Below are 240,327 nucleotides of genomic sequence, written 5' to 3'. Positions count from 1 at the left end.
CCACCTCTCATCCCTGTTAAATGTTAATCTTCTTCTCCTGTTCTTCGTCCCTACTCTGTTCTTAGTTACTTTCCTTATATCAAAGAAGACATTTGGCATTTGTTTTTTAGGGATTGGCTAGCTTCACTTAGCATAATCTGCTCTAATGCCATCCATTTCCCTGTAAATTCTATGATTTTGTCATTTTTTAATGCAGAGTAATACTCCATTGTGTATAAATGCCACATTTTTTTTTATCCATTCGTCTATTGAAGGGCATCTAGGTTGGTTCCACAGTCTTGCTATTGTGAACTGTGCTGCTATGAACATCGATGTAGCAGTGTCCCTGTAGCATGCTCTTTTTAGGTCTTTAGGGAATAGACCGAGAAGGGGAATAGCTGGGTCAAATGGTGGCTCCATTCCCAGCTTTCCAAGAAATCTCCATACTGCTTTCCAAATTGGCTGCACCAATCTGCAGTCCCACCAGCAATGTACAAGTGTACCCTTTTCCCCACATCCTCGCCAGCACTTGTTGTTGTTTGACTTCCTAATGGCTGCCAATCTTACTGGAGTGAGATGGTATCTTAGGGTGGTTTTGATTTGCATTTCTCTGACAGCTAGAGATGTTGAGCATTTTTTCATGTACTTGTTGATTGACTGTGTGTCCTCCTCTGAGAAGTGTCTGCTCAGGTCCTTGGCCCATTTGTTGATTGGGTTGTTTGTTCTCTTATTGTCTAATTTTTTGAGTTCTTTGTATACTCTGGATATTAGGGCTCTATCTGAAGTGTGAGGAGTAAAGATTTGTTCCCAGGATGTAGGCTCCCTATTTACCTCTCTTATTGTTTCTTTTGCTGAGAAAAAACTTTTTAGTTTGAGTAAGTCCCATTTGTTGATTCTAGTTATTAACTTTTGTGCTATGGGTGTCCTATTGAGGAATTTGGAGCCCGACCCCACCGAATGTAGATCGTAGCCAACTTTTTCTTCTATCAGACGGCGCGTCTCTGATTTGATATCAAGCTCCTTGATCCATTTTGAATTCACTTTTGTGCATGGCGAGAGAAAGGGATTCAGTTTCATTTTGTTGCATATGGATTTCCAGTTTTCCCAGCACCATTTGTTGAAGATGCTATCCTTCCTCCATTGCATGCTTTTAGCCCCTTTATCAAATATAAGGTAGTTGTAGTTTTGTGGATTGGTTTCTGTGTCCTCTATTCTGTACCATTGGTCCACCCGCCTGTTTTGGTACCAGTACCATGCTGTTTTTGTTACTATTGCTCTGTAGTATAGTTTGAAGTCTGGTATCGCTATACCGCCTGATTCACACTTCTTGCTTAGCATTGTTTTTGCTATTCTGGGTCTTTTATTTTTCCATATGAATTTCATGATTGCTTTCTCTATTTCTACAAGAAATGCCATTGGGATTTTGATTGGCATTGCATTAAACCTATAGAGAACTTTTGGTAATATCGCCATTTTGATGATGTTAGTTCTGCCTATCCATGAACAGGGTATATTTTTCCATCTTCTAAGATCTTCTTCTATTTCTCTCTTTAGGGTTCTGTAGTTTTCATTGTATAAGTCTTTCACCTCTTTTGTTAGGTTGATTCCCAAGTATTTTATTTTTTTTGAAGATATTTTGAATGGAGTGGTTGTCCTCATTTCCATTTCAGAGGATTTGTCGCTGATATACAGGAATGCCTTTGATTTATGCGTGTTGATTTTAAATCCTGCCACTTTGCTGAATTCATTTATTAGCTCTAATAGTTTCTTTGTAGAGCCTTTTGGGTCTGCTAGATATAGAATCATATCATCTGCAAATAGTGATAATTTAATTTCTTCTTTTCCTATTTTTATGCCTTTAATTTCTTTCGTCTGTCTAATTGCTCTGGCCAGTGTTTCGAGAACTATGTTGAACAGAAGTGGAGAGAGAGGGCATCCCTGTCTTGTTCCAGATTTTAGAGGGAATGCCTTCAGTTTTTCTCCATTCAGAATGATGCTAGCCTGAGGCTTAGCATAGATTGCTTTTACAATATTGAGGTATGTTCCTGTTATCCCTAGTTTTTCTAGAGTTTTGAACATAAAGGGATGCTGTACTTGTCGAATGCTTTTTCCGCATCTATCGAGATGATCATATGGTTCTTATTTTTAAGTCTATTGATGTGGTGAATAACATTTATTGATTTCCGTATATTGAACCAGCCTTGCATCCCAGGGATGAATCCTACTTGATCATGGTGTACAATTTTTTTGATATGTTTTTGTATCCGATTCGCCAGAATTTTATTGAGGATTTTTGCATCTAGGTTCATTAGAGATATTGGTCTGTAGTTTTCTTTCTTTGAAGTGTCTTTGTCTGGTTTAGGTATCAGGGTGATGTTGGCCTCATAGAATGAATTTGGAAGTTCTCCCTCCTTTTCTATTTCCTGAAGTAGCTTGAAAAGTATTGGTATTAGTTCTTCTTTAAAGGTTTTGTAAAATTCTGCTGTATACCCATCTGGACCTGGGCTTTTCTTAGTTGGTAGTCTTTTTATGGTTTCTTCTATTTCCTCAATTGATATTGGTCTGTTTAGGTTTTCTATATCCTCCTGACTCAATCTGGGCAGATCATATGACTTAAGAAATTTATCTATGCCTTCACTATCTTCTAATTTATTGGAGTATAAGGATTCAAAATAGTTTTTGATTATCTTCTGTATTTCTGAAGTGTCTGTTGTGATATTGCCTTTTTCATCCCGTATGCTAGTAATTTGAGTTCTCTCTCTTCTTCTCTTCACTAGCATCGCTAAGGGTCTGTCGATTTTGTTTATTTTTTCAAAGAACCAACTTTTAGTTTTGTCAATTTTTTCAATTGTTTCTTTTGTTTCGATTTCATTAATTTCAGCTCTGATTTTCATTATTTCTTGCCTTCTACTTCTTTTGCTGTTGTTTTGCTCTTCTTTTTCAAGGATTTTGAGATGAAGTATGAGATCATTTATTTGTTGGTTTTTTCTTTTTTTAAGGAATGAACTCCAAGCAATGAATTTTCCTCTTAGAACTGCTTTCAATGTGTCCCATAGATTCCGATATGTTGTGTCTGTGTTTTCATTTATCTCTAAGAATTTTTTAATTTCCTCCTTGATGTCTTCTATAACCCATTGATCATTCAGTAACCTATTGTTCATTCTCCAATTGATGTATGCTTTTTCCTTCCTTCTTTTATCGTTGATTTTCAGTTTCATTCCATTATGATCAGATAAGATGCATGGTATTATCTCTACTCCTTTATATTGTCTAAGAGTTGCCCTGTGACATAATATATGATCTATTTTTGAGAAGGATCCATGTGCTGCTGAGAAAAAAGTGTAACTGCTTGATGTTGGGTGGTATACTCTATATATGTCAATTAGGTCTAGGTTATTAATAGTGTTATTGAGTTCTATAGTTTCCTTATTCAACTTTCGTTTGGAAGATCTGTCCAGTGGCGAGAGAGGTGTGTTGAAGTCTCCCACGATTATGGTGTGGTGGTCTATTAGACTCTTGAACTTGAGAAGAGTTTGTTTGACGAACATAGCTGCACCATTGTTTGGGGCATAAATATTTATGATTGTTATGTCTTGTTGGTGTATGGTTCCCTTAAGCAGTATGTAGTGTCCCTCTTTATCTCTTTTGATTAACTTTGGCTTGAAATCTATTTTATTTGATATGAGTATGGACACGCCTGCTTGTTTCCGAAGTCCATATGAGTGATATGATTTTTCCCAACCTTTCACCTTCAGCCTATGTATGTCTTTTCCTATCAAATGTGTCTCCTGTAGGCAGCATATTGTTGGGTCTTGTTTTGTGATCCATTCTACTAGCCTGTGTCTCTTAATTGGTGAGTTTAAGCCATTAACATTTAGGGTTATTATTGAGATATGGGTTGTTCTTCCGGCCATATTTGTTTATTTCTGTTACTAAACATTGTTTGTTTTCCTCTTTGATTATTCCCCCCCCCCTTTACTGTCCTACCTCCCACTGTTGGTTTTCATTGTTATTTTCCAGTTCCTCTTCCTGTAATGCTTTGGCGAGGATGTTTTGAAGAGATGGTTTTCTAGCTGCGAATTCTTTAAACTTTTGTTTATCGTGGAAGGTTTTAATTTCATTCTCCATCCTGAAGCTTAATTTCGCTGGATACACAATTCTTGGTTGGAACCCATTTTCTTTCAGTGTTTGAAATATGTTATTCCAGGATCTTCTAGCTTTCAGAGTCTGTGTTGAAAGATCAGCTGTTATCCTGATTGGCTTACCCCTAAATGTAATCTGCTTCCTTTCTCTTGTAGCTTTTAAAATTCTCTCCTTATTCTGTATGTTGGGCATCTTCATTATAATGTGTCTAGGTGTGGATCTCTTATGATTTTGCACATTCGGCGTCCTGTAGGCTTCTAGGATTTGGGATTCTGTCTCATTCTTCAAGTCTGGGAAGTTTTCTTGTATTATTTCATTGAATAGACTGCTCATTCCTTTGGTTTGGAGCTCTGTACCTTCCTGTATCCCAATGACTCTTAAGTTTGGTCTCTTAATGTTATCCCATATTTCTTGGATGTTCTGCTCATGGTTTCTTAACAATCTTGCTGAGCTGTCTGTGTTCTTTTCCAGTTGAAATACCTTGTCTTCATTGTCTGATATTCTATCTTCTAAGTGTTCTACTCTGTTGGTAGTATTCTCCATTGAGTTTTTAAGTTGGTTTATTGCTTCCTGCATTTCTAGGATTTCTGATTGCTTGTTTTTTATAACCTCTATCTCCCTGTATAGTTGATCCTTTGCTTCCTGGATTTGTTTGCGTAATTCGTTGTCGAAGTGATCTTTCATTGTCTGATTTTGCTGTTTAATGTCTTCCTTGATACTCCAGATCGTCTGAAGCATGTATATCCTGAATTCTTTATCTAACATTCCATCTGCTGCAGCTGTTACCTCTTCTAAAGTTGCGTTGACCTGCATTGCTTGTGGTCCTTTCTTTCCTTGTCTTTTCATACTGCTTGCGTATCTTTCCTGCAGGTGCGGGCGGCGGCTCTGCTCTCTCCTTATTCCAATTGGGGTGTCGTGGCTACCACGCCGGCAGGTCACTGGGCCTGTTCTGGGAGCTGGTGGCGGCTCTGTTCTGCCCCTACTCCAATTGGGGTGACGAGTGTACCACGCCGGCAGGCCACCGGGCCTGATCCGCCGGTCGGTTGCAGGTTTGCCTACCCTGCAGGCGCGGGCGGCAGCTCTACTCTGCCCCTACTCCAAATGGGGTGATGTGTCTGTCGTACCAGCAGGCCACTGGGCCTGTCCCGCTGGTCGGTCGCAGATCTGCCCACCTTTCGGGCACGGTTGGAGGCTCTGCTCTGCCCCTACTCCAATTGGGGTGTCGTGACTACCCCGCCTGCAGGACGCTGGGTCTGTTCCTGGCAAGGGAGGCGACTCTGCTCTGTCACTACTCCAATTAGGGTGGTGTTTGTACCACGCCGGCAGGCTCCTGGGTCTGATCCGCCGGTCTGTTGTAGGTCTGCCTACCTTGAAGGCGCGGGCGGCGGATCTGCCCTGCCCCTCCTACCACGCCTGCGGACCCCTGGGCCTGATCTGCAGGTTGATCACTGGTCTGCTCAACCTGCGGGCACGGGTGGCGGTTCCGCTCCGCCCCCACTCCAATTGGGGTCACGTGACCACCACACCAGCAGGGCCTGATCCGGGCGTGGGAGAAGGATCTGCTCTGCCCCTACTCGAGTTGGGGTGACGTGTGTACCACACTGGCAGGCCACTGGGCCTGACCCGCCAGGCTGTCACAGGTCTGTTTACCTTGCAAGCGCGAAGGGCGGCTCTGCCCTGCCCCTCCTACCACGCCCATGTACTACTGGGTCGTGTGTCTGCCCACCTGGAGGGTGTGGGTGGCGGCTCCGCTCCGCCCCCTCTCCAATTGGGGTCACGCGGTCACCACGCTGGCGAGCCGCTGGGCCTGCTCCGGGGGCTGGCGGCGGCCCGGCTCCTTCCCTCTGGCTCGAGGACAAATTGAGGAGACTCGGGTGACTGAGCCTCACCCCCCTTACCAGGAGACCAACTGCTTATGTCACCGCTGGTATTGATGAAGATCTCTCCTCCACCGCTTTCTGCTGACATCAGATCTCTGCCATGTTGGTATCCTATGCGAATGGCAGCATTTCGTTCCCCTTGCCGGGCAACCCAAGCAACGGGTGAGTCCTGACCGGCCCTCAGCAGGACCCGGACCGAGACGCAGTTTCCGCGGGCTCCTAGCCCCGGTCCAGGGAAGTTCCGGGAGCCGGAACTCGGCCGCTCCGTGCTTGGTGTAAGCTCCTCTAAGTGTAAGCTCCAAGAAGCAGCCCCCGCGGGCTCAGTTCCGGGAGCCGGAATTCGGCTTCTTAGTGCTTGGTGTATGCTCTGATAGTAGCAGGGTCCAAGAAGCAGCCTCCGCGGGCTCCGCAGCCCAGAGCCAGGGCGGTTCCGGGACGGTTCCGGGAGCCGGAACTCAGCCGCTCCGTGCTTGGTGTAAGCTCCTCTAAGTGTAAGCTCCAAGAAGCAGTCCCCGCGGGCTCAGTTCCGGGAGCTGGAATTCGGCTTCTTAGTGCTTGGTGTTTGCTCTGATAGTAGCAGGGTCCAAGAAGCAGCCTCTGCAGACTCCGCAGCCCTGAGCCAAGGCGGTTCCGGGACGGTTCCGGGAGCCGGAACTCAGCCGCTCCATGCTTGGTGTGTGTGTAGTGATATTGAGGTTTCAGAATCTTCAAGAAATGGGGCCCAGTGGAAGGTAATGAGATCATGATGACTCCACCCTTGGAAGGGATTAATCCTAGTCTCAAGGAGTGGATTAGTTCCTGAGAGTAGACTGCTGTCAGAGAGCCTGGCATCTCCACTAAATTTCTCTGCCACATGTGCCACTTGCCTCCTTCCACATGTCCTCCCACTGTTGTGATACTGTCTGCCACGAGGCCCTCAGCAGAGCCAAGCAGATGCTGGCAGCATGTTCTCATACCTTAGCACTCATACCTTAGCTAAATAATACTTCCTTCTCCTCCTCCTCCTTCTCCTCTTCCTCTCCCCCCCTCTTTCCCCCTTCTCCCCCCTCCTCCTTTCCCTCCTTCATACTAGGGATTGAACTCAGGAATGATTTACCTCTGAGCTACATCTCTAGCCTTTTAATTTTGTTTCAAGGCAGGATCCCACTTTGTTGCCTAGGCTGGGCTTGAACTTGAGGTCCTTCCTCCTGCCTCAGCTTCCCAAGTGTCTGAGATTATAGTCATGGGCCACTGTTCCCAGCAACCTCTTTTCTTTATAAAGTATCCTGCCTCAGGCATTTTGATATAGTGATAAAAACAAACTAATAATCCATCTACTATTTTATTTTATTACTCTTTTATTTATGTTAACTCTATTCTTTTTTAAATGTTTTTATTGACAGTAAACATATGTGCATAAACATGGTATAATCACCACCTGCCAAGAAAGGACCCTATTAGGAATGCATCTCAGTTATTACCCCTCCCTTCTTTCCAAAGGCAATGGCTTTCTTAACATCTGTGATAAAGTTATGCTCATTTGTGAACTTTATAGAAATGTAATCTCATTGTTAATATTCTTTGGCATCTGATCTCTTTAGTTTAACACTCAGTATGTGAGGTTCAGTTCAGTTGCATTGTGTAATTGTAGCTCATTAGTCTTTATTCCTATATATTATCCCATTTTCTCTGTTTATGAATTGCATTTCTGATATTCGGGTTGTTTCCCATTTGGGATACAAATAATGCTGCCACAAATGGCCTTGATTGTGTATAGTGTACATGTACCTCAATATATGTTGGGTGTATACCTGGCTAAAACTTCTGGGTCATGAGGAATTAATTTGTTCTCTTCACTTTTAGTAGATAATCTCATACTTTCTCCAAGTTTTTTTTTTTTTTTTAAAACCAATTTACATTCCCAACAACTGTGTAGGATTGTTCCTGTTGCTGTACATCCTTGGCAACAATCAGTATTGTTAATCTTTCAAAAAATTGTTCAGTATCATTCTGGCATGTGTGTAGTAAATCTTTTGTGATATTTGTGAGTTACACAGGTCATGTAATCATATATGCATACAGGGTAATAATGTCTGATTCATTCTACTATCTTTCCTACCCCCGTGCCACCCCCCTCTTCATTGTCCTATGTCTATCCAAAGTACCTCCATATTCCCCCACTTGCTTATTGTGAATTAGCATTTGCATATCAGAGAAAACATTTAGCCTTTGGTTCCTTGGGATTGGCTTATTTGGCTTAGCATAATATTCTCTAGTTTATCTATTTACCAGCAAATGCCACAATTTCATTCTTCTTTAAGGCTGAGTAATATTCCATTGTGTATATATACCACATTTTCTTTATTCATTCATCTGTTGAAGGACACCTAGGTTGGTTCCGTGATTTAGGTATTGTGAATTGTGCTGCTATAAACATTGTTGTTGCTGCATCACTATAGAATGCTGATTTTAAGTCCTTTGGGTATACACCAAAGAGTGGGCAGCTGGGGGCAGCTGGGTCAAATGGTGGTTCCATTCCAAGTTTTCTGATGAATCACCATACTGCCTTCCATAGTGGTTGCACCAATTTGTTGTCCCACCAGCAATGTATGAGTGTACCTTTTCCCCCACATCCTCACCAATATTTTTTGTTGCTTGTATTCTTGATGATTACGATTCTGACTGGAGTGAGATCATATAGAATCTTACTATGAAGAATTTGCTGAAGTTTCTTATCGTTTTTTTTCAAGTTATGCTTTTATGCTTGTATAAATTTATTTTAAAAGGAAACTTTATATTATTACTAGTTATGGGAAATCAGTATCACATGTGAAAAAAAATAGAGGGTGACTATGAAAACAAAAAAAAATTCCAGTATAATTCATTGTTAGTAGTAAGACAGGTTTCGCCTTGAAACATTACACCAGTTTTCCCATTTTTCATGAACTCAGCCAGTCTATAAAAGCAGCAGAAGGAAAGGAGGGGACCAGAAGATGGGCTGAGAACTACTGGTAACATGTTATTCCCTTCCCTCCACCACCCGCTGACTCTCCATGTCCCCCAGTGGAAAGACAAGTTGTAGTGGGAGGGGGAAGCTTCTAGGGCTGCTCAGAGGGGAGAGATACTTCTTCCTCACTTCCCAAGTGGAGTATGAATCTGGGTATCTGCAGAATTGTTCTAGTGTTGCCCCAAGTTTGAGGATGTATGTGAATGTAGAGACCAGCGACTGTGTCTCACTTGAGGGTCTCTGGAGCGAGCTGGGCCAACAGATGTGGTGTGCCTGAGGAGAGGATGGGGTTGCCTCTCAGCTTGTGGGGCCTGGAGAAGGTCATTGTTAGTCCCAGAAGAAGGAGCTCAGAGGTTAGAGGGGGTGGCAGGAGCTAGGAGTTGCCTGTTAGGTCAGTAGGCAAGTAAATTCAGCCCTCTGGGACAGAGTTTGGAGATATAGGGAGCTAGTAGGGCCAAAGGGAGCTGGGCTGCTCTTCTCCAAGAGAGTCTGAGTAACATGGAGGATCAGATGGTGCTAAAAATGGTTCCAGGACAACCATGCAACATGCCAAAGTTGGAAGAGAGAGCTCTCTCAGGCTGAAGGCCAGGTAAATAAGGAGGCTTGTGCCTCTCCCACACCCAGCTTAAGTCCTCAAGAGAAACTGAGCCTTGAAAAGAGCGGGTGGTGCAGGGGCATCTCAAAACCAGACTGAGCCATTGCCTGCTGTTGAATCATGGCAAGATAAAAGAGCAGCCTGGAGCTCCTACTTGAAGCCCTTGGGTAGGAGGCATGGCCTGTACTGGGGCAGCATGAAGGGAAAAAAGAGAAGAAATGAGGCTTAAATAGGACTGGAATCCCAGATTTGGACTACAGGAACTGAGCTTCAAGTTATAAAAGTAACTGGAAGATTATGGGATCTGCCCAAAATGTTGATAAGGGATAAACCAGAGTGACTTGACAGTGCATTGAACACACTAATAGGAAACAGGTAAACACTGTTTCATGTTTAAACCTACTGAGTTAAGATGAATCAATACACGGGCTCTGGTAACTGCCATTTATTGTGCACTGGCAAATTGCTACCTGACATGCATAAACCTTTCATAGGTCATCTCTTTCCATCCTATTAACAACCTATTTTGCTAATGAGAAAACAAATAGTAGGGATTAAAAATACACACTTCTATCCATATACAGTTTTATAAAATAATTAGCATGTACCATGTTCCTGGCGCTGTGCCAAGTGATCAAGATCATCGTCCTGATTCATGTCTCCTCCTCGCTGTTCAAAGGCATTATTGTCCTTAGATACCTACAAGAGAGGCAATAACTTGCCGAGATCCTATGCGTAGACAACCAGGGAGCTGGAGACTTACCTAGGTCACTGGTTTTAGAGATAAATTCAACTTGAAGCCTTCCTACCCTTGGGATACCGACAATTGGGGAAGACAAGCTGATTATACTGCAGGAGAAAGAGCGGTGAGTGTGATAGAGAACACAAGAAGCCTGGGAAGAATGCATGGAAGGTGAAAAAATAAGCCCTAGGCTTCTCTGTAACTCACAAAACTGCTTTGTACATTTAGCACACAGGGGATGTAAATTGGTGTCAAAAACATGATAGCAGATCCTCAAAAATTAAAAAAATAGATAATTATCATGGGATCCAACAATTATAATTTTGGGTATATACTCAAAAGAACTGAAAACATGGTATAGAAGAGATATTTGTACATCTATGTTCATAGCAGCATTATCTACAATAGCTCGAATGAGGAAGAAACTCATGCCTCCATAGATGGATGAATGAGCAAACTAAATGTGATATGCACATGCAGCAGAATATTATTAGGCCCTAAAAAGGAAGGCAACTCTGACACAATCTACCATGCGGATGAATGTTGAGGGCGTTCTGCCACAAGAAATAAGCCAGTTACAAAACTACAAATACTCTATGACCACACTCTCATCGGAGGTGCTTGGTGTCCAAAGAGACAGAAAGGCAGATGGTAGTTGCCAGGGTGGAGGGTAATGGAGGGTTGTTTAGTGATCCAGAGTGTTCTTTTTACAAGACAAAAAGAGTTCTGGAAATTGATTCACAATGATGAGAAGGTACTTAACACTACTGAATTGGACACTTAAAAATGGCTAAGGTGATAAATTTTATGGTAGGTGGGGCTTTCCACTATTAAAAAATAAAGAAAATGTTCTGAACATTACAGGTATTTATAATCTAACTGGATATTTAGTCTCTATTTTTACTCTTTCTATTACCTAGAAGATCATTTGCCCGCTGCGGGGACTAACAGAAAGAAAAATAATTGCCTCTGAAGTCATATTTCAGTTTGTTTTCCCTGATGCTGACTCACTTCATTTACGCTAAGAGCTGCATTTTGTAAATGAATTTCAGGGTGGAACAGGGTAAGGAGGAGGAATAATTTCTCTCTAAAATCCCCTTCCCCCTCTGAATCACTCTAATCCAATTTCTGGCTGCAAGACACGTATATGCTTCCAGGAATGACCAAAGAGTTTTGTTATGGTTTTGAAGCAGATGGAAGCATTAAGACAATACCAGGATCATAGGATTCAAACTGTTATTCTAGAATAAATTAATGATTGCAGGGCCTTGGGACTATAATATTTTTTCTGCATTTTTCAGATATTCCTTACATCACAGTGAGTGGATTTTAGTTGTTATGTGTCCTTTTTTCTGTCTTTTTTTTTTTTTTTTGGCAGTAGGGATTGAACCCAGGAGTGCTCTACCTCTGAGCTACATCCCTAGCCCTTTTTACTTTTGTTTCGAGACAGGGTCTCACTACATTGCTCAGATGGGCTTCAAACTTGCATTCGTCCTGCCTCAGTCTCCCGAGTCTGGGATTATAGGTGTATGCCAACACACCCAGCCTTATTTGTGTGTCCTTAAATGAAAAATGTGTTCAATTACCCATTCTTTTTCTATGTAGAAGAGTTTCCAGAAGGACATGGTTGGTGGAGGGTTTGGAAAAAAGAGGAGAACAGAAAGGGGAAATTAGATGTATGTTTCCTAGTCTGATTGACTTTGTTCCATTTAATCCAATAATCAATTTATTCATATATTGAACAAAATATTTCTTAATTTCCCACTATATACCATGAACAAAAGGATACAACAACCAACAACGTAGCCATGGTGGCTGCCTAATGGAGTTCATGGTCAGTTGGGAAAAAAGACATTAAGCAAAGTTTCCTGCTGGGTATGGGGGTGAATGCCTGTAATCTCAGCTACTTGGGAGGCTGAGGCAGGAGGATTATAAATTCAAGGTCAGCCTTGGAAATCTAGTGAGACCCTGTTTCTAAATGAAAAAAATAAAAAGGGCTGGGGACATAGCTCAATGGTAGAGCAACCTTGGGTTCAACACCTAATACATGCAAAAATAAATAAAATAGTTTCATAGGTAATTGTTGGATTATAATTTTATTAAGTGTTATGGAGCAGGATGGAGTCTACACTGTTTGAGGGACTGGAATAGTCCATGAAACTTTCCTGAAGTAGCAATATTTAAATTGAAACCTAATAATGAGACCAAAAAACAGCTTGCTTCAGAGGTTCCTGGAATCTTTGAATTTTAATGTTGAATGAATATTTTGCCAAAACATTGTCCTTGTATAAGATTTTAGAAAAGTATCAAGAGCAATGTGTGTTTCCACATCATGGATCAGCCAATTCATAAACTGATGGAGCGCTCCACCACGCGGCCTGCGCAATGGTTTCATTAATGAGGTTCTCGGCATAAAGTTAGTTAGAAGAGATCGAAATAAAACACACAGACTCAGTTACCTTATTTCTATTGCCAGGTCCGAGACGGCTCCCCTCTCTGGCTCCGACCTCTAACCGCCCAGCAGGGCAGCAAGGATTACTCAGGGCTAGCAGGAGAGAGAGAGAGTGAACACGCCAGGGAGTAGCCTTTTATTGGGGAACAAGAAATTCAGGGGATAATTCCATCCAATGAAGGTTGAGGGGGGACTGCACTCCAAGGTCAGGGTCAGTGATTGGGGTCAGTGGTCAGTCACACCCCCACACGGACGGGTTCTCTCATCAGGAAAGGGCCGGGAAAATTCCGACACAGCCAGAAGCCTCAGACCCTTAACAGGAGCCGCCCAGTCACGTGTCAGGATGGCTTCCCACAGAGCGCCTCCAGAGTGTGAGGACACTAGGCTCCGTTCTGCCTGGGTAATATAATAAATGATAAAATACCTTCCAGGCAGAAGTTGTTGAGTGTCTCCAGACCACATTCTTATACATTATCTCATTTTCCCCTCCCAATGAATCTGTAGGGGAGGTAAGACAATAATTCTCTCAAACTTTGTGGGGGCTGGTTAAGTGCTTTGCCAGGTGTCCCATGACTTCCAGAACTGTGGTTAGAATTACAAGTCCAAGGTCCTCTCCACCATAAGCCCTTGCCTCTCCCTTCTTCTAAAGGAACAAAGTAGATAGCTATTGTTTTTGCCTTCCCAGTATGATTTTTCTAACTTCAGGCCACAACATCCCAACTGTTCTTTCCCCACCCTCAGACCTTGGGGTTTAGGTGGGGATAATTTCATCTCATCTTTGTTCTAGGGCGAGCACATAGACAAAACACTATAGCATCAGTGTGAAGTAGAAAAAAAGGCTCCTTTTCCCAGGCAGACTCAGTCCTGCACCAGGACAGAGGCTTGGTAAGTATGGCCCACACTAGATTTTAGCCCATCTGTCATCTTTGCAATGGACAACTTGCACAATTATTTGTGGTGGCCTGCTCAATGTTTGAGAACTGGCCATCAGGTTCATAAATGTTTCTGACCTAAGCCAGGTCAAAGAGATAGCCTGGCACTTTTCTAGAAAGATTCTCTTCCCACATTCTCTTCCCATGGGTGTCCACATTGCCTTCAAGAATTAGGCTTATACAAATGAAAGGAAATCTGAGAGATGGAAAAATGATTTCTAATGACATTGTTTGAACACAATGGTGGGATCCAGTGCTACCCTTGAACTCCCATATGTTCTTGGAGGGCAGGGACTTTGCTTAATGTTTTTCAAAGCTGTATTCCCCAGGTCTAGAACAGTTCTAGGCATGTGAGAAGCAATCAATATTTTTGAATGAGACAATGAATTCCTCAGTTGTATATGTAGCTGTTTTTTTGGAAGTCTCAATTCATTGGGGAAAAAATAAGAAATCAATAAAAAATAAGTTTATTTTCCTTTCATGTTCTCCTTTCCTGCAATTTAGCCATTCCCTTAAAGAATATTGGCCAGATTGCTTTTTTCAGCATTTCCTTCAAAGAGATATTTGTCTTTAAACCATCAGTGCCTTTTTAGGGACTCTTTGAACTTAAAAGTAGGATACTTCATATCTTATTTTCTCAACTTTGGGTCTTTGCCATGCTTCAGAATAGTAGAAAAATCACAATATCCAGTTAATCAGGTTTGAGTGGGATCAAAAGCAATTTATACAGATAAGATGAACTTAAAAAGAGAATACAATAACATTTCAGGTAAATTCAGGAGTGTGATATATATAAGTGGATTAAGGGACATATGAAGACTCAAAAAGAAATGTAAAGTAGGAAGTAGGAAGAAAACATAAGAGACAAAACCAGACTTGCAGATATTAAGTATTAGCTAAGGACTTCAGCCTTGATGTAGCTAATGGTGTTTTAGGAATATTACTCTGGCTGGCTGAGACATGAAAATTAAATGAGAGTGAAGGAAACCTGTAGGTGTCTAGACCAACTGAGAATCTATTTTGATATTTCAAATATGCATACTGATTAAAAGGAAGACATTTATTTTTTTAAAAGCCAAAGAGTTTATTGTTCATAAAATGTATTAAGGTCTTAAACCTCAGCTTTAATGTTTGTTAGAAAAGGCATGGCACTAAGATATCTTTGTGAAGTAATATAAAGATTATTATTGATAGAGAGGCAGAGTCGTGATTAATGAAAAATGAATTCCACAACATAGCTAGGAGTTATTTACAGAGCTGCATACTGAGTGTGCTGTAATAATTTGACCATGAATGAACCATAACGAGGTAGCTGGTTTGACATAGGCAGTTATATTTCCAATTTAATTTTTTCCTGTGACTGTGCTGGTTTGTTGAATAAATAAATTTGAAATCTTCAGGCCCATCTAAAAATGGAATCAGGAAATGTGAACTGACCTTCTACTTGGCTTATATTGTTAGTCATTTCCATGCAATGAATATTAAAGACAGAAGAAAATCCAATTTGTAATTTGCTTGGGAAGAACTACTTCTTAGATCTGAGTTCAAGAAGATCTTTTATTTTAGCAATGGGGGAAAAACATGTATGGTAAAGGCAACCCTTCCTTGATTTTTTTTTCTTAAAATTGTTTTTTAATTTGTTCTAGTTATATATGACAGTAGAATGCATTTTGTTACATCATAACTAATTGGAGTATAACTTCTCATTCTTCTGGTTGTGCATGGTGTAGAATTATATTGGTTGTGTAATCATATGTGCTCATAGATAATAATGTCCTATTCATTCTACTTTCATTCCTATCTCCATACCCCCTTTCTCTTCCTTGATTTTCTTTCTGGCTAGTTGGGGGGTGGATAAAGTGGACACATAGAATTTCCCTTTAAATATTTCTGGCACGGGCTTCCTCTGATTCAGAGTAGTCACTGAAGAAACATTAAATTGGGAAGAGAATTCAAAAGATTTCAGAGGCTGAACTGCATCACGTCACTGACACTGCATGAATTTACACCATGTAAGGAAATCTTTTTTCTCCATGATATTTTGCTTTTGAATATCACTACTTGAGAACACATTCCTAGGCAAAGTATCAGCAACTCCTACCCACTTGGAATTGACTCATTGAAGATACAATCTGAATGTAATTCTCCTTTTAAAGTTACTTTATTTGTAAAGTACAATTCTGTAATTATAGCATTTCAGGATAAGTAATTGCAATGTAAATCAGAACTTAAGTTCTTTATATAAGAAATTTACATAAACATAACCAGAATATCTTTATAATTATACTTAGGCTTTGTTTTACATATATTTGATGGTGTACATCATCTTTTCTATTTCCACACTGAATTTTGATCGGCTTTCCTTTGGTCTTCTCCACTGACCAAGACTGAAAATTTGGAATTATTGTTGGGCTGTTCTCTATTCTTCATAATAATGGCCAACATTCTGAGTGTTGATTAGGTACCAAATTCTATAATCAGCCCTTTACATACATACACTATTTAATACCCTCATATAGTTATTTTAAGTATAAACAGTTACTAGCCTTATTTTACAACTGAGGAAGGAGTTTTAAAGACAAGTGACTTATCTAAGATCACATAGTAGTGTAGCCAGGGTATAATGTAAACGCTCAAGTTATTAACCAGTTTTTCTATACTGCCTCCCAATATCATCATGTTGATCAATGGATTCATTTGCTTATTAATTACACAAACCCTTCATAAGCAACCAGTTTAAATCAGAGATCATAGCAGGTGCTAAGAATTAAGACAAATTCCTTCCTTAACAATTTAAGGAGCCAAACATATTAACCAAAAATTAAAGCATGATATAAGCATCTTAATAATGTTGGTTTTCATTCATTTTTCTGTAAATTTGGATGCTTTGGGGTTTATTTTTACTTTTATTTTTTGGTATTGGGGATTGAACACAGTGTGCTGAGTGACAGCCTCTCTCTCTTTTGATACAGAGTCTTGCAAAGTTGCTCAGGTGGGCCTGGAACTTGTGCTCCTCCTGCCTCAGGCTCCTGAGTCATGGGATTATAGGCATGTGCCATCATGCCCAGCTTAAATTTGGATGCTTTTAGCTGTGAATAAATGGGAACTTCACTAACAAAAGTTTAAACAATTAAGCAATATGAAAATTTACTGACATCATATAAGTAAGTTTGGTACTTAGTGACTCAGTGACTCATTAAGGGTTGGAAAACTTGTAATTCTGCTTCACTATCCACAGCATAGCTGAGAGACAGCTGGCCACCTTCACAAAATGGCTATTGTGGTACTAGACATCATGTCCTTATGCTATAGCATCTAAAGCAGAAAGAAAGAAGATGAACCAAAAAGAACTTTCCTTTTCTATCTGCCCACCCCGCTTGGTATTGGGAATTGAACCCAGAGGTACTTTACTACTGAGCTACACCCCCAGCCCTTTTTATTTTTTTATTTTGAGACAGGGTCTTGCTAAGTTGCTTAGGATTTTGCTAAATTGCTAAGAGTGATCTTGAACTTGTGATCCCCCTGCTTCAGCCTATCTGGTCATAGGTGTGATTAAAGGTATGAGCCACAGTGCCTGGCTGCTCTCTTTCATTAGGGATTTTCTTTTTTTCACCAGAAGGATTCATCAGAATGTTCTTAAATCAGTAGAGAGAACTTGGGTCTCGTGCGTGCCTCTACACCAATTTTTGACAAAAGGGATCAGAAGTTGGCACAGTGCCTTCTAAACAAAAGCAGGTTCTGTTAGCAAGGATAAAGCAGGGCTTAGATAGGGAGCAGGCCATTACTAACAATAGTGTTTGCCATATGTTTCTTCCAGTGAGTGCCAAAATAGAGGCATATAGAAAGTGCTGTGAATGCACAGATAAAGAAATATTTTACTTTATCTAGGAGAACAAGAGATGTTCTTTTAGAGAATGAGATGTTTAAGCTGGTGTCTTGAAGGTATGTAGGAGTTTATCAGACAAAGAAGACATCTCAGAGCATAAACAGTGAGTGTTCCTTCAAGAGTACTTGGTTTAGGGGGCTGGGGTTGTGGCTCAGTGGTAGAGTACTTGCCTAGCATGTGCCTCACACATGCTAGGTTCGATTCTCAGCACCACATAAAATAAATTAATAAAATAAAGGTCCATCAATATCTAAAAAATTTATATTAAAAAATAGTATTAGTATAAACTCCATATAAACAGTATAAACATTATAGTGTTTTCCAAATATCCCTCATTTCTTCCTATGACCCATGCTTCCAGTCAATTTAGAGCCATTTCATGCCTAGCTTTCTTGCTTTGGCCATCAGTGATTATATGTGGTAGAAGGTCCAAAGTAATAGAAATGCAAGAATTGTATTTTTACCATTTGGTCAAATGCCCTTAATAAAAACATAGCAAAGGACACATTAGCTCCTTTGTAAGGTGCCTTTATATATTTGTTCCTTTTCCAGATATCGTTCCTTCTCTTTTCATCTTTCCCCTTTATTAAGCATCTTACTTTCTTATTTTAGGGAATGCCAAAACTAAAAAGCTAGAACTTTTTTTATACCAACAAGGTAGAAACAGAGATCAAAGAATTTCACTTGCTCTTTATTTGGTATGAACACTATTAGTTTTCCTTTCCTGTGTAACAAATTACCCCCAAACTTAGTGGCTTAAAACAACAATAAACTTTCATTGTCTCACAAATTTTCAGGAATTCAGGAGTATCTTAACTGGATGGTTTTGGCCCAGGATCTCTCAAGAAATTGTAATTAAGATGTCATCTAGTACTTCAGTGACCTCAAAGCTTAATGGGGGCTAGATGATCTGCTTCCAATATGATTTATAGCTGTTGCTAGGTCATCTACGCATGTGACCTCTTCATAGGGTTACATAATATATCCTAGAGACAAGTTAAAGTAACAAAGAAAATATGGTTGTTAGACGGTATTAGAATAACAACATTGTGTAAAATGAGCTTGGGTCCCTATTTTATGTCATATATTAAGGAAAACACCACATGGATTAATGACCAAAATATAAAAGGTAAGACTACAGAACTAACAGAATGTTTTTGAGAAATTGGGGTGGGAAAAGATTTCTTAAACAAGATCCTAAACACACAAAGGTGAAAAAAATGATGGATTTGACCACATTAAGAATTTCTATTCAACAGAGGATATCAGAGACAAATTAACAGATGGTCACAACCTTAGGCCTCATTTTAACATTAATTACTTACTTCACAGACCTATCTCCAAATACAGGACAAGAGGTTAGGGCTCATGTTGTTGTAACAAAGGGAATGTATTTGTTTTTAGGGATACTATAACAAAATGCCTGTTATAGTTTAGATATGAGATGTCCCCTTTTTAGGGGACATGTGTGAGTCAATGCAAGAATTTTCAGAAGTGAAATTAGATTATGTGATTTTTAACCTAATCAGTGAATTAACCCACTGATATGGATTAACTGGGTGGTAACTGTAGGCAGGTAGGGTGTAAATGGAGGAAGTAGGCCACTGGAGGCGTGACTTTGGGACTATATTTTGTTCCTGGTGAGTGGAGTTGGCTCTCACTGCTTCCTGGTGGCCACATCCCAATCTGCTTTTCTCTGCTGTGCCCTTCTGTCGTGAAGTTCTGCTTCATCTTGGGCCCAGAGCAGTAAAGTCGCTGTCTATGGACTGAGACCTCTGAAATCATCGACCAACATAAACCTTCCTCCTTTAAAATTTTCTGGTTGGCAAAAGTTCTCTATAGGTTTAATGCAATGCCAATCAAAATCCCAACGGCATTTCTTGTAGAAATAGAGAAAGCAATCATGAAATTCATATGGAAAAATAAAAGACCCAGAAGAGCAAAAACAATGCTAAGCAGGAAGTGTGAATCAGGCGGTATAGCGATACCAGACTTCAAACTATACTACAGAGCAATAGTAACAAAAACAGCATGGTACTGGTACCAAAACAGGCGGGTGGACCAATGGTACAGAATAGAGGACACAGAAACCAATCCACAAAACTACAACTACCTTATATTTGATAAAGGGGCTAAAAGCATGCAATGGAGGAAGGATAGCATCTTCAACAAATGGTGCTGGGAAAACTGGAAATCCATATGCAACAAAATGAAACTGAATCCCTTTCTCTCGCCATGCACAAAAGTGAATTCAAAATGGATCAAGGAGCTTGATATCAAATCAGAGACACGCCGTCTGATAGAAGAAAAAGTTGGCTACGATCTACATACTGTGGGGTCGGGCTCCAAATTCCTCAATAGGACACCCATAGCACAAAAGTTAATAACCAGAATCAACAAATGGGACTTACTCAAACTAAAAAGTTTTTTCTCAGCAAAAGATACAATAAGAGAGGTAAATAGAGAGCCTACATCCTGGGAACAAATCTTTACTCCTCACACTTCAGATAGAGCCCTAATATCCAGAGTATACAAAGAACTCAAAAAATTAGACAATAAGAGAACAAACAACCCAATCAACATATGGGCCAAGGACCTGAACAGACACTTCTCAGAGGAGGACATACAATCAATCAACAAGTACATGAAAAAATGCTCACCATCTCTAGCAGTCAGAGAAATGCAAATCAAAACCACCCTAAGATACCATCTCACTCCAGTTAGATTGGCAGCCATTATGAAGTCAAACAACAACAAGTGCTGGTGAGGATGTGGGGAAAAGGGTACACTTGTACATTGCTGGTGGGACTGCAAATTGGTGCAGCCAATTTGGAAAGCAGTATGGAGATTTCTTGGAAAGCTGGGAATGGAGCCACCATTTGACCCAGCTATTCCCCTTCTCGGTCTATTCCCTAAAGACCTAAAAAGAGCATGCTACAGGGACACTGCTACATCGATGTTCATAGCAGCACAATTCACAATAGCTAGACTGTGGAACCAACCTAGATGCCCTTCAATGGATGAATGGATAAAAAAAATGTGGCATTTATACACAATGGAGTATTACTCTGCATTAAAAAATGACAAAATCATAGAATTTGCAGGGAAATGGATGGCATTAGAGCAGATTATGCTAAGTGAAGCTAGCCAATCCCTAAAAAACAAATACCAAATGTCTTCTTTGATATAAGGAAAGTAACTAAGAACAGAGTAGGGTCGAAGAGCATGAGAAGAAGATTAACATTAAACAGGGATGAGAGGTGGGAGGGAAAGGGAGACAGAAGGGAAAGTGCATGGAAATGGAAGGAGACCCTCAGAGTTATACAAAAGTACATACAATAGGAAGTGAGGGGAAGGGGAAAAATAATATAAGGGGGACAAACGAATGTCAGTAGAGGGGGCAGAGAGAGAAGAGGGGAGGGGAGGGGAGGGGAGGGGAGGGGGGATAGTAGAGGATAGGAAAGGCAGCAGAATACAACAGACACTAGTATGGCAATATGTAAATCAATGGATGTGTAACTGATGTGATTCTGCAATCTGTATATGGGGTAAAAATGGGAGCTCATAACCCACTTGAATCAAATAGTGAAATATGATATATCAAGAACTATGTAATGTTTTGAACAACCAACAATAAAAAATTAAAAAAAAAATTTTCTGGTTGGGTCTTTTGGTCACAGTGAAGAAAACCATGACTAAAACACTACCACAAACTGGGTGGCCGAAAACAACAGAAATTTACCCTCTCACAATTCTGGAGACCAGTATTTTGAAATCAAGGTATAGCAGATGGGTTTCTTCTGGAAGCTCTGACAGGAAAAAAAATCTATTAAATGTCTCTTTCCTAACTTCTGGTGGCTCCTAGCAATCCTTGAAATTCTACAGCTTATAAATGCAGAACGCTTAGCTCTGCCTCCATGTTGGCCTTGTCTTCTCCTATCTGTGTTCTGTTTTGATAAGGACTCCCAGTCAATGGATTTAGTCCAATATGATCTCACCTGAATTCTTAACTAATTACATCTCCAAAGGCCTATTTCCAAATAAGGTCCTACTGAGTTTCTAAGCATGGATTTTTAACTTATTACAAGAAATCCTGATGGAAATAATCATTGAAGGTATAGTTCCATCATTAAATAAATACCATCTCCTGTGAGACCTTGTAACATCAAGTAACCAACTCCTGAAATTCATATTTATGTTGACAATTATTATTGATAACTTTCCTTGAGAAATAATAAAAGTGAGGAAAAAAATCTATTGACTCATGAAATCAAAAGATGACTTTCTATGTATTGAAACTTATTTTGTGTGGGGCTCAGAGTTTGAACGTAGAAAATAAAAACTTTTAAGGAAATTATTATAAATATGTTTGAAGAATTAAATAAGCTAATAATAAAATAATAAGCATTAAACATAGAAATATTAAAGGTTAAAAGAATTTTAGAGTTGAAAAGTATAATTGAAATAAAAATTTCACTGGATAAGCTCAATGGCAGAACTGAGGTAGAAAGATCAGCAAGATTTAGATCAATAAAAAGTATCCAATTCAAAGAACAGAGGTAAAAAGAATTGAAGAAAAATGACAGAGCATCAGAAACTTACAAGAAATTTTCAACACATGTAAATGAGAGTCCAAGCAGGAGAGGAGAAAGAGAATGGGTGAAAAGTATTTGAAGAAATAATGGCTGAAAACATTCCAAATTAAAAGGAAGGAAGGAGAAAGGGAGGGAGGGAAAGAGGGAGGGAAAAGAAAAATAAAACAACTTATGTATTCAAAAATTTCAAAAACTCCAAGTAGATGAACATAAAGAGAGCCATTAGACATATCAGAATCAAATTGATGAAAGCCGAAAACAAAGAAAGTTCTGAATGCTTTAAGAGAAAAAAATAACTGATCCAAAAATATGATTACAAGCTGACTTCTCAGAAACAAAGAGTGTGGTGAATGACACATTCAAGATGCCAAAAGAAAAAAGAAAACATGTTCAACCATGAATTCTATATCCAGTAAACTAGCTATTTATTTATTTGTTTGTTTGTTTATTTAATAGCTTAGTATTTCAAAACTATTTGAAGGCATAATCATAAGGCTATGTGAATATTTTGGTCTAGATATATACAATCATAGTCTATATCATGACATCCTCAAAATACAGCCCTCAAGCAGGTTAACAAGGTACTTTGATTGTTACTCTAGTCCCAAATTTATTCCATCATAAAGTCTTTTTCTTTTTTTTTAACTGAAGAAATTATTTATTGTATTTGTTTTTAGGTGTGCATGACTGTAGAGTGTATTTTGACATATTATACATACATGGAATACAACCCATTCCAATTAGGATCCCAGTCTTGTGGTTGTACAAAATGTGGAGTACACTGGACACGTATTCATATATGAATATAGGAAAGTTATGTCCAATTCATTCTACTATCTTTTCTATTCCCATCCCCTCTCTCTTCTCTTCATCTCCCTTTTTTATTCTTAGTTATACATGGCAGCAGAATGTGTTTTGACATATCATACACACATAGAGTATAACTTCACATTTTTGTGGTTGTATGTGATGTGGAGTTACACTGGTCATGTATTCATACGTGAACGGAGGAAGGTTTATGTCCGATTCATTCTACTATCCATTCCCATCCCCCATCCCTTCCTTTATTCTTTACCCACCCCCCTTATTGTGAATTAGCATCTGCATATCAGATAAAATATTTGGCCTTTGGTTTGGGGGGATTGGCTTATTTTACTTAGCATGATATTCTAAAGCTCCATCCATTTACTGGCAAATGCCATGATTTCATTCTTCTTTATGGCTGAGTAATATTCCATTTGGTATACGTATCACATTTTCTTTATCCATTCATCTGTTGAAGGGCACCTAGGTTGGTTTCATAGCTTAGCTATTTTGAGTTGAGCTACTATAAACATTGGTGTGGCTGCATCACTATATTATGCTGATTTGAACTCCTTTGGGTATAAACTGAGGAGTGGAATAACTGGTTTAAATAGTGGCTCCATTCCAAATTTTCAAAAGAATTGCCATACTGCTTTTCATAGTGGTTGTACCAATTTGCAGTCTTACCAGGAATAGATGAGTAAATCTTTTCTCCCACATCCTCACATTTATTATTACTTGTATTCTTGATAATTGCCATTCTGAGTGAGATAGAATATCTCAGTTTAGTTTTAATTTGTATTTCTCTGATTGCTAGAGATGTTGAATATTTTTTCGGACATTTCTAGATCATTTGCTTTTCTCTGTAAAGTGCCTGTTCAGAGTTCCTTTGCCCACTTATTGGTTGGGTTATTTGTTTTTATGGTATTAAGTTTTTTGAGTTCTTTTTATATCCTGGGGATTAATGCTGTATCTGAGGTGCAGGTGGCAAAGATTTTCTCCCATTCTGTGGGCTCTCTCTTCATGTTATTGTTTCCTGTGCTGTGAAGAAACTTTTTAGTTTGATACTATCCCATTTATTGATTCTTACCTATTATTGATTCTTGATTTTACTCCTTGTGCTTTAGGAGTCTTGTTAAGGAAGTTGGTTCTTGAGCAAACATGATGGAGAGTTGGGCCTACTTTTTCTTCTAGTAGGCATGGGGTCTCTGGTCTAATGCCTAGGTCCTTGATCCACATTGAGTTGAGTTTTTTGTAGGGTGAGAGGTAAGTGTTCAATCTGAATCTACTACAAATGGATTTCCAATTTTCCCAGCACCATTTGTTGAAGAGGCTTCTTTTCTCCAATGCAGGTTTATGGCACTTTGACTAGTATGAGATAACTCTATTTATGTGGTTATGTCTCTATATCTTCTATTCTGTTCCATGGGTCTTATCTTTTTGTGCCAATACTATGTTGCTTTTGTTACTGTAGCTCTGTAGTATAATTTAAGGTCTGATATTTGATGCCTCCTACTTCCCTTTTCTCACTAAGAATTGTTTTGACTATTCTAAGCTTCCAAATGAATTTCACAACTGCTTTTTCTATGAAGAATATCATTGGAATTTTAATAGGAATTGCATTAAATCTAAATAGTGCTTTTGGTAGTATGGCTATTTTGACAATATTATTTCTGCTTATTCAAGAACATGGGAGATCTTTCCACTTTCTCAAGGTGAGTCTGAACATCAGAGCTCAAGGTGAGGCTGGAACATCAGAACAGGAGAGTGTGGTAGAGGGAAGCAGCTTATATCATAATCAGGAAGCAGAGAGAGACTCCACTCTCCAGATAGAAAATATCTTCTTCCATTTCTTTCTTTAGTGTTCTATAGTTTTCATTGTAGATATCTTTCACCTCTTTTGTTAGATTGGTTCCCAAGTATTTATTTATTTATTTTTTTGAGGCTATTGTTAATGGGATAGTTTTCCTGAATTCTCTTTCAGCTAATGCATCATTGGTGTACAGGAATGAAATTGATTTATGGATGTTAATTTTACCTCCTGCTACTTTGCTGAATTTGTTTATGAGTTCTAGATGCTTTCTGGAACAGTTTTTGGGTCTTCTAAATAGAGTCATGTCATCAGCAAATTGGGATAGTTTGAGCTCTTTTTTTCCTATGTGTATCCCTTTCTTTCTTTTGTCTAATTGCTCTGGATAGGGTTATAAGGACTATGTTGAATAGGAGTGGTGAAAGAGGGCATTCTTGTCTTATTGCAGTTTTTAGAAAGAATATTTTCAATTTTTCTCCATTTAAAATAATGTTGGCCTTGGGTTTAGCATATATAGCTTTTAGAATGTTGAGATATGTTCCTACTATTCCTAGTTTTCTTTTGTTTCAATCATGAAGGGATGATGAATTTTGTCAAATGCTCTTTCTGCATCTAATGAGATAATTGTGTGGTTCTTGTCTTTACATGTATAGATGTGATGAATTACATTTATTGATTTCCATATGTTGAACCAACATTGCACCCATGAAATGAACCTCACTTGATTATGGTGCACTATATAATACTTTTTGTATACAATTTACCAATTTTTCACTAAGAATTGTTGCATTTATATTCATCAGGGATATTAGTCTGAAGTTTTCTCTTCTTGGTGTGTCTTTGTCTGGTTTTGATATCAGGGTGATATCATAGAATGAGTTTGGAAGGGTTTCCTCCTTTTCTATTTCATGGAATAATTTGAGGAATGTTGGTGTAAGTTCTTGTTTGAAGGTTTGGTAGAACTTGGCTGATAATCTATCTGGTCCTGGGGTTTTCTTTGTTGGTAAGCTTTTGATGGTGTCTTTAATTTCATTGCTTGAAATCCATCTGTTTAAATTTTCTATGTCCTCCTGATTCAGTTTGGGTGGGTCATATGTCTCTAGAAGTTTGTTAGGTATTTATGATTTTCTGTTTTACTGGAGTATAGATTTTCAAAGTAGTTTCTGATTATCATCTTCATTTCTGTAGTGTCCATGGTGATATTTCCTTTTCCATCATGAATTTTAGTGATTTGAGTTTTCTCTTTTTCTTTGTTAGCTTGGCTAAGGGTTCATTGATTTTATTGAAGTTTTCAAAGAACAAACTTTTTGAATTTTTTTTTTTTGGTATCATTTTTTTTTTTATTTTGGCTTAGATTTTAACTATTTCCTGTCTTCTTCTTTTGGTGTTGATTTGTTCTTTTTATAGGGCTTTGATATGTAGTTTATTTATTTGGTGACTTTCTATTCTTTTAAAGAATGCGCTCAATGCAATAAACTTTCCTCTTAGAACTACTTTCATAGTATCCCATTGATTTTGAGAAGTTGTGTTGCTACTCTCATTTACCTCTAAATATTTTTATTTCATTCCTGATTTCTTTTATTATCCATTGCTCATTCAATAGCATAGTCTTTAATCTCCAGATGTTAGAGTACCTTCTATTATTTATTTTATCATTGATTTCTAATTTCATTTCATTATGATTTGATAGAAAGGAAGGTATTATCTCTATTTTTTATTTATTTGCTAAGAGTTGCTTTGGTTGCTTTGTTGCCTAAGATAATAGTCTATTTTAGAGAAGGATCCATGTGCTGCTGGAAAAAAGTGTATTCAGTCATTGATGGATGAATTATTCTATATATGTCTGTTTTTTTAGTCAGCTTTTTCACTGCTGTGACTAAAAGACTTGACCAGAACAACTGTAAAGTCGGAAAGGTTTATTTAAGGGCTCACAGTTTCAGAGATCTTAGTCTACAGAAGGCTGGTTCCATTCCTTGAGGCTCAAGGTGAGTCTGAACATCAGAGCAGGAGAGTATGGCAGAGAAAAGCAGCTCATATCATAATCAAGAGGCAGAGGAGACTACACTCTCCAGATAGAAAATATATATACCCTATAGCCATGCCTCCAATTCCCACCTCCAGCCACACCCTACCACTTCAGTTACCACTCAGTTAATCCCTACCAGGGGATTAATTCACTGATTGGGTCAAGACTGTCACAACCCAATCATTTCTTCTTTGAACCTTCTTGCATTGTCTCACACATGAGCTTTAGGAGGACACCTCTCATCCAAACCACAACATCTGTTAAGTGTAAATTATTGTATTAATTCTATAGCTTCTTCAGTGATGAGAGACATGTTAAAGTCACCCAGTATTATTGTATTGTGGTCTATTTAATTCTTGAAATTGAGAAGGGTTTATTTGATATACATAGGTGTTCAACTGTTTGGGGCATAAATATTTATGATTGTTATGCCTTGTTAATGTATAAACACTATGAAATGACCTTCTTGGTCCCTTGTGATTAACTTTGGTTTGAAGTCCACTTTATCTGATGTGAGGATAAATACTCCTGCTAATTTACAAGATCCATGTGAATGATATGTTTTTCCCCTCCTTTTATCTTCAATCTGTGGATGTCTTTGCTTACGAGGTCAGTCTCTTGGAGACAGCATATTGGTGGGTCTCATTTTTTAATCCAATCTGCCAATCTATGTCTTTTGATTGATGAGTTTAGGCCATTCACATTCAATATTATCATTTTGATTTATTTCTGGTTTTTAATTTGAATTTGTTTCTCCTTTGATGATTATTCTAGTGTAGTTCCTCTCTTTGCTGGTTTTCTCTTTAATTTTTCATTTCTTCTTCATGAAATAATTTATTCAATGTTTTGTAATGCCGGCTTTCTAGTTGTGAATTTGTTTCACATTTATTATGGAAGGTTTTTATTTCATCATCAATTCTGAAGCTTTATATGGCTAGGTATAGTATTTTTGTCTGGCATCCATTTTCTTTTGGAGCTTGGTATACATTATTTCAAGTCCTCCTAACCTTTGAAGGTCTGTGTTGAGAAATCAGCCATGATCTGGATTGGTTTCCCTCTGTGACCTGTCACTTTTTTCTGGCAGTCTTTAAAATTCTATCCTTATTTTGGATGTTAGGCATGTTCATAATAATGTGCCTTGGTGTGGGTTTGTGCCGCAGTCTGGCTGGGCACAATTCAGGAGCCACTTGTCAAAAGAAACGAACTTTATTTTTAGAACCACACACCAAACAAAACAGCTCCTCAGGAAAACCTTCAGAGCCCAACTGCCACCACCAGCTTCCCACAAGCCTCTCAACCTCCCCCACTCCTCCTGCTCTTGAGGCTGATTGGCTGGGTGCCTGGGCAGAGCCAAAAAAAGTCCCCCAATGAACAACTCTGTGGTCTGAAAGGGCAGGGAAACAGCCCAATGAGCATCACCGCAGAGGAGCCAATCAGTTGGCAGCTAGAAGTTGCTGGGGCCGCTGTGAGCCAATCATCAGCTGGCAGCTGGAAGTTTGCTGGGGCCCCTTTTGGCTGTGGCTCTCAACAGGTTTGTTGTAATTTTGCATGTCTGGGGTATTGTAAGCCTTCTGTATTTTTCTTTTCATTTTATTCTTAAGGTTTGGAAAACTTTCTGATATTATTTCATTGAAAAGATTGTGCATTCCTCTGATTTGTATCTCTGAGCCTTAATCCAACCCAATAAATTTTATGGTTGGTCTTTTCATGTTATCACATCTTTTTTTGGAAGTTTGGCTCATGGTATCTTAACATCTTTTCTCCATGGCCAATTTATGTTCAAGATCATATATTTTGTCTTCATTGCCTGAAAGCGTCTTTCAAGTGGTCTAGTCTGCTGGTTATACTTTCCAGTGAATTTTTAATTTGATTTATTGATTTTTTGAGAATTTCCAAGTGATTCTTCTTCAGGATCCTTATCTTCTTATTGTAATGATATTTCACATCTTCTATTTGATTTCTCTTCTTATGTCATCTTTTACCTCACAGATCAGTTTAACCATGAACTTTCTGAATTCCATCTGACATTTCCTCCACTGTGGTGTCAAGGGAGTATATTACTGCAGTATTTTGTGTTGTGTGGAATGGCTTTGTTCCCTTGCTTTTTCATTGTGTTTGTGTTTCTATCCATCTATCTGGATGGACCTGATGCGGTAGTTTCTACCTTTGAGTTTATAGTGTCCCTCAATATTACTAGTACCTCACAGATTAGGAGGGGGAGTCCAATGATAGCGACAACTTAACACAAAAAATATATAGCAGTAGACTAGGTCCTTAGTTCCTATTTTGCTATCTAGTGTTTATTGTATTATGGGCCAGGCTATATGGGCAATGACCAAACAGACTCCATTTTGCTTTGAGACTCTCTGACTGTAGAAAAAGCTTCTCCCATGGTAACACCTCACCTCTGTACTTATCAGTAGTTGCTTAGCAAGGCATGCTTGGCAACACAAAATAGCAAGTTTCATATAATGTAAAATTGTTTTCTCTTTGGTTCCCATTTTTCTTGGTCAATATACCCTAGCTACATAGAATATTAGTGTTTGTTTAAATATTAGTTACTATTCTTTAAAGTGTACTCAACCAGGGTCATTTTGACCCACTTCCCCTTCTGCTTATGACTTGTAGATCTCATGACGTTTGTTTATGGAATTAAATCATAGTAACAATAACTTTTGATTAATGATTTGATATGTTTTACTTGTGATCTAAAAAAGATTTGTTCTGACTCTTGGAGGGGGTCAAAGAGTACAGACTTACAGTCCTTCCTTCTTTATTGTGTTATTCACCAAGTTGAAGGTTGGGGTTTAAGACTTCCCAACTTTGCTTCTTTAGAGATTAGTGCAGGTGGGCCAGGCTGCCTGCTAGGTGTCAAAGCAGCTGGCTGGGTTGGATGGGCCTGGCAGCAAAGTAGCATGCTGAGCAAGATTGGTTGTAGAAGGGTGGTTAAGTGGCTGGCCATGTCTGGGGGGCCCAGGTGGCCTGTGTTCCCCTGGGTGAAATGCTCCCAGTTTTTGAATTTCTGTGGATTTGCTAAGCCCAGCCCAGTCCTTGCTAGGCTCCTTCAGACCTACCATCTGGCTGCAAACTCAGTTTCTTCTGGCTCCCCTGCAGTCCCAAGATGGTTCCTGGATGGAACTAATAAACACAGGGCTGTGGGTTTTTTTTTTTTTAATTTTTATTTTTTTAAGATCACTTTAATGAATCTAACAGTCTGTGATTTGACTACAGCAGTCTCAGGATTTTTCACTCTAAGCCTCAGAGAGAAGCAGTATTCCCATTGCTTGAGTTCTAGGTAGCCAAGCTAGGAGAAATGTTGCCTTGCTCTAACCTGCCATCTTGCCTCCCCCTCCCCCCCAAAAAACTAGCCCTTTAAAGATGGCCAGGTGTAGTAGCATATGTCTGTAAACACAGCTACTCAGGAGGATCACAGGTTCAAGATCAGCATGGGCCACTTAGCAAGACCCTGCCCTCAAAAAATAAAAAGGGCTAGGGATTTAAGTCAGTGGTATAACACCCCTCAGTTCCACTTAAAAAAAAATAGAAAAAGAAAAAGAGAAAGAGAGAGATAAAGAAGTTTGAAGGTGAAATAAAGGTATTTGCAGATAAACAAAAACAGATTTTGTTGCTAGCAGACCTGTATTCCAAGAAAAACCACATATTGATGCTGGATAATAAGTTGGATATTCATGAAAGAAAGAATAGCATGGGGGAATAGTTAATAGTTAATATATGGCTAATGTAAAGCACTATATATTTTTCTCTCAATTTCTCTAAAAAAAATCACAATTTTTTTTGAAAGTAATATTTTACTATGTTATCTGGTTTGTAAATTTATAAGATATATGTGTGTGCATGCACACACACACGTAAAATAGCATAAAGGGGGAAGATGAAAATGGAGTTCTGGTGAAATGTATTTATATGTGACAAGAATTAAGTGACTGTTAACCTGTATTAACTGTGATACATTAAAGCTGCACATATAACTAATACGAAAAAATTGCTTTTTAAAAGCAACAGAAGAATTTAAATGCTATACTAAAAATTTGTATAACCAAAAGAGAATAAAAAGCAGTATAGACGAAACAAAGGAACAAAAAAGCATGGCAGACATAAATCTATCAATAATTACATTAAATTTTACTTGACTAAAAATCTCCAACCAATAGGCAAAAATAGTCACTTTATAAAAACAATATTATGTATGCAAAGGAAACAGTTAATATTTAAAATACAATAGATTAAAAGCAATAGGATGGGAAATTATGTATGAAGCAAACAGTAGCCATGAAAATTTTAGAAAACCTATGTTAAAATGCATTTTAATATATGTTACTAGAGACTAACAGGACTATTTCATAATGATTAAACAACTAATTCATCAAAAAGTTAAAGTAATTATAAATGTACTTCTGAAGCAAAAACTAACAGAATGAAAAGTCTATTCAGGAATTAGGCTATTTTAGTATTTCTTACTAAAATTTTTATTGATTTTATTTTTTAAATACATGACAGTGGAATGCATTACAATTCTTATTACATATATAGAGCAAAATTTTTTATATCTTTATATATAAAGCGTGTTCACACCAATTTATGTCTTCATACATGTATGTTGGATAATGATGTCCATCACATTCCACCATCATTGCTAACCCCCTGCCCCCTTCCCTACCCCTCTACCCCTCTGCCCTATCTAGAGTTCATCTATTCCTCCCATGCTCCCCCTCCTACCCCACTATGAGTCAGTCACCTTATATCAGAGAAAACATTCGGCAATTTTTTTTGGGGGGGGGGGATTGGCTAACTTCACTTAGCATTATCTTCTCCAACTCCATCCATTTACCTGCAAATGCCATGATTTTATTCTCTTTTATTGCTGAGTAATATTCCATTATGTATATAGGTCACATTTTTAAAATTCATTCATCTACTGAAGGGCATCTAGCTTGATTCCACAGTTAAGCTATTGTGAATTCTGCTGTTATAAACATTGATGTGCTGTGTCCCTGTAGTATGCTGTTTTTTTATAGTCTTTTGGGTATAGACCGAGGGGAGGGATAGCTGGGTCAAATGGTGGTTCCATTCCCAATTCCAAGGAATCTCCATAGTGCTTTCCATATTGGTGCACCAATTTGCAGTCCCACCAGCAGTGTATGAGTGTGCCTTTTTCCCCACATCCTCACCAACACTTATTGTTGTTTGTATTCTTAATAGCTTCCATTCTGACTGGAGTGAGATGGTATCTTAGATTTGCATTTCTCTAATTGCTAGCAATGATAAACACTGTTTCATATATTTGTTAATTAATTGTATATCCTCTTCTGAGAAGTGTCTTTTCAGGTCCTTGGCCCATTTATTGATTGGAAAGATCTACCTTGCTCTTGGATAGGCAGGATTAATGTTATCAAAATGACTATACTACCAAAAGCACTATACAGATTTAATGCAAATCCAATCAAAATCCCAATGGCATTCCTCATAGAAATAGAAAAAGCAATCATAAAATTCATCTGGAAAAATAAGAGACCCAGAATAGCTAAAGCAGACCTTAGCAGGAAGAGTGAATCAGGTAGCATCACTATACCAGAGCAATAGTAACAAAAACAGCATGGTATTGGCACCAAAACAGACGGGGTAGACCAATGGTACAAAATAGAGGACACAGAGACTAACTCACAAAATTATAATTATCTTAGACAAAAGTGCCAAAAACATGCACTGGAGAAAAGATAGCCTCTTCAACAAATGGTGCTGGGAAAACTGGAAATCCATATGCAACAAAATGAAATTAAACCCCTATCTCTCTGCATGCACAAAACTCAACTCAAAGTGGATCAAGGACCTAGGAATTAAACCAAAGACTCTGCGTCTATTAGAAGAAGAAGTAGGCCCTAATCTTTATCATGTGGGATTAGGCCCCAACTTCTTTAATAAGACTCCTATAGTGCAAGAATTAAAACCAAAAATCAATAAATGGGATGGACTCAAACTAAAAAGTTTTTTCTCAGCAAAAGAAACAATCTGTGAGGTGAATAGAGAGCCTACATTTTGGGAGCAAATTTTTACCCCTCACATATAAGATAGAGCACTAATCTCAAGGGTATATAAAGAACTCAAAAAGCTAAGCACCAAAAAAAAAAAAAAAAACCAAAACCCAAATAACCCAATCAATAAATGGGCCAAGGATGTTTCTCACTTTCACTAATTGATAACATGACTGGAAAGTAAGTCAGAAAGGGTATAGAATACTTGAGCAACACTATCAATCAAGTAGAATAATTCATCCAACACCAGTAGAATATATTCTTTTAAAGTACAAGTGAAACATTCTTCATAGTGGACAATAGGCAAGGTCATAAATCAAGTCACATTTCATTCATAAGGATGGAAATAATATAATGTTCTCTGATCACAATGAAATTAAATTAGAAATCAACAGCAGAAGAAAATCTAGAAAATCCTCACATAGTCAGAAACTAAACCACATGTTTCTAAATAACTGATGGGTCAAAGAAAAAAATCACCAGGGAAATTATAAAATATCTTCCACTAAATAAGCATAAAATCACAACATATAAAAATTAACAGAATGTAGGCAAAGCAGTATGTAGAGGGAAATCTACAGTTTTAAAAGATTACAAAGAAAGATTTAAAAATCATTAATTAAAAACATAATAACTAAGCTTCTACTTTAAACTAAAAAAAAAAAAAGAGCCAAAGTAAGCAGAATGAAGGGAATAATGAAAGTCACAGCTGAAAACAGTAAAAAGAAAACAGCAAAACAATACATAAAACCAATGAAACTTTTTAGTTGATTGATTTTTTAAAATATCTGAAATAAGTAAAAATTTTAGTAGAATAAAATAAAGTAAGAGATGACAAATTTTCAACAGGAAAATTTGTAGGAATAAAAACAGTAACATTCTGAACCCTACAGAAAGGAATATTATATCAGCAATTTGACAATTTACATGAAACAGGCAAATTTATAGATAGAAATGATAAAAGTGGATTCATGAAGAAATATAAAATCAGAATAGTTCTATATCAAGTAAAGGTACTAATATTTAGTTAAGTTATTTAAAAGCTCTTTCTACAAAGGAAAATCCAGGTCTAGATGACTTGCCTGGTAAATTCTATTAATATTTAATGAATTAACAAGATCAATCCAAAAAAAGTCTTTTTGAAAGTAGAAGGAGACATGTTCTTGTTCATTTTATACTGCTGCCAACACCTTAGACAAAAAATATCCAAAGAAACTATAGACAGTATCTTTCATAAATATAAATGCCAAAATTCTTTTAGTGAATAGAGAAAGCAGATAGGGAAGGTAAGAGGGGAGAAAAAGCAAAAGTACTGAAGGATGAGATTGAATTATGTTATATGCATGTATGAATATGGCATATTCAGTAATATATAAAATGAATTACACTTATAACAACTTATAACCAAGTGGATTATTTCCCCTCTCCCAGGAAGAATTCATATTGGCTTATCATCTGAATAGTAATATAATACATTTACTTACTAATAGAATGACTTATAGACTAAATTAGGCATGCCTTCTGCATAGTTTTATTAGAATACTGCCATGCCTATTCATTTATAGATTGTCTATGATTGCTTTCATCCTTCAAATGCAGAGTTGATTGGTTACAACAGAGATCAGATAACTTAATTCAGAGTAAAAAATATTTACTATACAGCTTTTTAGAAAAAAATTTGCTGACCCCTAGAACAAAGGAGAAAGATATATGATCATTATCAGTAGATGTGAAAGAATTTGATAAAGTCAAACTTCATGATAAAGCTCTCAATGAAGCAGGACTAGAAGGAAACTTCCTTAACCTGATGAAAGGTAGCTACATACACCTACAACTAACAACAAGCTTAAAGGTGAATGATTGAATGTTTTCTCCCTAAAACTGGGTACAAGGCAAGGATGTCTACTCTCATCAATTTTGTTCAATTAGACTGGAGGTTCCAGCTAGTGCTATAAGGCAAGAAAATAAAAATAAAAAATCAATATATCCCAGCAATTCAGGAGGCTGAGGCAGGAAGATCACAAAGTTTGAGGCCAGCCTCAGCAATTCAGTGAGACCATCAGCAACTTAATGAGACCCTGTCTCAAAATTAAAAATAAAAAGGGCTGGGTGTAACTCAGTAGGTAAAGTGTACCTGAGGTCAATCCCCAATACCCGCCCCCCAATCAATATAAAATAAGAAATGAAAATAAGAAAATAATTACATTTGTAAGAGCATCCAAAATAATTAAGAATAAAATAATATATTTAATGAAAGCAAGTGTGGAAATGTACACTGAAAATTACCAAACATTGTCAATAAAATAAAGAACTTGGGCTGGAGATGTGACTCAAGCGGTAGCACCACATAAAAATAAAATAAAAAAGATGTTGTGTCCACCAAAAATTAAAAAATAAATATTAAAAAAATTCTCTTTCTCTCTCTCTCTCTTTAAAAAAAATAAAGAACTAAATAAATGAAGACAGGTTCCACTTCTGCAAATCAGAAAATTCAATATTTTTCAGATGACAGCTTCCCTAAAATTGATCCACAGATTCAATACAATTCCTATTTAAATACCAGACTTTTCTAAATTGATAAAATAATCCTAATGTTTACATTTTAAATGTTAAGGACTGAGAAAAGCCAATCCATTTTTTTAAAGCTTATCTTTTTTTTATACCTTTATTTCACTTATTTATTTATTTTATGTGGTGCTGAGGATTGAACCCAGGGACTCCGACATGTGAGGCGAGTGCTCTACTGCTGAGCCACAACCCCAGCCCAAGCCAATGTAATTTTGAAAACAAAGTTCAAGAACTTAAATAACCTAATTTCAAAATTTACCATAAAGCTACAGTAATAAAGACTGTGGTACTGGAATAAAGATAGGCATATAGAAGGAAGGAACAGAATAGAGTTCAGAAATCAATCCATGCATACATTGTCAACCTATTTTCAGCAACTCAGATTGGAATATAAACTACAACATTGCAGAAAATCCAAAGTAACTTGATTTATTTGCCTCTCTTGTCAAACTCTGCTTATGCCCACACCCATTCTTTCATTTAAACTTTAGTCGGGTAGTTCTCAAAGTGCCATAGGGACTGATCCTTTCAGAGAGTTTGCTAGGTTGACTATTCGCATAATAGTTCTGATAATATTTGTTATTTTTCTTCATTATCTCATGAGTGTACAATAAAGTTTCCCAAAGCCTAAATGATCTATGATGGGAATCATAACAAAACGAATGCAGAAGATGTGGGAATCCAACTATTTTTAAAAGCCATACATTAGATCCACAATGCTCTTCTGTGAAAAAATTGGGCTTTTCCCCTCATGAAAATGTGTTATGTTAACACGTAAAGGATTGATATTTTAAATGAGCTGCTAACTTTAATTTTTTTCCTTTCATAATATGGTAATATTGACAGATAAAATCCACACCAAAAAAAAAAAAATGAGGATCTTCAACAGTTTATATGGGTGTAAAGGGTTCCTGAGATTAAAATGCTCAAAAAAAAAAAAACCATTGCCCTTGTCTGCCTGTAGGTGTTAAAAAATTCTGTTCACCATATTTAACAATAGAGGACTCTAGAGAATTAGAGTTGGTCTTCTTTGAGAAATACCATGGTTGCAAAAATCATCTACTGCAAAATAAATCTGTAGCTTTTAGTTGAGAAATGTAGCAAATGTTAATGCCAGATTTCTCTTTTTCTTGATGTGTAATGTAAATATAAATGCAATCCTAAAAAAGAAAAAAGGAAAGACATAGAAATGACCTGAAATAGTGCCCATCGAAAAAGGAAGACCTTAATAAAGGAAGTTCTCATTTGTTCACTGTATTCCCGGCTTAGTGGAAATCACTGAGGATTGAATGCTGCACAAAAGATGAGCAGTTCTGCCCTAAGGAAGTTTTATAGCCAAGTGGGGGAGGCAGTACAGTCACATAAAAAAATATATAATTACCAATTGTGATAAGCCCTTTAAAGGAAGTGATGGAGGTATGAGTACATAAAGTAGATTCGACCGATTTTCAGTCTCAGAGCTACCAAGATACCAAGGGAGGAACAGCATCCTGGGTATGTAAAAAGGACCTGTGGTATGTAAGAATGATAAGGGGGCAGGGGAGATATGGCTGAAGCACACAGAGCTGGAGGTAAAGCCCAAGCCATTTGGACACTTAAAAGGTTTTGCCAAGGAATTTGGACCTTTACATCACGTGGACAGTGGGAAGCTACAGATAGGAAAACGATGTGACTGACTAGATTTGTATTTTTAAAAGATTTTGGCAGCTGTAGTGGTACAAGAGTGAAAAGCAAGACTATTTATAGGACTATGGAAGGATCTAGGTGAAAGATGGTGGAAGCTTAAAAGAGGGTAACAGCGATGAAGCCCCAAAGAAACGGATGACTTTGGTGTGTATTCGGGAAATAGGGCCCAAAAGACCTGGCAATTGAAAGTTTCATAACACAATAACCACAGTAAATTGAATGTCATCCCCAAGCTTTCAACAAATAGGGTTACTGAGAGGTTGGAAATTCCCCCCACACCTCCTCGATGACGATCCCGACGTCCCGTCGATGTTCATGGTCGTCCTCACAAAGCGCTGGCACAAGGCCTCGTTCCCAGCCCACGTAGGAGGCTCATGGCTTTATCCCTGGAGGTCAGTAGCTTGGAACAGCTCCGTCTCCAGGGCAATGCCATTGTCGGTGCTCCGGGCGGGGGAGGGGTAACTAAGGACAACGGCCGGAAGAAAACTCCGGAAGAGAGGGAGAGTCAGAGGGGGAAAATGGGGAACACGTGCTGCTGCTCCGGCTATCTCGGGTGATTCGAGGCTTCTGCACGAGGCAAGAGCGAAAGGCGGGAGGAGCCGAGGAACGTGCCTGCGATTGGTGTGCCGGGGGCGGCGGGACGCTTCCGATTGGACGAGGCTGAGACGGAGGCTGCATTTTGAACCGCGTAGGGTTCTGGGTAGCAAAGACCTTGGAAGGGTCTTAACCGAAAGGGGGAGGGGGAAGGTCGCCAACAAACGGCTGAGCTCACAATCCCGGCAGGGCCAGGCCGAGGCGCCCCCCTCCCCCCTATGGAGCGAGCCAGGCCGGAGCCGCCGCCTCAGCCGCGCCAACTGCCACGGGCGACCCCACCTCGCCGGTTGCGCCCCGCTCCGCCCCCGCTGCCGGTCGAGGGCACTGCCTTTAGGGCGGCGGCCGCCATTGCGACGGTGGCCTAGTCGTGCGGAGAGGCCCCGGCGTCGGGCGTCCAGTCCACCGCACGGCGGCTGCTTCAGGTGAAGCCGGAACAGGTGTTATTGCTACCGCCCGGGCCACTACTGCCTCAGGCCCAGGACGAAGGTGCAGCCGTCTCGCCCGCGCAGGCGCAGCTGCTGCCGCTGAGGTCCGAGCTGCTGCTGTTGCCGCCTCCTCCGGCGTCCGAGGGCGCCCCCTGCAGGCCCGAGCTGCGTCCGGTGCAGCCGCGGGCGCTGCAGGTCAAGGCGGAGAAGCAGGAGCTGGGACCCGCCTTGGACCCGTCGACTGGCCCTCGGAGGGCGGTCGAGGCGGGCCCTAGAGCTTGCAGAGCGGCCAAAGTGGAAGGCCCCGGGCCGGCCCTCGACAGCCGCCGAGGAGACGAGAAGAAGGGCAAGCTGGAGGCCGAGGAGGTCATGAGGGATGCAGCAAAAGGCAGGGAAGGCAAAAGCCTGACGGCTGTCGGAGAAGGAGTCATCAAAACTGAGGAGCCCGAGAGACTCTCGGAGGACTGCAGGCTAGGCGCGGAGCCGGCCTCCAGTGGCTTGGGCCATGGCAGCAAGGAGGTCATCCTAGCCCAGCCGTCTAGTGCTTTTGGGCCGCACCAGCAAGACCTCAGGATCCCTTTGACTCTCCACACTGTCCCCCCGGGGGCCCGGATCCAATTTCAGGGACCTCCACCTTCTGAGCTGATAAGGTTGACCAAAGTTCCCCTGACACCAGTGCCTATTAAAATGCAATCCTTATTGGAGCCTTCTGTAAAAATTGAAACCAAAGATGTCCCGCTCACCGTGCTTCCCTCAGATGCAGGTATTAGACGGCAGGGGAATCTGGTTTTCAAACTTCGCCTATGTTGCCCCATAGCAGACATGTCAGCAGTTCAGAAGCCTAAAGTAGAAAAATAAAATCATGGAACTGATTCTTAGTCTGCACAGGTATCACTTCTGATTGACTTGTACGTATACCAGTAAAATACACTTAACACGTTCAAGAGTCCCACATAGTTTTAAAGAATGTTTTAAAGACCAGTAAACAATAAGATTTAGCTAATTTTTGTACACAAAAAATAGAAATATTCTTGCTAGACAGTGGCAAAGCCTTCAGTTTATATGCTACAAAAAATCAACATTAAATATATCCTATTATAGTAGGTCAATACTAAGTATTAAGAAATAGAAGAAACAGTGGTGTTTATACCCATTATGGAGGTTATCTTCTTCAAAAATGAACAATAAACGTTTTTCTAGGAGAAAACAATAAATGATTAAATGTAACTAGTCTAAAAACTTTTAGGACACTTTCTATTTTTATTATATTTTCTAAACACTTTTATGTTTATTGTTTGTTTTTACTTTATTGATTTCACCTGCCCACCTTATTTGCTTGTTTTTATCTTCCCTAGTTTTGACTTTGCTTTCATTGTCTAAAAGAAATAATAGAATAGTTATCTTTACACTACATTTCTATCCTTTACTTTAATAATTTTATAAATCAAGTAATCCTACAGTAAAGAGAAAAATATAGGAAGTTTACAGACAGTATTTTTATGAACTGCATAGAAATGTGAAGCTAGCCAATTTTCTTTATTTGAACAGGCTGTGACTCTTGAAATTCACTTTTATTTATTTTTTCCTGTTTATCTTGTAGAACATAGTTTAGTTGGACAGGAGCTTCATCATCACAGTGAAATACAATTAATATAGTATTATAAGTATTTTTGCTTCAAAGGACATTATAGCACCATGTAAATTAGTTCCTTTACACATATAGATAACATCTACTTAATGGTAGACTTATAGTCCTGAATAAGTCATAGTTTTTCTCCTCTAATGATGGAGTGTTTTTTAGTGGTAAATAAATGTTAATTATTGTTAGAGGTTTTAATAAAGCTCAAAGGAATAACAAACCAGCAATTTACTATGTCTTCAACATTATTATTTCATCAAAAGAGTCCTTCTAAGCTATAGTTTTGAATGCTGAGTTCAGGGATTATAAGGAATTCTGGAATATTAGTGATTCTTTGGCTGTACTGAAGTGTATAATTTCTTTGGATACTTAAAAAATAAGTATAGATGAAGGTACACTTCACTTTATGGTTGTATGTGTGTCACATTAATTTAGTCTCTTAATTTTTGTCATGTAGGAATACCAGATACTCCCTTCAGTAAGGACAGAAATGGTCACGTGAAGCGACCCATGAATGCATTTATGGTTTGGGCAAGGATCCACCGTTCAGCACTAGCCAAAGCTAACCCAGCGGCCAACAATGCAGAAATCAGTGTCCAGCTCGGGTTAGAGTGGAACAAACTTAGTGAAGAACAAAAGAAACCTTATTATGATGAAGCACAAAAGATTAAAGAAAAGCACAGAGAGGAATTTCCTGGTAATCAAATGAAATAAACAAAGTCTCTTTCTAACTTATTTTAAATTTATTTAGATACAAATTAAATTAGGTTGAGATGGAAGGACAAAAATGTGTAATTTTTTCCTAATCTGATAATGTGCAAGAAAGGGAATAGGGACCATTGTTATAGTAATGATTGATATACAAAGCATAAGTTTTCTTAAATGGAAATAAGTGGGGGGATATCTGAGTGGTCTCATATTTACCAACTAATGCAAACCAGGGGACATACAGTTTTACTGTAGTTTTGATTAAACCTAGACAGAAACATATATAGATAATGGCATAAATTTAATGGCAATAAATATCTACATTTCTGGGGTATACTGGATATATTAAAATCATGGCAACAGAAATGTACAGTATGTACTTAAAAGATAATGAAAAAGCAAGGACTAATACCATATTATATGGTTATTAGAACATCATCCTGTCTTTTGATTGATACACTTATTCCCTTCATGTTATAATTAAATGAATCTGATTCTTTCCCAGCAGCAATGATGTTGAGATTAAGCTTAGGTAATTACACAGTATATGGCTAACATAACTACACAGGATTCAAAAGAATTAGTTTTTTTCCCTCGAAATATGAGCAAGGCGTCTTAGGAGGGAAGATCAGAGGTAGTAACTACAGAGAATCAGTGATTCTTCTGGTTATGCATTAGCTACAATTGCCCTAATGTTACTCTTCTGACTTTGAAAGGAAATTGAGTTATTTATGGTTTTGGAAATTGCTAGGTATAGAAGAGTGACTCTTTTTAAGCATAAAAATAGTGACTAGTTATTAATGTCTATTGTAGACAATTTTATCTTATGGAAAGGGAGGAAACAGGAGGAAATGAATAAAGTCTTATGGGGAGACATTGCTTTAGGAAAAATAAAAATAGGAGAGGAATGGCTTTTGGATTTAAACTCAATGGCTTTGAGGTAGATTCTGCTACAATTCAGTGTGTCACTGTATATAAGACATTTGACTTTCAGCTATGGGTTACAAAAGTGACAACTAGTTAGAAGCTATATGCCTATATATGTTAACTTGCACAATGGAGGAGTCATTCACAGAAATTTTATTATAGAAATGGAAAATATGCTTTTAAAAACTTTGAATTATATTACATTTCTAATTTAACAAAAAAAGAATTATTTAAAGGCTAATTAGTCTGTACTTTTATATTAAAAAGTCTATCTTCTTCTATAGGTTGGGTTTATCAGCCTCGTCCAGGGAAGCGAAAACGCTTCCCTCTAAGTGTTTCCAATGTATTTTCTGGTACCACACAGAATATTATCTCTACAAATCCTACAACAATTTATCCTTATCGCTCACCTACCTACTCTGTGGTAATTCCCAGCCTACAGAACACCATCACTCATCCAGTTGGTGAGTTGGTTTTATTGTAGATTACTATTTTTTAAATAGCTGCATGAAAATTTTAGCTCAAGTTGAAATGTTGTTTCTGAGAGGTGTAGATATTAGGCTTAGAATTTAGAAAAACAATATTAATGGAGGAGAATCAAAAAAAGAACATTAAATAGGAGAAGGAAAAATTTCAGTAGACCACGAAATACTTGGTTTGCCAGAGTAGCAAATGTGTAAAACCTCACCTTTTAAGCAAGTCAGGATGAGCCTTTAGATTAGTCAGATAATGCAGGAAACGACTGGCGTAATTTAGTAGGAAGTAGGAGTGTCTTCTCACTCTTAGCATAAAAGAAAGTCTCACTAATGGGGTATGAAGCATCCTGTTCTGGAACTTAGTAATAACACTGATCTGTTAAAGACCATTCTCTTGATGCCCTAGAAATGCAGTGGAAGTTATTCATTTTCTATAAAATATTTGTTTGGGTTATTGTATTCTTTCTCTCTAAATTTATTCTCTATTATCAGTTACTTTATTTATTTGTGGTATTGGGTATTGAACACAGGGGTACTCAACAACTGAGCTACATCACCAGTCCTTTTTATTTATTTTGAGACAGGGTCTCACTAAGTTGCTGAGGCTGATCTTGAACTTTTGATCCTCCTGCCTCAGACTCTTGAGTAGTTGAGATTACAGGTGTGTACCATGGTGCCTGGCTCTATTATCAGTTCTTTATAACATGTCTATCTACTGATTGTAGGAGCTCAAAATTGAGAACCTTGTATCTTAATAACTTGTTGTTAGGCTATCCATCATTGGTTTGTTCTTCCTGAACTTATTTTAACCATGTAAAATAACCATATAAAAAAGCTCTTAGGAAGAGCTTTATCCATTGACTGTTTGCTATCACTTGTTAAAGTCTTCCTGATGACAAATCTACCCCTGTGAGAGGTATAGGTATCTTGGAAATTAACTTATTAGCATTTTAAGCATTTTCAATGTTTCTTTTACTGTATCATTTTAGCAATCAGTAGCAATAAAGCCATATCCAAGATGCCTAGATTCAAGAAAAAGATTCAGAAAGTTAATCTTGTAACCTTTTCCCCCTCCCAGCATAGTCAGGCACTCTTACCCTTTACCGTTTGGTAGTATTGCCTTTAATCTTGTATTTTAAAATAGGCTTATTTATGTCTGTCTTTATTTTCTTTGTTTTCATGTTTTTTTTTTCTTTTTGTGATATTGGGGATTGAACTTGGGCAATCTACAACTGTCCCAGATATTTATCTATTTATTTTATTGGTGCATTATAATTATATGTAATAGTGGGATTTTTTGTTAAGCTACATGCACTTAAAATGATTTGGTCAGTTTCATTCCCAGAAGTAACTCTGTTTACCCTTTTCTCCTCCCTCTTTTTGGTCCCCTTTGTCTACTAGTCTCCTTTATATTTTCATGGCATCTTCCCTCTTATTTTCCCTTTTTTCTCTCCAGTTTCCACATGTGAGAACATATGATCATTGACTTTTTGAGTCTGGCTTATTTCACTTGCAGCCCTTTATTTTTTATTTTTGAGGACTTGCAATCTTCCTGCCTCAGCTTCTTATATAGCTGGGACTGTAGGAACTTGCCACTATGCCCAGCATGCTATGTTATTTGTGATTTCTATTTTCATAATACATGTTTCTCCATTTTGTTCCTAAGACTTCATTTAGATCTGCTGCATCCACTGTTAAATACTATCTTTTTGCTTTCTTTCTTTCTTTTTTTTTTTTTGTTGAGGTGGTGGGTATCAGGGATTGAACTCAGTGTCACTCAACTCCTGAGCCACATCCCTAGCCCTAATTTGTATTTTATTTAGAGACAGAGTCTCACTGAGTTGCTTAGTCATCTCGCCATTGCTGAGGCTTGCTTTGAACTAAAGATCCTCCTGCCTCAGCCTCCTTAAATACTGTATGCTTTCTAAAAAACATTTTTATCAATGTTCTTATTTGAAGCAGTAGAAATTAATAATATACTATATTAATTTTATTCCATACAAAGTTATGAGAAAACTGGAAGGTTTTCTTCTAATGTTGCCCAGGTTCTTTCATCTGTGATGTTATATATAAGTATTGTAGACAGAATTATAGGAAGAAATTTATAATCATACACAATAATAACCAAAGACAAGGTAATGATTTATTTTTAACAATAGCCTTTTTTTATGGTGGGAACTAATATCAGTAAATATTCCATTCTTGGATCTCAAATAACAATTAGATAATTTTATTTTATAAACATAGTTTGAGAATTATTTTCCCAGATACCTATCTTAATAATAAATATTTATATGCTACTATGCTGTCTAATCATACAGATTTTAAATATGTTATCTGAAGGCTGTTCTCATCAGCATGTTATATTACTTAGAGGAGTTAGTATAACTTGCAAATTTCACTGTAATATTTCATATTCTAAATAATTTATAAAACTGTTAATAACAAATTATAGCACAGATCTTTTGAGGAATCAGTTTTACTTTCTCATCATCTACAGATGATAATTTTTATACCTTCCTCTTTTGTTGTTTCTTTCAACTACTTTTATATTCTAAATATAAAGTCATGGAAATTTCATTTTTTAAGCACAATTGTTTTATTTCCATGGAAGAGAGATGTCAGAGTAGTGTGACTTTTCTCTTAAAAAAAATTTATATTCTATTTTTTTTTTCTAGCAAGTTTTGTATTCTAACTTGATAGTGTATTGATTTGATCAGGTTTCGGGTATAGAAAATAGACTTACCAAGCTAGAGTACTCAAGGTCAGCATTTTCAATAGCCAGAAGTTTTGTTGACTTTCCAAAAATGCTCTTGGAAGAGGCCATTTGTATTCACTTTATCTAATATTTTATCAGTTTTGCGTTTGAATTTCACTATAATTCTTAGATGAATACTACCTGAGATTATTTTTATTCATTCTGTTCTCTTGGATTAAAACATTTTGTGAACTTGCCATCTTACTGTAGTTAACCTAATATTCTTAACCTAGCTGCTGTCAAAGTTAATTAGGATTTAGAAATCTTTGTAAGGTCTTAAGTAGGAAGGAGTTTATTGAGTCTCTCTCGTCTTTTGTATTATAATGACTAAATGATTCCATTGATTTTCTTCTTTCTGTTAAAATATTTAGAAAGTCAATTCATATTGACTTTGAGATCTCTCAGACCTGGTTACTTAAGCTTTCCTTAGTGCTAATTTTTATTTGCATATAACTTACAATATTTGAATTTATTTGTTTTGCACATTAGGACAAGCTTTTAATGGGATCAATTTGATTTTGGACAGTTAGTCATAGCAGCTGTTGATCTGGGAGTACATATTTTTTCCTTCTGTGTTGTTAGCATTTATCATATAAAATAACCCTCAACTTTCTTTAACCTTTCGTTTTAGTTATCCTTATCAGTCTTCTCACCTTATTGAACATTTGGGTTCCAAAAGGAAATAATCCCAGGGTGGATTTTTTTTTCTTATTACTGAGGAATTTGAATTTAGAAATGCTATGATTACTACTGCACAATATTTAACATACTGAATTCATTGGCTTTTTAGTATCTTTCTCTATTATTGACACCTAATCAAGCTTATTACATTTTATTGTGTATTCTACTAACCCTGTTCTAATAAGCAATAATTTGTGCAGGTCTTCCTAGCATATTTTTATCCCTTTTGGCTCTTCAATCTATTTGAAGATTGGAAGTGTAATTTGATATTCTCCCTATTTTGGTGAATTTTGCTATCTCAGATTTTTCTGAATAAATTCTAAAACCATATTTGTTTGCCTGCCTATCTGTCCTTTCTGCTGCCTTATATTTATTAAATAACTATTGTATATCTGTGTTGTGAACAAAATATAAAGATTATTTTATAGTTTCTGTGGAATCAAAGTGTTCATAAGGTAGTTGTGGAAAAGATAGATACAAATTAAACTAATTTTACTATGTCTTTGATACAATTTATAGTAACTTTCTTGTCTGGTATTATTTTTAAATCCAACACATTATTTTCTCTGCCTCTCACATTTAATGCTATATTCCAAGATCTTTTCCTGTTTTTAATAACTGAAAGTGCTTATAGCATGATAGTCCAGAATTCTCTGTGGGTGTATTTTATCAAATGTCTTTGCTAGTTATGCCAGCATCTTTATTTTATATTAGTATTAGTATTCAAATGTAGTTAAAGGATTTAGAACTTCTGTAGAAATGGTATTTTATTTTCTTTTTAAATGTCACTTTGCATGTGTATGAATTTTCTTATTATATCATTGTGTCTTCTGCATTTCATTTGTCAAGCCTGAAATTGGTTTTCTGTACTAAATCTTTTTTTTTAAGAGGGAGAGAGAGAGAGAGAGAGAGAGAGAGAGAGTGTTTTTAATATTATTTTTTAGTTTTCGGCAGACACAACATCTTTGTTTGTATGTGGTGCTGAGGATCGAACCCAGGCCACACACATGCCAGGGGAGCGTGCTACTGCTTGAGCCACATCCCCAGCCCCTGTACTAAATCTTAGTTGACATTTTCCTCTTCAGAAAATGTTTTCTCTAAATTTTTCATATGTTTTCTCTGAGTTTTTAATTTAGAAGTTTACTACTTCTAATATTTAATATTTTCATAGTAAATGCATGGAATTTTTAGTTTACCTATTTCTTGCTTAAACAAAACAGAACAAAAGAAAACAAATTTTCATAATTCTGATGCTGTTAGGATTATATTATCATATAATTATATTCTGATATAATTGTTATAATTCAGATATCATTTTTTTTAAAAGATGGTCTACTTGTCCTTGTCAAGGCCTTAAGATCCATTCCAGAAAAGTTTTATGTCCATAAGAAACTCAAATGTATCGAAAAAATTCCTTGAAAAGTGATGTAATTCTTGTAAGTTCTCTTGAAAAGTGGGAAGGAGGAATCACTTGGTTCAATGCAAAGTCTTCTATTTTTTTTTTTTTTGGTTTCAGGGATTGAGCCCAGGGAGATTTAACCACTAAGCCACAGCTCTAGCCCTTTTATATATTTTATTTAGAGACAGGGTCTCCCTGAGTTGTTTAGGGCCTTGTTAAATTACTGAGGCTGGCTTTGAATTTGTAATCCTCCTGTCTCAGCCTCCTGAGTCACTGGGATTACAGGTGTGTGCCATCTGCAAAGTCTTCTTTTGCTCCTTATTACCTTTGTCTTTTCCTAAGCTCTACTTTTCTTAGCATTGTCTAACTATTCTCATTTCTCCATTCCCCATCTGTCTGTCCCCAGCTACATGCTATACATGTTCTCTTCTTATTATTACCTCTTATAGAAAAAAATTGGTTTGTGTCAGTTTCTGCCATGACTCTGTTGCTTCACTGTTCATCCCAATCATACAGCAAAAAATTGATTGTACCTTTCTTTCATTGAACATGTGCAGTAGTTTTTTTGCTCTTAAGACAGTTTAAACACAAAACTTATTTTTTTTACGCATGTAAAGTCCAAAAGGGGTATTTTTGGTTGGTAAGTGGCTCTCTTCCAAAAGGTAATTTATAGACAAGCTGATCCTGATTTGTGGTTCTGCCATCTTTTAATATATGGCATCTAAGGCCTCTGTACTGTTGTGCCTGGACCTGCAGAAGGGAAAAGAACATGGATGGTCATGTGTGAGAGTCTTTCATGGGCCAGTCCTAGAAGAGATGGACATAGCTTCTGTTTACATTCTACCAGGTAGCCCTTATCTACATGGCACTCTTAACTGCAAGGGAGGCTGGCAAATATAACCTAGAAGAAGAGTAAACAAGGCACTGACTAGTTTCTGACTGGCTAGTTTCTACCATATATAGTTGTTTGATAGGTTAGAGGTCTGTCTTTTTCACAAACCTTCCTTGTTCATTGACAGTTTTAACAGTGGTGACTGTATGTTGCAGACTTTAACCTCCTATTTAACATCCTTGATTTTGGTGGGTGGAATATCAATGATTGAACCCAGGGGTAATTAACCACTGAGTCACATCCCAGCTCTTTTTATTTTTTTATTTTGAGACAGGGTCAGGCTAAGTTGCTTAGGGCCTCACTAAGTTCCTGAGGCTGACCTTGAATTTGCAGTCCTTCTGTCTCAGCCTCCCACGTCTCTTGGATTAAAGGCATGCATGAACTCATGTGGCTTGAATTTTGACATGATGCTATGCTTTCATATAACTCCTTATCTACCTAATTTATGACCATAGAGCAAAAAGTGCCTGGAACATTTTAGTTGCTTAATGAATACTTGAATCGAATGAATGCATAATTATAGTGCCATGCCTCATTTTCACCTCTTCTTTTATAGAAATACATTTGGTAGAAAAGAACATTTGGTAAAAGACACAACCCTCCCTTCCTCAGTGACTGAAACTTTATTAATCGTTCTGTACAGCTCTTATAATTTACTTTTTGTTTGCTTAGAAAGACCATACTTCTTTACTGAAAACTAAGAGCTTTTTGTACTGGTTATAGGAAAAAGAAATCTGCACCAGAGGTAGATTTTTGGTAAATGTTTTGAGCACAAAAATAATGCAATTTATAAAATCTTGAGAGATTTTGAAAGTTAGAGCCTGACTTTAGAGGAGGTTTTTATCTTTAGGCTGATTTGTTAGTTTCTTCTTTTATCCACTCCAATCTTTCTTTATTTTTTATTAACCAGATTCTGGGGATACACTCTCAAGTGCCCAGCTTGGTGATTGTGGTAGGGGTGGTGGACATAAAAATATTTACACTATTTTGTGATAGTTATAGATTTGCAAGGTTTTGAGGAATGGTATTTATAGCAGGGCACAATGGGGATTAGGAAAGAAATTGTGCTTGATAAACCAGGAAAGGCCTGACGAAAGCCTGTGCCTCACAGGTGAGAGGACTAATCCATGCTACCTCATCAACTGAGCATCAGGATAGCTTCATTCATACTTTATTGTTACTTCACTGGGTCAGATACCATCTTGAAACAGATGCATGTGTCCCTTCATTCCCTATTTCCAGGATGAGGAGAGGAATTATCTGCATTAACTGAAATAAAGAAGGGGTGGTGTTATCTGGATATCGTTGAAAGACTGATCTATAATTTTTTGGCCTTGACAGAGACATTCCTAACTTCAGTCTGTTCTTGAACTGCACTTTTTTTTTATTTCCAGTGCAGACAGCTAGCTGCATTGGAATATACTGTGTATTACTCTATTGCTATGACTTCTGTCAGTATTTAATTAGGAATATTTAGTTACATTAAGGATAGGTATGTCATTTGGATAAAAGGGCAACTCAGTCAGCATCCTGTCTTCAGGAACAGAAAGATAAAACACAAAATTGGTTTACCTGACTTTAAAAATTCTGCCATAATCCCCATTGTGCCCTGCTCTAAATAGCATTTCCTTTAGTATATGTCACAAATGGTTGATCTTTGCTAAGTTTACGTTCGTTGGGAAATTTCCTTATGGATTCATGTTGAATGCAATGGAGTGAAACAATGTTGTTTATCACTTAACTTTTTTCCAACAAAATTGTCATTTATAATTTAGTTTAATATACAGAAGTATATAAAAGAAAAATTACCCATACTACTACTCTGAAACTCTATTAATATTAAAAATAAAATTAATATATTTCAATTTATAAAATTCACATAATACCAAATCAAAGTCTAGCTTTTCCTACTGTTCAACTGTCCTGTTCCCTTTCCTAGATGACCTTTCAGGTAGTTATTGTCAGTAGTTATATTATTTGTTAGAAAAAATTATATATGCCTACCAGCATTTGTATATATTCCTGCTTTCAACTTATGAATAAGTAGTTTTATCAATTTATTTATTCATCCGAAACAATTTGTTGGGGGCTTAATCTGTGCCTTGCAGAACTCTGCCTCAGAGTGCAGTAATGAACAAAACAGAAAAAGTCTCTCTTTTTTTGGGACTTTGAGTTTGTTTGGGAAATAGATTTTTTTTTGGAAATATGAATAAACAAATCATGGTGTCTTTCAGTTTGTTCAAAATGCTATAAATGAAATACAGCGGTTTGGTATGATAATGCTGTTAGGTAAGGTAATTATGAAGGCCTCTTAACAGTTCATTAAATTTTACTGGAAAAGGAAAAACATGCCATGATCCAATTAATGCTTGACCTATGCTCTTTTTATTTCTAAAGGTGAAGCCCCACCTGCCATCCAACTGCCCACACCTGCAGTCCAGCGCCCAAGCCCCATCACACTTTTCCAGCCCAGCGTCTCCAGTACTGCCCAGGTAGCCGTCCAGGCTCCAAGTCTGCCACTTCGCCCAGCACTCCCTCCTCAACGCTTTGCTGGGCCTTCCCAAACTGACACTAATCAGCTACCTTCTGGAGCCAATCACTCTGTGAAGAGACCTACTCCTGTCTCTCTGGAGAGCACCAGCAGGATTCCAACTAGTGCAAGTACAGCCCATGCCAGATTTGCAACCTCAACCATCCAACCTCCCAAGGAGTATTCCAGCATTTCCACTTGTCCCAGAAGTGCTCCAATCCCCCATGCTCCTCCCCTTCCACACTCACATGTCTACCAGCCTCCTCCCCTTGGCCATCCAGCCACACTGTTTGGGACACCTCTACGATTCTCTTTCCATCACCCTTACTTCCTACCTGGACCTCACTACTTCCCATCAAGGTAAATGAACAGTTTTTTTTTTTTCCTTTCACTTAAAAATGTAGCTAATGAATTTTACTTCTGAAGGCATATCTTTTTTTATTAAAAAGGGGACTTCCTCAGTTTAGAGACTGAATAGGAACCAAGCAATTTTCACAAATGGATGGGGATTGCAGGTGAGGCTTGGGGGAGCTAGAAAGAGTGCATGGCTTGCCTAACAAAATAGCTCTTACTCAGCCCTGTCCAGGTTTTTCCACATGAAAATATAGGCTTCAATATTGTCAGATGATTTTTTTCATAGGAAACAACTGTAAGGACCTTAAGATCTCCTTACTGTATGCTTTTTAAATTTTAATGTGTGCGTAAATTATGGGCATCTTCTTAAAATGCTGATCCTGATTTATTAGATCTGAGATGTAGAGTAGTATCCTGCTGGAGTATAGTATGCTTGATAGTCTGTATTTATTTATTTATTTAATTATTATTGTGGCATTGGGGATTGAACCCAGGAACTCTATCATTGAGCTATATCTCCAGCCCTTTTTATTTTTAAAAGTGAGTTTGAAACAGGGTCTCATTAAGTTACTGAAGCTGACCTTGAACCTATAAACCTCAGTCTCCAAAGTAGCTAGAACTATGAGCATGTGCCACTGCACTCAGTGATATTCTGCATTTCTAATAAGTTCCCAAATGATGCCAGTTCGTGAACCACATTTTGAATAGCAAGGTAAAGAGGAAAGCTTTCCATCTAAGAAATTTTAAATGAGTAGGTCAAAGTTACTTTTCTTCTCAGTGCCTTTTTATCAAACCAGAAAATTTCCCATGTAATTTAACAATGAAGGAATTGATTTTCATAGGGAAATGTCTAGAGGAAACAAATTTATAACTTTTCATTTTTGGAGTGATAGAATTTAATGCCCTTAAAAGAATCCTGATAGACTGGTAACAACCTCTGTTTTTTAATTGCTGTTATATGGATAGAGATTTTCTTTTTTTAATCAGGTATTGAACCCAGGGGGTGCTTAACCACTACGCCACATCCTTAGTCCTTTTTATTTTTATTTTGAGAAAGGGTCTCACTAAGTTGCTTAGGATCTTGTGAAGTTACTGAGGCTGGCTTAGAACTTGTGATCTGCCTGCCTCAGCTTCCCCAGCTGCTGGGATTATAGGTATGTGCCACCATGGCTGGTCAGAGATAGATTTTGTTGACATTGGAGTGTTAGATATTTAACATTAATCATATATTGTTATTAGAAAGCAAAGCTACTCACCACTTGGGTATACTCACTTCTCAAAAGAAACAGCTTTTGAGGATATATTGTATTGCTTCAATTCATAATAGGATTTCTTGCTTTCAAATACTTAGGTCAGAACTGGAAGAAAGTGGAACTAAAGGGGATTAGAATAGGAGAAAGGAGATTTTGCTATCTGAAGTTTGCTTTTTTCCCCCCCTCGTATATACTCTTTTTATCTTTTAGAAACTTACAGGAGTATTTTAGTTCAAGGGATCAAATATCAAGAGATTACTAAAGTCAGGGATTGATAATCTTTTCTCCTTGCTGTCTGCCAGGATCTGGGATTTTTATAGGACTTTTGGAGAATTTTATGAAATGTTTCCTACAGGAGGGTTTCGGGTGGGTTGTATCTCTGAGGTTTGATCTCCATAACTACAAAACAAAATAGCACCACCACCAACAACAACAAATTAAATGGGAGAAGAAGAGAAACTGTTTTAAATGTTTCCTAGAAAAAAGAAAAGTATTAGGAACATAATGGAATTTAATAAATGAGTAGATTTGGGGATACTTGGCCTCAATTAGAACCTTGAGGGGCCATAACTAAAGTTTCAGAAATTTTATTTGTTACATAATTCATTTTCTAATACAGGAAAGTCTTGGACAGTTTATTCACAGGAAAGTAGAAAATGAATCAGAAAGTCCTACAGTCTTACTCTAGCTGCTATTGTTTTTTGTTCACTGTATTTTTCTTCCTTTTTCTATGTTTTGAGAGACAGACATCTTTATGTGTGATTCTCACAACATTCATGTGACTTGGGTTTAATACTCCATTTATCCAATAAATAAATTGATCAGATGTCAAATAGCTTTCCAAAACAGAAGGCAAGTCTTATAAATTATTACTTAAAATACTTTTAAAGTACTTTTCTGACTTTCATCTGTGTCTGACGATAATTTTCACCAGGAAATGGATAATCTAATTATTTATGCTTGCCTCGCCTAGTATATTTCGGTAAAATGTAGTATGAGTAAATGACAAAATTGATTCTCTCTGTTTTCTTTTTTTCTGAATTGACAATGAAGTCTTCTACAAAGAAAAATTCTTCCTTAATCTATTTATGTGTGGAATTATTCAACTATTTGAATACCATAATTATAATGGATATTTGAGAAGTAGATATAAACATTTTGGGGTGTATATGTATATTTTATATATTATTTTAATATTTTTGCTGAACTGGCTATTTCCCCCCTGTGTATCTAGAATAAAAATCAAGTAGGTTAGGTGGTATAATCAAGGAGTTATTTTGTAAAACAGATGAACACTCAGACGTGCTGATCCCTCTCTGAGGGCTAATATCATTATGCCTTTAAATCTTAACCATCTTCATTCTGTGCCTTTTGAACCCTCTTTTTCTGTATACTAATTTGATTCTGTAGAATAGTTCTTCTTTTCTCTCTACCCCTCCTTTTTCCTCCTCTTGTAGCACATTTTAAAAAATATTTTTAGTTGTAAATGGACAAAATACCTTTTTATTTACTTTCATGAGGTGCTGAGGATCAAACCCAGGGCCCCACACGTGTGAGGCAAGCGCTGTACCACTGAGCCACAGTCCCAGCCCTTGCAGTGCATTTTTATTTTCATATTCAAAAGAGACATGTAGAATTCTGATTCTATTGATTATTGAGTTAAAAAAAGTGTTACAAACCTATTGAAATTAGAGATATTGAAAGATACAAAAGACAAATGGGGAGCTGTTAACTTGAAACATAGAAAATATACTCAGATATGTATATGTGATAGAGAAGATGGGTCAAAGAACTCCTGAATTTGTAGGAATAGATAGCACCCTAATTGTAAAATTTTAGGCAAAAGGAACACAAGGTGAAAAACAATTATCTTTAACCTTTGTTTAGGTCATAGACTCATCTAAGAATTTGATTGCAATCTTAGACTCTCCCTGTAATAATGGACATACACATACATATATAAATTTTTACCTGAATTTTTGTGGGAGAAGGAAATTTATGGTCCCCAAATATGATAAATTTTCCATGAAATTCCTTCTGTTTTACTTAACATTGAATTTAAATATGAGCAATTTAATGCCTAGGTGAACCCATCGAAAGGAAAAGAAGTCTCCATGAGCCAAAGTGACCAATAAGCTAAAAACTCTTTATAGTAGTCCTGGAGATGTTTTCAAATTCATAATTTACCTAAGTTTTTCTAAACTTGGATTTTACTACTTGAGTAAGAAGAGGTGCATTATTGAATCTGTTCAAGGCAGGGTTAAGTACTAAACGTCTTCATAAGCCAGAACCCTAGAAGGGCTTTTCAACCCTGATTAAAAAAAAAAAATAGAATATTTTTATTGTTGACTCAGATAAAGTACAAAGAGAAACTTTTTTTTTTTTTTAAAGAAAGGTTTAAGTCTTGAAAGGGGGAATAGCAAAGGAGGGCATTGTTTTTATTTTTTATATTTCTTTTCTTTTTTTTTTTTTTTTAATGTGGTGCTGAGGATCGAACCCAGGGCCTCACATGTACAAGGCAGGCACTCAAGTCACTGAGCCACAATCCCAGCCCCTAGAAACTTGTTTTTACCCAGGGTTCTATGTGATTTCCACTAGAAGTCAAAACCCCAAGGTGTCTTTCACACATATAGAATCTAAAATCACCCTATCCACTTGATATAGAAATGTCTAAGTTGAGAAATTAGATCTGGGCTGGCAATTAACTGGACACTGCTTTAGCAGAACATTTGCATCATTCAGGTCATTTGGAGCTTTCAAAGGGGGAAAATTGTCAGAATATTGTAAAAGGATTAATTATTTGTAGATCTTAGTAGCCCAAGAATTTGAGATAACTGAAAACCAGAAAGAAACAAAATCAATATGTCAAATCATTAAATAAGACCTCTGTTCCAGTTGAAATGCAGAAATATGAATTGGATACACCTCTCTCTGAAACAATACAAAAACTACACAAAATATATGAAGATATGGTTTTCAAGATATTGAACATCAGGAAATGAAGGGCAGTGGCTCCATTAGAGATAGGAAACTAATGAATCAAGCCCTCCAGAGAAGGGAGTGGGACTCATTATTCAGAGTTGTCACAATATATTACCCAAAATTTGTAGTTTTTTTTTCTTTTTTTGAACTTGGGATTGAATCCAATGGTGCTATACCTCTGAGCTACATCACCCCCCCCCCACATACTTTTCTTTTTTTCCTGTTTTTGAGATAGTGTCTAAGTTACCCAGGATGATCTCAAACTTGTTATCTCCTGTTTCAGCTTCCTGAACCACCCCACTTGGCAAAAAAGATACAGTTTTCAATAAAAAAAATATAAGACATACAAAGAAACTAGAAAATGTGACCCATTTAAAGTGTGTGTGGAGGGCAACAGGAACTGCTTTTGAGTGGTTTCAGTATTGGATTTGATAAAGATTTCAAGGCCATTATAAACATGTTCAAATAGCTAAAGGAAATCATGCTAAAAGACAAAGGAAATGATGATGATGATGATGTTTCAGCAAATAGAGAATATTTACAAGGATACAGAAATTGTAAAGAAGAAGCAAATAGAAATTCTGTAGTTGATCTGAAAAGTAGCCAAAGTGAAAAATCCAATAGAGAGATTAAGGGTAGAATTCAACTGGTAGAATTAAATTTGAAAGTAGACTGATAGATTTTATGCAATCTGAAGAACAGAGAGAAAAAAGACTGAAGAAAAATTAGCAGAGCCTCAGAACCACCACTTCAGAATGGAGCCACTATTAAACACAATAAATTATACATAATAGGAATACCTGAGAGAAAGAAGCATAAAAACTATTTGAAGAAAAAAAGGCTGAAAACTTTCCAAACAGCCTACATATTCAAGAAGCTTACTGAACTCTAAGTAGTTAAATGAAAAGAGATTATACCTAAACATATCATAGTGAAATGCTAGAAGACAAAGACAAAGGAAATCTTAAAAGCAGCAAGAGAAAAATAAATCATTTCTAGCTGGGTCCAGAGGTACAGACCTGGAATCATAGTTTCTGAAGAGACTGAGGCAGGAGAATTGAAATTTTGAAGTCAGCCTCAAAAACATAGCAAGACCTTTTCTAAAAAAAGTAATATTAAAAAGTGCTTGGGATGTAGCATGGCAATAGTACACCCCTGGGTTCAATCTCTAGTGACACACACACACACACACACACACAAAATCATCATACACAAAGTAACCCCAATAAAATTAACAACTCACTACAGTGGAGGTCACAATTCATATTTCAAAGTGTGGGAAAGACCTTTCTACCAAAAAACTTATATTCACTGAAGCTACCTTTCAAAAATGAAGGAAAAATAAAGACATTCTTAGTTCATCAAAAATGGAGATAATCTATTGCTATTAAATTTGCATTGCAAAAGAAATATTAAAGGAAGTTCTTTAGGCTGAAGCTAAGTGATGGCTAATAGTAACTGGAATCCAAACAAGAAAACAAAGAATACCAGTAAAAGTAATCATGTAATTAGAGAAACAAATTGTATATCTATATTTTCTCTGAATTTAATTGATTTTAAAAGTAATTACATAAAACAACATGTAATTATTGTTTGGGGGAAGGGATTCTGTAACATATGGAAATGTTATTTAGTCGAGAATAACAGTGCAAAATAATGAGTAGAATCAAAGTTGTTTTGGAGTAAGAACATGCCAGAGGATAATTTGAAACCACAGAAATAAATGAAGAGAACTAGAAATGGTAAATAAGAATATTAATGAGCATACTCTATAAACATATACTTCTTATCTTTTCTCAGTTTATTTCAATATATTATTGGATTTGTAACATATATTGATATGGTTTTGTATCAATAAGAGCACATAAAGTGGAGAAGGAAACATAGAGCTATATAGAAGCAACATTTCTATATTTTACTGGAATTATTAATATAGGTTCAAAATAGATTCTGCTAAGTTCAGATAGATATGACAAATCATAGAGCAACTACTAAGAAAATAACTAAAAATAATTGTGAAAAAATTGTTAAAGGAACTAAAATGCTATACTAGTAAGTATTCATTTAAAGCAAAATAAAGCATTAAGTAACCAATAGAAGACTAAACAGAAACCATGAGATAAATAGAAAACAAAAAATTTAAAATGGCAGATATGGACCTAACTATAAGGGCTGGGAGGGAATATGGCTCTGTGGTTGAGCATAGGCATGTACAAGGTCCCAGCACCACACACACATATACACACACACACACCCACACACACACACACAAAATTAAATCTAACTATATCAATAATATCATTAAATATGAATGGGTTAAAGGTAGATATTGTTGTCTTGGATTAAAAAAAAATCAAGACCCAATTATATGCTCTCTATAGGAGATGTTCTTTAAATTCAAACTCTTTAAACAATAAGAAAACAAATAACCCAATGAACAAATGGGCCAAGGACCTGAACAGACACTTCTCAGAGGAGGACATACAATCAATCAATAAGTACATAAAAAAATGCTCACCATCTCTAGCAGTCAGAGAAATGCAAATCAAAACCACCCTAAGATACCATCTCACTCCAGTAAGATTGGCAGCCATTATGAAGTCAAACAACAACAAGTGCTGGCGAGGATGTGGGGAAAAGGGTACACTTGTATGTTGCTGGTGGGACTGCAAATTGGTGCAGCCAATTTGGAAAGCAGTATGGAGATTTCTTGGAAAGCTGGGAATGGAACCACCATTTGACCCAGCTATTCCCCTTCTTGGTCTATTCCCTAAAGACCTAAAAAGAGCATGCTACAGGGACACTGCTACATAGATGTTCATAGCAGCACAATTCACAATAGCAAGACTGTGGAACCAACCTAGATGCCCTTCAATAGACGAATGGATAAAAAAAAAATGTGGCATTTATACACAATGGAGTATTACTCTGCATTAAAAAATGACAAAATCATAGAATTTGCAGGGAAATGGATGGCATTAGAGCAGATTATGCTAAGTGAAGCTAGCCAATCCCTAAAAAACAAATGCCAAATGTCTTCTTTGATATAAGGAGAGTAACTAAGAACAGAGTTGGGAGGAAGAGCATGAGAAGAAGATTAACAGTAAACAGGGGTGAGAGGTGGGAGGGAAAAGGAAAGAGAAGGGAAAGTGCATGGAAATGGAAGGAGACCCTCATGGTTATACAAAATTACATACAAGAGGAAGTGAGGGGAAAGGGGAAAAAAAAACAAGGGAGGGAGAAATGAATTACAGTAGATGGGATAGAGAGAGAAGATGGGAGGGGAGGGGATAATAGAGGATAGGAAAGGCAGCAGAATACAACAGACACTAGTATAGCAATATGTAAATCAGTGGATGTGTAACTGATGTGATGCTGCAATCTGTATATGGGGTAAAAATGGGAGTTCATAACCCACTTGAATCAAAGTGTGAAATATGATTTGTCAAGAACTATGTAATGTTTTGAACAACCAACAATAAAAATTAAAGAAAAAAGAAAAAAAAAACCAAACTCTTCCAAAAAATAGAAGACCAGTAATGTCCTGATAACAAAAAAGACACAAGAAAAAGAAATTATTGGCCAATATTTCTTATGAGTATGAACACAAACATCCTCAAAAAATAGCAAACTGAATCCAACAGCATATTTAAAGAATGATATATCATAACCAAGTCAGACTTATCTCAGTAATACAGGGTTGGCTTTACATTTGTAAATCAATTATTGTATTATATCACGTCAATAAAATAAGAACAAAAATCACACGGTCATCTCAATAGACACAAAATAAGCATTTGACAAAATTCAGTTTTGTTGAACATGAAGTGTTCTAACAGACTAAGAATAAAGGAAAATTAGACAAAGAACATTTACAAAAAAGCCATAGCTAACATATTTAGTAGTGAAAGACTAAATACTTTCTAAAATCAGGGACAAGACAAAGTTGTCTGTTTCTGTCACTTCTATCCAACATGTTATTAAAGGTTTATTCCAGGACAATTTAGACTTGAAAAATATATAAAAGGCATTTAGATTGTAAAAGAAGAAATTTTATAAATCTGTATTTATAAATGATGTGATCTGAGAAAGAATCTAAAGGAATTTACATAAAAACTATTTTTTTAGTAAAAAAAGGTAAGTTTATAGAATATAATACCAATATGCAAAAATCAATTGCATTTCTACATAAAAGCAATGAAAAAACAGAAAATGAAATTGAGAAACCAACTTCTTTTATAATAGCATCAAAATAATGGAAAAATCTTAGAAGTGAATTTAACAGAAGAAGTGTGAAACTTAATACTCTGAAAACTACAAAACTTTGCTGAGGAAGGATGTCATTGAGAATTGTAGAATAAGGGAACTCCAGCGATCTTTCTAACAAAGTAACAAGCTGGTAAGAACAGAATCAACTTTTTTTGAACTCTGGAGTTTAATCAAAAACAGAACAACTGTAGGAAATGCTTAATGAAGGATAAAGCTTTTAAATTTTGGCAAGAGGGGGTTCTGGCATTTTGTTTATCCACTTACAATTCTCTACTTTCCTTCTCAGCATTGCCCAGTTTCCTCTTGAAGCTTGTTGCTGTTAGCGAAGGCTATGCAGACCTCATTCTCAAAAGAACTTTGATTGTGCATTTTGCTCTATCAGTCTGCTCTTTGATGAATGGCTTAGAGAGACTTGTCTTTGTTTTACCCGTACCCCCTCAGAACTCTGTCAGGGCTGGAGTTGTTTCCCAGGGTGATGGTAGAAAATATTTAAAGGTATTGATTATTTGCTGTTGCCTGGAGAAAAGAACAACAGACAAAGCAAGCGGCAGACAGATAAGAAGCTTAGAAGAGACTGCAAAAGGAGATACATGGGAGAATTTGTGAAGCACCCACATATAGCAGGGAATCCAAAATGCTCCCCTCATGCCCAGAGCTATATACATGCTCAGAAATTATCTGAAAAGACCCTGAAATTCCACTTCTGGTCGATCATTAGGCTCTGTTTAAGCAGGAAGTGAAGGCTAAGTCAGAGTTGAAAATGGCCTAAGGATTTTTTTTTAAGTTGTCAATAGTTCTTTATTTTATTTATTTATATTCAGTGCTGAGAATTAAACCCAGTGCCTCACACATGCTAGGCAAACGCTCTACCACTGAGCCACAATCCCAACCCCTGGCTAAGAATTGAAGCAATGCCTGAACCCAGATACATTCTCCAAAGATCAAGGGGAATATTTTTGTTTTGCTTTTGTGTCTAGGTAATTAAGGAAATCTTTGTCACATCAGCAGCTGAACACTAAGCTAAGAGAACAAACACTTCAATGATCATGATTGCCAAAAAATACGTTTTAAAAAGTTACCAACCACCAGGTGGCGCATGCCTGTAATCCCAGGAGCTTGGGAGGCTGAGGCAGGAGGATCACAAGTTCAAAGCCAGCTTCAGTGACTTAGCAAGGCCCTAAGCAACTCAGTGAGACCCTGTCTTTAAATAAAATACAAAATAGAGCTGGGGATGTGGCTCAGTGGTTGAGTGTCCCTGAGTTCAGTCCCTAGTACTGCCCGCAAAAAAGTCACCAACCATCTACTACCCCAAAACAAACAGCAACAGCAAATTGTGGGTGGAGGAAAATTTTGTTTCAAAGAGCATACATTCAGTATTCATAATATGCATATTAACAAATGAACATACTATTAAAAATGTGCAGTTTTTTAAAAATCAGAAGATATCAAAGGAAAGTATGGCATTTACAGGAAAAATAAACAGCAACTCTTTGATTTTCCTAAGAAAACAAAACATTGGACTTATATAAATCAATAGTCTTAAATATGCTCCATGGACAAAAGGGGGAAGGAGGAAGAGAGGGAAAGGGGAAATACTTGGGAATGATATTGGCCAAATCATATTGTTATATTGTGTGTATGTGTGTATATGTAACAACAAATCTCACCATTATGTAAAACTATAATGCATCAATAATAAAATGATAAAAAAGAAAGAACTAAAGAAAACAAGAAGGATGTTTTATTAAACAGAGAATATGAATGAAGAGGTGGAAATAAAATGGAGTAAAATATAAAATTAAGATAACAGAAATGAAAAATTCCTTAGGGCTGGGTGCAGCTCAGTAGTAGGAACTTGTCTAGCATGTGTGAGGTCTTGGGTTCTGTCCCCAGCACTACCAGAAAGAAAAAAGGTATTCATTAGAAGGGTTCTGAAGCATATTTGAGAAGGCAGAGGAAAGAACCAGTGAAACTGAATATAGGTCAATTGAAAATATCCATTCTGGGAAATAGGAAAAAAATGAAAAAAGTGAATATAACCTAAGGTACCTTTAGTATATTATTAAGTGTACCAAAAGTAGAGGAAGGTACTGAAAGAATGTTTAAAGAAATAATGGCCCAAAAACTTCGAAAAATTTTAAGAAAGATGTGAATCTACATGCTATGGTTTGGATGTGAAAATGTCCCCCAAAAGCTTCTGTTTTAATGCAGAAATGTTCCGAGCTGAAATTATGGGATCATGAAAGCTATAACCTAATCAACCCATCCTAGCTGAATAGATCAACTGGGTGATCATTGTAAGTAGGTGGGGTGTTGCTGGGGAAGGTGGGTCACTGGGGGTGTGGCATGCCCTGGAAGAATTCTACTCTTTACCTTCTTCTCCTTCTCTCTCTGTTCTGAATGTCTGTGAGCAGCTTGCCTCCTCCACGCCCTTTTGCCGTGATGTTCTGCCTCATCTAAGGCCCAGAGCAGTGAAGCTGGACCACCATAGACCAAATTTCTGAATTGAGCCAAAATATACTTTCCCTTCTTTAAGTTGTCTTCATCAGGTATTTTGGTCACAGCTACAAAAAGCTAACTTAACACACCATAGATACAAGAAGTTCAAATGAACAAAAAACAAGTTAGATAATCTAAAGAAATCTACACCAAGATACATATAATCAAGATACCAAAAGACAGAAGAGATAAAAAGAGAATTTGAAAAGCCACAAGACAGAAGTGCCTCGTGATGTACAGGGAATTTTCAAAAAGGTCAACAGTAAAGTTCTCCTCAGAAACCATGCAAGCCAGAAAGGAGAAAGAATCAAACAACGCCTTATCTAGTTTGTACTGTTATAACAGAATACCCAAGATTGGTAATTTATGAAGGACAGAAAATTACCTCAGTTCTGGTGACTGGGAAGACCCATGATCATGGTGCCAGTACCTGGTGAGGGTCTTCTTGCTGTGTCCTTACATTTTGTAAGGAAAAATGGCAAGAAGAACCAACTCAAGTCCCTTTATAAGGGCTCCTAATCCCATTCAGGAGGGAGAAGCCCATATATGGTTAATCATTTCCTGAAGGCCTCACCTCTTAATACTACCCTATTGATAACACCTAAATTTGAAAGGAAGACATTTAAAAAGTAGCAACTAAGAATTTTATAGCAAAACTATCCTTCAAAAATGAGAAAGAAACTTATATTCCTGGATAAAAGTTGGGAAAGTTTGCCACTAGTAGAACTGCCCTATAATATTTTGAGATAGAGTCTTGTTATGTTGCCTTGAACCTCACAATTGCCTTATATCAGCCTCCTGAGTAGCTGGGATTATAGCCATGCAGTACCTTGCCTAGCTCCTATAATAAATCCTAGAGAGAGTACTTTTGGTTGGCATGAAATGACTTGAGAAAGTGTATAAAAACCATATAAAGAAATGGAGAACACTGGTAAAGATCATATAGAGGTAGATGTAAATGACATTATATTTTTGGTAATAACTCTTTGTTCCCCAAATTATTTAAAAGGACAATGTATAAAATAATTATTAGAATTTGTGTTAATGGGCACAAAATGTTTAAAGATGTAATTAATGAGAATAATAACATAAAGAGGATAAAACCACATATGAGCAGAGATTTTTGTGTGCTACTAAAGTTTGTGTCAATTAAAACTAGATCATTATAAATTGAAAATGTTTAATTGAAATCTCCATGGTAACCATTAAGAAAATTGTTTAAAATATATGAAAAGGAAATGAGGGAATCAAAATTATATAAGAGAAAAATCATTTAAACAAAAAATAAGGCAAAAATAGAGGAATTAAGGAATAAAAAAGATGTAAGATATATAGAAAACAAATAACAAAACAGAGTAAGACTTTCCTTATCAGTAATCACTCTAAGTGTAAATGAATTTAAATCTCTAATTAAAAGAAAGAGATCAGCAGAATGAGAAAGAGATCACAAAAATGTTAAGCTGTAGCTTATCTGCAAGAGGCTAGTTTTGAAGTAGGCTATAAATAGGTGTAAAGTGAAATTGGAAAAGGTATTGTGTGTAAATAGTAACTGCTACTGTTTGGATCTTGAAGGTCCTGAAAAGTCTGTGTGTTGAAGACTTGGAACCCAGCCTGGGGTGCTCTTAGGAGGTGGTCCAATTTTTAGGAGTTGAGACCTAGAGCAAGAAAGTTGTGGTTGGGATCATGCCCCTTGAAGGGGATATTGGGATTCTGGCTTCTACCCATCTTTCTTTGATTTTTGGCTGCTATGAGGTGAACAGGCCTTCTCTATCTGCCACACACCACAAGCTCCAACCATGATGTACTGTGTCATTACAAACCAAAAGCAACAGTGCCCATCAACCATGGACTGAAACTTCTGAAATGGCAGGCTGAAATAAACCTTTCCTCTTTATAAGTTGATTTATTTCAGGTGTTTGTACAGCAATGGAAAGCTGACTCACACAATAACTAAAAGAGAGATAGGGTGGCTATAATATCAGACAAAGTAGATTGTAAGTAAAAAATTATTACAAGAAACAGGGACTATTATGGTTATGATATAAGGTGCCCCCAAAAGCTCTTGAGTTAATACAGGAATATTCAGAGGTGAAATGATTAAATCATGAGTACTATAATCAGTACATTCTAGTTCGAATGGACTAACTGAGTGATAACAGTAAGCAGGTGGGGTGTGGGCTGGAGGAGGTAGGTCTCTGGGGGCATGCTTGGGAAGGATTCATCTTCTCTGCAGGCCCTTCCCGTTCCACACTCTCTCCTTCCTGTCTGCCATGATGTGAACAGTTTCCTTACCCCATGCCCTTCCATCATGCTGTTCTGCCTCACTTTAGGCTCAGAGGCAGTGGAGTTGGCCCACCATGGACTGAACCTCTGAAACTGTCAGCCAATATAGACTTTCCCTCTTATAAGTTGTCAAGTGTTTTGGATGGCAATGAGGAGCTTACTAACACAAGGATGTTGCATATTGGCCTAAGCATCAAAACATTAATAAAGCAATTATATATATACATATATATATATATGTAACAACAGGACCCAAAAATATAAGAAGCAAAAATTGAAAGAATTGAGGGAAGAAATAGGCAGAACTACAAGACTTCAATACCCCACTGTAATAGATAGATGATCCAAAATATATCCAATAATGGAGATCAATAAGGAAATAAAGGACTGAAAACACTATAAACCAGCTAGACCTAAGATGCACATAAACACCCATTCTACCTAACAATTATATACAGACTTCTCACATGTACAGGGAACATTCTAAAGTAGATCAGTTTTAGATCACAAAAATGTCTCAATAAATTTTAAAAATATGAAATTATATAAGGTGTCTTTTCTATAATGGAATGATATTTAAAAAATAATAGAAGGAAAACTGAAAAAGTCACAAATATATGGGCATTAACACACTTTTAAACAACCAGTGGGTCAAAGAAGTTATAAAAGAAGAAAAATATTTTGAGTCATGTGTGGTAGCTCACATCTGTGATTCCAGTAACTAGGAAGGTTGAATCAGGATGATTATATGTTTGAGGCCAGCCTTTGTAACTTAGTGAGCCTCTGTCTCAAAAATAAAAAATAAAAAGGACTGGGGAATTTATTTAGCTCATTGGTAAAGCACCCTTGGTTTTAATCCCTTGGACCAAACACACACACACACACACACACACGAAGAAAGAAAAAGAAACAAGAGACAAATACTTTGTGATGAAAGAAAATGAAAATCCAACATACTAAAACATATGTGTTTCTGTATTGAAAGCAGTGGTCAGATTTAAATTTATATCCTTAATGGATGGTCTACATTTAAAAAGAAAAATCTCAAATCAAAAACTCAACTTTACATTTTAAAAGCTGTAAAAAGAACAGCAGACCAAAGCTAAAGTACAAGAGAGAAAGTAGATATCAAAATACATATAGATAAAATAGTAGAAAACCAATCAATAAAAGTGAAAAATGTGTAGCTACACTATGAAAAAAAAGATATAAATCACTAAAATCAGAAATGATATTGGGGATATTACTATCATCCTTACAGAATTAACAGTGATTATTAGAGTATACTGTATACAATTGTACTCTATAAATTAGATAACCTAGATGAAATGGAAAAATTCTTAGAAATACTCAAATTACCAAAACTGACTCAAGAAGAAAGAAAAATCTAAACAAAACTATAGGTTATAATCAATAATTTAAAACCTCCCCCCAAAGAAAAGCTGTGGACCAGATAGCATCACTGGTGAACTCTACCAGACACTGAAAGAGGTATTAACACCAGCCCTTCACAAACTCTTCCACAATAGAGGAGAGAGGGGAACACTTTTAAGGTCATGTTACCCTATTACTAAAGGCAGACATCCAGGGGAAAAAAATTACATATACTTTATGAATGTAGATACAAAATATATTCAACAAAATACTAGCAGCCAGTCATAGTGACATATACCTAATCCTAGCTTCTTGGGAGGCTGAGGCAGGAAGACCACAAGTTGAAGTTCAACCTCAGCAATTTAGTGAGACCCTGTCTCAAAAATAAAAAATAAAATTGACTGGGAATGTAGCTCAATGACTGAGTGCTTGTCTAGCATGTGTTAAGCTTTTGATTCAATCCCCAATGCCACAAACAAGCACAAACTAGAATATTGATGTAGCAGCATATAAACAATAGCATGCAGGATTTATTCCAGGAATGAAAGCATGGTTCAGTCTCTGAAAGTTGATTAGTCGTGAAACTACATATCATCTCAACTGATTCAGAAAAGTATTTTACAAAACCCAATACCCTTTTATTGAGAAAAATTAATTCCTAGTTTCAAAACTTACTCATCAAACTAGGAAGAGAAAGGAATTTCCTCAATATAATAAAGAAATTTATCAAAAACACACAACTAACATCATACTCAATAATGAAGGATGGAAAGCTTTCCCCGTAAGGTCAGGAATAAGAAAAGGATGTCCATTTTCATTACTTCTATTGAACATTGGAAGTTCAATCTAGATCAATTAGCAAGAAGAAAAAATAATGAAAAGATTCCACGATAAAAGGAAGTAAAACTACCTCAATTCTCATTGATGTAATTCTGTATGTAGAAAATCTTAAGAGTTCACAAAAAAGACATTAGAGTTAATAAACAAATGAAGTAATTTCAGGGCATAATAGTGAAAATTAGGAAAGCAATTTCATTTATAATAGCATCAAAAAGAATAAAATAGGAATAAATTTAATCAAGGAGACATAAGAATTGTAAACTGAAAACTGCAAAATGTTGCTAAAGGAAATTAGAGAAGATATAAATAAATTGAAAGACATCTGTGTTTGTGGATTGGAAGATTTAATATTGTAAAGATTCCAAAGCAATTTACAGAGTTATTGCAATCCCTCTAAAAATCCTAATTTTTTTTTCCAGAAGTGGAAAATATCTTAAAATTCATGTGAAATTTTAACTGAACTTAAAATAGCCAAAACTGTCTTGAAAAGAACAAAGCTTTGAAGGACTCATAAGTCCTGATCTCAAAACTTACTGTAAAACAATATCTCTTTTGATGTGGCACAAGAGAATGAGAAGATAAGCCACACACTGGTTTAAAATATTTGCAAAAGACATACCTGATAAACAACTTATCCAAAATGCACCAAAAACTCTGAAGATTCAACAATAAGAAAACAAGAAGCTTATAATTAAAAAATGAGCAAAAGACCTGAATAAACATCTCACTAACGAAGCTATTTTGAAGGAAACAATGAGAAATATCACATCTTTAGGGAGTTGCAAATTAAAACAGCAAGATACCGCTACACACATATTTGAATGTTAAACACAAAGCATTGCTGGATGAGTATGTGGAGCAACAGGAACTCTCATTTATTGTTGATGGAAATGCAAAATGACACAGCTACTTTGGAAAACAGATTGGCAGTTTCTTACAAAACTAAACATGATCCAGTAATTGTGTTGCTTGGTATTTACCCAAAGAAATTGAATTTTGTGTCCACTCAAAAACCTGTATATGGATGTTTACAGAGGCTTTATTCATAATTTCCAAAACTTGGAAGCAATTGAGAATGTCCTTCAGTAGGTGAATGGATAAACTGTGGGACACCCAAACAATGAATATTATTCAGTGCTAGAAAAAAAATGAACTATTAAGCCATGAAAAGACATGGAGGAAACTTAAATGAATCTTGCTAGGTGAAAGAAGCCAATATGAAAAGACTACATAGTGTAAGATTCCAACTATGTTACCTTCTGGAAAAGATAAAACCTCGGACATGATAGAAGAATTGCAAGGTTCCTTGTAAGGAAGGGATGCATCAGCTGAGCACAGAAGATTTTCAGGGTGGTGAAACTTCTGTATGACAATTTAATGGTAGATTTATGCCATTATACATTTGCGAAAATCTATAGAATTTATAACACCAAGAGTAAGTCCTAATGTCAACTGTGAACCTTGGGTGATAATGATGTGCCGATGCAGGTTCTTCAGTTTTAATAAATGTTCCACTTTTATATGGGATATGCTAATAGAGAGAATGTTGTCCATTGTGTGTGTGTGGGGGGGGGTGGATTATATGGGAGATACCTGTACTTCTGCTCCATTTTGTCAAGCACCTAAAATTTTTCTAAGAGATAAAGTATATTTTTTAAAAATGTATACCATATTTTTAAAAAACTATGGTACTAGCGTAAGGATAGAGATATATTTAGATCAATTGAATAGAATTGAGAGGTATAGAAATAAATACATATATCTGTGGTCAATTGATTTTCAACAGGGGTGCCAAGACTATTTAATGGGGAAAGAATAATGTCTTCAACAACTGGATATCCACATGCAAGAGAATGAAGTTGGATTCTTACCTCACACTACATACAAAAATTGAGTGAATTGAAGAAACTTTTTGACCTTGGATTTGAGAATAGTTTTATAGATATCAGAAACAAGCAACAAAAGAAAAATAGATAACCGGACTTTTTCAAAATTAAAAACATTTTTGCATCAAAAGATACACTCAGAAAGTAAATAGATAACCTACAGAATAAAAATATTTGCAAATCATGCATAATAAGGGACTTTTATCCAGAATATACAAAGAACTCACAACTAAATGAAAAAAAATGGGCAGAAAATCTGAATAGACATTTCTTCAGAGAAGTTATCCTTATGTCCAAAAAGTACTTGTAAAGATATTCAGTGGCCCCAGTGGCTCAGAAGGCTGAGGCAAGAGGATTCCAAGTTCAAAACCAGCCTCAACAACTTAACAAGACCCTGTTTCTAAATGAAATATAAAACCAGCTAAGGATGTGACTAAGGGGTTAAGTGTCCTGGGTTCAATTCCCAGTACAAAAAAAGACTTTCAGAATTAGTCATTAGGGAAGAACAAATCAAAAGGACAATGATTTACCATGTCACACCATTAATATGGCTAGAATTTTAAAAAATATTTTAAAATTTTTTTAAAAACATTTTGGATGACTGTGTGGAGAACTGAAAGGCTCATATATTGCCGGTGGGAATAAAAATGGTATAGACATTTTAGAAAAATGGTAGTTTCTCAAAAATACTAAATATAGAATTAGCAATGAGTCTACATCTAGGTATATATACCAAAGAGAATTGTATACTCAAACACTTGTCATTACAGAAACCATTTGAATAGATGGAAGAAATAAAGAGCAGTTGTGGTTATTTTTGGACTTTTGCAGAATGGAAGTTATCATTTTAAGCAATTCAGACTCTAAATTAGATATAGTTAATTTTAGGATTGATATCAAGCTGAAATTTGAATTGAACTAGAGTTAGTTTACTATTGCTGCTACAGCAAATTATTACAAGCATAGTAGCTTAAACAATATAAATTTCTGAAAGTCAGAAGTCTGAAATGTGCTTCTGGGCTGCATTAGATTCCTAGGGCTAACATAACAAATTACCACAAACTTAGTGACTTAAGGAAATAATAATTATTCTTTCATAGTTCTGGAGGATAGAAGTCTAAAATTAATTTGTCAACAGGGCCATCTACCTCCAAAGAGTCTAGGGAAGAATTCTTCCAAGCCTCTTCCCAACTTCTGGTGGCTCCTGACCCTTCTCAGCTCCCCTTTCCTTTTGTTTGCATCATTCTAATCTTTTTCTTTATCATCACCTGGCCTGTTTTCTGTGTGTGTATGTATGTCTCTGTGTGTCATCTTCTCTTTATAAGGACACCAGTCATTGGAATTAGTTCTACCCTAACCACGTATAATCTCAATTTAATTGTATCTGAAAATATCCTATTTCCAAATAAGGTCACATTCTGAGATTCAGGGTAAATGTGAATTTGGGGGGACACTATTCAATCCACTGTGTGGGCTAAAAAAATGTGGGCAGGGCTGTACTTTTCTCGGAGTCTCTAGGGGAGAAAGTTTCCTTCTCTTTTCAGCTTCTACATACCACCTGTGTACCCTTTGCTCCTGGTTCTGTCCTCAAATCACTCTAACCTCTGCTTCTATTGTCACATCTCTTTTCATTCTGATGCTCCTGGTTACATGGAGCCTTAACTGGATAATCTGGGATAATCTTTCCATCTCAAAATCCCTGGTTTATGAGCAGAGTCCTTTTTGTTATTAAGGTTATGTACTCACAGGTTCCAGGGGTGTCTTTGGGGGACTATTATTTAGCCTGTCACAGCATCCTTGTTTCATGTCGGGTACTTTGCAATCCATAGTTATTTGCATTTCTATTTATAGATTATGTTTAAAGAGGGTTTTAGAAGCATAGATCTTTAACATACTATACTTTGTTATTTTCATAGTTGGAGATACATCTAGCACTTACCCATGGTACATATTCAATGGACTATATATAGCAACTCACCAAGTTTCAAAGTTGTTGATTTCGTTCCCTGAATTGCTTGCCAACCCAGTGACTTTATTCCATGGATCATGCATTTTATTTTGGAATGAATTTAAACAACACAGTACACTCAATCTATAGTTGAGCACTTTTGAGGTTAATGTGAGTGGAAGAAGGAATGTACAAATCCATGAATTGTCATTTTGCATGTGTCTTACTCTAGTTCCTGGGCATTCTCAAAGGAGAAAAGCAGAGCACAGAAGATTTTCAGGGTGGTGAATCAGTGTCTGTATGACACTTTAATGGTAGATTTATGCCGTTATACATTTGCTAAAATCTATAGAATTTATAACACTAAAAGTAAGTACTAATGTCTTTAGCCCCTCTACTGGGACTAAAGACTATCCACAATGCCAGCCACAGTAGAGGGTTTTTTCCAGGGCAGTAAGCACGAAGGTTGAATCCTTGATAGAATGTGCTAAAGACTAGAAGACACTCTTGTTTCCTTCAGTAATAGAGGGAAAACTTGCTTTCAATTCCTCATGAATGGTATATTTTATTTATCAGTTTTTGTAGAAAATTTCATTTGTAAAACAGAATAGTAGTTTGAGGAATAATTGAAAACAACATAAAATCTTTAGCCAATGCCTAGAAAATATCATTCGAATCATTTTCAATGATGCTTTCCCCACTACTATCACAATGCTTTTATTGTCATTTATTTTCATTCATGTAATCTGGGATTACCATTGTCTTAATTGAAATTTTCGTTCTCTGAGTATGACACTAACCTTTCATTTCTGCACCAATATGTCGTGATGCTGGCATTACAAACTTTAGCATATCTAGTACATATCGAGATATTAGGTCATTAAAAAAATTCTCTCCTTCAATAGTAGAATCTCCATGAACCCATCACCTAGCTTCAACAATTAACATTTTTGCTTTTCTCATTTATCCTATTTCCTATGACTTTTTTGAAGGAAGAGGTCTTAAATATTTTAAAGCAAATCACAGACGTATAATTTCATCTACAAATACATCAATACAGGTTGAAATCCCTAATTCCAAAATCCATAATGCTCCAAAATCTAAAACTTCATGTGTCTTATCAGTGCTCAAAAAGTCTCAGATTTGGGAGCATTTCAGATTTCAGGTTTGGGATTAGAGATGCTCAATTGGTATTGTCTCTATAACTATGACAAAATCTAAAAAACTCTGAAATCAAAAACATTTCTGGTCCCAAGCATTTTGGATAAAATATCCTCAACCTGCCTGTCTCATTCTCTAGTGACCCCTATTCCATTCTATTCTTCTACAAGATCAACTTTTTAGTTTCCACAAATGAGTTGAGAACATTTGATATTCGTCTTTCCATGTCTGATGTATTTTGCTCAACATCATGACTTCAAATTCCTGCAAATGACAGGCTTTCATTCTTTATATGACTGAATAATATTCTGTTATATAGATAATACCATATTTTCTTTATCCATTCATCCACTGGAGGGCAACTGGTTGACTCTTTATTTTGGCTATTATGAATAGTGCAATAAATATGAGAGTGAAAATATCTTTTTGGTATAATGATTCAATATATATACCCAGTAGTGGAATTGCTGGATCATATGGTATTTATAGTTTTAGTTTTTTGAAGAATCTCCATACTGTTTTCCATAGTGGTGAAACTAATTTATATTACCACTAACAGTGTACAGAATTCTTGCCAGAATTTGTTACTTTTTAACTTTTTGATGATAGTCATTCTAACTTAAGGGAGATGATATCACATTGTGGTTTGGATTTATATTTCCTGATGACTAGTGATGCTGAGCATTTTTTCATATACCATTTATATGTCTATCAAAGATTTTAGCTCTTTGGCACAGTGTGTTCCACATTCATCTCATAGGTTATCTATTTGAGACCTGGAACCAGCCATTTTCCCCAGAAGCCCTGGTTCCTTTTAGTGAAAGTAGTATTTAGAAATTATAATTTGAGCAATAGGGACGCTCACTACTATTGAATTAACAAAGTATGTAGGCCTTGTCAGTGGAAATTATTTGAATATGTGTATTTTTGAATGAGAAAAGTTTATTGCTACTTCCCAAATAAATACAATATTGCAGAGTTTTGATTTCTTTGATTTTTTATGAGGTAGTATCTTTTCAGTCAAATTAAAAATTTTAGTTTCCAATAATGATTACATAATTATTTGCTTTATCATACTAAACATGTTTTTTTCCTGAGCATAATTTTAAAATGATAGCGATAGTTTCAAATCAGCAATATCACTAACAATAAAATTCTTCGGTACAGTTTAAGATTCATTTGTGATTCATTTTATCTTTATGATATATGTTACCAGCAAGGTACAATAAAAATACTCGATTTAAATTATTAGGGATTGAATCTAGGGTGCTTTACAGTGACTAAGGTACTTTCCCAGTTCTTTTTATTCTATTTTGTAATAGGGTCTTAACTAAGTTGGTGAGGGACTTTCTAAATTACTATGCTGGCCTCAAACTTGTGATCCTCCTGCCTCAGTCTCCCAAGTCACTGGGAATACAGGTGTATCACTTTGCCTGGTTAGTGATTGACTTTAAAAAAAATAAGTTCATTTAAAAATTATGTAATATTCATGTGGTTTCAAAGTCCAAACCATAATTCAAGTTGTATGTTTACAAAGATCTAGCTTCTATCCCTGTCTCCTCTCTCCTTTCTTCTTTACCCCATTGATAACCGTCTTTATTTACATTTTTTCCTAGCTTTGTTTTCGTTCTTTTTGAAAGTAAAAGTAAAATGTACATTTATGTGTGTTTATGAGCACATTATTAAATATAACTTCCTGTGAGACTTACCAATCACACACTGAAATAGTATTTCCAGTTTCCAAAGTACTTATACATATCCTCTTGTTTCTCATAACAGACCTTTTAAATTGACAGAACAGGCAATGTTATTGCTATTTTATTAAGGACCCAAGTCTCAGATGATTGAAGAGCTACTTAAGTTTACCAGGTTTGTATGTGGCACAACTAGAACTAGTGCCCAGATAGTGTGGCATGGTATTTAAGTAAACAAGCTCTGGAGTCAGAGTGCCCTGTACTGTTCTGCCACTTACTAATTATGAGATTGTATAATATTAACCTCTTCTAAGGCTCAGTTTCCTCCACTGAAGAGATATTTATAGTATCTATCTCATAGGATTGTTCTGAGGAATAATTGAGACAACATAAAATCCTTAGCCAATGCCTAGAAAATATTATTCTAATCATTTTCACTGATGTTTTCCCCACTACCATCACAATGCTCTTATTGTCATTTATTTTCATCCGTGTAATCTGGGATTACCTTTGTCTTAATTGAATTTTTCATTCTGTGAGTATGACACTAACCTGTCTTTGCTGCACCAATATAGTCGTCGTAATGCTGGCATTACAAACTTTAGCACACCTAGTATATATCAAGATATTAGGTCGTTAAAAAATTTCTCCTTCAGGCCTTGCATAGTGTCTTGCTTACACTGAATCTTGAAAAAGATAGTTACTGGGTGAATTATTTCTACCTGAAGTGAGGACTTTGTGGAGCAGGTAGATTTAATATTCCTTCTGGAGAACCTATAAAATGCAATGGACCAAGAGACCTATAGCTGGGAAGTTGCATGAACAAAATCATAGTAGCTAGAAGGATAGTGTATTCAGTACTAATACATATCCTCTTGTTTCTCATAACAGACCTTTTAAATTGAGGGAACACGTATTACATTTAAAAAGCCGGAACTAAGATGTGGCAGTAGGAATGGAAAGCTGAAAATTTGGGGAAGCTTTGCCTCACATTTGTGATATTTAACATGAACAAGGAACCTAGCATTTGAAGATTTGGAAGTGGGAATTAGTTTCACAGTTTGAGATAGTAATCTAATATGTCAGTCATATTTATATTCTTAAAAGTAAACAAATTGACTGACTGGCTTCTCTTTCTTTCTTTCAAACGCGGGGTCATAAAATGAAATACCCAACTCATCATAGGTTTTGCCTAATGCATATAGTTATTGTGTTTAAATTATTTGTCACTAGATGGAGTCCACGAGCCCACGGTGGTAGACCTTTTCTATACTTCTTCCTATAATTCCTGTTCTTGACTTTTGAAGGAGATAATAATACTTTTTAAAAAACTGGCAAATGATTTTGAATGGCAGAATTATTTGGTTTGCAAAAGTCTTTTTTCCCCCACATTCTTCTTTTCCAAAAAATGTTTGCAAAAGACCTTAAAGATCACAGTTAAATTTCAGTTCTAAATCTTGATGGTATATGGTATGTGATAGTAAGAGTGTTTTTAATTTACTCTGTTATTGAATGTTAATTAAAAAATAAAGTTGTCATCTTCTGTTCCAGGAGTTCAGTGTTTAGGAGCTCTTGATTTCAACCCTTTTAACTTATATATTTTCTACCCCCCATGAGCTTTCTTTCAAACACCAGTAAGAACAATTGTTGAATTATTTACCATGTGATTTGTTAGCTTGACAAAACATGTACCTATATTTCCAAAACCTTTCATAATGTGAAATACCCTAAGAGGCCAGGATAAGCAATTTTTCTTTATCAAGGTCAGCAAAAGGTAAGAAGGCAGGAGCAAGTAATAAATAAATACTGGTGGTTATTCTAGTTGCAGACTTCCTTTGCTATTTATTTTGAGTAGGACTTGGGCAGTGGGGAAAGAGCAAATGAATATATGAAATGGTTTCATAAAGGATCTTGGGAACTTTCCAGGCCCCAAAGAGAATGCAGTTAACTTTCTCAATTAGTTGGTATGCAAGGAAAGATTCGGGCAAGATCTAATCTAATTCCTTTTTTGTATCTTTCTGCCACAGCACATGTCCTTACAGTCGGCCTCCCTTTGGCTATGGGAATTTTCCAAGCTCAATGCCAGAATGCCTTGGTTATTATGAAGACAAGTACCAAAAACACGAGGCTATGTTTTCAGCTTTAAATAGAGACTACCCTTTCAGAGACTACCCAGACGATCGCACACACAATGAAGATTCTCCGGGTTGTGAGAGCATGGATGGGACCTCTTACTATAACAGCCACAGTGGGGAAGAATACTTAAATCCCATACCCCAGCTGGACATTGAGGCTTTGGAGAACGTCTTCACAGCTCCCACCTCAACTCCCTCTAGTATCCAGCAAGTCAACGTGACTGACAGCGATGAGGAGGAAGAAGAAAAAGTGCTCAGGAATTTATAATTTTAAAACAAATATGCACAGAAAATAAACATTTCTTAAAATATACTCTGGGTCAGTTGGTGTGAGAAAAAAAGCCTAGAATCCTTTGCTGAGAGTTTTCAGCCATGATTCGAGGAGTCAAAACCAAATTCTATTCATGTCTTCATAAAATGTTGATTAATGAAACTGGAGTCCTGATGTTTCATCGTAGGAATATTTAAAATATGAAGCAGATTGCTTTTATGGCTGAAATTTGCACCAACATGTTATCATTACTTTATGTTGGCATGTACAAAATACAGAAACCTCACAATTGTGTGTGAGGAGAAAGGTAGTATATATCTGGCATAAGAAGTGTGATTTGCATTTTATCTCAGGATACATAAATATTCTTAAATAATTTTTGTTTGGTGTTTATATAATACTTATATTGTCAGTTTTTATGTAACATTTTGAAAATATTTTGATAACTTTTAGAAGTGAATTGGGACTCAGTTACTAATTTACACCAATAACCAATTATAAGTTGCAAATGTGTTTTAATGGCACCTGGGTAATTCTTTCAGCTATATTTAGTCATTGCTGTCCCTAAACGTTTTTATCATCATTTTAAAATATATTTTTTTCCATTTGGTATGCATTGTTGTATTTTTGTTATAATTAAATAAACATAGATAAAATTGTTCTTGATGGATGTTTTCTGTTTGGATGATAGAAATAAGTATAATGAATATTGTTCATTTAAGATTATTTTTCATACCACATACAGATATTTATTTTTGTTTAATGGCTTTTAGAATTGTACAGAATCCCATTATCTTACATGAGAATTGATATTGTATTAATAAGATGTGCACATACTTATATTATTTCAAAACTGTTTATACATGTGTACATGTAACTTAAACACTCCTATGAAGGGGCAATGGTTCCAGATTTGGTTCAAGCAACTGTCTTGAAAACCATGAGTTTACTCAAAAGCATGTGGAATTTATTTAATCCACAATACACAAAAGCCCCTACTTATTAATCCCTGCTATGGGCAAATGCCCAATTATAGATAGCAAAGACCTTTTGGAATGGGATCAGGACCACCAGAGATGGGATCATGGTAAAAGACAGATCTAGAGGGCACAAAGTGAGTTGATGATGGATAATTGCCATAAATCAGTACACTTTTCCCTCAGTGATCAGTATAATTTGTGTAAATTGAGGTCTTGTTACTAAACTGGTTGGAAATTGTGTATAGAAAACTGTTTTAAGCTTCCAACTTCTTCCTTTACGAAACCTGCATTTGTTTCTTAAACAAAGGTTGTTAATGTGATACATTTCATCAACCCTATTCTGACTGTACATAACATTTTCACTCCCAATAAAATTTTTTATTTTCATGTTTTATATTTTTGTTATCACTCAACCCAATGCCATTTTGATGTGGTTAAAGAGCAAAACATGAATTTCTTGCTTGGTAGAGACTAAACATTATATCATTTCACATCCGAACTAGAGCAACATTGGTTGTATATACATTTAATGTCTATACCTTAGGAGTGATGTATGCAACAATTTGACCCATTTTGCCAGATCTCATTTTAATAACACCTATGTAATTAAACTAGGTCTTCATCATAGACCTTATTCTTACAGAAAAATTGGTTGGGAGAATCACTGTGTAAAGTAGTGGAATGATAATAGAGCATAGTTCAGTATTTCTACCTGTTTTCAGGGTAGTCTTCCCCAGTCTTTTCTCTTAATGGCTGGACATTTCTTTTAATCTTCTCCTTTTTCTTTAGTGCTGGGATCAGAAGTCAGGAATTTAGAATATTTATAGATCCATGGTATAATTTGGGTTAGGAAATATGCTTATCTCTTATTTAGAAAAGTGCCCAATTGTAGATAAGCATGCATAACTACATATATACTCCCTTATAGCTCTTCAAATCACTGACTAAAGAACTACAGACTAAACAAAGCCCTGCCCCGTTGGCAATAATTGATCTGCCTCTCCAAGTCATCAAAGGGAAAATGTTTTGATCTGGAAGCCACAAGTACATTGTAATAGGTCTCATTGCCTTGTTTGTTCTTATTATGAATTGGAGTTCATGATTTGTTATAAGAATAGTTTCCCTTTCAAAGTATGTTGCAACGTCAATATGTTTAGGATGTCACTCAAACTGTTCCATGCTTTTGACATAACTGTTCTAGTCATTTGCAAATAAAAATAACCAGTTTGACAGCAAATAGATTGAAAATATGTTTAGTTCCAACTTTCAAGGAGCTGAGTTATCAGACTTAGAAAGGCAAGAGATATGTTTCTCCATGTGTGTTAGTTAGAACCCAAGCCATTCAGATATTCTGACAAAATCTGGTCAAAGAAGTTTTGGAAACTCATACCATTCCCTGCTACCTTGGAGAATGTTAACATTCATCTCCATTGTAATGTCTCAAAAGTATAGCTGTAAAGACCTCTGCTTGTCTCTGTGTTTCCCCAGTGCATGAGACCCCCACTCTTGTTTGTTTTCTTTTTAACAATGCCTACTAACATCTCATGGAATACACTTTGGAAAATGCTAATACAGTAAGTAATATCTGGTGGCCTTGTTTTAAAAATTGTTGACTTTACATATGGTTTTCTGCATTGGTTACCTCAAATCCTTTACTGAAAGAAAACAGTAGCTGAATAAACTTTTTTGAATTAAATATGTAATGATCTTAAGAGATTAAAGAACTGAAACTAAAAATTGTTGTCAGTTGCTGTTGGCTATTAAACTGGCTTTTTAATGAAAGTTGATATTGCACCGAAGAATTCAAGTAGGCAAAAGTGCTAAATGCGTACACAGTATATTTTTCACTGGTTGACAGTGCCAACCAGCTGTCAATGGGTTTATATCTGAGCCAAAGAAAGCCTGAGCTGCTTTTGAAAATTGTAGTTTGGAACTGATTTTGAAGTGAATTTCTGGGGATTCTGTGAACTGCTTGCAGTATTTTCAAGTAGTCTAATTCTGATGTGGGCAGAGTAACTGAAATGTTTTAATTCTGCATTTTAAACAGATTCTGCTGAAACACATCCTTTTTAGCTTTCTTAATGATCTTAAGTTTTATGGATTTAAGAGAAATTCCAAAGGCATCCCAATACTTATCTAAAAATAATTACAAAAGGAGAAAGCACCTTTTATCTAATTCTACTTAATAGAAAACTTTCACACCCTTTGTTTTGGGTTCTGACTGCATGACCCAACCTTATCCCTCTGCTTTGTGATGAGTTTAACATATCAAGCTTAATAAAAATTTCACTACTGAATGGTTATTGGGAAAGGGGGCTGGCAAATGGGGGAGGGTTCTTGCTCTACACCTTTATATCTCCTCCTCTGAGAGCACTTCAGGGAAATGTCTTCTTTCTAAAAAGAATGTCCTGCATCTAATACATATTCTTTTTCAAAGGAAGGTCATTAGAAAGCTGGTTTTGACTGTGTCCTGGGGCACTGTGGGGCTGACAATCCCTCCTGTAGAATGTTTTTTTTTTTTTTTTTTAAGCTACAAGTAATTACCCAGTCAGTGAGTTTATTTCTAAGCCAAAGAAAGTCTGAGCTGCTTTTGAAAGTACACAGGTTATAGGATATGAAAAGATATAAGACTACCAATCCTCCTGGTCCCACTATGCCAGGGACTAAAGAGCAGAGGGTTCCTGGACAAGGGACTTTTCAGTGCTAAAATTGGGAAACTTCTGTGTCAACTAGGGTGAATTGGTCACCCTAATGAGTAAAATGAATATTGAATCACCTACAGAGCTGGCTTTCGAAATTATTCTACCCCACATAGAGTTTGAAATTGGCAAGTCTCACTTTCGAAGGCAGATCATGGCTGAACTTGTAGGAGAGCCCATTAGAAAGATGTGGGATAAGACACAGGATGTGTGGAGATTCACAACAATTAATACTGGGGATGCTTTTACCAGACAACTTCAAGTTTACTTGGAAGACTAAGAGAAAAATGATCCTAGCTGTGCCTTTTAGTGACATTTCACTTTCCAAACCAGGGAGAAGGGTGTGTTTTCATTAACATGGAGTCTTTGTTTTGAATTTTTTTAGTTTCCCCAATAATTTTAGAGGGATATGAGTCTAGAGCCTTTAGCACAACACAAAGCTGAGTTACTTTGGCACAGATATTGTCCCACCCATTTTCAGGTGTCTGTGAGACATCATGTCAGTGTTTTTCAATAAACTACCTCCAACAAGTTGAGCCCAGATGCTTATGTAAAAAGTAATCATTCTCCAATGTGTACACTTGATCTCTTGAACTGGAGCCTGATAATTGCACTCTTTCTTTAGTGGTAAACTGCATTTTTTTTTTGTACCAGGGATTGAACCCAGGGGTGCTTTACAACATTAGCCACATTCCAACCCTTTTTGTATTTTTTAAAATTTAGAGACAGTGTCTTGCTGAGTTGCTTAGGGCCTTGCTAAGTTTCTGAGGCTGGCTTTGAATTCAAATCCTCCTACCTCAGCCTCCCCAGCTAAGGGATTACAGGTGTGTAAACTGCATTTTTAATAAGCTCATCACATTACAGAGCAATAGTAACAAAAACAGCATGGTACTGGTACCAAAACAGGCGGGTGGACCAATGGTACAGAATAGAGGACACAGAAACCAATCCACAAAACTACAACTATCTTATATTTGATAAAGGGGCTAAAAGCATGCAATGGAGGAAGGATAGCATCTTCAACAAATGGTGCTGGGAAAACTGGAAATCCATATGCAACAAAATGAAACTGAATCCCTTTCTCTCACCATGCACAAAAGTTAATTCAAAATGGATCAAGGAGCTTGATATCAAATCAGAGACACGCCGTCTGATAGAAGAAAAAGTTGGCTACGATCTACATACTGTGGGGTCGGGCTCCAAATTCCTCAATAGGACACCCATAGCACAAAAGTTAATAACTAGAATCAACAAATGGGACTTAAACTAAAAAGTTTTTTCTCAGCAAAAGAAACAATAAGAGAGGTAAATAGGGAGCCTACATCCTGGGAACAAATCTTTACTCCTCACACTTCAGATAGAGCCCTAATATCCAGAGTATACAAAGAACTCAAAAAATTAGACAATAAGATAACAACCCAATCAACAAATGGGCAAAGGACCTGAACAGACACTTCTCAGAGGAGGACATACAATCAATCAACAAGTACATGAAAAAATGCTCACCATCTCTAGCAGTCAGAGAAACGCAAATCAAAACCACCCTAAGATACCATCTCACTCCAGTAAGATTGGCAGCCATTATGAAGTCAAACAGCAACAAGTGCTGGGGAGGATGTGGGGAAAAGGGTACACTTGTACATTGCTGGTGGGACTGCAAATTGGTGCAGCCAATTTGGAAAGCAGTATGGAGATTTCTTGGAAAGCTGGGAATGGAACCACCATTTGACCCAGCTATTCCCCTTCTTGGTCTATTCCCTAAAGACCTAAAAAGAGCATGCTACAGGGACACTGCTACATAGATGTTCATAGCAGCACAATTCACAATAGCAAGACTGTGGAACCAACCTAGATGCCCTTCAATAGACGAATGGATAAAAAAAATGTGGCATTTATACACAATGGAGTATTACTCTGCATTAAAAAATGACAAAATCATAGAATTTGCAGGGAAATGGATGGCATTAGAGCAGATTATGCTAAGTGAAGCTAGCCAATCCCTAAAAAACAAATGCCAAATGTCTTCTTTGATATAAGGAGAGTAACTAAGAACAGAGTAGGGACGAAGAGCATGAGAAGATGATTAACATTAAACAGGGATGAGAGGTGGGAGGGAAAGGGAGAGAGAAGGGAAATTGCATGGAAATGGAAGGAGACCCTCAGGGTTATACAAGATTACATACAAGAGGAAGTGAGGGGAAAGGGAAAAATAATACAAGGGGGTGAAATGAATGACAGTAGAGGGGGTAGAGAGAGAAGAGGGGAGGGGAGGGAAGGGGAGGGGGATAGTAGAGGATAGGAAAGGCAGCAGAATACAACAGACACTAGTATGGCAACATGTAAATCAGTGGATGTATAACTGATATGATTCTGCAATCTGTATATGGGGTAAAAATTGGAGTTCATAACCCACTTGAATCAAAGTGTGAAATATGATATATCAAGAACTATGTAATGTTTTGAACAACCAACAATAAAAAATTTAAAAAAAAATAAGCTCATCACATGATTGTCATGCACCTCTATCAGTGACACCATGTAATGTTTGCAAGACTTATTTTCAAATTTTGTTTTGAAATCAATATAGCTACATTAAAGAGAATTTTCAGAGGAGGAAAAAAAGGCTTTAATCCAAATTCAGTAATTATTTCTATTTTTTGATGTTCTTTCTAATATTTGTCCACACACATACACATTTTCACATGATTATAATCACCACACATGCACAAATTTTCCATTTTATCTATTTCATTATGAGCTGTTTATCCTACTTCATGCCTTCAAATTGATCACCTTTCATGTTTGCATATTATTCTCTAACAGATGTGTCATTTGAAAGAGTTGAGATTATAGGGCCTTCTAAATTGGCGTCAGTAATCGGTCCTAACAAATTTCAACAATGAGCTCCGAATGAGCTCTCACACTGACAGACCAAAAGGAGGGGTTTCTCTAAGCAGTCATCATTCTGGGGGTTATGATGCATTTTGCTGTTTGAGTTGAGCTAAAGGCATTCTGGATCTAGCTAGTAGGGCAAGCAGGCTCATGCCAGGTGGGCTCCGGACCACAATAAGCATGATGAGCAGAGTAAGTGGAAAGACGCGTGCTACATGTGTCCCTCTGACCGTGGGCCACACCAGTTCTTTCTGGAAAGTCTACTTCTGATGTCTTTTGTCTAATTGCCTATCATTTTCCAAATCGCAGAGATTTTCTAGTTGTCGCCCAACAGCATCTTTTATTTCCTTTTTTTCTTAGCAGAACCCTGTATTTTTACTTACATACATGGCTATTTTGAATAAAGACTTGTCTCTTAAAGAAAGGTGTGGCCAAATGCCTAAGTTCTGGACTGTAAGATAACAATGGAAGCTTCATGTTCAACTTTCAAAAAAATTCTTAAATGGCGAGGTTAAGCCCTTCTTTGCTCCTATATCTTTTCTATTGGCAGAAATATGAAAGTGATGGCTGGAATCTAAGCAACTATCTTGGAACACATAGACCTTCCACTGAAGATGGTAGAAAAGAAGAGGGAAGCCCCAAATCAGGACTGGATTGCTTTCCTTAAGACTATATGAGATAAAATATATCTATCTGCAGTAATCCTCAATAATTTTGTATTCTCCATCACATACAGTGGAATCAAATTCTAAATTTAGATTCTTCTCCTCTAGAAAGTGTTCTCTAACCCTCAAAGACTGAGTTAATTGCTCCTGCTTCTTGTTCCCACAGCACCCTTATTTTTTTTTATCTCCTGCCAATTTTAAGATCGTTGGTGACCAGCCAAGATCAATGTCTTATTCTATAAACTAGAAAAAGAAATATGTTGTTCAACAGAATAACAGTTTGTATTACCAGCCTCACTGGCTGCAGCAATTCATAGATTGGTGGGCAAGCTTCCTATGTCTGATTGCCTGAGAATTACCAGGAATTTTTTTTTTTTAAAAAAAGAAAGAAAGATAGGAAGAATAAAGAATAAAAAAATAAAAGAGGGAAGAAAGGAAAGAAAGACAAACTCTGGACTGCTGGAATTTAAATACTTGAAGATGGGACCTGGGAATCTAAATCTTAAAGACTTCCCAAGTGATCTGAAAACCCACCAGGCAAGAATTCATAAAATGGAATTGGGCAAGCTCTGGGATAGCACCAGATTTTCCTCCTGACAACATTCCATTTTCCATTCCTCTATCTTCTCCTTGGCACCTTAAGGAAAAATGGTTCAATGTCTTACTACACTCAAGTTTGAGGTAATTGTTGATCTCTCTTGAGGACAGTTCACATCACAGATAGAAGTGGAGAAAGATTGAAAAGGAGGTTTCAAAATCCCTGGCAGAGGGGTTTTACACTAATAATAAGTATAAACTTAGAAATAATTTTACGTTTTTCAAAGCCCTTATCACCTTCTTTAAATATATGGTTAGTTTCCTTGCTTATTTTCTTCCTACAAACCTCACTGCTAGAAGCTCCAAGAGAACAGGAATGTTGCATTTCTCGCTTGATGCATTATCTCTAATACCTAGTACTGCTTCTGCCAGTGTGTTACATGCTCAATAAAAATATTTGTTGAATTAATCGATAGATGCTCTACTTTGCTGAGCACCTACTATGTTCCACCAGAGAGAGCTGGGTGTGGTGGCACATGCCTGTCATCCCAGTGACTCGGGAGGCAGAGACAGGAAGATTGCAAATTCAAGGCTAGTCTCAGCAACTGGGTACTACCATATCTGCTATTTCATGTGATTATCTCACTTAGTCCTCCCAACAAGCTTCTAAATAAGTATTGTGTTTAACAAAGGAAAAAAAAATTGAAGACTTTAAGGGATGAATCGACTTATCCAAGGCCACCCAACAAGTGATAGAAACACTGAGAAACGAACTCAAGTCAGTCTGCCTCCAAACCTGGCGCTCTTTCTACTCTACCACGTTGCTATGACTGACAAACAATCCTGGAGTAAAATCCACTTAAACTGAATCAGATGAAGTCCTTTCTTCTGTCAGGTATGGACATCCTGACCAGAGCCTGAGCTAGCTTAGGATGGAGGAAAACACAAATCTAGCTCCAAGTTGAAAGGAACATCCCCATGTTCCCAATTCCAGCCATATATGACAGAGCCCGCCTACGTTTTCCGTCTATTTGTGACAACCACCCTCACCCCATGTGTTCCTTTGGGGGATCCTTTGCAGTCGGGTATTTCTGGTGTAGCTGATCACAACAGTGCCCCTGGTCACGCTGATTCAGGGCTGGCTGTGCTGCCAGTCAGAGCCTTCACAAGGATTTTCCTAAGTGGGTAGGCTGGGGCAACTTTGCTTTCCTCATGAAAAATGATTCTCTCATTTTTTCTCATTTTTTTATTGGTGCATTATAGTTGTACACAATTGTGGGATTCGTTGTTACATATTTATACATGCACAAAATATAACAAATGCAGCTTGGCCAATATCATTCCCCAGGATTTCCTTTTTCCTTCACTCTCCTCTCTGCTTCACCTCCTCTCTTCTGGTACCTTTCCTCTACTCTACTAATCTCTCTCCAATATTCATGAAACCACTTCCTTTCTTTTCCTTTTTCCCTTCTAGCTTCCACATATGAGGGAAAACAGATGACCCTTGTCCTTCTGAGTCTGACTTATTTCACTTAACATATTGGTCTCAAGTTCCATCCATTTTCCTGCAAATGACATAATTTCATTTTGGTTTATGGCTGAATAAAACTACTTTATATATATGTGTGTGTGTGTGAACATATCACATTTTATTTATCCGTTCATGTGTTGATGGACACCTAGGCTGGATGGCTGGATTCATAGTCTGGTTATTGTGACTTGTTAAACATGGATACACATGTATCACCATAGTATTCTGACTTTAGTTCTTTAGGAAAAATACTGAGGAGTAGTATAACTGAGTCATATAATGGTTCCATTTCTAGTCTTTTGAGGAACCTCCATACTGATTTCTACAGTAGTTGTACTAATTTACATCCCCACCAAAAGAGTAAAATTATTCCTTTTTCTCCTTATTCTCTCCATAACTCATTATTGTTTGTATTTTTGATGACTGCCCTTTTACAAGTGTGAGATGAAGTCTCAGTGGGTTTTGATTTGTATTTCCCTAATTGTTAATGATGTTGAATATTTTTCATATATTTATTGTATTTATTATTTGTATTTCTTCTTTTCAGATGGCATTTGCCCATTTAATAATCAAGTCATTTTTGTTGTTGTTGTTAAGTGTTTGGGGTTTTTAATATATTTTAGATATTAAGCCTCTGTCAGAAGAGAAGCTAGCAAAGGTTTTCTTCCATTGTGTAGGTTCTCTCTTCACGTTATTAATTGCTTCCTTTGCTGTGCAGAGCTTTTTAATTTGATGCAATCTCATTCATTATTTCTTGGCTTTATTTCCAAGCTTTATGGATCCTATTCAGAAAGTTGTTGCCTGTGCTCATATGCTGGAGTGTTGACTGTTTTCTTCTAGGAGTTGCATAACTTCTGGTCTAATTCCTCAATCTATGATCTATTTTGAGTTGATTTTTTGTTGTTGTTCAGGGTGGGAGAGGAGAGTCCAGTCTTATTGTTCTGTATATGAATAACTGTTTTTTTCATCACTATTTGTTTAAAAGGTGGTCCCTTTCCTCTAATGGATGTTTTTGGTGCCTTTGTTAAGGATCAGATGACTGTTATCTATGTGTCTTTGTCTTCTCTTTTGTACCACTGGTCTATATGTCTGCTTTTATGCCAGTACCATGCAGTTTTTGTTACTATACCTCTGGAGTGTACTTTAAAGTCTCCAGCATTGCTGTTTTTGGATTAGAATTGCTTTGGCTATTCTGGGTCTTTCATTATTCCAAATGAATTTTAGGAATTTTTTTTCTAGCTCTGTGAAGAATGTCATTGGTATTTTGATAGGGATTGCATTGAATCTGTGTATTGCTTTTGGTAGTATGACCATTTCAGCAATATTAATTCTGCCTATCCATGAATATGGAAGATCTTTCCACCTTCTTTTTAAAATTTGTTCTTATTAGTTATACATGATAGTAGAGTGTATTTTGGCATATTATACATATATAGAGTATAACTTCTCATTCTTCTGGTTGTACATGATATAGAATTACATTGGTTGTAATCATATATGCACATAGGTCAGTAATGTCTGATTTATTCTACTATTTTTTCTATTCCCATTCTCCCTCCCCCCTTTTCATTCCCCTTTGTTTAATCTAAAGTACTGCTGTTCTTCCATAACTGCCCCCTAACTGTCAGTCAGCATCTGCATATCAGAGAAAACATTTAGCCTTTGGTTTTTTGGGATTGGCTTATTTCACATAGCATGATATTCTCCAGTTCTACCCATTTATGGGCAAATGTCATCTTTCCATCTTTTTATGTCTTCTTCATGTGTTCCTTAGTCCTCATGGTGGAGATCTTTCACCTCTTTGGTAAGGTTTATTCCTAGCATTTTTTTTCTCTCTTTTTTTGAGCCTATTGTGAACAGAATTGTTGTCCTGATTTCCTTCTCAGCAGTTTCGTTGTTGGTATATAGGAAACCTGTTGATTCTGTAAACTCCTTTGCTGGATTTGATTATTAGCCCTATGTTTTAGTCAGTCTTTTCACTGCTGTGACTAAAGAATCTGACAGAACAACTGTAGAGTAGGAAAGATTTATTTGGGGGCTCATGGTTTCAGAGGTCTCAACCCATAGACAGCAGACTCCATTCCTTGGGGCTCAAGGTATGGCAGGACATGGTGGCAGAAGAGTGTGGCAGAGGGAAGCAGCTCACATGGTGATCAGAAAGCAGAGGGACAGGGATGAGGTGGAAGCTGTCTCCATTGGCCAGACACAAATATATACCCCCAAGCCTCAATTAACCACTTCCTCCAGCCACACCCCACCTGCCTCCAGTTACCATACAGTTAATCCCATCGGGATTGACCACAGATTAGGTTAAGGCTATAACCCAATAATTTCTTCTCCAAGCCTTCTTGCATTGTCTCATATGTGAGCTTTTGGGGAGCACCACATCTAACACATAACACCCTATAAGTCTTCTGGTGAGGATCATATGGGATCATATCATCTGCTAACAGTGATGATTTGATTTCTTCCTTCCTACTTTCATCTATTTTACTTTCTTCTTTTGCCTTATAGCTCTGACTAGGATTTCTAGTACTATACTAAATATCAGTGGTGAGACATCCTTGTCTTGTTCCAGAATTTAATTTTTTTAGTTGCAGTTGGACACGATATCTTTATTTATTTATTTATTTATTTATTTTTGAGGTGCTGAGGATGGAACCCAGTGCCTCGCATGTGCTTAGGTGAGTGCTTTAATACTGAGCCACAACCCCAGTCCCCTTGTTCCAGATTTTAAGGGGAACATTTTCAGTTTTTCCCCAGTCACTCTGATGTTGGCTTTGGATGTTTTGTATATAACCCTTATGAAGTAGGTTTTATCCCTAGTTTTTTCCATGAATGGGTGCTGAATTTTGTCAAAGGCTTTCTCTGCATCTATTGAGATAGCTAAGTGATTTTTGTCCTTAATTCTATTTATGTGATGATGACATTTATTGGTTTGCATATGTTAAACCATCCTTGCGACCCTGAGATAAAACCAACTTGGTAATGATGTACAATCTTCTTAATACATTGTTGAATATGGCTTGGTAATATTTTATTGAGGATTTCTGCATCTAAGTTCACGAGGGGGATTTTGGTCTGTAGTTTTCTTTCCTTGATGTGACCTTATCTGGTTTAGGTATGAGTGTATACTGGCTTCATCGAATAAATTTGGAAGTGTTCCAACCTTTTCTATTCCATGAAATAATTTGAGAAGCATTAGCTTTAATTATCCTTTAAAGATCTGGTAGACTTCAGGTGAGAATCTATCTGGTCCAGGAATTTCCCTTGTTGGAAGACTTCTTATTACTGCTCATATCTCAGTACTACATATTGGTCTGTTTAAATATTCAGTGTCCTCTTGATTCTATTTTGGCAGGTTATTTGTGTCCAGAAACATATCTATTTCTTATAGGTTTTCCAATATTTTGGAGCATAAGTTTTTTTAATATTTATTTTTTAGTTTCTTTTAGGTGGACACAATATCTTTATTTTTTATTTTTATGTGGTGTTGAAGATCGAACCCAGAGCCCCGCGCATGTCAGGTGAGCACACTATCGCTTGAGCCCCATCCTTAGCCCGGAACATAAGTTTTAAAAATAGTTCCTAACAATCCTCTATTTCTGTGTTGTCTGTGGTGATTTCTCCTTTTCATCATTTTTTGTTTCATTAATTTGGGACTTCTCTCTTTTTCTTTTGGTTAGTTTGGCTCCATATTTTCAATCCTGCTTATCTTTTCAAAGAGCAAACTTTTAATTTTATTGATCTTTTGTAATGAAACTGAGAATAAATAAGGCTCTGATCTTAATTATTTTCTTTCTTATACTGGATTTGGAATTGGTTTTTGAAATGCATCATTAGATTGCTTATTTGGGATCTTTCTGATTTTCTTATTATAGGCATTTACAGTTCAAAACTTTCCCCTTAGAACTACCTTCATAGTGTCTCAGTGGCATATCACTATTCTCATTTGATTCTACACATTTTAAAATTTCTCCCCTGATTTCTTCTATAAGACATTCATCATTCAAAAATATAGTTTAATCTCCATGTGTTTATGTAGTTTCTGTAGGGTTTTTTGTTAATTTCCAATTTCATTCCAGTATAATATGATAAGATGAAAGGAATTATATCAAATTTTTATATTGTCTAAGAGCTGCTTTGTGTCCTAAAGATGGTCTATTTTGGAGAAGGTTCCATGATCTGCTAAGAAGAAATTGTATTGATTTACAATATTTTTCAGGTTCAAAGAGTCTTTGCTGAGTTTATGTCTGGATGACCTTGTATTGGTGAAAGTGGCAGAAATCACCCAGTATTATTATACTGGTGTTTCTCTGAGTCTTTAATTTCAGGACTGTTTCTTTTATGTAATTAGGTATACCAATGTTTGGGGCATAAATATTTACTATCATTATATCTTTTTGTTGGATTTTTCTCCTTACCAGTATAAAGTGACCTTCTTTGTCTCTTCCGATTAACTTTGGCTTGAAATCTGCTTTGTTGGATGTGAGAGTAGCTACTCCTGCTTGTTTAGGGATCTAGTCTCATGGTATATCAATTTTCATCCTTTCATGTTCAGCCTGAGGCTATATAAGATGAGCCTTTTACAAACAACATATAGTTGCACCTTGTTTCTTAATTCATTCTGCCAGCCTATGTCTTTTAATTGAAGAGTTGAGATCATTTACATTCAATGTTACTATAGAGAGATGTTTATTAATTTCTTCCATTTTGTTTCATTTCTAATGTTTAATTTGGTCCTATTTCTCATTTGCTTAGCTATTATTCAAATGAGATTTGTTCATTTGTGAGCTCTGGGGTTTGTTTTTGATTTCTTTTCTGTGGAGTATTTCTTCAAGTAAGTTCTGTAGTGTTAGATCAGTAGTCATGAGTTTTTTTTAGCTTCTGCTTGTCTTGTAAGATTTTTATTTCTTTGGTTTTGAAGGATAGTTTCACTGGATATAGCAATCTTGGTTGACAGTTAATTTCTTTCAGGTCTTGGAACACATTATTCAAAACCCTTTTGGCTATACTGAGAAATCAGAATTCTGATTGTGACCTGATGTTTTTCTCTTGGGGCTTTTAAAATTCTATTCTTATTCTGTAAGTTAGGAATTTTATTTAATGTTTCATGGAGAGGTTCTTTTTTGATCTTGTCTATTGGTGGTTCTGAATGTTTTCTGTTATCTGGATGTTCAGCTCCTTCTCAAGGTTTGGAATTTTTGGTATTATTTCCCTGAAGAGGTTGTCAATTCCATTAGCTTTTCATCTCACAACACTCTTCAATTCCAATAATTCTTAAATTTGCTCTCTTACTGTCCCAGAGCTTTTATGTGTTCTGATTATGGTTAGATATTTTATTTTAATAGTGGCTGAATGGTCAAGGCTGTTCTCTTTGTCTTCCAGCTCTGAGATTCTGTCTTTATCATGATCTACTTGGAGATGTTCAATTGAATCTGTTACTTGACTTATTGTATCTTTCATTTCTAAGATTTCTGCTTGGGTCTTTTTCAATATCTCTATTTCCTTATTGAATTTCTCATTCACTCAGTTGTTTTTCTGTGTTTTCTTGGAATTTTTTAATAATCATTTTTAAAATGTTTATTTAGCTGTAGATAAACACAAAGTATCTTTTATTTTTATTTTTATGTGGTGCTGAAGATTTAACCCAGTGCCTCACACATACGAGGCAAGTACTTTAACCACTGAGCTACAGCCTCAGCCCCTAATAATAATTTTTATAATTATACTTTTTAACTCTTTTCTGGTATCTTATTCACTTCAATATCTTTGGAATCAGTTGCTGGTGAATTGTGAATTTTAAGAGGCATCTTGTTAGCTTACATTAAAAAAAAATTTAAATATATTGAGACAGCATCTCACTTGTTGCTAAGTTGCCTTGCTAAGTTGTTCAGGCTGGCCTTGAACTTCTAATACTGCTGCCTCTGCCTCCTGAGTTTTTGAAATTACAGGCATGCACTACTGGGATTAGCCACATTACCTTGTATTTTCATATTCTATGTATTCTATTGTTGGTTTTTTGGCATATGTTAGAATGGATTTCTCTTCCACTCTTATATTTGGGTTTTTTATTAGGGCATGAACTTCTCTTGCCAAAGTAATCTAAATCCTAAAGTGATCTAAATTGAGATGCCCTCATAGGTGTGGTATACAAAGACTTTGTGTTAATCATCTCTGTTTTTGTTATAGAAGTGGATGTCTGTGTGTGGGACCTGATGGTGCACTCCTAGCCATTCCTATTGGGACCTGTTCATTAGTTTGGCTTTTTGTACTTTATATTCTTTGTTTCAAAGTATAGCTGAAGTTTTAGTGTTGTTAGTTTGTGTGTGTAACAGAGTGTGCTATCTTGTGATTGAGATTAGTTCAGCAGCAGAATCTCTACCCTGTGAACTTTAGTGTTCCAGTAGATTCCCAGCACCTCCCAGAAAAGGGGAAAACAACCAATAGTAGCAACTGATGCAAGCAATATACAGCATTAAACTAAATATGCTGTGCCTACTATGATATTTACAATACCAATTACCACAAAGAGAGGAATGGTGGGCTCAGAAATTGCCAACAGCAAAACAAATAAATAACTGCAAACTAGTTCTGGCATTAAACCCAATAGTAGATGTCAACTATGTGATCCCCAGCAATAATAAATGCAACAACATGTATGGTGGGGGTAGGAGTTACATAAATCAAATAGGTGGTAAAAATACAGTTTATTAAGAGAAAAGAAAATGTGATAGGAAGGTAGAAGAGAGTTTAGAATGTTCAAAAAGTTCACAGAGAGACTGCAGAAGAAACGTAGCAAGTGATGGTTATAAAAGAGGAGAAAAATAGGAAGAACAAATTAAAGGGAGAGATAAGAACAGGAGGATTTGGCTGTTAGCAGGAGAAGAAAGTAGAAAACGAGAAACAAGTAAACAATAACAAAACAAAAATAACAAACTCAAAACCTTAACCCTTAAAAGACAAGGCAAGGAAAAATAACTATTTTTAAAAATGCTAAAAATTAGCAAAAAACCAAATATATATATGAGACAATGTGTGTGTGTGTATCTGCAAGTCAATTATCACAGCAAGAACACCCACACACACACACAAACACACAGAAAAAATATTTTTAATGAAAAATCAAAGCATCATCTCCACTGAAGTATTCAAAACAGTCTATGAGAATGGATGGTCACTGCCTATACCCAGTTGTCCTTTCCATTTCTTCCTGGGTTATAGAAAGAGAGGGAGGGAAAAGGCCAGGGTTGGGGGTTGTTAACCCTTTTTCTTTTTGTGTGGTTCACTAAGCTGCCAGTTGGAATGACCTAAAACCAAAGCTGGTTGAAATAGCACTCGGTGTCCCTTCTCACCAGTACAAGACAGGATAGAACTGGACCTTTGCCTGACCAGATCCCTGCACTCCTGGGGTGGGACTGCTGGGGAGTTCTATGAAGGGAGTTCTGCAGCTCCAGCTTAGGTCTAATCAGGCCTCACGGGACTTGTATCTGCTCTGCAGAGATTAGATCAGCCTTTCCTTAGGGCCCCGCAGTTGCAGATCTCTGTCAGGAACTTCCCAAGAATTCTCCCTCAGGCAGGGAAGCTCATCCTGCACACACTGTGCTGCTGAGCACACAACCTTCCCTGGGCTTAGTCCCTGAGTGTATTCACACCTGCCTGTTCAGATTTCTGGCCCACTTTAGCCTGAAAGGAAAAGCACATCGGGCTCCCCTTTGTTCTTGTGACTTGAATTCCCCTGGGTACAATCTTCATGGTTCCTGTTTCACTCACAAAATTGCTAGGTACACCCTCGGGCACTTATTAGGCACTTCTCAGGGTAGTATGGCAATGTTTGCTATAATTTCCAAACTCTACAGCAGCAAATCACACTTTGGCCACCTCAAGCCGGCTTGCACCTCAGATCTCCCAAACACCACTTCCCTGAGCATCCTCTGGATAAACTAAGTTCAGGCTGCTTTTCTGATCGACGGGTTTTTTCATGCCAAATCTGTCTGCTGTGTTTCTCTGTTTAATTATTCCCCTTTGTGCTGAACCAATGTCATGGCCACTGCCAGAGCTGGCTTGCATTCTTTCTTGTTCTTTCTTCAATGAACTTGAATTTCTGAGTCTTTAAGACACTCTGACTGTTCAATTTTGAATTTTGGTAAATTCCTCTTTCACCCATCTCACTGAGACGCAGTACTCCCATTACTTGAATCTCAAGCCATGCAGCAACTGAAAAAGTGGCCTTCCTCTAATCAACCTTTTCTCTTGAAAAAGGGTTCCCTAAGAGTGCATGGCCATGTCCCCACGGGTTCGGGTAAAACTCATGTTTGTTAGGAGCAAATGATACCAACACAGAAACAGAGAAAGGAAATAGAGAATCCTGACAATGTTTGAATCTCTGGTTTTTTCCACTAAAGAGCTCAACTTTATACCCACACTGGTTCTTGGGCCAGTTGGCTAGCTCAAGACTTTCATTGTGCTAGTGGTAGGGTTTCTTCTTTCTTACAAATTAGTCTGCACAAACACAGGGACATATAAAGAGGCCCCTTCATGCAAGAAGCCAGCCACATCTTACAGCCCAGTGAATGCTTTTCACACTGCCCATTTCTCACCATTTGTGTGGTTGTACAGTATAGTGTGTAAGGATGTCAGTTTTGGAATCAGGCATGTACGGTAAAGTCTCCTGGCTCCATGATTTTTGGAACTGTGTGACATTGAGCTAGTAACTTAAGTTCTTTATATCTCAGTGTTCTTTCCTATATAGTAAGAATTATAATTATATGTACTTCATAGGGTTGTTGTGGAGGGTTAGTGATCATCTGCAGTGCTGGGTGCATCATAGATTCAAACAAGTTTGCTAGTGTTGATGGCAGTAGTTGGGCCTTGATGTTGTCCTCTTGGGTTGTCAACAAGAGCTCACAGCATCCTCTCTCTGCTTTATTTTATCTGTCTCTGGGATACTTATTTGGAATCCTCCAAGCTCCCTGAACAAGGCCAACCTTGATAAAATGATTGGGAAGGAAACAAATTTGTCTTACTCAGCTCTTTATCTGCCCTGTGTTTAGCTTCTTTATCTTTAAGATGTGATGGTACAATTGTGAGGAGGGGAATAGCCAATACTACAATATTCAGAACACTCTGCCTTCTCCTTTAAGTTTCATGAAAATCACAAGTAAAAGGTGAAGAAACTTCTCAATGTCAAGCAACCCCTCTTGATGACAGGTCTGCCAAAAAAGTCCATTCTTTGGATAGCCATGAAATGCATTAACTGGTAGTTATGAGGTATTTGGACATTTTTTAAAAATGCCTTAGAATAAAGCCAAGATGTCTTAATTTATTTTTTTTATAATACATGGTAGTCTTTGCAATAAATTAGGAACAGACAGAAAAACTGCAAATATGTTCCCCACAGCTACTATCCTTTCAGGTGTAATTCAATTTATTGCTATTTTCTTCTTAGAAGAGTAATAATGACTATTGTGAAAGAAAAATATCATAGTAGCAAGTACCATTTTTAAAAGTATAAATATCTGAAATGCAGTCATTCAGAATTAACTATTGTTCACCAATCATTTTAGTTGATATATTTTTGTAGACTTTCCGCAGATATCCACAGGTAGCTACAAAAATGGGCTCATAATGGGACTATAGTGGAATCCCCTTGGAGAGTCTCTTTGTATGTTAATATATGTAATAGATGTTTTGTCTTTTTCAATTTCTATCATCCGTATTTTGTAATTTTCTTTGTAGAGGTCTTTCATTTCCTAGCTAAGTTTATTTCTAGGGTTTTCTTTTTTTTTGTAGCTATTGTGAAAGAGATTGCTTTCTTAATTTCTTTCTCAATAAATTCATTATTGGTCTTGAGAAAAGCTACTGATGTTTTGAATGTTGATTCTGTATCCCATTACTTTACTGATTTTTTTTTTATCAGTTCTTGTAAATATCACATGTTGATTGATTGCCCAATGGAGCTCCTGGTTATCAGTTCTAATAGTCTTCTTGGAGAGTCTTGAGGTTTTCCATCTGCAGAATCATATCATCTTCAAACAGGGATAGATTGACTTCCTCCATGTTTGTATGCTTTTATTTCTTTCTCTTGCCAGATTGCGCTGGCTGAAACTTCCTCTACTACCTTTGTATTAGTCAAGGTTCTCTAGAGGAATAGAGCCCAAATATTCTATTGGTTCTGATTACGTGTGGATGTGTGTTTGTGTTTGTGTGTGTATAATATAAATATATATTTATATTATGTATATTTATAGTTATAGTTATGAAAGGGGATTTACTAGATTGGCTTACATGATCAGAGTCTGGAGAGTCCCACAATGGCTTCTGGGAAGCTGGAGAGCTACAGAAATTAGTAGCTACTCAGTTCAAGAAGCTAGAATCCTAAGAATAAGAGGAACCAATAATGAAGCCCCAGCCCAAGACTGAAGGACTAGAAGATCCCTGGAGAATTGCTTGTGTGAGTCCATGTTGAAAAGCTGAAGATACTGGAGTCTGATGTCTATGGGTAAGAGCAGCAGGAGAAGATGCATGGACTTAGAAGATTCAAGCTTGCACACATTGGGCGGCTTCCTTTTTCCTCCACTTGTGTTCTACCTGAGGTCCCAGTCTATTATTTTAGCTAAAGATTTGTAGATTTTTTTTTTCTTTTCAAAAAACCAAGTTTCCAACACACATCTGTAATCCCAGGGACTCAGGAGGTTGATGTAGCAGAATCACAAGTTCAAGACCAGCCTCAGTAACTTAGCAAGACCCTATCTAGGGGGAAGGGTGGGGGAGAAGTCTGGAGATGTGGGTCAGTGCCTCTGGATTCCATTCCAAGTACCAAAACCAAAACAAACAAACAAACAAACAGGAATTACTAAAAGAAACAAAGTTTCCTTTCCATTGATCTTTACATTATTCTTAAAGTATTTTGTTTATTTTTCCTCTGATCTTTGTTACTTTTTTTCATTTTTACTACTTTTGAGGTTAGTTTACTCCTTGATTTTTTAAATTCCTGGCTTGTATTGTTAGTATGTGCATCTGAAATCGGTTTGTTTTTGTTTGTTTTTTTTTTTTAAATGTAAACACTTAATGCTGTAAACTTACCTCTTAATACTGCTTTTGCTGTATTGCAGAAGTTTGGGTATTTTTCCATTTTCATTTGTTTCAAGAAATTACTCAAATTCCCCTTTTGATTTCCTTAGTGACTTGTTGTTCAAAACTATGTTGTTTAGTTTCCATGTATTTGTATACTTTCTAAAATTGTGTTTGTTGTTGACTTTCTAACATTATTAGAATGTGACCAGAAAAGATGCAAGTTAGGATTTCAAGTTTTTGAATTTGCTAAGACTTATTTTGTAAACTAATGTATGATTCATTTCAAAGAAATTCCCATGCTTTTTGGTGAAAAGAATGTATTCAGAAGCTGTTGGATGAAATGGGCTGTAAAGTTTTGTTAACTCCATTTGATCTGTACTATAGTTTAACTCTGATATATCTTTGTTGATTATTTTTGTCTGCATGATATGTTCATTAATGAAAATAGGGTGTTGAAGTCCCTCACTATTATTGTATTGAAGCCAAACTTTCCCTTAGGTCTAATAGTATTTGTTTTATAAAGCTGAGTGTTTTGATATTAGGCAAATATAGATTTATAATCATTGTGTCTTCTTGTTGAATCAATTTCTTGATCATGTTATAGTGACCTTCCTTGTCTTACCTTATAGTTTTTGTCTTAAAGTCTGTTTTGCTGAATGTAAGTATAGCTACTCCTGCTAATTTTAAGCTTCCATTGACTTGCAGTTTCATTTTCCATCTACTTGTTTTTCAGTCTTTTGTGTCTTTTCTGGTGAGATATATTTCTTTTAGGCAGCATATTTTTGTGTTTGGTTTTCTATCCATACATCCAGTCTATATTTTTAATTGGAGAATTTAGTTGATTTACATTCAAGGATTATTATTGATAGGTAAGGACTTAGTTCTGTCATTTTATTGGTTTTCTTCTAGCTTTTTTGAATATTCTTTGTTCTTTTCCTCCTCTCTTGTTCATCTTTAAAGTTTGATGACTTATTATATTGATTTTTTATTTTTTCTATTTCTCTCTTGTGTTTTATCTACTTTTTCTAGTGGGTTTATGTTTTTACATGCTTCCATTTGCTTTTGAATATGACTCACTTAAGAATCTTTTGTAAGATTAAGGCTGATATGTGTCATAAATTCCCTTAGCTTTTGCTTGCTTTAGAAAGCTTTTACTTCTCTTTCATTTTTGAAGGATAGTAAATATTCCTTGTTGGTGGTTAAATTTTGTTTCAGTCTTGGAACACATATTCCATTCTCTCCAGCTTGTCTGGTTTCTGCTAAGAAATCTGCTGTTAGTCTAATAGGGCCACCCTTCAATGTGATGTGCCACTTTTCTCACATAGAATTTTTTTTTCTTGGTCTCATACTTTTAAAAGTTTGAATATAAAATGCTGTGGTGAAGATCTTTTCTAATTATGTGTATTTGGGATCCTATAAGCCTCCTCTATATGGATGTACATATTTTCCCCAAGATTAGGGGAATTTTCTGCCACTGTTTAGTTGAGTAGGTTTTGTTCCCTTAATGTTTTTCTCTTCACCTTCAAGTATTCAAAAAAAGTGGATATTTGTTCATTTAATGGTGTCCAAAAGGTTAATGCTCTCTTCATTCTTTCATGTTTTTCCCCTTTGTCTGAATGGGATATTTCATAAAACTTGAGTTCAAATGCAGATAGTTTTTCTTCTATGTGATCTCTTGTTGAGACTTTCAACTGTATTTTTTTGATTTGTTAAGCTCTCCATTCCAAGATTTCTGTTTGGTTCTTTTTAAAAACCTTTATTTCTTTGCTGAATTTCTTATTCACATTCTGCACTGTCTTCCTAATTTCATTTAATCTTTTTTTTCATCTTATCTATATTTTCTTGGATCTCCTTGAGCTTTTTTTTTTTAAAGAGAGAGAGGAGGAGAGAGAGGGGGAGAGAGAGGGGGAGAGAGAGAGAGAATATTTTTTAATATTTATTTTTCAGTTTTTGGTGGACACAACATCTTTATTTTATTTTATGTGGTGCTGAGGATCAAACCCAGGGCCCCGTGCATGCCAGGCGAGCACGTTACCACTTGAGCCACATCTCCAGCCCTCTCCTTGAGCTTTTTAACTAAACATTCTGTTAAATTCCTTACCAGGCATTTCATCCATATTAGTTTCATTGTGATCTCTTGCTAGAGAGTTATCATGTTCTTTTGGAGACATAACATTACCTTTTTTAAAAAATAGTTCTTGTACTCCTACACTGAGATGTGCCCATCAGGTAAAGAAGATATCTCTAACCCTTTTGTGGTAACTTCTTAGTAAGAATCATTCTCATGAAGATGTATTAAAATATTGGTTTGTTATACAATGTTGGCTTTATTTCCCACTGGGCACTGCAGTGTAGTTTTGCAGTGGCTTCTTTGACTGTGATTATGTTCTATGGTGGAGCCCTCTGATCCCCGGGTTCTCTATGGCAGTGTCCTCCATTACTATCCATGTTGCACCACTCACCACAGTGCAGAGCCCCTTGCAGGCTTAGGTTGCAGTCATTCTATTGAGCCAAGTTTGTTCAAGGCAGCTACTCCTCAAGTTAGTGCAGCAGAACGTTTGTGGAGTCCCAGCAATGGTAATATGCAGGGGTTTCTGACCCCTTAAGCAATCCAAACTCAGATAATAGCTTAGTTCTGAACCTAGCTCATGACTTCAGCACTCTGAGTGTTTGGTGGGAGACAGTGTGAGATACTTTCCCAAAGCACGGCTACTATGAAGATTCCAGGTTATTTATCCAAGTGGATTGCAAGCCTGTGAGGACTGTGAAACTTTCCAGTAGCTATGATTGCCAGCAATTGCTGTGATAGAGTTTCTGGAACTCTCCCTTTACCCCTTTCCCCTGCAAAGGAGAGAATCCCCATGGTCTCCCTATGGAGCTGGTCTACCAGGTCAAAGGAGCTCTGGCATCATTCCCTTGGATCATTTGTTAGGTTTATAAGGTCTGGATTCTGTGTTCATAACTTTTGTGATATCACAGATATGTCACTTAGTTCCTCCCATGATATCTTCTTTGTCTACTTAAGCAGACAGCCTGGCCTGAGTCTCCACTTTTGTCAGAATTAAGACTTATGAACTATTCTAGTATTTCTCAAAGCTTAGCTCTCCAACTTCTCTTAGAAGTTGAAGCATCCCCTTCTCCGCTCTGGTTTGAAAGAGAAGGATAGGTTTGGGCAAAACCCCACTTAGCTTCATCCTGGGAGTGTTGAGCACTCTTTCTTAAAGGTGCTAGCCATAACAAGCTTTGGTATAGCAGGTCAACTTCTGACTCCCGTTGGCCTGAGGATATAGTGTGAAGCACCAGTGAGTTCAGAAGCAAGCCATCCTTGCAAAGCATCTTACTGAGAAGGCAACAGGACCAAGCAAGTGACTCTCAGGAGTGGGTATGATGTTCTTGATGTCCCAGTTTTGGGCAGCACTGTAACTTGCAAGAAATGGGCAGAGGTCAAAATAGACCCTGAAGTAGACAAAGATGTTGGCTATAAACAAAGATGAAAACAGCAGCTACTGACTCAGAACACTGAATTCTGTGCCCTCTCCACCCACATCCAGGAACCCTGGAATCAGCCTTTGTAACAGTCCAGCCTTGTTCAGCTTATCAAACCTGGATAGAGCAAAAGTCCTCATATCCATCACCTCCATCAGAAACAAGTCTGAACAAGTCAGACCCTGCTCATCAGATACCCAGGCATTTGATGACTCTGTTCTGGCTACCAGCCAAATGTAAATTGAGACCCCTAAGTCATCCATCATGCTTTAGCCACGTGTGAGGTTAATGCCCTGTCTTTTTAAAGCACAAAGAACTGTTTGAGTGAATTCTACTGAAACACAGCCCACATTTGGATTGTCTCTCTGAACAGTGTCTTGACTTGGAAGGCACAGCTGTTGCCCAGATCCCTGAATACAGCCTGCTATTCTCCTTGGAAGCTATGATAGATTAGAGTGGTGAACTTGAGATGCTGCAGTAAAGCCCTTCAGGCTACCCCTTCCTCCAAATAGTCGAGCTGCTGAGACCAGATGCTGGGTTTTGCCAAAGAATCCATGCTTGTTTGCCAGTTGGCAAAGTTGGGTGTTGGTTAAACTTATCTTATGATTTTAGAAACATCATCAGCTCTCTGTGAGCTTTGGTCCCACTGAGTCAACACAGAAGTGGGCTGACTTCATGATGGAAAGTCCCCTAGGGGTGTGCACTTAGCACTTCTGCTCTTTGGGAGGGTAATAATTATAAGTCACCTTATCAACCCTCAGAAGTGTGGCTTTTAGAGAATTCCATGAAACATGAGACATGGACCAAGGACAAAGCCAAGATCAGCTTTATAACTCTAACAGCTGTGGCTTTCACATTGTTTCAGGTTGAAGAAGTTGAAACAACAGCTGCAGATTTATTTCTTGTTCTTGGGATGAGAGGTGATGGCTGAAAATATAATTGAGACACATACCATGGCCATTTCCTCTGCTAATAAATCTCAAGTTATGTATTCAAGTTATGTTCTGTAGGGTTTTTTTTCCCTTCTTTTTTTCTCCAGTACTAGGGATTGAACTAGGAGTAATTTACCACTGAGTTACATTTCTAGCCCTTCAAAAGGTTTTTTTTTTTTTTTTTTTTTTTTGTGATAGGATCTCACCAAGTTGACTACGCTGGTCTCAAAATTATGATTCTCTTGCCTTAGCCTCCCGAGTCACTAGGATTGCAGGCTTGTGCCACCAAGCCCAGCATGTCTTGGGTTCTGTAATATAAGATGGAAAATTAGTAATCCATTGTACCTGCACCAAAAATGAATACTTGGGAGTTAGGCATCCCCAACCCCTATGTCTTACCAAATTCAGATTAATGCTTTGACTTAAAGATGCCACACACTCACAGAGCTATATGAGACCTTTCAGTTATCTACTCTACCTACAAGAACTGTGTGGCTTTCTGTGTCATTCTTCATTCTTAGGTCCATGCCAGACATTACTAGTCAATCACAGCTCCAACCTTCTATCAGACATTTCTTTTCATCACAGAGGTTGTCCAGATAGTCCCTGGAATGATATGGAGTTACAATCAAGGTAAAAGTAATTTTCCATCAATGACCTAGATCAATTCATACATTTTACAGATAGGAAACCAAGGGTCTGATATGAGAAGAACTTGGCTAAGGTCATACAGTGAAACAGATTTGTAGGAAGATAAATAAAGAAATTCTCTGAAATATCAAGTAAAAAACCAAGTTACTGCTTGGTCACCCATTGTGCTGTATTTTTTTTCTTTCTGTTTTCTAGATTGATAAAACTGTTTTTTTAAATTTTTTGTTTTCCTTTTATAAAAATCACAGTTCTCTACAGAAATAGAAATAAGTGAAACAAACAAAAAGCCTTCTAAAAAACTCTGCACATAACAGTCAGGTGAAGCCTTGCATGCCTGTAATCCCAGCTTACTAGGGAGACTGAGGCAAGAGGATCACAAGTTCAAGGCCAACCTCAGGAACTTAGCCAGATAATGTCTCAAAATAAAAAGTAAAAAGGACTTAGATGTAGTTAAGTGGCAGAACTCCTGCAGAGCATGCACAAAGCTCTGGGTTCAAAATCCCGTAATGGGGGCTGGGATTGTAGCTCAATGGTAGAGCACTCGCCTCTCATGAGGAAAGCACTGGGTTTGATCCTCAGCACCACATACAAATAAAATAAAGGTATTGTGTCCATCTACAACTAAAAAAAATCTTTAAAAATTCCAATACTGGGGGATAAAACGCAAACCAAACTACGCGTGTGCCCCCCGTCCCCCCGCCACAAAATCAACCAACCAACTCTACCCACACATAAAACCATTATTAAGCCAAGGTGTATAGACCTTTTCTATATGTTTGTATGTAGATATCTATTTTTATATGGGAACATGTTTCTTTCTTGGAGTTTCTGGTTATAATAAATCCTTAATAAAAATAATACTACCCTTGAAGTGAACCCTTAATGGTATGTATTGCTTTTGTGACCTGCTTTGTATAAGTGTTTATCAGTTGTACTGTCTAAATATGTGTTTAACTTCTATTATTAGACATTTAGACTGTTACCAAATGTTTTTCTACTCTTAATATCCAGGCTCTTAATAATATCCAGGTTCTTTGATATCAAGCTTAATTATTTTCTTAAGAACACTTCTGGAGGGAATCTGGGTCAAAAGGCAAACACATTTTTAAAAGGCTTTTGAGGGGCAGAGGGTGTGTAGCTCAGTGGCAGAAACTCCTGCTCAGTACACGCAAGTCGGTGAGTTCAATCGAAGTGCGCAGACGCCCACACACACAAATAAAAAAGGCTTTTGACACAAATTTCTCCTGAGTAAAGTTCACAGCATGGCACTAGCAGTGTATGAAAAATGAAAATGCATGCTTTTAGCAACTTCCCCAACACAGGGTACCATCATTTCTGTTGTTCTCTTTTTCTCCTGTTTGTATGGTTTAAGTAGCCAACAGTATGAGTCTCAAAGGCAAAAGTACTTTTCTGCAGTCACCAAGTTGGGAGGTATGATTGAGCACACAATCATAAATTGGGCAAGGTGGCTCATGCCTGTGATCCCAGCAACTCAGGAGGCCAAGGCAGGAGGATTGTAAGTTCAAAGCCACTCTCAGCAATGTTGAGGTGATAAGCAACTCAGTGAGACCCTGTCTCTAACTAAAATACAAAATAGGGCTGGGGATGTTGGCTCAGTGGATGAGTGTCCCTGAGTCAATCCCTGGTACCCCCCCCAAAAAAAAAATCAGTGCAAATAAATATTTGTACATAGGTTCATGCATTAATGATTTTCCTGTGTTAGAACAGACACAAGCTGCTCAGAAAATGGCAGCCATATGGGGCTAAAATTGCAATCTGAGTTCTCCCAGTCAGTCCTGACTTGAATAGTCCCAAAGAATCTCAGCAATGTTAAGCTGGATTTGAGGGTATGACCTGAAGTAGTATTTTTATTAAGGATTTCTTATGACTGGGAACTCTAAGAAGGAAGCTTGAATTACCCTGTGTAAAAATACAGCCATCTAAGATTATCAGTGGCATTTCCTTTTTATAGTGTTTGGTGCTAATAATAGCCCTGAAGTCCTCAGCCCAACTTTCCAGCTTTTTAAAAGAACAGTACTTATGAGAATGTCTGAATGCCATGACTGGTAGGATTTATTCCATCTCATGTTTCCTGCGGCTTGCCTGAGGGAGGAGGTGCAGGGGCGAGGAGTTGACTGCTCTTTGTGGACTCTGTGTGGTCAGATTGGACTTCTAAGGGACAGAGGTGGGTGTGTGACGCAGGTAGGGAAAGGCCACACGGTTTTTGATGGAGAACTCAGAACCAAGTCAGGATCTGTCCTGGGTTCCTGGGTCCTCTTTTCATGGTGTCCCCTGGCTCTGGCCACACCAGGCCAGCACTGCATTTCCATCAGGGAATTCGAGATGAGATTGCTGAGACTGACTTTATGAATTAATTTGTTCCCAGAAGGTACCCTGTCCTTTCTGATGTCCACGTTTCTTCGGCAGCATGTCTACCCAAGCAAGGCCTCTCTCTGTAATGCTGCCTGTGAAATAATTCACCATGTTTCACGAATCTTTTGAAAAGAATTTTCCAGATATAATTTATATTTCTCATATGCACTCTTTTCTCTCTCCCTCCCTCCCTCCCTCCCTCCTTTTCTTCCTTCTTTCTCCCCTCCTCCTCCTTCTTCTTTGGTACTAGGGACTGAACCCAGGGACATTCTACCACTGAGCTACATCCACAGCTCTTTTGACTTTTTATTTTGAGACAGGGTCTCACTAAATTGTTGAGACTGGCTTAGTACTTGTGATCCTCCTGCCTCAGCCTTCCAAGGTGCTGGGATTACAGGTATGCACTACCACAGGGGGTGGGGAGGGGGAACAACACCTTAATATGCACCCATTTTAAATGTACTTAGAACCTGATAAATTTTGACAAACGTGTAAGACATATAACTACTCCATAATTAAGGTTTAGAATATTTCCATTACCTCAGAAGGTTCTCTCCTGCCTGCCCCCACCAGGCACTCCCATCCCCCAACACAGCCCCGGGCTACTATTGACCTATTTTGTCACCACAACTTAGTTTTGCCTTTTCTGGAAGTTCATGTAAATTGAATTATATGGTATGAAGTGTTTCCTTTCTACTTTCCTTCATTCAGCATGACAGATGGAAGGAGTCATCAACGTGGCCAATATTAATAGCTCTTTCTTACTGCTGAGTACTACACTGTGGTATGGATGTACCACAATCTCTCTAGCCGTTTGAGTTGCTGCCAGTGCTTTTATGACTACGAATATGGAATATGGTTGGTATGCACATTCATGCACCAATCTTTTGGTAGGCATAAGTGTTCATTTCTCTTGGGTAAATACCTATGTGTTGAATTGCTGGGTCACAGGATAAGTGATAATAAACTGCCAAATTATTTTCCAAATTGTTTCTCACTTATTTTAAGTGGTGTAAAGTGGGATCTCCGGGGCTTTCCTTTGCATTTCCTTGTTAGCTAACCATGTTGACCATCTTTTCATGTTCTCAGTAGCCTTTCACATATCATTTTTTTGTGAAGTGTCCAGACCTTCTGTCTATTGATTTTTATAAGTTGCCTTCTTTTCATTGAACTCTAATAAGAGTTCTTTATATATTCTTGGGACAAGTGCTTTATCTGTTGTTTACATTGCAAACCTTTTATTTATGACTATGACTATGTACTTGTCTTTCCAAGTACAGAAATCATTTTTATTTTGATGAAGTCTAACATCAATTTTTCTCTCTTAGAAGTTTATGATTTTGTATCCTGTCCATGAAATCTTTGTCTGCCTCAAGATTGAGAATATTCTCTCCTATGATTTCTTCTACAAGCTTTGAGTCTTTGGCTTTTACTTTGTCTCTATTGTTTATTTCAAGGTGATTTTTTGTGTATGATATGAGATAAAGGTCATTTCCTTTTTAAAACATAAATGTCGAGTCGTTTCAGTATTAGTTATTGGAAGGTCTTTCTCATCTCACTGCCTTGACATTTATGTCAAATATCAGCTCACTGCTGTGTGTGTGAGTTTACTTCTGGTTCTGCTACTCACTATCTTCATAATCTTGAGGACTTACACTCTCTGAGGCTCCATTTCATTATCTATTAAATGGGACAACAGTGCCTAATCTAGGGTGCTTTTTTTTTTCCTTTAAAGAAGAAATTTGTGTCAAAGTCTTGCTACTATATTTGGCACGGTTGGTCCTCCATAACCAGGGACTGCTATTCCCGTTCTGAATACCAACATCAATTATATTTGCAAAGCTCTTTTCCACTCCTGAGGCATGTTCCAACTACATTATTTGGTATGATCTTGACACATCCTTCCATTTCAGGCTATAAGATCATGGAAAGAAGGAATTGCAAGATGGCTATCCTTGCACTTAATCAGTACTCAGTAGATGTAGATGGATCTGTACTTTGCAGAAGGGCAGAGGTTGCATTTTACTCTTTGTGTTCTTTCCTGGTAATCAGATACTGCTGGGTATCACGCTCGGAGTACAAAATGGTAGTATGATTTCAATTAGTGGGCTAAGAATTTGTCTTAATTCTTGTTCACATTTGTCCTATTTTCTGTCTTTTCTCTCTTCTGTTTTACCTCCACAGAGATCTCATTGGCCCTGAACAAGCTTTAGTGATCAGCCCGCACCATCACCCTCGGGCTGGCTGGCTTCCATCCTTCCTGGGTTTCTCACACCCTCAACACAATATGTCAAAACCACATTCACCAGTGGTTTCTGAATCAAAGCTCTTTTGGCTGCAAAAAAGCAAAAACTCACTGAAACAAACTCAAGTAAAAAGCAGTGTTTGTTGAAAGCTTCAGGGGTTATCTCGGAAAGGAAGGGTAGGGATACAGCCAGGTTGGCAGAAGAGCTTGCTTAAGAATATAGTGCTATTCATAGCTTAATAGTTTTTGAAGTGAAATCTAGATGCATTTGGAAAGGTGAATATGGCACGAGAGACCTTTTCTTGCTAAGAAGACAGTAGTGGGCAAATTATCCTCAAATGCTGCTTGACACTGTGGACAACTAGATTCTAAAGATTCAACCTGATCTTATATTTCTTCATATTGCATTGGAACAAAATAATGATCAATATTAGTAGTCCCTGCTACTTGAGAGGCTGAGAAAGGAGGATTGCAAGTTCAAGGTCAGCCTAGGCAGCTTAGTGAGACTCCGTCTCAAAAATAAAAAGGCTCAGTGGTACAGCAGCTTTGGGTTCAATCCCCAGTACCAAAAAAAAAAAAAAGTCAGTCATCACCATTCCCACTACCACTACTGCTAATCATGGACCACTTGTGATGTGCCAAGTTCAGTGCTAAACTCTTTTGTATATTCTTATGTAATCCTCAGAGCACTTATAAAATTTCATAGCTGAGGAATCTGAGGTCCAAGGAGGTGTGTGCCATAATTTGACCAAATGATTTACTCAAAAGGCAAGGGCAGAGACTTAAATTCAATCCAAGTAAGCCTGGTTCCAATGTCTTTTGATCTTGAGCACTAAAACCTCTTTAGAACATGGTCTTCACTCTGTCAGTTGGTAAAAACAGCTCAATGTGACTGGTATTGGATATTTCCCCACAAGACCTACAACTATTAAACTGATAGTACATCCTGAATTAAAGATAATTTTTTTAAAAAATTTATTTATTTATTTTCTAATTTGTCATACACAATGGCAGAATGTAATTCATTTCATATTACACATATAGAGCACAATTTTTCAAGTCACTGATTGTACACAAAGTATTTTCACCCCATTCGTGTCTTCATACATGTACTTGGGGTAATGATGTCTAACACATTCCACCATCATTCCTATCCCCTAGCCCCCTCCCTTCCTCTTTCTCCCCTTTGCCCTATCTAAAGTTCCTCCATTCCTCCCTTGCTCCCCCCAACATCGCCATTATGAGTCAGCATCCTCATATCAAAGAAAACATTCGGCTTTTGTTTTTTTGAGATTGGCTTGCTTCACTTAGCATTATATTCTCCAACTCCATCCATAAAATGCCATGATTTTATTCTCTTTTAATGCTGAGTGTGTTCCGTTGTGTATGTATACCAAAGTTTCCCTATCCATTCATCTACTGAAGGGCATCTGGGTTGGTCACACAATTTAGCTATTCTGAGTTGTACTCCTATAAACATTTATGGCTGTGTCCCTATGGTATGATGTTTTTAAGTCCTTTGGGTATAAACCAAGGAGTAGGATAGGTGGGTCAAATGGTGGTTCCATTCCAAGTTTTCCAAGGAATCTCCATACTGCTTTACAGATTGGCTGCATCAGTCTACAGTCCCACCAGCAATGTTTGAGTGTGCCTTTTTCCCCACATCCTCACCAACACTTATTGTTGTTTATATTCTTGATAGCTGTCATTCTGACTGGAGTGAGATGAAATCTTAGAGTAGTTTTGATTTGCATTTTTCTAAGTGCTAGAGATGTTGAACATTTTTCATATGTTTGTTGATTGATTGTATATCCTCTTCTGAGAAGTGTCTGTTCAGTTCCTTGGCCCATTTATTGATTGGATTATTTGTTTTTTTGGTATTAAGATTTTTGGGTTCTTTATATATCCTAGAGATTAGTGCTCTATCTGATGTGTGGTGGTAATAATTTGCTCCCCAAATGTAGACTCTCTATTCACATCACTAATTTTTTTCTTTTGCTTAGAAGAAGCTTTTTAGTTTGAATCTATTTATTTATTCTTGGTTTTAATTCTTGTGCTATAGGAGTCTTATTAAGGAAGTTGAGGCCTAGTCTGACATGATGGAGATTTGGGCCTACTTTTTTTCCCATTAGATGCAAGGTCTCTGGTTTAATTCCTAGGGCCTTGGTCCACTTTGAATTGAGTTTTGTGCATGGTGAGAGGTAGAGTTTTAATTTCATTTTGTTACTTGTGGATATCCTGTTTCCCAGCACCATTTGTGGAAGAGGCTATCTTTTCACCAATGTACATTTTTGGCACCTTTGTCTAATATAAGATAATGGTAGTTATGTGGGTTAGTCTCTGCTGTTTTTGTTACTATACTCTTACTATACTCTGCAGTATAGTTTAAGGTCTGGAATAGTAATGCCACCAACTTCATTCTTCTTGCTAAGGATTGCTTTGACTATTCTGGGTCTCTCTCTCCCTCTCTCTCTCTCTCTCTCTGTCTTTTTTTAAAAATATTTTTTAGTTGTAGTTGATACAATATCTTTACTTTATTTATTTATTTATTTATTTATCTATTTATTTATACGTGGTACTAAGGATAAAACCCAGGGCCCCACACATGCCAGGTGAGCACTCTACCGCTGAGCTACAACCCCAGCCCCTGGGTCTCTTATTTTTCCAGATGACTTTCATGATTGCTTTTTCTATTTCTATGAGGAATGTCATTGGAATTTTGATTGGGATTGCATTGAATCTATACAGTGCTTTTGGTAGTATGGTCATTTTGACAATATAAATTCTGCCTATCCAAGAGCAAGGTAGATCTTTCCATCTTCTTTAGTTTCTTTTTTTAACGTGCTGTAGTTTACATTGTAGAGGACTTTCATGTCTTTTGTTAAGTTTATTCCCAAGTATTTTTTTTTGAGACTATTGTAAATGGGGTGGTTTTCCTAGTTTCTCTTTCAGAGGATTTGTTACTGTACAGAAATGCCTTTGATTTATGGGTGTTGGTTTTCTATCCCGCTATTTTGCTGAATTCATTTATTAGTTCTAGGGGATTTCTGGTGAAATGTTTTGGGTCTTCTAGGTATAGAATCATATCGCCTGCAAATAGTGATAATTTGGGTTCACCTTTTCCTATTGTATTCCTTTAATTTCTTTCATGTGTCTGATAGTTCTGGCTAGAGTTTCAAGAACTCAGTTGAACAGAAGTGGTAAAAGAGGCATCCCTGTCTTGTTCCAGTTTCTGAACTAAAGATCTTTAATGATGTCTTCATCCAGCAGAAAAGTTTCTGGCTCTTTGAAAAAGAAAATCATCAGGTACAGTGCTCCAGTCCTGTAATCCCAGTGACTCAGGAGGCTAAGACAGGAAGATTGCAAGTTTGAGGCCAGTCTCAGCAACTTGATGAGAACTTGTCTTACAATTAAAAAAAAAATTAAAAAGGGCTGAGAATGTAGCTCAGTTGTAAGAGTACCTCAGGGTTCAATTCCAGTACAAAATAATAGGAAATAAAAGAAAATCATTATTCTGACAGGCTCTCCTTCAGATGGAATTTGAATCCTTAAGCCTTCCATGAACATTGCCATTGGGAGGAAGTCACTGCTCAGTCTTGGTTGGTATTGCTAATCTTTAGGTAAACTGACCCTTCTTAAGTGGTTTCCTTGGCTTGGCTTTTTACTTAGAGAACTTTGGTTACAGAGAACACATAGGAAGGGCTTTGCAATTGACACTGATCAATAAGCTTCAAGAGGTGGGAAGGAAATGAGAGTCTTAAGTGGTCCTTGGAGACCCTCTCAGAGCCAAATGCACTTTCAATATATGTGCAGCTTAGATTTCTTCCGTGTTCTGTGCCTTTTACTGTTCTTGGTTTTAATCTGTTCTGAGAAAAAGACTATCTCATGCAATTGTTTCACTTTCTTTAGGATGAAATTCTTTGGGTTATTAAAGAAAACCCCTGTTTCTAGGCTGTGAATCATGGTTCCCGTATAGCCCTGAAATTAGTCCCAGTCTACGACAGAGGATGTGGGTTTAGGGAACAGAGTCCGGTACCCAGGAAGGCGCATGAATCATCCAAATGCTGTGCCTGGGGCACCACCCACTGTTGGTCTCAGATCCCGAGACTCTACTTCTCCTCTGCCCATGGCATCTCCCCCCACTGCCAGCCCTGGCAATCTCCTCCATGATACAGGAACATAGACATGGGCCAGATTTAGACACGAATAGATACTGTTTGCATCTGTACAACTCTCTGTAGCTTAAAAGAATCTTGAATCATTTATTGATACCTGCAGCTGTTCATTCAGTAAATACACACTTAATATTAATAGTAACATTATGGTCCATTATGAGACAAGCATTGTGCCAGGCATAGAAGCCACAGCGATAACCAAGTTATACAGTCATGGTTACCGCCATGGTGAGGTTGGTAGTCTAGGGAAGTGGTGTGTGTGTGTGTGTGTGTGTGTGTGTGTGTTTGTTTGAAACAGTTTGGTAAAATTCAAATGAATTATAATACAATACATATTTATTACTGAAAATCATGATCAAAAACGTACTGAAAAAAAAAGAATTGCAAATCTCAGACTCTCATCTCCCTTAAGAAGATGTTTGTGTAAAATATTTATCTGTATCTTATGTGATTCAATAAAACAATCTGTCTATCAAAAAAAAATTGAAATACACTAGTTTAGCAGAGGCTTTGGTCAAAGACCTTCAAATCCATCCTCCTCTCAGCCACTGGAGTAATGGAATCTGGAGCAGGAGACAGAAAGATTATGATGATTATTTTATTCCTTGTCATGGTACTGATCAGGCACCATAGTTTGAGAGACAAGGGCAGGGGGCGGGTAATCACACACCCTTTTGTCATTCTTTTGGGGACTCCTCACTGTCCTCAGAATGAAGGCTGACATAAGCCCCTTGGATCCGCTTGCCATCTGTCTCTCTAGCTCCTTCCATACAGCATATGAGCATACCACCCCCTCCCTCCTCTTCAGATCCCCTCTTACCCCCCAGCTGCCTGGAAACATTTCCTCACCTTTAACATTCATGTTAAGGGCCACTTCCTCTGTGCCTTTGAGCTACTACTCCAGGCACAACAGACTATTTCTTGATATCTCTTCTCTTTATCACCAGCCTCATCTCCCTTCTCCTTCCGGTCTCCCTTTGGGAAGAGCTCCCTTGCCTCCCAACCCCTCAGAACACCCTGGCCACAACAGCAGGACTCCCAGGGGGGCTTGGGATTATGCCCTAGAACTTCCCATTCTGTCTGTTATAATTGGTTCAAGGAGGGCCATTATGAGCCAGTACCTGTTTCATGTTAAGATGATTTGGTTGGGTCTTTCAATGGACCTCAACACATAAACTCTAACTTTATAATTCCCTCATTCATACCGTTTGTCTCCTGTCACACTATAAATTCCTTCAAGGCATAGATTATTTCTTGATTTAAAAAAAATATGTGTGTGTGTGTAAATTTGTATGCATGCAAAAGTAGCATGTTCTCTTTGAAGGAAATTTGTTGACAATGTCTTTGTAGAAAAACCTAAAATACAACAAAAATGTTGTTAGACATATACTCCTCCCTCTCCCCAAAGCATTTTTAACTCTTAGACAATGCGGATACACCCAATATTCATATTTTACACTTTTAGAATGTAATTGAACATATGATTTTATATCTCTTTTTTTCACTTAGTAATCTAATATGAAAATTTTCCCACATGATTTTTATTGGCCACCTATTATTCCATCACATGGATGCAATGTAGCAAGATTCATTCATCAAAACCCTAGATTTAGGTGGTTTCTACTTTTCACTATGATAAAAAATGTTGTGACTTTGCAAAGATTGTTCTCCACTAAATGATCTTAAGCCAATGAGATTTCTATATGGCAAACTCATCAGTAATCGATTACTATGTAAAAATATCACTGTATACTCACCACTAGACCTGACACTCCCTATGGTAAAGTTTCCAATAGGCTAGAGTTGGGGGTGGCTCAACCAGCCCTCTGCTTTGGGATATCACAGAGCTGCAAGGTGCTGGCCCAGGCTGTAGTCTCCTCTGAGGCTTAAATGGGGAAGCATCTGTTTTCAAACCCACCTGGTTATTGGCAGGATTCAGTTCTCGCTGGCCACCCACCTGAGGATGTCAGAATTTTGCTGGCTGTTGGAAGGGCCACAGGGCCCATCTCCATGGAGTACTCACGGCAATGCACTGTCACCCAAGGGGACGTATTTATGCTCCAATGTTGTAATCATGTGCTTTTTCAAGCTAATGGTTTATGTGATACCCACAGATGACACTGCATTTCCCTCAAGAAAGGTAAAATGTCCAATGGCATCCTCGTAAATTCACTGTGGCACCCAAAGGGCTGACCTGGTGCATAGTTTGGGAACCATGACCGTATGGAAAAGATTTTCTTAACCAGCACCTCATACTATAAACAAAAATTAATTTAAGGCAGATTGTGAATACAGATGTAAAGCAAAAGCAGTAAAGCTTTTTGAGAAAAATGTAAGAGAACATTTTTCTGATGCTGGGTAAAAAGCACTTTCTTAAATAGGACTCAAAATAAAAGTAATATATTTCTCTCTGTCTCTCTCTCTGTCTCTCTCTGTCTCTCTCTCTCTCTCTCTCATCAAAAGAGAGTAAAACATACTTCACAAAATGGAAGAGAATACCTGCATTTATATCTAACCAAAAGCTTGTAGCTGGGATGTTTGAAGAACTCCTGCTACCATCCTGTACTGGATAGTTTAAGAAAAAACTATCCCATACAAAAACAAGAACAAGATGGAATATACCCTTCAGAAAAGAATGACCACACACAGATGGCAAGGTTTGCAGCCACGTTAATCATACGGAGAGTGAAAACTGAAACTATAATTTGAGACCAACATCCACCCACCAGGTGAACTAAAATTTTAGAAAATGGAAGATACCAAGTGTTATTAAGCATGTGAAGAAACCAGAACTCTCCTATAAATTCAGTGGAGGTGTAAATCGGTAGAATCATTCTGGTAAATTGTTTAGCAATATCTTCTAAAGGTGATCATACTATACTTCAACATTCCATGTCCCAACAATGTCACCCCTAGGCCCACAACCCCCAAATATAAATATATATTCACCAGAAGAATGTTCACAACTGCCCTGTTTATAATATTCTCTATCTGGAAACTACCCAAATGTTTAAAAATAGTGGAACAGAAAAATAAGTTATGGTACATTCTAATGATAGAATACTATACAGAATAAGCAATCTGTAACTACATAAACAATAAAGTGGAATCTCATAAACACCAAATTAGGTAAAAGAAGCCAGGACCTCCCCACCCCCTCCCAAATGCCCGAAGTCATACACTGTGTGATTTCGTATATACAAAGTAAAAGGAGCCAAAATTAATCAACACTGCTACAGGCCAATAGTTACCCTTGATTGGAGGATGGTTTGGGACCAGAAGGAGGAAGGGGGGTGGATGAGAGGGCATCTCATCCAGGTACCAATAATGTGTGTGTTTAGCTTGTGAAAATAGTGGAGCTCTCTAGGATGAAATGTACATGCTCTACTACTTCAATGTGAAGTTGAAAAGAAAATGATGCTGAAATGAACATCCTGTAGTTACCATATTTTCCGGCATAATTGCAGCCACCTCTTAATCACCGCACCCTGTTTTTCATTCCAAAAGTTCGTATATAACCTTTCGTTGCATAAATGTCACATGATATAAGTCTGCTCCTCACGCCATTGATTAGGTCAGCAGAGCAGCAGTGTACTCACCAATTGCACATGGCTGCACATTTGTCTTCTCAGGCACTGTGAGTCTTAAGCTTCTAGTTCTCAGCACACACACGTGGTGTATTTCCAAAAGTTGCCTTGCATGGCTGCAGTACTAGCCATAAACATTGATGAGTAGCACCAAGGATGGCACATCAGAAGGAAGCCAATAATAGGGGCACAGAATCTTTGGACACCAAAGATTCAACTTTTTAAGAACACTGGCAACACTGTAACAAATTTTCTCAAGTTTAAGTGTTCAACTAACCTGTTCATTTTCTTTTTCCAGACGGAAAAACTGTTGGTTAAATGGTCACAAAGAAACGACATGTGTCCATTTGGACTATTCAATTTAAATGTATATTCACAAGTATTCTGTGCACCCTAATCTTGCACCAAAGACAGCTTAGTAATAAATGATTTATAAGTAATGTTGGAACAATTTATTTTATAAAGGCTAAAGAGTGGGGTGTGATATTGACTAAATAATACTGTTATATTGTACCCATGTATGAATACGTAACAAGGAATCTCACCATTACGTACAACTATGGCGCACCAATAAAACTGTGGAAAAAATGAAACAAAATTTTAAAACAAAATTTAAAAAAATTACAAAGCTTCACATGCTGTGTGTGGTGGTGCACTCCTGTAATCCCAGTGATTAGAAAGGATGAAGCAGGAGGATTGCAAATTTGAAGCCAGCTTCAGTAATTTAATGAAGCCCCTTAGTGAGTCCTTGTCGCAAAGTCAAAAAATAAAAAAGGCTGGGGATAAGCTCAGTGGTAAGGTACCCTTGGATTCAATCCCTAGTACCAAAAGAAGGAGAAAAAGAAAGAAGTTTCACATGATGGTCTTACTCTGTTTTTTAGCAAAAAAATTTGGCATGAAATCTGTGATGATTCTGTGGTGAAATATGGTATATCTTTGTGGAATCACTGCCCCACCCTTGACCAAATTAGTATTTACAGCTATATTTTGCCATCTTGTTAGGGACAGCTTTTATTTCTGTCTCCTTGTACCCATGCTGAGTTGCTGTCATAGCAGTTTGTTGAGTGGATGAATAAATGAAGGCCCTATTTCAGTTCCTTGTGTGAATTAAGCCCTTTCGACCCTAGAATCACTTGCCTAAAATTCTCTTCCTCCTGCCCTTCCTACCACTGACCCTCAGCTTGAAAGGAACTCAGCAGAGAGCCTCCCTATTGCGCTGTCCAAGATGATCCTCTTATTCTCAATTAGCAACTCTTGCTTACAACCTGACGCATAATCATTACATTTTGCTTATTTATGTGTTTTCTTGCTTATTGTCATCTTTCCCACAGGTCTCAAAGAACCATGAAGATAAGAATGACACACGGCCTCTTCACACTTGTAACCCCAACTCCATCCTAGCTTGGTGCCTAGGATGAAGAAGGCCATTATATTAGTGATACATTTTCAGCTAGAAGTGCCAGATCCTTAACTCAGACTGGCTTCAGCAAAACAGAAAATTGTTGTGAGCAGGACACAGTGGTGCTCATCTGTAGTCTCAGAGACTCTCGAGGCTGAGGCAGGAGGCTCACAAGTTTCAAGGCCCACCTGGGCAACTGAGTAAGATGCTGTCTTGGAGAAATAAATAAATAAATAAAAAGGGCTGGGGGTCGGCAGTAGAGTGTCCTTGGTTCAATCCCCAGCAATGCCATAAAACAAACAAGCAAACAAAAACCCAGTGCAAAAACAAAAACAATAAACTTTGTTTACATGACTAAGAAGTTTGAGGGTATATTGACTTGAGGCTTGACTGGATGTCCAGATTCCAATATCATTTTTCTATCTCTTGTTTGACTTAATTTCAAACAGGTTCTTTTCTGACATGGTGGCAAGAAGACCATTTCCAGCCCCAAACTCAGATTGCTTACTATATCAAAGGGAAAGGAAATAACTTTTTTTGATAGTGCTGTCAAGAATCTTGGGGAGGATGCTCACTGGTCCAGTCTGGAGTCTCATACTCATCACTGAGCCAAGCACAGTGGGGATATACAACCTTATTTCAGTTCCTTGTGTGAACCAAGCCCTTTCGAGCCTAGGTTCCGTTATGATCTCTGAGAGGGTGGATGGGTGGGAGAGGACAACCCACCCCACCCAAACCACAAGAACATGTGTGAACAGGTGTGAAGTCATTTGGGGCTGACTCATTTGCTTAACTGTTCCCCTAAACTCCCCAGTCCACCAGGAGTGGGGTCTGGGTTCTCTTACTGAGTGCGTGCCTAAAACCAGGCAACTGAGACCTACAAGCAATTGAGCTATCTTTCAGCTAAGGGAGTCCAACTGAAAATCGTGTATCCCCTTGAACCTTGCTTGCCATGTTTAATTGGGAAGGAGTATATTGATGGGTTTCCTTATCTGCCTTTGCCCTTTGCAGTTTCTCTGGGGCTTAAGTGGAAGTCTGTCTTTGCAACACAGAGTGCGGTAGAGTTCATATATAACATTTTCCTTCTTCCCAGTCCTTACCCTAAAGTAGATGTTTGGATGGATTCCTTGATCTGTTTAAAAATCATACCTTCACTTTTCCCATCTTTTTTGCTTCGTTCTAGTTCAACCAGACCAACCAAGGTTGACTGATCTAATAACAGACAGGAAATTTCACATTGGTATGCAGAGGGGGTTCAGACACATAAGCTCACTGGCAGCCTCAGTATTCGGTGCTTTGCAGACTCATCACATTAGACTTTTAATTTGGCTTCCTTTTCAGGGTTTGTCCGTGACCTTGAGGAAGTCAATTTCCTCTTTCTGGACCTTCATAGCCCTAGCTATAAAATGAAATAATTATCTTGTCTGCAGAATAAGATAATTTTTCTAGTGCTCCTTAGATTTCTGATCCTGGAATTACCCTTTTCCCCCCTCCTTAGCAATCTGGATGAGAAGATCACCTTCAAACGTGGATTTGGAACTTTGGTGTGGCTTCAAGATCAGGTTCATGATTTGTGGATCCTAATACAAAATCAAAACCCAGGGCCCATTATGCAAAACTTATCAAGAATTTCAAGATAGCAAGAGAAAGGATTAAACCAAGTGTGGGGCTCTACTGAGCATGGGGCCCTGTTTAACTGTGTAGTTTGCACTTCTGAGGAGCCACACCAGGTGATCAAATGTATCGTATAGGACCCAGGGGCAGGTATTACCCAGCTGTGTTCATGCTCCTCCTCCACATTCTGCATTAAGTCCCTATCATCTTTTGCAGGACTAGCAAAATCAAATGCCTACAAAAGAAATGAATGATGTGTGCTAAGAATCAGGGTGTCTAGCAAAATGTTCCACCTAAAAGGAGCAGCTTATACTGAGCGCTAGCCAATTGTCCCTGTGGAAGAAGTCAGGTTTACTATTGCCAGACCTGAGGGTTCAAAAGAAGCCAGTATCTAGATTTTAGAAGAAGAAGAAGAAAAAAAGTGTGTGTGTGTGTGTGTGTACATACGTGTATGTGTATGTGTATGTGTGTGTACATACATGTATGTGTATGTGTACGTGTGTGTGTGTGTGTGTGTAGTTTTTGAATGTTGACAGTTGTTAAGAAAAATGACACCAAACTTGGAAATATGGCAAAAGGATGACTGTAGTTCTTTCAAGTGACCTCCAGGAGGATGTGGTTATCCAAGTGTGCTCCCCATCAACAGCATCAGCATCACCTGAGAGTAAATCATCAGCATCTGCCCTGGACCTGCTGCATCAGAAGCTCCAGAGTTGAAGATCACCACTGAGTTGTGAAAAGCCCTCCAGGTTTCCACCTGAAGACTGGGTTTGACAACTACTCTGTTTCCTGCTCAGAGCACTGTGGAACTCCAGGGGAATGTGGGATTGCGTCGCTTACGACTGGTATTTTATTATTATTATTAATTAGGATCCTGGAATTTTATACCTCCAAGAAGCTGGATGTTAACTTGCAGAAAACCAGTAAAATGCCAGTGATGTTTTTCTATCTGATAGAGCTACAAATGATTTTTGTCTGGTAGATAAATGTGAAGGATGTGATTTTGCTGCCTGAAAGCCATTAATCAGTTTTGGATTTCACATAATCTTAGAGTTCCCTTTTTCCAGTTTTTCCTATCCTCTTTTGAACTATGTTGGTCATCTTGCTGGCTCTCTTATTAATTAATTAAATATAATTTGGCAAATGCTCACTGGGTATTTTTATGATAATTATAGTATTTTGAAAATTATTTTTGATATGACTATAATTCAAATTATTTTTAAAGTATTGTGTTGGTCCATTTGGCTAATAGATTATTAACTCAAGACTTCTGACCTATAAAATTCCACCTGTCTTATTAAGTGTACAGAAAGTATCCTTGATCTATTCTTCTCGGCTTCACCTCCCTCACCGCATTTCACTACCTTCCTCTGATCTTGTGGGGTATTTATTTGCCTTTTTCCAACACTGAGCCCTACCCATCTCTGTTCCTTTGCTCTTTATAAATTCTCCTCCTTCAAGATTCAACCGAAACCACCTCCTTCATGAGGACTTCTGCAATCCTTGCTCAAACCCAATCTTCCCTTTCAGAGCTTCCTCAATCCTGAGCTTCCACTCATTGCAGGATGGAAGAAAATGTTTCCTCTTGTCATATGTAAAAGTCAAGTCTTATTGACTATCTTCTAACAGTGACTTTCAAATTTTAATTTGCCCACAAATCACCCTGGCTTTTTAGATCTTGTAAGAATGCAGCTTCTGATTCAAGAGGTTGGGACTGGGGGCCTGAGACTCTGCATTTATAATGCGCTCCCAGATGCTGCTGATGCTGCTGCTCTTTAGAGATTCTAGTGAGGATCTAGAGGATAGACTCTTAACTAGGCACCTTTATTTCAGGGCAGATTATAGGACTTTGCATATAGATGAGTGAAAAATTCATAGACTCAGAAGTCCCTTAGGTGTGGCTGTAAATGCAAAATGCTGCTGTTCTGAGATCTGTGCCTCCACTTCAATGCCATGGAGTGGAACACTCACTGGAGCTTTCTACCCTCTTTCCCCTTATTCTTAGGGATTGTGTCCTGACTGAGGGACTTTGGGAAAGATCCTCATCCTCTAGAATGCCAATTTCATATTCTCTGAATGGGATCACGAACACTTAGCTCAGGTCTTTTCAAATGGGATCAAATAAGAAAATGCAAGAAGTGTCACAGGAAACGGTTGGTGTAGCTGGGTGTATTGATGCATGCCTGTGATGACTTGGAAGCCGAGGCAGAAGAATTGCAGATTCAAGGCCAGTCTGAGCAATTTAGCAAGACCTTGTCTGTCTCAAAATGAAAAATAGAAAGGTAGTGGATACAGCTCAGAAGTAGAGCACTCCTGGTTCAATCCCCAGTCCTGGCCAAAAATAAACAAATAATAAAGAAAGAAGAAGAAAAGATTGGTGTAATCTTTGAATCCCCAAAGGCTTTATTTATCAGGACAGGAAAAAAAAAATATAGCTGGGGGAGGGAAACCAGTAGCTACTGAACGGAAACAGCTGCAGGAAGCTGGCTTCTATGATAAGTTTTACATCATTATCTCTATCAAAAATATTTGACTCCCGTCTTCTAGTCTGGCCTGTAAGGAGCTTAGGGGTCACCACTCCATCCCAATGACAAGTAAAAAGCTTAACAAACTAGAAAATCAACAACTCTTCCTAAGGTCCTGAGAGAAGGAGGGTTGCATATCAAACCCCTGTCCCCCAAATTAGAGACAGATCTGATACAGAGAATCCCAACTCACCAGAGCAGCAGCCTCCTGGGAGATGGCGCTGGAGTTTGAAAACCTGAACTCTAACTGGGGGACTGCTCAGGATGGACAGCTCTGAGCGTTAAAAACACTGGGGAACCAGTTTATGGTGACAGAGTTTTACCTCCAGTGGCCCTACTCAAACCTCACAGTGAATGTCAGAGCAAAGCCTCCTTGGAGGAAATCAAAAGGAACTGTTTTGAAATAGGCCAAACCATTCTGCTCCTGTTAAGGCCTGTCCTCAGGAGAAGCTATTTTTACCAGGGCCTAAGCTGCTAGGGTGTTATTAGATCCTAACCTACCTGAGGAAGGGAAATACTAACTCCTCTTCCCTTCAGCCTTCCACATGGCAGAGGGAAAAACACAAGGCCAGCCCCTCCAGCCATCTTGTCCCACCTTGGTGGGTGTGTGGTGGGGGTGGGGAGAGAAGTGTGAGGGGAAATGAGAAGCACTGTTAAAATTCACAGCCCAGGATTGGGGTTGTCCCTCAGTATAGAGCGCTTGCCTAGCACATGTGGGGCACTGGGTTCCATCCTCAGCACCACATAAAAATAAATGAATAAAATAAAGGTATTGTGTTCATCTACAACTAAAAATAAATAGATAAATTCACAGCCCAAGGACACGGGCTCTCCAAAATACCGAGGCCTACCCATAGGACCATATAATGTTTCTCTCCCCAACACCTTACTACTACGTCACTTCACGTTACTTCAGTTTTTTACCTTGAACATAAGATCTTTTCCAAATTTCAACCAAAAATACCAGGCATAAGAAAAGACAAAAAAAAAAAAAAGAGGTTAAAGAGAATAAATAAGCACCAATACTAGATATGGAAGGGATGTTGAATTTTTCATTCCAGGAATTACACAAATATTTGATTGTGTTAGTTTTTTTTTATTGCTGTGACCAAAAGAACGGTTTAGAGAAAAAAATATTTTCAGCTTATGGTTCAGAGGTTCACTCCATGATTGGCTGACCCCATAGCTCTGGGCCTGATGTGAGGTAGAACATTATTCTAGAAGTGTGTCGTGAAGGAAGGCCACTCAGCATGGAAGCTAGGAAGTAGTGAGAGAGAGAGAGAGAGAGAGAGAGAGAGGGCAAGAAGCCAAGGATAAGATATAATCCCAACTTGCCTACAGTTACCATCCATTCGAATTATTAACCCATCAAATGGATTAATTCACCTATGTGGTCTCTCACTATTGCCTAAAAAAGCCCTAACTCTGAACTTTTCTACATCTGGGATGGTGCTTCCAAAACATAAGCTTTTCAGGACACATTTCTAGACCCAAGTCGTGACAACAATTACTAGGCTGGGGAGTTTAATGGAAAAAAGTAGGCAACATGCAAATACAGATAAAAATGTAAGCAGAGAGATGGAAATCCAGAGAAAGAATCAAAAAGAAATGCTAGACGTGAGAAACCTAACAGAAGTGAAAAATATCACCAGGTACAGTAGTGCACACCTGTAACTCAGCAACTTAACGAGGCCCTCAGCAACTTAGCAAGACCCTGTCTTAAAAAAAAAAAAAAAAAAAAGACCTTTAGTAAACTGAACCCAGATGAGGAAGAATCACTGAGCTTGAGAGTATAACTATAGAAACTTCCAAGCCTGAAGAAAAAAAAAAGAGTGGGGGGAACCTCCCCCCCCAAAAAAAACTAAGCAACAGAACAGAATACCCCCAAACTATGGGACAACTATAAAATATATAAATACATGAAATAAGAATACCAGAAGGAGAAGAGAAGAATAGAAGAAATATTTGAAGCAATTGCCGGGTTTCTGTTCTCACAACTAAAAGGCTCAGGGGTCACTCCAGTTAAACTGGGCTAACTGGGCTGCACGAAATTACCCCACAAGAGACACAAATACCTTTTTCTTTGGGATCACTCCTCTGACCTTAAGGGTCCGCAGAAAGAGAGAGAGAGCTCGAGAGCATGCGCTGACCCCTTTTATTGAGGAGAAGCTATTCAAATGAGGCAAGGGGTCAGGTTTCAGGGGGCTGAGTCTATCTTCATGATGTCCACTGTCAGCAGGTTGACTGACACCTGGGTAAGCCACACCCAAGGGCACAGTAAGAGGAGGGGACACACACAAGGCACTTCCATGGAAGATTCTATCCTAAACAGGGAAAGGGGTTATATTACAAAGGAACAGGTGAGCATAGCTTCACCCATGGGGGTGTAGCAAGACACACCCATGCCCGAGACACGGACCCTTGAACCCAAGAAGCGGGGGAAAGCTCTGCCACATTTCTATGACTGAGTGCCTCAGCACCCAGCCAGGGAGTGTGACTCAGTCACGTGTAAGGTTGGTCTCCCACAAGCAATAATGATGGATAGTTGCCCTAAATTCATATCAGACATAAACCACAGGTCCAGGGAGCTTAGACAACACCAAGCAGAATAAATGCAGAAAAAAACCAAAACCCCACAGAACAACAAAACAAAAACTCACACACACAAAAATGCCTAGGCTTATAGTATGCAAATTTGTGAAAATCAAACATAAAGAAAAAATTTTGAAAGAATCCAGAGGGAAAAAAAATATCACCTTACCAAAGGAAAAGCAAAGAATTAGAGCCACTTCTTTCCAGAAGCCATACAGAGTTAAAGATGGGAATATAATATTTAAAGTGTTAAGAGAAAAGTTCACCCATCCAAAATTCTGTGCTCTGTAAAATTTTGCTTCAAGAGAGTTGAAGAAATAAAAGTTTTCTCAGGCAGACAAAAACTGAGTAAACTTGTTGCCAGTAGACCTATCTTGCAGAAAACGTTAAAAAAAAAAAGAAAGAAAAGAAAAAAGATTTTGTACAGAAGAAGAATGATAGAGGTCAGAAATTTTGATCTACATAATGAGGAGCATCAGAGAATGAGTCAGTAAAAGTAAAATAAAACTTATTTTCTTATTCTTAATTGGTCTAGGTAACAGTTTGTTCAAAATAATAATAATGGCCAGGCCAGTGGTTCATGCCTGTAATCCCAGTGGCTTGGGAGGCTGATCATGAGTTCAAAGCAAGGCTCAGCAATTTAGTGAGGCCCTAGGCAACTAAATGAGACCTTTTCTCTAAATTTAAAAAAAAAAAAAAGAGGTGAGGATGTGACTCAGGAAGCGACCCTGGATTCAATCCACTGGTACTAAGTAAATAAATAAAATAGGGGCTGAGGTTGTAGCTCAGTGGTAGAGTGCTCACCTTGCATGTGGAGGGCACAGGGTTTGATCCTCAGCACCACATAAAAAAATAAAATAAAGGCATTGTGTCATCTACAACTAAAAAATAATTTAAAAAAATAAAATAATAATAGCAACAGTGTATCTAAATATGCAAGCTTGTAAGCACACCCATATATCGTGCTATGCACACATTCTCCTCCAGTTCACATGGAACATTCAGCAAGATAGAGCACATTCAGAGCCATAAAACACATCATAACACATCTATGTGGCCCCACAGTATGGCCCCGCCCTCACATGGCTGGCCGAAACTGACAAGTTCCTCACCCATGCAAGGGGCACCACATCCAGAGGTTCCAGCCCTTGTGCCTTGCCCAAGGGAGTGGCATCTCAGTTGGTAGGAAAATTCAAAAACTCCTGTGGTCTAGGCCACCTGGATGCTTGCAGGTATCACCAACATTGATTACCGCTGAAGAGCTACACTGACACACCACACAAAAGACATACAACATATCCAATCTACACCCCAGGACCCATCATCCCAGAACACCTTTTACTACAGAAGCCACACTTGCAAATTGGTAGATGCAACTGACCTACAGATGCACAAACACCTATGTAGGGATACCAGTAGCATGACACAAGGTAACACGGCGCCTCTGAAGTAACACCATAACTCTGTAGCAACAGACCCAAACGAAAGGAAATCGATGAATTGCCTGAATTGAATGAATTTAAGAAAACTTAATAACATACAAAGCATACAGATAGACATTCAATAAAATTAGGAAGAATTGAAGATATGAATCAGAAGTTCATCAAAGGGAGAAAGATCCTTTTTGAAGGCTGGGTGCTGGGTGGTACAGCCCTTTACTAGCACAGAAGGCCCTAGGTTTGATCCCCACCACTAGGGGAGAGAGAATAAGAACAGGAAGAAATCTTGGCGCTAAAGAAGTCAATAAATAAAAATGAAATACATAGTTGAGAGTGTCAACAGCAGAATTATTAGGGAGGAAAAAAAAGAATTTTGAGCTTGAAGATAGGTCTTGAAATAACCTAGTCAGGTTTTTGTTTGTTTGTTTGTTTTTGTTTCTTTTAATGTTTTTAAGACCAAAGAAAGCCATTGAGACTTATGGGACATCCTTAAACAAGCAAATTTTCACATTATGGGTATTCCAGAAAGAGAAGAGAAGGGAAAAGACATTTAAAAAAAACTTAATGAATTAATTGCTAAAATCTTTCTAAATTTTGGAAAGATAGGGATACCCAGGTCCAAGAACCTCAAAGGACCTCCCTATGAGGCATGCTATAGGCAAACTCTCAAGAATTCAAGACAAAGTATTTTAAAAACAGTAAGAGAGAAGTATCAAATCATTTATAAGGGAATTCCCATTTAGTAGCAGAAGACTTCTCAGCAGAAAGCTTACAGGCAAGGAGAGAATGGGGTGATATATTCAAAGTCCAGAAAGAAAAATATTTCCAAGCAAGAGTACTATATCAAGCAAAGCTATCCTTTGGAAAGGAAAGGGAAATAAAGACTTTTCAAGATAAAAACAAGCAAACAGGGGCCAGGGCTGCGGCTCAGCGGTAGGGCATTTGCCTGGCATGTGTGAGGCACTGGGTTTGATTCTTGGCACTGCGTATAAATAAATACAGTAAAAGTCTATCAACAACTAAGAAAATATTTAAGAAACAAACAAACAAAACAACAATAACAACAACAAAAAACCCAAGCAAACAAAAAATAAAACAAACAAAAACCCTTAGGGAATTCCTTCAAGAATGGCCTGCTGAAACTGACAGGTGCCTCACCCATGCAGGGTGTACCACATCCAGAGGTGCCAGATTGGCCTTCCAACACACGTTTAAGAAAGTCCTATGCTAGAAGCAAAAGGATGGTGACTACCACCACAAAAACCCACAAAAGCATAAAACCCAATGGCAGAGCAGATACCCAGAAGAGAAAGACAGGCGAATCAAGCCCTACTGGTACAGAAAACCACAAAACCATGAAGACGAACAACAATACAGGAGGAAATTAACTAAGGTTATACACAACAACTAGAAAAACATTGACAGGATGAGGGTGTCTTGTCAATAATAATTTTGAGTATAAATGGATTAAACTTCTCAATTAAAAAATATAGATTGACTGAATGTTTTAAAAAAAGACAACTGCAACAACAAGAAACCAAAAAACCAACAAAACACTGCTTACAAGAAACAGTTTTCACCCACGAAGACGTACAGATGGAAAGTGAAGGAATGGAAAAAGATATCCCATACCAAAGAAATGAAAATCGACTTTAAACAAAAAATTGTAAAAGAGACAAAGTCACTATAAAATGACAAAGGGATCAATTCAACAAGAGGGAATAACAGTTTATATGACTGGCATATATACATTATATACACTATGTGTACCTATATACCCAGTGCTCCCATTACATAAACATTATTGAATCTAAAGGGAAAGATAGACTCTAATATAACAGTAGTTAAGGACTTAAATTCCCTACTTTCATCAATAAGCAGATCATTCATAGCAAAAATCAACAAGGATACATTGGAATTAAACTGTGCTATGGATCAAATGGACCTAGTGGAACTTATAAAATATTTCATTCTATAGATTCAGAATATACACACTCTTCTAATCAGCATGTGAAGCCTCGTCCAGGATCAACCACATGTTAAGGCACAAAATAAGTCCCCAATTAAAAAAAAATGGAGTCATAGTATGTGTCTTTTTTGTCAAAAATGGAATTAAACTACAAATCAAGAAGACAAACTAGAAATTGTAGAAATACATGAAAAATTAAACAACATGCTTTTGAATGATCAGTGGGTCAGTGAAAAAAGAAATGAAAAGGGCAATTTAAAAATTTCCTGAAATAAATGAAAACACAGCATTTAAAAAGTTATGGGTTACAGCCAAAGTAATAGTAGTTTATAGAGGTAAGTGGTAAGTGCCTATGTGAAAAAGGCAGAAAGATTTTAAGTAAATGACTTAAAAGAACAACTTAAGGAACTAGAAAATCAAGAACAAATCAAACCCAAGATGAGTAAAAGGAAAGAAATAGGAAAGGACAGAGCCAAAATAAACAACACAGAGACAAAAAACAAACAGAAAAGGCTAGTAAAAAAAAAGTAGATTCTTTTTTTTTTAAGAGAAACAAAATTGGCAATCCTTTCCCTAGAGGTTTGCAGTAACATGGATGGAACTGGATGATGTTTTGTTAAGTGAAATAAGTCAGGCACAGAAAGATAGATAATGTATGTTCTCACATGTGAAGCTAAAATGTGTGTCAAAGAAGTAGAAAATAGAATAATGGTTACCAGAGCCTGGGAAGGAGGTGGGGAAGGGCAGATGGAGAGAGGATGGTTGATGGGTACAGAGATATAGTTGGACAGGAAGAATAACTTCTAATGCTCTATAGTGCAGTAGTTATTCTACTATGGCTGACAACCATTAGTTAGATATTTCAAAAGAGCTAGTACAGAGAGTTTTGTATGTTCCCAACACACAAATATAAAAAAAAAAAGGGTGATAGATATGCCAATTGCTCTGGTCTGACCACTGTGCATTGTCACATGTATTCAAATATCACACTGTACTCTATTGTTATAGTTTGGGCCTCAAATATCCTCTAATGGCCCATGTATTAAAGGCATGGTTGTGGAACTTTTAAGAGGTAGGAAGTTAGGTCATTCAGGACACGCCCTTGAAGGGGATTGTGGGAACCTGCTCTTGGCCTCTCTGTTTGCATCCTGGCCATGAGAGGAATGAGTTACAGGCCCTTTAGCAGGAAATATATGGTTTTAAACTTTACTCAAATTGAATTTATAATCCCTGTGACTTCCCTACATATACATTACAAAAGAGTGTAGAAAAATGAGCAAATGCTAAACTATGTTGATAACTTATTCTTCAGAGTTTGAGGCTTTAGAAATCGTCCACACACTTGGTGTATTAATGCAGGTTCATCCACATAGCAAATGCAGCTCTGTATTATAGGATATAGATCAAGGGTGTACGGGTGCAAAGGTGGGGGTGGGGGTTTAGGTACTTTTGCTTGATTTTGATGTGACCCTGAAACTGCTCTGAAAGTAAACTTTATTAGTTTAAAACATTTGGCGGGGGGAGGGTCACATGGGAACAAATAAGTATTATCTATTTGCTTGGCTGTTCTGCCATCGAAGGGGGGCAATGCTGGAGTTTAAGCTCATCTGAGGACAGGCTGAATTCAAATTTCTGGAGTCATAGGAAAACAAAGAAAAAGAAAAAAAGGAGGGAGGCTGAGGCAAGATGATCGCAAGTTCAAAGGCAATCTTAGCAACTTAGTGAGACTCTCAAGTTTAAAAAAAAGAAAAAGAAAAGAAAAGAAAGAAAGAGAGAAAGAAAGAAAAACGTTAATTTGAGCAGGAATTTGAAGCACCTGCAAACCTGGGGCATGATAGAACTCACAGCCACAAACAAACACCTGCACCTCTTCAAGCTCATCTGTGGCTCTGTGGTAATAACAGAGTAGCACTGTGGGTGTTGACAGTGGCTTTGGTGTTATTAACATTTTGGTTTCAATCTAGGCTTGTCTCCAACCTAGTAGCTACATAAACACTCTCTAGTTACTCTTCAGCTGCCACCTCTGGCCTCAGTTGCCTCAACCCTGGAGTAGAAATAGCAATAGTATCTACTACAGAAGGTTTTCCCATGGAGAAAACAGAAGAATAAATGGACTAGCACATCATAAACTCTGTATGATCCATAGTAACCACACTACTAGTTGAACCATATGGCATTGCCAATGTTTGTTTGTAACTATATTAGATCATTTTTTTTCGTGACTAAAATGACATTCCTGTGACTAGAGAACGTTATAAAGAAAAGAGATCCATGTATTTCACAGTTCCAGAGGGTCATGTGCATCATCTTGGCTCTGATGGCCTGGTACGTGGCACACAGTGGTGGGAGTGCATTAGGAACAAAAGATCATATCCCCAGATGGGAAATCAGAGAATGGGACTAGGGCCCCTCAATCCCTTCTGAGGTTATGCCCCCACTTGACCTAAGGATGTACCCCTAGGATTAAGCCTCCAACAAGTGAGCATTTGAGGATAATTCACATCCAAACCATGGTACTGACCTACTAAATCACACATCCGTGATATTTGACCTAATATCTCCTCATAGGATTGTTATTGGCATTAAATTAGATGATAAAGGTGCTCTGCTTAGCACCAGCCAAACTGCTCACTAGTCAATAGTATTGACTGTTATTATGTGGCACTTTGGGAACTGTGCCCCATGTTGAAAAAAATCAAAAGACCCAAGGTACACATCAGGAAACCTGATCATGCGCTGTAATTGGTCATTTAATTTACTTGTCAATTACTTCCTTCTTTTATCCCACCATGATCATTATAGTGGAGTTGTCTTGGACTTCTGTGTAGATTCTAGCAGATGCCAAGTACATAATAGAGGCTTAATAAATACCTCTTGAATGAATGATTTGAAGGAAGAGCTTTATGGCTGTCAAGGGGCTGAGGAGATTTGCTTCTCCTGTGGATTATTGAAAAAACAAACAGAAGACTGAAGTCTTTAACATAAGCAAGAAACTTGAGTAAAAGGCCCTATTTATTTATTTATTTATTTAATTTTAATTTGTTATCTATGACAGCAAGATGCATTACAATTCATATTATACATATAAAGCACAATATTTCATATCTCTGGTTGTACACAAAGTAGTCACACCATTCATGTCTTCATACATGTATGCAGAAGAGGGATGTCCATCTCATTCTACCATCTTTCCTACCCGCATGCCTCCACCCTTCCCCTCCCTCTCTTTGCCCTATCTACAGTTCATCTAATCTTCTTGTGCCTCCCACCTCCAACTCCATTATGAATCAGCCTCCTTATATCATAGAAAACACTCAGCATTTGGGTTTTTGAGACTGGCTAACTTCACTTAGCATTATATTTTCCAATTCCATCCATTTACCTGCAAATGCCATGATTTTATTCTCTTTAATTGCTGAGTATTGTTGCATTGTGTATATATACCACATTTTCCTTATCCATTTATCTACTAGGTTGGTTCCACAGTTTAACTATCGTGAATTGTGCTGCTATAAACATTGATGTGGCTGTGTCCCTGTAGTATGCTGTTTTTAAATCCTTAAAAATGGTGTGGAATGAGATGAACATTACTAACCTAAGTACATGTATGAAGACATGAATGGTGTGACTCTACTTTGTGTACAACCAGAGATATGAAAAATTGTGCTCTATATGTATAATATGAATTGTAATGCATCTTGCTGTCATATATAACAAATTAAAATTTAAAAAATAAAATAAATAGTATAGGCTGAGGAGTGGGATAGCTGGGTCAAATGGTGGCTCCATTCCAAGTTTTCCAAGGATTCTCCATACTGCTTTCCATATTGGCTGCACCAGTTTGCAATCTTACCAGCAATGTACCAGTGTGCCTTTTCCCCCACATCCTGGCCAACAGTTGTTGTTGTTTGTATTCTTGATAGCTGGCATTCTGACTGGAGTGAGATAAAATCCTAGAGTAGTTTCTACTTGTATTTCTCTAATTGCTAGGGATGTTGAATATTTTTTCATATATTTGTTGATTGATTGTATCTCCTCTTCTAAGAAGTGTCTGTTCAGTTCCTTGGCCCACTTATTGATTGGGTTATTTGTTTTTTTGGTATTAAGATTTTTAAGTTCTTTGTATACCCTAGAGATTAGTGCTCTATCTGATGTGCTTGTGGTAAAGATTTGCTCCCGTTTTGTTGGCTCTCTGTTCACCTCATTTATTGTTTATTTTGCTGAGAAGAAGCTTTTTAGTTTGAATCCATCCCATTTATTGATTCTTGGTTTTAATTCTTGTGCTATAGGAATTTTATTAAGGAAGTCGGGTCTAATCCAACATGATGGAGATTTGGGCCAACTTTTTCTTCTAATAGACACAGTATCTCTGGTTTAATTCCTAGGTCCTTAATTCACTTTGAGTTTTGTGCATAGTAAGAGATAGGGGTTCAGTTTCATTTTGTTGCATATGGATTTCCAGTTTTCCCAGCGCCATTTGTTGAAGAGGCAGGCTAAAAGGCCCTATTGTTTTAATTCCTTCCATCAAAATGGATTCTATTGGATCCATACTATTCTAACATGGCTCCCTCACAGAATATTTGTAAAGCAAGAGAGTTCTTGGGTGATTATGCATCTATTCCTATGGCTCAAATCAAGAGAACTGGGAATACCAAGTCCTTCAAGGATGCAGAGTGACAGGAGCTCTCACACATTGCTGATGGGAATGCCAAATTGCACAGCCATTTTGGAAACTAATTTTTTGCAGTTTCTTATAAAGTTCAACATATGCTTAACTATGATATCCAGCAGTTCCACTCCTATTTACCCCAGAGAAATGAAAACTTGTGTTCATTTAATATTTGAATATTTATAGTCACAATATTCCTGATTACAAAACCAGACACACCCAGGTGGCCTTCATCTGGAGAGTGGATGACTAACTATGGAACTTCCATACAATGAAACACCACTGAGCCATCTAAAGGAAGGAAGCATCTGTGCTCTCTATGAAAAAGGAGAGATGAAAATGTCTACATCCTGCATGGTTCCATTTACAGGACATCTTGAAAAGGGCCACACCAAGAGATATGAAACAGAACAGTGATGGCTAGAGCCTAGGCAGAGGGGTGTAATGCAAGAGGGAGGTGGAAAACTATGGGGGTGGTCTTGATTGTGAAAGTGGTTCTTCAAATGTATGTTGTTTATTAAAACTCATAGAACTATAGACTAAAAATTGGAGACTGTTCATGTGCATAAGTTATATCTAAATAAATAGGAATTAAAAAAAATGAGCTTGTTCCTGGAAAAATGAATCACAAAGTCAGTTATCACAGGGCAACGTTATTTCCATAACAGGGGCCAATGAAGACCGTTATCTTGTGGTGGCTTGGAAGTTGGTGCTGAGTCAGAATGAGTTGACTGTTATTAATTATATAATTAATCTTATTAAAATTTTGTTGCACTTTGTAAATGTAGGGTAGGTGGGGGATGAGAGAAGAACAAAGTCCCATTTCTTGTTGTAATGGACTCACATTCTAGTAAAAGGGAGTAAGCAAAAGACAGGGACAGTATGCCATGATCAATATCTGATAATAATTGAAGACTGAGTACATGGTTGGGGAATGTAGCTCAGTGCAAGAGCACATGCTTAGTGTGTTTCATTTCCAGCAAAACACTCTCTCTCTCTCTCACACACACACACACACACACACACACACACACACACACAAAGAAGTATGGCCATAAGTCATCTAATGATGGGGACATGTTCTAAGAAGGGTGGCATTAGGTGATTTTGTCATTGTGTGAACATCATAGAGTGTACTTACATAACCTAGATGGTACAGGTCAGTGGCCTGTGACATGGCCTCTTGATGTAATGGAGAGATGTAAACAGATGTTTGAGGTTGTGGCTGGATTAACAGTGCACACTATTTTGCAGAAAACTTTTTTTTTTATAGAGTGATCTAAAATAATGATAAAAAAATATAGAGTGATAAATACATAACCCAGTGACATAATTGTTTATTATCAAGAACTGTGTCCTGGACATCATCGTGTGTGCTATACTTTTATACAGCTGGCTGCGCAGTAGGTGTGTTTACAACAGTATCACCATGAACTCATGAGCGGCGTGTCCTGCTCTGGCTTTTCTATGGCTATGATGTCACAACTTTCCTAGCTCCCTGCTAACCTCATGGGACCTTCTCCTGTATGCAGGCTGCTGTTGACAGAAATGTCTCCATGCAGTATTCTACTGTACATAATTAGACTTGTCATGCATTACATAACTGAGTGCATGAACCAGGCGCCATGAATAACACCCACCCCTCTGCAGCAACTGGCAGGAGAAGGAGGGGATGATTAACTGACATTTGCTGACTGTTTACTGTGGAAGACCGCTGTTCTAAACACAGAGCCTGAAGGAGCTAGGAACTGTCGTTACCATCATCCTGTATAGATGAGGCAACAGAGTCACAGAAAAGTTGATTCCTTTGCCCATGGTCACAGAGCTAATAAAGAACAGAAAAGGAATGTGACCCCTGGCAGGACGACTGTCTCTTAACCATAATAGAACACTATAGCTAGGAAGAGGCAGTGATTCAGCCACCTCAAATCCTGAATTTTAGCATTACATGGTATAACCCTGGCTCAGTTTCCTCAACATCAGAGTGAGAAATTCAGTATATATAAAGAGGTCAATTATGCAAAATGCTCTGCTTAATTCAGCTAAGACTTCTCTTTTTCTGTTTTTTTTAAAAATATGTTTATCATTTACCTACTCCACTTACTAAAACAATCACTTACTTATGGTAGAAAATTAGAGAGAGATTTAAAAAATCCAAATAAAACAAAACAAAAAATTCCTCCATAGTCTCACCATGCAGAGGTTACCCCCGCTAACATTTTGGCACATTTCTTTCTAGTCTTTTTAAAAAAATGTCCTTTATTTACATAGCTGAGATCATACTTCAATGTAATTTTGGATCCTGCTTTTTTCCCACTTAACATCAGAGCCTAAACTCTCATCATTTTAAGTGGCTGCACAATAATCCATCATATGGATATTATATAATTTATGAACTGTTCCTTCACAGTTGCATATTTAGGTTGCTTCCAAAATTTTCACTATTATAAATAACCCACTATGAACATTCTAGTCCATAAATCTGTGTGTGCGCTGCAGATTATTTTTTTAGGATGGTTTCCCAGAAATGCAATTACTAGGTTAAATGTCAGAAATATTTTAAAGGTTATGTAGAGATGTAGTATTCTTTATAAAAAGTACATACATTCTTTACAAATAAATGGAAAGACTTCCAGGAGTCAAGAGCCATGTACGTACTTGTTCCCGAGTTTTAAGAGTGGAGCAGGGTGGCTGTGAGACAACTAGGGACGCTCTGACTTCTCCATAGTGTGTTGATCATTGGGCTTTTTCTCCAGCTACCTTCAGCTTGAGCTCCTCAAGTGTTAGGGACACATGCTGATTCAAAGATCATCTGACTGTCAGCTAATGGAAATAAATTTCACGTATGAAGTTTGGATGTCTGCGGGAATTGCTCACAGCATCAGTTAAGCATGGCACTTGAGCATGTTTTACTTCACACAGTTGGTCGCTGTCATTATTGTAACAGCTCCTCACAGCTCCTGGGTGAAACAGATAGGAGGGGAATATTCCCATTCCCAGGTCATTCATTAGAAGCCCAGACCCACAAAGGAGAAGTGACTTACTCAAGGTCACAGAGCTGGTTGGAGAGAGCACCAAAACTAGGACTGTGGCCTCGCATACAGATTGAATTCGTCTCCCACTCCAAATTCCTATGCCGAAACTCTAAACCCAATATGATTGCATTTGGAGATAGTCTATAAAAAGTCAATAAAGGTTAAAAAAAGTCATAAGGGTGAGGTCCTGCTCTGATAGAACAGAAGTTCTTTCTTTCTTTCTTTCTTTCTTTCTTTCTTTCTTTCTTTCTTTCTGCACTGGGGATCACACCCAAGGGGGTGTTTTACCATTGAGATGCATCCCTAGTCCCTTTAAAGATATATTTTTAAATTTTGAAACAAGGTCCCAGTAAGTTGCTGAGAGTCTTGCCGAGTTGGGGAGGCTGGCCTTGAGTTAGCAATCCTCCTACCTCAGCTTCCTGAGACACTGGAATTACAAGCCTGTGACACTGCTCTGGTGAACTGCTATTCTTATAAGAAACACCAGAACTTGCTTGCTCTCTTTCCGCATGTGGAGAGAAGATGTTTGAGGACCTGCAACGTGACCATCTATAAGGCAGAGAGACCTCACCAGAAACCAACCCTGATGGCATCTTGATCTTGGACTTTTAGTCTTCAAAATTAAGAGAAGGTAAGTTTCTGTTGTGTAGGCCATTTGGACTGTGGTGTTTTGTTAGCCTTAGCAGACTAATACTAATACTAATGGTGCTTCCATAACAATATGGAATTGGCTTTGGAAATGGGTAATGGGTAGAGGCTGGATAAACTTGGAGGTCCATGCTAGAAAAAGCCTGGATTACCTCGAAGGACTGTTGGTAGAAAAGTGGATGTTAAAGATGATTCTGGCAAAGGTTCAGGAAGAAGAGTTATAGAGAAAGCTTCTATAGTCTTGGGAAACACATCTATCACCATGAACGTAATGTAATAGAAATGTACATGTTAAAGGTGATTCTAGCGACATCTCAGGTGGCAACGAGACATGTTATTAGAATAGAGGAAAGGTGGGCTGGGGCTGGGGCTCAGAGGAAGCCTACTTGCCTGTCATGTGTGAGGCACTGGGTTCGATTCTCATCACTGCATATAAATAAATAAAATAAAGGTCTATCAACAACTAAAATTAAAAAAAAATAGAGGAAAGGTGACCCTTGTTATAAAGTGGCAAAGGACTTGACTGAATTGTGTTCTAGTGTTTTGTGCAAAGTAGAAATTGTGAGTGACAAATTTAGACACGTATTTAGTTGCAGAGATTCCTAAACAAAGTGTTGAAGGTGTAGCCTGGTTTCTCCTGGATGCTTGTGCAAAATGTGGGAGAGGGGATATACAGTGAAGGAATTGTCAAGCCCATAAGAACCAGAACTTGAAAATTTCAGCCCATTCATATTGTAAAAGATGAGAAAGCATATTGTGGAGTGAACACCAAGATTGTGGCTGAAAAATTGCTCTCTAAGATTAACCCCATTTTTAGCAGAAGTCAGGTATTGGGATAGGATTGTACAAGTAAAGACACTACCAGTTTGGATCAAAGGGAACAGAATCAGGATGAAATAAAGGAAAGCTCTCGGATTTCTGGAATTCTACAGGACAGGGCAATAGAGCTTTTAGGCTTAGAACTTGCTTTATCCTTCAAGAATGGCACCTGCCAATAATCCCAGTGACTCAGAAGGCTGAGATAGGAGGATTGCAAGTTCAAGGCCAGCCTCAGCAACTTAGTGATATCCTATACCAAAATAAAAAATAAAAACGGGTTGGAGATATAGCTCAGAGGTGAAGTGCCCTGGGTTCAATCCCCAGTACCCCCACCCCCCAAAAAAAGAAAAGGGAAGAATGACCCTTAAGGCATTTCAGAGATCAACTGTGCTGCCACTTCCTCCATGGGTACAAAGAGCAAGGCTGTTCTATAAGTTGGACCCTCTCTTCTTTGGGTCCAGTACTTCAAGGGCAGGGCTGTGGCAAAGAGCTATGGGAGGTAGTCCACTGCTTAGGACTGTGCGGATGACACTGTTGTGCCAGTGGACTTGAGGGCAGACCATCCAGCCAAAGAGATTGCACAGCTTTAAGAAATAGTGGGCTTTTGCCAGGAGTGGTGGTGTACTACTCAGGAGGCTGAGGCAGGTGTTTTTCAAGTTTGAGACCAGCCGAGGAAACTTTGTAAGACCCTAACCCCTAAATGTGACTATATTTGGAGATAAAATCTATAAGGTTACATAAGTTCAGAAGAGTGAGGTCCTGCTAGGCTAGCACTGGTGTCCTTAAAAGAAGAGGAAGAGACACCAAACAGTGCTTTCTCTGCACATATAGAGAGTCCATGTGAGGACACAGTGAGAAGTCAGCCATCTACAAGGCAGGAAGAGAAGCCTCACCAGAAACCAACTCTGACTACACTTGGAACTTGAGAATTCAAGCCTCCAGAACTGTGAGATAATAATTGCTGCTGTTTAAGCCACTGTCTGTGGTATTTTATTATGGCAGCTGGATGAGACTTATACAGAGACTTACACACCAATGACCAGAACTACATGTTTTATTTTCCTCCTGGGGAACCATAGGCAGGCTTTGACACACCTATCATGGTTTTCAGGAGTTCTTTGGTCTTCCTAACACATAACATTTTGTTCAAGTGTACAAATCCGGGCTTGATCAATGAGGCTCAGTGGAAGGAACAGATTAATAGGATGTCTGGGGCCTCATTTTTAGAACTGAGCTTTGCTAAAGGATCTTAGACAAATCACTTTTCTCTGGTTATCAGTTTCTCCATGGCAAAATAAGGTGGGTTACTTTGGATCCTGAAGTTGTAAAGATCTGGGTTTGAATCCAGACCCTGACTTATTTAGCCTCTCAGGTTTGATTTTCTCATTTCTAAACAAGGATAATACTCTTAATTAATTCATTAATCCTACTCTATAGGATTAGTGAATTAATTAAGAGATAAAGTATGCAGTATCCCTAGTACATATAAAGGCCAATAACAAACTTTTACATGGAACCACCATTTGAACAACTATACCCCTCCTTGGTATTCATCCTAAAGAATTAAAGTCACTATACCACAGTGATGCTTGCACACCCATGTTTGTAGCAGCACAATTCACAATAGCTAAACTATGGAAGCATTAGCAGATGAATGGATAAAGAAAATGTGTTATATACACACAATGGAGTCTTATTCAACCATAAAGAAAAGTCAAATTATGTCATATGCAGGAAAATGGATGGAACTTGAGACCATTATGTTAAGGAAAATAAACCAAACTCAGAAGGTCAAGGGTCACATGTTTTCTCTCATAAGTGGAAGCTAAAGAGGAAAAGGGAAAAGAAGTGGGGGGTAGGGAATCTAATGAAAAATCAAAGGCAGGTCAGTAGAGGCAAGGAGGGAATGGGAGGAGGAGAGGGAGGGGGGAAGTATTGGGGAGTGATGTTGGCCAAACTATATTGTTATATTGTGTGCATGTATGAATATGTAACAATAAATCCCATCATTGTGTACAACTACAATAAACATGTGGAAAGAAAAAATAACAGGCCTTTATTATGTTAAATTAGTACACATAAGGTGCTGAGGGTAGGGTCTGATACTCCTAGCTGTGATTTTCTCATTCTAGAGATAAGTAGTCAGTAAGTGATGGTCGCTATTTTAGGTCTCATCTTCTATTTCATCCCAAATCCTTTACCCTCACCATCGGGAATTCTGCCCCCTGCCCCTCCAAGGTCCTTGGGCTTTCTGGCCTCAGCAGTTCGTCCAGTCTGGTGCTTCCGCCTAGTGTTCCATTTCTCCTCCTCCGGAGCTCAGATGTCTTCCCCTTGGGATTCCTGATCTTTACCCCCCTCCCCCAGCCAGAAGAAATGGCTGGCTCCTTGATTTGTGTCCTGCTAAGAAAACAACTCCATATAGTACTTAGTTCTCCGTGCCTAGTGGTTGGGTTAACTCTTTAGGAGCCTGCCTCCAAGAGTGGAGGCCTCGGGGGGCACAGCGCTGGGTCCGTTGCCTCTGTCACCCACAGCGACTAGCACAGTGCAGGACTGACTCAACCGACCGCGATGCAACGAGGGGTCTAGTTTTACTCTTAACAAACCCAAGCCCCCCGACTCTCCCCAGGCCGCATCCACCGTGAATCCATCTCCTCCGTGGGCTCGGGTGACCCTAGCGGAAGTCCCCTTCACCTGAGTCAGCCTGGCTCCCCAGGGGTTTCGTCGGCTCCTCCCCTGGCCAGTCCCAAAGCCCCCTCCCGGCCGCGCCTCCCCTCCTCCATCCCCTTGGCCGAGCCCCGCGGGGCTGGGGGCGGAGCGTCTCGGCAGAGGGCTGGGAGCCGGGAGCGGAGGCTTTTAGGCGAGCGGTCGGCTGCAGACGCGCCGCCACTGCCGCTGGGCCGGGGGCAGGCATGGCAGAGGGCGTGTGAGCACGGAGAGCGAGGGGCCGCCGTCACCATGCCCGGGGGCGCGGGCGCCGCCCGGCTCTGCTTGCTGGCTCTGGCTCTGCAGCTGCTCCGGCCGCGGGCGGCTCGGGAGCTGGGATGGACGAGAAGTAAGTGGAGGGGCGTTGGGGGTGATGGAGGAGGGTGGGCTGCGTGGCTCAGGGACCTGGGAGTCTCCCCCGTTCCCGGAGCGTCGGGACCGCGATTTCTGCTCCCCCTTGCAACTCCCCGGGGCCTGCGCCTCGGCCGCCCCAAGCCTAGGATTCCAGGCTTTGTTTCCACTTGGTGCCCCACGGGAGGTAGTGGAGATCGGGGAGACCTGGCGCTAGCAGAAAACAGCCGGTCCTCTCGCTGGCTTGCCTTCCCCTCTCTTTCTCCTTCCTCTGTTTTTCTGCTTTTGGCTTCTCTTTCCGCTGCTCTCCCGATCTCTCCTCTTTTCTCATGGTCCCTCATCCTCGCTCCTCCTGTCTCTAGTGTCCAGTGCCCTGGCCGTGCTCCAGCATCCCAACCGTCTGCCCACGCGGCCTGGAGAGCGGCCCCCTGGCACCATGCTCTGTGCCAGGCGCAGGCGGGTGGGAGAAAATAAAATGCCCCCGGGACTTGCTGGTAAGGTGTCTCGCCTGTTGTGATGTGCAGACCCTGGAACTGGCGATAACCATTGAACCACCCAACCACCCTACTGAATAAAGGTCAAGTCCAGCGCACCCCTTACACAGATGAGAAACTGAGGCCCACAGAAGGGAAAGGACTTGCCCATAGATCCGCCACAGATTGAGGTTGTGCAGGCTGGAAACCAGGGCTCTCTTTCCATCCTATCCGACCTCATCCGGCCTCAGTTTCCCCTTCTGTATAAAGTAAAGGGATTGGACTCAATGCGTGAAGCTTTGATGTTCGGTGAACTCTGCTGTTCTCACAACTAGTTTCCCAGACATCACTCTTTCTCTGGGTCGATCTCAGAGGCGCTCCCCGGGGGCGGTGACCGTGTTCTTTTTATGACCCCAGAAACCTTAGCCCTCACTCTGCCGCCGCCGCAGACTGTCTGGGCAGACTCCAGACCGACGCTTGCAGGACCAACTGTCAGCGTTTTTAAATCAAGAGAGAGCGAGCCGGGTGGGGCCTGGACAGGCTGCATTCTCAGCCGAGGTAGAGCGAGGAGGCTGTGCTGGCGGGGACCGTGCGGAGCTTGCAGTGCGAGATCCCAAGGTCCTCCCGCGCGTCCGCGGGCGGATGGAACCGCCTTTTAAAGCTCTTGTGCCAAAAAGGGAAATCATGGCCCTGGGGCTTCACGGTAAGTCCAAGAAATGAGAAATTCCATAATTTCTCCATGGTTAGGGGCTTCTTGAGAAAGAGGGAACTAGGTTCTATTCGTCTCTGATTTTGAAGTCCAGTGGGAGGCATGAGTCTGTGCTTCTTGCAGGAGAAAAGCAAGCAGAAAGGACAGGAAAGCCAGTGCTCTGAGTCTGAGTCCTCACAGACCTTAGCTGTACAATAACCTGGGAAGTAATAAAAAGTGGAAAAGAAATGAAATGACATGCAATCCCCAATTCACAGTTGCTATTAATATTTTTGTTTTCCCCTATCGTCTTCTTGTGTGCCTAAAAATATATATTGATAACATTGGAATCGTACCATAAAGTTTTGTGTCTTGCAGTTTTCACTTCGCATTACAAGCATTTCCCAAATCATCACATTCTCCAAAACTACGACTGTTTTTTTCTTTACTTTTTTGGTACTGGGTATTAAACCCATGCTTTACCACAGAACTACATTCCTACACCTTTTCATTTTTATTTAAATTTTGACACAGGGTCTCACTAAGATGCTGAGGGTCTTGCAAACTTGCTGAGGCTGGCCTCAAACTTGCGGTCTTCCTGCCTCAGCTTCTACATTTGCTGGGATTACAGGCATGCTCCATCATGCTGAAAAACAACAACAACATACTTTTTATGACTACAAATTCCATCAAGAGACTGCAGAAATATAATTTTCAAAAAGTTAGAAACTGGACTCATACAAATGTGGCACAGATGTACTCATTTCATTAATAAGGCAATGAATAGGAGGGTAAAGTTGGTGGAAAGGAGAATTACAGTAACAGGGTCATAAAGGTATTGGAGAAAGAGTGTTGAAATCTTGTGGCTAAGACAGATACAGAAGTGGTGGATGCGCCAAGCATAAAATAACCGTAATTCTTGGTCATCTTTCTACCATGGCAAAATCATTTGTATCTTCCCAAGAGAAAACTGTAGTTCATATGTATCTTTATAGAGTATAGGCTTTTAGTCAATAGTGAATAAAAAGTCAAAGGTACATTCTTTTAGATAAGTCAGTAATCCATGGGAGGGCTCCAATCTGACACTAGAGAGAGTTCTGCTTTCTCCTTGCCTTGTTTCCAAGTTTATACCAACTTTTTGATTGTTAGAAAAAGATGTGATAAATATAATTTAGTGCCTTTAAATATTCCATTAAATATCATATAATTCTTTTTTGTTTAAATAATCTAGATTTAGGATAGGGATTGTGCCTGTCTTTTCCCCCCATGAGTATTAAGCACCTAGCATAGTACCCAGCACATAGTCAAGAACTCAAAAAATATTTGGTAATGTGTTGCTTCTGATTTTTTTTAACTTGTGTTAGAAAGCTAATGCTTGTTGAATAAATTATTTTTTATGATTTTTAAAATTTTTTATTCTAATTTCTTATACATGACAGCAGAATGCATTTCAGTTCATAATACACAAATGAAGCACAATTTTTTCATTTCTCTGATTGTACACAATGTAGAGTCATACCCTTCGTGTCTTCATACATGTACCTAGGGTAATGATATTCATCTCATTCCACCATTATGATATATTTTGATTGCAAGTATATCACCTCAGTAATCTGAAAGGAAAGATAATAATCAATCATAATCCATCCTACAACTCTAATGGAACTACAGCCATCTTTTATATCACTCATTACATTCTATGTAATTGATAGGGTTGGTTTAGAATGAATAGTTTTGGAGCCTTTACCCCCATCCCCAGAAGTCCTTTGGGCTTAGCTTCTTCTTGAGACTAATTTGCTTAGGTCTTAGGAAATTCTCATTTCATTAAGATAATCTGGAACCCGTGTTTAACATCTGCTCTTCCCCTTGAATATATCTACCCCGTAATTTCAATTCCCCTTCATTCAATCTAGAAATACTGCTGCCTACTTCTAAGGGTTGGCGTGAGAATGATTTGTTGAGTAGGAAGTAAAATACATATGCAAACTTGCCATTAGCTCAAGTTACATGTGATTTCTCTCCAGTGGGAAAGGAATTTCACATTGACTTTCCCCCACAAACATTGTGAGATGGGCAGGTGGGTATCATTATCCTCAACGAGAAAACCAAAGCTCAGTGGGAACAATACCCTTGAGTTTAACCTCTAGCTTATACCGAGAATCCCACCACTTCATTCCTCTCCACTGATGTCATTAAAGTCTGAGCCACTGCCATCCCTCACCAGGGCTCCTGCCAGTCTCCAGCCTCCTTCCTGCTTCTACTCCCAGCCCCTCCATGCTTCCCCATCCCCCCACTCCCATTCTCCACTCAGCAGACAGAGTGATCTTTTTAAACCTAATACAGATCAGATTGCACTGTGTTTAAAACATCCATTGCCTTCCAAGTCTATTTATAATAAGATCCAGGCACTTTCCATGGCTTTACATTTATCAGACCCGCAGCTGTCTTGCTGACCACTCTCTCACTGACTTCCTTTCACTCTACCTTCTCATTCCTTAGGCCAAGTCCATTTCTGCCCAGGCATTGCACTAGCTGGGGGGATTGCTCTCCTGGGGACACTTCTCCCTCTGTCTTAAGTACGCACCAGGTATCTCTATTCCATGACCCTATTTTATTTTCTTCAGGGCACTTAGCACCACAGTGTTTGTTCCTTTTCTGTCTCTCACCTCTGTAAGGTAGATTTGGTGAGTACAAAGACCTTGTTTGTCCTGTTCACCACTTTATAACCAACACCTGGAAGAGTCCACAGCCCCGGAGGAGTATCAAGAACCTGCAACCAGCGGGTCTTCTGAAGACCCCCTGCAGAGTTCTCTCCAGGTGGCAGTAGTTGTCACAGAAAGTACATATATGGCTTGGCTAAGGTATGGAGGGTCGGCTTCCCATGGTTCTGCATCTTGTATTGGCAGGAGGAAGTGAGGAAGGCAGCCCCCAGCTACAGCATGAACTCATAATACCTCAGTGGAAGACTTCAGAAAGCCCCATGAAAGAAAAGGTAAGAGTCTAAAGCTCTCATCTTCAGGGGCAGGAGTTGACAACTCTGTGAGGCTTGGGGCCACTTACTAAGCGCTCTTGGAGGCTCAGTCATTACCACTGGTTCTGCTTTTCTCACTTGATCCTCTCTGGGTTGGTTTTGGATATCTTCAATGGGACTTTCCTTCATTGTATGACAAACTTCTAGAAAATTCCAAATGCTATTAGTTGAGAAAAATGAAAATTCACACTAATGCTGACACAAAAAAAGTGCAAATGTAATAGTGTCATGGAAATCACTTTTGATTGGAATATATTAAATATTGTCATTTTATTTTTTGCTTTGCATAATAGGTGCTTCGTTTTGTTAACAGGATTATGGGCTTGGATAGAAAAGGGCTAATCTAAACTCCTAATCTTTCTTTTTTTTTGTGGTACTGGTGATTGAACCAGCGTCTCACACATGCTAGACAAGTGCTCTATCACTGAGCTCTATTTGCAGCCCTTTAAAAAAAATGATTTTGAGAAAGGGCCTTGGTAAGTTGCCCAGGTCAGCCTCAAATTTGTGATCCTCCTGGTTTAGCCTCCTGAGTAGCTGAGATTACAGGTTTTTGCTACTATCCTGGATCTAAACTATTTTTAATAAGAAGCAGGGCTGGACCTAGGCCTGAGAAATGTATGTTAAAATCCTATAGTCTCCTTGGGCCAGAACACCAGCAAAATGTGGAGGCTTTATCAAGGTGATTGGGAACAAAACTGAAAATATTGGGACCTGTGTGTCTAGGACACTGTTTCTGGTTCTGAGGTTCACTGCTGAAAGTGAGACATGAAAAGCAGAAAGGAAGATGTTCTTGTTATATGGCAGTAGGCTGCTATGTGATCTTCTAAAGAACTTGAGCTTCCTCATTTATAAAATGCATCTTAGAGGGAATAAGCAGGAGGAAAACTGGAGACAGGGACTGGCTTCTAGGAGCCCTGGGTTCAAACGGTGTGTGATTTATCAGCACTTAGAAGCAAGATGATAGCAGGAGAGAGATGCATCAGGAAAGACTTCAGACATTGTGGCTTTTGAGTCTGGAAACTGAGTGGAGAAGAGAAATGCCTAGCATTCTCTAAGTTATAGTGAGAGTGGTACACACATGTCCCCAAATGCTCCACTTGGGTTTATTAGGGGGAACTCACAATGAAAAACTTAGGGCAGATAAAAGCAAGGACATTTTGGCCTAAAAGCAGCAAATCATTTTGTCAAAAAGTAGGAAAGGCTGAAAATAATTTCAGGAACAAATCTAGACAAATTAATGAATGGCCATCCTAGAGCAGATTATTTTTAAGAATTCAGATCTTGGATATTTCAACCCACCATTATTGCCTGAGGAATGGATCTGATACTTTTTATAGAGGCTTCTTTGTTCCTTCCAGATGTGAGATGCCAGGCATCCTCAGGAAGGGCTGAGGAACAAAGCAGAGGACCAAATCCTGTCTTTGTTCCCAACCATTGTCTGCCCAGAACGTGGGCTATTGTGTTCTGAGGGAACAGTGAGCACAGTGCCCGGCACCATAAATATTTGTTGAATGAATGTCAGAGAGAAGGAGGGATGGATGGAGGGAGGGAGGGAGAAAGAGAGAGAGGGAGAGAGAGAGAGAGAGAGAGAGAGGAAATCAAAGCTGGATTTCATTCAGATCTCTTATTCTATTACGTATTTCATTCATTTGCTAAACATCAGTTAGACTCTGAGATACTAAATGCTCTGCTGGATTTTAAGGTGCATATAAACGAATAGGTCAGGTTTCCAATAACTTATAGAGCTGAAGATCTATTTAGTCTAGCCCTAAACACGAAGGACTTTTGACCCTTCCCTTGGGCAATTTTGACAGAGGGTCAGCTCCCTAGGGTTCCTGGGAGAGCTGATGCTGCCCCCTCCCCAGCACAGAGCTGGTCAGGAGGGCTGGACAGGGAAGCTTCATAGATCCTCAAAATGTAGTTTCATTTCAAATGTCCCCTGGAAACAAGCAACATCTTATTTTAAGTATCAGTGTCTAAACACCTTCCAGAGCAGAGAGAGTTGTTTTTGGATTCCCCATATAAAAATAAGTTTTAGTACTCATGGGGCAGCTCGTGTCTCTTTGGGGGAGAGGTGATAGTGCTGCGAGTGTGCCAACAGTCTTTTTTTACGTGGGCCTCAGGTGGTTGTCTGCCTCTTGGATAATTGCCATAGCTCTGTCGCTGTGTGCTCTTTCTCAAATGCTCACGTGGGGCTGTGTCCCTGGTGCTCAGTGTTATTGGGCAGGGCACTTGCTCTGGGGTTCCCTGGAGTAAAAGTGGCAAAGGACCTTGCTACCAGAATAGGTGCTGGCAAAGCTGAATCAAGGTGGCAGAAATGGAGAGGTGAATCTTTTAGTGAAAGTGATTGGGCAAATATATCCCCCAGCTTCCTGCCCCAGGGTTTGCAATGTCCCTTCTTAAAATGAGGTAATAGGATTAATTAGGCAATAGGTAGGTTGCCCAAGAGTCCGTGTTGGAACATTCAGAGTTCATCAGGGATGTTGGACCCTAATGGGGGGAGTGGGCTTTGCTACAAGGAAGAAAGAATGTGCTAGAAAAACGCAGGTGCCTAACCAGAGGTGACAGAACAGGTGACCCACTTTCTCAGAGATGCCAGAACTAAATTAGAGTCACCCTTAAAAGGGGTAGAAGCTCCATAAGGACGTTTGTGGATTGAAAGGACTTTAAGAATCTATCAGTTCCTTGGTTCCAAGTAAGAAAACTCTAACATGTGACACCTGGTGACACTCCCAGCAACTCAGGAGGTTGAGGCAGGGGGATCACAAATTGTAGGCCAGCCTCAGCAACTTAGTGAGACCCTGTCTCAAAATGAAAATATAAAAGAGCTGGGGATGGAGCTCAGTGGTAAAGCACCCCTGTATAAATAAATAAATATATCCCAAAGAATATTTACTATTATTAATACATGAATCTTTTTTAAACTTTTTAAAAGATTATTTCTTCAAGGAAAGTTCAATAGCCTTGACTTCAAATGTTTAAACACTTCAAGGTTTATTATGATGTAGGTTTATTATGATTTAACTTTCGAATTTATTTGAAATTTTCTATTCTTAAATGATATAAGCAATTATAAACATATGGAAAGAGGTACAAAAGAAAATAAAGTTAACTCATAATCCCACTGCTTAGAGTAACTATGGTCACCTTTAGGTTTATTTCTCTCTACCTTTTCTCTTTACAAAAGTGTGTGTGTGTGTGTGTGTGTATGTGTGTGTATGTGTATATATATATATAAGTATTTTTTTGCTTATTTTGTTTTTAACTAATTTTTGATTGGGGCATTGTAATTATATATAAAAGTAGGACACATTGTGACATATTTGAACATGCACAAAACTTGGCCAATTTCATTTGCCACTACTTCCCTTTTTCCTCCCTCATCCTTTCCCTTGGTCCCCTTCCTCTTCTCCACTGGCCTTCCTTCTATTTTCATGACCCCTCCTTTTTTATAAAACATATTTATTTATTTTTGGTATTGGCAGTTGAACCCAGAGGTGCTTTGCCACTGAGCCACATTTTGAGACAGGCTCTTGATAAGTTGCTAAGGTTCTCACCAAGGTGCCTGGGGCTGGCCTCTAGCTTGTGATCCTCCTGCCTCAGCCTTCTAAGTTGCTGGGATTACAGGCGTGCACACCTTACATACCCATCTTACAAAAATGTATTTAAATAAAATATACAGTGTTAAATTTGAAGCCTTTTGCCTAATGCTTACTGTGTAAACTTTCTTAGTAATTTAAAAATTACTTAAAATCCCTGTTTTCAATGACTTTCTAGTGTTCTATCCTATGAATGAGTTATTGTTTATTTGAACATTCTATTTTGGGACATTTAGGTTATATTTCATTATTTATTATTCTACATGCTAAGCATCTTTGTGGACAAATCTTCGCCTGTTCCGTTTGTCTTCTTCAGCCAGTCTTATATTATTGAATCAAATGGTTTAACCATTTTTGGTCCATATAGTCAAATTATTTCCCAGAGGGTTGGTGTCAATTTGAATTCCCTGTCCTAGGGTACGAAATGCTTATTTTATTGCATTACGATTTGTGGTTTAAGATAATCTTTGTCACTTTGACTTCATGTCAGGTATGACATATATTTTAGAGCATGCATGGGGGTATGATTCACCCATAATGTTGAGCAGATTTTCATGTGCATGGGCCCTTTGTGAATCTCAAATGGTCTGTTGTAGGGAGGGTTGGTGACACATCCAGGTTTGCACAGGTGCAGGTGTCAGAGCCAGGACTTGACTCCAAGGCTGAATCCCCAGGAAATTTACTGTTGAGGATCTTGCTTTCCTGTGTTTCCTTTGGCCAGGCTGCACGCATGCACCTCCACAGAATCTTGGCTTGTAGATTCTTTCCTTTGCTTCTCAGGAGAAAGCGGATGGGGGAAGGATTTGGGTCATTCTGGGACTGAAGTCAGTTCGTGTTTGGGCTGGAAATGCAATTGACCTTTTCCTGCTCGCTTCCTGTGGATCCATGTGTGAGCACTGTGCTGGCCCTGGGAGCCAGGGTCCCTGCTTTTAGGAACTAACATTTTGTTGTTGTTGTTCCTTTTAGCATCCACTCAAAGCTGAGCTCAGGGTAATGGCCGAGGGGCGAGAACTGATCCTGGACCTGGAGAAGAATGAGTAAGTGGACTCCTTCTTTGTCTGAAATGAAACAATTAATTTCTCTGTCAACAAGGACACAGGTGTCACTGGGAAGGAAGCATTTAGTGGAGTGACACCAAGCTATCAATCCTTGGTCCCTGTAGGGAAGCATCTTGCCAAGATAGGGCTTTTGCATAGTCTCTTGACTTGCTGTGAAAGATGAAATCACTGGACTCCTAACGTCTTGCCTAAACTTTCTTAGGCTATATTTCCGGTGCCTCTTGGAGCTCTTTGCAGGCCCTGGTTGGTGTATATGTGAGGTTAATGGAGGGGATGAGCAGGAGGTGGCTGCCTTATTAGCTCAGGCCTAGCACTTGGCAGGAAGCGAAGGCAATCAGCAGAGAGAGGCCAGGCAGAGCATGCCGCCACTGGGCGCCTCTGGTCCATCTATCCTGGGTCAGTTACATCTGAGATTTGGCCAATAAGGGCACTGTCTGCAGTCTCCTGGCTTCACTAGGCCCCAGCTCCTCCAGGTCCCTAACCTCATCCACCTTGGGTAGTGCCTGGCTCAGAACCGTTTCCACATTGATTTGCCACCAGGCGTAGTTGTGTCTTGATTTTATCATTGAGGGGTGAGTAGACATAACCCAGAACTTCCTTGGCTAGTCACGGTCTGCCTGGCCACTGAGCGGCTCTCCTTACTTGCCTGAGGGATTCTGAAGGCCTCTGTACTCTCCTCACCAACAGTCCCACTTTCACCCACCACGTGGACATTGAAGATAAGGATGCATGCCTTGGAGAGCTGCCCGTCTCCTCTTGGCAGCCTCCAACCCCCACTGGAAGCTGATGAGTAATCAAATACATCACTGCCAAGAAAGGGATGGAGAAGGGCCTTGCATGTCCCAGAGGATGGGAATGGTGCTTGGCTTGGGTGCAAAGGGACAATATAATTTATTCCAAATTTGGCCTCTCCGGACGCTTGCAGAGGAGGATGAGTGGTGTCCCAAGTGTGGTGCGAGTACAGCTTAGCAGTTGGGGTGATAAGGAGGCTTCCTTCACATCTCTCCTCTGCCCTGGGATGTGGCGGCCTTCGGGAAGACAGAGGGCTGGGCATTGCCATTACTTTTGCAACTCTCCTCCAGAGTGTAACTAGGCTTTTACTGGCTTAGTGGAATGTTTCTTTTCTCCCATTTTCCTGGAACCTATCTGGCTGGCTGCATCCCCAGAGGGTGCAGGACCTCCTTGCCCAGGGCTTCTCTTTGGTTGTCTCCCGGGGTCCTATAGGAAAAAGACCCTTACAGGGATTGTTCTGGAGAGCTCTCAGGGGCCTGCTTTAGTCCTTCAGTGCTTTGGTTCTGGTCTAAATGTTTCCTATTGTCACCTGAGTTTAATCTGTCCTGTTCTGCCCCCCGTACAGCCCTTAGGCTTCCTCTGGTGTTGGTGTTATGGGCAAAGACTTAAGAGTTGGATCAACCAAGCAGAGACCTCAGGACTTGAGACCTTGTTCTTCCCTCCCGTTTTGAATTTTTTTTGCAAGATCTAATAGGAAGTTAGAACAGGAAGACACCTTAGAAAGCATTGAATACAGTAGTCTATATGCAGCTATTGAAACTGTGACTCAGACAGGGATAGGCACTTGTGTAAGGTCACACAGCAAGAAAACAAGAGAGATAAGACTTGGGTAGCTTATTTGTATTCTTGGCTTCATTCTAGATTCACAGAATGTGACCTGGGGTAAACCATTACATCCCTCAGATTCCTTTCTTTCTTTTCTCTCTCTCTCTCTCTTTTTTTTTTTTTTTTGAGCCACATCCCCAGCCTTTTTATTTTTCATTTTAAGGTAGGGTCTCTCTAAGTTGCTTAGGACCTAGAGATAAATTGCTGGGGCTGGCTTTGAATTTGCAGTTCTCCTGCCTCAGCCTCCGGAGTCACCGGGATTACAGGCATGCAATGGCACACCTGGCAAATTCTTTGGAACTTCTGTGTTCTGATCTACAAAACGAGGATAGTAGAGCCAGCCTCACAGGATGGTTGTGAGGATGGTATGAGGTGGTCTCAGGAAGGGCTTAGAGGGCGGGAGGAGAATGGTCACCCACCGCTGCCGTGATTTACGTTGCCCACGGTAAGGTTCTCTTGCCTGCTGCCCAGCTGTGTCTCAGTGAGCGCCTGGGGCTGGATGGGGTTGGTTCCCGGCCTCCTTAATTTGGCAGAAGCAGGAGAGTTGACAAAAATGGAAGCAGCAGAGCCAAGCAGCATGACCTCACCAGGTGTCCCTGGGGGATGGCTTCCTGCTATTTTCATCCAAATGGGGATTTTTGTTTTTGAACATGTGTTAGTGAGCGGAACTCCAACTGCACACGACTTCCTCGTGTGTTTATTTCCCAAAGCCCTCTCATTCATGGAGCATGTGAGTCTGGATTCAAAACAGCTTTGGAACGGGGGAGAGGCTTTTTCTGATTTTTCAAGCTGGCATGTTAAAGTTTCTCTAAGACGGTGACATCTGGGGGGGCAACGAGGCCCTGTGAGTGATTTGTCAGGCTCTGGTTTGCACCCTCCTCCACCCATTCATTCATTCTTTTCATTACTATGCCTCTGTAAGTTCCAGGCCCCAGCACAGGCACTCTGGGTAAAGCTGTGGATACAACTGTTCTGTCTTTAAGGCTCTTACACCCTAACTAGGGAAGACAGTGAGCAAGCCGGTGACTGGACAGGCTCCCTGGAGAGTCTATAAGGACAGGTGCTGTGACTGAGGGCGGGTATTGGTTATGATTGGTGGTCAGGGAAGTCCTTGTTGAACTGATATTTGAGCAGAGACCTGGAGGACCCCTGGGTCCAAGCCATGTGGACAGTGGGAGGGACAATTCAGGGAGAGGCCCTATAGATTATGAAGCTTTCTATCCTCCCCTTCCTCAGGATCCATATAGTATTTCTCCATATACTGGATTTTCAGGCATCTCAAGAGCAATGGGCAGGGGTTTCTGGGTCTCTGGGGTAAGGGAGAGGACAAATGCCTTTTTTATCATCCCGAGGTGTCTGGCTTTCTCCCATCAAATCAAGGCCTATGTGCTAATGCATGGCCCAAAATAGCAGTGAGAGAGCCTTTAATGGAATTCACACATGGAGAGATCATTGCCAAGAATGGTGAGGATGGAGGAGCAGGATGGGCCAGGAGAGGGGGACGCGGCAGACGGAGCAGACCCGCAGAGCTCCCATGGCCAGGCAGCTGCAGCCTGTTCTCTGCTTTGAAGCAACTGGGGACAAGTGGCTGACATTCCTGAGAGAGATGCACTCCTTGTCTACTGAGTGCAGGCGAAAAGGAAGGAACTCTTAGGGAAAATGTGTGTGCGGCTTCATGGTGGACAGTGCTCCATTCAGATCCTGGCTCTGCCACATCACAACTGCGTGTCCTCTTTCAAAGCCTCAGTTCCCACTCCTGGAGTATAAGCATAGTCCAGTCCTAGAGCCATGGGGAGGATGAAACAAGGTGGTGCAGATGAAGGGCCTGATGTCGTGCCTCGCTTATAAGTACATGGCAGCTGTTATTTCTCACTCCTTATTTCTAAATTGCAAAATTCATGCATGCTCATGTAAACCATGTAGCCATGCTACATGAATAAAAGGAAGAAAATTTCCCACCCATAAGACTCACTGTTAACTAGTGGGCTACCCTGGGATGCATTGAAAACACAGACATGGATACTCGTAGACACAGTTGCACAAAAACACAAGGCAGAAGCACACACGGAGACTGTTGATGTGGTTGGGGCAGGGGAAGCAGAAATGAAATTATGGTGCATGTTTAATTCTACTACTTGGTTTTTAGACCGAGCTGGAGGTTGTGAAGGCAGTACTCTACTCTAATGAATATATATGACATGGTTTATTACATGAATATTTATACACATGGAAACATGTGCTTTGCAAACCTTGGTGCCTAGCTGTGTTTAGGGGAACTGACTTGAGATTGGGGCATCCTGGTTCAGTGGACACAGCACTGAGCTCAGAGGCAGACAATTTGGAATTGGTCCACATGCCAGTCAGGCCCTTCTTATCCTCACTTTCTGATCTGTCAGATGGGGCTTTTGTCCCAGTTGGGTTTTAAGAGCTCTTTCTACACTAACTATTTAAAGGACACTGTGTAAGTGCAAAAATAGAAAAAGTCTCTGCCTCAGGAAGTTTGTTCTAGCTGTGGTGACCTCCCTGGTGATAGCGGGCAGTGGGTTGAAGGGAAATCGCACCCGAAAGCCATAGGACCTTGAGGTTGGGGATGAACTACTAGCTCAGGACTCTTCGGGTCAGGAGGGAAATTACAGGGCAGAAATGATAGGTTGCTCTTTCCACAGCCCACAGTTTTGAGGCAGAAATCCATAATATTTTTTCTCCGTGCCATTTCCCACGTTCTGAAGACTGCTCTATCAGCCCAGGGACCATATCAGACAAAATCTTGTTTGTTGAAACGGATGGAGTCTTCCTTCCTTGGCGTTGGCATCCTGGGAGATGGATGGATGGATGGCCCTGGCCTTCTCCTCTCGTTTCTTGGCTTTTTCCCAAGGAGAGGGCATGCTGAACTGTTACCCTGCTTCCAGGATACTCGCTGGGTACACTGTGCATGGCAGGAGCACTCTATGACAAGGTCACTTTCGAAGGCTGATGACAGTTCAAAGGGTGGGGACTTTGCCAGAGGACCTGTGGCCATGTATCTCTGTTAGTCTCTTAAGCACACTCTAGGACCCTCATCTCTTCAGTGTACTGCCTGCCTTTGGGTCCAGAAGAGGATACTTTGGTTTTGGCTCAAGGAAGGAAGAGGCGTCCTTTGGTCTCATCCAGTCCAGTTAGCTAAAGAGAGGTCCTGTTTACAAAAGTCTAGCTGATATGAATGGATATTTGTTTTCCTTTGTGTTTTTTTTTCTTCGCTGAACCCCACAGGGAACAGTCATTGTCAAGGTAGAATTTGAGCAGTCAGAGGTTTATGGGTTTTGATACCCACCATGACTTCTGATTTAATCTTTCTTCATATCTCAGAGACACAATGGGAAAGGAGATTGCTTTTCTTGTGCTGGAAATCAAGCTACAGCCTGGAAAAATAACAGTCCTTCACTGATCTAGTTCTCTATTTTCTTCTTTTTGCCTCAACTCTATTTGGATTGTATAAATGCTAGAGAAGGCGAGAAGGGGAGGATAAGCAGATGGAAAGTTTCTCAATAATAGACAGCATGGATTAGTTACACTTCTTATTCCTGCCCTTTTCTTCCAAGGGGTTCTCTAGAAATATGGGGCTGACATGGAGCAGAACCCTGAACACCAGCTAGGAATGGAGCTCCTTCTTAGGTTCCCAGCTTCTTTTGGGGTCAGGAGACTCTAACATCTTATCTAGGATAAAGGGCAGCTCTATTTCACCCCTTTCTTCTCAGGAGCTTCATTTGTTGTTGGCAAAATTCAATTTCCTGAATCAAAGAGAAGCTTAGAAGGGTTTAGATGGAGTCCCAATGCTCTTAGTGAGACCAGCTTCACCGACTTGCCCTTAAATGACTCACAGATGTATGGATTACATTCCACTTAAAACACACATGGCTTAAGAAATTAAAGGATATCATTCTTTAACCAAGTATTTGGCAGATCCAAAGTATTCAAAATGTTTTTCCAAACTCTACTCACAGCTGGGCTCCCCATTCCCTCCAGCCAAAATTGTATGAGCCAAGGCGACCAGTGCAGAGGAAACACTTGGATGGATGGGTGGGGACACCAGAATTTGATGGGAGTTGCCTGTGGAAGTCTAAAATTTCCTTCTAACTTTTTTTTTTTTTTTTTTTCTCGGGGGAGTATCAGGAGTGGAATTAATCCTGCTGCATTAAAGGCAGTGAATGCACGAGTGAATTTAAATTCTAAGTGCAGTGCTAGGTACTTTGCCCTAGAGAGACCTAGTGGTCCTCTTGGAGGTGAAGTTTCCACCTGTGGCTTTGGAGATTGAGATTGGTTTCATTTATAATTCCCATCTTGTATGAAGCCCCTAGAGTTTCAGAACAAATGGATTGTTAGACAGTCTGAGGTGATGTCTATCCAAGCCAAGTTCTCAAGCACATCTCTGCATCCACAGGGTTTCTAGTTGCAATAGACTAAGTGATCACATTGCTTGCAAATCCATCTGTTGGAATCCTAACCCCCAGTGTGATACTATTAGGATGTGGTGCCTTTAGAAAGTGAGTAGTTCATGTAGGAGGCCCAAGTGTCCTTATAGGATTTAGAGTCCTTGAAAAAGAGACCCCAGGGAGATGGCTCACTCTTTTACCATAGGAAAAGACAACTAGAAGTACCATGTGTGAAGCAGAAAGTGAGCTCTGATCAGACATCAAATCAGCCAAGGCCTTGACCTTGGACTTCTCAGTCACTGGAACTGTGAGAAAAATAACCATGGCTTATAAGCCATCTGGTTTATAGCATTCTGTAGTAGCAGCCTGAATGAACTAAGACAGCATTATTTTTAAATCATGGGAAACACAATATACCTTCTTAGGGCCCATTGTTGAAACTCAGTCTCAGTAGGGGTAGTGGTGATCTGAAGAGGTGCCGCTATACTGTTGCCTAAGCAAGTGTCAGGAAGCATCCCAGATGGAAATAACACAGGTGTGTTGACTCTGAAGGCCATGAGCACATTAGCCCCAAACTAATGTGCATTGAAAACACAGACATGGATACCCGTAGACACAGTTGCACAAAAACACAAGGCGGAAGCATGCACAGAGACCGTTGATATGGTTGGGGCAGGGGAAGCAGAAATGAAATTATGGTGCATGTTTAATTCTACTACTTGGTTTTTAGACCGAGCTGGAGGTTGTGAAGGCAGTACTCTACTCTAATGAATATATATGACATGGTTTATTACATGAATATTTATACACATGGAAACATGTGCTTTGCAAACCTTGGTGCCTAGCTGTGTTTAGGGGAACTGACTTGAGATTGGGACATCCTGGTTCAGTGGACACAGCACTGAGCTCAAAGGCAGACAATTTGGAATTGGTCCACATGCCAGTCAGGCCCTCCTTAGCCTCACTTTCTGATCTGTCAGATGGGGCTTTTGTCCCAGTTGGGTTTTAAGAGCTCTTTCTACACTACCTATTTAAAGGACACTGTGGAAGTGGTAAAATAGAAAAAGTCTCTGCCTCAGGAAGAGATTGTCTGTGGGGTGGAATAGGCTCCAAGTTAGGCACGGGAGACCCATATTTAATTTTAGGCTCTGATGCCTCCTGGCTAGGTGGTCTTTAGCAAGTCACTTGCCTTCTATGTTTTACTTCTTTATCTGATTCCTAATAATATACTTGCTCTTTGGTAAGCATTTACTGAGAGCTGGCCCCTGTGCAAAGCCTCTGGACACAATGTCCTATTTAATTCTCATGGCACCCTTTGAAAGAGGAATTATTATTATTATCTACACTTTATAAATAAGGAAACTTAAGCATGAGGAGTTTAATTAAATTAGACAAAGCCAGGAGTCAAACACAGGTCTGCCTGCCCCTCAATTCATTCTATCCCTGCATGGAAACTGCCATTAATACCTTCATGACAGGATGTTATAGGTTAAGAAATGCACTTCCTCCCCACAAAGTATCCACATTCTAATGCTTGGAACATGTGATGGCATTGCCTTAAAAAAAAAAAGTTTTTTGTAAGTGTGATTAGAGTTGTTTTTTTTTTTTTTAATATAGCCTCAAGATTTTATTGTCTTCATAGTAAAACAACTTTATGAGGAGACTTGGAACTGGATCATGTGGCGCTTTCTCTTATTGTCTCTTGCTGGTTCAAAAGCCTGCATCTCTTGGTAACCAGCATTCTCTTTGAGCTGCAGTTGGGTTGGACACACTCGAGTCCCAACACCGTCTTCTATGGAGTTTCAGCATTGTTTGGAGCATCAGCTTAGTTTGCCCCCCATAGCCACCTTGCTTCCTATCAGAATGCCACTTTCCCTGGACATGCAGAGAATCCTTACCCTTCTTGGAGTGCGTCACTTGGTGGGATTGGTGCTAGCCACGCTTCTTACAGAAATTGTGCTATGTTTTAGGAGCGTTCACCATGTTTGCAGGAGTGCTCTTGACAAGGAAAGAAAGGGATGGCATGGAAACGGCTAAGTCAAAGATCTGGACATAGGAAGATTGTCCTAGATATCTGGGTGGGCCCTAAATGCAATCACAAATGTGTTTATGAGGGAAGCACATAAATGTGTTTAAGAGTGAGAGTTGGTCACTGACAGAAGAGATGATGGTGGCAGAGAATGGAGTGGTGCAGCCACAAGCCAAGGAATGCTGGCAGCCACCAGATGCAGGAAGAGGTAGGAACAGATTCTCCCAGAGGGAGCACAGCCCTGCTGACACCTTGATTTTTTGCCGAGGGATACTGATTTTATTCTTCTGCCTCCAAAGCTGTGAAAAAACCCCATCTTTCTATTGTTTTAATCCACCAACTTCCTGGTACTTTATTACACAGCAAACCTAGGAAACAAAACACACTAGGAAACAAAACACACAGGGTTTGTGGTTAAGAGAAAATATATTATGATGTGCTTAGTCTACTATCCGGCACTAGCACGTAGTATTTTAGTATATGCCAACTTTTATTAATACTGAGTCAAGGACAAATGTTTTCTGAAGTCTCTTGGTGATGCAAGGAATTACATGTGACCCTTGCTACTTTCTTCAGGCGTGCAAGTAACAAGAGAAAAACAGATTGAGAAACAATCTGTGTGGTTATTGCTCATCCACATTTCCTCAGTTCGGGTCATGTTCCTTGATGCCCAGTCCCCATAGGGAACTTCTGGTTGAGAGTAACTAGAATTGATAGTCAGATACCAGTAATGATGACAATGGTGGCAATAGTCAAGATGTAGCCATGCCTGTGTGACAGGCACTGTCATGCAATCTTTATGCGGTTCCTCTAATCATGACGACCACCCAGTGAGGCGTAGTTACCACTATTTGGCAGATGGGCACCCCGAAGTGTAGAACAGTGTGACTTGCTCAAGGTCACCTGGGTATAAAGGGCAGAGCCAGGAGGTGAAGCCAGGTCTGGTTGACTCTAAAGTACAAGGGCCTTAACCAGGTAATGATGTTATTCGCAGATGTCCCACCCTGGCTCAGTGTGCTTTGAGCCCTGTCTTGGTTAGAATCAGCATTGCTTCTCCTTGTTCAACCATCTCACTTTCCTTTCTTTTCACCTGCCCTGGTGAGAGTTTGAAGGTTTGTGTAAAGTAGTGGCATAATCCACATGTGGATCCGAACCTGGCTCTTTACAGTCTCTGGAGGTGTGAAAGTTAAGTAACTTTTTGGGAGTCTCGTTTCTTCACCCCCATGCTAGGGATATCAGTGGCTACTTCACAGGATGTTCTGTGACTTCAATGATGTAATGCTTTTAAAGGACTTACACTGTGCCTGCTGCACCATGAGAGCACAGTCTATAGCCACCATTATTTATATTTTGCAGGGTCTGAAAAACATTTCAGGATGATGTAAGAGGGAATTCCCCTGAGTTGATTTCCAGATGTAATTAAGAAGAGTGACTTTAGAACCCATTGCCCCTGGGAGGAAACTCACTTCTGCTCTCCAGCAAGGCCTAGTTTGACCTACCTGTATCTCAAGAATGCAGCTTAGCAGTGTTCTCCAGTCGGCCAAACTGTACCTCTTTTGAGCGCTTGGCAGAGTCAGCACCTGGCCCCTCCCTGGGCAAGGCCCTGAACTGTCTGATAAGGAGGTTGGGATTTGTTCTCCAGTTCCGCCTCTATCTCCTTCCAGGGACCAGCAGCTTGGGCTGCCTGTGCAGCCAGGAAGGATGTGCATGGATTTCTTTTGTCTCTAGCTCATTTCTTTGGCTGCCCTTCAGCGGGAGCCCAGGGTAAAATGAATGGGAGGAAGCTGTCAACTGCCCTGTTGGCCTCAGATGGACCCTGGTCAGAGCGAAGGGAAGCTGGGGAGTTGGAAGAGGCCAGCGGTTCTTGAGTTTGAGAATCCCTTCATCATCAGCTGTTTACCTTAGAATAACAATAGCTAACATCCAGTGACTGGGCATTGGCCTTGAACTTCAGGTTTTACCTAGATTTTTTTTTTAACCCTATCTATATTTAACCAAGTGGAGTCATACTCAGTTTTTAAACCAATATTTTTTTTTCACTTGGAAATATAGCATGGATATTACTAAACCACTTTAAAAGATTGACCTAAGAACTTTTTGGAATTTTTGATATTTTTTAGAATAAAACTCTAGAATTCTAAAGAAAGTTACAGTTTTGAAGTACACGAGATCATACTTTATATGCTATTTTATACTTTACCTTTTTATTATTTGTCTTCGATGTCTTTGCATGTTGGCACATTGGTGGTCCCATTTCATTCTCTTTAATGGTGATGTAGGTTTGCTGTGAATGGATGGATCAAAATTTATTGATTTTTCTATGGACCGTTAGGTTTCAGGTTTCTTATTATTACAGATAATGCAGCAATAATAGGCTTGTGTAGCGTCTTTCAACACATTTGCAATATTTCTCTAGGATTGGCATTTCAAAGTAGAGTTGCAAGATCATCTGGTACATAGGTTAAAAATGTTTTTAAATTATGAGGAAGGCACCTCTCATTTCACAGGTATCTCCTTAAAGGCTGTAACATTTTACATTTATATGACTGAGTGTATATTATGGATATATTTCCATGTATATTTATCATACTTTTTTTTTCTTTGAGTTAGAACCCAAGACCTGCATGCTAGGAAATTGCTCTGCTACTGAGCTACATGCAGGCTCATTTATTTTTTTTTAAACATTTTGCAACAAGGTCTCACTAAGTTGTCCAGGCTGGCCTAGATCTTGCAATCCTTCTGCCTCAGCCTCCTGAGTAGCTGAAATTATAGGTGTGTACTACCATGCCCAGTTTATCATATCATTTTAAATGGCTGTATGGTATTACATTGCATGTGTATGCCATGATTAACTTTCAAAAATTCTTACAACAAAAAATTATCAAAGTTTTGATAATTGTAAAAAATTATCAAATTATTAAACACAGAGTAGAGAGAATAACAGTGAATCCCTGTATATGCATCATCCAGTTTAGCAGTAACCAAGATGCTATGATAAATTTAATCACTCCTTATCAATGGATATTCAGGATTTTCGATTTTTTTAAAAAAAACTTTACAAACAGTGCTGGGCTGAATGCACTTTTACTCTTTGGATGTTACTTTTAGAGGGTTACCTTATAGAATAAATCACTAGGTCAAGGAGGATTTACTAGTGTTTTACTAGATAAAGGAAAATTGTCTTTGGTGTCTCTACATGTTCATATCCCACCATTCTTGTTGAAAGATCATGTTTTCATAAACTCCCACCAATAGTTTAATTGTTGAGCTTGGGCATACTTTAAAAAAAAAAAATTGTTCTTTTTAGTTATTCAGGCCAGTAAAATATATTTTAATGTATTATGCATACATGAAGTATAACTTCCCATTTTTGTGGTTGTACAGGCTGGCATAGATGTACATGATGTGGAGTTACACTGATTGTATATTCATATAGGAACATAGAAAAGTTATGTCTGATTCATTCTACTGTCTTTCCCATTCCCATCCCTCTCCCTTCCCCCGCTTCCCTCCTGTCCAATCTGGTGAACCTCCTCTCCTCCCTCACCCTGGCTATTGTGAGTCGGCATCTGCATATCAGAGAGAATATTCAACCTTTGGTTTTGGGGGATGGCTTATTTAATTTAGTATAATAGTCTCAGTTCCATCCATTTATTGGCAGATTCTATGATTACATTGTGTATATGTACCAGAGTTTCTTTATCTATTTATCTGTTGAAGGACACCTAGGTTGATTCCATAGCTTAACTATTGTAAACTGAGCTGCTATAAACATTGATGTGGCTGCATCACTATAGTATGCTGATTTTAAATCCTTTGGCTATATGCCCAGGAGTGGGATAACTAGGTCAAATGGTGGTTCCATTCCAGGTTTTCTAAGGAATCTCCATACTGCTTTCATGAGTGGTTGTATCAATTTGAAGGCCCATCCGCAGTGTATGAGTGAACCTTTCTCCCCATATCCTCACTAACATTTACTGTTTACTTGTATTCTTGGTAATTGGCATTCTGACCAAAGTGAGATGAAATCTCAGTGTAGTTTTAACATACAATCCTCTAATTGCTAGGATGTTGAACATTTTTTCATATATTTGTTGACCAATTGTATTTCTTCTGTGAAGTGACTGGTTAGTTCCTTAGCCCATTTATTGATTGGGTTATTTGTTTTTTTGGTGTGTTTTGAGTTCCTTATATATCCTAGAGATTTATGCTCTATCTGAGGTGCAGGTGGCAAAGATTCTATAGGCTCTCTCTTCACTTTCTGGATTGTTTCCTTTGCTATGAAGAAACTTTTTAGTTGTATATCACCCCGTTTACTGATTCTCTTTTTTAAGGAGAAAAGGTTTATTTAGCGGCTCATGATTTCAGAAGTCTTAGTCCATAGAAGGCAGGCTCCATTCCTCAGGGCTCAAGGTGAGACAGAACATCATGGCAGAAGAGTGTGGCGGAAGGAAGCAGCTTACATCATCATCGGGAAGCAGATAGAGAGACTCCATTCTCTAGCTACAAATATATACCACAAAGACACGCTCCCAATTCCCACCTCCTCCAGCCACACCCAACCATTTCAGTTACCACTCAGTTAATCCCTGTCAGGGGATTAAATCACTGATGGGGTTAAGACCTCACAACCCAATCCTTTCTCCTTTGAACCTTCTTGCATTGTCTCACATGTGAGCTTTTGGAGGACACCACATCTAAACCATAACACTTCACTATGTATATGTATATCAAAACACGATTCTTGATTTTATTTCTTGTGCTTTAGGAGTCTTGTTGAGGAATTCAGTTCTCAAGCTGACATGGTGAAGGTTTAGGCCTACTTTTTCTTCTAGTAGGTACATGGTCTCTGTTTTAGTGCCTAAGTCCTTGATCCACTTTGAGCTGAGTTTGTGCAGGATGAGAGAGAGGGGTTTAATTTCATTGTGTTACATGTGGATTTCCAGTTTTTTTCAGCACCATTTGTTGAAGAGACCATCTTTTCTCCAATGAATGTTTTTGGAACCTATTTCTAGTATGGGATAACGGTATTTATGTGGGTTTGTCTCTGTCTTCTTCTATTCTCTACCATTGTTTTCATGTCTGTTTTGGTTGCCAATACCATGCCATTTTTGTTACTATCGCTCTATAGTATAATTTAAGGCTTGGTATTGTGATGCCTCCTGCTTCACTTTTCTCGCTGAGGATTTTGGGCAGACTCTTTAAATTGAAACCCTCCTGCCCTTTTTTCCCAAACAGTCTTAATGAGAAACAACTTATACATCATATACTTCACTTATTTAAAGTATACAATTCAATGTTTTTTAGTATATTTGTAGAGTTGCACAAATGTCACCATAAACTAATTTTAGAATATTTTCTTCACTTCCCAAAGAAACAGCAGTACCGTGGTTAGAATTGTGTCCCTAAAATTCATATGTTGGTGTCTTAACACCCAATACTTCAGAGCAGCCTTATTTGGGGACTAAGTTGTGGATGTATTCAGCTAAGGTGAAGTCATGCTGTAGTGTGGTGGGACCCTGATCCAAGATGACCAGAGTCCTTACAGGAAGAGGAAATTCACACTCATTTTGCACATGGGGAGAATGCCCCCTGAAGAATTGAATTTCACTGCCATTAGCCAAGGAACTCAGAATCTAGGAGAGAAGCCTGGAATAGATCCTTCCCTTACACCTGCAGAAGGAGCATGGGCTGCTCACACCTTGATGTTGGACTAAGCCTCCAAAACCATGTGATAATTAACTTCTGTTTTTTAGGTCATATAGTCTGTGGCACTTTGTTAAGGCAGCCCTAGCAAATTAATACAGTCATTCCCCATTCTCCAGCCTCCTCCTCCATACCAGTCCTACTGAAGCACTAATCTGCTATCTCTAAGTCTGCTTATTCTGGATATTTCTTATAAATAGGGTTATTCAATATGGACCTTTTACTTAGGGTGATGTTTTTGAGGTTTTTACATATTGCAGGATTTTTTTTTTTCTTTTTCTTTTTTGGTATTGGGAATCGAACCCAGGTGTGCCTTACCACTGAGATACATCCCCAACCCTCTTTATTTATTTATTTTTTTATTTTGAGATAGTATCTCCCTATATTGCTGAGGCTGGCCTGGAACTTGGGATCCTCCTGCCTCAACTGAGATTACAGTCACTGAGATTACAGACGTGCACTACTGCTCGGGTCTTCATGTTGTAATATGTTGCAGTCTTTTCTTTTTTCGGTGCCAGGAATTAAACCCAGTGGTGGTTAACCAGTAAGCCACATCCCCAGCCATTTTTTATATTTTATTTAGATCCTGTCTCAATGAGTTGCTTTAGGATGTCATTATGTTGCTGAGTCTGGCTTTGAACTCGAGATCTTTCTGCTTCAGCCTCCTGAGCCACTGGAATTATAGGTGTGCACCACCACACCCAGCTGCAGTATTTCTTTTTGTTGCTCTTTAGTATTCCAGTATGTGGATGTACCATGTTTTGTTAATTTTAAGCCTGAGCCAACTTTTCTCTGTGCTACCAGGTTGATTTCAGGGCTGTCCATTGAGCACCTCTGTATAGAGTCCTGTGCTTGGTGCTGTAGGAGGTAAGGATGAAAACACAGCTACCTTTATCCCTGTAGCAGAGGAAACAATGTACAAAAAGCATGGTCCGAGGCAGATAACAGATTTACACAGTAGAACTGAAAGTCAAATGCTGCAGAGGCAACAGGGAAGAGAAAATTTATGACAAAATTTGAACAAGCTTCCTCAAAGAGGGTCATTTGGAGTTAGCTCTGTTCTTCAGGGTGGGGGCAGCTTTAAAGAGGGAGAAAGAAGAGATGAGAGGGAGAATGAGAAAGGAATTCAGACTGAGAAAATAATATATAAATATTTGGTGTGGATCAAGAGAAACTCAAAGCTCTGGTGCTCGTAATGTCTTAGGAATTCAGTATTCCTAACTAGCCAAATCATCTGAGTTCAGAAGGTGATATGTCAAGGTGGGGAAGGAGTTGCTTTTCCTTCCACAGCTGGCTACCAGAGGATTTGAGTGATGGAGCGCTCAATTTTTTGTTCTTCTATTTTGGACTTTGAGTTGGGTTCTCTCTTGCCTTAGGTAAAACCATGTGGTCCACAAAGTAGGTGGACTACTTCTAGGAAAGACACTCTAAGACTACTTTTAATCTAGGCTGTATTTTCTTTTCTTTTATAGGCAGTTGCAATATCTTTATTTCGTTTTCATGTGGTGCTGAGGATCAAACCCAGTGCCTCGCGCATGCTAGGTGAGCACTCTGCCTCTGAGCCACAACCGCGCCCTAGGTTGTCTTTTCTATACTTTGATAGATTTTCTATACTTTTTCTATATTTTGATAGTAGGTATCTTTCTATATCCACTAAAGAGAAATTTGGGCTGAGCCGATGTTGGAGGTGTACCTGGCAGAGGGAGCTCATGACTTCAAGGGCTGAGCACAGGGTGAAGATGGCTTTTTCTTTGGAGTCTGGTGTTACACGCTTATAATCCCAGAGACTTGGGAGGCTGAGGCAGCAGGATCAAAAGTTTGAGGCTCGCCTCAGCCACTTAGCAGGGCCTTAGGCAACTTAGGGAGATCCTGTCTCAAAATATAAATGAAAAAGAACTGGGATGTAGATCAGTGGTAGAGCACCCTGAGTTCAATCCCATTACCTAAAAATAATAAATAAATAAATAAATAAATAAAATAAAAATGGGGGCCTCTTCACAACTTGGCTAGATGGGAAATCTCATGAGAAGCAGGGTGGTGGGGAGGATGGAGGATGACTGCTTGGATGGATGGATGGACATTTTGAATTGGAAGATGCATTGGAAGTGACCACCTTCTACCTCCCATTTCTCCAAACTCTAAGGATGTAACTGAACTCTTAACCTTAACTCCCTGGAAATCAGGATGTTTCCTACCCACTAACATTTCTGCTTGGACAATAATGCCCAACTCTCCTAGGGAAAAATCTGAGAGGTGAGACCAGTACTGGGTTTCTGGACTGGTTCTGTCCTGAAAATGAAACCACATGTACATCTCATCCGGGAGATACTTTGACTTTTAGAAAGTTAGTTTTATCTCTATTTAGAACTCAGTGACATACACAGACCTTTGGCTGACCCTCAAGTGCTCAATGAATAGACTTCTGGGCAAGTTGGGGGCAGGTCTTGTTCTCTCTCAGTTGGGGACGGCTGTGGGTGATAGAATCTCTGGCGTTTTTGATGAGAATCTCTAATGTTTGAACTTGAGCTCTGGACTGCTCACTGAGAATACTTCACTTCTGTTTTTACTTCCTTCATTTGACAGATGTCGTGAGAGCTGACCATGTAGCAGGCACGGGGGTAGCTGTGGGTGTTTCTGGGAGAAGCAAGGAGGGGACATACACAACCTCTGTCATCATGGGGCTTAGAGATTAGTGGTGGAGATGGTTGCACAATTACTGAACAACGTGGGGCACTCCAGAATGGAGGAGTATGGGGAAAAGGAACTGGCTCTGGATTGGAGTCAGGGATGGTTTCTAGGAGGAAGGAAGAACTGAAAACTTGTGGTGGTCATAGAGGGTGTGGCGGAGTTGGCTCGTTCCATGGGGGGGGGGGGGGGTGCATGCCAAGCAGCACAGGCAGCTTGAACACAGGCCCTAAGGCCAGAGTGACATGTGAAGGCAAATCGGCTTCTCCAAGGTTAGAACCGAACAAGAGGAAGGAAATGAGAGGTTGCGGAGGCTGCTAGAGTGAGTTCTTGAAGGTCCTTATAGGCTCCTTAAAGAGTTTTCTTGCAGCTGAGTGTAATGGTGCATCCCTGTAATCCCAGCAGCTCAGGAGGCGGAGACAGGAAGATTCCAGGTTTGAGGCTGGCCTCAGCAACTTAGCAAAGACCTGTGCAGCTTAGTGAGATCCTGTCTCAAAAAATAAAAAGAAAGGCTGGAGATGTGGCTCGCTGTTTAAGCACCCCTGGCTTTAATCCTCAGTACCCACCCCGCCCCCTCTAAAAAGTTTCCTCTCAAGGGCAATGGGAAGTGATGATGGGTGTTTTAAGAGCCAGATAGTTGCCTAGCATGAGTAAAGTCATGGGTTCCGTCCCCAACACCATGGGGAAAACATCGCAGCCAGATAGTGACAGCATCCAAATGCATTTTAAGAGGACTAATTTGGGGATGAGGCAGCTGATATGGGGAGAAGAACATGAATTCCAGAGATATTTATATGATGGACTCATAGATACTGGGAAGTGGGGGAATATGAGCAGAGGGAGAGGGTTATTCTGAGGTCCCCAGGTTGAACAAGTAGCAGGGCAATGGTGCCAGTCTCAAGCCTGTCCTTAGCTTGTGGTTGAGACCTCAGGCCACTTCTTTTGTTGGATCTTTAGTTTTCTCACTAGGTGAAGGTAATAATCCTAGTCATCACCCTTATAGAATCATGGTGAGGATCCCCTGTCCACTGATGAGATCCACAGGAGAAATAGGGTCTTGTACTCTCCATAACACTAAAGGGCCTAGCAGAAGCATAAATCTGTCATTCCCTTTGTTATCTCTGTCTTTCCTCCTTATCTAAAATTCTAAGTACTTGTTCTCCCAGGAACTCAGCTCTTGGAGCAGCTGGGGCTTCACCGGGGGCCTCTCTGGGGCTCTCAAACCCACTTTTGTTGAAAACAATGATATCATTGAGTGGGTGGAGCTGGGCCAGGCTCTCCTCAGCCATTTGCAAAAGCAGGGTCTTTATGACTTCTGTACTATGGCTCTTTTCCAGCCTCTTCCATGGCTCCCATGTGACCCATGGCTCCCCTTCCTCCTCCTTTTCCCCACTGAGATTGTGGGTTTGGCAGCTCCAGTGTTCTCCTCTTGCATCAGTCTCCCTGGAGAGAGGTCCAGATGGGCCAAGGAGCTATAATGACTGTATTATATCAAGCACGATTTCTTTTTCCAAGGCCCCACCTCCTGGGGAAGGGAAGGGCAAATCATGAAAAAGGATTCCTTCAGAGAGAGACTCAAGCGCTGGAGAAAGGGTGATCTAACATGGGAGGGATGTCTTTGAGTTCCTTGTATTCCAGAAGCTCTTTATCTCTTGATGTACTCATCCTAGATGTGGGACTTCCAGAAGAAAGCAAAGGTCAGGTTGGCCACTCAAGTATGGGCTGATAGAAATATGGCTGGGGAAAAGGAGATCCCCAATATGGAATGAGCATCCTTAGCTCCGGATGCTGAGGCCAGCCTTGTTCTCTCCCCTCAATGCACTCCATTGCACACTTGCACACACGAACTCACTCCTCCATAACCATCCATGTAGGCAGCTTGTTAGGGGAGACTGGCAGATGGTCACCACACCAGTTTTCAACTATTCTAGGAAGGAAGGAGGAAAGAAGGACTGTGAAACTTGCCTTTTGGGGATCAATCAGACGTCTGCCCCCTCTGCATGGCCTATGAATGTTTGCAAGTGCTCTCATGAATGGGAGATGCAGGTGCCAGGCGGAGGGCAGGAAAACCAGGCCTGCCTCTTGCCTGTTATCTTCCCATCTGTCACATGATCGGCCTCCATAAATATTTGTGCAGTGAGTGGGCTTGCAGATGTAGGGCTTGTGGTTCAGTCAGGGTACCACAGCTTGGCCAAGCACAAGAGCAAACACATGGTGGAAGCCAGCCATGGGGAACTGGGGCTTCCCAATGCCACGTGCCCTGAAATTTGTACTATTTTACACACACACCCCCACCAATAAGCGATTATTGATGAGATTGCATGAACATTCTTCCTGTCTTCTGGGGCTGTCTGGATGGATGACTTAACTTTTGCATTATCTACTACAAACATTTAGATTATTCTAGTTTATTGAGACTGATTGGTTTAGAAACAAAATACAGCTGTGTGATGTTGGGCAAGTTGCTTTTATTTTTTCCAATTTTTTATCTGTAAAAGGAAGGGTGGGCAGGGCGGGTAGTACATCAAGATTGTTTTGTTACAGTAAACCCCATAACTTACACACTACTTGGGCCCCTAAGGGGCAAAAAATATTTTGGGAAGAGACAACGAATGGGCCACACATAGAATGAAGGAAAAGCTGAAGAAGGAGGGTTTGGAAGGGATGAGATGAAGGAATTAACAGTCCCTTCTACCACTGGGGACGGTGACTTCCATGCACATGACATTCTTCTTGAAATTCAGAGATGAGATCTGACTGACTGTCCAGGCTTGTTATGTCCCGTGCACATGGCCAGGCAAAGGCAGGAACCTTGGCTAATTTCAGGTGCCTCAGTCAGCAGTGCAGTGAGTGGGGAGTGTTTCTCTAACTACAGACCAGGCCACTGTCGTCCCTCGAAGGTGGGATGGATGCTGAGCAGACCAGAACAGTGGAGGTCCCCTATGATCTGGGAGGACCTTTCAAGTCCTGATGTTCTTGACTTGTGCTGTGGTTGCGGTTTGTGCTTTAAGTTGTTTGGAAACATTGGGCACATTTATAAAAGTCACTGTGAGATTTAATCAGAAGCTAAGAGGGACTAAGCACTGACATTTACGGCAGGTTAGTTTGGGGTCTTCAGTTACCTTTTTAATGTTTCCTTGCTTGCTTTTTTTAAGGATGTGGTTTACCTGTTTCCTTCTTAAGTATATTTTCAAAGGTTCAGTGATCGAAGAGGGTCCTTTTGTTCACTTCCCCTTGTGCCTTAACCACGTTTTATCTTTACAAATGCCAGTTTCTCACACCTTGTGCCCTAGCACTTCCCTTCCAGGTTATCAGTGCTATCAGCTAATCTGATGTAGGAACACAGTGGTTATTTGCCAAATGGTTGCTTGAGAAGCTGCTTTCAGGCAATACTTCTGCTTTCAATTTTTTTGTATTTCTGAGAAAATTTGTCATTTCTCTGAACTGGTTTTACCCACTTCCGGGAAGTACCCATAATGGGTCGTTTAGGATACTTTTAAACAAAATTGCAAACCCTTCTTGGTGAGGCATTTTGAGGGCCACTCAGGCCCCTGCCAGTTAAGCAACCAGATGCCAAGAAGTCGACCTATTTGTACAGACAGGTTACTCATCTTCACTGAGGCAGCCAAGAGAGAGAGAAGAGATTAAATAAAGATCCCGCTGGCCCAAGGAGTAAGCAGTACTCATCCAAACATCCTTTGGTGTATAATGTAGAAGCAAAACATGGGACCAGGAGCTGGTCGGAAGGGTGCCAGGTCTTGTGAGGACTGGGAGAAGATATAATTGGAAGCAGTGAAAAAGGAGTGTTGATTTAATGCATTGTTTGGAAACTTCCTTAATAGGAGGCTAAAGACAACATACAGAGTAGCTCTGGCTTTTTGCCGGATTTGCGGGTGGCGCCATCTTGCCTCTGTAGTGTTGCTTACAAAACTGATCCTTTGGCAGTGAGGCTCCTTGTGCATGTGAGTCCTTGGATTAGGAGGAGGTCCTGGCTCTTTACTATAGGAACAATTTTTAAGGTTGCCCCTTCCGTGGCCTTTCTGCTCCCTCAAAAAAGAATCTCTCTGCAACTAGGTCCCCGGACTTATCCATGCCTTATTTGGATTTGGGGCCGTGCCTTTGGCATCTCTGTTTCCATTCCTTTGGAGTCAGAGGTGAGATGAGCGCTGGCCTGGAAGTCTTGGTTCTGAAATAGCTCCAGTTCACGTCTCCCTCTTTCTTTCACTTTCCAAAACCCAAAATAAGGCTAGGTACAGTCATGCTCACCTGCTAGACCCAGTTACTTGGGATACTGAGGCAGGAGAATCACAAGTTTGAGACCAGCCTGGGCAACTTAATGAGACTCTGTCTCAAAATAAAATAATGAAAATTAGAAAAGCTAGGGATGTAGCACAGATGTAGCTCCTAGTACCACAAGATAAATAAACATAAAAATAGAATAATACCGAATTTGTTATCTTTGTCTCAAATATGGACCAGCATAGACCATCACATTAAAATAATACTCTCTGCTTTTCAGAAAGGATTCCCAGTGCCTGTCTGTCCTGAACCTTTGCCTTTTGATAGAAAGGGACAGGGAAGCTGAGTAGCCTATGACTTGCCCAGTATCTCCTAGCTAATTTGAAACATTAGTATCAGAATTTACAATCAAACGTACCCAAAAAAGAGAGAGACTTAGGAATAGACAAATGCCTGTTGTCTGGAGTCAACAATTATCTAGATTTTGCCACATCTGTTCATAGCTAATCTTGGAGAAAATGGTAACAGTTGATTTCTGTAGATTGCAAATACTTTATACTGCATAAAGAATTATTTTTAACATTTAAAAAATTTTATTCAACAAGTAGTCGTATAGCCTCTCTATATGCCAGGCACAGACTTTACAGCAACCCTGTTGAAGGAGATGCTGTCATTCTCCCCATTGTATAGATGAGAAAACCGAGATACAGACAGGATACTGTCTTGCTCAAAGTCACACAACCTTTAAGTGTCAGAGCTAGGATTTGAATGCGTTTTCTCATTTGAGCTTCCTTCATTGCTATAAGATAGTAATTATCACCCAGTTTATTGTTGCAGTCTAGGAAATGGAAGGTGTTTAGGTAGCCCAAGTGAAAATAATTCTTGTACAAATACACAGTCAGCACTTATCAAAATTTTATTTATTGAGTTAATGGAGTAATCAGCAAGATGCTACAACTGGTATAAAGCTAGGCATGGTAGCACATATCACAATCCCAGGAAGTTGGATGAGGCAGGAGGATAGCAAGATTGAGGACAGCCTGAGTAACTCAGCAAGACCCTGCCTGCCCCCCCAGTTAATAAATAAAAAGGGCTGGATACAGCTTAGTAGTAGAGTGCTCCTGAGTTCAGTCTCTAGTACTGCAAAAAAAAAAAATAATAATAATAATAATAACAAAATAAAATAAAATATAAGGAAAATAAAAAAAATAAAAAAAAATAAGGAAAGCTCTGATTTCCCACTGGAGCCCCCAAGAACCTTAGCCAGGCCCTGATTTCTTTGAGAATTAAGACGTGACAATGTTTTGGTGTGGCCCTAAGAGGAAGCATCATCTTTTGCCTCATTTCAGAACTTAGAAGGACAGTCAGAAAGTGACACTGAAAGCAAAGCAGTCTTAGCCTACATTTTCCCTCAATGCTGTGCCTATATCCTCCTTAGATTTTTAAAAAATAAGTTGACATATAAAAATGGTACATATGTATAAATCAGTTTTAGGTTTCTAGAAGGTGACTAGGAGTCTGGGAATGGGAAAGAGAACTTGGAGTTGATAAAAAAAAAAAAATCACCTGGAAAATCGAAGCATGCATATTTCTTGGTCCTTAATTAGAGAAAGTCATTCTCAGTAGGGCTGGGAGAGAGCCTTTCTGGATGGTTATCAGGCTGAGTGTCACCATAATGGCATTTAGAATGTGTGCCTAGGCTGTCACCAACCCTTATTGGCTGAGGCCCTTTCAGGCCAAATGAGAGGGAGCAGCAAGGCTGTACCTCCCCAGGCATTACCAGGGTACAAGACTTGGAACTCCACAGAGCCAAGATCCTGGTGGAGGAGGCAGCGGTCAGGGTCAACCCTGGAATGATCAGAGCAACGCGTGCTAACGCTGAGCATGTGCATTTGAGAGAGCTCTTTCTCAAGGTGGTTTGGAAATTGTTATCATTTTATCTCCCCCAGTTTGCTTATTTGATGAGGGAGGAAGGCGGGTTGAGCTCCCAGAAGATGTTTTGCTGATTTATTTTAGTCTCTCTGCTCCTCCCTCCCAAGAGGGAGTTTTAGCTTAGAGAGGCTTTTGAAATTTGTCTGACAGTAAATCCTACTTAAAGAGATAGTCCTGGGTTTGAAGACTCCGAGCCTTAGGTTCCTGGCTGCTGGAACAGGAAGGTGTCAGATTCCCAGGGACAATTCTGTTCTTCCCTGGAGCGTGATCTTAACGTTTTATTTGGTATTTGGGGGGACAGCTTCTTTTCTTAGGTGGGATTCCGAGGTGGTAGCTTTGCCCCAGGACTCTGGTATCTAGCAATCTTGGTTTTACCCAAAGTCCAGTGCCACCTGTGGTTATTGAGAGGATACTGTGACAGGATGGAGAATCTTCTGCTGATCTCTGCCTGCCCCTGAGCTTCTGAGCACAGAACAGCTATATAGGGCTGGAGGTAATAGGATACAAAAGAATGGCTTTTCTATCAAAGCCAGCAGCCAAAGGAGGGGGTGGGGTGGGAAATCTTGGACAGTCTTCCTCTCTTCCTGGAGACACATCACTCGCGACTCGTTTCCTGAAAATCCTAATGTAATCCAGTGGTGAAAGACAGCTTCCTGCCGATGTGCTGAGCCAGCCCCTTGTCAGGGAGGAGATGAGAACAAGATGTAGTCAGAGAAAGGACAGCTGGGCCAGGCTGGGCCACTCAGTGTCCATGCTGTCTCCTCTCTGTGTGGATAACAGTATCCTTTGTCTTAAAAGCACCAGGGACCCACCTGGGTACATGGGCATGGAGACATGGACAGCTCTACCTAGGGCAGTGGGGAGCATTTGAAAGCAATATTCTATCCCCTCTTGGTAAAATCATGCGGAGAGGGATAAACCTTGACCTTTCCTTTTGCTTCTAGAAGGAAGGACCTGGCTGAGTCTGCAGACCCACTTGGGGAAAGGGTTATTTCAATATAATTAGCCCTGAAGTTCTTGTTTATCCACTTTTTCTTCTCAGCAGACTTTCACATCCAAGAGTTAATGGTCTCCTTTTTCTTGTGATCTCACACATGACCTCAAGGTCACTTGTCATCACCATCAAATTACAGTGTGGTCTACAGGTTCTGGGCAATGTTTGAGTTTTATGCTTCCACCTACAAGAGTCAGAAAGTATTTAAAGATTGGGGCCCACAGACATGAGCTGGAATCTGGCTCTGGTACCATGTTGTGGGCATGGGGAGCTTCCATGTCCTCAAGTACAAAACAGGGAAGGTATGAGGACCTACCTGGTGGGTGTGCCATGATAGAAAAATGAAACAAGCCAGGACCTAGGACTTGGGACACATGCAGACGGTTCCGATTGCGAACTCTCTGGGTTTCTCAAATTCAGAACAATCCAGGATGTGGTGGAGGCAGGAAGGTAAGGGGGGTCTTGGACAGTGAGACATGTTTAGGCATTTCTGAAGTTGGTTAGAGAACTTATGGTCTGGGGCGGTGATTCTAAACTTGATCCTGCATCAGAATCATCTGGAAAGTTGCTAGAACAGAAGGTGTGGCCCCAGCCACAGTTTCTGTCTGATTCTCTAAGTCTGAGGTGGGACTGGACAATTTGCACTTTCAAATAAATGTTGATTTGAAAGGAGGTTAGGTGGAAGAGAAAGCAGATTGTTCTCTGTAGGTTCAAAAGGCAGGATAAAAGCTGGAGGGTGCCTAAAGAGAGGAGGTTTTCAATTTGGTACTTAACTAGCTGGGCGAGGTGGCACACAGCTGTCATCCCAGCAGCTCAGGAAGCTGAGACAGGAAGATCGCAAGTTCAAAGACAGCCTCACCAATTTAGCAAGGCCCTATGCAACTCAGTGAGACCCTGTCTCTAAATAAAAATACAAAAAAGGGCTGGGGATGTGGCTCAGTGGTTGAGTGCCCCTGAGTTCAACCCTGGTACCAAAACAAACAAACAAACCAACAACAACAACAAAACAAACACGCATAACTACTACATGTGGTCAGAACTGGAGAGGGTAGTCTAATGAGCTCCTGCCCCTGGAAGTTCCAATGCTGAATGGATACCTTGCAGATTCCTATACTAGCTGGAAGTTTCATTCATTCATTTATTCATTTTTCCACTTATGAAATTCATAATAAACTTGGGACTGCCTGGTCAGAGCTGGGACCTGGGGGAGGGACCTTAAAAGAGCAGAGGCGCTTGCCTTCAGGGAGCCACGGTGGAATGGATTTCACCATAGAATAGCTAAGGTCCCTTTCAATGCTGTGGCTCCAAGAGTCCTATGAGGGTGGGAACAGATCCTCAGAATAAGAAGCTGCAGAAAGAGTCATATCTTCTGAGGACGTGTGTCTGACAACTGACAAGAATGCGGACATTGCCAAGACTCACTTTGGATCACATCTAAATGTCACTGGATCCATGATTTCTCTCTCTGCTGATACTCAAAAGAGGCTGAGAATGTATGTACTATGAGTGCTTTTCCTGTGGGAAAATTGACATCTCCCCACTGGCACCCAGGATGGGCCATTAAACCCTGAACCCCTTACCAGCCATCCATCATGCAGCCTGTGAGGGAAGCCCAGGAAATGGGGCTGCACTGTGAACTCACTGTTTTTTATCACCTCCTCAAGTGGGGAGTGAAGGGCTGAGGAGAGTAAGGGAAACAGATAAATTTCATCAGCTTTTCTGGTTTGTTCCATCATAATCCCTGTTGAAAGCAATAACGATAATCATTAAATTTTACCACACTTGGCTCTGTGCCAGGCATTGGGTCAGCCCGCTTCATGGATTATTGGGTTGCTTGATTCTTAAGACACCCATATCAACTAGTGTATTATCCTCTTTGTGTGTGTGTGTGTGTGTGTGTGTTTAAGAAGAAACAAAAGTCTGGAGAGGTCAAGAAGCCAGCTTATGACCCAAGAGATAGTAGAAGTCAGAGCTAGATCAGAACATGAGTCTTCTAGAATCCAGACCGTGCTCCAGGCTCTGGGTCTCCTGAACCTGTCACTCATTCCTTCAGTCACTAGATACTAGTTCTTTCCTTACACAAAATTATGTGAAGCACTGATTCGTACCAGTGAGCAAAACTAGTTGGCCTCTGCCCTCATGGAGTTTGTTTCCTGTAGACCAAGGAGTGATTCTTCCCCTAGCTCCTGGGCTGCTTAGAAGCCAAGGAGGAAGAGGGAAGGGCTGGGAGACAGATTTTGGCATGTTCTTTTGCTGACCCAGTATTTCCATGTGAATGAATTTCTCTGCACCAGCTGGGTTTTGTGTTTTGTTCCTTTTACATATCCCTGTTGGGTTTCTTTTCTTCTTGTGGAGTTTGGATGTTAGTATTTGCCTTCCAGTTGCACCCTGGGGGGGTGAGGGAACCTGAGTCAGGAGTCGGGAGAACTTGGAGCTGGAAGTAGCACTAGTGACTCTACTGATGACCTTCTCTCACTAGGGAATGTCACCTCTTCCCCCACCCAGGTTAGCCCTTCAGATTCTTTTGGCTGTCTGGGTTGGCCTCAGCCTACATTTTCTTCTTTTCAAAAGCAGTTTTGAATTATGTTTTCAGTTCAGATGATTTTAAAAATAGATTTCAGAAGCTTGTAACTTACGCTGTGAATATCTTCTGCAGTCCTGAGATAATCACCATTAACAAGAGGCATTTGTTTTTCCAGTTGTTTTCAATGCATGCACAAGTGTGTACGATTGTTAGTTTTTCAATAAAATGACTTCTAAAATTCAAACTTTTCTGGCTGGGAGCGGTGGCGCACGCCTGTAATCCCAGTGGCTTGGGAGGCTGAGATGAGAGGATCGCGAGTTCAAAGCCAGCCTCAGCAATGGTGAGGTGCTAAGCAACTCAGTGAGACTCTGTCTCTAAGTCAAATACAAAATAGGGCTGTAGATGTGGCTCAGTGGTTGAGTACCCCTGAGTTTGATCCTTGGTACCAAAAAAATGAAAACTCAAACTTTTTTGAAATTTACTGTTTCTATCTAGCTTCATTTTGGATATCTGTCCATATTTGTGGATAGAGATCTGTATCACTTTTTTGTTGTTTGGGGGTCAGACTCCAATTCTAGTAGTGTCTTTCATGAGAATCCTTTTTTTTTAATGCCTAACCTTGACTCTCTATAGAATAATTGTGCCTTTAATGTTGCTGGGCTAATTGAAACATCCACTTGACTCTTTTACTTTTCTTTTGACTCCTGGAGAAATTCTAGGAACCTTGTTCAGTGTCTTCTGGCCTTTGGTGAGGATTTCTCATTCTCAGCTTCAGAGGTCTGTGACAAAAGAAAAACCAATGTCCCAGTTTAGAAAGAGAAAGAAAAAAAAAAATCATTGGATGGGGGACGTACAGAATTACCAAGACTCAGGAAATCTGAAGCTCTAGTTCTCAAAAAATTCAGGCATAAGCAACAAGAGTCTGTTTAGACCTTGCAACACCACTCTATGGCTTTGCCTAAAACATGGGCCAAGCCCTTGGCCAGAGCCAGGTGGGACCCCTTGATTGATAATCTCACTACAGCATGCCTCAGAGAGAAAAGTTGAAGTGCTGATGCTTAAAATTGGTGCATGCAAAGTCGGAAAATCAATCAAGGGTTACAAAACCTAGAAAATGCTGCCTGTGTGTTCCTCTTTGTATTTTCTCATGAACTAGAAAGGAAAAAAGAAAAAGAAAGAAAAGATTATTGCTTTAGTTCTATCAACTTTATCTGGTTGGAGTTCTCAATGTATATAAAATTAGTGAAACATTCCCTCATTTTCTTTTTATTCTATAACTCCTATGGCTGCCCAGTGTCTTCTGCATGGAGGTGCTTGGAATGACACTTCTGCTTCCATTAAAATGACCAACTGCTGTTACCAGGAGGTTGGAGTCTATTAACTATAGGTTGAAATGTTTGTTTTTCTTCTTTGCAGGCAACTTTTTGCTCCGGCCTACACAGAAACCCACTACACTCCAGATGGAAACCCTCAAACCTCCATGCTGAAACCTGAGGTAAATTCAGGTCAACAAATATCTTTTCCTGCAGTTGCCCTATCTGGGCACCACCCCTAGGGACTGAGGAGAGGTGTGATGGACATGGTGCCTTCTCTAAAGGAATTTCTTCCCCTGACTAAAGACCAAAGGAGCAAACAGGAGAAGCAAAACATGTGCTCACTGTACATTGCTGGCTAAAGTTGCTAAACAAATAGAATGTTTTAGGGTAATCACACCAATTAAAATTGGTGTAAAGCATCATGAAGATGTTGGGTGTTGTGTCAATTATCCACATATTAACAAAAATTTAAGTAAAATAATTTGCTCATACTTCTGTTATCTCACCCAATTACATTTTGATCAGTCCCCTCCCCCTTTTTAAGTAGATATTTAGGGTTTACAGAGTTGTAATCACTCTACATTCAAATTTTATAGTCTGCCTTTTTAAAAATATTTTTTTTATTCTAATTAGGGATATATGACAGCAGAATGAATTTTGATTCATTGTACCCAACTGCAGCACAACTTTTCATTTCTCTGGATGTACACAATGTAGTGTCACACCTCATGTGCAGTCACACATGTACCTAGGGTAATGATGTCCATCTCATTCTATAGTCTGCCTTTTTGATGTGCTTTTATGTTATGAAGGTTTTCTTATTTTGTGTCTGTCTTTATATCGGACATTTCTCCCTCCAAGTTGTTTTTGAGCCAGGATATATGCACAAAGCCGAAGGTTTATCAGTGACAGAATGGTCTTTTAGGTGGTCACATTGGTTGGCTTCATCACATCCCAATCGTGGACACTTAGGGGAGTGAATCATATGTATTTCATATCATATCTCATAGATGCCTATGAGATTTGTAGGCTCAGAACAGTGGTTCTCCACTAGGAGCTATTTTCCCCTTCTAGAGACACTTGGCAGTATTTAGAGATGGTTTCGATTGTTCCCATGACCGAGGGGTGGGAGACACTCTAGCACGTAGTGGTCAGGGGCCAGTAATGCTGCCAGACATCCTACAAGGCACAGGACAAGTCCTCCATAACTGAGAATTGTCCATCCTCAAATGTCAACAGTGCCCAAGTTGAGAAACCCTGGGATAGAGTGGCCCTTCTATACTGACGGGGTGAAGTAAGGAAAGGCAGAGCAGGAGAGGCCATGGTCTTCTGCCTTTGGGGCAGAGTGAAATGGACTCCTGGGGCGTGTGGATCTGAGATGTGGTATAGAGAAGGGCAAGGACATCCTTCTGCCTCAGTGCTATTCCAGCAGCTTCTCACGGAACCTGAGATTCCCACATGGCCCATTCTTTGAGATTTCCCTGATAGAGGGTAAATGTCTAACAAGACTACAACTACTATCAGTCAAGAATAGCTCAGATAAGTTTAAGAGATTACTCATGAATGGGGTAAGGGGTATAGAACAGTTAAGTTTTGGAAGATCTAAGGGCTGTAGAGTGTAGTGTCTTGGTAGGAGGGGCTGTGTGGTATTTCAGGGCATGAAAGTTAGTACTCAATGCACCTTTTCCACCAAGACCTTCTACCAAGAGTTGAAAGAGTGGCCAGTGTCCACAGCAGGCATTTTGGACTGTGTCTTCCTATCTTCCGGGAGGCTGTCCAGCTGTGACTCCACACCTCTTCAGTGCCCCTTGGTCAGAATTTCTCGTCCCTTCTTCAGACCTCAGTTCTGTGCCTCTGGGGCAGCATTAGGGGCTGAGTAACAGCCTGGCATAGAAAGCCCCTAGTTATTACACCCTCACAAAAGCACCCTCCTCTGAGTTCCTCCCATTTCTGTGCCCACAGCTCAAGAATGGGTCTCAGTCCACAAGTTCCCCATGAGCTCATGCTTCCTGCTGTGAAAGACCCCCGGGGGTAACCCCATCAGACAGAGAAGCTGCCTAATGCAATGACTTCATGGCTGATCCTTGACTTGTTCTTTGTGCTCTCTGCTTGTGCATTAGGCAGAGATGTTGTAAAGGCCTTTCAGAAACAAAGGAGTGGAAGAGAACTCCCCCTCAGCCCCAGAACCCTCCTCCTTCCTGAAGGTCGTATTGACGGAGGCACATCCTAGCTGAATCCTGGCACAGCTCACTATTTTCTTACATCCTCTGCTACCCTACTGCTGGCCCCTACCCAGACCCATGGGGCTGCCAGTCAGCTCATCTGGAAACAGAAATCCAGGAGCAATGGCAATGGGAGAAACCACTTAGGGGCTCTTGACCCAAATGGTGAAGTCTACACTCTGTGTCCACCATTGGCCTTGAGTTCTGGGACCTTATCAAGGCTGTAGCCCTGATCTAGGTCAGGTCACTGGGGGAATGGGTGTGTGAATGTGTTCCAACAAAAAGAGTTACAGGGCTTCAGGTCCCAAGCCAGTGTTGTAGTCTTGGCTTTAACTAGCTATGTGGCCTTAATCAACCCTTTGGACCATACCATTGTTGTTTTTTCATCTCAAAAATTGGATATGCTGATATCTGACTCTTGGGACTATTGGAAGGGTAAGATGAATCACTGATTTTTATGGGAACTTATAAACATCTCTTGCAGCTCCATAGTTTACAGATGAGAGAGTTGAGAGGAGAAGAGGAAGAGTAACTTGCCCACGCTCAGAAGTGGCAAGGCTTAGACTGGAACTTCTCTGTTTTGTTGCTTGAGATGCTGGAGGGTGACAAAGCTTTGGCAAGTCGGGTCCTATGTCATTATGATGCTGGGAGAAGCAGAGGTTGGAGTTGAGGGCTAGGCTGCTGGGATTCAAATCTCTACTTTGCTCTGTCACTTTGTGAGTGACTTAAGACCACTCTGACCTTTAGTTGTCTCCTTTTAAAATACGGGAATAATACTGTCTTCCTCATAAGGCTGTGCTCAAAATTAAAGGAAAAAAAAAAAAAAACCTACCAAAGTTGTTTGTTAGGTAGTAAGAGCCGGAGAGCCGGCAGCGCTTACTATTACTAACAGTAAGTGGCAGGTGTGATGATCATGTGTGACAATGCGTGTGAAAGCCCTCTGTCAATTGTAGAGCCTGTTGTAAGAATCAGTTGTTTTGCTACTTTAGAGAGCATCTGGGCTGTGTACTGTTAGCATCAGTCCAAAAACAGGAAGCAGTACAGAGCTTCTTCAGAGCTGCCTCTGGATTTGAGTTTTCTTTGCCGTGTGAGGGTACCAGCATTTTGCAGCTTGTGGCTGACCTACATTTCTGAACTCCTTGACTCTCCAGTGTTGCAACTTTTATGAACCCCATTTACCCCTTACAGACCCGGCCCCCTCTCTCCCTGGGAGTACTCGGCCCCTTTTCCTCTGGTGAATGCACCTGTGCTGTGGAGTCTGTGGCCTCACTCTTGAGTTCTAAGGACCAGGTTCAGAACTGGATCATCTGATGATCCACCTCCAGGTCCCAGAGCCCAGGGGAAGGTAGAGATGCTGTGTGACAGGCTGACATTTGAAGATAGATGGACTCCTGGCCAGAAGGAGGGTTTTGTGTCTGCCTTATCTTCTTTCACAGGTGCTGTGGGATGTCCCCTGAGCTCAGTGAATTTCCTTTGTATTCCTCTGAAGGTCAGAATCTGACTTGTTAAAAGTCCAGGAGAGTTTGATGCAAAGAGGGGGCCGATGCCTGTTCCTCCTCCCAACTGTGTGGATGTTCATGGACAGAGGAGCCACATGGCTGCTCGGTGGATTATCAGCAGATGAAAGGGCACCTGTGGTCCAGAGAACTGGCCCGAGCTTAGTGTCAGCTTGGCCTGCATCCTCTGATCTGGCTGCACAGCTCAGCTGGACAGGATAGAATCGGCACAGAGAGAACCATGGATTCAGCCCCTTGGTGGGTTTCCACATCCCTCATTGTGCCTTGAATGAAGGAGGAGTTAATGATACCATGGTCACAGATGTGGAATGGCTGCCACTCTGGGCCAGGTATGGTGAAATCTCTCTGTCAATCCTAAAGCTTTCTCTTTGTGTACAGTCCTCTGTGAGCAAGGCTGTGGACGCTGAAGGCCAGAGAGAGCCTGTGGAACTGCTTACACAGCTGGTGCCTGCAGGAGGCTGCGTTGAACCTGGCCTGGCTGTGCCGAAATGCTTGAATTTTGTTGTTTGGCTGTACTCATGCCTGGTGCTGGGAGGGAGGTGGAGGCAGAAAATACAGATAAGCACATCTCTGCCTGGGGTGGACAAGGAAACGGCAGGCAGCATGGTCCTAGAGACAGGTCCCCTGGACTGTCACGTAGGTGAAAGCCCGAGCATTTACGATGTGCCTTGCTCAGGCTCAGGTGTTAGAAGAAGAGACGTTCCCACGTCTGCAGCTGTGTGGTTTACAGCTCCTTCAGATGTTTTCCGAACCTTCTTTCTATTCTTGGCAGCTCATCTCTGTGGACCTACTTGGGAACAAGCTCATAGGAACATTTCCCCTGTTATTGTCCCTCCATCTTCACCAGGTGTCTGCTTTAGCACTCTCAACAGTGCCTTAATTGCCTCGTAAACACTATAGCTACCCTGTTTATCAAATGCCATGGCTATTCTGCTAGCACCCCGGACTTTTATTTGTAATTATGTTTTTAAAGCTTCTTCATAAATGAGTGGCTATAATAAGACCACAAACCCCTTGAAGACTGAAGCTGTGTGTCTCCGTTTGCTTATTATTGTATCTCTGAGGCCTAGCCAGGGCCTGGCACGTGCTATTTGTAGTGATGGAGGAATCCAGCTGGGGTGGGGAGACCAGATGGCTGTGAAGCATAATGACTAGTGAAGAGTACCAGGCCTCATGGACCTGAGTGCCTAGCCAGGAGGGATCCAGGTGTGGAGGGATCCAGGGAAACAAGAGCATCCTGAGCTCTGGAGGGCATGGAGTGTGTTCATTTCCTAGGGCTGCTCTAACAAGGCACCATGAACTTGAAGATTAAAACAGTAGAAATCTTCTCAAAGTTTTAGAGGCTCAAAGTCTAAAATGGAGGTAATGGCAGGACCATGCTCCCCCCAAAGCCTCTAGGGAAAAATCCTCCTCCTTTGACTCTTAGAGCTTCTAGTGGCTCCTTCTTGGTGTTCCCAGGAGCTTCCTCACTCCAGTGTGCCTCCATCTATTTTTTTAAAATTTATTTTGTATTCTAATTTGTTATATATGACAGCAGAATACATTACAATTCATATCACACATATAAAGCACAATTTTTTCATTTCTCTGGGTGTACACAAAGTATATTCACACCACTCATATCTTCATACATGTACTTAGGGTAATTATGTCCATCTCATTCCACCATCTTTTCTATCCCCCTCCCCCCTCCCTTCCCCTCCCATCCCTTTGCCCTATCCAGAATTTATCTGTTCCTCCCATACTCCCCCTCCCAGCCCCATTATGAATCAGCCTCCTTATATCAGAGAAAACATTCAACATTTGGTTTTTTGGGATTGGCTAACTACACTCAGCATTATATCTTCCAACTCCACCTATTTACCTGCAAATGCCGTGAGTTTATTCTCCTTTATTGCTGAGTAATATTCCATTGTGTGTGTGTGTATGTGTGTGTGTATATATATATATCTCACATTTTCTTTATCCATTCATCCACTGAAGGGCATCTAGGTTGGCTCCACAGTTTAGCTCTTGTGAATTGTGCTGCTATAAACATTGATGTGGCTGTGTCCTTGTAGCATGCTGTTTTTAAGTTCTTTGGGTACAGACCGAGGAGTGGGATAGCTGGGTCAAATGGTGGTTCCATTCCCAGTTTTCCAAGGATTCTCCATACTGTTTTCCAATTTGGCTGCACCAATTTGCAGTCCCACCAGCAATGTATGAGCATACCTTTTTCCATCTTCATACAACTTCTTTTCTTTTTGTATATGTCCATTTGTGTCCTCTCCTCTTCTCTTTTTTTTTTGTTGTAATCTTTTCCCCCTCATTTTTTATTGGTGCATTATAATTGTACATATTGTTGGAATTTGAAATTACATATTCATGCGTGCACACAATATAACAACATAATTTAGCCAATATCGCTCCCCAGCATTTCCCCTTCCCTCCCTGCCTCCTCCCCCTTGGTCTCTTTCCTCCACCAACCTCCCTTTGATTTTCCCCTTCTTCTTATAAGGACATAAGTTGTTAGATTTAGGACCCACACTAATCCAGTATGACCTCATGCCAACTTAATTACATGAGCAAAGATCTTATTTCCAAATATAGTCCTATTCTGAGGTTCCAAGTGGACATGAATTTTAGGAGGATATAGTTGAACCCATTGCAAGGGATTACAAAGGTGATGTTGCGGGGGAAGTGGGATCCTTCAGAAGCCAGTGTTCTGTGGCTGACATCACACCATGGAAATCTCTCTGAACCAGATCTCCAGAACCTCTGTTCTCCAGCTGGCAGGGAGACCTTTGGGAAATCTCTGCTTCTGTGAGTTCAGCTTTTCCATCTGTTCAGAGGGCATGATGACATTTGCTCTGCCCCACCTCTCAGGATTATTCTGAGAATCAAAGAAAAGGGTGGCTTAGAGAGCTCTTTGCATGTTGTAAAGGTGCTGTAAGGTTAGAGTAAACATAGTATAAGCTGTCAATCGTCTATCACCTTCATGAGACATTAACATTGCCATCCTTATCAGTGTTACTGCCTGACCAGTCCCTTTCTCTTTGCTAGGATCACTGCTTTTACCATGGCATGGTGAGGAAGGCGCAAGAATCCAGCGTCACACTCAGCTCCTGCAGGGGATTTAGGTAAGAGATCCTGAAGCTGCAGAGGGCACCTGACATTCTCCCCAGGAGTGGGATTTTTAAGACAAGCAGGACTAACTCACAGAAAGGACCCTGGGAAAGAGCCCACTGAGAGTGTGTGTGGGTAACTCTAAGAAGGGCCCAGTTTGGGAGGTGCCAGGGAAATCTAGATCATTCACATGTTAACTGGTCTTTGGGTTTACCCTTACTAAGGAACTTGATGTTTAAAAATAAAGGTTTTATGTTTACTTAAGAATCATAATGCCAACAAATTGGGAGATTTGACCAGAAGAAGAAGGGACACACTATCCACGAGGGCCACATGGGGATGTGCTGGGGTTTTGGAGAGACAGGAGCGAGGAGAAATGCGGGCAGGTGTCTTTATCGTGGTTTCTACAGGGAGGATCTGGGAGGCAGGGCAAGCAGGTTTAGGATTCTCTCTTTTGCTCAGTTTCAGGGGCTGTCTGTCCTTAGTTGTCTGGTGCCTGGTCCTGGGGTGATGGGGCAGGTGGGCAGTTACCCAGAAGGTGTGAGCTCAAGAAAGTAGATGGTGGGTTATGGGCTTTGGCTAGCTGGCCTGCATGAGAAAGTCTTTGTAGCTGGCAAGTTGTTTATTGTCTCTGGGAGTTGGCTAACTGTGGGAAGGCCAGTCCCTCCAGGGTCAGCGAGTCCTAGCTGTCAAAGCAACAGAAGACAGGAAATAAGTGACATGGTTAATAAACTTGAAACTGAGTTTGAGCATTCCTTCCCACTTCTAGTTCTTCTGTGGTAGAAGGATAGTGAAAATGTAGTCAGTGAAATAGAATAATAAGCAATTAGGGAAAAGAGAAGATGGGAGGAGAAGGGGAAGGCCAGGGTAATTTTCAAGACAGAGAATCAACTGAAAAGTTCTATCTAGATGGTGTTGTATGAGGGCAACTCTTCCGTCTCCAATCTGGACTTCCTGCTGGTAGGAGTTTACCAGCTGGGTGACCTTGGGTCTCCATGGTCTCATTTGTAGAAGGTGGATCAAGAGACTATATACATGATGTGAGGTTAAATGTGTTAGTAGACCTCTGACGTAGCACTCAATTTCCTCCAGGGCCTGGCTTCTCCGGGTGTGGTCTGTAGATGGACAGCATCAGCTTTCCCTGGGATCTTGCTCAAAATGCAGTATCTCGGGTCCTACCCATTCCTACTGGTTTACAGTCTGCATTTTACCCCAGGTGATCTGTGCGCACATTACAGTTTGTACCTCAGACTGTGTTCCTTCAGCATGTGAATTATATTTCACATATTCATTTGTCTCCATCAGCCTTAAATATAGCAGGATCTATCCACGTAGAAGTGATGAATATCACTTTTTTAGGCTCCCCCTACTCTCCCTTCTCTATTTTTTAAAAGGAGTGATGATCCAAAAACCTGGATTCTGGTTGCCTACGCTGGTGCCTGTATCCAGTATGCTAGAAACTGGCTCTATTTAAAAAAAGAAAGAAAAAAGGGGGAAAAAAAAATCTATGATTTGTAGCAACCATCTGTATGCTGGTAGAGTTGTTTCTTATCACAGCCAATTTCAACCTACCAATGTGACGTTATTGAAGGCAGAATTGGAAATACATGCCCACCACTGGCTTTTAGGAGCCAGTAGAAGGTGGCCCTCTTTTTTTTTTTTTTTTGGTACCAGGGATTGAACTTAGGGGCACTTTACCACTGAGCCACATCCCCAGCCTTTTTTTTTTTTAAATTTTATTTAGAGATAACGTCTCACTGAATTGCTTAGGTCCTTGCTAAGTTGCTGAGGCTGGCTTTGAACTCGCCATCCCCTTATCTCAGCCTCCCAAGCCACTGGGATCACAGGCCAGCGCCAATGTGCCCTGCTCACCCTTCTCCTCATATCAATTGATTCATTCAATGACAACTTCTTTCATTCAACAAATTAGTATTGGATGTCTGTGGTATGCCCATGTCCTGAACAAGTGGAAGACAGTCAGCCACTGTAATTTTTGAAGTCCTCTGTTTCCTCATCTGCAAGATGACCATCAGTGACGGCTATGCTGGAGATTAAGTTTAAGTGCTTAGTTAAGTCTACAGAACTTTATAGGCATATGGCAGACATATCATCCCATGACAGTGAAACCATGCTAAGACAGCCACATTCCCATAAAAATCGAAGGCCCCTCTCCCTGCAGGCCCCACAAGTCTGTTTATGAATTGGGCCATGTCTCCTCTGGAAGGCCATGTGGTGAGTCACCAGAGGGAATCAGGCAGGAAATAGGTTTTGGCCAGGAGGTGATTAACAGAGTGGCCTCAAATCCCCCACTCAAGCAACTTGGTTGAGCCAAGCCAACTGGCCCCAGTGGTGTTTACAGGCCCAGCCACCACCACCTGCAGTCTGCAAGTAAACAAAGTCCTTCCCAAGAAAGAGGAAAGGGAGCATGCAGGTGTGACCTGCTTCTCTCTGCCTCATCCTCTGTCCCCTCCGTCTGGAGCAGTGGGAACTTGGCATGGCCTCTTGGAAATCATTCCAGCAGCCACGCTGACGGGGGAAATGGAGTGAGCTGCCCAAGTGTTTCTGCTTAGTGTGCTTCCATCTGGTGGGGCCCGCCAGCGTTTTTTTCTCAGCCTTGTCACTGCACACCTTAAGGAACCAAGGTTGTAGGCAGCCCGACTTAAGAGCTGGAGACTCATGCCAGATGGCTCCATCTGGACCCTGGAGGGGGAGCAGCTGCCACAGCAGCAGCACTCAAACCCAAGATGCTCAGACTCAAGTTGTTCCCTAAGGCTCATAGAACCAGGCTGCAGTGCAGAATCTCCATTGTGATCCTGTCTCTCCTGGAAACCTGCTCCTGTGATGGGGAAAAAGGGGCAGGATTTATACCAAGTGGGATCATCAGGCTGATGATACAAAGCTAGAGGAATTCAGTGGAGCTTCCAGATGGTTCGTGGGTTCCCTCCTCTCTCCAAAGCAGCTCTGTGGGTGGTTTTATGACTGAAGAAGTAATTCCTGGTCATAGAAAAAATAAATTCAAATAGTATTTAAAAAATGTGCAATGGAAGATGAGTCTCTTTCTCACCCCAGATTTCTAGATTTAAGTCCCCACCTCCAGCATTGTTATTGGCTTCTTGTGTGTCCTTTATGGAAATATTCCTTGCAGAAAAGAACCTGGACGTGTAAGATAGTGCTTTATAATCTTACATGAGCCTTTGACCCCTTTGAGAATTGGGTGGAAGCCATGGATACTTACACACTACACACATAAAAAGATGTGACATACCATTTTATTAGGAATGCCAAGTGTCCCCATCCCCAAGCTTGTCTCAGATGAAGTAAGGATGAGCCTCTAGATGTTACCACAACTTCTTGCATGTACAACAGCTTTGCAACTGACACTTGGTCTGCATGTCAGGAGTGATTAGTATTTGTGAAGAAATCTAGTGGGGTCAGGGATGAAGTGTCTTTGAGCCTGTGCATCCTGGGAAACTGTGCATATGAGTGTGTGTGTCTCTAGCTCGTGGTCTGTCAGCAGGAGGGGTGCCTGATTGTTGAGCTGTTGATTTTTGAAGGCAATACTTATTGAAAATTGTCATTCTATAAGTAATACAGGTTTAATGTTAAACATTGAAATGGCAAAGGAACATATAAACTAAAAACAGTGAAAGCTCTCTATCCTGCCTACCTTTAGTCCTACAGATAGATGGCTTAGTTCTGGAGGTGGGTTTGGACAGTAAGTGTGTGGACTCCATCCTGTCAGAATGAGCCTGGGCATTAGGAGACCTGGGATCTGCCCCAGCTCTGCAGTAACTCACTGGCTGACCTTGGGCAAGTTCCTTTTTTTCCAGATTTTCTTCTCATCTATCAAAGCAGGGAAGACCAGACCATCAAAAATACCCTTTATTGTGGAATCTCTAGGCTGCAGAGAGAAGGGGCAGAATCTCAGGGAGGTGGGGGCTGGAGTGGAAGGAAGTGGCTTGGGTCTACGCAGCTAGCCCTTAAGAAGTGGCATGGTCCTTTCCACTTTGAAAATCTTACTTCCTCCTGCAGAATAGATAATAAATGTTCCCTTTGTGTCAGTCACTGTGTGAGTTAAGCCCCCAGAGGGCAACACCATTACCATGTGCAACCTTAGAATCTGGAGTCAGGCAATGTTCCTGCTTTAAAACCTGACAAGCCACTACAGTTCTCCAGTCCCCATCTTCTCACCTGTCAAGTAGGAACATCAATATTGATGTCACTGGTGGATTTCTATTAGGTGATGGGCACCAGCTCCTTGGGACTTTGTTTTGATTATGCTGTATCCCAGAGGTTGGAGCTCTTCCTGACCCATAGCAGATGACCAGTGTGAATGTGTCAAAAGGCTACAGAAGAAACCATTGACCTTGCCTGGCATACAGTAGTGTGCCCAATGACTATCAGCTATTCTTTTAAAATGGTACCTTTGATATTGGTAACATTGCCCATTGCTTCAGTTCTTTATCATAATGATCCCAGGAGATAGACAGTGTTATCAAATAACTGACCACAGAGCTTGAGGGCAGTAGATCTAGAATTTGAATCCAGGTGTGTCTCAGTCCAGAGCCAATGCTCTCTGTCTGTGCCCTGTCACCCTGTCCCGAGGGAGCACAACACCTGTACACCTTCTCTTCTCCCTCTGTACTGACTTTGAAGTTCTCTGTATTCCCTTTTACATGGATGCAGATTGGGGGAGAGGGGAGACAGGGAAGAAAGGGAGCAGGGTGGTTGCATCTTAGGATAGGTCTAGATGCAGGGATGTCAGACATGTCCCTCTGGGTTTAGTTGAAAATGGGCATATTTTCAGGAATGGTAAGTGGGCAAATTTTCTGGCTCAATTCCTTGATGGATGGGATGCATTTGGTTGAGCCTTTCAGTCATTTGTGGGTTAAACACGAACTGCCTGCTGCCCAGCTTCCTCTATATAATTTCATATTTATCATGCTCTTAACGATGAGGAATAGGACAGACAGAATGGAGAATAGCGTGTGAGGTCCTGGCCCTCAGCCTCCCGGGCCCTGCCCCTGCCTCCTGGCTGACCTCTAACTCTGCCAGTTTTAGCATTTAGCAAATTAGATCAACTCAGGCTCTTAGAAGGATAAATGACTGGTAGGTGCTCAGGGGAGGGTGGCTAGAGGACTTGGGGGTGATGGCAGCGAAGGGCCCCAGAACCCATTCTCAGAAACTCCACCATCCACCCCCAGGCTGTCTGGGAGGATTGTAACTGAGGCACAGGGCGAATCACCAGGGGCTGCAGTGGGGGAAGGAGGGGAGTGATCACAATATCCTATTGCCAGGTGGACCTTCAGTGACCTTCCAAGCTGATGTTTCTCAAACTAATCTGCATACTCCCTGAGACAGAATAGGTGCCTACTGCAGAGTGTGGGCTCCTGGCCAGAGTTTCCGAGAATGGTTGTGCAGGGAATCATCTGGGGACCTGACAACAGGTCCCCAGATGCATAAGCCTGCAGAGTCCTAGGGTGGCTGGGCATCTGTGTTAGCAACACTGTAAAATATGCTTATAACTCCGGAAGCTCTGGTCCTAGGGATCTCCAACCCACAGGTTTGGAACTCACCAATGGAGGCAGATAGCATAGAGGTTAAGGGTATAGGGTCCAGAGCCTATGGCCCTTAATCTTTAGCCCCATAGTACCTGTGAGAGCTCATTATTTAATCTCTCTGAGCCTCAGTTTTCTCATCTGTAGAATGAGACTCATGGTGATGCACGCCTTGTAATGTGATGTGGGAATAAAAGAAGAGTGATGTTTGTCAACACGGCGTGTGGGACACCATGAGCTCTCAGTACACCATGTCTGAGGACAGAATGTAGACTAAATGCTCCTGTCTTCTCACCTTCTCACGTCTTCAGACAGGCCAGTTGGGTAGTGGCCAATCAAACTTCAGAAGAGAGTTGCTGGCATCTTCTTTTGCAGCTGACTATAAACTGGGGATGCCTTTCTGATCCATGCTACAGAGCTATTGTGACAGAGGCAGTGTCAGGTCATGTTTAAAGCTGTTGAATTCAGAAGCAGAAGGCTGAGGTACCAGCCCCTACTTTTTAACTCTTAAAACCTTTGTGACTTTCAGTTAGTTAATTGACCTTACTGAGCCTTAGTTTTCCCATTTATGCCATAAGGGTAACATTCTTAAGGATCATAAAAGTTGGTGTGAATAATAAAATGCCTGGTCTGTAGCAAAGGCTTAATAACTTATTGCCACTACAACGGTGGTTATTTACCATGCTCCAGACTTTTGCTTGGTCTCTTCTCTGTTTGGCCCAGAGGCTTGTTCATGGGACGCTGGGTCAACTGTACCTTGTGGCCCTATACTGGAACTCACCCATTCTCACATGGAAACTTCCACTTTCTGCTGTAATTCCAGCAGCCACACCCTGGCACACACACGGGAGCATCAGTTGGCTTGTGATCCAGCCTTCTGTGTTTGTAGCCTTTGAGGGAAACCAAGATGGCAGGAGATGTCCTGGTCAGCTGAGGTGAGAAGATAGCTTGGGAACAGGATGCCCTCAGCCACTCTTGCTTCTGCCCTTTCCTGTCTGGATCGGGGAGTGGATGTGACCCTTGCTCTCTCCGCTTCACCCCCAGCTGTTGTGGGAGCACCTTAGGTGACCTGCCAAGGGGCTGGGCAGGCACTGCTGCATCCGCCTGGGTGAGGCAGCTGGGAAGTGGGCAGGCCGCTGGCACAGGAATAAGCTGTCTGGGATGGGACCTGGGCAGGGCTACTGCAGACCAGGGGCTGGCATTGTTTTTCCTGAGAGCGTCACAGACTTTTCCCAAAGGACAAAACCTGGGCAGGCATCCCAATGGGGTGGGGGTGGGGGTGGGTGGGGCCAAGATGACCTGAGAGAGAAGTCCTTCCAGATCATAGTGACGGACTCAGAGCTGGAGACACTTTAGGTTTGGCGCTATCTGGATGGACAGGAGTCTGAGGAAGGGTTTTGAAGTACCTGAAGCACTGCCAGGCCCTTGGGACTTCCTCCTGGGTTTCCTTCTGCCCAGAGCCTTGGGTACATTCTCTTGCTGTGGTGTTCATCTCACTGCATGGAGGATGCAGATACCTGCTGCCTGGGCCTCTCCTCATCCCGCCATTGATGATGTGGGAGAGCAGCAGATAAGAAGGGGGAGCTCTTCCTCATGGAGTCTGGATTAGCCCTCAGAGACCTCATCGGTAGCATCTGAGCATTCAGTCCGTCAGTGTGAGGGCTGATGAGTCCTCTTTACCATCTCCATTTCCATTGCAGTCACTGTCCCCAGGTTTAGACTCTGCTTCATGAGGGCAGGGGCTTTGCCCATCTTGTTCACCATTCCATTCTCAGCCCCTAGCAGGAGCCTGGCCAATGTTTGTGGGGTGAGTGGCTTTCCTCCTATGGGCCTTGAGTGATGGAAGGTCTTCACATCCATCCGCATTTTCAATCAATCAGGGATGAGAATTTTTGAAAAAAACATTTGCATCTCTATTGAACACATAAACTTTTTTCTCTTTTCATCATTTGCTAAATAATACAGCGTAACAACTGTTTGCATATTATTGGCATTGTTTTGGTTTTATAAGTAATCTAGCGTTGATTTAAATGGAGTGTTAGTAGGTTATATGAAAATTCTACACCATTTTGTACAGGGGACTGTGATTTTGAAATCTTTGGGGAATCTGGACCCAATCTCCCATGGCTTCTTAAGGACAAGGATTATGTCTAGATTTCAACTGGAACACGGTCAAAGCTTAGTGAGAGGAAGAATAAAATAAATGAGCACACATCTTTATTCTAATTCTAGGCTAAAATCTATGATCAAGGGAAAAAAAAATTGCCACCCATGCCTGGTTGTGGGTGTCACTTCACCAAACAGCTGCCATGCTGGCAGGGAGCCTTGGGGACTAGCAGGAACGTCTCCAGTCCTGCATTTCCAGCTTTGCTTCCAAGTACCAGGACAGCTGCCTTTTATTTTTATTAGGAGTCCTCATAAGTTAGTGAGTTACCGTTTTCATTTTAGGGTTGAGGAAATTGAGGCTCAGGGTGATTTAGGACATTTTCTGAGAAGCAAAGAGTCCCAGGTCTCCTAACTGCAGGCCATTGGGCTTTCTCCAGCCACTGCATTTTCGGAAGAGTCTATAAAGTTCTGACCTGTGATTATCATAGGCCATGTTTGGTTTGGGAGACCTTTTGGGATCCTGATCCTACAGTCCTTCATCAGTTTTAACCGTCCTGAGTACAAGTTTTTAAACTTTTTTTTTTTTTTTCTGTGCTGGGGATGGAACCAAGGAGTGCTCAACCACTGAGCTACATGCCCAGCCCTTTATTTATTTGTGAACAGGGTCTTGCTAAGTTGCCCAGGCTGGCCTCGAACTTGCAATGCTATTGCCTCAGCTTCCCAAGTCCTTGGGATTATAGGCGTGTGCCACCGCACCCAGCGTTTTAAACACCTTCTGACTTTACTAGTTCAGAGATTCTTAACCGGAAGCCCTGTGATGAATTTAGGGGGCCCCAGAGCCCTGAAATTGTGTGCCACATCTCAGGTTACAAGTGCATTTCTCTAGAGAGGAGGTCTAAGCCTGCATCGGGTCCTCACAAAGGGGTGCGTGGCCCCACAATAAGGTGAAGAACCAATGATCAAAACCAACTGTGCCCACATGCCTATGGGCCTGTACAAGGGACTTATTCAGGATCCTGGAAAAAAATCTTTGACCAGATATTCTATTTCTTCTATCAACAGAGGACTGATCATGGTGAGCAGTAACCTCAGCTACATCATTGAGCCCCTCCCTGACAGCGAGAGCCAACACCTTATTTACAGATCCGAACATCTCAAGCTGCCCCCGGGGAACTGTGGGTTTGAGCACTCCAAGCTCACCACCAGGGACTGGGCCCTTCAGTTTACACGCCAGACCAAGAAACGACCTCGCAGGGTGAGTTCCAAGACTCTCTGTGCACTAGTCAACCTGGGGCTAGGCTTGTCCCCTCTGAGCACCCTTACTTTGAACCCAAGAGTATTTATCAATTGAAAGAGAATGGCGGAGAAGAAGGGAAGAACTTCTTTTTTATTTGAAGTCATGATCAAGTGTGAGACACCCTCATAAGAGAATAACTACTTTGGGGGGAAATGCTACTAGTTTTACAATGCTCTAATATGTTGATTGCAGAAACTATAAGAAAAAAGAAAAAAGAGTATGTTTCCCCTTCTGAAATAACCACTTCACCTTGTACACCAAATGTTATTTATGCTGAAAATCGTCTGTGGTCTTAAAGGTTATTGGGAAACTCGGTCGTCAGCAGGCTCCCTCACAGTGTGTCGCCCTCTCCTCTACCTGTGCTAGTCAGGTCAGCTCATTAGTTTTTGAGAATAAAGGCCTGGATTCCATGTCCCAGAGCCGCCTCCAGCAATAACCAAATGGCAGGTGGACAGCGTCGTGCAGTGAGGCTGATGGCAGCCACAGCCCAAGCCGTTTCTAGTGCCCAAGTACAACGTAAGCAAGAAGGCTCACCGCCAGCTCACCAGCTCGTTTTCTCAGCAGATTTTAAAATGAGGCCAAGTTCACGGTTTCTATAGCTCTGATCTGCTTATATCTCTTCCTTAGATGAAAAGGGAAGACATACACTCCATGAAGTACGTGGAGCTTTACCTTGTGGCTGATTATGCAGAGGTAAGGGGGCCATGGGTTTGAGCATAGAATCTACTCTCTTGATGGCTTTGACACTCCAGGCTTCGGGCTGCTTTGGGGAAATGCTGGCACATTCATCTCTCTCTGATTTATCATATGATTTTTGACCTTAAATATAACCATCCTTTTTTTGGCCATTTTTAATATAGTTGGGGAAAAAAGAGAAAATAAAACAAGAAAAGTCTCTCCTAGCTCCACACACTCATCAGAAGGAAAAGAGTAGGGCCATTATCTGGAGTGACATTTCTCAGACTGGGTCTGAAGTCCTAATTTAGGTCCTGATGCTTATTCTTACTGGGCCCATGAATTCTCTAAAAATTTTATTTTGTATAGAGATAATAAATATACTCTCTGTCATCTAGCTGAATACCAATTTCTTGCCCATGTGTGGGTCCATTTTTATAACCATGTGGCTATCAAATGAGAACATAAAGCCATGATTCCCAAAATATGGTTCCCAGGTTGGCAGCATCTGTAGCACTTAGGGACTTGTGAGAAATTCAGATCTTGGGGCCCTACTGAATTCTAAACTGCCAGGTTGGGGTCCAACAGTCTGTGTTTAAATAATTCAGTGATTTCTGTGCCCAGGAGAGTTTTGGAAACCCACTTATCTAAAGAAGTAGCAGGTGTCTTGGTCAGGTTTTTGCATTGTTGTGACCAAAATCCCCAACAAGAACAACTTAGAGGAGGTGAAGTTTATTTGGGGCTCGGTTTCAAAAGGTCTCGGTCCATAGGTGGTTAACATCATTGTTCTGAGCCCACGGTGAGGCAGCACATCATGGAGGAAGGGACCAGTGGAGGAAAGCTGCTCAGCTTATGGTGGGGTCAGGAAGCAGAGAGAGAGGGGTGGCAGGGAGGGGTCTGTGGGAAGATGTATCTTTCCAGGACATGCCCCCAGTGACCCACCTCCTTTAGCCATGTCCCACCTGCCTATAGTTACCACCCAGTCCGTTCAACCTAAGATGAGCTGATTCCATTACAGCTTCATGATGTGATTTTTTTTTTGGGGGGGGGTGGATATGAAGGATTGAACCCAGGGGCACTTAACCACTAAGCCGCATCCCCCAGACCTTTTAAAAAAGTATTTTGTTTAGAGTCAGGGTCTCGCTAAGTTACTTAGGGCCTTGCTAAGTTGTTGAGCTGGCTTTGAACTCATGATCCTCCAGCCTCAGCCTCCTGAGCTGCTGATCTTTTTTTCCCTAAATATTTCTACATTAACAGGAGCTTTTGGGGGAACATCTCATATCCAAACTATAACAACAAGGAGACTTTAATTTATATTCCTTTCATCTGGAATTTGATGAAAACTACCTGGCTCACTCATTCATTTTCTTCATTCATCAATGATTCCCTGATTTTCTGTGATGGGCCAAATGCTCAGGATACAATTCTCAAGAAGTCAGACCCATCTCTGGCATCATAGAGTTTGCAGCAACAGCCACAAAAGCTTTGTAGTTCTCAAGTGTGCAACCACCAAGGTTATCCCTTAGGGAGGATTCGAGTCCGTGGAGTGGAGAATCCCACATGGTTCAAGGACTTGGGGAAGCTTCTCTGAGGTGGCAATATTGAAGAGAACACCTGCAGACTGGATTCAGCCCCATTGGCCTAAATTAGCCAGATGCTACTTCCAGGTCTCACCTCTGTAGACTCAACCAACCACACAACCCAGCCCCACCTCTGCACGCTGGGCCTCCATGACCAGGTGCCTGTTCTCACGTGGTGTGCTTACCTGGGCTGCCCTGCAGGCAGGGCTCATTACAACTCCCCTCTGTGTTGTACCCCATGCAGACAGGGTTACCAGCTCCCCCAAAGGCCTCATTCTAAGGTGGCTCTACTCAGGGCATAATCTCAAAGCGCAGATCCTGGAGCAGTGTCAGATGGTAGGAAGAGCACTGACCTTCAGGCCTGAAGAGTTGCCTCCCAGTGTGAGTGGCAGGAAGAGGTGGCCCTGGGTTAAAGGACAAGGAAGAGTTAACTGGGCAGAGGAGTGGAAGTGAAGGGCATTCCAGCGAAGGAATATTGTATTCCACTTTGAGAAGAGTTTAGTTTTTTAGTAACGTGTTTTTTCCAGCAAAGAGTATGTGTGTGTGTGTGTGTGTGTGTGTGTGTGTGTGTTTTCTCTAGGACTTTTGCTTCTTCCTAAAGGCAAGTGTGTGCAGAGGATGGGGAGCAATGTGGGGAACAAAATCAAAAGCCAGTTTCAAAGCCAGCCAAGGCGCCATGCTCCATCCCCTGCCCTGCAGGAGGGTTGCTGGGAGAGAGCTGAATTCTTTGGACTCCAGGACACATTTCCATTTAAACCTTGTGTCTAAGATCATCTAATAAAGAGGTCGTGAGCCTTTTCTTCTTCTTCTTCTTCTTCCTTTTTTCAATCCTTTGTCAGGTAGAAGCCCAATAGTGAAGTGTATATAAAACCCAGCTGTGCCAGTTGGAAGGAGGGGTGTTTCTCCTTTGCAGCCTTTCAGTCTCCCTAGGGGAACCTTGGAGAAGGGTTTTGAATATATTTATTTATTCACTGGTGCTGGGGATGGAACTGAGGGCCTCACACATGCTCGGCAAACACTCTGCCACCGAGATACACCCCCAGGGAGGTGTAGGAATGTCCAGCAGCCACAGAAGCAGGGGTGCTGAGACAGGGCAACCTTCTCTGGGCTCTGCATTAGGGCATTGCATGCAGAATGGGTAGGAACAGGGAGGCCTGGCACTGCTGCCTTGAGAGACAGTTGTCACTAGTGGAAATAATCCAGCAGCTTCCTGCTCCCTGGGCTCAGGTGGGAGCTCCTGGGGTGGATCTCAGCATGTTCCCTCCTTAGGTGAGGCAGAAGTCCAGGGGAGCAACCGAGAGTATAGTGTCATAGGAGGGGACAGAGCACCTGAAAACACAGGGCTGTAAAAGCCTTTCATGATACCTCAGAATGTGGGGTAGCTGAGAAAGGATGGATATACCATGCAGTATTTTCAGTGTCACCCTAGAAAATGGAAAGTTGAAAAAAAAATTTTTAAGCCAAAGGGATTGCAAATCTAGTCTATGGCCACCCACCACATGTTTTTGTAAACAGTTTTGCTGAACAGAGCGACGCCCATTGGTTTACCTATTATTTGTGGCTACTTCCGGTCACCAAGGCAGAGCTGAGTAGTTGTGACTGAGACAGTATGGCCCAAAAAGACTAAAATATTTACTATCTGGCCCTTTATAGGAAGTTTACTGACTCTTGCTTCAGACTGTGCTGGACAACATGATGCACTCCAACTATGGTGGCCTTATTGGGCCTTATTGTTTGAAGATAGGGTAATATATTTGAAAGACAGCAAAACCTGACCCTAATGTTCTAATAAATGTTTACTAAATGAATGGAAATGATGCAATACTTTCTGTGCCACGAGGCCAGTTTAGAAATCAGGAAGGCTTCAAGATGGAAACTTCTGGGTTAACATGGAAAGGTCTATGTCACAGGGTCTCAGGATTTAACTCTATAGGAAGCAAAGAGGATAGTGAGATTCCCTTCTGATGAGTGACAGTTCCAAGGAAGCCCATAATCAGTGGAAGAAAATAAATGGTTGATTTCTTCCATGCATCAGGGCTGAGAACACGATCCTGGCCATACAAATATCCGACAATGTTTTATTTGGTTGTTCATTTATTTATTTTTTATTTTTTTGTTTTTGGCTTGGATATTCTTGTGGGGTGGGGTAGAGGAAGAATGTGAAGGTTTATATTTGAAGTGACATTTATGTTGCATACCTGTGGTAAATCATATAGGTACCCAAATTCTTTGTAACGATGGCAGCATACAGGAGTTGCCCATCATTTGCAAATTCAAGTTGCAATTTTAGAAAAATCTTATCTTTACATTGTTAAGCTTTTCTCCATTATTGCAGCTGAAACAAATCTATCCTTTTGAGGCAGTAATGGTCCATTTATACTGATACATCATCTTCCTGGTACCCATGGCAGACATTTCTAATCAAGTAGAGGAAATTGATTAGAAATGTCTGGTTTTAGTCTTACGCAGTCCAAGTTCTCTGTAGAAGGCACTGCTGGTTGATCTCAATGGTGCAGTCTGAAGTCTCTTTGCTTATATCTATGGTCCTGTTGTCAGCACCCATTGTGTGTCATTCAAATGCTCTCCATTGCAGTAATTTCTGTGAAGATTTTCTCAGCAAGTTTTCTTAACCCATTTTAATTGTGTAATCCTTAAATACAGGATCTATTATACTAGCTATTTCTGGTCTTTTCACCATTTTAATTGAAACTCCAGGACCGTACCTCATACTTCTTTGTGTCCTGCCTAATGCTAACCAGTGTCTTGCCCATAGCTGTTATTCAGCAGTGGTTTGACCAGTGTTGATTGAACACATGTAGGGGAGCCTCATGAGATCTATGTGGCAGTGGATTCATATTGGGGTGATGACCAAGGCAAGAATCAGGTCAGTCCCTCTTCTAAGCCTCAATGGGAGTTTGCCAGAAGCTTTGTAATTTGAAGGGCAGGAAAATAAGATTTACTGTAAGGGTTAGAAGGTAATTCAATTCACTCCACAATTACTGCTTGCCTGCTATGTGCCCTGCATTTAGCTGGTAGGTACACATACCAAGATGGATATAACCCAAGTCCTGTACATCATGAGCTGTTGCTGTGGTGGAGAAGAGAGTTAGATGAGAAATGGCTGCTTACAGAAGACAGGAGAAAATAAGAAATTCAAAGACAAGTCATGGGCACAGGAAGGGCTCTGGGGTCTCACCTGGTTCTGTTTGTTTTATGTAGTTTCAGAAGAATCGACGAGACCAGGATGCCACCAAACACAAGCTCATCGAGGTTGCCAACTACGTTGATAAGGTGAGACCAGGTGTGTACTTGGTGGGACAGGTGCCAACACGACAGTGGCACCTCAGGACCAGAGATCACATGCACCTGAGTGCCATCTGCTGCATTGGCCTCCCCAGCCGGTTTCTGAAAAGAGCCAAGTGGTGCCATCAAGGCTTAGGGTGGTCATAAGGAAGCCCTTAAGGCTCCTTTCAGGTATAAAGCCCAATGATTCTTTGAATTAGGAGGGAATTAAGGTAGGTCAGGATGGGAAAGGTACACCACCGGGAAAGTTGAGGAATGGTTTATTTGGGGCCAATCTGCAAAGTTTCCCTCTGTAAAAACTGCCCTAAAATGATTTCTTATCTCTTAGGGAGACTGCAAATGGTTAAGTTTCCCAGCTTTTGACCTTTTACAACATACTTTTAAGAAATACTCAAATTTTAAAATTTCACTAAAACACGCTGTCCTGGGATTTGGAATTACTTTGTAAATGTGAAAGAGGGTACTTGCTGGAGTACAGATTGCAGAAAAGGTATGACAGCAGCCTCTTGTCAGGCTAACAGTATATCATTTAAAAAGTAGGTTTGGGTATGTTTGGGGTCCCACATCTCTTTGAGGATCTCATAGCAATTTTATGTACAATTTCTAGACACTCATAAAACTGAATTCTGGGCCTGCTAGGGATTCATGGATCCCAAGTCTGAAGGGGAATTTTTTAAAAAATTGTTTACCTAAACATTGGAGGATAAAAAAGAGAATCTAAAATATATTTTTTAAAGGGACTAACAAGCAAATTTGGTGGTGTTCTAAGGTCATCAGATGGGATGACCTCAAAGGCTTTGGAAACACAGGCAGGTGCAAGTCAAACACTGGCATTTCCTGGAAGGAAGGACTCAGACACGGCAGAGTCCTCTGTCCAGCTCCCAGTTCACTGAAGAGCACCGTTTAAATAATCCTGCAACCCAAGCACTCAACATCTGGGAAAATGAGGAAAGCTTGTTTCCCTGGGGAATATACAGGAGCCAACCCTGATGTCATCCACGTGACATCTGTTGTCCTGGGGACGTGGCAGGTGGGGGACTTGACTTGGCTGGGTCTCCCCTTTGTGACCACTCCAGCTGGTCTAGGTGATGGAATCGGGGGGCACTGATTGGAAAAAAAAATGAGAGTAAAAGAGAAACAGCCACAAAACCCCAGCCATAGTTGAAACCCATGCTTTGCTGACTGGTCCACTGTGCGGGCACCACTTGTTTCTCTCCCTGGCGGCTGAGGTTAGACACTTTCTGGGTGTGTGTGTGTGTGTGTAGACACACCCACTTCTCTGAAGTTTGCTGACCCAGCTACTTGAACTAAAGGATTGTTCAATGAAAGCTGAGATGAACTGCACTCGTTTGCTGAATCATGAGCCCTGTCGAAATATTTTCCCCTGTGAGAAGGCCAAGTCTCTTTCCTTTCAAAGCTCCCTAGTGAAGCAAAGTTAAATGAGAATCTAAGCCCTTTATTTTCTGGAGTGAGTGATGTGGTATAAAACAGAAAGATCAAAATTCCCATAGATACTTTGTGGAGCCACAATTTCTCTGGGGCAAGAAGAAGGTCTGTATCTACCCCAGCCCTTTATCCATCTAGGGTCTTGAGTGGCTCCGAGGTGATGAGGTGGGCCCTCATCCTGGCTTCCTTGTTTATCTGCACCTTGGGGCTTAGAACACAAAATGCTTTTCAAACATTGGCGCCTGGGTTATTATTTTTAGGTGGGGCAGTATCTGCCAATTTTCGATTAAAATGGTCTTACCGGTTCACATGACTCATGCAGCCTCTGCATACATGATTTTCTAAATAAGTATTATAATCATCAGTGATATTAATTGTACAGATTATGGGGTTTGACTAACGTATCATGCTTTGGTCATGCCCCCCCACACCTCTCTTGCCTTTCCTTGTTGCCCCACCCCGATCCTTGTCCCTTACCTAACAGTCCCTCTTCTACTTTCAGGTCATTTTTCCCTCACATATGAGAAAAAACACGCTGTACTTGTCTTTTTATGTTTGACTTATTTCACTTAACATGGTGATGTCCAGTTTCCTGGAAATGACGTGATTTCATTCTTCTTTATGGTTGAATAATAATCCATTGTGTATATATAACACATTTTCTTTATCCTTTCATGGGCACCTAGACTGATTGCATCCTTAGCTGTTGTGAATAGTGCATGGTGCTTTTCTTTTCTTTTCTTTCTTTCTCAGTAGCTCAGTAGCCTCTAAGACAGATGCATCAAGGAACCCTTTGAACCCACACCTTCCAGTGCCTTCACTATAAAGAAAACCCTCCTCCTGCTTCTGTGCACAGGAGAGAGGCTGTGGCATAGAGGTTAGGTGCAGCTCTAACAGTAAGGAGGCTGAGAGGTCTCATTTGTTGAAGTTCAGGGTCTCTGGGTTTGGACAGAATCCTGAAGATCACCTGGGAGCTTTGCAGTCTTATGCTTACTATCTGTTTGTGGAACCCTTGGAAAAAAAAACCCAAGCTTCTAAGGAAACCTGTTAGAGTAAGCATGTCTGTCCTCTTATGTATTATTCATTTATTTTTGATGATAAAAAATTTATTCCCATCTATTTGTATATAATTTTACTTATTCACTTCCAAAAATCAGGCAGTCTTCTTTTAATTAAAAAAATCCATATATAATTTCATATATCCATATAGGAATATTATTCAGTGATAAGAAGGAAGGACAAAATGATACAGGTTATAACATGAATGAATCCCCAAAACATTATGCTACGTGAAAGAAGCCAGGGACAAAAACCTGTATGGTATGATTCTGTTTATTAAAAAAAAAAAAGTTTCAGAAAAGGCCAATCTGTGGAGACAGAAAGAAGATTAATGGTTATCTGGAACTGAGGATTAGAATGGGGCATGACTATAAATGGACATGAGGGACCTTACTGGCATGATGAAAACATTCTAAAACTGGAGTATGATGATAGTTCTGTAACTTGGTAGAGCTTAATAAAAACTACTGAGTTGTATTCTTGAAATAGGTGTGTTTTATGGCATGTAAATTATACCTCAGTAAAGGTGGGGGAAGGGTTGCAGGTTTTGGGGTTGTTGTTGTTTTGGGTTTTTTTGTTTTTTTTTTTTTGTATAGAGGATTGAACCCAGGGGCACTTCACCACTGAGCCATATCCCCAGCCCTTTTTATTTTTTATTTAGAGACAGGGTCTCACTAAGTTGCTTAGGGCCTTGCCAAGTTGTTGAAACAGTCTTGGGCCTTGGCCCCAAGTCACTGGGATTATAGGCATGTGCTGCTGCACCCAGCCAGTAAAATTTTTTTTGTTGTTAAAAGGTTCATATACAAAAAAAAAATTTAGATACATATAAAAAAGATAAAGGAAGAGAAAATTGTGCAGAAAGCCAGGATAAGGGTGGATCCTACAGAAGTGAGCAGAGCTCAGCTCTGAGCTTACTCATGACCAGCTTTGTTTGAAAGCTTTCATCCTGTTTTAGTATGAAATTTGTCATCCTGCCAGTTTTGCCCAGAGACCCCAGCCCTTCTGGAAGACCAGGCCCAGCCACACTGATTCTTTTCACACATGATAGCCCTGGACATGTTTGAAGTAACATTAAGTCTCCTCTACACAAACACTCACCAGTTCTGCACCAGAATATTAGGCATTTCTCTCAGAACCCCTTTCCCCTTCTGAACAGTGTGGAGAATTCCTGTCCCTGCTGCCCTTGGAGACACAGGCGAAGAGAGATCTGTGCTCTGAACTCTTAGGCCACACAGAGGCTGATAAATCCCACATGGCGTTTACGGTATCTTTTCTGTGTCTTTTCAGTTTTACCGATCCTTGAACATTCGAATCGCTCTCGTGGGCTTGGAAGTGTGGACTCATGGGAACTTGTGTGAAGTTTCAGAGAATCCGTACTCTACCCTCTGGTCCTTTCTTAGTTGGAGGCGCAAGCTGCTCACCCAGAAGAAGCATGACAATGCTCAGTTGATCACGTAAGTAGCTTTTCCCACGTGTGTGGCCTCGGCCTTGGCTGCGATGCCTCTGCCCACAGTGCGTGTACTCAGAGCTTGCCCTTTCTTTCCCCAGTGCTGAGTGTTGGTTGGACAAGGAACCTGCAGGCTCCCAGGTCCACATCATCAGGCATTTCTCAGACATGTACTCTGTGCCCAGCACACCTCAGAAAATATTAAAAAGCCTAAGAGGCATAATGGTTCTATGAAGTGGTTACTGTCTCCCCAGGAAAATTAGCCTCACGTACAACCAGTTGAGCAGCTGAACCGACTGGCTGTTGGGAGTGACTGACAGTTGGTCATGGCTACCTTGAGACACACTTTGATCTAGGAGATGAGCTCATCTCTCACCACAGATGCAGGAGAGGGGCTTCCTAGGTCATCTTTCACTTGGTTCCCCAGAGGCTCAGAGCTGAGTGCCTGAGATGGTCAAAGTGACACAGAGTGTGGACACTGTGTACTTTGGTGGGAGCAAGACACTGGGTAGGGATTCATTTGGGTTGCATCAGTCCTGCAGAAAGGACAGACACTTCTGGGGTTGTGGAGGTACCTGTCTCCTGAGGGTGATCATTTACTAGTCTTGGCTTCCAAAGGTATTTTTGAAGCAGTTATGACAAAGGACATATAGCCCTTTTTCTTCAGTTCCCTAGATGTAGCTCTGAATCAATGATCATTTAAACTTTGTTTTACCTTTTTTAAAAAAAAAAAAAAAGTAATAGTCTCAAAGACCTGGGCTATGGGAGGTGACTTACAACAGAACATACATCTAGGAAGAGTCTTTGGTTACCAAAACTTTTGCCTGAGCTTTGGAAGCACAGTACTATTTTGGGGAAGACTTTAAATCTAGGTCTCCAGTTGGACTTCCTCAGAGCCATGTTCAAGTTTATAAAATACCAAGTAGGGTTTCCTTCATATAGATTGCATCTCTTTTGCATAATCCTTTGCATATTGTCTCTCTGAGTATAAGTCTGCCTTGAATTCAGCAAACATTTGTTAAGTACCCACCCACCGTGTGTGAGATTCTGTGCTTGGCTCTAGTGGTCCCAAAATAAACCAGATAGTCTCATTCTCAGAGATTCCAAGGTCTAGATAAGAAGACAAACGTTGAGATAAGTACCATAATGCATTTCCATAGAGATTTCAAATAGACTACATTTTTGTGGCATGCACAAAAACACTGGTATTTCTTTTATTCCTTCTTGCCGACCCTGGATATATACAGCTAAGAGAGGGAGGTATTAAACTGGGGCAAATCGGGATGGCTGTGGGCAGATTAGGATCATAATTGCAAAACAAAGGCAGAAACAGCTCATCCTTGTACCCAGCTGTGCTTTGCAGGTTCCTGATGGGACACAGCTGTTTCCTTGGCCCCAGAACCTGTGAGAATGAAGTGGCACCCAATCTCCCCACCCCTTGACCCCATAAGGTGTGTGCCACAGAGCTGGGGCAAGCCCTGGGGCCCTGGCAGCTGGTGGAAGCGGGCATGATTCACTTCAGCATCAGACCCTGCGCCACCTTCCCATCCGCTCCTCCCTGTGACCTTTTCCTGTGCAGAGGGAATGGGATGGAGCTCTATGGGCCCTGCCTGTTTCCTTCCTGGGAATTGACTATGGGCACATTGTGGGGAAAGTGACCTTTCATTCAATCTGATTCTCTGGAGGTGAGAGGAAGTGAGAGGTGGGGTGACCTAAAGTTGCCCAGATGGCCAGGACACCAGAGCCCCTCCCCTTGGGAATGAGCTGGGAATGTCACCCACTCCCGCACACATAGGAGCAGCCCTTCCAGCCCCCACCTGAGTCACCTCTCTTTCCTTCCTACAGGGGCATGTCCTTCCACGGTACCACCATTGGTCTGGCCCCCCTCATGGCCATGTGCTCCGTATACCAATCGGGAGGGGTCAACATGGTAAGTCTCAGTCAATACGTTGGGGCCACAGAATTTAATAAAACTTTCTCCCAAGACAGGAAGTCATCTTTTAAAAACTAATCTGATATTTACGGTTGCAAAAGTGAAAAGCTTTCACATCAAGAAGGGCAATTGTTTAAAATGAAGTCATTTAATTCTCACAGGTGGAGGTACTCAGGGGTGAATTTTCATTTATTGTAGTTAATTTTTGATTTTCAAGCGCAGGAGAGGCCTGAGAGATTGCATGAGTCCATCATCAGGGGCTGGAGGATAGTAGGAAGATAGTTAGTTTTTTTTTTTTTTTTTTTTTTTTTTTTTTATTGGAGAGCTTGCAGTTTTGTCATTATGAAACAAGAGCCCATCTCAAAATCACAGTTAGGAAACTTCTGTTGAAATTCTCTCTGACTTTAGGAGAGTGTTTTGACTATTCATTTCTAACCTGCGAGTAGATATCAGGAAGGCTGCTATCCATCTGTTTGTCCATCCCTCCACCCATCCTGTATTTATTTATTGACATAAAGGTTAAAAATCCAGGATCTGGAGTCCAAAGGGATTAGTTTCAAAGAGCATCCATGTGACTTTGGATGAGTTAACAGGTGTCCTCAGTTGTAAAAATAAAGATAACTTTATGGTTTATAATATTTGGGTAAGAATGGAAATTAAATGAAATTATATAACAAACATGTGTTTAATAAATCATTTTGCTGCTTCTGTTTTGCTGTTCATTTTTTGTTTGCTTTGAGATGGGGCTCACTATGTTGCCCAGGCTGGCCTCTAACTCCTGGGCTCAAGCCATTCTCCTGCCTCAGCCTCCTGAGTAGCTGAGGCTATAGTTGCCAATCACTGTGCCAGCTCTGCTTGTTTTCTTCCTATTTCTGTAACTTTTGCTTTTGAGCATTAAGTGGCACACGCTGCACCAGGGGCTCTCAGAAGACACTGAGTCAAGTGTACCCTATGATTGATCCAAGGTGGGGTTTCCCTGTCAATTGCCCTACATCCTGAAGAGGTACATAGGTTAAGAGGAAAAATGGAGGAAATCCTTGTCTTTCATTTATTCAGAAAACACTGGGAATATTGGTCTGGGAATTCATCAATGGTCAGACATGGTCTACAACCTTCAGGAACTCAAGAAACAGGAACTTTTAAGCATTTGATTTCCTAATAATAACAGGCTCTAAACTTGCTGTTGAAAGCAGGTATAGAGAGCCTTTTGCTCAGTTGTTGGGGAATCCATAGGGAGTCACAAGGCTTTGACAAGGAAAAGACAAGAGATAGGGTGAGGAGGAGCTGTCCCCTTGACCTTGACCTAAATCTCTCCCTGAACAGGACCACTCTGAAAATGCCATTGGTGTGGCTGCCACCATGGCCCACGAGATGGGCCACAATTTTGGTATGAGCCACGATTCTGCAGATTGCTGCTCAGCCAGTGCAGCTGATGGTGGGTGCATCATGGCAGCCGCCACTGGGTGAGTCAACAGGAAGGGTGAGGATGGGGAGGAGGGTGAGGCATGCACATCCAGGGTGACCTAAATTTTCCTCCCAGCTGGTCCCAGAGAGCCTCTGTTAAACCTCTAGTAGGGCCTTAGCAGAGAATGTGGTTTTTACCACAAAGAAATTGGAAGAGGACCAAGAAGACAAGTGTTTAGAAGAAGTACTAGATTCCTAGTAGGAATTCCGGTGTTGGTGGAACCCTAGATATACTTAATTTCTGTTTTAGGGTCTTCAGCTGCAAAATTGGCCTGACCACACATGTTGTTTATCCATTCTGAGGACCCACTGTGATCACAGCCTTAGCCATTGGTCCTTCCATTCCAAAGAGTTCAGTTAGTGCTATTTACATCCCAGACTTTGCATCAAAGCTCTGATGTAGCTTCCAGAACAAGTAGAAGGAAGGGGACCATCCACATACCCTATAGTGAGTGACTCTTCAGGGAATTTGCAGGTTGTTATCCACAAGGAAAAAAAGACAAAGCAGCTGTATCTCCTTGAAGTTGGGAGGGATTTTCTAAACCAGAACCTTTGAAAGAAGACTTCTCTTCAAGTTGTCTGGATATGGAGTTATCTGGTTGGGTTCTTCCAGGACCAAAGTGTCTCAGTGGAAGGCATCGTGGTGGACCTTATGTTCCTCGCCATAAACCATTAGTCTGCTATGCTTCTTAGAGAATGGTGTTTCAGTGTCTCCAGGATGAAATGCTGCTTTCTGGGAGCTCTGGTGTCTAGTGTTTGTTCTTCCCTTCTCAGCTGTGACACCGAATGGATGGTATTGAATGGAGGATACAACTCCACAGATCATGCTCAGAGCCCAAGTGCTCAAGGGGAAATTCACCCCTTTCTCTTCTAATCTCAAAGGAGTATCTGTAGACAAATATTTGAGAGTTATATTCATTACTACTCCAATTTGTTTTTACCTGATCTGTTGATATTCATTACTACTTTAATTTGTTTCTACCCAATTTACTAATTTTGCTAATTTAACAATTATTAACATTCATTATAGCATACCTTATCACTGAAGGAAACCCTTCTGTATTTCACCTTTAATTGGCTAAGAGAATTGGGAGCAGGTAACCCTCCCTTTATAGATCTAAATTGTGGCACAGTAGCTTTGCCTTGTCTGCAGGGGACACATTCTAAGACATTCCAGACGCCTGGAATCACATATCACAGAGAACCTCATGTATCCTGTGTTTTTTTCCTGCATATATATCCCTATGATAAAGTTCAATTTCTAAAGTAGGTACAGAAAGAGATTAAAAACAATAACTAATAATAAAGTAGTATAATTATAACAATAATTAACTATATAATTATGTAACTATAATAAAATTTATTTAAAACTTATAAATTATTTATTTCTGGAATTTTCCATTTAATATTTTCAGATCACAATTGGCTTTAGGTACCTGAAACCATGAAAAGCAAAATTGTGGATGAGGGAGAACTGCTGTACTTTCATTTCTTTTTCCTAATAGCAGAGGACCCAGGAACTTTCATGCTCTTGTAAGATAAAGAGCACAAGTTTGTGAGTTTGATAGTTTAGTACAAAGTGTGCTCTGCATACATATTACTAGCTCGTGAAAAAAATTAACCTATGATTTTGACCTTTTTTGACTGTTCTTCCATCACAGAGAATATCCATCTGATATCAGCTTCAGTAAAATTTTGGGTTGGGTGATATTTTGTTCAGTTCTAAAGCTGGAGGCCTTGTTGTAAGGTTGCGTTACCCTTTGCTTATTGCACCTCCCTCATACAAAGGCAGATACTGCTGTAATAATTCTCAAATATGTTTTCCATACAGAGTAAGAAAAATTAAACATTATGGCATGGTTAGTATTTCATGATTAACCATGAAAGATTTCAAAATTAGTGTGTCTGAAAGTTCTAAGTGGGAAAATGTATGTGTGAGGAACTAGGGGGTCTGTGACCAGGTGGAGTCAGCCTCACGGGTAGCAGACCCCCAGCCAATTCCAGCCTTGTTGTCCACCAGGCACCCCTTCCCCCGAGTGTTCAATGGATGCAATAGGAGGGAGCTGGACAGGTATCTGCAATCAGGCGGTGGGATGTGTCTTTCCAACATGCCAGACACGAAGACACTGTATGGAGGCCGGAGGTGTGGGAATGGGTACCTGGAAGATGGGGAAGAGTGCGACTGTGGGGAGGAAGAGGTAAGACGGTGCTAGAAGGAGGGAAGAATTTGCCCTGGCTTCAAAGCTTCAGATCCAAAGAGAATGCAGTAAAGAATTACTTCTTCATAGGCCTTTCCTACACGTGACCATCAAAGACCCCACCCTGTGTCAGGTGTGGGCAGAAGCCTTCCAGGTGCACTGCTTCTGCAGCCTCTCTCTGGTTGAACTATTTGTGTCCAAGATCAGGGTGGCATTGCCTTTGTGAGCATCTGGTCAAACCAGAAACCACGACCCTGTGGCATGTTGTCTCTCTCTTCCCCAGTGGCCTCCTTGGCCCTCCAGCTGCACTGAATTTATTCTGGAGGCTGCACAGCTGGGTCTATGAACTTGAACATGAGCCTTAGGAGGCTGCTTAAAATAACAAGCTCATGCTGTTTAGCCTGGAGAAGGGATGATTGAAAGTGGATGTAGGAAGTGCCGGCGAGGCTGGGAAGGGCTGCTAAGAGGAAGAAGGGGCATAACGCTCCTTCTTTACTTCTCATCTTCAAAGTGAGGGCGGAGGGCGTTGCAGCCCAGCTCTGTAGTTTTTAACAGAAGCATGTTGTTCTGCAAAAAGCAGAACTGGGTTGTTTCATCTCTATTTTTTGAAGGATGAAAATATGTCAGTTAATGCATAATAATTGGGGAAGAATACATAAGTAACAGTACATGATAGGGGTGAAAGTGAGGGCCTGTGTACGTGGAAAAATCTGATTTTATAACTTCCTCTATGGTGGGCTATTTTTTTTGTTGTTGTTAAATATGAGCATGTAACGTTCAGAAGTTAAAGATGATATCTCCCCCACTACCATCAGCTCAGAGATGAGCCCAGACCCTTCAGAAAGGAGGGAGTTGTATTAAAAGCAGTGTGAATACTATGATTTTGTAAAATAACTATAATCACATACACATATGTATTGGGAAATTTGTACCATGAGAGAAGGGGCCGAGTGTGCTCATAGCTCCTGCTGCAACCATTGCAAGGTAAGTGGACCTGTTCCCTGGGAAAATTGTCACACTCAAAATATTGTGCTTCTCCGTGGTGCCCCTGGGGATTGTGCATATGTGTACAGTCTCTGATACGTGCACATGACCTTGATGATAAAGCTGTTGAATGATGTTCTGGTAAGGAATTCTAGGGAGCAGGGGCTGCAGGGGCACATGGGGCAGGGCTGGGGCTGGGGAGGTGGCAAAAGCCCTCCCCCTGCAGGGCTCTCATTCTTGCCGCCTGCCAGGAGGACTCTCATTCTTGATGCCTGCCTGGCTGTCCAGAGACTCACGCCCACTCATTGCCTCCTCAGGAATGTAACAACCCCTGCTGCAATGCCTCCAACTGCACCCTAAGAGAAGGGGCCGAGTGTGCTCATGGCTCCTGCTGCCACCAGTGCAAGGTAAGTGGACCTGTTCCCTGGGGACCTGACCTGACAGGTGACTGCTGTGCTAGGGTGTGAGAGGCAGGTGTGGCCAGGCTTCAGCTGCCATGCTGGGGGAGTGATGGGATCATTAAGGAGCTGGGATTTGGACCCGGCAAACTGGCTTCAGGATGGCTCCTCTTTGCTTCCAACCTGCTCCAGGTTGGTAGAGATATGTGCGCCTTGCAGCTTCCCCTCCACACACTGCCCCTGCTCACCACTGCAACTGGGGTCTCTGTCTTTCAGCAAGTAACTTGGCCTGAGCATGGCCTGCAGAAGGGCCCGACTGCCTTCTCTCTTGGGAGGACCTTGTGGTTGGTGTGTAGTCACCCAGGAGCAAAGGAGGGCTTTGTCCTCAGTCCTGAGTTTTCTTGCCTCTGTCAGGGGGAATTTGCAGACCTTCTGGTATGACTTTGTGTCCCCCAGGGAGGCTGTGCTGGGTCAAGTCCTTGCAGCCTTGGACCCAAGCCTAAGAATAAGCGTGGAGTGTGATCATTTCATTTAGTGCCAGGATTTCAGTCTGAGACTCACAAAGCATTCCTGGTGTCTGAGACCTTGACTTCAAGCCCGGGATGTGTGACTTTGGGGGACTTATTAACTGAGTCTAGGTTCTTTATCAGTATTAATAACATGGATCACCCGGGGGGGGCTGTTAAGACTCAAATAGGACCAGGCATGATGGTGCATGCCTATAATCCCAGCAAGTAAGGAGGCTTGAGGCAGGAAGATCACAAGTTTGAGGCTAGCCTCAACAGCTTAGCAAGGCCCTAAGCAACTTAGTGAGGCCTTGTCTCAAAATAGAAAATAAAAAGGGCTAGGGATGTGGTTCAGTGTTTAAGCACCCCTGAATTTAATTCCCAGAACCAAAAAAAAAAAAAAAACAAAAATAACTACTTAAGTGGAAGCTCAGGTTTTACTATTTTCCTGATGTGTGTTATTACTAATCAGGTTATTTGATCTGCACTGTGGGGTAAATAGCAGCACATAGCTCATGGGTAGCATAAGTGTATATAACATACTTAGCCCAGTACCTGGCTCAGTTCTGGGAATGCATTATTGCTGAAATGCTTTATAAATCCAGAGGTGCTGTATGAATGCTGTGTGTGTATATTTGAATGTGTTAGTAGGCCTGGATCCTCTGCCATGACTAACTGTGAGACTCTGGATAATTACTTTACCTTTAAACCTCAGGTTTTATCATCTGTAAAACAGGGACAATTACATTACATAGGACTATCAGGAAAACTAAATGCACTATTATTGGCACTGGGCAACTTGAGTGGGAGCTGCATGAAGTTTGTTGTTGTTACTAAATCACATAGTAAGCCCTAAAACTGTTGCATAAATGTTATTTCTGACCTGTTTCTACTTAAGATGGCTGCAAAGAGGAAGTGAGTTAGCACCTTGAAAACTCTGGAGTCACTGTTTGCATTAGAAGGCTCATGGGGTAAAAACTGCTATGATATAACCCTGGTGGCTAGAACATTCTGTTCTGCAAGAGTGATGCTCACAAGCCCTTGGCTAATGGGGTTAAGGGCAAGCAAGAAAATGACTGTTTTTCCTCCATCTCGTTCAAATTCAGCTCCTGGCTCCTGGCACACTGTGCCGTGAGCAGGCACGGCAGTGTGACCTCCCAGAGTACTGCACGGGCAAGTCTCCCCACTGCCCCACCAACTTCTACCAGATGGACGGCACCCCCTGCGAGGGCGGCCAGGCCTACTGCTACAATGGCATGTGCCTCACCTACCAGGAGCAGTGCCAGCAGCTGTGGGGTCCTGGTAAGGGTTCTTCTGGGGAACACAGCCCCCCTCCCCCCAGAACTTTAGAGCCAGCCTCCCCTCCAGTCCCTCGGGTGGCTTACCATCTTGGCTTCAGAACACCCCTGGATACCACCTCTTTCACGGCCTGGACTCTGGGTGGATATTCAGGGAAGATGAATGGACAGCATTCTTCCCAGACCCTAGATGCTTTTAGTTCTCAGATGGGACAAACAGATGACAAGAATCCAAAAGACAAATGAACAGATGATAGAGACAGAAAAGCAAATGAAAATGGCCCCTAAGCTATGGAAAGTTGTTTAACCTTGTCATATTAAAGGAAAACAAATTATAACCAGATGGAATTGCTCATGTATCAGATTTTAAAGACTGAAAGTTAGTTTAAGAGTATTGATGATAAAATAATAATATAACAAGAGTGATCATATATAGTGTTGTGGAGGATGTGAAAGTAAGAGATAGGTACAATCCCTATGGAAAGTAATTCGGAGATATCAAAATTTTAAATGCACTTATTGGGTCCATCAGTTCCACTGCTGGGAAACAGCCTAGGGCCTACACTTGTACTTGCTTATCTATGTGAAGGTAAATTTACAAAGATGTTTTTATAGTGCTATTGTTAGTTACAGCATTATAACCTCTATGTCCTTTAAGAGGAACCCATTAAACTAATTCTGAAAAATTCATACAATGGAAAGCTATACAGCTAAAGAAATAGAAAGAAGGCTGCTCTGCATGGTGAATAAAATCCTCCCCCACAAAAAAATTAACTAAAAATGCCAGACACAGAACATTGGATACAATAAGCTTCCGTTCTTTATTAGATAGATTTTCTCTAGAAGGGACACATGGAATTTTGTACCTGGGAGACACACAAGAGAGAGAGAAAATTCTCTCTGAAAATAAAGTGTTAATAATTATTGCCTTTCCAGGATAAAGGGGAATAGAGATTGAATGGCTGAGGAAAAATTCCAAAGCCATGCCATATGTTTATACTTTTGTGTATGCATTATCATTTTTTTTAAATCCTAAAATATGGCAATTCTTCTTCATTAGAGATAGTCCTAGCATGCAAACCACCAGAGATATAAATCCTCAGTGGGGCATGAAAATGGATATCAGACATTTTCTACGAATTGGTCTTGATGAGAAATGGGAATGAAATAGCCTGATAAGAGAACAGAAAGAGACTGAGTTTTTCCTCCCCCCAAAAAACATTCTTAACCTCTTGATTTTGCCAAAGGCTAGCTTTGCCCTGGGGCCTTTCGGCAGGCTAGTGTATTGACAAAAGTTGTTTCTTGCACACCCAGGAGCCCGGCCTGCCCCTGACCTGTGCTTTGAGAAGGTGAATGTGGCAGGAGACACCTTTGGAAACTGTGGGAAGGACATGAACGGCGAACACAAGAAGTGCAACATGAGGTGATGAGTAGTGTAGACCCCATGAGAAGAAGAATGATAGAGTAAATCCTGCTCTGTCTGCCTTACTCCATCCTAGTTCAGCAGAGCACTGGTCCTAGAGCTGGGCCTCTACCCAAGTCAGCTGAAGTCTCTATTCTTGGCCTGCTGTTCAACAGTATACCAATTAGCCCTATGGAATCAGAGGGAGGGTTGGCAAAGCTTGATGGAAAGCTGATCAGGCTTCCTTTTGAGCCTGTTTTTCAATAGGAGGGAGGGAATTGGCTTTCTGAGATCATTTGTACTGAATGCACTTATGTCCTTATTTGAGTGACTCATTGTCATTCATTCATTCCAACTGACCATGCACTCACCTATCTACCTATTCATCTACCTATGTACCTATCCATCCATCCATCCATCTCCATCCACCTATCTATCCATTCATCCACCCACCCACCTATCCATCCATTCATCCAACCACTTGGATCCATTCACCTATCTACCCATTCATCTACCCAGTACCCATCCATATATCCATTTATCCATCTACCTATCCACTTATTCATCCACTCACCTGTCCATCCATTCATCTACCTATCCACCTATCCATTCATCCATCCAACTACCTGGATCCATCCATCTCTCCATCCATCCATCTACCCATCCATATATCCAACCATTATCTATTAAAGGTTTACCATGCACAAGATACTGTGCTGAGTGTGTAGAGCTTTTAATTAGCAATACAATGTGATACTGAGAATGTGGAGAGAGAGACACCCAACCCGATTTAGTGGCCTGGTGTGGTTTCCCAAAGAACTTATACCTAGGCACAGTTATGATGCAATTATCTAAACCAGCAGGGTCAGGGATGGTGCTGGTGTGTAGAAGAGTGTTCTAGGCAGAGAGATGGTTGGGAAAAAAAAACCAAAAACCTGACAGTTGGAAGAACTAACCATAGTTTGGTACACTTACGGTATAATTTAGAGGTGTAAAAAAGAGGAGATGATGAAAAATGAGCTTGTACTGTTAAGCAGGAAGTAGGTCATGAAAAGTTCAGACTTTGGCCTGAAAGCAATGAGAGGTTAAACTCCTATGAGGTGAGACTGGAGGCAGGGAAATCAGTTTCCTACAGTACAGGGAAGAAAGGTTGGTGATGTGTGCTAGGGTGGATATGTAGGAGGGAGGATTGGCAGGGCTCGAAATCTGCTTGAATCCAAGAGCAGGGAAGAAGGGGGAGTCAGAAATGTCCCCAGGCTTCTGGCTGGAGCACTAGGTGGATGGTGGCCTAAAGAACATAAGGGAACAGATTGCTTAGGTCAGGCAGTTGTCCTTGAAGTTAGGACTTTCCAAGGCATCTTCTCTGGCTGAGATCGGCTCAGAGACAAAGAGCCTGCTCCCTTGCCTTGGTCTGTGTCTATACAGGGTCTCCCCTGGTGGCTCCCTTAAAGCACCCTCACTGCCTGTGTCTTTGCCCCACCCCACCCAAGCCTGCTCTCTTGGCCAAGAAAGACTGAAGCTCTGCCTTACCCTCGCTCTTTCCCAGCCTGATTCCATCTCCTCTCCTCCCTCTCTCTGGGGCTCAGGGATGCCAAGTGTGGGAAGATCCAGTGTCAGAGCTCTGAGGCCCGGCCCCTGGAGTCCAACGCAGTCCCCATCGACACCACCATCATCATGAATGGAAGGCAGATCCGGTGCCGGGGCACCCATGTCTACAGAGGTCCCGAAGAAGAGGGTGACATGCTGGACCCAGGCCTGGTGATGACCGGGACCAAGTGTGGCTACAATCACGTGAGTCCCTCTCCCCAGTCCCACTCAGGACCCAGGCTGCAGAGAGGAGAGGTTGAGAAGGGTGAGCTCTGAAAGGAGAGGCCTCCCCAGCTTCTCATTCTCAGTGGCTTCTAAAAGCTTATTTAGGGCTGGGGTTGTAGCTCAGTGGTAGAACACCTGCCTTGCATGCGTGAAGGACTGTGTTCAATCCTCAGTACCACATAAAAACAAATAAATAAATGAAAATAAAATATTGTGTCCCTCTCTAGTTTAAAAAAAAAGAAAAGAAAACTTATATAGCAATAGCAATAGACTGTCACTTGTAGTCTAAGGATTAAGTGAGAATGTTTCTGACACACTTAGGTGGGCCAGCTATTATTGATTTTTGTCTATATCATTAGTTATCGTGTGAATTAAAAATGGACTAAGTCAGGGAAGCCTTGGGGAATTCATGTCAACTACCTCAGAGTTATGGATGAAGAATTCATAAAGAACTTTGAAGCCCAGGGTATAGTTCCTAGCACAGAGAAGGCTGCTGTCAAAATTGTTATTGTTAAACATAATATTAAAACTAGCACCTATTGATAGATATATATTATAATATAACATATATATCCGGGTTGGGGCTATAGCTCAGTGGCAGAGTGCTCGCCTAGCATGTGTGAGGCACTGGGTTCGATCGTCAGCATTCTGTCCACTTAAAAGTATAAAAAAAATTTTAAAAACCCATATATATCAATATCGTAGTAATATGGAATAAATATTTCATTATAATTGTTAAATTAGGATTTTAACAATATAATATGTGTTTTCCTCCCTAATCACAAAGGTAATAGCAGAATTTTGTTAATTCCTGTTCTATCTTTGGCTTTTTAAGCTCTTTCCATTTCCCACAGTAGTAACCTGAAGTGGGCTGCCTTTTCAGGTTCCTGTATGTTCTAAGTGCAAAACTCACATCCCATCTCCTAATTCCTGACCAGTGTCTGCTGTGCTGACAACTGTGCTTCCTCCTCCCTGCAGATCTGCTTCGAGGGGCAGTGCAGGAACACCTCCTTCTTTGAAACCGAAGGCTGTGGGAAGAAGTGCAATGGTCATGGGGTGAGTGCTCCCTGGGCTGGTTTTGGGAGGACAGGCCTTGTGGGAGGCGGGGGCTCTCTGGCGAGCTAACACCCCTGCCTTTCCCTCACCCCAGGTCTGCAACAACAATCAGAACTGCCACTGCTTCCGGGGCTGGGCACCACCCTTCTGCACCACTCCGGGCCAAGGAGGCAGCATCGACAGTGGGCCCATGCCCCCCGAGAGTGAGTCCCCTGCCTGCTGTAAGAGGGGTGGCACCATGGGGACAGGTAGCATGTTGCAGAGTGTCTGCACTGAGACTGATGCATACTCCTGATTTTGTAGATGAGGGAACCAAGATAAAGGGGTGGGGGGAGGAGGGATCTGATTCCAGCAACTGGTTTGGGGACTAGGCTCAGTCTCTGTCTGTCCTTTTACTGAGGAGGTGATCCTGCTTAGTGGAATGAGAGATAAAGAGAGACTATAGGTCATTGAATAGTCACATCCTTTTTTGGTGGGACGGGGTGGTGACTAGTCCTATTTTGGGTACTTAAAAGTAAACATTACTGTGGGGTACATTCTGGTAGTTTAGACTTCTTTGCATAAACAAAGGTTAAAGTGGGAAACCGAACACTCAGAACACTTATAGTTGTTTCAGTAGGAAATCTCAGATACTCTAGCTAGCCCTGTGGTTTCTGAACCTTTTCCTTTAATAGTAGCAAGGTACTGTTTTCAAGAATAAAATCTTTCAAGGAAGAAGCTTCAATATATAAAACTGATAAAAGCAGTGTTTCATTGGTGTAAAGGTACTTTGTGAATTTAAATTTATAATTCATGAGAAGATTGAGTCAGTTTTGGTGAAATCGTGGATGAAGGGTAGGCATCTGTCAGTATTTTGTGTTGGTTGCCTGGTATCCAGGAAAAATCACGATTCAGTCCAGAAACTAGTGACACATGATAATAGGGCTTGATCTGCTTGCCTTAAAAAAGACTATCTTCAATTAGACCAAAGTGCCCGTGGCAGATTTATATTATAAGGTCCCCTTGAAGCAAGTTAACTAGCTATTTAAGCTAATATTAGTGGTGTCCTAGTAGTACATAATATGTGATTTTCATCATAATTTATAAGCTTAAATAAGCAATGCAAATTAAATGGAAATCAAGTCTGAAGAAGAATCAGGAATATATTGTTTTGCTGGAGCTCAACCAGCTCCTCAGTCTCTCACTTGAGCTCTCTTTCTGGAAGGTGTTGGTCCTGTGATAGCAGGAGTGTTTTCAGCCCTCTTCGTGCTGGCGGTCCTCACTCTGATGTACTATTGCTGCAAACAGAACAATAAGCTGGGCCAGCTCAAGCCCTCGGCCCTCCCTTTCAAGCTGAGGCAGCAGTTCAGGTAGGACAGGGTGCCATCAATGACTTGGGGTTCCCTTCTGGATCACAAAGTTCTCCGTAAGCAATATGTGTTGGAAGGGTGGTGGTGGTGGGTCTGATTCAGGGAAGATGAATGTAGAGTTCGTGCCGCTATCTCCTTTGTGTCATGTTCTGTGACCATGCCAGACATTTACTAAGATGATCTCATTGTAATAGTCTCTACTGAGCCTGGTCATCACTTCCAAATCCTCTGCAGAATGCCCTCAACCAACTAAAGTTGGAATATGAGATAAAATCATTTGTCATCCTTTATCTAATTGATTTGCCCCCATTTTAAAGAGCAGGAAACTGTGGCAACAGAGAAGAAATGACTTGCCCAAGCCCAGTCATTACAGAGGTGGCTGGACATCAGCCCAATGTAGACTAATTTTTTTGCAGAGTGATGCCATCCTTAGGATATCGTAATGTACGTTCTGAGTCCCCTATTAAATTACATTTGTCCTGGAGGGAATTTTTAATCTCTGGTCTTTCTGAACCCCTGCCTGAGGGGAATTGGTTGACAATTCTTGTATCTCTGTAGGGAGGAAAGATCTACAGAAGGTGAAGATAAGGTGCTTAGAAAGCTCTGTTTTGTGTCAGGCCAACTTTCGTTGCTTAGCAGCTCTCCATTGACCATGCCAAATGTCCTTACATAGGGAGACGGAATTTGAGAGCGGACCAGTCCCACTTCCTCTGGAGTACACTAAGGAAGATTTAGCAGTGGGTTGGCCGTGTTTGGGTCAGAGGGGCTCAGCCTCTGCTCCTTGCTGAACATCCCCTCTTCTCTTCCTCTATTCCTTGTTTCCAGTTGTCCCTTCAGGGTGTCTCAAAACAATGGATCTGGTCATGCCAACCCAACTTTCAAGTTGCAGACACCCCAGGGAAAGCGAAAGGTAAGGGCTTGGAGGTGTTGAGTTTTGCTACTTCTCCTTTATTCCTCAGGACCCTGTTAGATTTTCCCAAGGGTCTCTGTAGGCCCAAGGGACTGGTAATAAAAGCCATCTTAATGACTTGAGAGACATAGCAATTGGTTTTGGTGTCCGCCAATGGCTTTAAGGTCTGACTTCTAGGATCCCAGGGGTTGTAACAGGTCAGCATATCTGTCTATCCCTGGGCTCTGATCATCTCCATGAGATGCCCACCCAGGGCACCCCTGAGTTTTTAAATCCTTGTCTCAGGTGATCCTTGTCTTGTGCCTACAGGTGACCAACACCCCTGAAACCCTGAGAAAGCCCTCCCAGCCTCCTCCCCGGCCCCCTCCAGACTATCTGCATGGTGGATCCCCACCTGTACCATTGCCAATACATCTGAACAGGGCTACCAGAAACTCCCCAGGGACTGAGTTTCAAGTAGAGAGAAAAGAATCAACCAGGAGGCCTCCCCCAAGCCGGCCTATACCCCCTGCACCAAATTGCATTATTTCCCAGGTAAGTGGATTCTCAGTAGTTCTGGTCGGTGGGGGGTCATCACCCTTAAAAGGCCACCTGCAATTTGCAATGTCAGATCTGGGAAGATGGACTTGGAATTGACTGCCCTTCCAGCAATCTGGTGAATCCAGGGGACTCAGAGAGGATTAAAACAGTTTGAGCATGGGGAAATATAGTCCCTAGACAGCCTTTCAACCAAGGGCACTTTCTCCCTGCTTGGCCTATTTTATGACCAACCACTACCTACCTTCCACCCAAAATTAACTCCTATTGGTCCCTGGTGCTCGTCTCCTATCTACATAGCTGCAAATACTGCTCTGCCGGATCCTCTCCTGCCCTCTGTCTGGCCAGCTCCCTTTGGCCCTTTGACGTGGTCTTATATGCCACTCCTCCCTGTGGCTTCCCCTGACCCCCAGGTCTGAGCTTGGTGCTCTTGTACTCTCTTCATAGTATTGTCCCTCCAAATTGTATCTGTCACTATCACCCCCTTATTGGAGAGTCTGTGTACCCCAATGCCTTGTTCATGGCACAAGAAGGGGGAGTGTATTCAGCTGCTAGGGCTGCCATAACAAAATACCATCTAATGGGTGGATAGAACCGTGGACGTTTATTTTCTCATAGTTCCAGAGGCTGGAAGCCTAAGATGAAGGTTCTGGCAGGGTTGTCTTCTCCTGAGGCCTCTCTCTTTGCCCTGCAGGCAGCTGCCCACTCACAGTGTCCACATGTGGCCTTTCCTCTGCATCCCTGGTATCTCTGTATCTGCATTTCTTCTTACAAGAACACCAGATTGGATGAGAGCCCACCCTAACGGCCTCATTTTAATTTAATCACCTCTTTAAAGACCTCAGCTCCAAATATGGTCACATTCTGAGGTACTGGGAGTTAGGAATTCAACATTTGAATTTTTTTTTTTTTTTTGAGGGAGTGTACACAATTCAACACGCAGTGGAAAGAGAGAGGAGCAAGGGAGAGAAAGCAACCCTGTAGAGACAGGGCGAAGGGGAGAGGGAGGCAGTGGCAGGTGTCCCAACATCCAGATCCCAAGCATGGCTACCCCAGGACCTGGGGTTCAGATGGGGGTTCTCAAGGGAAGGCAGTGCGGGCAGCTGCTCTGAGGGGAAGTTGCAGGGATGAAATGGGGCCAGCCACCTCCCCCTTCAGAGCCTTTCCAAGAAGTGAGTTATTTCTACCCTCTTGTCTCACCTGGGTTGCTGAGTCTCACAGGGTCGAGGAACTTGCCCAAGATCACAGGGTCTGTGGGTGGAGGAGCCAGGACTTAAACCCAAGTGTCCCCCAGCTAAGTGAGATTCCCACCTCCCAGCCCTAAGGCACTTATCCTGTCTAGTCTCAGGCCAGACCTGAGGTCCACCCTCCTAGCTGGGTGATGTGGGCCTCCTAGAGAGGGGGGACTGAGCATTCAGGACGTCTTCTGTGCTTCCCACCCACGTGCTTCTGCCTGATAACAGCCATAATGAGCAAGCAGTTGCCATTCCGCTGGGGAAGAGGCTCTGGGATGCATGTAGCTGTGACAGTGGTCAGTTTTGTGAAGAAGGGGTACAGGGTGCTCAGAAGGGCCACCCTGGGCTAGACGTGGCATATACCTGTAACCCCAGTGGCTCTGGAAGTTGAGGCAGGAGGATCACAAGTTCAAAGCCAGCCTCAGCGACTTGAGGCCCTAAGTAACTCAGTGAGACCCTGTCTCTAATAAAATACAAAAAAGGGCTAGGGATGTGGCTCAGTGGTTAAGCGCCCTTGGGCTCAATTTCCAGTACCAAAAAAAAAAAAAAAAAAAAAAAAAAAAGCCTCCTTGGGAGATTTGAGCTCTGGTATTTGAGCATTTGATTTGAGCTCTGGTATGAAAGAAGAGAAGGAGGTAGCTGGACTGTGAAGCAGGGGAGGAAAGGGCCTTCTTGGTCCAGGACCCACTAGTAGGGAAACTCTGATGGCAGATGGCCCTGATGTAGGTATTACACTTCAGTTAAATAAATGTTTTTTAGGGGCTGGGGTAGTGGCGCAGTGGTAGAGTGCTCGCCTAGCATGTGTGGAGCATAGGGTTCAATTCTCAGCACCACATTCAAATAAATTAATTAGATAAAGGTCCATTAACAACTAAAAAAAATTTTTAAAATAGTTTTAGAGGGGCTGGGGTCGTGGCTTAGTGGTAGAGCGCTTGCCTAGCATGTGTGAGGCACTGGGTTTGATCTCAGCACCACATATGAATAGAAAAAAATAAAGGTCCATTGACAACTTAAAAAAATTTTTAAAAAACAGTTTTAGAAAACAAAAAGGCCGCTGTGATGGCAAATGAGCATACTAGTCAGCAGATTTAAACACTGTCCTCAGAAAGATGGTGGGAGCTTGCACTGAGGTAGGAATGGAAGCGTGGAGAGGATGAGTGACTGAGAAAAAGAGTAAACAGGACTTGAGGATCACCTGCAGATGGGCGTTGGCCCGGGATGACACCCAGTGTCTGCCTGTGCAGCCTGACTGATGGAGATGCCGCCCCTTAAGGAAGGGGACCCTGAGCCTGGGGCTGCTTTGGCTTCCAGGAAATAGTGCTCTGAGGCCCATGGCAGAGCTGAGCTGGGTCCTATCAGATGTGGCCTGAGGCAGATCACTGCTCTGCAAGGCCTGGTGCTGACATTCTGATAAGGCCCAGATAGCAACCCCCTAGTGGCTCATTTTGCGTTTCCTCAACTGCAGGCAACATCTGCACCCGCATCACTTTCCCTAGAAGGTCTCTCCTGGCCTCCAGCAGCTACTGCAGTTTGGGAAGGGAGGGTGATCACGTTGGGAGTGGGAGAACATGACTTTTCCTGCTGTCTGAGTTTGTTTCTGCTCTCAGTTCTCTTACAGTTTCTTAGAGAACACGCTGGCCCTCAGCATTCTTCCTGGTCTCTCTGCATGCTTGCCTTTAGCCCATTTTTCTACCCATTAGTGACCTTCTCAGGGAAGGAACTGGCTTCTCTTAAACCCTACCAACTTTGGGGCGTCCATTCTTTGCCCCTCTAAACTTTTTTTCCCAGCTACATAAGAGATACATTCCTGTTTCACGAAACTTAACTAGTGTAGAGAAATGCATATTGATTTTAAGAAATCTAGTGCACTTATTCATCTAATTTGTGTTGAGTGCTTCCTGTATACTAGGCACCATCTGGAAGCTTGACTTGTTTCTCTCCAGGATTTCTCCAGGCCTCGGCCACCCCAGAAGGCGCTCCCTGCAAACCCTGTGCCAGGCCGCAGGACCCTCCCCAGGCCAAGTGGTGCCTCAGAGCTTAGGCCCTCTGCTGCTGGCCCTCAGCAGTCCCAGCCTCTGGTAGTTCCTGCCTCAAAGGTGAGTCCACGAAAGTCCCAGAGGTCACCTGTGTGGCTGAGAAAACAAACCAGTGCATGCTTTTTGTCTGAATGGAACTTCCAAAGCAAAAACCAGGAACAAAAGCTTAGCATTTTTTGGTGCCTGCTTGACTGTCCCTGAAATCAGTGATGGGGGTTTTGGTTTCATGTGAAAAGTAGCAGTTCGGTGCCTGAGCTGTGGTGGCTTCTACCTGCATCTGCACCGGACCTGCTGGGTGGCCCTGAACGAGTCCCTTTCTGGAGTGCCCCTTTGCTCATCTATAAAAGGGCAGTAATAGGCAGCAGTGGCTGTGATAGGCCAGGTATCCCTGGCCTCTCTCCTTACCTCTTCTCTGGGGCTGACGTTCTCAGCTTGCCAGTCCTGGGAGTGTGAAAGGGCCAAGGTGAGGAAGTGGACTCCTCAGCTTGCCAGGGGAGCCCCACCATACCTCTGCACAGGCTGATGGTCTAGGTCTTCTGCTGGAAGCCTTTCTTCTTAGTGCATGATGTATCTGCCCTCCATCTGTAAAAAGCAAGAGCACAGCTCCCGTGAATCCCCCCAGTGGACATCAAGCTGATTTCTTCCTCCCTGCCTTTGTGTTCCTTCCAGTTTCCTGAATACCGATCACAGAGAGCTTTTGGGATGACCAGCTCCAAAATCTAGACCCACCTAGAGGGTTCTTGCTTTCCTGGGGACTCTGGACACCACAGTTTCCAGGAGCATGGGATCTGGAAGAAGCATGTCTAGACACCTCTGAGCAGCTCCTGGCCTCCTCCTGGAACTACCACATCTCGGAAATTCTCCTTCTTGACTCATGCCTCCTCAGCTTCTTCAGAGGCCCAGAGGACTACTATCGAATGGCTTCTATATGTTGTTTTGTGCAATATACAACCCTGGGTAGGGAGGGGAGAGCGTGGCGGAGGGTGAATGGCAGCTTTGCCCTCTGTCCTCCCCGTTCAGAGGTGCTGATGGAGGTGGGCAAGGCCCTCTGAGCTGGTGAGCCAGCTGGGGCAAGTCCTGCTCAGCCCCTCTGCCTGGAGTTTAGCTTGGAGAAGTCATCCATCCAGGGCCTGTGATGGAGGGTACGTGTGAGAGCTTTTCATTGCTCTGTCTCCCTTGGAGATCCCAAGCTGAACAGAGGCTGGGCCCTTTCCCATCTCTTTTAGCTGTTAGGGATTGAGAAAGGGTCCAAGCAGCCATTGCTCTGGTCCTGCCCAGGGCTTGGTCAAAATGACAGCCTCTGGCTATATGGCTGCATGTGACAAGCCAAGTCCCCTTCCCCCTATCTCCCAAGCCTGAGTCCCTTTATTCACACGGGTCACACTGACTCAGACAGGTACTATTTGTAGGCAATGTAGACAGCAAGGGGAGCACCAGACCTGGGCCTCCTCTGAGCCGTGATGCCAAAGGTTGCCACTGGACTCTTGGTAATTCTTGGTTGCCCTTAGGTTCTCTTCTGCATTCCACGCTTCTACCTTCTCCTCCCCCTCAGACCCACTCTATCACGTGGTGCTTTGGTGAGTGGAGCCCCAGCAGTCCTGACTTTTCTAGCAATCAGGTGCTTGCGACTTACGAGTCAGGGTCCTGCCTCATGGGGTGGCCACTGGATTTTCTGCACTGGATCTCAAGAGTGTTGACCCAAGTGGACTTGGGGTATAGCCATGGGGGCCTAGCTTCATTTTTCCTTGTGTTTGTGACCTCAACAGGGCGAGCTTCTTCCTCTGTACTCCCTCACCTACATCTAGGTGAGGTCCCCCAGGGATGGCTGTGGTAGTAGTGAAGGAGGAGCATCAGAGATCCTTGGAGAAGGCAGCTGTCAATCACTGCAGTGAAACAGTCTGAGCTGGGGCAGCGTCTTCTCCCTCCAACCAGGCTTTTGATGTCTACTTCCTTCGTTCTCTCCTCTGGTCACTGCTCTGAGCAGAAGAGGGACTGGACTCCAAGGACCTTATTCTGTCTGGAACTCAGGAGGAAGTCTATGGGATGCTCTGCTAGTCGGACAATTTTTATAGCATAGCTGGGGGTGAGCTCTTAGAGACTTGTCTCCTACCCCCAGAAAGGTGCTGAGCAGCTCTCCAGAGGGGAGCTAGCCTAATGTTCACTCCTTTGAGGGTTTTCCAGGGACCTCCCACCTTCTTGCTCTTGAAGACCTCAGTGCAAAGAGGGGGCTGATCCTTTGATTCCCTGCTCACCATCCAAGGGCCTCCTCATAGTTCTCTGCAGATAGTAGGTGCTGAACTAATGTTCTTGGGTTTGTAGACAGGTAGGGGATGTGGAATGCACACCTGGGGACAAACATGGGGTGGGTTTAGAAAGATCTCAGGAAAATGCATTTCTCTTCCCTCAGGGTGGCTACGATACTCGGGCCCTCCTTCCCCCATGTCCATTCCCCACCTTCTTACTGCAAGATTCAGACAGGACACAGCCTTCTATTTAAGCATGCTGCACCCAGTGCCCCGTGCCTCCAGACTGGGTCCCAGAAAAGGTGACCCCCTCATCCCTTGCAAATGAACCAACCAACCCCGTGTCGCCTGGATGCTCCTGTGGCTGGTGCAGCCCTTCTCCCTCACATCAGGAGGTAGGCCACTCTGAAGTGACCATGTGGCGGCCATGATGATGTCATGAGCCTTTTGAACCCCAAATCCACTGTCCCTGGAACCATATTGGAAAGAGCCCTGGTTTTTGTTCCCTTTCCTTTTGTTTTCTTTTGGGTTTTCTTCTTAATACCATCTCCATCCCATAAAATTATACTGTGAACTGGAAGATGGTGGAATCTTTTTAATTTGATGGAAACTTTGGGCAGCCAGTTCTATTTGCCATTTCACTCCTAGTTCAGTTCAGGGAGCTAGGAGTCATTTTCCAGCAGGTCAGAGAGGCTTCCAGGGAGAAGAGTGCCAAGAGTTACCATCCCTTGGTCACGCCTCTGCCTAGAGCGCTGCTGGGAGTGTGCAAGTACAAACATCTGGATTTAGGGAAGGCGGGCTTTATTCCAAAGGATTATCACAAGAGATGAGAACTTTGCCATACGGAGAGGAGAGTACCATGGCCACAGGGAGGATGCTCGGACCAACTGACTCCAAATGAACAAGCATCCCATGGCCCAGGCAGAGAAGGCCTTTTCTTTTATTAGAAGGAGTGGACATGGCTAGAAAGAACAGTGTTCATGGGAGTCTCTGTCCCCGTCTTTTTGGGGAAGGGCTGTTACAAACAGCCTGTGTTCTGGCTTGGGCTGAGGGTAAGTGAAGGTCCAGGGTCTGGTGGGGAGGAGGGAGGCTTCACTCCAGTTTGGTCTGTCCATCAACGGCATGCTGTTTATTCAGATAAAGAAGGATGTAAATCTTTTTAGAAGTTAAACTAGGCTCCTGCCAGTTTTACAGCCTGGGAATGTTTTTCTCAGGGGCCTTGGAGCTATCTCTGAATGCAAACCTCAGGAAGACAGCCCCCTAGCCCCCTGGCTCCCTGGCTCTGTGGGACATTAGCCAAGTGGCACTACCTGCTTGCTGTAGGTTCCTTTCCTCCATGTTGACTTCTACCTATAAGAGAAAAGCCCTTTCCTGCCCCAACTCTAAGCTTCTTGCAGATCTCAAAGTCTGAGTATTCTCTGCATTGCAATTTCCCCCTCCCTGATTGCAGTAACTCCTCCTCATCCTTCAATAATCCTTTTTAATAAAGCCTCCCCTTAGGTCTGACCTAATTTCTTCTTAGTTGACAAAGGGTATGGAAGACTTGCATTTTAAAAATTGGGGACAAGTTCTAAAGCCAGTAATTGTGTTAAATATGTGTATAACAGCTCTGCGGGGCACCCACATAAGCCAAAGGAGTGCCAACTGGAAAGGGGTCCCATCCCTAGGGAAGCCTGCTAAGGAGAAGTTCTGCAGAATCCAAGCCCAACTCCCCCAAAGCCACCCTCTGAACGTCCCCTCGCACCACCCACTGTGTGTACGTACGCGTTAGGGATCCAGGGCAATGTGAATTTTCTTTTTATTTGGGAGATGCTAAATGGAAAAACAGATCCTCTTCTCTCTTGTCCACCTATTAATTGTTTACAATATTTGTACATCTATGCAAAATACTTGAATGGGCCGTGGTGCCTTTTTTTTTCCTTGTTTGTATTTAATTAAAACAAACTTTTTCATTTGGAATGTTCTGGTTTGGCATTTCTTTTGTGTGTTTGTTTCAATGTCTCACTGCTTGGACCAGATAGAATCCATGACATGAGCTCTCCTCAGAAAGACAAAGACCATCAGTCCAGCCTACAAAGCCATTATGGTTGACTTTGAGCCCCAGCAAAGCCTGGGTTTCCCATGGCCAGGAGAGGGGACTATTTTCCTTTGCACCCAGACAGGAGCTGGTTTAGTTGAACTGGGTCTTGGATCATTAAAGGCCCGAATGATCTTGGGTTCTCTGGTTTACTTTTCCTATACTATGCTTTAGAAGATGACTCATCTCATTGCTAAGGATGAAACTTTAGAGAGACACTTGCCCAAGGTCGCCTGGCTGGGTAGACAGGTGCAGCCAGGGCCATGCTTCGTGGGCTAATTCCAGAGCCCTATGTGATAATCCAGCTCACATCCAGTGCTTTCCAGTTCACAAAGGGGTCTGCCCTCACGCTCTCATTTGATCCCTACACGATCTTGAGTTTCTGTAACAGATGGAACAACGGTGTGCCGAGGCTTGGGACTTAACACATGCAAGATGCTGCACATTTTACATTTCTTTATCTCATTTAATCTTCGCAGAAATCCTGAGAGAGGGTCCTTGATATCCGACTGTACTTTTCTAAGCTCTCATGGTTGTGAGGTCACCTAAGGACACTAAAGGCATCTAAACACAAATGCTTTCATGACTGTAACACTCAGGCTTGTGAAATGAGTCCCTACCCAGACACCTCTGCCTGTTTTATAGGACACTGTCCACTCTTTTGGCCAGTCCTCTGGGTTGATATCATCTGTTGTTTCTGACCTGAGTTCAAATCCTGGCTCTGCCACTTACAGGAAGTGTGAGTCAAGATTAAGTGTCAGAATTCTGAGTCTCCTTTTGTATGCAACTAAGAAGAATATTGCTGTAATTTGGATCTCAAATGTCCCCCAATTGGAGGTTTATTCCCCAGGAAGATGTTGTTGGGAGGTGGTTGACTTTTAAGAGATGGGGCCTAGTAGGAAGGTCCTCAAGGATGTCCCAAAGCAAAATAGGGACTCCAGACTCTTCTTAGTTCTCTCTTTGGCTTCCAGCCATGAGTGCCCTGCTATATGCGCTCTTGCTGTTATAGTGCTGTCTTGCCACAAGCCCGAAGCCACAGGCCCAGCCAGTCATGGACTGGAACCTCCAAAACCCTTGTACGTTTCTCCTTATAAGGGATTGTCTCAGATACTTGTTAAAGTGACAGAAAGCAGACTAACCTACCTACCTGAAAATCACTCTGTGTGAAAGCACCCAACAGTGCCCACCACAGGCCATGTGCTCAGAAGGTCCTCACTATGTTGGTTTTAGAGTCACTCTGCTTACCATGCTAGGTTTCTCATAGGATTGCCATGAATTGGAAACTGGCCCCCAATCAAATTCAGTTGTTGTTGTTATTGTTGTTGTTTTTAATTCTAACTATATGTTAGGAACAAGGGATAAACAGTAAGCCCAGACTAACTCTCATGCAGTTCATATCTGGATAGGAAGACATCACAGATCTCAAGAAAGTAAAGTAGTATCAGACTCTGCAGGAGGGTGTAAGGTTAGTCTATTGGGAAAATGCACCACCTGGTGGTTAAGACCGTGGGCTTAGAATCAGATGTCAACTTCCAGATCTCCCTGGCTGTGTGACCTTGGGCAATTATCTTCTCCAAGTTCCTTTTCTCATATGTACATTGGGGATAAAAAAATATACCCACTGTAGGGCTCTGTGAGGAGATAAAATGAGGATTCACATGGAATGCCTACTTTGCCTGGTGCCCGGTAAGGGCCCAGGCATGAACTCAGGAAGCATTGCCTTCAATGGACTCTATTCCAAAAACGACCTCTCCAGCTCCAGTGAGGGCGTCATGGCAGACTCTGGAGGGCTTTTCTTAGGAGTCATGCTCTTTTACAGATGGGGACTGACCTCCCAAAAGTAGAGGAACTAGTTGAACTCCTCCATGATCAAGGAAGGTCAAGATGCAAATATCAAACAAACACTCCAAAGCCTTTTTTTTGACCCTGTCAGCCCTACTCCCAGGACCCTCAGCTCACTCCTATTTTCAAGATTCAATATGTTGCATTGATTTTAATTACAGACAGAAATCCACATTCATTAAAACCTGGAGATGCAGGGCTACAGGTGCGGGGAGCCAGTCTGTCAGTCCACTGAGCCTTTGGAGTGCCAAGGCCAGCAAGAGTTCAGCCTGGGCTTGGCTTCACTAAAGCACAAGATGTAAACATAGCACACAGGTCGGGGGTTCATAGGGAAGCTCTGCACCCACCTGGAGGCTGAGGCTCAAATCTTCCCTCTTTCTAGTAAACTGGCTCCTAACTTTCCTTTGTAATGGTTCTTGCAACAACTCCCATATTCTTGAAGCTAGAAGAAAAGGAGGAGTATCTCCAGCTGCTCCGATTTAGCAGATGCCCCTGGCTAAATGTAAGAGGACTGAAGGCAGCGCCCTTAGCTGGTGGTGTGGAGCAGCCCCCAGCACGGTGCTTCTTGGGGTAAACAGCTAACTCATTAGTGGAACCAGGGACTCCATGGCAAACTGGTCATTGGCCAAAATGCACCCATGCCAAGTCTGTGCTCCGACTCTGTCACTGAGATTCAGAGCTAATCCCACTGGCCAAGTCTCCAAGTCTGCAGCCCAGAAATTACCTAGAAGAGCCCTTTATACCTGGTTGGGCATAAGAGTAAACCCCAAAATGAGCCCCTGGTTTCCAGACAGCTTGTAACTATCTTCTGCCAACTCCCGACTTTTCTCCTCATGCTTCTTTCCACCTCTCCAAATCATATTTTGGTTGACTCCTTGAAAAAAATAAAAAGGTATTCTGTGGGAGACCAACCTTGCACATGACTGAGTTAACTCCCCTGCTGGGTGATGTGACATCAAGCACCCATGCACTCTGCTGAATTCCAGCTTGGTTCTAGTCAGATCACTTTTAAGAGAGAGTGCCTTTGCTGTCTCTGTCCAGAGTAGAGCCAAACAGGACATCAGATTTGGTCAGCAGAGCTTGGCTGTGGCACATCTTTGGTTGTTATTTTGAATTCTAAAATTATTGCCTGTCTGTCTTAGTGACCGGCTCCTTGGGACAGTCATAGTGAGGGAAGAGGTGACAATGGAGGGGACTGGATGGACACCAATACACTGACCACCAGGCTGGAGTACTCGGAGAACAGGCTGGTTGAAATTTTTTCCTGAGACATCAGGTGTCTTTCACAGTAAGGTCAGCTGAGGTCCTGCTTCTGTCTCCGAGAGGAAATGGCAGAAGCAACACTGGTTGGATAGTTGTCAGCTCTGGATGGGGTGGCTGACAAACTGGTCTCGGGAAGCTAGCTCTATCTCATTCTTGGGCTAAGGAATGGCGATTCAGTCTCAGAAGGAGAACTGGTACAAAGGATTCCCTGAGGGCTAAAATCTCAGGAAAGTTCTTAGATTGTGACATTCAACGTGTCAAATTCTCTCTTCTTCCCAATACAGAGATGGCACCAAAGGAACCCGTGGAAAGGGAGGCCCAGGGGACCTGCTGGCTCCAATGTAAACTAAGATATTTGGTCACTGAGGCTGTTTCTAGGAATTTCTGCCACCACCTCTCCTTGGGTGGAAAATTTTCTCCTAGAAACAGTGATGAGGTATAAGTTAACATCTCAAGGAAAAACAGTCCATTGGCAACAGCTGCACCAAAAATAAGCATGTTTTGAATTCAAGAGGTCAGGTTGCACCATTGGGCTCATCCTCTCACTCATGTATTCTGAGCTTTAAGAATGGATTATAAATACTTTGGGCTTCTCCACTGGTGACGGAGTGCTGGCAAGCTCTATATTGTCCACAAGGACATTCTTATCTTCCAGTCTAATAACCGTGGGCTCTGGGGTGGGCGATGGCGGAGGGTTTCTGTGCGTGCGGGGCAAATTGGCCCAGCTGACTTCCAAGTCTTTGAAAGCATGGAGCATGAATACACCCAAGATGATGGTGGCAAAGCCAGAGAGGGTGCCCACGATGTCCACGGCAGACATGCTGTACCACTCCTTGAAGAGGATGACAGAGGAGGTCACCACCACCGTGGTGAAGAACACGTAGTAGATGGGGAACACCAGGGAGGTGTTGAAGATGTCCAGGGCCCTGTTGAGGAAGTTGACCTGAGTGCTGAGGGAGAGAGCCAGGACGAGGGACAGGATGTAGGGGAGGGGGTGCCGTACGACTGGCAACCCCTGGAAGAAGTTCTTAACGGTGATGCCCAGACCCTTGACTGCAGTCACTGAGAAGGCTCCGATCACGGAGCAGATGGTGATGTAGATGAGGATGTTCCTTTGCCCATAACGCGGGGCGACGATGAAGATGAGGATGAGGCAGGACACCAGCAGAAGCACAGCAAACACGATGAACCCTGTGGGAAGGAGGGACTAGGTCACCTGTGAAGGATGTGGACAGCAACTAGGGCCCCAGGGGAGGTGGCTCTTGAGTCAGACAAACATGGGTTCCAGTCCCAGCTTCAAACCTTTCAATGACTTGGGTTAGTTATTAAACCCCCAAGACCCCAGTTTCCTCATGTATAGAAACAGACCAACAATAGGATCTTCCTTGTAGGGTTTTGTGAGATTCAGTGTGACAATGCATATGAAGCATTCAGGACAGTGTCTAGCACATAAGAAACGGTAAGTGGTGTCCACACACATCAGGCTAGGAAGCCACAAGCTCGCCTTGCTAACATGCACCAGCCTGCTTTAGCTTGCCTTCTCCTGCAGGGGTGGACCTGAGACGGTCAGCAGTCAATGGGAACTTCCTCAGGGCTCAGCCCTGGTGTTTGCTGCTCTCTCGTGCTGGAAGCCTACCTGTGTCTTTCAGCTTGGAAGCCATCTCCACCACGGTATTGACCTTCTCTTCCTCAGGGGCGTGTATCACCATCACTGTGCTGCCAGCCACACAGATCACACAGCCCAGCTTCCCCAGCAGGTTCAGACGCTCTCCCAGGAAATACGAGGAGAGGATGGCACTGCACGCCGAGGTGGGAGAAAGGGGTTAGTACAGCCCAAACCCAAAGAGACAGTGGGGCTGAGTTCATGGAGAGCAATAGATTAGAGCTCTAATCTATTGCTCTGACAAAGTGAAAGCTTTGCTAGACCTCCCCAAAATGATCAAAACAGAAACTCATTTCTGGGAGGAGGAAAAGAAGGGAAAGTGGATTTCTTTCATTTTTGAGACAGAAATCATTTGCAAACTGAAGGATTGGAAAAGCTTTTGTTTTTCTATCCAGTGGACATATCCCTTGTAGGATTGCTGTGAAAAGCCTTTCAGTCTTGTCTTGTGTACCTCTGGTAGCAGGGAGCACATCCCTTTTACAAGCAAAATGAGCTCATTGTAGGTTTATCCTAGTTGTCCATCACAAACAGACCTTCTGGAAACTTCTACTCCTTGTTTCATTTCTGTTCCTTGGGTCATGGAGAACAAATCATTTGTATATGTCGATATGAATGACCACAATGACAATTCTAGACATAATGTCTTGATCATATTTTCCCTACTAAGTTCTGTTCTAGGAAATTTACATTTATTATCTCTAAATATCACTAACATCTCACAATTCTTTGTGAAGTGAAATATACTGTCCCCATTTTATAGATGAGGAAAAAAAACATGAGCCTCATAGAAGTAAAATTGGTAAGTCAGTGGAGTCAGGATTTGAGCTCCAAGTTCTGTCTCATAACTTCTACACCTCAGTGAAGAGGATCCCTGAGTCTTCACTTTTCTGGATAAAATACTTCCAGTTCCTTGCTATTCCTTGGTGACATAATTCTATTCTCCTCTCATCCTCTAGATGAGACAGCAGAGGTGAAGGAAAAGGGAATCAGTCAAGCTGGGTCTGATCATTGGAGCTTTTTTTAAAAAAATGAAGGTGGCATTAGTGTAGGTCTAATCTGTTGGCTGTCCTGGGACCCCATTAAGTCTCAAAAAATTTTGGTGCAAAGTATCAGGAGAATGGATACTGATGTTTAAGTTCCTTTGTCTGCCTCCTATCTCTTCTCTAAAAATGCCCCAAACACTTAATTAAAATGTCTTGTTCAAAAAAGCCTGGTGGCATTTGCATTGGCAAAGGTCACACAATGCAGGATTACATGCTTCTCCCAACTTCCGGGGAGTGGGGATTTGTAAACCTATCAGATATGCAACAGAGAGGTATCAGCGCTTCATCAGCTAAAATCAGCTGGGCTAGTCCTACAGTGTGAGTCATGGTCATATTTGTCTTCCGACTGTGTAAATGTTGCAAAATTGTTATCAAGATGGTGAAACAAAACAGAGGAAACTATGGGAACTGGGTGTGGAAGGTTGGGATTTACCAGGTTTCCAAGGTTAGCCCCCACATCAAGAACTCCTTCAAATGAAGTGTTGGCACTGTCGCAGAGGAACTGGCTCTATATGTAGCTCAGGAGGAGTGGGGGTGGTGGAAACACACCCTTTTAGTATCAGTTATTTTATTTTAGTAATTAGTTAATTCTCATGGTGGTGGGGACCAAACCTAGAGCCCTGGGCATGCTGGGCAAGCGCTCTGTCACTGAGCTCATCTCCAGATTAGCCTCAGTTATTTCAGAAATGATCAATCATTTGTGGAGTGTTTATTGAGAGGCAACATAGCATAGCAGCTAAGCACCCAGTCTCTGGTATAAGACAGCCTGGGTTGGAATCCTGGGCTGGCCACTTGGAACCTGGTTACCTCTGCCAAGTTGCTTCACCTCTCTTAGCGTCAGGTTGTGAGGAGTGAATAAGTTAGTCTAAGGAACACATGGAGAACACAGAGCACATAGTGAGTCCTCAGTGTAAGATGGCTGTGGTTATTCTTTGGTGCCAGTTCTGTTCTAAACACTTCCTGTGCAGCGTCACATGTAGTCCTCAGAACGGGGTCTCCAGGTAGGTACTACTAGCATTATCGTTTTGCAGGAGGGAAACTGAGGCTGAGAGGGATGGAGTGACTTGCCCAGGATAACAGAACTACTAAGTGTTCAAGTGAGGATTAAAACTCAGATAGTGTTAATCTGGGGTTTGTGCTCTTAATTTGCATGCTTCTCTTGGAGCGCCAGATATTCACATGAGACATCAGCCTACTGGCTGTGGGAGCCCCTACAACTGATTTGGGCTTGGCCTGCCCTTTAACCACCCATTAGTCAAGGAGATGCCAAGGCCAGTGGCCGCAAACAACTCAAGGGTTTGGAGCTTCAAACAGCACACTGCCTCTTTCTAGGGGCTGGGACCAAGCCAGGTCCCTGAATGCAGTTGATCTCACCAGGTAATTCCAGGTCTCAAGAAACTGAACCCATGAAAGAGCTGAAGATGGCTAGAGAGATGACAATAACCTTATGAGGACGCTCAGGGCTCCCAGCGGTGTGACAACTGTTGTAGGTGCAAATGCATAGGCCCCAAAGTTGGCAACTTCTCCAGCAGCCACTAGGAAATGAAGGGAAGAAAAAGACAAGGGTGACTTCAAGGAATCATCTCCATTCCAGATGAATCTGGGTGGAGATGGCTTCTTTCAGGCTCCAATCATCCCTAGAAACCCAAACCAGCATTCCTTAACAAGACCATGCATGCTCAGGAGATCCTTATGCTCTTTCCCTGACTATCCTGACCAAATCCTTCCATTTTAAAGATGACGAAGCTGAGGTCTAGCTACAAGCAGTACTTGTGAATAGAAACCTCCTCCTTTTCTTCTTCTCCTCCTCTTCCTCCCTCTTGGTTTCTATCCAGACACAGTTTAGTCTGTCTCAGGGACTGTCCATGTTTTGGACTATATCTTTAAGGTAAGTTCTAGACAATGTTAATTATCAAAGCAATAGTTAAATTTATTGATTCTCTGGGTACCAGTGGTCCTTGGAGCCCTCTTTCCCAGGAGAACTGTGGACAGTCTAAACCAACAGGCAGGTTTTTAGAAAAGCTTGACATCCCAAAGAGCTTAAATTCTCCCCTTCTGAGTTCTCAAATTGCAAATGCCCGTGTTTTTTCCATCTCTTTGCTGGGCAGATAGCTGCCTGGCTCTCCTCTTTGGAATCAGATGGTCACTGCAATAGCTCTGGCTAGGACAAAGATCAAAACTGACTTAGGGGATTATAAAAAAAAGGTGTTAGTGGAAACTCAAAAGAATTAGGGTTTGAGAGCCAGAGAGGGTGATGGAAAATGGGGGAAATGTGCGAGTGTGCACACCGCAAGTGTCAGACACAGTCATGGTCTAAATGGGCCAACAGATGAATTGTCCAGGGAGAGCGAAAGTTCTCCTGGGAGCCCAGCTTCTACCATGGAGAAGTCTAAGAGTCCACTATCAAGAGGCAGTGAGCCTATCTCCTTTTATTTCAAGGAAAGTTGAGAAAATACATCTTTATCCTTATCACCTCTGTACAAACCTCTCTGGGGGGTAGATGCTTCATGGATTAAAACTGATGTTAAGCTGAGAAAACCATCAGAGATTAGAGAGTAAGATATCAAAGTTTTCATGACTCACTCTAGGAATCTGGCCTTAGGTTCATACTTTCTATAATAGAGACAGAAATGCCCTTTCAACCCTTCCTTCATCTCCATCCCTTCTATCAATAGACTACTCTTATTAGTAGCAAGAGAATCCACTTACTGGTGAGAAATCCAGCCCACCACATCAAGTCCTTCAGGTAGCCATAGCCCCCGTCCACTGTAGAAGGAAATGGACACCAAGTTAAACGTGGCCAAACTTTCTCAGGCTCTTTTCCTGATGCTGCCTTCACTCTGTGTGCCCCAGGGTTTAGTTCTAGGACCTCTCTTGGGTGGTGCCATCCAATCCCAAAGTGGTAAATATCATCTATCTATGGTGCTTACTTCATATCTGTGGCTTAGACCTTTCTTCTGGGCCCAGATCCATATCCAGCTGTTTCCCTGACATCTCACAGGTATCTCAATCTCCGTCCTAAAAGGTTGATTTTTAAATGCCCCGCCTACCTGCCAAATGAAACCCCTGGGGTAAATGGCACCTCCACGTACTTGGCTGCTTAATCCAGAAGCCAGGGAATTGCTCTTGACCCTTCTCTCTCCTCCTCCTCTGACTTTGTCTCACACATGTCCACTTAACTCCCTCCATTCGACTCAAAGGCACCATCACCTCTGGTCTAGGCTGAGACAATGACAGGTGACAACTCTGATTCTACACTTGTCCTTTTAATAATCTATTCCTTTCATGGCAGCCAGTGGTCTTTTATAATTAAATCTCTGTTTATAGCTGGCCAATGGCTTCCAATTACTCTTAGGATAAAGACCAGAATTCTTAACAAGACCGTGCATAGTCTTGGCCCTGCTCACCTCGCCAAGCACACCTCCTGCCACTCTTCTCCTTTCTTTTAGTTCTTCAAAAACCATCAGCTCTTTCCTCCCTCAAGACCTTTGCATATACTTTTCCCTGTATCTAGAGTTCACTTCCTGCCAGTGTTTGCCTAAAACAACATGTATCCTGCAGATCTCTGAATGTTAATACCCCCTTTGGATTCTCTTTTATAACACCACCTCTTCTCCCTCATGGCATGTGTCATGTAAAAATTTGGTTGATCTGTGAATTTTCTGGCATTTCCGCCACTAAAATGGAAGCTCTACAAAGTTAGGAATTGAGTCTACTTTGTTAAGGACCCAACACATGGTCAGTCTCAAAAATATCAGTGATGGTGATGATGATGAAGGATGGATGGGCCTGAACCAGTTCTGTGAAAACCCAAAAATCATGTTTCTTTTTTGGAATGCTTCTATTCTTGAATAAGGAGAATATCTTTTGCTTTCATCCATTTCCAGAAGTGGTCAGGATGTTGTCTAAATGCTAAAAACTCTGAGAACATTTTATTCTAAGAGTTAACATTTCAGAAGACACTGGAATAGCACATTGGAGGGAACAAGGGATTCTGGGGAAGTTGTCTTTCTGAGTGGTTGGTGATACTTTCCCTGCTCTGCCCTGAGCATAAGCAGACATTTCCCTGGCACTTGCACTTGGGAAGTAACTGTCTTCAAAACACTTGACCAGAAGTGAAAAACAGAGTACCAATGGCCACTGCTTCCAATGTCCACCTGCACGTCACAGCTCTTTGTTTTTGAGCACACGCAGGCTCTGCCAGGCCCTCCTTAGATAACAGCAATACCAATACCACTGTGTCAAGCATCTTTCTAAACAAGTTACAGGTGAAGCATCCCTAATCCTAAAATCCAAAATCCCAAATGCTCCCCAAATCCAAAACTTTTTTTTTTTTTGGGGGGGGGGGGCTGACATGATGCCACAAGTGGGAAATATCACACAATAAAACTGTTTCATGCACAAAATTATTAAACACAATGTATACAATTACCTTCCGACTATGCATATAAGGTCTGAATTTTGTGTTTGCACTTGAATCTCATCCCTAAGGTATTTTATTATGCCAATGCAAGTATTCCAAATCTGAAGAAAGCCTGAAATTCCTAGCACTTCTGGTCCCAAGCATTCTAGATAAGAGAGAGTCAACCTGTACATGTCTTCTGAGTAGCCCTTTAGGCTGGCAATTATTCTTATGCCTCTTTTATAGATGATGAAATTGAGGCATAGGAAAAAAAAAAAACGTTCCTTGCCCAGGATTCCATCACCAGAAATCCAGGAGCCAGAACTGGAACCCTGGTAGTGCACTTCCCCAGTGCAGTGTCCTGCAGAAACCTTCATTGAACATGTCCAAACTTGAATACATTCTCCATCTTCACTCCTCATGTTAGAAAAGGGCACCATTGGCTCCCCCCACTGCTCAAGTCACAAGCCTTAGTTGTCTTTGACTTTTTCTGTACCTGCTCCTGTAGCCAGTAAACATCAAAGCTAGTGAGTTCTGCCTCCTAAAACAGACTCCAGAATCCACTGCTTGTCTTCATCCCCAGTACCATTTCCAGACTCAAGTTCTGTCCTCTTGCTTATCTAACTGGACTCTCCACTTCCAGTCTTGTGCCCTAATCTATTCTCTACCCAGCAGCCAGGGATCTTTTCAACATAAATCAGACTCAGTTACTTCTCTGCCTAAAGCCTCTCAGTCACATAGCAATTGCATTCGTACTCTGCAGCCCAGCTTACAAGACCATTCATGAGCTAGCCCTAACCTCCTCTTTCCCCTTACCTGAACTACTCTCATTTTCTAGGATCACTCATATTCTCTCACCTCTGAGCTTTTGCACACGCTGTTCCTTCTACCTGAAATATCATGTCTTCCTCTTCTTTTCCCCTGCTGGCTCCTTATGACTTGGGTTTCAGCTGGAAGATTGACTTTTCTAGAAAACCTTCCCAATGCCTACCCTCCAGGTCTGAACTTCACTGATGATTTAACACAGGACTTCTTGGGAGGAGCAGTAGAGATTTTCTCAATAATAATTTAATGGATACACATTCTATTTTCCAAATAAGCAAGTCCCTTGTGAAAAAGAGACTCAATAATTGTGTTGTAGCCCATAGAAAGCTCAACTGGACAGTAAGTGAGGGCACACCAGAGTCTGACCTTGTGGTGGGCAGGGGCATTGGTACTACCATTTGATGGAAGATGTGGCTTGTCACAGCTACTAAGAAGCAAAGACAGGACTAACGAAGCCTGGAGTATCTGAATCTTGATCCTGAGAATTTTCCCTATCTTTACATCAATGCACAAGGTTCTCAGGAAATGCTGGATTATAAAGGGGGGTCTCCTGTTGGTGGCTGAGACTCTCAATAGGGTTGAGAATTTAGTGCCCACCTTCACCATATTCTCAGACTTAAGCCCTGATCTCTGTGAGGGGAAGTCAGCCATGGGCTCAGCTGCCCTGTGCCCCACCTATCCTCTCCTGCCCCAAGGACCTTACCAGCCCGAGTGGCCCCTGTGGCCACAAGTCGCAGGAGGCCTTTCTTCTTGAGGATGACACTGCTGCCGATGAGGAAGCTGGACACAAAGGTCAGGCCCAGGCCAATGTAGAAGCCATAGTTCTTTCTGATCCTCTCCTGCCAGCTGTCAAAGGTGGCATTGTTGGGCACCTCATGGCTGAGGCCACCAACGATCTGACACAGGACTTCTTGGGAGGAGCAGTAGAGACTGATCAGGGAACCTGGATGGGAAGACTACAGTGAGAGTCATGTTGGGGACATGTGTGCACTTAAAAAATCATGGAATTGACCACTGTTTCAGAACTTGTGCTTCCACCATGTCAGGCCTCTACTCACACAATGGGCCCCAACCAAAAATAATAGCGATGGTGAGTTAAAAGGTCACTCTGGCTAAGGGCTTTATTTGCATGAACATATCATAGTTTTATAGCTACCTGTCAAATGAATGATGTCTTCAGTTCCCATTTCACAGAGATAAAAATAGAGGCAATGAGAGTTCAGGTCACTTGCTTAAGGACACACAGAGGGTAGACTGCAGAACTCCAAAATATGGAACTGATGCCCCAAACTCCAGGCATTGTCGCCCAAGTTCACAGGCATCATTAAGTTCAAACCCCTGCCCTCCAGCAGAATCCTCTCTCAGCCCTTTGTACATGTGGGCCTCCAATAGCTTATGATCCTACACAGGAGTCTCTTTACTTTCATGCCCCTAAGCTCCAGCTGCAATGGGGGACTGGTCATAGATAGCATGAGGGAGTGGGGCTAGACAAGCCCCTTTTATCCTACAAGGATGAGCTTCCTGTTTGACCATTCTCGGGCCTTGCTTCTGTCACTTCTGTGGGTGGGACCTTCTTTGGTCCACTCAAGGACCCGTGTCCTTGCCACCCTTTCTTTCTTTAGTTTGTTCTCCAAGTCCCAGAGTCCCTGAGTGTCTGAATTTGCCCTTGTGGCCCAGAGCCTTTACTCCCATCGGGCACAGACACCAATGACAGCAAGGACAGGCCTTGTTGTCATTGGGAACAAGGGTCAGACCTTAGTGAAAAACTAAGCTACAGAAGTTCAGTAAAACAGAACAAAGAACATTCAACACTCCTACATGGTACCATCCATATGGTACCATCCACATGGTCCTCAGTTCTAGAGTTTTCCATGAGGATTCCTAACAACCAATAAACAGGCATGGTGATGATTTCCAGGTTTGGTCAAAGAGACTGATTTTGGTATTCTTCCTAAAGCTATTTACAGGTAGTAAATGGTGAACCTAAAATTAAAATCCAAGCGCATTTGATGCCAAAGCCCATGATCACAATCACACACCACAGCCACCCAGGTAAAGCAGATTGCAAGTGGGGAAGTAGATCCCAATTGGTATTGCTTATTTATTTTAAAATATGAATCTATAAACTGGCATGGTGGTGCATGCCTATAATCCCAGCTACTCTGGAGGTTGAGGCAGGAGGATAGGAAGTTCAAGGCCAGCCTGGGCAACTTAGTAAGACCTCAGCAACTTAATGAGACCCTGCCTCAAACCAACAAAATGGGCTGGTGATGTATCTCAGTGGTAAAGCAATCCTGGGTTCAATATCCAAAAAAAAAAAAAAAAATTGGGAGCTTTCCCCTTAAGATTCATATTTGGGCTTCATTTGAAAGTCAGAAGAGCTACCTCACTGGGCATAACATCCCATGAGGCAACAACTATCTGTCCCTAAGCAGCGTTGACATCTTAGGACATGCTCTGTGCAACTCCTCAGAGTCTACCTGACTCCCTTCAGCCACTTTTGTTATGGGCTTAGCTTCTTAGGCATTTGAGTTGGTGATCTCTAGAGGTAGAAGGGCCTTTTCAGGCTGTATAACAGAAGCCCAGGTTCCAATGCCAAGGATGTAAGCCTGGACCAGGCACTTCTCCCACCATACTAGAACTCCCAGCCAGTGCCTAGAAGAGCCCCAAAGTCCAAAGCCAGGAAGCTCCAGCTTTGGCACATCTGCAGCAGAGTGGCACCTTTTGGACTAAAACAAAGGTAACATTGACCTTTCCTCCACGGCACAGAACCACTGACAACAGGACCATAAGAATTCTCCAAAAACAGTCAGTCTCACCCTGTTACTTTCAGCTGGGGAAACTGAGTCCCACCAAGGTAGGAGACTTACTTGAGTCATGCAAGTAAGTCTGGTAGTAGAGTTGGGTTTGGAACCTATTAGAAGAGACCTGTCTTTCCAACACCTGTGTCACAATCTAGGGAAGATGAGACAGGAAGCCATCATCGCAGTCCCTGATCAGACTGGTTCTGCATTGCTCACGCCTGTTCCTCCAGTTCAGTCCTTCTTGCCCAAGAGCCAAATCTGGGGAGTTCTCTGAGTCCCCAGAAATGAGCCAGAGCTTGGGAGGAGGTGGGCCAAGGAAGGCAACTCCTTGTGAGCAAGGCCAAGCCCATTCCCCTCCCTTCCCCAGCTCCCTGAAGGTGCATCTCTAGTGGTGGAGCCAAAGGACTCTATGGACCTGACTGTCACTGCAAGGCCTGCAGCACCTACAGGCTCAAGACCCTCTGTTGAGGGTCAAATTCTCCCACTATGGTGAATCAAGAGAAGGCTGATAGCCAAAGGAAATTCAATTCTGTAAGAAGTGCTTATCTGAAAAATGGGTGTTGGGATAAATGATTCTAGTCTATTCTTCCAGAATATTCTTGGACTGGGGAACACATTATCCCCTAGGATAAGGGGTGAGGCTGAAAATAGCTGCCTGATCACTCAGGAAACCAAAGTCAGCCAACACTCAACAGGCTGGCTTTGAAAACTTCAGGTAAGAAGGGCAGAAGTGAGAGAAATGGGGGTACCCCACCACCTGTAATTCCAAGATGAGGTGGGAAAGTGGAGTCTGAACAAGAAAGGAGCTTAGCACAGTCATACAGGTACAAGTTTTAGGATCCAAGAGCCCTATTTCATAGTCCATTTCCCCATTGTACTACCTTGAGCAAACACCTTTTTAGGGCCTCAGTTTCTATATTTCCAAAATAGGGACAGTAAAAGAGTAACACTACCTACCTGCTGGAGTTGTTTCAAGGATTAAATGAGAGAGTTCAGGGAAGGGCCTAGTCCACTACCTGATTCCTGCTAAGAACTTGACATGAAGCCAAGCATCTTTCCTTAGTCCGGCCTGAGGATCTCCCCCACTGAAGAAAGGTGTATGTGGGTTTGGGGCTGGAGAGTCTTTGTGGTCCTCTCCCCTGTCTTGGGTCACAGACAGATCATGGCAATTACTAAAATCTGCATTAACCACACACTAACCCTGAGCCGCGCTGCACCCCCCACCAGTAGCCCCAATACGTTCAGTTTCCTTCCTTTCCTCCCTTTCTTGCTTGGCTACCTCAGCTGCGAAGGTGGACATCTCGTCTTAGTCACTAAGGCGAGTCTGAGAATTGGTGCGGGTCAGCTCGTACTGACCCTCCCCTTTCCTTCCTTTGGTTCCCGTGGCAGGGGATGAGATCGGGGCGACTGGAGCTAGGGTGCAAAGCGCGGAGCCCACCCCGTCCCCAGCCCTGCAGCACGCACCGTTCTCACAGCTGGCGTTGCCGGCCCGCAGCTCCATGGGGCCCTGGGCTTATGGACCCATGCGCCGGCGACGGCGCCCCAGGCTCCTCCGCTCCGGAGCAGGTGGCTGCGACTCGTCCCAGCGTCCCAGCGTAGCTCCGGAAAAGCCCGCGGGGTCGGTACCCAGGGGTAGGGAGAATGACGTGCCCCAGAAGGGAGGGTCCCCGAGGAGGAGTCACTCAAACCCTTGGGCAACTCCGGGCGCTGGGGGCCCAGCACTCCCGCCGCCCGAAGAGGGGCGCATGCCCTCCTGGGGTGCGGACCGGGCCGGGCTCCCAGACGCAAAGTCACCGCCCAGTGTCAGTGGCAGGAGGCGAGGGGGGCGTGTCCGCGGGATCCGCCCCTCCCGACAACTGCGCTGGCATCCACCTCCCCCAGTGACAGAGTGGATGCGCTCCAGGATGGCCAGAGAGGTGGCACATTTCCCGCAGAGGGGAAGTGACAACGTGAGAGTTGGAAGGACCAAAGGATTCTGAGAACCTGGTTCCTTTCCTCCTTCTCCCTTCTTCCCTTGACATTCATTCAACATAGAGATCTGGTCTGTGTTGGGTGCTAGTAGGTAGCAGGAACACAATAAGTGCCCAATAAATGTACTAATTTGTTTGTCGAGTGAATGAAGGAGAGGAGGTTGGTAAATTGAATCAAAGGAGGAAATGAAGTGATTGGAGAATAAAATTAGCCCTTGTCCCCAGAAACCTTATATATTGATGGGAGAACAAAATGGGATCAGTTATTTAGAAACCAATACATAAAAATTTACCATTTAAAAATTGTATACGTGTGTGTGTGTGTGTGTGTGAGAGAGAGAGAGAGAGAGAGAGAGAGAGAGAGAGAGAGAGAGAGAGGGGAGAGGGAGGGAGAGAGAGTATTTCTGTGGGTAATAGTAAAAATTTTAAAACACTCTACTGGTAAAACTGCTTGCTATAGGTCAGGCAGAGTTTTAAGTGCTAAAAAATACAAGTCCATTTAATCCTTATGACAACCCTACAAGGGACATGCCTTTGTCATTTGCAGAAAGTAAAGTAGAGCATGGGAGACTTGTCCTGGGTCCCAGCTGGGAAATGGAAGTGCCAGGATCAAAGGCTACACTTAGCTGCCTGGCATTTCAACTGTAATAAACTCCTGCTCCAGGGCAGTGAAGGTGTGGGGCCGCTAAGAAAGCAGGGGTCAGTTCTGGAAGTGTTGGTCTCCAGCTTCCTGGAGGAGGTGGCCTTTATGAAAAATCATGCTGTGAATGGATAATTATGAATGTAATGCATTCCACTATTGTCATGTATGTAAGAAATAAAAAAAAGAAAGAAAAGAAAAGTATCTATTGGACCATTGCTGCAGGCAGAGCCTCCTTCTGGGTATTATCATTTAAGTCTCCTGTGAGGCACCATTATCTCCATGTGAGGAGCCAGGCGAGGACAAAGCTACTTGGCCCCCAGTCTATGTCTCCACTGTCATTGTCCTCCTCTCTCCTGCGAGTCCTTCAGGGATGGGTTCTCCGAACATGTGACTTCTAACTTTCTGGATGACTTTAACTCACTTTTCATGAGAATCAATTTCCTTATCTGTCAAATAACACATCTCTTTTTGGCCCTTCCCAGGGTGTAGAAAGGGTATAGTAGTCCCAGGCACTGCCATCAGAACACATCCTGCACCGTGGGTCATTTATGTAAGCACACCCCAAGGGGTGTGGAACTGGAATTCAAATGGAGGTAAATACCTTTAAGACTAGTATGAACTGAACACAGAGCTGCAAAAAGCCTGGATAATTGGCTTCAGTGGGAAAAGTCACTTTATTATGGAAGAACTCGAGCACTGTGCAACCTGAGAGGGAGGATTTGACAAGAGAATTTATCTTTTCTCTTACCTAAGCATTCCTGCAGCACAAATCCTCCTGTGCTATGAATCGGTGTCCATTCTGATACAGAAACGGTACAGCCTTCAAACTGTCACTGCACCCAGACTCGATTGCGATTGTTTTTGTTCCAAGGACATAGAACAATACACTGAGAGTGTTTCCCTCTGGCTGTGTTTTCCCCAGCTTTGTTGAGGTATTGTTGATGATTACTAATTATATATTTTTAAGATATGATGCAATAATTTGATATAGGCATACATTTTGATATGATTACCATAATCAAGCTAATTGATACATTTACCTGCCTTACATAGTTACCCATGTGTGTGTGTTTGGCAGGGGGGATGTTTGAATGATGAGAACACTTAGGCTCTAGCAGCCTCTCTTAATAGCCGGGCCTTTTTAAATCACAAGAAAGGATTCTTAGGATTGTAGTTGCCAGAGATGTACTCAGAACCCGAGATACAGGTACACTTAAGTATTCTTTGACACTTTTGTTTTGGTATGTGTTTGAGATTTGAAGAGACACTAAATTTAGGGTTCTGGCTAGGACTCCTTTTGCCTGGGGTTAAGGGCTACATGGAACTCATCCTATGCTTTGAGAAAGGTTTTTTAGTCTCAGATGAATTTCATATTTTGGGCAGTGGTATAAGGTAGAGGAAATTGGGATCAAGTGCAGGGCCTTCCACACCCTTTCTGGACTTCAGGCTTCCCATCTGCTCCAGGAGGGGGCTGGGCCTGCCCAGGCTGGCATTGGGGCTCTGACCAGAGCAGACATAAAGGGCCCCATTGAACCGCAATCTCCTCGGCTGCTGTCCTGACAAAGCCCTTTTCTCCTTGAACCACAATTGGCCCTGTCAGGCAGGTAGCAGGGCTGCAGCATTGTCTCTAAGAAAGGAACAACAGGGCTTACTGTCTGTCCCAGGCTCAGTCTCCTTGGGGAGGACCAATGGCTTTGGAAGGGTCTGACCAGTCAGGGACAGATGGGTTCGTCCTTAGCCCGCCCACAGGTCTATTGGATAACTCTTTAGGATGAGCAGGAAAACAAATTTACCAAAAAAAAGTTCCAAATTGTTCTGGGTTACAGAGCTGCACCGTCTGATAGGGTAGCCACCAGTCGTATATGGCTACTGAGGACTTGATAAGCGACTAATCCAAATGGGGATGTGCCTTAAGTGAAGCAGGTTCTCATAACATTTTGGAGCATTTAATCGTTCGATGTAGGGGTTTGGCCTGGGCATTGTAGGCTGTTCACATCATTCCTACGTGGTTCTCACCCTCTCGTTGCCAGGAACACACACACATACCTCTACTGTCTCCCCCCAGGTTTTCAAGATCAAAATCACCCCAGATAACTGCCAAAATTGCCCTGGGTT

The 240,327-nt window shown here is 41.0% G+C and overlaps 3 protein-coding genes and 1 pseudogene across 4 annotated transcripts; 2 read left to right on the top strand and 2 right to left on the bottom strand.

Annotated features, from left to right (window-relative positions):
- The first annotated feature begins 37,881 nt into the window (after window positions 1–37,881).
- On the top strand, window positions 37,882–77,766 carry Sox30 (SRY-box transcription factor 30). The gene is given in 5 exon segments (XM_046459959.2): window positions 37,882–38,916; window positions 40,250–40,489; window positions 41,712–41,891; window positions 50,031–50,523; window positions 74,734–77,766. Coding segments are annotated over 5 exon segments (2,259 nt in total). The 5' UTR covers window positions 37,882–37,946; the 3' UTR covers window positions 75,110–77,766.
- Window positions 77,767–136,497: 58,731 nt separating this feature from the next.
- Window positions 136,498–221,639, top strand: Adam19 (ADAM metallopeptidase domain 19). 2 transcript variants are annotated; one of them, XM_046459937.2, is made up of 23 exons: window positions 136,498–136,702; window positions 140,772–140,857; window positions 145,462–145,532; window positions 173,105–173,183; window positions 179,786–179,862; window positions 188,575–188,767; window positions 189,437–189,502; window positions 194,284–194,355; window positions 198,160–198,326; window positions 200,165–200,249; window positions 201,576–201,715; window positions 203,737–203,914; window positions 205,216–205,305; window positions 206,909–207,104; window positions 208,415–208,523; window positions 210,089–210,293; window positions 211,293–211,370; window positions 211,465–211,573; window positions 212,575–212,719; window positions 213,545–213,629; window positions 213,939–214,163; window positions 217,345–217,497; window positions 218,107–221,639. In XM_046459937.2, the coding sequence occupies exons 1-23, from the start codon at window positions 136,606–136,608 to the stop codon at window positions 218,158–218,160; spliced, it is 2,760 nt and encodes a 919-aa protein (XP_046315893.1). In that variant the 5' UTR covers window positions 136,498–136,605; the 3' UTR covers window positions 218,161–221,639. The 2 variants fall into 2 exon arrangements, with proteins under 2 accessions (XP_046315893.1, XP_058440179.1); XM_058584196.1 differs by lacking the exon at window positions 136,498–136,702 and adding an exon at window positions 136,788–137,880.
- LOC124103367 (large ribosomal subunit protein eL42-like) lies at window positions 153,232–153,562 on the bottom strand (annotated as a pseudogene).
- Window positions 219,640–237,380, bottom strand: Nipal4 (NIPA like domain containing 4). Its single transcript, XM_046459938.2, has 7 exons — window positions 237,064–237,380; window positions 233,499–233,738; window positions 230,278–230,334; window positions 229,013–229,103; window positions 226,499–226,659; window positions 224,512–226,053; window positions 219,640–219,782 (listed from the first exon to the last, which is right to left on the bottom strand). The coding sequence occupies exons 1-6, from the start codon at window positions 237,098–237,100 to the stop codon at window positions 225,425–225,427; spliced, it is 1,215 nt and encodes a 404-aa protein (XP_046315894.1). The 5' UTR covers window positions 237,101–237,380; the 3' UTR covers window positions 219,640–219,782; window positions 224,512–225,424.
- Window positions 237,381–240,327: the final 2,947 nt, after the last annotated feature.

The sequence above is a fragment of the Marmota monax genome, unplaced genomic scaffold (genome assembly GCF_021218885.2).
Source record: "Marmota monax isolate L192 unplaced genomic scaffold, Marmota_monax_Labrador192_F-V1.1 WCK01_AAM20220418_F8-fsc00229, whole genome shotgun sequence".
NCBI lineage: Eukaryota > Metazoa > Chordata > Mammalia > Rodentia > Sciuridae > Marmota > Marmota monax.
The sequence above is the reverse complement of the archived record's forward strand: the minus strand, read 5'-3'. Positions and strand labels throughout refer to the sequence as shown.

Coding starts and splice junctions, on each gene's coding strand:
- Nipal4 (XM_046459938.2), bottom strand. CDS start 237,100: ATGGAGCTGCGGGCCGGCAACGCCAGCTGTGAGAACG. Junction 230,335..233,498: donor CACAGGGGCCACTCGGGCTG/GTAAGGTCCTTG, acceptor TTCCTTCTACAG/TGGACGGGGGCTATGGCTAC. Junction 229,104..230,277: donor GTGGGCTGGATTTCTCACCA/GTAAGTGGATTC, acceptor TTCATTTCCTAG/TGGCTGCTGGAGAAGTTGCC.
- Adam19 (XM_046459937.2), top strand. CDS start 136,606: ATGCCCGGGGGCGCGGGCGCCGCCCGGCTCTGCTTGCTGGCTCTGGCT. Junction 145,533..173,104: donor CTGGACCTGGAGAAGAATGA/GTAAGTGGACTC, acceptor TCTTCTTTGCAG/GCAACTTTTTGCTCCGGCCT. Junction 207,105..208,414: donor CCAGCAGCTGTGGGGTCCTG/GTAAGGGTTCTT, acceptor TTGCACACCCAG/GAGCCCGGCCTGCCCCTGAC.